Source organism: Mus musculus, chromosome 7 (genome assembly GCF_000001635.26).
Source record: "Mus musculus strain C57BL/6J chromosome 7, GRCm38.p6 C57BL/6J".
Classification (NCBI taxonomy): Eukaryota; Metazoa; Chordata; class Mammalia; order Rodentia; family Muridae; genus Mus; species Mus musculus.
Genome location: NC_000073.6, coordinates 138684145 through 138972502, shown reverse-complemented (window position 1 = coordinate 138972502; position 288358 = coordinate 138684145). Strand labels below are relative to the sequence as shown.

Sequence of the window (288358 nt, the reverse complement as noted above, 5' to 3'; positions counted from 1 at the left end):
ATTTGGAGTCTTGTAGGAGCAACACCTCTAGGTGTCTATGAGAGAGTTTCCAGAGGTATAAATGGGGCAGGAGGACCCACCATTGAATGTAGGTAGCACTGACCTATAGAATGGAGTCCCAGAGGGAAGGGTTAAAGAAGGAGAAGGCAGCTGTTCACCACCATGCGCCTCTCTGCTTCCTGACTGAATGACCTGACTCTCCCTCTCATGTTGCTATGTTTTCCCTGCCATGATGGACCAGATCCTCTCTTTAAAACTTAAGCTAAAATGGGCCCAGTTTCTTTCCTTAACTGCTTTAAGGCCAGTTACTCTGTCACAAAAAATGTGTACCTACTATAAATTTAATGAAAAAGTAGCCTTTTCATCATGCTAGGACCATATACATCTCCAGGACAAAGCACACACCACTCCATGACCATGAGAGACCACCTAGATGAACTCAAATGTGAAGATGAAAAAAGGTAACATCACCAGAATGCTGGACCAGGAAAAGATTGCTTAGGACAAAAACATTGTGGGAACCTAAATCGAGATGGTAACGCTGTAATCCCAGCACTCGGGAAGCTGAGGCAGAGAGATAACAAGTTCTAAACCATCCTGGACTGCTTAGCAAGGCTCTGTGGAGAATGGGTAGAGAGAAGTGGGGGGGGGGAGGGAGAAGAGGAGAGAGGAGGGAGAGGAGGGAGAGGAGGGAGAGGAGGGAGAGGAGGGGGTCGGAAGACAGGAGAAGACCCTTGCTGATGCATGAACAAAAGAGACGGCCTGGGAACGTTCCGGTGACTAGCTTTCCAACCCAGCTCTCCTTTCTTACTTTAATGTCCCAGGTAGGGCCTCTGTCCTTAGGTAGGGCCTCTGTCCTTGATGTCATTTCCTTCCTGCTCTGAGGTCAAAGACATAGAGCAAGCAACAAAATTGACGCCACTGCCAAGAGTACTTTTTAATAAACTGTAGTGGGATTTGCCAGCTGGCACTGCTGGAAGTCAACCACAGAAACCTAAGGTTAGCACTCAGGGTTAGCACTGTGCGATCCTGGGAAGCCACTTCAAACATGCCCTTGGACTTCAGGAACTATCCCAGTCTTATCTCTTTTCCGTGAGAGAGTTCAGCAAGGGCGAGGGGAGGGAAGCACTCGAAGGCCTTGCCACCTCTAACTCTCCTCCGGAAGCCAAGGTGACCCTGGATTTCAGCTGAACGCAGAGTAGATGATGGTGTGGACCTGGGAGTGTGAGCACCACATGGCACCAGGCTCCTTCACAGCACAGACCCTGCTGGTTGGGCTGTTTCATGGTTGTGTGTTCACACAGATTTCTAGTGGAGACTTCAAACCCTCCAATTCCTTGGGGGTCAAAGCCAACCACAACTAGAAGGCAAGGTGAGGGTATATGAGAAGATTCGGGGCAGGCGGGATGGCTCAGTGGGTAGAGATACTTGCTGTACAAGCCTGGAGACCTGAGTTTGACCCCTGGATCTCACCTAAAGGTGGAAGCAACCTACTCCTCGAAGGTGTCCTCTGACTTCCACATGCACACCTACCATGGTGTGGATACAAGGGCATGCACACACACACACACACACACACACACACACACACACAAGCATAAGAAATTACATTTTTAAAGCAGTGGCTCATAAGAAATTTAGTTTTGTTGTTGATGATGTTTGTTTTGAGACAGTCTCATTTTGTAGGCTGGCCAGGAACTGTCAGCCATCCTCCTGCCTCAGTCTCCCGAGTGCTGGACTCACAGGTGTGCTGTGCTGGTTAATGTCCATTGTCAACCTGACAGTCTTGAGAGTCACCCGGGAGACAAAGCCCTCTGGAAGGGGATTATTTTGACTATGCCAACGGAGGCGGGAAGATCCATCGTAACTGTGAGTAGGATGCTCCCTAGGCAGGGCGTCCCAGTCTACACTGTTCTTTGACGACTCACTGCAGGTGCATTCTGACCAGGGGCCGCAAGCTCCCCCTGTTGGGACTTCCCCACTGTGGTGCACTTTGGAACTGAGAGACAAAGTAAACCCTTCCTCCCACAGATGTTTTGGTTGGGGTAGTGTTACAGTGACAGGGACAGTAACTGGGACACTCCTGTCTCCACTCTTGGCTCAGAACGCATTTCAACTTGCAAACAAAGAAAAATACCAAACAGGGTCTCACTGGGTAGCCCTGGATGGCTCAGAACTTTCTATGTAATTTTCAATGGACCAGGCTGGCCTCGAACTCAGAGACCCGCCTGCCTCTGTCTCCTGAGTGCTGAGATGAAAGGCGTGTGCCACTGTACCTTGGCCCTTGGCCCAGAGAGAATTTTTTTTAAAGATTTATTTTATATATAATCTTTATTTTATATATATGTATATATATTAATGCTCTATCTGCATCATGTACACCTGCATCCCAGAAGAGGGCATCAGACCTCATCATAGATGGTTGTGAGCCATCATGTGGTTGCTGTGAATTGAACTCAGGATCTTTGCAATAGCAACCAGTGCTCTTAACCGCTGAGCCATCTCTCCAGCCCCAAGAGAATCATAATAAGTTCACAACCTTGGAAAAACATAACCTTGGGCAGGATTTCTCTTTTATTGGGTTAAACATCCCATTTGCCCAGCTGAGGCAGAAGTTACCCCATATCAACAGAGGTTAGGGCCATGTGCTTCAGCCTTCTCCTTGAGTGAACCCCTTCTTACAAAGCTGGCCTGAACCACCAGACAGAATTGAGCTCCTCCGAGGCTAGCCTCTCCAGCTCTGTGTTGCTGACGTGACTCGCATGTCACCCATGTTAAGACACCAGCAGAATGACAACACAGACAGCCTTGAACACAGTTCTCAAGCTGTCGCACAGTATAGCTGTCCTGGTGCAGCTCCTGGGGTCTTCCAGAGGAACCCCAGTGCAGAGCAAGCAGGGTGCCACCTTTGATCTAGCCAAGCGTTTGATAAAGTATCCTTCCAAGGCAGGGCAAGCAGCGCTGGATGCTGGGGTGTAGATGGAGGATTCAGTTTGTGCTCCTCATGGCACCTGATGCTCAGCCTCTCTCTGTTAGCTAGGGGATGAGGGCAGCATGCTGGTGCTCATCTACTCAAAGGCTGCAATCCAGGAAGTTTTGAGTCTCCAACCCACCTGTTTGCAACATCTTCTCCATTAGCAAACCAACATCAAAATGACAGGTGATGGCCTGTAAAAGTAGCCGGTGTGTGCAGGTTCACGGCTGCTCAGATGCCTCGTGTTATCAGTAGGATAACTTAGTTATTGCCAGTTACCTGCAATCTTTCCGCTGTGGCCCTGCCAGCCCCAGTCAACGCTGGGTTTTCTCTGAGCAACTGGAGAGACTGAGGCACCTTGTAATGATGATGGCTCCTTTTTAGGATAACAGAAGAACATCTCTTGATACAAGCTGCTGCTTCCCCTAGAAACCCTCCAATCAGAGGGCAGGCAGAAGATGAGGACTGAAGCCAAAATCACTCAAGAGAACAAGAGGTAAGCCCAGTGCATCACCCCATTCATGGGGGAAAGGGAAGGCAGTGGAGGCTCCCAGGCTGTGCCCAGAGTTTCCAGAGGCTCTGTTCATGGGATTTTTGTCATCATGGAACCAAACAAAGTTGCCATCCAGATCCTCCACCCATGCTAGCTGCCAGGAACAAGGCTCTGCCTGCACAGTCAATCAAATAGACAGCCATGTTTTAAAGGAGCACTATGTGAGAAACAGGTCCAGCCACCCCACAAGTGCACACATGAGTGTGCCTATGACCTGGAGCATGCTCCTCTACATGTCCACTGCACACTCGGAATGCCACACTGCTAACTTTTAGCATATATATATATGCATTCTAAATACAGCAGAGAATCCAAACAGAATAAACCTAGAGAGGCAAGCTCTAGCCTGGATGGAAAAATAACAAAACCTTTGCTTTACTCGGAACACATACTTACACTCTCAAGCCTTGGGTTCTGCTCTGTGCCCGGCTCTCATTTAGATGCTGTGGCTTGCTCTGTTTGCCCGGCTTCTGCGAATCAGCTCTGAAGCTCCTATGACTCAGCAAAGAGCTCTGCTTTTATTTTTCAGATGGAATTTACCACACTGTGACTACATCCAGGGGGAGGAACCACTTCTTCAGCCGTTTCTAAGCTGGAGCCCTGCAGCCAGCATGGCTGGGGCTCTCCCTGAACGCAGAGGCTTCTCTTGGTACCCTGGGCTCACTCAGTGGATGTGGAGGCCCCGGGGTTCAGGATGACTACAACTGGGGAGGCTCTGGCACTGTACAGCCCCGGCGGATCCTGACTGCTCTGAGCTGCACAGCCAAGGGATGAATGCTGGCTCGAGGATCTAGACAGGTCCTCGCATAAACAGGAGGGTGAGGAGTGGAGGGCAGAGCTGGGGAGCGGTTCCCTGTCACAAGCTGCTACTGTATACATTCCACTCCTCTTTTCCTCTGGGATACTGAATCCCCGTAGGGATTTTATGTCACTGTAAGGTCACTAGCATAATACTAAGTTCCCACTAAGAAGGATATTTTCACTCTGAAGGACACATAGGTAGAGCACTGAATAACCAAAGTGCAAGACTGCCCTTGAGCTCAGCATTGAGTGACTCTTGGGAAGCCAGCTGGCCCTGAAAAACAGATACTTAGAAACTGGGGGGCCTCCTGAGTTCCCCCAACAGCAGGAGGGCACTCTAGCTCCATCTGGTTGGGTTGAACTGGGGAAGAAACAATTGAAGTAACCCTAGCTGCCCTGCCAGGATTTAACCACCAGGAAAAGAACTGTGTCTGTAGCTGAGTCTAGATCCAGTTTAAATCTGGGCACCCAGGCCTGGCTCTGCAGAGCTAACAAGGACCCTGCATCCCCACTTTGCTCCCACCAGTCCTGGCCCACCCTCAGGGCCCTAGCCTGTACCATTGTTTCCCCCCACTAGCCTCTTGTAGTCAGGCCCGCAAGTCATGTCCCTAAAACAGCAGGCGTTACACTCCACAGAGAAGACTGATAATGAGACTGTAGCATACAAAGGCAGGAGGCCTGATATCTGCTGTCTGCCTGGGTCTGGGGGTTATCATCTGTTGGAGCAAATGGCCAGTTTGTGGCCACAACAGTAATGCTCTGAGCAGATGCTGTCACACACTCCTTGTTGTCCCATGTCACCCGCCAGTCACAGCGGCCCCACAGCTGACCATTGCTGTTGTTGCCCTTCCACAGCTGAGGGAACTTAGGTCGAGCCACCTGCCCTCAACCTCACAACCAACCAGTGTGCCATTGGGATGGGGAGACTGAGGTCCGGGTCTCAACCACACCCTGTGCTGTAGCACAAGATGGATCATGGCTAGGACATCAACAGAGTGGGACCACCCCGAGTCCCAGCGCCCACCTAGAGGGTGGCCTCTTTCCTCCCTGTCAGGGGCTGGCGTCTATTAGAATATCCACAGGATTTGTTTGATTTTACAATCCACTCAGTTACAACCTGAGCCGTGCAGTGTTCTAAGAACTAAATATGACTCATTTGAAGAGGATTATAGCAGTGTTTCCAATAATACAAGAGCAGGAAATTGGAAGCAACCTCAAGGTTCAACAGTGGAGAAAGAATCCACCTCAACAGCAAAAGGTGACCACTAGTGTGTAAATTAGTGTGTAAAGGGTACCATCGACAAGTGCGTATGTCTGTGCTGCCAGCAGGTGAGGCAGAAACAGCTTTTATTGCTCCTAAGTTTTTAAAAGACCTCTACATGTATCCACATATCCACCACACGGTGGGCCTCAGGCTCAAGTCCCAGGATGGTGAGAAAGAAAAAAGTAAGCACAGTGTGTGTGTGTGTGTGTGTGTGTGTGTGTGTGTGTGTGTGTGTGTGTGCACTTGCGTGAGTACATGAGTGCCTTTGCACGAGCTCCTCACATCAGTCACATAACATTCACAGACAAACAAAAAGTAGGGGCTGTGGACACAGCTCAGAATAAGCCCTAAACCTGAGTCTGATCCCTGGAACCCACATTTTTAAAAAGTCTGAACACACATGCACTCAGAGGCTTTACCTCTAAGTGATGGATAAGTTGACATTCTGCATTCTGTATTTCTGAATTACATGCATTTTAAGACAATGAATATGTATTATTAGTCAGAAAAGTCTGTTCTTACTTTATAACAAACATATGATGCAAATGTGTTAAGTAGATGTATTCATTTGTTACTTCGGCAAATATGTTCCTCAAAGGCTGTCCTTACCTGGGCCTCAAAAACCGACAGCATCCTTCTGGAGTCCCCAGGCTAAGCGGGAGTAGAAGGCACAGAGTCTGCCACACTAAGGCATAACCCATCAGTAGAAGCTAGCTGGTTTAAAGAATATATATTTCCTATCTATAAAAATAAAATATACTCATTGCTCAAAGAGGAGGCAAAAGCAGTTGGATGGCTATGAGTCTGAAGTCAACCTGGACTACAAAGTAAGGTCTGGGACAGCCAGGGTGAAACAGTGAGACCCTAACTTTAAAAAAAATTCTTTAGGGGCTAAGGAGATGGCTCAGCAATCTCTGATTGCAGAGAACCTGTTTTCCGTTTCCAGTACCCATGCTGGGCAGCTTACAATTACTCTCATGTACACGGACACACACATAATTTAAAAAAATAAATAAATCTACTCAGGGTAAAGATTTTGGAAAATAAAGGAGTAAATAAGAAAAACAAACAAATAAATAAACAAAAAACCCCAGCAATCCTTTCTGGACCTCCTGCAGAAGTCTTTCCAGCTGCTCAGCCCCCAGGATGGCTCAACCCCAAAGTAGCCCAGCCCCCAGGATGCCCCAGTCCCCAGGGTGGCCAAGTCCCCAGGGTGTCCAAGCCCCCAGAATGGCCCAGCCCCCAGGGTGGCCCAGTCCCCAGAATACCCCAGCCCTCAGGATGCCCCAGCCCCCCAGAGTGGCCAAGCCCCCAAAATGGTCTCAACAGGCTAACAGAAGTGGGCCCTGAGGCTGCAATCTCAGGACTGGCACTTCAAATTACAGTCACTCAGGTCACAGCACCTGGGCAAATGTGATCCCCAGGGGATCTTGTGTCATCTCTCTGGTCACCCATCAGTCCTAGACTAACCTCTGCCAGGCTTCCCTCATCCTCCCTTCCCTCTAGGGGTCACTGTCACCTGTTCTCCTCAGAACTTGGTTCCTCAGTGATTCCCACACCCAGTCACCAGCTGCCTCACCACTGACAACCCAGCTCCGTACATCCTCCCCCTGGCCTTTCAGGTGTGTCTCAGACCCATAAAGTCCAGATGACCTGTCCTCCCCGCAAGTCCACTCTTCTTTCTGTTTCCCTACCCACTAAGGCTGAGTGGACTCCTGGCCCCTGCCTCTCCTGAACCTCACTGCCCCTCTAGTGGGCTCCTGTGTCCCATCCCTGCTCACACCTCACACAGCACTTGCTCGTGTGACCTACTTCCACTCTCCCACGGGTGGCTTTGTACTTTTACTTCACAAATCTATATTCATGACCGTCCTGATATTGATTCTTCATGTGTTGTGGAACACAGCATAAGAGATGTCATACTCTGTTGAGCCTCTCGTCCGGCATAGTGCTCTCGACCTTTATCCACACTGGGGTGTGTAGATCTTCATTTGTCTCCACTGTATTCCCACAGATATAAAAACAAAATCATATCACTGAATTTTCCACCTCCTCTCTACTGATAAGGAGTTGGGCAGTTTCCATTTTTGTATTTTTATAAGTGATGCTACCATGAAACTCTGGTATGGATCTCACACACACCTGCTCAGGTGTCTTTGAAGCAGGTACGCAGGTTGGAGGGAGGGGTGGCTGGCAAAGGGGAAAAGGAATCTTGGCTTTGCTAAACACAGAAGTCTCCAAAGTGGTGGCCAGTTGTGGTAAACTGCCTCCTCGCTGTGCCTGGCCATTCTCCACACTGGCCGCACTGACTCGTTATGACTCGCTTTCCCTAATGACCAGCGAGAGCCATGTTAGCTGTGCTTACTGGCTGCTCAGGCCTCTGTGCACATGGCTCACGGGGTCCTTCCTTCATCCTCTGTCTCTGTGGGAGTAATTGTCCTTAAACGAGGCTTCCTTGGCTATTAACTCTTGGTGGTAAAATTGTCATTAGTTTTTCTCTCTCAGTTTTTAGATTGCTTTCTCTCTACAGGGACCTTAATCATTTTGTTCACCTTTTCTTCTATGTTTTATTATGTTTATTATATTTACTGCTTAAGAAAGCTTTACTTTGTAAAGTAAAAGGTCTTTTAAGGAGGTTGTTTTTTTGTAGACCAGGCTGGCCTTGAACTCACAGAGCTCTACCTGTCTCTGCCTCCCTAGTGCTGGGATTAAAATCCTGTACCTCCATGGCCTGTTCTCTAGAAATTCTTCGGAAGGATTTTTAGTTTTGATTTCCACCTGTGGTCTTCCTATGTCTGCTAGCCTGGTGATTCTCACTTGGCTGTAGCCACCTCATAGCATGCTGGCCTCTGTTACTGGCACAGCCACCAGCATTACCTCTCTAATGCTGGACAAGGGCCTGGAGTCTGGAAAGCTCATATCGTCTGCCTTCTTATTCAGACATAACATCTCTGAGCCAACTTGCCACATTCAGTGAAGTCCTGTTTGGACTTTGGGACTGTCCAGAGGTTAAAGAGTCACTGGAAAGAAACCAACATCGTCTTCTTGTACGTCATCATAGTATCACTCGCCTTCCACCTGGAGGTTTTTAAATGTCTTTCGGTAAAGTTGTATTGGGATGTGATTTGGTGGTAGAGTGCCTATCTAGATTGCACAAGGCCCTTGGTTTGATCCCTAGCAACACACACACACACACACACACACACACACACACACACACACACATACACACACATGCTGTTTTTCTTGCCTAGTTTCTTTTCATGTAGCTGTGGTTAAAAATCTGACAAAAGCAACTTAAGGGAGAAAAGGGTCCATTCTGGCTCACAATTCAAGAGTGTCATGAAGGGTCAGGGTGGCAGGACTTAGTCATGTTGCATCCACCATCCGGCAGAGAGAGCAATGAATGCATGGCTCCCTCTCTGCTCTTCATTCAGTGCAGGATCTCCACCCAAGTACTGCTCACACTGGGCAGATCTTCCCACCTCAATGAGTGTAAACTATCCACATGCATGCCCAGAGGCCCAGTCTCTGGGTGATTCTGGGATTCTATCAAATTGACAATTAACACTAAACAGCATATTAGTTAAGTTATATATGTAATTTTATCCAAAAGGTTGCACCTGACTTCAGATGCAAGTAACCAGGTGCCTAACATTTGAGAACCATATGGAAGACATATACTGTTTCTCACCATAAGTAGCAAGAAGGTGGTGCAGATAATGCAAGCTATTGTGGCTGGTTTAAATGTGAGCTTGCTACTTATGGTGAAAATTAGAATCATTCGAATAGGGATCCTGACCTGAAGAACTGTCCCAATTGCCTGGATTGAGGTGGGAAACCTCAGCCTGATTGTGGATGGCCCCTCTGTAGCAGCCCAGTTGAAAATGGTGTATCAAAAGAAGGGTCACCCACCCTGTTGCTACCTTGGCCCCACTCTTGCTCCTGAGTGAATCTGCCCTCATGCTGCTGCCGCCAGGTCCTTCCCTGTGTACAAAGCCAGCAGGTCCAAGCTTCTGTCATGGATTAGGAGTCTGCTGATCTTCAGGAACCTTTCAGGCTCCTGGCACCAGACTGCAACTAAGGAACCTGCCTTGTCGACTGAGTGTCTAATGGTTGTTGCCCCAGTGAGAGGCAGCTATTGTGTGGCTGTTGAGGCATCCGGCCTCCAGGCTTCTCAGCAGCTTGGGTGTGATTTAGCTGTTATTATTATGATGATGATTTTAAAGCAGATTTAATAAACTCTATACATATACATCATATACATATATTCCGTTGTCTCTGCTATTCTAGAGAACCTTCACTAAAATGCCAGTGATCCTTGTAATATTGACCTTGGACTAGAAGTTAATAAGCCAATAAGAAGCTCTGAAAGTTTGGTCCATACTCATGTCTTCTGCATAGATGATATCACATAGGGATGATAACTATTTTTTCCCTCCCAATTCTACTTTTGATTTTCCTACCTATGTTGGTAAGGGTTGTGTCACCTTAGAGAAGTGCCAATAATAGTTGAGAACAGTAAGAGAGCCTCTTACTGTTCTGTCTTGAGAAATTCCCAGTGGTCTCCCATGTTGGCTGCAGGAGCCACTGGGTTCCTTTCATCGGGTTCAAGAGCTCATCTGCATTCTGAATTTGCTAAATGTTTGTGTTTTGTCATCATGAATGGATGCTGCCATTTTTGGAACTCTTTTCTTTATATATATTAGAGCCTTTATGTTGTTTTCTGCATGCTCACTATCTCTCCTGACTAGGGTACCACCCAGACGCATCTCACCATTGCCTCCACACTGGAAAGTTTCAAGCCAAGCCTCAAGTGTGAGTGAGGAAGGAAAGGCCTGGCACTTCATGGTCTCCCTAAAATGCTTCTGCACAGAACTGGTGGTGACAGGTAAGTTTTTCTTGGGGCTTAGTGAGAGTTTTTAATCCGATCTCACATCAGGTAGCTGGTGGGGGTAGGCTTGAGCACTGAGCAGGGTCTAAATTGCAGCTTCTTACAGTAGAGCTTGCCTCTCACTCCTGCCTATGAATGGTAAGAAAATACACTTGGGATGGAAAAGGAGACGTGCCACTGGCCCCAGCAGCTGCACCTGTGGCTCTTGAGTTTTTAGTCCAGGGTTCCTATTTCTGAGGCCTAAACTGGCCCCTCCCTTTCTCTCTTCCTTATCTGTTTCTCCACTTCCTTCCCTCCCTCCTGGAACCCTGGGGTAGAGCCAAATTCAGTGGCATTTAAGCTCAGCATCATAAGAGCTGGTGAAGGAGCGCGTAGCAGGGGTTCAGCAATTCTATTGACTTTATAAAGTAGCATCTGTACTCTGACCCCAAGAGGTTAAGACATGGGTAACCTCCCAGCATCCCTCAGGGTTCAAATAAGCCTTTTCTCTAGCTGCCCGGCTACCGAGAGTCACTGCAGCTGATGACAGTGGTGGGTGGCTTGCAGTCTGGTTAGCTCAGGCCACCACTCTGTCCCCCACCTCCACTGTGAGTGGATAGGGCCTCTGCAACAGTCTATGGAACTTGCAAACTAACAGCTGCCAGATTCTCCTGAGGGCACTTGGGAACCCTGCAATGGCTTCAGTGTGGGACTTGAGGCTGGGGCATCCTCAGCTGGCTCAATATCAGCTGTCATTGTGGAGGTGGAATTTGGAAGACAGGAGTAGTAGGTCCAGTCCTGACCTCCACTTTCACGCATGGTCAGGGTTGTCTCCTCACTGTGGCCACGGTCACAATGTTAAATACGTTACGTAGAAATAGGTGGATGCTGGCATGTCAGAGTCCCTTCCCACATCCACAGAAACACAGCAAAGCTTAACATCCACAAACAAACAACATTATCCTCAGCTAGAGAACAAAGGCCAGTGGCGGCCAGTGCCACCAATTGCACCATAGTGATGTCACCACCATGCCCACTGGGCACTGGCAACAGAGGGGCTGGCATGGGATCTCCCAGAGAAGAAGCAAAGTTTAGGATTCACACCAGCAAAACCCAAAGAAGGTTCCAGTATGGGTGTGTAGTTGACTACTTTGTCATCACTGTGACTGACTGTCCAGGGTTACACAAATCAGGACCACCCAACAGTCCCAGAGCATAAGGATGTGGTTGCCCAGCAACGGTCCTCTGCCATGCTCAGCCCTGAAGGCCCTCTAAACCTTGGGAGTTGTGCTGAGGAATGGATAACACAAGCATGGAAGGGGTGGCCAGTGAATCACAACTGGGAGTCTGAACCTAAAATACACATTTTCTTTTTTAAAAATATTTATTTATTTATTGATTGATTGATTGATTGATTGATTATATGTAAGTACACTGTAGATGTCTTCAGACACTCCAGAAGAAGGAGTCAGATCTCATGATGGATGGTTGTGAGCCACCACGTGGTTGCTGGGAATTGAACTCAGGAACCTCTGGAAGAGCAGTTAGTGCTCTTAATCACTGAACCATCTCTCCAGTCCCCTAAAATACACATTTTCAATAGTGCCATCCATCCAGAAAAATGTGATCTCCCACCACTGATGCATTCCTTCCCACGGCACTGTGTGATCGGTGAGTATGTGCATGCATGAGAGCACTAGAGAGCATGCAAGAGCGCTCAAGCGCCCGCGCGCGCGCGCGCGCGCGCACACACACACACACACACACACACACACACACAAAGTCACTGACCAATCTTCTGTACTAGCTAGGCTCCAAGGCCTGACCTGAGTTCACTCTGGAGACAGTGGCACACACAGGCTCCAGGGACATACCAATAGAGCACCATGCATACCCATCTCCGGGAGCCTCTAGACCTGAGCAGTGCCCAGGAGACATGTGGACCAGCACACACTCATAGGAAAGAGTGCTAAGCATCCCACAAAACACCAATCTGGCCCTGAGGAGAGTTGGTGCCAGGTCCTCTCTCTGACTTGTACTCAGTATGCAAAGTGAACACAGCACCATTATGCTGGCTGCTAATTGGCATATGTCATGCAAACCGTAGCAGAGAAAGCACAGCATTCATGCTGGTGGAGCAGAGGAGAGGTTGGTGCCGCTTTCACGTGGGTTAATATGGGGTACAGCTGCTGCCTTCAGCCAGAGTGCCCAGTACTGAGGGCCCCACATTCCCGCCACACTGGAAGGGAGGAGGTGACCTTATGTGGGGCTGTGAAAGGCAAAGCAAAAATGTACAAGCAGTAGCTGCCATATCATAACTGCTGCTCTTCTGGCTTTGGCTGTGTGCTGGGTTCACCTGTGTGCTCTGCACTAGGTCTCAGCCAGCAGTCCTGGTACCAACTGAAAGGCTGGGTATGTTCTGAGCATCCTCTGTCCAAGCCTGACAGCAGAGCCCTTGACCCTGTATCCCTGAACACTCCAGGTTCTAGCTTGGATGTGGCCCAGGACCTGCTCAGCACTCTAGAAGCAGTTTCCTTCACAAAAGGCATACATAAACAATGTCCTGCCAGCAAGGTCAGGAGGGGGCGTTCTGCACTCCCCTTCCCTTTCTGGGACTAGCAACTGTGAGCTTTATTCTACATGCTTTTGTTGCTAGGGGATTATATCCAAAATGCATCCAATAGTAGGAGCCAAATAATAGTACCCCCACCACATACCCTGTGGGTAGCCTACTCTCCCTCCCTGAAGTGGTAGTGCCTATCCCTGATCCCTGGGATCCTTTCCTAAAACACTACAAGCCTGGTCTCAAATTCCAGTGAGGAGGAGGAGGAGAGAAACCTGGTGGAATACAGACTGACAGCTTTTGTCTGTGGTCAGGGGCTGGTGGAGAATTCCCCAAAATATGATTCTGGAAGCTAAAGAAGGAATCTGAAAGACAGAATTGGGAGTCTAAATGGGAATCTAGAACCCAGGAAGGAGAATCTGGAATCCACAGTGGGAAACTGGAACCCAGAGCAAAGTGTCTGGACCCCAGAGTGGGATTCTGGAAACCACAGTGGGAGTCTAGAACACTGGGTGAGAATCTGGAACCCACATTGGGAGTCTGGAACCCAGGACAGAATCAAGGATTTCAAGGTGGATGACTGGAACATGGGAGGGTAGTTTGGACCCCACAGTGAGAGTCTGGAACTTATGGTGGGAGTCTGGAGCCCACAGAAGGAGCCTGGAGCCCAGGACAAAGTCTGGATCTCAGGGTGGGAGTCTGGAACTCACAGTGGGAGTTTGGAACCCAGGATGAGAGTCTGGAATCCAGGGTGGGAGCCTGGAACCCAACTTGGGATTCTGGACTTAGAGCAGATTTTGGCATTCTGAGTAGAATTCTGAAAGAATATTTGTCATACTTTCTTGGGTGTGCTGTTGATGTTGGGCCTGGGATGCACCGATCTCTGGTATTCAACACCTACCTACAGTGGAACTAGTGGCCACCAAGGGCATAGTTGACAGGAGAATCCATGCAAGAGGCGCCATAATTGAAATTGTGATGAAGAAAACAAGTTCCAGGGGCTGGTAAGATGGCTCAGTGGGTAAAGATACCTGCTACCAAACATACGAATCTGCATCCATTCTGGGACTCGGATGTTAGAAAGAGAGAACCGAACCCCACAGTGACCTCTAACTTCTGCACACATGCTGTACTTGACAAAAAAATAAATATAATCCTAAATGCTTTCAATGATTTATTGAACTTTATTTTATGTACATTGGTGTGAAGGTATCCGATCCCCTCAAGATGGAGTTATAGACAGTTGTGAGTTGCCATGTGGGTGCTGGGAATTGAACCCAGGTCCTTTGAAAAAGCAGACAGTGCTCTTAACCACTGGGCCATCTCTCCAGCCCCCAATTTTAAATGTTTAAGAAGAAAACAGAAGAGTGGGTTGTAGGAAAATAACCTAGGTACTCAGGGCCAGCGACTACATCCTCAACCTGCTCAAAGAGTATGGAACCAATGAACTTTCAGTAGGAAAACCTTGTGAGTATATGCTGCATGCTTGTGTTTTGTTGCTTTCATACAAAGACACCTAGGATGTAGGAGGCAGTTCCAGAACTGCAATGGAAAGAGGGCATGAGCCCCTGCCTACCCTGTGGGAAACTCTCTGCCCTGTACTAGTCCCCCAACCCTAAACCAATCCTGTGGGAGGCTCCTCCCCGATCCTGCTACCTAACACTAACCTAATCCAAGACCAACCCATGGACAGAAATCCCTCTGCTCTCTGCAGCCCCTACTTCCAATGCTTTGTGATCTCCTCATTTGCAAGCTTTCGAGGGTCAGCCTGTTACCTATGTCCACCTGCTACAAACCAGCTGAGGACACTCACTTGCTATTGACTCTATAGGCATGTTGTGACCAAGTTCCCGACTTATAGGAGGCATAAATCCTCCTTGTGTGCTAAATTCAGTGTGGATGATGCAGGCATCAGAAACATTTGTTCACATCACAGTCTGTAGCCACAGGGACTATAGAAGCCACTGCCACACCCTGAAGAGGCAGCTTGCCTTCAGGGAAACGTCTACTCTCACATCCTAAGTGTTAGTAAACTATCGTGTGAGTCCTACTTGCAACAGCAGTCCACTCTGATGAGCCCTGCTTACCCGAGACACCTAGCAGCCCAGACAGCAGCAGGCAGAGTCTGATTTGAGATTGCGTGTGTTGAGTCTGAGGAAGACCTGCTTTGTTCTTTCAAAGCTTTTTCAGCCCACTCATCACTACTGCGAGGACAGAGCATGCAGGCCAGGCAAGGCAGGCGGTTCTGTGCCTTTAGACTCAGGAACAAGGATGTTTTCCATGCATTGAAAGTCTATGGCAGGGGCAGGAAGATTCATACCTCCCACATCCTTCTAAAGAGCCTGATGCCCCTTCTCCACTGTGAGACTCACCTCTGGGGCTTCCCTCAATGCCAATGTTATTAGACATGTGCATTTCAAAGGCCTCTGTCTGGCTCATGGACAACTTGTAAGCAGTAAGCTGCAAGAGCCTTTGAGACATGAGGTATCTACCACTTCCAGGCACCCGGCTCTGGGCACCTTCCTTATTCAAGCCTCACAGCCTGAGCTGGGGAAAAGATCAAGGTGTTGAGAAAGCAGGATTCAGCAAGGCAAGAGGCCAAAGCCCACTACCTACTGTGAACAAGACAAGGCTGTGCCCAGATTTTAGTCTGTGGAGTCAGACTTTAAGCCACGAGCACCGCTGTGTCTTGAATGAATATTCTCCAAAGACCAAGTTTGAAAGTCTGGAAAGTGGTAGAACCTTTAAAAGGTAGGCTCTAGCAGAGGATGCTCGGTTAGAGGGTATGCGTTGAAGGGGACACTGGGACTGCAGTGCCTTACTGACCACCACTAGATGAGCAGCCTCCTGTGCTATGCTGTACCAGGCCATCTTTGACGTGGTGACCCTGGAAGTTAGTCACGGCCTCTACAATCCTGAACCAAAATAAACCTTTCTTCTTTGTAAGCTGAATATCATAGGATCAGAAACCTCACCCAAACATAATGACAAGTTTGTAGTCAACTGGTAAGAGCAGACAGACAGATAGGCAGGCAGACAGACAAGGGTTGCATCAGTGGTACCCAGGTAGATCAGGGTCAATAACACCTTGAAAATTGATTTGGAATGACATTGTTCCCTGTCAAATTCCAGTGTACAGGTGGGGCTAACATTTCTCCTCAGGGTCTTTGAACCTGATAGGGAAATTGGGGTTTGTCACCCACACAGTTCCCATGGAGGGAAGATTGATTATTGGGATGAAGCCATACAACCTTTGGTGGGAGAGAAGTCAAAACCAGGACACCAGTGGTAGACTTCTGCTGACAAAGTCCCCCAAGTTCACACAAAAGGTTTAAGATGTCCATCAGAGAGAAACAGAAAGGTCAGGCAGGGACACGGCACATGCAGGCAGGCATTAATTAAAGCTGAGGCTTGAGGCAGCGTCCATGCTCAGACCCTGCCAGCTGGCTCTGCTGGCACATGGAGGACGGCTGTGCTTTGCCACCATCTCTTTTTCCTCCTTTAGGTTCCATTGTAGTCGCCAGGCATTCTGGGAAAGCTGACTGGCATCCAGCACCCCGTACCGCTCAGGGAGAAAGGTGGCACTTGAACTGCTCATGTCACTTCTCAAATGCTGCTGATGCTCTCTTCACACAAGGCACCAAAACGTAACCCAGTGTGTGCTCTGTGTGTCACTAGGGGAGGACAGTCATCATAGGTACAGGGACAGCCCACTTCATATCTGTTCCAGCCTCTCTCAGGCTGTCTGTGAGGAAGCTCAGAAGAGTCTAGAGTCCTTTGGTGGTGAACTGGTTTGTCTGACAACCAAGAGCCAAAGGGCTCAGCTGGGTGGTGGTGGCGCACGCCTTTAATCCCAGCACTTGGGAGGCAGAGGCAGGCGGATTTCTGAGTTCGAGGCCAGCCTGGTCTACAAAAAGAGCTCCAGGACAGCCAGGGCTACACAGTGAAACCCTGTCTAGAAGAGAAGGAGGAGGAGAAGGAGAAGGAGAAGGAGAAGGAGAAGGAGAAGGAGAAGGAGAAGGAGAAGGAGAAGGAGAAGGAGAAGGAGAAGGAGAAGGAGAAGGAGAAGGAGAAGGAGAAGGAGAAGAAGAAGAAGAAGAAGAAGAAGAAGAAGAAGAAGAAGAAGAAGAAGAAGAAGAAGAAGAAGAGAACCACCACCACCACCACCAAAGCATTCTTGTGAAAGTCTTGCTCTCTATTCAGATAAGAGGCTAACTTTCACAGCTGTTGAAGAGCTCAAGGGGAGACAGAAGGAACAGCCTGAGTGCTAGTGGCTAGCTCTACAACAGTCAACTGCGAGGCAGGAATAGGACCCCAAGGCTTGCTGGCCAGCCAACTTAGTAAAATCAGTGAGCTCCAGAGACCCTACCCCAGAAAACTGATTGATTGGTTTTTGGTTTTTGGTTTTTCTCAAGGCAGGGTTTCTCTGTATAGCCCTGGCTGTCCTGGAACTCACTCTGTAGACCAGGCTGGCCTCAAACTCAGAGATCCATCTCCCTCTGCCTGAGTGCTGAGACTAAAAGTGCGAGCTGCCGCCACCAGGCCCCTGCCTCAAAAAGTAGAGATGAATTTAGGAAGATACTGATATCAACCTCCACATGTGCACATGCACACACACACACACACACACACACACACACACACACACACACACCTACCCTATGGTCCAGCAGTTCTACTCTGAGGAATTGCCCCAGAAATACTTAAGTGCCCATAGACTTGTACAAGAATAATTAGACTATACCTGAGCCAACCCCCTAGCCTGGTGCCACGGGGCCCAGTCAGGGAGCAAGTCTGAGGCAACCTCCCAGTCTGGTACTAAGGGGCCCAGGTAGAGAGATGATCCCCCTGTCTGACACCATGGGGCCTGGGTGGGGAGAGAGCCTGAGACCAACCCTGTAGGTTGCCACATGGCACAGCCTAAGCATGGCACTCCTGAGACCACTCCTGGATACCACTAAGATAAGCAAGTAAGTCGAAAAGAAATGGAGGGGAAAGAGATGCAGAAGGATATGTACACAATGAAGACAGGTAGAACTGGAGACCCGAGAGTAGTGAAGAAGAGCCTGATATGAGTGGCCAGTGATGCCACCTAAGGCCATGGTGAGGCCCATGCTGCCACCAAGGGCCATGTCTGGGTCTGTGGTCCTGCACCAGTGGGGAGTCAGACATGCAGACTTATGACTAAAAGACAGGTAAGGTAGGGGTGGGGATGTAGCTCCATAGCAGAGTGCTTATGCGGCTGTTGGAAGCCTAGGTTCAACCCTCAGAGCCACCCATAAGAATCTAAGGTCCAGGATGGTATCTCTGTGCCATAGCACTTGCCTAAACAGGCAAGGGTGGCTGGGCATAGTGTCCACAGTTGTAGTCCTGACACTGAGAAGGCTGAGCTCAGAGAACAGGCAAGATCAAGGCCAGCCTGGGGTACACAAAGAGAGAGGGGAAGGGGAAAAGGATGACCTAGGAAACAAGGAGAGAGAAAAGGAGGAGAAAGCTATCATTCAAGTGCCTGGATTCCATCAACCACTTAGCAACCTTGTATAGAAAAGCCAAGAAAGCCAAAACCAAAACAAAAATAACCCCCAACAACAAAACAAACAAACAAACAAACAAACACCCAACCCCACAGTTCAAAAGCTAAACTGAGAATGGAGGTACACACCTATAATCCCAGCTCTCTGGAGGTAGAGGTCAGTAGTTCAAGGCCAGCCTCAGCTATCCAATGAGTTAGTTCAAGACCAACTTGAACTACATGAGATCCTGCCACAAGAAGTAAAAGAAGAAATACAACAAAGCAAAATAGACAGAGAGAGACAGAGAAACAAAGAGACAGAGAGGAGAAGAAGAGGAAGAAGAGGAAGAAGAAGGAGAAGGAAAAGAAGAAGAAGGAGAAGGAAGAAGGAGGAAGAAGAGGAGGAGAAAGAGGAGGAGGAGTAGGAGGAGAAGGAGAAGGAGGAGGAGGAGGAGGAGGAGGAGGAGGAGGAGGAGGAGGAGGAGGAGGAGAAGAAGAAGAAGAAGAAGAAGAAGAAGAAGAAGAAGAAGAAGAAGAAGAAGAAGAAGAAACATCAAAAATATCTTAAAATGAAAATTAATATTGAAATACTGAAATGCTCTGCTCAGGGGAAAATAGACTCAAATGAAATGTAATAAGGCAAAGCTTCTGCAAGACAAAAGACACCGTCAATAAGACAAAAAGGCAACCAACAGATTGGGAAATGATCTTTACCTATCCTAAATCAGATAGGGGACTAATATCCAATATATATATAAAGAACTCAAGAAGGTGGACTCCAGAAAATCAAATAACCCCATTAAAAAATGGGGCTCAGAGCTAAACAAAGAATTCTCACCTGAGGAATACCAAATGGCCGAAAAGCACCTGAAAAAATGTTCAGCATCCTTAATCATCAGAGAAATGCAAATCAAAACAACACTGAGATTCCATCTCACACCAGTCAGAATGGCTAAGATCAAAAATTCAGGTGACAGCAGATGCTGGCAAGGATGTGGAGAAAGAGGAACACTCCTCCATTGTTGGTGGGATTGTAAGCTTGTACAACCACTCTGGAAATCAGTCTGGCGGTTCCTCAGAAAATTGGACATAGTACTACCGGAGGATCCCGCAATACCTCTCCTGGGCATATATCCAGAAGATGTCCCAACTGGTAAGAAGGACACATGCTCCACTATGTTCATAGCAGCCTTATTTATAATAGCCAGAAGCTGGAAAGCACCCAGATGCCCCTCAACAGAGGAATGGATACAAAAAATGTGGTACATTTACACAATGGAGTACTACTCAGCTATTAAAAGGAATGAATTTATGAAATTCCTAGGCAAATGGTTGGACCTGGAGGGCATCCTGGAGGAGAGGAGAGGAGAGGAGAGGAGAGGAGAGGAGAGGAGAGGAGAGGAGAGGAGAGGAGAGGAGAGGAGAGGAGAGGATACCTGAGTGAGGTAACAAATCACAAAAGAACTCAAATGATATGTACTCATTGATAAGTGGATATTAGCCCAGAAACTTAGTATACCTGAGATATAAGATACAACTTGCAAAACACATGAAACTGTAGAAGAACGAAGACCAAAGTGTGGATACTTTGCCCCTTCTTAGAATTGGAAACAATCACCCATGGAAGGAGTTACAGGGACAAAGTTTGGAGCTGAGACAAAAGGATGGACCATCTAGAGACTGCCATATCCAGGGATCCATCCCATAATTAGCCTCCAAACAATGACACCATTGCATACACTAGCAAGCATTTGCTGAAAGGACCCTGATATAGCTGTCTCTTGTGAGACTAGGCCGGGGCCTAGCAAACACATAAGTGGATGCTCACAGTCAGCTATTGGATGGATCACAGGGCCCCCAATGGAGGAGCTAGAGAAAGTATCCAAGGAGCTAAAGAGATCTGCAACCCTGTATGTGCAACAACATTATGAACTAACCAGTACTCTGGAGCTCTTGACTCTAGCTGCATATGTATCAAAAGATGGCCTAGTCGGCCATCACTGGAAAGAGAGGCCCATTGGACGCACAAACTTTATATGCCCCAGTACAGGGGAATGCCAGGGCCAAAAAGTGAGAATGGGTGGGTAGGGGAGTGGGGGGGAGGGTATGGGGGAACTTTTGGATAGCATTGGAAATATAATTGAGGAAAATACATAATAAAGAAATATTTTTTAAAAAGAAATTTAATAAGAAGCATTGAAGAATCAATAAGCCAGGGAATCTTAAAAAATAGAATGACATAAAGAAAATAGTAAAAGGACCAGGTGTGGTAGCATCTGTTCCTAATCTCAGCACCTGGAAAGTAGAGACAGGAGGATTTCTTTGACTTCAAAGCAAGCCTGGTCCATATAGTGAGCTCCAGGCTAGTTGGAGCTACATATAGAGACCCTGTCAAAAGAAAAGAAAGGAAGAGAAAGGAAAAGAGAGCAAAGGAAAGGAGGGGAGGGGAGGGGAGGGGAGGGGAGGGGAGGGGAGGGGAGGGGAGGGGAGGGGAGGGGAGGAGAGGAGAGGAGAGGAGAGGAGAGGAGAGGAGAGGAGAGGAGAGGAGAGGAGAGGAGAGAAGAGAAGAGAAGAGAAGAGAAGAGAAGAGAAGAGAAGAGAAGAGAAGAGAAGAGAAGAGAAGAGAAGAGAAGAGAAGAGAAGAGAAGAGAACTGTAAAAAGGAACCAGCACGTGGCTCATGTCTTTAATCTTTAGCCGCCTGAGTGGACTGTGCATAGTCCATGATGAGTTCAAGGCCAGGGTTGGATACACAGTGAATTCCAAGCCATCCTGGGCTACAGAATAAGACCATGTCTCAAGACAGGAAAAATTGAAGAGGAGAGAAGAGGAGAGGACAAGAAACAGAGACTGAGGCAAAACCAGACCAAGGGGTCAAAGAACAGATAAGAACAAAATAGTAAAACAAAGATCATCTTTAAAGTTATAACCAGGAAGACTGGAGACTGTCTCAGAGGTTTAGAGCACTGGTTGTTCTTCCAGAGGACACGGGTTATTACAGCACCTGCATGGAGAGCTATAACAAGAAAGTTTCCCATGTAGATTTTTTAACAACCACTTGAATTTCAAAGGACTCACCAGGTCTCTAGAAAACTAAATCCAGTTTATTGACCTCAACAGATATCTAGTAAAACTATGAGACATCAAAGGTAAAGAAAAAGAAAAAAATCCTCAAGGCTTTCAGGCAAAAAAAAAAAAAAAATCAATAAAGTTGCAGAAGCAAGAGCAGATAGGACTCACACTTGGGACACCGAGCTGGTACAGTGAGTGCGTGTATGTCACCCCAGCACTTTGGGAGGCTAAGGCTCAGGGAGTTTAGCTCAAGGCCAGCCTGGGCTACAAAGTGAGACCCTCTCCCCTGACCCAGTGTCTTAGGGTTTTATTGTGAAGAGACACCATGACCACAGCAACTCTCATAAAGGAAAAGATTTAATTAGGGCTGGCTTACAGTTCCCAGTTTTAGTTCATTATTGTCATGGTGGGATACATGGTGGGATGCAGGCAGACATGGGGCTGGAGAGGTAACTAAGAGTTCTACATCTGGATCAGCAGGCATCAGGAACTGTGAACCACTAGGCCTAGTTTTGAGCTTGTGAGACCTCCAAGCCCACCCCCTAGCAACACATTTCCTCCAACAAAGCCACACCTACTCCACAAGACCACACCTCTGAATAGTGCTACTCCCTATGGGCCAAGCATTCAAACACATGAGACTCTGAGGGCCATTCCTATTCAAACCACCATACCCAGGCTCAGGGAAAACTTGTAGGGGTCTCCCTGTCTCTGAAAGCTGAAGCTAGAGACATTTATAGAGCTAAGTAAAGGTTGCTGTCTCTGGAATTTAGCCTTGGCATAAAGTAACTATCTAGGTTCATCACCACCTTTCCTTAGCACAAAACTCCACTTAGTGGATGCAAATGGCAGGAAGGGGCTTGTAGCCTTGGGAGTGCCCCGCCAAACCCACAAGGTGCAAGTGTGGACATTTCTGGCCAGCAGCAGAAGCCGGAATGATTGCACTGGCTCAGCATGCAACTAACCAACTAGCAAGGGAAAGCTGCCCCCTTACAGAGCACCTCACACAGGGCAGGGGTGCTGGCTCTGGGAACTGCAGGATGACCAAACTTGGATCCAGTGCCCCTGCTGAGGGCTTCTAGTCCCAGATCACACCTTCCTTCAGATAGTGACATACCAGATAAACTCAACTGGCAAACAACATCTCCAAACCTCAAGGCAATGGAAAACAGGAAGACTGTGTCAGGGGACATACCACTCGTACAAGGGGACCAGAATGAGACTCTGGGTCAGAAAATAAGGATAAGCTGATAGTCCATTTTAATTAATTAATTTTGTAAGACAGAGTCTCACTATGTAGCCCTAACTGGAACTCATTAGGTAGGTCATGCTGGCCTCAAACTCACAGAAATCCTGAGTCTGCTTCCTGAGTGCTAGGACTAAAGGCCAGGCTGAGAGTTCTGTTTTAATGCCCTGCTTCTGATACACATGGATTGTTCACACAAGATGCTGTCCGCAGGGAATTTTTCATCAGTCGAAAAGAACTCAGACGAGTTTTGTAGATTTTCTGTAAATCTAAAATTGAGGCATGAATGGAGAAGGGGGACTGTGAGAGGGAAAGGGGAGGTCTAAAGGGAAGGAAGGGAGGGAGAGGAACCCTTAAGAGAGTGAGACACAGAAGCAAAAGGGGGTGAACCTGAGAGGGAGGGGACAGAGAATGGAGAGGGGACAGAGGAGGGAGGGGGAGGAGCAAATAAGAATGAAACATGGCTTCTGTGTCTGGAAATGACATAGTGAAACCCATTTCTTTGTATGCTAACCAAAACTAAAGTATAATTTTAACACCTGAATGAAGAAGCCATGGTATAACTCATTGTTTTGCATGATAATCTACAGCATTTTATTGAAAAATAAATAATTAGGATCGGCAAGATGAGTCAGTGGGTAAAGAAAGGCACCCGCTGCCAAGCCTGATGACTGGAGTTCAATTACTACCACCTTCATGATGGAAGGAGAGAACTGACTCCTGAAAATTGTTCTTCAGCTTACACACACATGTACAGACACATACTCACATCACACAAATAAATAAGTGTTTAAAAAGTGAGCTAAAACAAAATTGTGCAAAAATAAAACTTTGCCTTTTAGAAAAAGAGTATCAAGCCATGCAGAGTGCTATATATGCCTTTAATCCCAGCACTCAGGAGACAGAGGAAGGAGAGAAGGAGGAAGAAGAAGAAGAACATCAAGAAAGAACTTTTTTTTATGAGAGTCAAAGCCTGGCAGCTGCCCGTGTCCCTCAGCAGGTGAATGGTTGAAAGGGGGACATAGCTACAATGGAACAAACGCTATTTAGCAATGAGAAAGAATTATTGCCTTAGATCAAAGTGGGTCAGCCCAGAAACACGGCACTCATGAAAGAGCCCAGACACAAAGGCACAGCCCGGTGGGTCTGTTCTTGTGAAGTGCAGAGGTTGAGCTAATGTGCCCAGGGAAGAGAGACGCCTCTTCCTGTCAGGGCAGCAGGGCTGGGGAGGGCTTTGGGGATGGGAACTCTCTGGCGCGTGCCAGGGCGAGGGTATGTGTCCTTATGTTTGCACAACCTCAAAAGAAAAGGTGGTTGCCACCAAGAGAGGCCACTGTGTAAATTTTACTGCCCCCCCCAAAAAAAAAACTAAAAATAAAACTTAGTTTAACGAAGCACTATACATGCATTAATAAATATATAAGTGCATTAATTTTTTCACTGACTTTGCTCACTACCCTTCAGGCTCCTCTAACAGCTGGAAGATGCAGAGGGCTTGAACTACATCTGCGGCCTTCCTTACCTGCACCCTGGGGGTGTGTGTGAGGGGGAGTCAAGTGTGGATCGTCTCAAAGAGCTTAAAATGTACCGGAAGAGGCAGACGTGTGTCCCCAAAAGATGTCAAGAAGAGAGACACCAGTGTACAGATGGCAGCAAGCATAGGAGTGGATGCTTACTGTCAGTGACCACTAGGGACATGCCAAATAAAACCAGTGGGACACCACCTCACAGCCACAGGATGGCAGGCGCTCACAGAATAAACAGAAAGCAAGTCTTCATGGATGCTGCAACCACTGGTGGGAATGGAAACTGAGGCAGCCACCACGGAAACAGCAAGGTCGTACATCAAACAAGGCCATATGATCGTAAGCTCCACTCTGGGAGGAGCCAGTGGTTTTGGTTTGGGAGTTAGTTTTTGTTTTTGAAGAAGGTCTCAGGCTGGGTGTGATGGCACATGCCTTTAATCCCAGCACTTGGGAAGCAGAGGCAGGCAGATCTCTGTGAGTTTGAGGCCATAGTGAGTTCCAGGCTAACCAGGGCTACAAAGTGATACCATGTTTCAAAACAAATAGAGATAGATAGATAGATAGATAGATAGATAGATAGATAGATAGTCATGCAACTATGTTTATAGTGGACTCTGAATATAGACAGTATTAAAACAGTCTTAGCTATTCCCATAGCTGAGCCCACAGTGACACTGTACACAAGCAAAACCATGGAGAGACATACACATGTGCTGAAGGACAAATGCAAACAGATTGTGGTCCTCCTCAGCCTTAAAGGCTGGAGAGATGGCTCATCGGCTAAGAGCCCTTGTTCTTCCAGAGTATATGAGTTCAAATCCTAGCACCCGTGTCAGGCAGCTCATAACTGCCTGCAACCCCAGCTCCAGAGAATCCGATGCCCTCTTCTGGCTCTACTGACACCAGAAACATAAACACATGAATAAAAAAAAATTTTTTTAATTAACAAGAAGACAGAGGGGGATGCCAGCACCTCCCAGTGCAGCATGGATGAGCCTTGAAGAGATGATGTCTGGTGAGACAAGCCAGTCACAAGAAGGTCCACACTACAATTTCACTCCTGATGACCCAGAATGGGCAGATCAGAAATGGTGGGAGCCTGGGAGGTCAACGGGGGGGTGGGGTCTAAAGAGGATAACCTTTCGGAGGTTTTTTTTTGTTGTTTTTTTGTTTTGTTGTTTGTTTGTTTTTTAATTGGATATTTTATTTATTTACATTTCAAATGTTATCCCCTTTCCTGACTCCCCTCTCCAGAAACTCTCTATTCCATCCTCCCTCCTCCTGCTTCTCTGAGGGTATGCCCCCACCTATCCACCCACTCCCGCAAAGAAAGGACTGAAGGAGCTGAAGGGGTTTGCAACACCATAGGAAGAACAACAATATCAACCAACAAGAGCTACCAGGGTCTAAACCACCAACCAAGGAGTACACATGGAGGCACCCATGGCTCCAGCCATATATGTAGCAGAGGATGGCATCAATGGGAGAAGAGGCCTTTGGTCCCATGAAGTTTCAGAGGTTTTTTTTTTTTTTTTAAATTCTACAGCCGGGCGGAGGTGACACACACCTTTAGTCCCAGTACTTGGGAGGCAGAGGCAGGCAGATTTCTGAGTTTGAGGCCAGCCTGGTGTACAAAGTGAATTCCAGGACAGCCAGGGCTATACAGAGAAACCCTGTCTCAAAAAAAACAAAAAAAACAAAAAACAAAAAACAAAAAACAAACAAACAAACAAACAATTTCTACTCCCTCTTAATGTGTGTGTTTGTGTGTCTACACGTGAAGGTTTCTACAGAAGACAGTGTCCTATCTTCTGGAGCTGGAGCTACAGGCACTTACAAGATGCCCCAAATGGGTGCTGGGAACTGTACTCAGGCTCCCTTGTGATCCATGAGGTTTTATTCTATCAGAGGTTGCCAGCCTGTCAAGGGCCAATATTCTACAAGCTTCCCCCACCAGGTAGACCGTTTGTTTATGCAAAGGCGCCTGTTACCTCCTGCCTTGGAACAGAAACCAATTGCTGCTTCTCCCCTGCTGTGCTTGCTGGGCCCCTTTTGAGTGGTGGCACACCTTTTTTTTTTTTTTTTTTTTTTCAAAAAGAAACCACCTTATTCCTTTGTGCGACATCAGAATTATTCTTTGTTTCTAACACTTGGAAGAGCAGAAAGGGCTCTTAACTGCATAGCTGTCTCTTCAGCCCCTGAACCTTAGGTTTGCAAGACAAAAATAGATCTAGAGGTGGGTGACGGGCGTGATGGTTTCATAAAAGTGTAAATGTGCTTAATGCTACAGAACTGTACCCTGCTCAAGAGGCCCAGGTGTCAAATCTTATAATGTGCATATTTTGCCACAGTTAAGACACACACAGCCTACAAAGTCACCTCCACCCCCTCTTTAAGCTTGTGCTGCAATGGAATCCCTGGGGAGAGTGGGAGACAGCAGCTTCCTCTGACTCCTGAAAGGCCTTACTACCCTGGGTAGCCCCTGCCCTGTCCCTGCCCTCGGGGCTCACGCTGGGATAAAAGGAGGCAGGAGTGCAGAGGGGGAATCCTGAATCTCACTTCTTCTTGGGTTTGCTTCCCGGTTTACTTCCAACTCCTCTTGGGGTTTTAATCCAAATGCTACAGAAAACAAATCAAAACAAAACCAAACCAAACCAACAACAACAACAACAACAAAAACCAGAAGATCTTTAGCCTTGGAACACACAGGATCCCCAGCCCTGGAGTTTCAGCTGCTCCTGGTGGTGGTGACAGTGGTGGTGGTGACAGTGGTGGCGGTGGCAATGGCTAGAAGGGCTCCTTTCACTCAGGCTTCCTAGTGATTCTTCAACATTTCACCCTGAACTGCTGAGGGCACAAGTTTTACCAATGCCTGCTGGACATGGCAAAGACCAAGCACCTGCCAACCTCCAATCAAAGGCGAGCACTGGAGCGACACAATCCAGCTGTCATTTCTCCACTATAAGACACCAACCTAGGATAGCCTCGGTGTAGCAAGAACACAAAATTGAGATACCAAGACCATAAAACATCAGCAGAGGGGTTAGAAAGTAAGCTGTCAAAAAGATAGGTGTGATGGCGCACACTAGTAATCCCGACAAACCGAAGGCTGGGACAGGAGATCTGCCATATAAATTCAAGGCCAGACTGGACAACATAGTGAATTCAACCCAAGGCTGCCCAGGTTGCACAGTGAGACTCTATCTCAAAACAACAAAAGAAAAAATGAAATAAAAAAAAGGAAAAGAAATAAAAGGAAAAAAGGAAGGATTGGGGAGATTCAATAGATCTTTACTACTCTATGAAAGTCTAAAAAACCTGAGTTTGAATCCCCAGGAGCCGTGAGAAAAAGCCAGGTATGGGTAATGTGTCTGTGTTCCTAGCACCCTGTTGTGAAATGGGGAGTTGGAGACAGAAGAATCCCAGAAGCTCTGGAGACAGCGAACCTGGAATGTGTAGTAGGAAACAAGAGACCCTGTCTCAAGATAGAAGTTAAGGATTGATATTTTACTCTGACCTCCATATGTGTGTGATATGATGGGGGCACCCTCATGCATGTGCCTGTACACACACACACACACACACACACACACACACACACACACACACACACACCACATACATAGACAAAGGAAAAATAAGGAAGAAAGAAGGCAAGTAAGCCACTAGGAAGGACTTCATGGCACTATTGGGTGCAGATTCCGATGTGGGCTTTCTGAGAGCTCAGTCTACTACTTTTGTCTGATAGCTGAAGGGTGATTGAGATAGCCACCCTTTTGGGTTGTGTTGCCCCAGTTTGAACATCAGGCTGTGTGGAATCAGAGCTGCAGAGAGACCCAGAGTATGCAAGCATGGCTGTAATGTCAGCAAGGCTCCAGTGTTAGTTAAAGGACTGCTGTTGTCAGCTGCTCCAGGCTAGACCTGCCCCACCCCCACCCCACCCTGATCCTTCAGTCCCAGTGGGGACAGGTAATCCAACCTGGCTCACTAAGGAGGGGAATGAAGAAAGAGATACACAGCATGAAAAGGGAGCTGGGGCCTCACAGGGCAGACCAGGTGGAAGGTCCTTACGGACACCACAGTAGACCTTGCCCTTGAGTTCCACTTACTGCCAGGAACAGTTTAAGCCCCTCTGCAGCTCAGTTGAACCCTTTTACTGAGACAGCTACACCAGGCAACAGCCTCTGTTCACTTCTATCTATTCCTGGACACCCGCTAACCACAGTGTATAAGTAAGTACAGGGTATGCAGAGACCCAGTGGATATAGTAGGCTTGCTGGCCAGTGTGGGCTACACCCCAACCAAGCCTCCTATATTCTTAACACTCAAAGGAAGCAGCTAGCCAGTCCATGATTACAGCTAGCTGCATGCCTACCCTAACTCCAGGCTGTCACACCTGGATCCAAGCTCGGCCACCAATTCCAGGAACACAGCCCTTGGTGCTGTCCTCTTCCCCAGCACCTTTCTAGGTTCCCACGGGCAACTGCACTAGGGGGCGAGCTCAGCAGAGCACACATAGCCCCTGAACACACTTCCTTCCCAACCAAATGCTGACTGCCTAGAACACACATATGCTGGTGTAGATGACCCACAGCAAACGCATAAACATAGAATGGGCTTGGAATGTTCATCAAGAAGGGGTTGAAAAGTGTGGGGTGCCCATGGTGAGATAGTACTTGACAAAGAAGGAAACGGCACCATGCTAAGGACATTATGGAAAATCAAACAAGCCAATCCCAGACAGACAAAAGCCAGATGGCGCCACTCATGAGAGATCCAACATGGTCAAGCCAGATTGCAATGGTGGGCTTTAGAAGCAGGCATGTGCTCTAGGTGTCTACTATGGGACACCGTGGCTACAGCTGGTAATCGTCCATGATTGACACTGGAAGTATTGTGAGCTTTGTGTGCGGCTTTTCTCATTGCTGCCACCCAGTACTAAGCCAAGGGGGACTTAAGGGAGGGGTGATTTTATTGTAGTTCAGTTTCACAGCAAAGGGGTGGGGAGGGTTGGGGGAGGCATGGCGGCTGGGGCTCTGAGGACAAGATGTTCACACAGGAGCCCGTGGGAGATGTTTCACACCGAAGCCATTATACTTAGAATCTGTTAAGAGGACAGACATCCTGAAGAGTGCTCTCACCTGCCGTAATAAAGGCAAAAATAGAAGAAGAGCCCATCTGGTTGTTCTGATGGAGAAGGCCATGCTGCTCTCACTAGAGACCTAGGCGAGGTGATGGCGAAAGATTCATGTGAAGCCGCCTCCCGTAAGGGAAACAGGACGGCGCCTACAGTGCTGCTTATGACAGAGTTCCTTTTTATCTTTTCACTTCACGTAATAACAAGTTTTACTGATTTCATTATCAAGACAAGGTCCTAGTCTGTAGCCCAAGACATATTTAGTATTGTGGCACGATCATATTCTGGACACCATGTAGGTCCAGAACATACTATATAGCCCAGCCTGAACTCAAAGCAATCCTCCTGCCTCAAACTCCAGGGGGTGTGAGCCACCACATCCAGCAATACCTTTTGAATTATTATAGCTTTTTTTTTTCATTCTCCTGGATTTTGAAATCACAAAGAATACAAACTTTGGTGCCCAAACCTCAGACCTTGAACTGGCTGGCTGACTGCCATCAGCTGCCACTAGGGTCAGGTTGTGGGTGGGAGATTCTTATGAGAAACAGGAGAGGCAGGGCAGCAAAGGCCATTAGTGACAGGTTCTCTGTTCCATCAGGACTCAGCCAACATCCACTTTCTCCTTTCCAAATCACACCGTTTACTTACCAATTTTTTTGAACAAGCTATGGTGGCTTATGTATGGCTGACGATTCTCTTTTAAGCTAAGGTTAGACCAGTGGTTATGGTATTTCCTTACAGCCACACAACTTGGTTCTGCCAGGGCAACCCCCGGGAAGGGGACACAGGTCCTCAGGCACAGAAACCACTTGGAACCGTGTGGGCTTGGCCAATGCTCTTCCTGCAGAAAACACTCTAATGTCTTCCGTGTTGGTGTGCCTCAAAGCTTGGTGAACCAGACTCCTAGCCCCACCAGTGTAGAGTGAAATACTGCAGGCTATTGCTCTAAGGGTTTAAATTCACAACCACACGTTGGCTTCCTGAGAAAAGAGGGCCAAGAGGGCCTTGTTCTCGGTGTATTAATTGGGTACCTTGGTGGAAAGAGGACCCTGGCCTTCTTCACTCCACCTACAGAGCAAGCTGGAAGTACCCACTCCCGCAACTCTGTTCTCTAGTTTGGGCCCCACAACCAAGGCCAGAGCCTTTTCTGGTGTCCTGCTGTTCTGCAGAGAGCGCCCAGATCTGAGTCACCACTGGCTTCACTGCCGGCTTAGCTGTATTTGCAGGCAGTCGGCAAAGAGGGCTCTGCACATTTCACCATCTTGTGGAGGAAGCCTGAATCTAGCTGGGAAGCAGAAGGTTTGGTTTTTTTGTTTTTTTGATTTTTGCCTTTTTAAAAACCCTAACATTTTCTTTTTTAAGTAGGCAAGGTCAAATGGATAGGCAGGTCCTTTTCCTAAGAAAAGTGCCCAGGCCAGCGTCCTCTCACCAACTCCCAAACGCAAGTAAATGGTAATTCGGTGGCCTTGCATATCCTCAGCATAGATCCCACTGCTGTGCGTTCATCCCGGAAACGGGAACACGGGAAAAATTTAAACCATCTGCCCCAAAATTAAAAATCTAAAAGGCCTGGCAGCACCATCCTGGAGGAGGTACTGTGAAGACGACGAGTCCCCAGCGGCAGCGGCAGCGGCGGCGGCGGCGCACCTGCGCGTCCACACCCAGCGCAGCGTCACCGGCAGCTCCCTAGGCCTGCGCTGGGCTGGCCCTGCTCCCGCACACCGCGGGAAACCGGTGCAGTGAAATAAATTGCCAGTGGAACGCGAGAAATCTCCCAGAGAGGCAAACACCCCAACTCGGGCAAGGCCTCCGGACCCCGGATCACCAGGGAGAGTCGAGCAAGCCCCGCCACCCTGCTCCATCCCCGTGCCATCCCGCTCCATCCCGGCGCCACCCCAAGAGTCGCTACCCTGCGCCATCCCCATACACCCTGGGCATCGCCACCCTTTTCTATTCCCGTGCTATCTCCGCCACCCTGGGCGTCACCACCTTGCTCCATTCCGGTGTCATCCCCGGCACCCCAAGCCACCTACAGCCCGCAGCGCAGGGCATCCGCCAGCCCTGAATATTCAGTGCCAGGAGCGGGTGGAGCGTAAGGAGCCCTGCAAAGCGCGTCCCTCATCCCCTCCCAGGTCAACTGTGGGATGCGTGGGATCCTGAGGATCGCACCGCTGCTCACCAAGGTTCCCCTCGATCAGGCTTCGGGCGGCGGCGTCCGACGGTCGGGCTCAGCCATCGCAGTGGCGCTGCGGCGGGCGGGGGCCGCGCGTCACCACGGGCAGCGCCCCGAACCCCGGCCCGCCCCTGCAGGCGCTCCAGCCGGCGCCGGCCCAGCGTCGCCCGCCCCTTGGCTTCCCCAGATCGTTGCGCTTATTCCTTTAAGAAATAAGTCCTGGGTCCGTTAAAGTAAGAAATGACATTGCCGAAGATGACCCTGGTGGTTTAGAGGGTCCCGCTGTGCTGTGTGGGGATCTAAAAGCCATCCAGGTTAAATGTGCCTGCGGGTCGCCCAGGGCCACGCGCCTACGAGGGACTATCCGTGGTAGGAATCACTCACCCTCATTGCGTGCTGGATGTGAGCAGCCATGAGCAGCGCCCGCGAGTTGCACGTGGGTGTCCCAACCCTTAACCCTTTGCTTCCCGGCTCCAAAAGCTGCTTTCCAGGGCTCTGTAGGGAGAGAAACGTTTTTTTCAGGCTTCAGCAAACAAATGTTATCCCGGACCCCAACATTCAGAGTTCTGTCCTCCCTGCTTCTCTTTGCCCCCTCCCCTTCTGATACTGGACATAGAACCTAGGGTCAAGAGCTCTGCCTAAAACCTGTATCTCAGCACTCTGTTCCCTCACTTTGTTTGTTTGTTTGTTTGTTTTGTCCTGTGATCGTGTGTTCTAGTTTCATTTCTACTGCTGTATTAAAGTCCAAGACGAAAAGCAACTCAGGGAACAAATAAGTATATTCCAGCATGCAATTCCAGGTTATAGTCTATCATTGTGGGAAAGTCAAGGCAGGAACTTCAAACAACTAGTTACATATATCTGCAGTCAAGAGCCGAGAGAAGCGCATGCTCTCACTTGCTTATTCGCTTGTGTTCAACTCCCATTTCTTCACTTTGGGGTTGGGGGTGTCCCTCTGCCTAGAGAATGGTACCACCCACATGGGGCTGGGTTTTCTCACATTAATTTATTACATCCTCACAGAAATGCTCACAAGACTGCCCCATGTAGACAATCTCTCAGTGAGACTCTTTTCCGAGGTGACTCTGTCTAGGTTGTGCCAAAAGACAATTAAAGGTAACTGTCACATCCAGACATTGTGGTGCGTGCCTCTAATCCAAGAACATGGGAGACTGAGCACAGAATAACAAGAAACTTCACAAAACATATAGGTATTCTGTCTGGGTGGGCCTTCACCTGACAGAGTGAGTTCTGAGGGTTGGATGACAGGATAGATAGATGCAGAGAGAGGGTGAGTACTGGAGCGAAGAGCTCCTCAGGTAGACCACCATCCGGCAGACTACATCACACAGCCAGCACGCACGCACGCACGCGCATGCGCATGTACACACACAGAGCTGCAAGTGGGTCGGGGGTGGGAGGCACGTGTCGGGTGATGGGATCTCCAAGTAACAGGTCTCTAACTGATAATACCAATGTGAGATCAGTGGACTGAAAATGAAAATCATATCCAAAATAAGGGTCTGTCCCAGTGAAGACAACTCATGGCTGGCTCCCGGAGGTACGGGTTGGGGCCACGGTACAGACCAGGTGCAGAGCTCGGGTGCTGCCATGTGTCTTTGAGCCTGTGCCAACCTCCCAGGCAGAATTGTCTGTACCCTGGCCCTACTTTGTGTGCCTCAGCCAACTTGTTTTTAGCGACCTTTCCACAAAACTACTGCAGGTGGGAGGACCAGGAGGGGAGCAGGACAACAAGTGCATTCAGAGGGATGCTGCCTGTGCCACCAGATGAAGATGTGCCCCAGAGAAATCTTCTGTTTATGACAGGGTCTAGTGTAGCCAAACTGGCCTAGAACTTAAAAGTAGCTGAGGATAATACTTAATTTTTGTTTGTTTGTTTGTTTGTTTGTTTGTTTTTCGAGGCAGGGTTTCTCTGTATAGCCCTGGCTGTACTAGAACTCACTCTGTAGACCAGGCTGGCCTCGAACTCAGAACTCTACCCGCCTCTGCCTCCCAAGTGGTGGGATTAAAGGCATGCGCCACCACTGCACCTCTGATACTCAATTTCTGACCTCCTTGCCTACACCTCTCAAGTGGTGCTGATATAAAAAAAAAAAAGAGCCAGGAGCCGCCATACCAAGCTCCTTTACTTTTAATTTGAGACAGATTTCCATGTAGCCCAGGCTGACCTTGAACTTGCTATACAACTGAGCTAACCTTGAAATCCTGGAAACAGTCATGTACTTTTATGGTTTATTAGGTGGTTTGAATACCTAAATCATAGATACATTTGAAAAATCACAAGCTCTCTCAGTTTCATTGGCTACAATGGACCAAGTTTGATTTGTTTGCTAGCAGGGCATTGCTAATGACAGGTTCATGCCAATCTTTTCTTAAAGGTTTATTTTATTAATCACATGTGTGTGTGTGTCTCATAACTACTGAGCCAGCTCTCCAGCCCCTTACATTCCCATTTTAATTAATAATAATACTCTCCAGATTTCACATAGTACTTCACACAATGATAGGGTAATGAGGAGAAGTAGTGATACAGGCTCAGGCACAGGGAACCTTAGAGAGGGTCCAGATAAGAAGCCTCAGTAACCTGTGGGCACAGGGCCATTCAGGTACAGTGGTGTCAGGTTCAGCTCTGGTGACAGGCTTTCAAGGTACAGTTGGATTAGCATGGGCTGCATGTCAGAGGACACAGTTGGGCTGGAGCCTGAGGAAGGAGGCAGGAGTCCTTTCCTCTGACCGTTCTCCTGGACAAGGGTCATGAAACTGATCAATCTTTCCTTCTGCATCTTGGTATTGGGGTACTTCTTCTTTTGTAGTCCTGGTAACAGGCTTGGATCTGCTGTGGTTGATAAGCTCGTGTGTCTCGAATTTCTGACATAATGTGGTATACTTTCAGGTATCATTATTGATTGGCATAATGAAGTTATTTCCCAGTCTGTGTCTTCTTCTGCTTTGCTGGCAGATGGTGGCTGACTCCTGGGTAAGCAGGATATACAGAGTCAGTCTTCCTTGGCATTTATACTCAACGTGAACTAACTCAGGTCAAGGCTGTTGCTTTAGAAGGCAGAATAATTCAAGGCTCGGCACATTCCTCACGTTATAGATAGATTCACACTTCTCTTAATAACACAGCACAGACTGACTAGCTCAGACAACAGGGAGTCGTCATCCACAGTTCTGGAGACTGCAAGTCCAAGGTCAAACTGCTGCCGAGACTCTTTCTTCAGCTTCATATGGCCATCTTCTTGTCCATATGTCCTCAAGTAGGTGTATTTGTTTGTTTCTCTGTGTGGGCATGGCTATTCTGGAACTCACTCTGTAGACCAGGCTGTCCTCAAACTAAGAGATATACCTGCCTCTGCCTCTGCCTCTGCCTCTGCCTCTGCCTCTGCCTCTGCCTCTGCCTCTGCCTCTGCCTCTGCCTCTGCCTCTGCCTCTGCCTCTGCCTCTGCCTCTGCCTCTGAAGTGCTGGGACTGAAGGCAAGTGCCACCACCATCTGGCACATCCTGGTGTCTTAAGGACTATCTCCAAATAGTCTAATTGAAGTTGAGGATTCAACATAGGGATTGCTAGTGGCTTACAGGAGACAATTCAGTTCATAACAAGTCTCAAACATAGCTCTTCCTTTTTACAGTGGCATCTTGTGTTACACACCCATCTTCAAAGTTTATTAGATCCAATAATACCTAGCAATGTGGACATTTCTATTGTTATGGTCTTAGTGATATATGAACTATGGTAGGATAGATCTGCTGAGATCCCACGTGGAAGCCATAAGTGGAGAATATAGAATACACACACACACACACACACACACACACACATTATCCTCTTAAGATCTGTAACACAATGCTCTTCTGTCCCACGGCCACTTGGGCCATGACTTCTTCACTGTAACAAGGCCAAGTGGGAGCGTGATGTCTTGCAGCCTCCTCAACACTTCCCCTCTCTGATCCCTACTCAGATTTACTTGACAAACAAACGCATGCCCAAATTTAGTATATATTGTCCCCAAAGTTCACCTTTTGTGGTGAAAGATGTAAGTTGTAATATGCTGTCTCCTCTTACTTTATGGAATTGCCCCAGTCCCCTGTGCCCCCAGGAACTAGTGCTGTAGCAGGTTCCTGGTCTCTCATCCTGGCATGCCTGTGTCTTCAGCCAGGTGTCTCAGCAGCTGCTGCTTCTGGCCTGTGAGGCTTGTAGATGAGCTGTTTCTAATATATATGGCCAGTAGGACTCTGTGTCACTGACCTGGGTCCCTCTGGACTAAACTGTGGCAAAGAACAGAGTCTGCAGAGTTGGAAAGCTGTTAAATCAAGCCTGTGAGGAGATGTCGTATTAGTTACCTGCCTGGTTGCTGTCACAGAATACCTGACAGTGAGACTTAAGGGAGAAGAGGTTGGTTTTGGCTCACAGTTCAGAGGGAGACAGTCCCACTGGTGAGAAAGCATGGTGGCTGAAGAGGCTCCTGTTTTGTCAAGTCAGAATCTTCAGGAATGGCTTTTTACAAATCTTGGAGGACAGGGCCCACCCCCAGAAGTTTGCATCTGCCTGCTAGGCTCCATCTCCAAAAGTTTCCACAAGCTCCTAAACCATCCTGCCGCTGCTGGAGACCTCAGATCCAAACACAGTGCTGTCCACAGTGAGCTCAGGTTCAGGCTGTTACAGTGTGACAGGTGGCGAAAAGGAACCTTTACCACCTCATTCAGGTGGCTGCAAAAACCGTGTTTGCTTTCAGAGCAGAGGGACAGACACCCAATCCTAGGTACAGAGCCAGCGCAGTCCAGTCCTCAAAGGACATACCAAAGATGGGGCATTTCATACCTGAGAAAGGGACCTGCATTTTATTTATTATTTTATTTATCTTAGATACAGTCTCATGTAGCCCAGGCTACCTTCATCTCCTCCTCCTCGGTGCTGGGATTACAAGCACAAAAACACCATGCACAAGTCATTCATTTCTTTCCTCTCTCTCCTTCTCTCTTTTCTTTTTGCAAGTATCCAGAGAGAAAACAAAGAGCGTGCTAGGAAACCAACAACTCACTAAGCAGAACACGTGGAAGACAGAAGGGACATCATCTTAGAATTCCCAAAGACAGGAAGTCACTGTTCACCATGGCAGCACTTGCATTAATGCCAAAATTGGTCCCTGTGTGAGGAAGACTCGAAAATGGTATGCATTTTTAAAAGAAAAAGAATTCTTGGGCCAGAACTTGGGCAATTCAGCACTTAAGAGAATAAGGAAGGAAGGTTGCTGTGAGTTCAAAGGCAACCTCGGCTATAACGGAAGAAGAAGAAAAAGAAAGGATCCAGGAGAGTTGTCAGAAATGTATATCCAGAAAATATACCTTTCAGGGAAAAAAGTGAAGCAAGAGAGTTGGAGAGATGGCTCAACGGTTAGGAGCACTGACTGCTCTTCTGAAGATCCTGAGTTCAAATCCCAGCAACCACATGGTGGCTCACAACCATCTGAAATGAGATCTGATGCCCTCTTCTGGTGTGTCTGGAGACAGCTACAGTGTACTTACATATAAGAAATAAGTAAATCTTTAAAAGAAAAAAAGAGAAGTGAAGCAAGGCATTTTCTAGCAAGGTGTGGCGATGCCTTTAACCTCAATACTCTGGAGGCAGAGGCAGGCAGGTCTCTATGAGTTTGAGGTCAGTCAGGTCTACAGAACAAACTCCCGGACAGCCAGGTTCTACACAGAGAAACCCTGTCCTGAAGAACAAACAAACAAACAAACAAATGAATAGGAAAAGTGTCCTTAGGAACAAAGGCACACTCTAAAATGTATTTACTTATTTGTGTATTGGTTTTGTGGTGGTGGGTATTTTGTTTTGTTTTTGAGACAGGGTTTTTCTGTGTAGCTCTAGCTGTAGACCAGGATGGGCTAAAAATCAGAGATCAAGGCCTTTGCCTCGAAAATGCTAGGCTTAAAGGTGCGTGCCACCACTGTCTGGCCTGAAGTTTATTTTTTAAAGATCTATTTTGTTATTTGTATTTGTGGATATGTGTGTATCTGGGTAAATGTGTGCCACATGTGTGCAGTACCCACAGAGGCCAGAAGAGGGCATCAGATCCCCTGGAGCTGGAGTTGCAGGCACTTGTGAGTTGTTCAACACAGGTACTAGGAACTGAACTCAGGTCCTCTGCAAGAACAGCAAGAACTCTTAACCACTAAACCATCTCTCCGGCCCTACATTCTATTCCTTTTAAATTTTTTAGATTTATTTTGATCTTATATGTGTAAGTGTTTTGCATGTATGTCTGTGTTCCACATGCGTGCTATGCCTGGGAGATCGGGAGTGGGCCTCAGATCCCCTGGAACTGAAATTACAGATGGTGGTTAGCCGCCTATACGGATGCTGGGAATCAATCACACTGGAGTTCTCCAGAAAAGCACTCAGTGCTCTTAACTGCTGACCATCTCTCCAGCACGCCCTAACCTCTAAAGATCTAAAAGCAACTTGAAAGTAAAAGTGAGTGAAACCGAGAAAGCAGACTGTGGATAAATTCCAACAGCCCAGTCCCAGGGCGGCTGCTGTCTCTATCCTTCCACCCAACAAAATAGACTGAGGCAATATGCATTTCCAGAAATAACAATGGCCACTCAGAAGAAGGAAACCAACTCATTAGGATTTACTGGGCAACATACTGAGACATAAGTTTTCAATGTATATTTACACAATGACATAAGTTAAAACATAGAAAGCAAAATTTGGCAGACATATTAAGAACAATGCAACACTCTATAATGATCATGAGAGAAATCAATGCCCCTGTTTTAATAATTATTAGAAGTTGGGCAGGATGGAACTTAGGAGGCTGAGACAGGGGGATCACTTAATTGCAGAGCACCCTGGGCAGCATACTGAGATCCTTATATTAAAAAACAAAACAAACAAAAACATTATAAGGAGGTAGAGGGGCTGGAGAGATGGCTCAGCTGTGAAGAGCACTAACTATTCTTCAGCGTAGTCCTGAGTTCAATTCCCAGCAACTACATGGTGGCTCACAACTATCTGCAATGGGGTCTGTCTGGTGCCCTCTTCTGGTGTGGCTGAAGAGAGCAGTGGTGAATAAAGAAAATAAAATAAAATTAAAAAAAAAAAAAAAAAAAAAGCCGGGCAGTGGTGGCACACGCCTTTAATCCCAGAACTTGGGAGGCAGAGGCAGGCGGATCTCTGAGTTAGAGGCCAGCCTGGTCTGCAAAGTGAGTTCCAGGACGGCCAGGGCTATATAGAGAAACCCTGTCTCGAAAAAAAAAAAAAACAAAAAAAAAACAAAAAAACCAAAAGCAAAATGCTTTTAAGGCTATGGCTCAGTAGTTAACAGCACTGACTGCTCTTCCAAAGGACCCAGGTTTCATTTCCAGCACTCACAACTCCATATAATTCCGTTACCAGGAGATCAAAGCCCTCTTCTGGCCTTCTCAGCTACCAGGCACACACATGGTACACAAATAAATGTACTGGCAAAACACTCATATACACAGAATAAAATAAAATGAAAATAAATCAGATGGACAAATAAGCGGACGCTAACCACATATAAATTGTGACTAGAGTTAACAAACTTGATCTGATAGGTACATCTAGAAAGCTGCTGTCAGTGATGTAATGTTTTTAAACACAAGCAGAAATTCTAAATGCCACCCATCTTCTAGACAAGTCTCACCAAAAAAAAAAAAAAATTCAAAGAATTAAAATCACATAGAGCATATTGTCTGACCATAATGCAATTAAGCTAGAAATTGGTAACTAGATAACCAGCGTGCGGCCATATGCTTAGAAACAAAAACCACACTTTGAATAACACATTCTGGTCAAAGAATAAACATGATGTGTTAGAAAAGGCTTTTAAACATGCCAGGATGGAAACAGTAGTTATCGAGGTGAGACACTGTGAGAGCCGCCCTCAGCATTCCACAGCCCAAAATGCAAACATCAGGTCCAAGATCTAAAGGCAAGAAAGGGGCTACACAGCCAAAGTCAGTTGCCATTACATGTGTACACAGTTAAAATCCATGCACTTAGCTAGGAGCGTTGGCAATGCCCCAGCACCTCATGCGTGGAAAAAGAAGGGATATGGGCCATCCTTGGCAACATATTGTTTTCAGCTAGTCTGACCTACCTGAGGTCCTATCAGAATGTCAATGATAAAGAAATCAAATATTGTCCAGGTACCTTTAATCTTAGTACTCGGGAGGCAGAGGCTAATGGATCTCTGAGTCCAAAGCCAGTCTGGTCTACAGATGAGTTTCAGGGACAGTCAGGGCTACAGACTGAAACTCTGTCTCAATAACAACAACAAAATAAAAAGAAGAGAGAGAGAGAGAGAGAGAGAGAGAGAGAGAGAGAGAGAGAGAGAGGGGGAGAGAGAGAGAAGGAGGAGGAGGAGGAGGAAGAAGAGGAGGAGGAGGAGGAGGAGGAGGAGGAGGAGGAGGAGAAGAAATAGAAAAGAAACCAAAAGCCAGTACTATAGAGATGGTTCAGCACCTAAGAGCCCTGGCTGCTCTTCTGGAGGTTCCAGGTTCAATTCCCAGCACCCATATGATGACTCACAACCATCTGTGACTCTAGTTCCAAGGATCTAACACCTTCTTCTGGTCTCCAAGGATACCAGACATGCAAGTACTGTACAGACATGCATGCAGGCAAAACACCCATGCTTATAAAATTTTAGAAAATTAATTTTAAAGGAAAAGTAACAGCAGCAAGTATTGCTGAGGTTGTGGACAGGGGTGGTGGTCACTGCACATGCTGGAGGATGGGGCTATAAACAAGTGCTGACATTATGGAAGTTCCTCAAAAGTCTAAAATAGCAGACCTCTCTACCTTATGACCCAGCTATGCCAAGCTTGGGTATTCACCCCCTACCTCACAGACTGGAATTGTACATGAGGAATCACTGCAGCTCTCTTCACAGTAGCTAAGTTACAAAACTGGTCGAGGCATCCAACCATAGAGGAACGGATAAGAAAGCCAGGCTGTATATACATAATAGGATTCTTCAGCCATAGGATGAAATTATGGCCAGGTGATAGTAGCACAGGCCTTTAATCCTAGCACTTGGGAGGCAGAGGCAGGAGGATCTCTGTGAGTTCAAGGCCAGCCTGGTCTACAGAGAAAGTTCCAGGACAGCCAGGGCTATACAGAGAAACCCTGTCTCCAAAAAAACAAGACAACAAAAACAAAAACGAAATTATGCCATTTTAGGCAAATAGGTATGAATGGGGACAATCATGTTAAGTGAGTTAGGTCAATTCAGAAAGACAAATATCAAATGTCTTCCTTTATGTGTGGTTCCTAGATTAAAATTTTTTATTTATGTGTTTTTGTGCGTATCTAAATGTGGGATTGTGTATGTTAAGTAGGTTTGTACCTGTGAGTATAGTGCCCAAGGAGGCCAGAAGAGGGCATTAGACACCCTAGAGCTGGGAACTGCCCAATTTGGGTGCTTGAAACTGAGCCCTGGGTCTCAGAAAAAGCAGAGTGCACTCCTAACCTCTAAGCCATCTCTCTCCACTCACCCCTGCCACACTCCTGGTGTGCGTGCATGTGCGTGCATATGTGAGTATGTCTAGGGGAATCAGAGGAAACCAATAGGAGTGCTCCAGAGAGGTGAGAAGGGGATGGGGGGAGGGGGGAGGACTTGGAGAGTGTGCTCAGAGAGCATTCATTATACATTTATATGAAAGTGTCCTTATGTAGCACAGCACCACATACAGTGAGTGTGTGCTAATGAGATAAGATGGGGTGTTTTTGTTCTTGTGTTTTTGTTTTTTTGTATTTTTTAGACAAGACCTCTATTTAGCTTGGTCTGTCCTGGAACTCACTGTGAATGCGATCTCCCTGTCTCTGCTTCCTATGCGCTAGGGTTAAAGGAGAGCACCATCACCACGCCTGGCTTTCTCAAATCTACTTTGTTAGCTAGTAGAATAGCAACATGACTTTGGGACAGGGCTGTTGGCACATTCAAGGATTTTTTTCTCTCTCTCTCTTATCTATTCTAGGAACTTAGAAAAATAGCAAATCAAATTCAAATATAGTGAAAGAAGTTAATAACTATAAGACAAAAAATTCATGGAATTGGAGGAAAAGTACAATAGAAAAGTAAACTAAGCCTGAGTCTACTTTAAACATACCCTTAGAGGCTCTGAGTTGTTTGTTTGTTTGTTTGTTTTTGAGGCAGTCATGAAGCTGAGTATACCCTTCCCAGCTGCCAGCTATCAGAAACTCACTGAAGGGCTGGAGAGATGGCTCAGTGGTTAAGAGCACCGACTTAAGGTCCTGAGTTCAAATCCCAGCAACCACATGGTGGCTCAAAACCATCCGTAATGAGATCTGACGTCCTCTTCTGGTGCTGCTGAAGACAGCTACAGTGTACTTACATATAATAATAAATAAATCTGAAAGAAAGAAAGAAAGAAAGAAAGAAAGAGAGAGAGAGAGAGAGAGAGAGAGAGAGAGAGAGAGAAAGAAAGAGAAAGAAAGAAAGAAAGAAAGAAAGAAAGAAAGAAAGAAAGAAAGAAAGAAAGAAAGAAAGAAAGAAACTCACTGAAGTGAACGAGCGTGCCTGCCCTAGAGTATGGGGCATTTTTGTTATAAGCCAAGGAGAACTAGGGAGAGATTTGGTTGATTCATTGATGATGTTAGTCTGAGTGTTTGCATTGTGGTTAGTGGGGGGAGGGGAAGTCAGGGGACCACTCCTGGACTGTGCCTTGGCAGCTGGAAAAGCTAGCTAGCAGACTCTGAAAGCCTTCGATCTCTCTAAAGATGGTATCTGCCAATACATTGTGATAAAGCCCTTCAAGAAGGTAAGAAGCTTGGGACCCAAGCATCCAAGGTTCAGGGTTCTATTACTCCAATGTTCTGCGACACAAACACCAACGTATTTCTCTGAGGGAACAAGTCACTAAGAAAAACAAGATGGAGGCTGCATTATGCACTACAATTTTGTCCAAGAGAGTAAAGGAGGCCAAAGAAAAATGCCAGGAGCAGATTGCCAAGCGACATAGGCTGTCCTCATTTAGAGCTTCGACTTCTAAATCCAGTCAAAAATAAGAATCCTTAAGAGCAACAAAGAAGTTGGTGGATCTTGAAAACCCATAGAGGGACTGGAGGGATGGCTCAGAGGGTGAAGAGCTTGCAGTGCCACAGTGAGAATGTGGACTCAAATCCTAACAGCGACATAAATCTGTAACCCAGTGCTTGAAAGCGCAGAGAGGAGGCGACCTGGCTATTTAACCTAGCAAGCAAAACCAGCAAGCTCTGGGTGCAGTGCGAGGCCCTATCTCAAATAAGTTGGCAACAGAGGAAGACATCCACTTTAGACCTCTAGCCTCTGCATGCAGGCATACACACGAGTGGGCAACCACACACATGGGCAAAAGAATGCTCCCATCCAGTGCATGCATATAATACACACACACACACACACACACACAGAGACTACACACACAGACTACACACACACACACACACACACAGACTACACATACACACACACACACACACAGACTACACACACACACACACAGACACACACACACACACAGAGACTACACACACAGACTACACACACACAGACACACACACACACACAGAGACTACACACACAGACTACACACACACACACACACACAGACTACACATACACACACACACACACACAGACTACACACACAGACTACACACACACACACACACACACACACAGAGACTACACACACAGACTACACACACACAGACACACACACAGAGACTACACACACAGACTACACACACACACACACACACAGACTACACATACACACACACACACACACAGACTACACACACAGACTACACACACACACACACACACACACACACACACACCATTCAATTCACAAATTTCAGGCACATTTATTAAATATTAAAATGGGTCAGATATTTTAAAATGAGAGGTTTTGTAAATTCTGTGTCAATAAATTTGAAAATTAAAGGCATAATGAAAAACTCTGGAAACATAACAAAATTAGCTTTGAAAAAGATTTTAAAGATATTGAATCAATGGATTAAAAAAAATCTTTCCCCAAATAAAATTCTAAGCACAGATGGTCTCATTGGCAGCTTCTACCAACCCGATGTGCAGGGGCGAAGACAAAAATCTGTGTGGGTTTGAGTTTTGTTTGGGGGGGGGGAATTTTTTTTAATGTTTTGGCGAGCAAGTCTCGCTATGTAGCTTAGGCTGACCTAAATTCTGCTGCTTCAGTTTCCTAAATGCTAGGATCATGGATGTATGCTACCATTTCCAATTCAAAACTTATTGAATACAAAATATTTACTAGTGTCAAAGCACACAACAATATCAAAAAGTATTACACAACCCTTCAGGGGCTCCTAGCCTCTGTGGGCAGTAAAAATGTTGATCCAAGGGCTAGGTTACATGAAACAGATGACTGATACTTTGAAGGTCAGAGATTACCACTTGCATTATCTGTGTAACCACCAAGCATCTTTGGAATGAATCTATTCTCTAAAATACAACTCAGAGCCTTTAATCCCAGCACTCGGGAGGCAGAGGCAGGCAGATTTCTGAGTTTGAGGCCAGCCTGGTCTACAGAGTGAGTTCCGGGACAGCCAGGGCTATACAGAGAAACCCTGTCTCGAAAAACCAAAAAAAAACAAAAACAAAACAAAAAACAAAAAAAAAAAACAAAACAAAACAAACAAAAAAAAACAACTCAGATCTACACAGCACAGATATGATGCACAGATGGTATACTTTTCTAGGTTGTGTGTGTGAAATTGCTAAAATGTTATGGGACCTTTTATCAGTCACTTTTTTGTCATCATCATGATAGAATACTATTACAAAAGAAAAGCAATTTAAGGAAGAATTGATTCTGGCTTATGGTTTCTGAAGACTTGAGTCTGAAACAGGCAGGCATGGCGGCAAGAACAGGAAACTGAGAGATCACATCTTAACCTCATACAGGAAACACAGGAAACTGAAAGTGGAGAGAGGCTATACTTTGTCCCTCAAAACAGAAATAGCAGCAGCAGCAGCAGCAGCAGCAAAACCTAATTAATCAAAACGAAGCCAAACAAACGAAAATCTGAAACATCAGAAACACTTCACAGAGAATAACATGAACATTCACCCAGGTCATGGTGGCACACACCTTTAATCCCAGCACTAGGGAGGCAGAGGCAGGTAGATCTCTGAGTTAGAAGCCAGCTTGGTCTTCAGAGCAAGTTCTAGGACAGTCAGGACTAAACACAGAAACCCTGTCTTGAAAACACACACACACACACACACACATACACACACACACACACACACACACACACACACACACGCACACATAAAACAAACAAAAGAAAAATAACATGAACAGTAAAGATTTTAAGTATTCTGGGAAACAATGTATACAATTATAAATACATAGCATTAGATCATATTTAAAACTATCTTTTAAAAGCTATCTAAGTAATAGATTACATGGTATAACAAAGAGTAGATTAAAAAGCAGTGGAGAAAGGCTGGGGATGTAAGACAGCTGGTGGAGTGCTTGCCTAGCATACAAGTCCTGAGCATACTTTGGGTGTGGTAGCGCATGACTATAACCCTAGCACTGAAGAAAAAGGTGAAGGTTATATACAGAGCTTGAGGCCAGCCTGTGCTACTCGAGACCTTGTGTCCCAGTTTCATTTCTGGATCAAATACCCTGTCAAAAGCAGTTTTGGGGGAGAAGGGATTTATTCAGCTTACAGTTCCAAGCTATTGTTTCAGCGTTATTGGGAAGCCAAGGCATGAGCTTGAGTGGCTAGTTACACCCATGGTCAAGAGCAGATGTGGAAACTAAGGCACGTACAGCCTGCACCAGTCCAGAGCGGAGCTTGCTAAAGCTGACTGGTGTGTTTGTGAATCTATGAACAGGACGGTCTGGATGGTGTGTCATTATGTGGGTGACTGAAGTCCTTGAAGAGTCATTTCCCTCTAGGTTTGTTTGGGGTTTCTTTGTTTTTGTTGTCTTTGTTGTTGTAGCAAGTGCGCTGTCACTGAGAGGCCCAAGCTGTCATTTTCTCCTGGGAATATTTCTGGTCCTCTGGTTTCCAGTGTGTCTCTCTCCAACCTAATCCACTCACTACTTACATTTGCTAAGGAACTCAGCGCACTTAAGAGCAGCTTTGTTTGCTGTTTGTCTGTCACCCATCCCCCCACCTCTCCATCCCCTCCATTCCTTCACCCCTTATTCCATCCATGCCCTTTGCTCCTCATTTCTTTGTGCCTCCATCCCTATATCCTGTTCATCTTTTCATCTCTCAAGATCCCTTCATCCCTCCATTCCTTCATCCTTCCATCCCTTCATCCATCCATCCATCCATCCTTGCATCCCTCTATCCTTCCATGTCTCCATCCATCCTTCTATCCCTCCATCCTTCCATTCCTTCATCTTTTCATCCCTTCATCCATCCATCCATCCATCCATCCATCCATCCTTGCATCCCTCTATCCTTCCATCCCTTCATCCTTCCATCCCTCCATCCTTCCATCCCTCTCTCCATCATCTCCTCCATTTCTATCATCATTTTCCCCCTGATTTACTTTTATCATGGTATTTTATGGCAGCAACAGAAAAATAAATTAAGACACTGGGGATATAGGTCAGTGTTCCAGAACTTCCAAGTATGTGTGAGGCTTTGACTTCAATACAACACTAAAAAAGATAAGCAAATAGCAAAGATTTTGAAAGATTTATTTTTAATTTTTTTGTTTTATTTTGTGTGCATGGGTATTTTGCCTGCATGCATATCAGTGTGTGACATGTGTGCCTGGTGCTGGTGGAGGCCAGAAGGAAGGGATCCTAGGAGATTGTAGTTACAGATGGCTATAAGCAAGCAGCCTACAGTGCTAGAACTGCCTAAATCCCCTGGAAGAGCAACTGCTGAACCATCTCCCTAGCCCCTTTATTTTGTTTGTTTAAAAAAAAATTTAGATTTATTTATTGTCAGTGAATGCCCAAAAAAGGGCATCATATCCCATTACAGATGGTTGTGAGGCACCATGTGGTTGCTGGGGATTGAACTCAGGACCTCTGTTCATGCAGTGTTCTTAACCATTGAGCCATCTCTCCAGCCCTGTTTGTTTGTTTTAATTGTGTGTGTGTGTGTGTGTGTGTGTGTGTGTGTGTGTGTATGTGTGTGTGCATGAGCACTCATACAAGAGGTAGCGCATGTGCACGCACTGAGTGCAAGTGCCTACAAAGGCCAGAAGCACTGGCGTGGGGGATGGGATTGGACTCTGGTCTTCTGTGAGAGCAGTACATGTTTTTAATGGCTTCCATATATCAGGAGTGGTGACACACTCTTGCAATTCTGAAACTGAAGAGCCTGAGGCAGGAGGATTGGCGGACAGCCTACCTAGCCCATACACAGGTACCAAGGCAGTCAGAGAAATACAACAGGATCCTGCTATTGTTACTTTCCTCTCTGCTTTGACACAAACTCTGACCAAAACAACTTAAGGGCGGGAAGACTGGTTTTGGCTCACAGTTCAAAGGGAAGTCCATCATGCTGAGGGAGGCAGGAAGGCACAGAAGCAGTAGAATGCTAGTGTGATGTGCCCATATCAGCAAGCAGAGGATATTGGCAAACCTGTGCTCAGCTCGGAAAATAGCTCAGACATCGTTTCTCCTTATCAGCCCTGGACCCCAGTCTATGGAATGATATTGCCCACAATTACAGTGAATCATTTCATCTCAGCTTAACTTATCTGTATCACAGGTATGCCCAGAGACTTGTCTTCTAGATGATTCTAGGTCCTATCAAGTTAACTACGCTAATCACAACGTCATCTTAAACAAAACAAATCATACATTTTCAATTTGCGATTGATTTTCACCCCCAGACTAGGGACTGGAATCCACGGATGCAGAAGCAGCAGATGTGGAGAGCTGACGTGATCATGAACATGTCGAATTGCTGCCTGCTTCTGTGGTTTGTTCTTATTTATGGCTGGGTGTTGTGGGTTGGACATAAACTGTCTCCAAAGGCTCGTGTTCTTGGTCGAGCTTGGTCCCAGGTGATCAGAGGGCTGTAAATTCACCAGCAGAGCAATCCACTGACCAGTCCACAGCAGGATAAACTAGAGAGGAAGTAAGTCACTGGGACCAATAAGGGTTTGTGTTGTTCTAGATCTCCCCTGCTCTGCCTTTCCTTCCTGACCTCCTTGTGATGAGAAGCCTTGCCCACCACACAGTTTTGCTGCTGTACCTCTCTTCAAGTCCAAAAGTAACAGAGCAGGATGCCCAGGAGCCAAAATAACTCCTCCTCTGATATTTTGTCAAAGCGATGGAGAGCCCTAAGACACTAGATGTTGTGATGCTGTGTGAAGTTACCATTGTTTGCCTATTTTCCTTTGTAGGGACACTGAGAAACATTCTATTTTGTGTCTGCTCTGAATAAAAATGCAATGGACACTTTTGCACAGAGCTTCCAGTTTGGGGCACTTTTCTTGTGTTATTTTCAGGTTTCTGCATCTTGAACAGCAGAGGGTGTCAGTGAGCCAACAAATAGCCACCTGGAGAGCTCAACTCAGCTCAGCTTTTCCCAGGAGGAAGCAGATCTCAGTGGTCCAACATTTGTTACCATCTTCCCCGTCCTGAAACTTAGGAAGACTTGGGTACACAGATATGAAGACATTTTGACAACTGTAAAAAATTTAAGTAATGTTCTTAATTTATTCTTTTGCTGCTGTTTCCTGGTTTGTTTGCGTTTTTTTGTTTGTTTGTTTGGTTGGGTGTTTGTTTCTTCAGGGTTGCCCTTTTCTTCCTTTGCAGTCATGAGTCCACAAGGTGGCAGGAGAGCGCTTATGTGGGCAGATGCCTGAGCTCTATACACAGGGCTCAGAATTCTCACCCAGATGTGTCTAATGATCAGACAATAATCTATGCCTAAACCTGAAGGTCAGCCATTACTCTTAGCCTTCTCTTTTCCCCTTGAGACAGAGTCTCATTAGGCAGTCCTGGCTGGCCTGGAACTTGCTATGTAGAGCAAGTTGGCCTTGAACTCACAGGCATCACCCTGTCTCTGCTCCTCTGGAGTGCTGGGATTAAAGACATGGACCACCATACCTGGCTACCCTCTGTATTTTTAAGTATATGCAACCAAAATTTACTGCTGTTTGTTTGTTTGTTTATTTATTTATTTATTTATTTTTGCCAATGATCCAGTCTACCCGCAGTGTTTGGCCTAGGCACACCTACTCAAACTGCTGTTACACCTCCAGAATGGTACACCCTACTTCTGTAAAGTGTCACCTTCAGAGACTTGATGGCTTTTCTGATGTGTGGACTCTTGATGGCTTGGGTAATTCCATGGCTATTTTTAAAGGGAATAAATAAGAGGAGCTGACCTCTTGATTTGCATAATTGTGTGTTGTTTCTGGGGCAAGAGGGCAGTGAACCATTTTCTTTCCAGGATCACACAAGGTGCTTATAGAAAGACGAGCTGGGTGGGTCATTACCAGGGACTGTGCATGAAGTGTTTCATCCTTGGTTGGAAGGAGCCCTGCCCCCGCAGGGGATGAGAACAGACAAGTGAATACCTGTGAAACCCTCAAGTCCCTGGGTGGCACATTGTCCAGCTGGGCTCTGTGTAGCTCTGTTCTGGTGAGCATCTTACTCATGGAGGCTGCCCATTGCACCCCTCAGGGGTTTTTGACTATGATTTAGTGGGTTTACTCAGATGAAAGGCTGGGTTTGTTTGGGTTGCTTGGGTGTTTCTCACATCAGATCTTCTGACTCCAGAGACTAAGAAGCTATTAAGACAGCTTCAGCTGCAGAGAAGAAGACCTGGAGCCAATGGGTTTGACAACAGGAGTGGAGCACTGCCTGTGGCCTCCAGAATCATTACAACCTGACAGTTTAGACTCTAAAAGACTTCTGAATCTAGAAGATCTGGGATTCGTCATTTGAACGCATTCGCCAAAAGGGGGTACTGTGCAGCCAAGCTTGGAAGTTGCTGCTCTGTGTACCTGGTTCATGGGTTAGGGGCTCCTTAAATGGATCTTCAAGGCTCAGGATTCAGGTGGTTCCCACAGAAGTAGTCAGGGGGGTCCTGGCTGATGTATTCTGGGGAGCTGCATCTAGGCTGAGAAGTGGTCTGGGGGACTGATGCATGAGGGGAGCAGAGGCAAAACATAAGAGCTGGGGACACAGCTGCCTCTTGTTCTGATGTTCTCTTCCCCTGTGTCCTGTCTCCCCCCCCCCCCCCAGTATCCCTTCTACCACCTACTGTGCTCACACTGGAGTGAACAGCAGAGCAGCATGGTGATGTCTTCCCTCCATGCTGTCTCCACCCAAGAGCAGGGCGCCTGTGCTGTGCTGTGCTGTGCTGTGCTGTGCTGTGCTGCGTTTTCCATCTGAGATCTGGCAAACTTTTGCAGTGCAGGCTCCCTACCCACCATAAATGTAGCTGGAACACCAGCGCTGGCAGCTACTTCCGCTCAGCTGGACAGTAGCCCTAACGCCAAGGTCAGAGGATGTGGAATGGCGTGAGCTGGGGAAACCATGGGGTGGTCTCTTCAGCCACAGCTGCTGCTGTTAAAAGCAAAACAAACACAATGTGGGGTATGATGGAGCACGCCTTTAATCTCAGCGCTGGGGAGGCAGAGGCAGGCAGATCTCTGAGTTCAAGGCCAACCTGGTCTAAAGAGTGAGTTCCAACACAGCCAGGGCTACACGGAGACACCCTGTTTCAAAATAACAACTAAACCCCTACTGTAATACATAAACATCAGAAACCATTACTTCTGTTTTTAAGATTTTTGGTCTGAGATTTGAAGACATCTGTCCTGTGAAGACTACATCTTCTTAAGATAGCACATGGCCCGAAATGCAGTTAACAAGGGAACAGTGCCAAGGAGTCAGGAGAAAATGCTTACTGCTCTGTCTGGGGCAAAGGGCCAGGCTGCGGCCTGGGCAGGGAGAGTCCTGCCAGGAGACTGGGGCAAGACTGGGTAGTAGCTGAGCAGGACAGATGTGGGAGAGTTCAGAGGAGGGTTGTGTGAGGAAGACTAGAGTCCGCATCGCCAGAACCTGCACACTCATATTCATGGAGGCCGTGGCGGTAACAGCCAAAGCTTGGAAGCGCTGAGGTATCCTTCAGGAGGCGAAGGAGTATACATCCTGTTGCACCCAGACAATGGAAGCGTGTTCAATTATGAGCTGCCAAGCCAGGAAAAGACATGGAACAATATTACTGGAAAACACCCGAGTTCAGTTCCCCGTACCCACATGTCAGCTCACAACTCTGTAACTTCAGTTCCAGGGGATCTGATGAAGATCCAGGGCGTCCTCCGGCGTCCTCTTCCATGTCCACTTCATGCATCTGAGGTACAGATGGACATGCATGTAGGCATAACACTTACCCATACCCATGAAAAAAAATCTTGAATATAAAACAGAGAATACATGTCTAGGCTGAGCATGATGGCACACACCTTTAATTCCAGCACCAAGGAAGTGGTGACAGGCCAATCTTTGTGAGTTCAAGGCCAACCGGATCTACATGAGTTGCAAACTAGGCGGGGCTACATAGTGAGACCCTTTCTAACATAAACAAACAAACAAACAAAACAAATACTGAGAGAAGCCAGACTGAAAAAGTTATGCTGTAGGCTCCTATCGGTGCCATTCTGGAAAAGATAAGTCTGTAGAGAAAGGAAAAAAAAAAAAGTGGTGTTACCAGGGGGTGGGATGTTGAGACAGAGGGCAGGGACTTAACACGGTAATCCATTCTGCATGAGTCAGGTCCAGAGAGCAGGCAGCAAAAGCAACATGGACCACAGGTCCACTGGTGACTCCATAGTTGTGTGGTTTAACAAAGAAAAACGCTCTGGTGAGGATCCTGATAGAGGAACTCGTGTGTACGTGTGTGTGTGTGTGTGTGTGTGTGTGTGTGTGTGTGTGTGTGTGTATGTGTATATGTATGTGTGTATGTATGTGTATGTGTGTGTGTATGTGTTTGTATGTGTGTGTATGTGTACATGTGTGTGTATGTATGTGTGTATTTATGTGTGTGTATGTGTATTTATGTGTGTGTATGTATGTGTGTGTATGTGTACATGTGTGTGTATGTGTGTGTATGTGCATGTGTGTGTGTATGTGTGTGTGTGTAGGGGGTGGTCAGGGGCATTTGGAAAATCTTTCTCCTTGATGCTTACTCTTTCTACAAAACTGAAAAGTTTGTCTTTGTAAAATAAGCATATGACAGGGCTAGGAGTGTGGTAGAGTGTAGTAACCAAGCATCAACAAAGCCCTGGTTTGATGCCCTAGCACCCCATGTACTGGGTGTGGTCACACTCTGATCCCAGTACTCAGTAGGTAGAGGTAGGAGCATCAGAAGTTCAAAGTCATCCTCCACTACGTTGTGAATTCGTGACCATTTTGGGATACAAGAGCTCCTGTCCTATTTCAAACAAACAAACAAACAAACAAACAAACAAACAAAAAGGCAATTCTTCCTGAGCCGGCACGGTGAGACATGACTGTGATCCTGGCACTCTGGAAGCTGAAGCAAGAAGACTGATTGCAAGTTCAAGATCAACTGGGTTATATATTAATACTGTCACAAACAAACAAAAAAAGTGAGACAAGAAATCAAGCAAGCAGACAAACAAACGTAAAAAGGAATGACAGAAACTTGCCTCAAGAGATCAAGGTCAATTGAAATGTTCCAGAAAGAGGAAAAAAGAGACACTTTCACTGGGGCTGGCGACTGCCTAGTGCCATCTTCTGGCTCACAGCCACCTTGTATCTACCTTTCCTCCCTATAAAAGCCCTTTCTTCCTTAAGATAGTCTCCTCCCATTTCCTCGCGCCAGGACCACCAAGTGGCGATATGGCTACGGGCATGGGTATGGGCGTGTGCCCTGAGAGGCTACACGACAGAGTGCTGTTGGGCACGTTTCGTCCTGAGACAGTTGTTGGCATGTTGGTCTCAGGCCACCTGACCTGTTACTCCACTTCTGCAATCTCTGTGAAGCAGGCCTGGAGCTATTGCCTCACCGACCGACCAAGGACAAACAACAGCGGCGGCCACAGCCCAGCGCACCCTGACGGTCCTTGGGGATACTGTCCAGCCCCAGCTCGGCTGTGCCTGACTCTCGGAGCCTGAGCTGCTTCCTGTTTTGAACGTTCTCTGGCGAGTACAGTTCAGGCTTTTATCAAAGTACACGCTGCTTTCCTTCCCCGGGGATCTCACTTTGCAGCCAACTGGGACGCTGCACAAGTACACTTGGGACCTAAAGCGTGTGCATGTTGTTTACAATTCTGAAGATTTCATCACGCCAGTTTCTAAAAATAACTTGGCGTGGCATAGGCGTCACTGTGAATTCCTGGAAAAGTGGGTGTTTTCCTAGAGGAGGGAAGGAGGCAGAACAGAGTGGTCAGTACAGCCTGATGCAGGAGGCTCCTGCCAGAAAGGCAAGGCGGAAGCCACTCAGAGGGCTCCTTGGAGCTGAACTGCCCTTCCTACCTCCACATCAGAGGCAGAACTCCTGCTAACAGCCAGCAGGGGCTGAATTCATTTCAGGTTCCCACCTCTGGTTTATTTCACTACAGAGAAATAAACATCCTCTTTATAACCCCTTCTCCCCAATGCCCCGGGACTTCTCCCAGCTGGGTCAAAGTCACATTTGTCACTTCTGCCACCTTTGGCTCATACACCCTATCTTCTTTTTGCTTGGGTCCTCACTATGTAATTATTAGGCCATGGCCAGTGTGGCCATGCAAACCCTCAGTATTATTCTGGCTCTTTATACAGGAAAAGTGCACTGTTTATCAGAGAGGGCTACTGTGAAGGTTAGTTTTATTATTTATTTATTTATTTATTTATTTATTTTTAAAAGATTTATTTATTTATTATATGTAAGTACATTGTAGCTGTCTTCAGACACTCCAGAAGAGGGAGTCAGATCTCGTTACGGATGGTTGTGAGCCACCATGTGGTTGCTGGGATTTGAACTCTGGAGCAGTCGGGTGCTCTAACCCACTGAGCCATCTCACCAGCCCTTTTTATTATTTTTAAATCACTTTTTGGTGTGTCTATGTCTATGTAAGCGTGTGCCATATGGGTGCAGGGTCCTCTTGGATTAGAGTTGTAGGTGATTTATGATCTATCTGATCTGGTCCTGGGAACCAAACTGGAGTCCTCAGTAAGAGCAGCAAGTTTTTAAATTGCTGAGCCATTTCTCCAGGGCCCCCTTCCTTAAAAAGTTTTATTTTATGTGCACATGGGTGTTTTGCCTGTATGCATGTACGCACATCACATATGTGTATTGCTTATGTGTTGTGGGACGTAATAAAAAATGGTATCATCCCACGCAATACACAGCTGCTCTCTGTCCCCAACGGTCTTGCCACCTCTAAGCCAGCCCCAGGTTCCGGATTGCCTGCCTCAGAGCCTCTTGTACCTTCTCAGCATCCACCCCCTAGGCTAGTTATCACAAATTCCCTTAATCAGTAAATCAAAACTCTAGAAGCTTATAATTAATCAGTCAGATTTATATATCAATAAATTCTCAATTCACAAGATGCCCACACAATAATTTCAGAGCCAATTGATAATGATACAAGCTGCCCGCCTAGATTAGATGTTATCTCAAGTATTCTTTCCTTTTATGATTTTTTTTTTTTTTTTTTTTTTTTTTTTTGGTTTTTCGAGACAGGGTTTCTCTTTAGCCCTGGCTGTCCTGGAACTCACTTTGTAGACCAGGCTGGCCTCGAACTCAGAAATAATCTGCCTGCCTCTGCCTCCCGAGTGCTGGGATTAAAGGCATGAGCCACCATGCCCGGCCCTTTTATGATATTTTAAAGCCACACAGAATCTGGATTGTCTTTCTCTTTCTCCATCTTCCTTCCTTCTCCTCTCTGTCCGCTCTCTTCCATCTCTAAAAATCCTCACCCGTCTTCCTTCTCCACTGCCCAGTCACAGGCTTCTTGTTGTATTACTACTTAAATTCATTGGGGGAAAATTCTGCTACACTTATGGAGGCTAGAAGAGGGCATTGGATCTTTTGGAACTGGAGTTACAGGTGGCTGCGAGCTGCCCCTGGGTACTGAACCCAGATCCTAGAAGATATAGTCTAGTGTTCTTAACTTCTGAGTCACCTCTCCAGCCACAATGGTTAATCTTACTTGTCAACTTGACACAATCTATAATCATCTGAGACCAGAGTCTCAGTGAGGAATTTGCTAGGTGGGGCTCGGCTTGTGGGGATGTCTGTGAGGGACTATCTTAAGTGCCTTAGTTGGTGTGGGAAGCCCCAGCCTGAAGGTGCAAAGCATAGTTTCTTGGTTGGGAGCCTGTATTAGTCAGGGTTCTCTAGAGTCACAGAACTTATGGACAGTCTCTAGATAGTAAAGGAATTTATTGATGACTTACAGTCGGCAGCCCAATTCCCAACAATGATTCAGTCCCAGCTGTGAATGGAAGTCCAAGGATCTAGCAGTTACTCAGTCTCATGCAGCAAGCAGGCGAAGGAGCAAGAGCTCGAGCTAGACTCCCTTCTTCCAATGTCCTTATATTGTCTCCAGCAGAAGGTGTAGCCCAGATTAAAGGTGTGTTCCACCACACCTTTAATCCCAGATGAAAGGCGTAGCCCAGATTAAAGGTGTGTTCCTTAAACTCGGAGATTCAATCTTCTGGAATCCATAGCCACTATGGCTCAAGATCTTCAAACCAAGATCCAGATAAGGATCTCCAAGCCTCCAGATAAGGGTCACTGGTGAGCCTTCCAATTCCGGATTGTAGTTCATTCCAAATATTGTCAAGTTGACAACCAGGAATAGCCACTACAGAGCCCTAGACTATACCTGAATAGAGGAATCAAGGTGAGCGTTAGCTGCACACGCTCCTTGCTCTCTCCTCATGAGATGGTGTGACTAGATGCCAGAAGCTCGCGCTTTGACTCCCTGGCAATGATAGGACCATAACCTGGAATCATGAGCTAAAATAAACCATGTCTTCCAAAGCTGCTTTTTGTTGGTTTTTCAAGAGACAGCTTCTCTTTGTAACCCTGGGTGGCCTGGATTCACTCTGTAGACCAGGCTGGCTTTGAACTCAAGAGATCTGCCCCTCTAGTGTTGGGATTAAAGGCACACGGCACTACCACCCTGCTTGTTTACAGATCTTAACTGGCATTGTTATTTTTGATTCTAGAGTCAAGCTACACTTCATGATAACATAGAACAAGTATGCCAGTGAGCTGGGCAGAGGAGTTGACTTTTAAAAGGGACTGAAGGAAGCAGAAGAAACAAAATGAACATGTCAGCTAGTTTCCCTGTAATTTAGAGAAGAAAAAGGTCCCCCGGGGGCCAGCAAGATGATCCGGCTGGTAAAATAATTCCTGACCTGAGTTTGAGTCTCTAGAACCCACATATAGTAGGGGAGGGTGGACTGCACAAAGTTGTCTTCTGACCTCCACATTCCAACCCCATTACCGGCAATCCCCCCAACACACACACACACACACACACATACACACACACACACACACACACACACACACACACACACACACACACACACATACGACCATACTACTACTACTACTACTACTACTACTACTACTACTACTACTACTAAAGCAGTACAAAACAAGATAGGTCTCCTGTTTTTAGCTTACTGAGTTTGGTTTTGCCTACACCTATGTTTTTGCATCATGTGCTTGCCTGGTAACCAGGGAGACAAGAAAGGGGTGTTGGATCCATGAAACTGGAGTTCTCATGATGATTCTATGCCAGTGGTTCTTAACTTGTGGGTCATGATCCTTTTAGGGGTTTGAAAGACTCCTTCACAGGGGTTACATATCAGATATTTATATCATGATTCATAACAGTAGCAAAATCAAAGTTACGAAGTAGCAGGCATTTTATGGTTGGGGTCACCACAAGAGGAGGAACACTATTAAGGTGTCACAGCATTAGGAAGATGGAGAACCATTGCTCTATTTGCTTCTGGGAATTGAATCTGGGTTCTCCACAAGAGCAGCCACTGCTCTTAACCAGTGAGGCATCTCCAACTTTTATCTATTTATTTATTTATTTATTTTGGGGGTGGGGAAGCAGTTCAAGACAGGGTTCCTCTCTCTGTCTAGCCCTGACTGTCCTGGAACTCACTCTGTAGTCCAGGTTGGCCTCGAACTCAGAAATCCACCTGCCTCTGCCTCTCAAGTGCTGGGATTAAAGGAGTGCACCACCACTGCCCAGTGCTTTTCTGAGCAGTGAACTTTTATTGATGATATTCAAGAGAGTAGGGAGGGCTCCCTAAGCCCCTCCTATTATTATGGGGGTCTGGGGTGGAAATTATGAAGGAGATGCTCAGTGATGGGGGCTGAGTTGGGACAGGGACTCCTCAGCAACTTAGGGCCTCTCTCTTGCTCTCAGTGTCCTTGCTGGGGTGGGTGGTCCAGGGTTTCTCACTCCTTGGAGGCCATGTAGGCCGTGAGGTCCATGACGCAGTTGCTGTAGCCATATTCATTGTCATACCAGGAAATGAGCTTCACAAAGTTGTCATTGAGAGCAATGCCAGCTCCAGCTTCAAAGATGGAAGAGTGGGGGTTGCTGTTGAAGTCGCAGGAGACAACCTGGTCCTCAGTGTAGCCTAGGATGCCCTTCAGTGGGCCCTCAGATGCCTGCTTCACCACCTTCTTGATGTCTTCATACTTGGCAGGTTTCTCCAGGCGGCATGTCAGATCCATGATAGACACATTGGGGGTAGGAACAGGGAAGGCCATGCCAGTGAGCTTCCTGTTCAGCTCTTGGATGACCTTGCCCACAGCCTTGGCAGCACCAGTGGATACAGGCATGATGTTTTGGGCAGCCCAGAGGAACCATCCACAATCTTCTGAGTGGCAGTGATGGCATAGACCGTGGTCATGAGTCCTTCCACAATGCCAAAGTTGTCATGGATGACCTTGGCCAAGGGGGCTAAGCAGTTGTTGGTGCAGGATGCATTGCTGACAATCTTGAGTGAGTTGTCATATGGTTCACACAAACATGGGGGCATTGGCAGAAGGGGTGGAGATGATGACCCTTTTGGCCCCAGCCTTCTCCGTGGTGGTGAAGACACCGATAGACTTCACAACATACTCAGGACCAGCATCACCCCATTTGATGTTAGCGGGATCTTGCTCCTGGAAGATGGTGATGGGCTTCCTGTTGAAGACAACTTCCTATTCTCAGCCTTGACTGTGCAGTTGAATTTGCTATGGGTGGAGTCATACTGGAACATTGAACATGTAGTTGAGGTCAATGAAGGGGCTGTTGATGGCAACAATCTCCACTTTGCCAAGTGCAGAGCAGTAGGCAACCCTGGTAACCAGGTGCCCACTGACCTTCACCATCTTGTCTACAGAACGAGGATGGCACTGCACAAGAAGATGAGGCTGTCTCTGGAACAGGGAGGAGCAGAGAGCCTCTCTCCAGTCCTGTAACTGCTGTTTTTACAGGTGTATTCCTAGGATAACGCCTTGTGAGCTGAGGTCCTAAGGAGGCAGAGCCTAGGACATTAAAGGTGCTGGCAATGCCTGGCCTTTGGCTGAGAACATGTTGAACTGGAGATGGAAAGCTGTAGGTCAGAGCCAAAATGGCCTTGGGCTATCTTGAGCTCCTTGTAGCAGGTATTTACTATCCACCTGCAGATCTGCCCTAACAACCTCCGAACTAAAGATAAAACTCTAGGAATGTATAGCTCATCTAGACTTCCTAGCCTCCCTGCCCTCAGGCTCAGAACTCGACCAAGGCATCTAAACCCAGAGATTCCACCCCCACCCCCTCACACCTTAGTAGTTTGTATACTCTCCACCCAAGGATTTGGTAAACACATTTATTTATTTTTGAGTTTCTTTTTGGTGACTGTCAAAGTTCCAGTGACTGTGCTTTATCTGGGCACATAGAGCCAGTGTTGTAATCCTGGTGTCGTGGAGGTCACCCATGAGTTGGGAGTCCAGCACTGGCTTCATGTGAGACCTTGCTTCAGAAACGTAATTAATAAATGAATGCTTTCATGTAGGAGAATGCCATTTAGGATAACTTGGTTCTTGTTTTGGGGCTGTTATTGCTCTGCTTTTTTGTGGGGGAGGGAGTTTTTGAGACAGGGTTTCTCTGTGTGGCCCTGGCTGTCCTGGAACTCACTCTGTAGACCAGGCTGGCCTTGAACTCAGAACTCAGCCCTGGCCTGTCTCTGCCTCCCAAGGGCTGGGATTAAAGGTGTGTGCCACCACTGCCTGGCTTTTTTTTCCCCCTCCAATGTTAGAGATTGAACCCAGATCCTGACACATGCAAGGGAAGAAATCTATACTGAACTCTGAACTACATCTTTAGTTTTTTTTGTTTTTTTTTTTTTTAAGTCTCATGTAACTTGGACTTGATCTTGAACAGTGGATTGTCCTGCCTTTCACATCATGCTTCAATTACATGTGTGGGCCACAAAACTTAGTCTTTTTTTTTTTTTTTTTTTTTAATCCAGGGCTTCCTGCATGAGAGCCAAGCCATCTACATTCTGAGTATCCCAACCCCCCTTTTACTTTTTGACACAAAGTCTCACTAACTTCTGTATTCTGTCCTATACTTGAATCTACTGCATGGCTCAGGTAGTCAAAATGGCCCATCAGGTAAAAGCACCTGTCAGTAGTGACTCACACTGAGAAAGGAGAGAACCAACTCCTTTAAGTCACCCTCTGATATCAATCAATGAGCATGACATGAACATTTCTGCACATGTGTAAATAGATAAATACATTTTAATGAACTGATGATCCTGCCCTGACCTCTAGAGTATTAGGATTATAGGTGGAGTTGCCACATCCAGTTAATTATTTTTTTAAATATTTTTCTTTTTTTTAGATTTTATTTATTTATTTATGTATATGAGTACTTAGACACACCATAAGAGGGCATCAGATCCCATTACAGATGGTTGTGAGCCACCATGTGGTTGCTGGGAACTGAACTCAGGACCTCAGGACCTCTGGAAGAAGTCAGCGTTCTTAACTGCTGAGCCATCTCTCCAGCCCCAGTTAATTATTATTTTTTTAAAGAATAAATTACTAGCAGGGTGGTGGCACATACATTTAATCCCAGCACTCAGGAGGCAGAGGCAGGGAGATCTGAGTTTGAGGTCAGTCTGCAGAGAGAGAGAGAGAGAGAGAGAGAGAGAGAGAGAGAGAGAGAGAGAGAGAGAGAGAGAGAGAGAGAGAGAGAAGCCACGGTTACAGAGGAACTCTGTTTCAAAAACTACCCAAAACAAAAGAATAAATTATTAGCACAATGTGAACCATGCTTTTAATCCAGAACTAGAAAGCCAGAGAGAGGCAGGCATATCTCTGAGTTCAAGTCTACATAGTGAGTTCTAGGACAGCCAGGGCTATACAGTAAGATCCTATCTCAATCAATCACAACATTTTCTGAATTTATTTTAAACATTCTATTAATGTTTGTATGTGCATGTCCTTGGTACAAGAGAAGGCCAGAGGACAGCTATTGGGAGCCCGTTCTCTCCTTCCTTCCACCATGGGGACTGCATTTGGGTTGTCAGACTTGGTGACAAGCACCTTTACCTGCTGAGGCCCCTGTTCTACTTATGTAAGTTACTTATGGAAACAGGGTTTCATGTAGTCCAGGCTGGCCTCAAAGTCACTATGTGGGTAAATCTCAGCCTAGAACTGATCCTTCTGGCTCTACATCCCAAGTGTGCCTGGCTAGAAGTTGTTGGTAGATGCACCAGGCTTCTGAGCCACACTACTGGCATTATTTGCTTAGTCATGAATGGAGTGCCTCTGAGGTACTGCAGCCGTTGAGGGACAGATTCACTGAGACTCTCCATGGGGTTGAGAGTAAGTTGGGAAAGTCACTCAGGTACCTTAGATTTTTCCCAGACTGCTTTCCATAGACCAGGCTGGCCTCGAACTCAGAAATTTGCCTGCCTCTGCTGCCTCCCAAGTGCTGGGATTAAAGATGCGTGCCACCACCTCCCACTTTTCTCCCCCCCTTTGAACGGGCTTTCACCTTGTAACTCAGCTGGCCTGGAACTCACCATGTGGACCAGCTGGGCCTCTAATTCACAGAGATCCACCTGCCTCTGCCTCCCAGAGGGCTAGGATTAAAGGCGTGGTGCTCCACTACAAACAACTGACTCCTTTGCCTGTTTTTTATTGAATGGTCTAAAGAGGTGGACAACCTTTTCTCCTTAAAAATACATATGTCTACAGCACTCAGGGGGCAGACGCAGGCTGATTTTCTGAGAGCTCGATGCCAGCCTGGCTTACATGGTGAGTTCCATGAGACCTAGAGAGACCCTGTAATAAATAAATAGCCTCATATACACACACATACACACACACATACATACATACATAGAAAATAAAAAAGGGCCGGGCAGTGGTGGTGCACGCTTTTAATCCCAGCATTTGGGAGGCAGAGGCAGATTTCTGAGTTCGAGGCCAGCGTGGTCTACAGAGTGAGTTCCAGGACAGCCAGGGCTGCACAGAGAAACTCTGTCTTGAAAAACCATTAAAAAAAAAAAAAAGAAAAAAAAAGAAAGAAAAAAAAAGAAAAAAAAAGGATAAACATAAATTTCTACTTATAACATCCCTAACCCCTTCAAATCCACATTTTCGTTTTTCCTTTTCTTAGTAGACTGGTGTAGAGAATTCCCAGACCCTTCTCTTTCCCTTTGTCATTCAGGCACACATATCTATGCAAGCTGGGGATTGAACCCTTGGATTTGCTGGACACGGAGGCTATCACCAAGCAGGACCACAGCTGTTTCTTGCTGGACACAGAGTCTGTCACCAAGCAGGACCACAGCTGTTTTTTTCTTGCTAGGTGTGGTAGTATGTCTGTAATCCCAGCACCTGGGGGGTTGAGACAAAGGTTTGGTGTCTGTAGCAGAGAATCTGTTTATTGTTCTGAAGGCCCTAGGCTAGAGCTCCGAGCACTGTAAGAAAGCAAGCTTTCAGTTAAGAGTGGTGGAACCACTGGGAAGCTGGGGCAGGAAAAAAAGTTTAAGACCAGAGTAGGTTACAAAGCGAATCTGTCTAAAAAAAGACATCAGATTCAGTCTGGTGACATGGCTCAGCTGCAGTGAACTTGCATGTGCAAGGCCCTCGTATAACCTTAGCACTCCAAACAAAACAAACGGAAATCAAGGCTGCATAGCTATAATCCCAGCTCTCAGGAGGCGAAAGCAGTAGGATCGGAAATTCAAGGTTAGCTTTTGCTACACAGCCAATTCAAAGCCAGCCTCGGTTATGACATTGTCTGGGAAAAAACAAAACACCAAATGAAGCTGCTTCTAGTGACCTGACCCACTGCTACTAAGATAGCTTCTTTTGAGGTTCACAAGCCCCTTCTCTATCCCAGAACTGTATCAAGAGGGAATTCCAACCTCCAAGTACAGAGAAGCTACTGGGTAGGTTACAGGGAGGATGCAGAATCCTCAAAACTGGCCCTCCAAAGGTCTCTCCAACCGTTCCTGTCCAAAAATGCCGTCCTTTCTCGCATGCAGCATACCACAGCACTACCCAACTCGCCATTGATGCTGCAGTAGAATACTGGCAAATTTTTTGTTTTGCTTTGTTGTAAACAGCTTCATACAGTGCAGCCCAGCCTGGCCACGAACCAGGGCTGGGACTAGAGTTATACATAAGCACTCCCGGACTGCATTTTTCTTAAAGATGCAACCTAAAAAACTATCTGTAAGCGTGCATAGAGACAGCGAGACCATGTGTGCTCCCATTGCTGGCGCTCGCAGGTTCCGGAGGAGATTGGGGAACTATGGGTCAACCGCGAGCAGGAGGGGCAAACTCAGCACCCAAGGCCAGACGCCCAAAAACCTGGCCGCACGTCCTCATGCCACGCCTATCTCGGAGCCCGCCCACGTCTGCCCACCTCCAGCCTGGCTTCAAGACCCGCCTCTTGGCCTCTGCAATGCGCGCACCTCGGAGTCCCAAGGCTCAGACCTCGAGCCCCGCCCCCAGACTCTTCCCTACCCGCCTAGGTCCCAGTTACTCCAGCCTCAGGCACAGCCCCCGGTCCACTTCTGCATTAGACCTTAAAAACAGCCGCCCTCCCGCGCACTCCTGCCTCAGGCCCCGCCCATGCCGGCGCACGCGCCGCACGTGCCACACGCTCCCCCGCGTTCCTCCCCCACCTGCAGGCCCCGCCCCCCAGCCAATGGGCTCCGCCGCCGCGTGCGTCCCGCCCCGCCCCGCCCCTTGTCCCTCAGTCCAGTGTCGCCTGGCCTCAGAACTGAGCGGCGCAGGCTGCCCCTGCTACCTCTCGGTGACCGCCTCCCAGGCCTGTCGCAGTTGGGTTCGGGCTCCTTTGCCGAGCCACCATGTCGCAGAGCGGGGAGGAGAACCTGCAGGGTGAGGCAGTGGGCCGAGAGGGGCCGCGGAGGCGGTAGGGTCGCGGGCTGGGGTGCGGTGAGTGGAGGCCGCGATGCAGTTCGGTGCAGCCGGGGCTGGGTGGTGAGCCTCGGGGCATCTTACAGACAGTACCTTCACAGGCAGGCCGGGTCTTTCTTTCCTGCTCTGTTCTTCACACTGTCATAGTTCTGTATTTTCAGACTCTGTAGGTCAGGGGAGCCTCGAACTCTGCGATCCTCCTTCCTCAGCTTCCCGAGTAGCTCAGATTTCAGGCCCTTGGCGTCCCCTTGTTCAGAGTTGCTTAAGTGAGTTAGAGGTTGCAGTTGAATTTTCAGTGCTTTGATTGAAGTCATTAATATTTATGACTGTAGTGCCTTTCACTTTTCCTACTTGGTACTGGGGACAGAACCAGATCTGAACGTGCTGGGTAAGTGCTCATTTCCCGAGCAACACTACCAGTTTTCATTTTATTGCTTTAAGACATACTGGTCTTGAACTTGTGATCCTCCTGGTTCAGCCTCTAGAGTAGCTGGAATTTGGAATTAACAGGCTTTGCCGCTGTGTCCCCTCTCCCCCAATCTTTACCCCTGGCTTGCTTTGTTGCCACTTCCTGATGGAAGAGGAGGATACAGGGTTTCAGACCTCTGTCAGGTTTTAGAGTTAAGAGGTGGGATAGCCGCACAGTGGTGGCACAAACCTTTTATCCCAGCAATCAGGAGGCAGAGGCAGGGGGATTTCTGTAAATTCGAGGCCAACCTGGTCTACAGAGTGAATTTCAGGACAGCCAAGTCTACAAAGAGAAAAACAGAGAGGGGGTATGGCTGGAGGTAGTGTGGAAGAGAGCTACAACAGCTCAAAAGGAGGGTAAAGTGCTTATAATTTAGTTCAGTAGGCTCACTGCAAGCAGTGAAGTAGATTGTAGGTTAAAATGGAAGTGAGGCTGGGTGTGGTGACACACCTAAAATCCCATCATGGGGTGGGTGAAGTTGAGTCTTGACAAATTCCAGGTTAGCCTGGACTACACAGTCGTACCAGGCTAGTTCGGGGCTCTGTAGCCAGACCCTGTCTCACAAATAACAGAAAGGCTCTCCCAGCATCAGCCTTTACAGACTGTTAGCACTGCGCAGACAGCTGCTAGTTTTGCAAGGCCAGCCTGGGTGCTATGTGCCATTGTCCATTTCTGAGAGCTACCTGGTGGGCCTGAGTTGAGTCTGAGTTGAGTCTCAGGCCCTGAGACTGGAGGAGGATCCTGTTGACCTTTGTACTCTCTGAAGCAAGAGTTCACCAGGTAAAACGCATGTCAGTAAACGTGAGAGAGAGGCTTTCCAAACCTTTAAAATGAATGCTTTAGTGTCAACTCCCCTCCCCCCCCCCAGGCAGGGTCTCACTCTCAGTGAACTCCCAGAGATCTGCCTGCCTCCACCTCCCTAGTGCTGGGATTAAAGGTGTGGGCCACAGTACCCACTTTAGTGTGAAGACGTGGTTTCTCTGTATAGCTCTGGCTGTCCTAGAACTTGTGTAGACTATGCTGTCCAGAGATTCTGTGTCCTGGAGTACTGGAATAGGGTAACTCAGAGCAGTGTTGTGTTAAAAGAGTTTTTAAAAAGCTTGCATTCAGAGACACTGAGTTAGCTGAATTTATTACCCTAAACGAGATTTTAGTAGGCAGAATTTAATCAGCCTAACACATTACAGAATCTGTATTTTCAAACTACAGCCACATTAAAAAAAAAATCTCGTAATTCAGGTTTTATTCCCTAATGTCAAACGTCAAACAGTTGGAATTTTTTGATTGAGAAGTTTTTTTGTCTTTTCTCTTAAGAGATCAAGTGATGTTTTGTGTAAAGTCACTTTCGTAGCTAGTTGAAATTTGATTTCTGACACTATGCTGTTAAGACTTCATCTAGGGGAGTTTCTGAGTATTCCTGAGAGGTCTCGGTTAACATACACTCAGCTGACATGCACGCCAGACTGCTGAGTCATTGGCAGAAGGGGGTTGTCATTAGACGTTTCAAGGGTTAAGGTTTTGTGTTTTTCTCTTTTACTTATTCTATAAAAAGATGGTTACGGTGTGGAAACTCAGGCTAAGGATTTGGGCCATTGTTTGGGGTGTACGTGCAGCTCAGCACTGGCTCACTGTCTAGCTCAGGGTAGGAGGGGTCACTTAGTCACATGGGTTATCTCAGCTGCCCTATGAAATGTGAATCCCAGCTTGGAGTCAGAGCTGAGGCAGCTCCTCTGTTTGCCGCTTCGTGTTTACTTCTGAGGCTGAGAGCTGTGGAAGCCTTGTTGGTAGGTGGGACAGCAAATATTCCCCATAGCAACCTCTGGGACCAGCGTTACTGAAGGCGTTACCCACAACACTGATTGGTTCTGTTCCCTTTTTACCTCTGCTCCATCTTATTGAAAGGTGTTTAGGAGCAGGGCTTTTCTGTATGACTTCTGGCATGCTGGAGGAGAGATAAGTATTGTGATATTTCTGTGCCTTGGTTGCTGCCCTTTCCTGAAAGGTCCACTGTATAGATTTAATAAGTCTTCACTTAGCTAGCTGCCCTGTCTGCAACTGGTTCTGATGAGTGGTTCTGTTGGTTATAGGCAAACTATCAAGGACAGACTTGCATGAAGAGAAAACATGGATACACTGAAGGGGTTTCTCCTTGGCTCTAGCCTCTGTAAATAGTCCTAGTGAGATCCAGAGGTTAAGTGGAACTAAGGATGGCTACTTCAGTTAAGGACCTGGCACAGACTGCTCAGCACCAGAGGGGTACCTGGAGCCACCTGACTCAGGATGTATCAGACAGGCACAGCCTAGCAATAGGCAGAGAGATAAGTTCACTCGTCTTAGAATCCAGTAGGTACAGAGATGATGCAAGCCTCTGATCCTAGTGTTTGGGAGATGGAGGCAGGAAGATCAGGAGTTTAACACCAGCCTGCATGAGACACTTCCAATAAAATGCACATTTGTGTATGTGACTGAAAAGGAAGCCAGTAGTCTAGGTTATGTACTAGGCAGATTCAGTTCGGAACCATTTGCCAACTTCCTAAGTTAACCCAAGGGGCTGTTTAGGTGTGGAGACAGCAATGGCTGCTTCTGGAGAAGTCCTGTGTGGTTTGGGGCAGTGCTTCCCCCAGACTTGGTGCCCCCTTGCTTGGCTTTCTGGGAATGCTATAGCATCGTTCTCCTGTGGCATTATGTTCCTGTGTGGAGGTTGTGTGGGTGCCTGCTCCCTTCTGAGGACTGCTAGCTAGCTCTGGCTGGGTGCTGTCCCTGCTTGAGCTTATCAGCATATTTGCTTGGCTCTCTAACTCTGTTTTCAAGTTGGCCTCAGCTTCTGGAAAACTATGGGAAAGACAACGAAGGTGATTCTCCTTCCATAGCCATGATTGAGACGTGGACATGAGAATAGGGACCCTGTGTTTCTCTGCATGGGGCTCTTTTGGGTATAGTTATTGTTAGGCATTGACAGTCTACACGTTTGCCTTGGGATATAGAGGGTAATACAGAGAAGGGACTCACTCCCAGGGTTGTCATTCTATAAGCAGTTTGGAAAGCAGAATGGTAGAGCAGTCCTCTAATCTCTGTACTCCAGAGTCTGACTGAGGTAAAGATAAGCTTTTTTTGGGCTGGAGAGATGGCTCAGCAGTTAAGAGTACTGACTGCTTGCTCTTCCAATGGTCCTGAGTTCAATTCCCAGCAACCACATGGTGGCTCACAACCATCTGTAATGAGATCTGGTGCCCTCTTCTGGTGTCTGAAGACAGCTACAGTGTACTTACATATAATAAATAAATAAATAAATAAATAAATAAATAAATCTTTTTTAAAAAGATAACCTTTTTTTTAGTTAAAACAATTTTTGAGGTGGTTTTATATATCCTAAGCTAGACTTTTTAACCTAGTAAGTAGCCAAGGATGACTTTAAACTTTGATTCTTTTCTCACCATCTAGAGCACTAGAATGACAGACATGCGCCAGCTCACCATTTATGTGATTCTATAAACCTCAGCCATAAATAAGCATGCCTACACGGGGCTGGATCTTCCTATATCAACTAACAGTCAAGATCGTGTTCCTATGGATAAACCCATAGGCCAGCCTCATCTAACTAGTTCCTCAGTAAGACTCACTTCCAATAGGCTTGGCAAGATAGCTAAGCGGGCAAAGGTTCTTGCTGCCAAACCTGTTGATCTGAGTTTGGTCCCTAGAAACCCACATGGTAGAAGGAGAGAGCCAGTCTTTGAAAGTTCAAATCAAATACTCCAGAAAGCCCTCTTTTCTCAGTTGTTTCTAAATTGTGTTAAGTTGACAAAACCAACTAGCACAATGGCCAACCTGGCTTATGGAGTGAGATTCTGTCTCCGAAGCCAAATGAAGGATTAGAGGGATGGCTCAGCAGTTAAGAACACTTGTTTACGACTGTAAGTTCTAATACACTCTAATACACTCTTCTGTCTAACTGGGCGCCACTTACATGGTACACAGCATATACTGCAGGGAAAACACTGCTACACATGAGAGCGCATTCTGCTTCCTAGGGGACCTGAGTTCAGTTCCCAGACATTCTACACTCAGGAGATGTATATAGGACTTGATGTGTATCTTGTTGGTGTAACTCAGAAGTGGGAGAGTGGACAGGAAAACAAATGGGGCACTGCTTGCTGTCTTGAAGCCTAAATGTATTAAATTACATGAAATAAATTGTGTGTTGACTGAGGAGATTCCTTGATGTTAAGTTTTTTTTTCCTTTAAAAACATTAAAAACAATTTATTTTTATATTTTTATTTATTATTATTATTATTATTATTATTATTTTTGGTGGTTTCCCGAGACAGGGTTTCTCTGTATAGCTCTGGTTGTCCTGGAACTCACTCTGTAGCCCAGGCTGGCCTTAAACTCGCCTTCAACTTCTAAATGTTCTATTAGGGTTGTAAGTTCACATTCACACCTTTCTTGCTTGTTTAAAACGATGGAAGCTGCTGCTGAATGACTGCAGGATGTATGTAAATGAAGTCTTCTCCGTTTTCTAGGACTTACAGTTCCTGTCCAGACACAGGTTAATGATAAAACTTTTTCCCTAGTAAATCATTCCTGGAGCGTTTGGACTCAAGGGTTCTGCACCAGATCATTCCAAATGGGATTGTTTCCCCGCCTCTAAGGCGCTGGGGCCTTTTGCAGATATTTGCTACAGATCTGTGCCCTCTACTCCCCCAGAGACAGGGTTTCTCTGGGTAGCTTTTCCTGGAACTTGATTAGGCTGGCCTCTGAATCAGAGTTCTGTGTAACTCTGCCTCCCGAGTGTGCGCCACCACTGCCAGGATTTCCTGATGGTTTTTGAAAGTACTGCTATGATATGAATGCTGCCCATATGAGAAAAGCAGAGCCAGGGCCCTGCTGCACTGTGATGAGCCCAGGTGAAGCTTCTGATGAAGGGAACTGGCTTCCTTACAGACAGCATAGAGTTTGGGTTTGTCAGCTTCCACAAGTGCGAGAAATACTTTATAAATCACCCAGCTCGTGGCTTACTGTTACAGCAGTGCAGATCAGTACAGATAGTTGGCTCCCTCCATTTTTGGTTGCTCCTTGTGCAATGAGTACAAACATCTATCTGTTGACTTAGTTCCTTATACAAGCTCTCAAAGTTGTGGGACTTCCTGAGTGTCCGATTTATTTATTTATTTATCTATTTATCTATCTCTATCTATCTATCTATCTATTTATTTATTGAGATACGTCTTACTTTATACACTACAGTGTCTAAAATCCTGGTACTCCCAAGTGCTAGGAAGTGATGGGGTGTGTGTATGTATAGATGAAACAAATCAAATCTCTTAGCTAGGAGTTTTATCCTGTTATTCAGGTCAACTTTATAAGGAGCCCTCAAGAATGAGATGAATTATTTGAGACCCAGAATAGCCTCAGGCTAGAGTTTGGTAACTAATAAGTTGTCAGAGGGTAGACACTTAGGATACCAGGGAGAGGAGGGATTTGGAGGTTAAGCTATTAAGAATAAAAGAAAATGTCACCATAGCCAGCTTTGAGCAGAATGTTTGCGGGGTTTTGGAGTTGGCAACAGGAAGGTGGTATTCTCTGCCCTTGGTGTGTGCTTCCATGTGGTTGCTTCTGAACTGTATTAGAAACTTAAGCAACACGTTTTCTTCTGTATTAGAAACTTAAGCAACATGTTTTCTTCTGTATTAGAAACTTAAGCCACATGTTTTCTTGAGTTCTGAACTTCAGCACAGCATTAAATCAGAGACGAGCTTTTCTTTCTTGTTTTTGTGTTTAAGTTTGTAACGGAGCTGAAGTGTGGATAGTCTGTGTGTTCTGCTTGTGGCTGGTGTGTGATGTGCAGCATCCTTGAGGGTTTCAGCCTTGAATTTATGGGATTTGGTACGAGTCTTAGGAGGTATTGTGGGAATATTGAATTCTTGGACTCCCCTGGTTGATTTTGGAAAATTGGTAGTTAGTGTAGGAAAAACTCTACATTTGGCATCAGGACGCGGTACTGGGAAGAAGAAAACATGACCTCAAACTGTTTGTGTAAGACACCAGAAAAGATATGGGTAGCATTAAGCTTCATCACATAAATTGGGACAGGCTCAGATCTGAATACAAGATTGGCCTAGACAAAGGGAACTGCCCATAGCTGAGCTCTGTACTATTTAGTAGGTGAGGTTTAGGAGCTCACACTGTTGCCCAGGCTTGACTTGAACTCAGAGCAACATTCCCGCCTTAGTGACTTGGAACGCAGGGATTCTAGGTGTGAGGCACTATTCCTGGCTTCTGGGTGTTAGCAGACAGTGAAGGGAGGAGGTCCAGCAAAAGACATGAGGCTGGATTTGCAGATCACAGAGGGAGGGCACTGGGGCCTGTATGCAACAGCAGAGGGGCTCTGGACTCTGCCCTTCTGAGTTGGTGATGTGTTTCATGTGGACTAGGCCTGCTTCTTTCTCTATGAGGCAATCTGAGAGGATAATGAGGAAAATCATGTTTATTTCAAAGTTTGTGTTGTATAATCATGTTATCTTACTGAGAAACTGTTGGTGGCATAAACGATAAATCCACAATTGATTTCTGGGCTTTTTTGTTTTTTTGTCTGATTAATGTGGCACATTCTGCATTGAGTACACAGTTGAGGGCAGGTTTATTTGTAGTGCTCTGGAAAGCAGTGTGGCTGCTCCTGCTTCTAGAGAATATGTACGTGTTTTGCTTTTGAGACTCACTATGTAGCTTTGGCTGACCAGGAGCTCGATCTGTGTGACAGGCTGGCCTCAAACTTGCAACAGTTCTGTTCTGCCTCCTGAATTCTAGGATTTCAGGGATGCCCCATCATTCCTGGCTTTTCAAAGTGGGTGTTGTTGGTTTTAGGGAGGTCACACATAGCACAGGGCGCTCTCAGGCTCCCTTGAACTGTAGCTGGAGATGGCCCTGAACTCTTCCCCCTTGGTTTTTGGAGACAGGGTTTCTCTGTGTAGCCCTGGCTGTCCTGGATATACTCTGTAGACCAGGCTGGCCTAGAATTCAGAAATCCACCTGCCTCTGCCTCCACGAGTGCTGGGATTAAAGGCGTGCACTACCACACCCAAATGGTCCTGAACTCTTAAGAACTCCCACCTCTACTGGATTATAGGTGTGCACCACCATGCACAGCTCCTTTTTCCTTTTCTGGATCTGTGTGCGGGGTAGTTTATAGACAAGAGTCTCAATGTAGCCCAAGCTGGCCTTGAACTTGAAGCAATCTTTTTGCCTTTTTCTTCCCTCCCCTTTGGTACTGGAGATCAGAACTAGGTAGGGCCTCTTACAAGCTCTACTTCTGAGCTCTGTCCCCAACTCCCAGTGACTTGATCAGGAGTGGTTCCCTTTCTTCATTAGTTGCATCATCAAATAGTAGCACATTACCTGGGACACAGAACAACTCAGTCATTATTACTGTATTTAGTAAAGTTATAGTGGCCACAAGATTTGTTTCTTCAGCTTCTCCAGCACATACATTTTTTTCCAGTCATTTGTGGTTGTCTTCTCCCTCTTTCTGTTCTGTGTAATACCAGTTATTTCATTTCTTTGTTAGGGATTCTCTTTGTAGTCCTGGCTGCCCTTCAATTTGATGTGTAGAACAGGTTAGCTCAAAAGGATTTTCTACAGGCAAATGGGCCCGTGAGTCAAAATAGAAAAGTAATCTTGGGCCCAGAATGAGGCCCATACACACTCTTACTCTGGCAAAGAAAGCACCAGGGGCCATTGAGATGGGAGGGGCCATTGAGATGGGAAGGGCCATTGAGATGGGAGGGGCTTGCTGCCAAGCCTGGCAACCTGAGTTCAATCCCCAGGACCCAATGATGGAAAGAGAGAACTCAACTATTACAAGTTAGCACAAACTGACCTCCAGCTTGGTAGTCCTCCTGCCTCAGCCTCCTAAATAACTGGGATTACGGGTGTGTACTACCATGCCCTGTTGAAAACTACACATGTATACACACAAACATTTGGCAGTGTTGGGGCTTGAACCTAGAGCCTTATGATTTTATAAGGCAAGCATACTTCCACTGATCTATAGCACCAGCCCTTTACTATCCTAGTAGATGCATTCAGCAGACCAAACTGAAAGCAAGCCATAGATGGAACAGTACCAAGAGTTCATTTATTATTGTGGTGTTAGAGAACCAAAGTGTACACTGAGAGTTCATTTTTTTATATTTTTTATATCTTAGAATCTTCAGACATAGAAGGAATTTTCATGAAAAACACCATGATATTTCTAATCTTTCTCACTGTCAGGTTATCAAATCTGATAAAAAATAATCATGTATTAAGCCATGAATCAGAACCAGGCACACAGCAAAGACATCTGTGTGGCTTTCTCATACTGCCCTGAGCAGTGTTAGCAATTCAGTCACAGAATTATACCATATTGAAGACTTTCAGTCAAACATGTAAGATTGCTGAAATGGGGCTTGGCGAGATGGCTCAGCAGGTAAGAGCACTGACTGCTCTTCCAGAGGTCCTGAGTTCAGATCCCAGCAACCACATGGTGGCTCGCAACCATCTGTAATGAGATCTGACGCCCTCTTCTGGAGTGTCTGAAGACAGCTACAGTGTATTTACACATAATAAATAAATGTTTAAAAAAAAAGATTGCTGAAATGAAGAAATATCTGCAGTGTAAACGAGACAGAACTGGTAGGTAAGGGTTCAGTCTCCTCCAGTGTGTTCTCAAAGTGGTGACTGCCTTCCCGAGCTTCAGCAAGAAAACAGTCTGCAGAGTAGAGTTGAAGTCTTCCTAGCAGTTGGTGCATGAGAAATAGCATGCAGCTTCTGCCACTCTAAGGGCGCTTTCTCAGGAAGCCACTGGACAGCATACACTGGATACTTAAATCCTTCCACGGCTGAAATGAACTCAGTATTGCCATCTGCATTGGTTGTTAAGACACTGAAAAACTTCTTTAACTTTTCATTTTCTGTAAAGTTCTTCAGAGAGACTCTGTTTGTGAAAATTTGCAGTCAGATTTTCTTTTCTTTTCTCTCCTCTTCTTTTTTCTTCTTTCCTTTTCTCTTCTCTTCTCTCTTTTTTTTTTTTTTTTCGAGACAGGATTTCTCTGGGCAGCGTTGGCTGTCCTGGAACTCACTTTGTAGACCAGGCTGGCCTCGAACTCAGAAATCCTCCTGCCTCTGCCTCCCGAGTGCTGGGATTAAAGGCGCGAGGGCGCCACCACGCCCGGCTTTTTTTTCTTTCTTTTTGGGATTTGAACTCAGGACCTTCGGAAGAGCAGCCGGTACTCTTAACCACTGAGCCATCTCTCCAGCCTGCAGTCAGATTTTCCAGTGCTAATGAATTCAATAACTCAGCAGGAAAATTCTGGAACATTCTGCTCTGTCTTGTACCTGCAGTGAAGTTCAAGGGCAGTTTCTCTGACTTAGTGTTTGTACACGTTAGTAAGTTCTCTCTGCTAACAGGACAGGAAGCTCCTCAGTAGCCTCCATTATCATAACTATAGCCTTGCTGGAAAATATTTTGGCCACTCAGGAATAACCTGAATGTGTTAGGTTAGCACCTCCAGGAAAGAGGTGATTCTAAAAAGTCTTCATCCTCTGCATCACTAAGATCGAGCCTTATCTTAGCCCATGATTGTAAGCCTAGCACCCAGGAGGTCGAGGCCGAGGCAGGGGCTGGGCCTCCATTTTTATGCCAACTTAAACAGGATCCCCATCTTGGCCTCTGGTAAATCACAGATTTGTAGAATAACTGCATGGAATAAAGGAATGGCCAGACGTAGAGTACAGTGTTTTCAGCCTCAGGAACCTGAGAGAGGCCAGAGGACCAGAAATGCATGTGTTTGGTATTTCCTGGGAATGTGAATGGGCGGGTCTGTCTGTCTGTCTGTCTGTCTATATCTTTGTTTGTTTATTCATTGAGTGATTGATTGGAACAAGTACTTATTGTGTAGTCCTGCCTAGCCTTGAACCCAGAGTGCTGGGATTAAGTCATCAAGCCCCACAAGTGGTCAGATTGCTAACTGCCCTTTTTGTTCTCTCAGGCTCCTGGGTAGAACTGCACTTCAGCAATGGCAATGGGAGCAGCGTTCCAGCCTCCGTCTCTATTTATAATGGTGACATGGAAAAAATACTGTTGGATGCCCAGCATGAATCTGGACGAAGTAGCTCCAAGAGTTCTCACTGTGACAGGTATGTTTTCTGGGTATCTCCTACAGTGTTGATGTTCCTAGTAGATGGATAATCACAATTGTGCATGTTTTTGTGGGTGGGTTGCCAGGTCTGAGGCCACATTTGGGAGTAACTCCATTATACAAGGAACTCTGGAGTCTGCTGAGAGGAAGTGATCTGGGGCTCAAGTCTAGAGGGACTATATTAAACCTAGAGACAAATAACAAAAGTCTGCCCCCTTTTTGAAGCTGTTCACTGAGAACACCAAGTCTGAGCAGTTTTGTTCATGTCCCCAGCTGGCTTCGGTTCCTAGGCAGCACTACTAGGGAGCAAATCCAAGGTGTGTGGCTGAGAGTCAGTGGTCAAAGGTCAGATGCTTGCAAGGGTTATGCTACCGATCATGCAGGAGGGTGGGGCTTCCCTAGGGACTGTCTAGCTGGCTCCTATGTGATCAGCTCAGAAGACTGAGGAATTGTTTGGCACTGGTCTGGTGATAGGCAAAAGGGAAGAGACATGCTTTGGAGAGTCTCTACCACCCCCTTAATGAGGTAAGAGCCCCTTGGAATTTATGCTGCTTATGACACAATTGACATGCTGCTCCGTTTTATCCGTTTCTTAATCAAGCCCACCTCGCTCCCAGACACCACAAGATACCAACAGAGCTGAAATAGACAGCCACAGCTTTGGCGAGAAAAACAGCACTCTGGTAAGCCATAGATAGGAACATGCTATAAGATTCAGCATATCATGAGTCCGGTAACTGACTCCTAGACTTGCAACATATGCGAGTCTTTGTTCTCTTAGTTTTTGAGGAAGGGTATCTCATTGAACATGGAGCTTACCATTGTGTGTAGATCAGCTGGCTAGTGAGCTCCAGTGATCCTCCTGCCTCTGCTCCAGGCCTGGGGTTATGGAACTCACCACTCACTGTGCCTGGCATTTTACATGAGTGTTGGATCTGTGGTTTTTAAAGTTTTTATTTATGTTTATGTGTGTGTTTGTTTGAGAGAATGCCATATGTATGGAGGCATTTTAAACCCCATTTTTTTTTTTTTTAAGACAGGGAATTCCCTATTCACTCTGTCTAGCCTGGAATTTGCTATATAGACCAGGCTGGTCTTAAACTCACAGAAAGCCTCCTGCCTCTGTCCCCTGAGTGCTGTGATTAATGATGTGCACCAACTTGTCCACTGGTATTGGGGGTCCTAATGAACTGAGGGTCCTAATGCTCGTGCAGCAAGCATTTTATTTACTGAGCCATCGTCCCATCCACCACTTTCCCTTAATAGAATTTCTAAAAATTTAAATTGTGTGTCTGTCTGTCTGTATGCTATGTGCACATGAGTCTTGGTGTCCAGAAGCCAAAGGCACTGGAATTAGAATTAACGGGCAGCAGTCCACCAACAGGTCTGGGTTATGGGAACTAATTTGGGTTCTCTGAAAGAGCAGCAAGTACTCTTAACCCCTGGGCCATCTCTCCAGCCCCAGACAGCTCATTTAAAAAAATATCTTGTAGAAATTAATTAATTGAGGAATCTACTTTGCCTAGTGCTAAGGTGGTTACAAATACGTACAACTATGCCTGGCTTATGTAGTGAGTGTGGGGCTAGAGCCCAGGATTCTGGGCAAGCATTCTGTAAACTGAGCTGTACCCCAGTCCATGAGCTCACTTTTCTAATATTAACTCAGTAGAAACTAAAGAGCACCTTTAGCATTGTTGTGAGATCAGGGCCTGTCTTAGTCAGTGTTCTATTGCTGTGAAGAGACACCATGACCATAGTAACTCTTAAAGAAAATATTTAATTGAAACTTGTTTATAGTTTCAGAGGTTTAGTCCATTCTCATCATGGTAGGAAACATGGCAGACACGTGGTACTGGGGAAGTCACTGAAAGTTCTATGTCTGGATTTGTAGGCAGCAGGAAGAGGAAGAGCTTGGTTTGGGCTTTTGAAACCTCTTAACCCATACAGCCAGTGAGACACCTCCTCCAACAAGGCCACACCTCCTAATCCCCCCAAGGAGTGGCATTCCTAAGTATAGAAACCTCTAAGTGTATGGGGGCCATTCTGTGATTTATCTATAGGGACCCATCCAGGGCTCCAACAGCATCCCTATTGGGCACTGATAGGGATCCATCCAGGGCTCCAACAGCATCCCTACTGGGCACTGATACCTCAAGTACCACTGGTCTTCTGGATCATATTTATTGTCCAAGTCGTAGAGCAGCCTGGATCCGTTGAAGAACCTTGTGCTGCAGCCTCCATTCAAAGTTGGGCTGGGTTAATCATATACCCAAGAGAAGAATGTGCCATTTCCAGAATTCTAATAGATAGGCCTGCTAAACATTGTGTTCTTTCTTGGTGCAGTTTCATCTTAGAAGGAATATCTCAAATGCCTCATACCACCAGACTTACACTTCACTGAGGTAGAAAGCCCTTGAATTATTTCTATTCTCTGTGCACATATGTGTTACAAGTCCAAAGTAGTTAGTTCCTACCCACTTCTCACTTCATCCAACCAGCATAATGTCATCAATAGAGGGAATCAGTGTACTATTTTGTAGAAGAGATAGATGATTAAGATCCCTTCAAATGAGGTCTGGTATTGGGCCTTAGTGGAAACTGAACATTTGACAATGGGCCACCAAGTTACCATGTGACCCGAGCTGCCTATCATGAGTGGAATGTTATATGGCCCACCAAGTGATTGTGTACAGCAACAATCCACTATCAAGTGAAAGGGCTATCTATATATCTGATCAGGTCCAAGTAGGTCCCGAAGGCACAAGCAAGTTACATGGCCAAATGCCCATGGTTTCTATTCCTTGAACCCATGGATCCCTAACAATGGTATATATTTTGTTTGTTTGTTTGTTTTGTTTTTCGAGACAGGATTTCTCTGTGTAGCTCTGGCTGTCCTGGAACTTACTCTGTAGACCAGGCTGGCCTTGAACTCAGAAATCCACCTGCCTCTGCCTCCCAAGTGCTGGGATTAAAGGCGTGCTCCACCACTGCCCGGCAATGGTATACTTTTTAAATCAGCATCCAATATATGGTATAGTTTCTCTCATAACCAGAATCCATGGGTTCAAGAATCGAGGGGTAGAAAAAGGAGTAGTTACAACAATCACCCCTAGTGACCCACTAGGAATTTATTTGCATTCTGTTCCTATGACCTTTTTCTACTTGCCTAGGTGTGTGTGTGTGTGTGTGTGTGTGTGTGTGTGTGTGTGTGTGTGAGTGTTGGGGGTGGGGGAACTTATGCCAGGTGTCAAAACAACCATTCCATTGGACTGGAAGCTGAGTTTCGGGTGCCCTTAAATGAACAGGCTAAGAAAGGAATGACAGTTTTAGGAGGGTGATTGATCCAGATTACCAAGGGGAAATTGGATTGCTTCTCCACAATGGAGGTGAGAAAGATTATGTCTGTCTGGGTTCAGGAGATCCTTTAGGGTGTCTCTTGGTGCTACCATGTCCTGTGATTAAAGATAGTGGGAAACTCCAAACAGTCTAATCTAGGTAGGATGACAAAGTGCACAGACCGTTCAGGAGTGAAGGTGTGGGTCACTGCCCTCAGTGCTTGCTGAAAGTGGAGGAAATATATACAGAATGGGTAGTAGAGGAGGTAGCTATAAATATCAGCTGCTAGGGTCATGTGACCCGGTGTACAAATGAGGATTGTAATTGTGCAGTGTTTCTGTTGCGTTTTGTTAAATGTGTTTATACATACAGATTTGTGTTTCCATTACCCATGTAACGGAACATCAGTTAAGAGAATATCAGTGGTTATCATATTTTATTTTGAGATATTAAAAGAATATCTCTGAGGGGACATTACCACCTAAATGTCTTAATTTGTAATGCATTTGAAGTTGTGGGATAGTTAATACCATGTCAGGTGGGGTTCTCTGTTGAGCTTACTGACTTTGTCTTTCATGTGACTGTGGAAAGCTCACCTACTTTATTTAATATTTACTTTTCCTTAGTCTGAGGAAGATTATATTGAGAGAAGAAGAGAAGTTGAAAGTATCCTGAAGAAAAACTCAGATTGGATATGGGATTGGTCAAGTCGACCAGAAAATATTCCCCCCAAGTAAGTCCGTTTTCACTATTCTTAGTCAAGGTTTTTCCTTTAACAAGGGGACACTGATTGGCAGTTTCTTTCTACCTTAGGGAGTTCCTTTTTAAACACCCGAAGCGCACAGCTACTCTCAGCATGAGAAACACAAGCGTTATGAAGAAAGGGGGAATTTTCTCAGCAGACTTTCTGAAGGTTTTCCTTCCATCTCTGTTACTGTCTCATCTGCTGGCCATTGGCTTGGGGTAAGTGATGTTTCTATGAGAGCGTGGACACCCTGTGACAGGGTAGACCTGGGTGAGTCTAGGCCCCAGCAAGTTATTTCTACATTGTATGGAGAGAGAGATGATTTTAGGCCGGTGCATTTTCACAAACTTATTCCCAAGTCAAGTAAAAATCCCGTGTAGTGGAAGGTGCCTTTACCCACCATGCCTTGCGCAGGGTTCTCATGCCGGGCCTCTGTGCCGCCTTTAGGTTTCTGCTTTTGTATCTAGTTTAGACTGAAACAGACCAGGGAGTATAGCTATGGATTCTTTAGATGGGACTAGTGCTAAAGAGCAGGTCATCAAAGGGACTCGTATATTCTGTGCTGGCCTCGCAGGGATGAGATTGGGTTTCAGATCTTCCTGTGTCTACCTCCCGAGTGCTGAGATTACAGATGCTGCCCACCCAGGGATACATAATCTCATGGTCCCGCACTCTACCAGCTGAGCTAAATTCCCAGCCCTTTCTCTTCTTTAAGCCAATCCATACCCTCCGTCCACGCTGGGGTAAGCTCACCCTCTATATGAAGACAGTGTTGGGTGACTGCAGTCTATTGGAATGGCTGGGATGCCTCTGTAGGCTTCTGGTCTGTGTTAGTTGGGGGTATGTTTGGGGCAGAAGAGGCTCTGTAGTCTGCATATTCTTTTCCCCAAAAGCTGTTCATGTGGCGGATGCCCAGTCTGTTTCGTGTTTAATTTCTTGGGATGTTGTGGGTTTCATAGGTACATCCCAGTTTTCCCTGCCCTTAACTTCCTGCACTGCAGACCCTCAGTGTCCCTATAGAGCTGCCTGGGTGCCGGACGCCCCTCTTAGCTTACTGGGTTGCAGCCCTACCTGCCTGTACCACTTCTCTCCTGGCACTTGGTCTCATGGACAGGTGCATCCCCATCACCTGGAACCCTTTGCTTGCTTGCTTTCTCTCTCTCTCTCTCTCTCTCTCTCTCTCTTTCTTTCTTTCTTTCTTTCTTTTTCTCTTTCTCTTTCTCTCTTTCTCTTTCTCTCTTTCTCTCTTTCTCTCTCTCTTTCTCTCTTTCTCTCTCTCTCTCTCTCCTTCTCTCTCTTTCTCTCTCTTTCTCTCTCTTTTTCTCTCTTTCTCTCTCTCTCTCTTTCTCTCTCTCTCTTTCTTTCTTGACAGGGTTTCTCTGTGTAGCCCTGGCTGTCCTGGAACTCACTTTGTAGACCAGGCTGGCCTCGAACTCAGAAATCCGCCTGCCTCTGCCTCCCGAGTGCTGGGATTAAAGGCGTGCGCCACCACGCCCGGTTTGGAACCCTTTTCTCAGAACTAGCAAGCAACAGGGTTCAGTGGCCGTTGGGGAACATAGGTAGGGGAATCTCTGAATTACAGGCCAGCCAGGGTTACGTGTGGAGACCTGGTCTCAAAAAACAAAACAGAACAGAACCAGCAAAGGGAAACCTGTGGACAGGGCCAGGAACCTGTGTTCAGTACAAGCTGAGTTTTCCCTTCAGGGAATCCTTGCTGGATATAGGCCTATCTACCACTTCTGTCCTTCATCCTTCCCAGGCTCAGAACTTGATGCCATCCCACCCAAGATCTCTTGGCAACTTCCATTCTTTCATGAATGCTACCCTCTTTAGTCCAGATAGCTCACTGCCCAGTCTTATTTCTTCCCAGTCCACACAGACCTGGCCAGGTAGGATTCTCTCCTGTCTCCTTTCCTGAGATCGTCAGTTCCCACCTCACTGAGTGCAGAAAAGGGAGGCTTCATTACGTATTCCTTGGTTGGGCTTTGAGGTTAGAGGTAATGAACTAACTGGATATGAAGCCAGCCTGCCTGCAGCTGTGTGGTGACAACATTTGACAACACAGAAGGGAATGCAAAGCTGTATGGTGATAGAATATGGGTTTGGTTTGAACTTATATTTGAACCTGGGACCTTGTACATGGTAGACAGGTACTGAGTTTCAACTTCTGTTGTTAATATATTAGTAAGTTTTATTAGAATGTTTGAAACAACTGAATTTAAATTTTAAGTAAGAAAAATTAGACCAATATGAAATACATATTAGATGACTAAGAACACTTGTTAAAGATTGTAGACAGTTGTGCTGGAAAGATGGCTCAGTGGTTAGGAGCACTGCTTGCTCTTGTGGAGGACTTGGGTTTAATTCCCAGCACCCACATGGCAATTTATAACTGTATAACTCCAGTTCAAGAGGATCTGATACCCTCACACAGACATACATGTAGGCAAAACACCAATGCACATAGAAATAAAATAAAAATCATAAAAAAGAGAAGATTACAGTCATACTTTATCAAGTATAAGGTGGCCAGTTCCCTTCCAAAAGCTGTAACCATGGTGGCCTGGCCCCTTTGAGCTTTGTAAAGTCACCTGAGAATTGTGAGACCTGATTGGCTGCCATCCCTTTTCTGTCTAGGATCTACATTGGAAGGCGTCTGACAACTTCCACTAGCACCTTCTGATGAAGATTTGGATCTGACTTCTGTTCACACAGTGAGGATTCATGTCTGAGCTGTGACAGCTAATTGAAGAGCTAGCATGGTCCTTGGGTGTTTGCACTATGTGTGTTAATTTGTTCTGTAAATGCGGTGTTCCTGATTTAGTGAGACAGAATAGACTCTTGTCATGACCTATAATTATACCTATGGGATCAATTAATAAGCATGTCAGACTGATGCCTATTGTAGCATTTACTAGTAAATTTCTTTGAATATTAGATATAAATAGTAAATTTCTTTGAATATTAGATATAAATAGTATAAATAATTTTAATATAGTAGCAATGGTGTATTTAAAACTGATCTGTAATCATAATCCAGTTAAGACACTTTACACTTCAAAAGAACAAGTAAGTGATATTAAAATCATTAAAGGGTTTTCCCCAAAGGAATATTGTGGCCTTATAATCCTATTACATAGCAGAAAATTAAAGGGTGCGTGCGGGTTATCTGTAAAGGCCTCTAACTTTGTGAACTGAGTAGCAAGTAGAAGCTAAGGTTACCCACGAACCCCACTTTGCAGTTCCCCCTCGTCCTGCTTTGCAGGATGAGGATTCTCGCCTTGCTGTCCACCATTACCTTGGGTGGTCAGTTTTGTTGCAGGCACCTTTATCACTCTGCTGAATTCTCTTGTTTGTATTTAAATCTTATGTGCTCTGAAAATCAGCTGTCTACTTTAAAAGACTGGAAATGAAAAACAAAATCTTTGCCAAATCCACTGGAGAATACTATATTTGCATATCCATTAATCAGGATCCAAAGCTGCTTAAATCGGGCGTCCTCCCAGTCTTCTCTTTTCTATAGCATGGTTTTAAAGCCTGCCTCCTTGACATGCTGTATATATCCTGTTGTATTTGTTTCACTGTCCCACACTTAACTCAGGTGTGCTAAAATAAAAGTGACATTTTAACAGTCTTTTGTTTATATTTACATAATTACTAGACATAGCCTATATCCCTTTCATTTGGAGCAAGATCCTACAGGATGTAATAGTCAATAGGTGTTTTCTTGCTTCATTCAGTAAAGTATTTTTGTAAGAAATTAGATCGCTGTACTGGCTAGTTTTATGTTAACTTGACACAGGCTCAAGTTATCACAGAGAAAGGAGCTTCAGTTGAGAAAATGCCTCCATGAGATTCAGCTGTAAGGCATTTTCTTAATTAGTGATCAAGGGGGAAAGGCCCCTTGTGGGTGGGACCATCTCTGGGCTGGTAGTCTTGGTTCTATAAGAGAGCAAGCTGAGCAAGCCAGGGGAAGCAAGCCAGTAAGGAACATCCCTCCATGGCCTCTGCATCAGCTCCTGCTTCCTGACCTGCTTGAGTTCCAGTCCTGACTTCCTTTAGTGATGAACAGCAATGTGGAAGTGTAAGCTGAATAAACCCTTTCCTCCCCAGCTTGCTTCTTGGTTATGATGTTTGTGCAGGAATAGAAACCCTAAGACAATTGGTACGAGGAGTGGGGTATTCCTGTGACAACCTGACCATGTTTTGGGGAGGACTGTGGAAGGACTTTGGAACTTTGGGCTAGAAGATCTATTCGGTGTTAAGAGCTCTGTGGGATGTTGTGAAGGAGCTTGGAAGATAATGATGAGAACAGTGCAGGAGATGGGGGCCTGGCTTGTGAAATTTTAGAGGGAAGATTAAAGACTCTTTTCAGGCCTGGCATGGTGGCACACGCTTTAATCCCAGCACTTGGGAGGCAGAGGCAGGCAGATTTCTGAGTCGAGGCCAGCCTGGTCTACAAAGTGAGTTCCAGGACAGCCAGGGCTACAGAGAAATCCTGTCTCGAAAAACAAAAACAAACAAACAAAAACAAACAAACAAACAAAAGAGACCAGCATCATCTTCTGGGAAGTGTTTTCTGAGAGCACAGAGGCTGTGTTCCAGAGATAGCCAGGGTTGTACCTTGGGCTGTGGCTGGACTTGGTAATGTGTAAGTTACCCAGATGGTGCTGGTTTTGAAGGCATAAAGGGGTCACACAGAGCAGCTGAGGCTCAGCACTGTGAGAGGCCAGGGAAGGCCTCAGTTGCAATTGATGGCCCAGGACTGAAGGGGTCATGCAAAGGAGTTGAGGCTTGGCACTATGAAGAGAGCCTATGAGAGGCTATTGGTGAAGCCAAGTTACAGTGGAAGACAGCAGCTTTTTGGAGATGCCAGTACCATGAGATGACCACCAAGAACAGCAGGAGCAGTGGAGTACAGGCAGCTGAAGCCTAGAAGACAACCTGTGTGCCACAAAGGACAGGGCTGGAGAAGTGACCCAAGCCCTTGGAGGAGCCCAGAAGATCATGAGTTGGATCCCAGACAATGAATGGATAGAGATTGATTTTTGCTTTTGATTGTGACTGTGTCCTGATACTTTTCCCTCTTGAAGGAAGAAAGTTTTTAGTGGAGCCCACAGTTAAGAGACTTTTAATTGTAAAGACTTTGGATTTTAAGAGAGATTGAAATTTTAAGAATTTGCAAGGACTCTGGGACTTTTAAAGTTATTAAGATCTTGGGGATGAATAAGAAACTAAGGGTTGAGGCTTAATAAGTGATGTGTTTGTGTGTCAAGTTGACAAGGGGTCAATTGTACTGGCTAGTTTTGTGTCAACTTGACACAGGCTGGAGTTATCACAGAGAAAGGAGCTTCAAGTGAGGAAATGCCTCCATGAGATCCAGCTGTAAGGCATTTTCTCAATTAGTGATCAAGGGGGGAGGGCCCCTTGTAGGTGGGAGCATCCCTGAGCTGGTAGTCTTGGATTCTATAAGAGAGCAGGCTGAGCAAGCCAGGGGAAGCCAGCCAGTAAAGAACATTCCTCCACGGCCTCTGCATCAGCTCCTGCTTCCTGACCTGCTTGAGTTCCAGTCCTGACCTCCTTTAGTGATGAACAGCAGTATGGAAGTGTAAGCTGAATAAATCCTTTCCTCCCCAATTTGCTTCTTGGTCATGATGTTTGTGCAGGAATAGAAACCCTTACTAAGACAGTCGCATATATTGATACTGAGCAAAAAAAGCAAGTTAAGGGTAGTAAAAGCCAAGTCCTTTACCTGATGTACAAAGGAGTCAGGCTGGAGTAGGCTGCTTGAAGCCTAATAATGAAAACTGGATGTTTGAAAGTAGGTGATGAAATTAATCCAGCTAGCTCTGCTCCAGGCAGCCCAGACACACAGACACTACACACTTAGTGTCATGCTCTTTTTTTTGTTTGTTTTTGTTTTTGTTTTGTTTTTCTTTTTTTCTTTTTTCTTTTTTCTCTTTTTTTTTTTTTTTTTTTTGAGATAGGGTTTTTCTGTATAGCCCTGGCTGTCCTGGAATTCACTCTGTAGACCAGGCTGGCCTCAAACTCAGAAATCCGCCGGCCTCTGCCTCCCAAGTGCTGGGATTAAAGGCGTACGCCACCACGCCTGGCTCAAGTATCATGCCTTAAAGAGGAAAAAAAAAAAGTTGTTCTCATTTTCCCCATGAAATGCTCAGTCAGAAATAGTGGCTGTAGCCGGGCGTGGTGGCTCACACTTTTAATCCCAGCACTTGGGAGGCAGGCAGATTTCTGAGTTCCAGGACAGCCTGATCTACAAAGTGAGTTCCAGGACAGCTAGAGCTATACAGAGAAACCCTGTCTCGAAAAACCAAAAATAAAATAAAATAAAATAAATAAAATAAAATAAAATAAAAGAAGAAGGAAATAGTGGTTGTATCCTAAAGAAACTCTAGGTACGTCAACTGTCAACTGCCTGATTGATGCTGAGGCCACATCAGGCTTTTTTTGTTTTTATGTTTTTTTTTTGCCCAACATGTATAATTGTAGTTACATCATTAAATAAAATTAGACAGGGCTAAATTGTCTATAAAACAGTCGTCCATAGTCTTCAAAGTTGTCAAGCTCATGAGGGACAGACTGGCAGATAAGAGGAGATAATGCAGTGTGCTCTTAGACACAGGACATTTACGAACTGGTAAGGCCAAAAGCTGTGGTTTGAGTGAGACAGCGTGCCACTGACACATGGAAGCTGAATGTTCTCTGACACCTGTTTAGGAGCCTTTTACTCACAGTGGTCCTGGGCCAGCAGCCGCAGACCTGCCAGGGACATTCTGGAAATGTAGATTCTGGGGCCCATGTTCTGGTCTGAGCTGTGTTCTGAGCTGCTATGGAGAGTGGAGAAGCCCCGTGATGTGACGAGTAGAACTACCCTCTGCATAAAACTGGGTTGTCTAAAGAATCCAACGTGCGTTCAAGAAAGAAACAATTACATGGGTCAGAAGTAGGACAAGATGTTACCAAACTCTTTGAAGATCTCCAAAGTCTATACAGTATTTATTGCCAGTTTAAAATTTAAAAACTGTCAGGTGGTAGTGGCCCACACCTTTAATCCCAGCACTTAAGCAGGGGCAGTCTGGTCTACATAGTTCCAGGACAGTAAGGGTTACACAGAGAAACCCTGTCTCAAAACCAACCTAAACCAACTCCCCCCCTCACCCTCCCACCCCAACAGCCACCAGCTAACCAAACAAAAAGCACATCTTTGTGCCAGCTGTGGTGGCACCTGCCTGTAATCACAGTACTTGGGATGTATTGGGAGAAGGATCACAAGTTCAAACCTGCTGTGGGAAGCACAGCAAGATAAAACCAGGTCTGAGGCACAAGGTCTGGCTCAGCTAGCAGAATGCACAACTGGCGGTCATGAAGCCCGCGTTTGAGTCCCAGCACTGCATAAGTCAGGTGTTCACACTCAGGAGGTTCTGAGTCATGCTTGCTTTACATAGTGAGTTTGAGGCTGTGCCTGGGATAAAGAGACAGGGTCTCTCTGTTTAGCCCTGGCTGTCATGTAGACAAGGCTAACCTCAAATTCAGAGATCTGGTTGCATCCCAGATCTTTGGGATTAAAGGATTGTGCCACAATCACCAGCCTTCCTATTCCCCCTGCCCTCCAGTTTTTTGAGGGAAGATTTTATTGTGTAGCATGCTGGCATCCAAGTCCCTGTGATCCTCTAGCCTCAGCCTACGTACCAAGTAGAGGCATGCATTGCGATACCCAATCAGCCAATAACCTGAAAATAAGCATCATAGTAATAGTGAACTTGGGCCAAGACAAGTGATGGAGTGTGATGCTGCTACCTGTCTTGGCTGTGTTCCTCCCAGGGTAGCATTTGGTGTAGGGCCATTGTATGGTACCCTCCAGTCACAAGAGCCAGGAATTACGTTCCTCAAGCCATGGCATGAGGTCTGAGTGGTGGGGACAGTTCTGTGCCTACACACCTTGCACCTGAACACAAGCTTTGCAAAATCAAAAACTTTCAAAGTGTATGCTAACTGAACAAGTTGCCTTCAGTCACTCGTCAGCAGGCCTGCCACCAGTCTCATTTCACTTGGCATGTCAAGACAGCCACAAAACTGAAGAGTTCAAAAGCTTTCTGAAGAATAATGCTGCACACCAAGTCTTTGATGTTCAATGTAACACTTTACATTTCATGACTCGTCTATTAAGAGTTCTATCCCATCAGTCTGCTAGTGCAGGTCTTGTCTGTTATGGGCAAATTTAAGTACTAGTTTCCATTTTTGAAGTTTAATGTCCCCCCCCCCCCCCCCGAGCTGAGGACTGAACCCAGGGCCTTGTGCTTGCTAGGCAAGCGCTCTACCACTGAGCTAAATCCCCAACCCCAGAAGTTTAGTTTTTTTTTACTTAAAATTTATATAAAATCATTGTGCAAACCACTTTGGGGAGCGCTCCAGACCACATTGGCTCTTCCCTGGAGAGATTACCACCCTTTTGACCATTTCCTTCCTGCTTTGTCTCAAAATCTTCCTCCTGGTCTTCAGAGTGACTTTACTCAGAAAATGTGGGACTCGATGACGGCCGGAGCAGGCCGACTGGGTGGGAACGTCAGGAGTGTTTTTTTTTTTTTTTTTTTTTTTGGAGACACAGTCTCTATGTAGTCTAGGCTGTCCTAGAACTTGCTATGTAGACCAAGCTGGCCTCTTGTCTGCCTGCATGCCAGTCCCTGCAAATGCTGCTGAGCCCTTAGAAATGCAGCTGCCTGTACTATCCATGCCCCAGTGTGGCCTGGCAGACAGCTTCCCTCACCCTCAGAAAGGAACTTTTGTACTTCCACTTCCCTAGTCAGCACTCTGCCGTGCTCCATACAGTGCTCCATACAGAGGACAGCTGTAATGCAGCACCCTTGGGTATTTTCTCTATCGCCAAGGACTGGCAGCTACAAGTCACATTAACCCACATGACAGCCTTGACTCTTTAGAACATGGCAGCTGGGACAGGTCTAACAGTACTGGCCTAAAATGGATGTCAGGCACATAACATAACCACCATTCGCCCATTGGGTCACCCTGTGGTCAGGGCTCCCACCGGAGGCCCTCAGCTAAGAGGAACAGTGTGTGAGTCTGGCTAAAAGCCAGTTGTCACACTCAGCTCTGCACAGGAAGACTTTCCAGGTATGGTACCTGGGCCAGGACCCAAGAATAACAGTAGCGAACTGCCTTAGGCAGCCATCTTCCCTCCACTTTCCGCAGCAGGGAAGACTGTCCTAGGTCCATGGGGATCGGTTCCACTTGGCATCTGTTTTACTGAAACTGATGAACACAACTGTCAGTGTTTTGTCAAATGGCAGACTGATGCGTAACCGCACAGAAGCATAGCTTTCATAGTTTTTCAACACAGGGTTCTGGCTGGCCTCAAATTTCGAGATACACGAACCTCTGCCTCTCAAATGCTGGGATTAAAGGGGTGTGACACCACCACCCAGCAGAAAAAAAATGTAATTAAAAAACCTTTAAAAAGATGAATGATTAGCTTGACTTCTGTATGTGTGTATGCACGCCTCGTACAGTCAGGGCACTGGATCCCCTGGAGCTGGGAGTTACAGCAGGCTGTGAGCTGTATGTGGTTTCTGGGAATTATCAAGGTCCTCTGCAAGAAGCAGGTGCTCTTAACTTCTGACTCATCTCTTCAGCCCTTCTTTTAATTTTTAATTAATAAAAACTGAGACAGAGTCTCACTTTGTAGTCTTGGTTGGAACTCAAGAGATCCAGTAGTCTCTGCCTCTTTTGTGCTGGGATAAAAGGGGTCACCATGCTTAGGTCCCCCAAGCCCCAGGGTCTCATTTAGCCAAAGTTGGCCTAACTCAACTCATATATCAGTGGATGCTTGTACTTCTGCTCCTCCTCCCAAGTATGTGAATCGCATGCAATCAGGCAAAAATATATATTTAAATTCTAATGCATAAGGTAGCTGTGCTGGTACACGCCTTTGATCCCAGCGCTCTGGAGGCAGAGGCAGGAGAATCTTTGTGGTTGAGGCTAGCTAGGGCTAGGCAGTGAGACCTTGTATGAAAACAGAAAATACCACACGTATGCCAAACTCAGTGGTGCACTTGAGAGGCAGGAACAGTTAAGACTGCTGTATTTGATGTCAGCCTGTTCCACAGTGATGAGTTCCAGGCCAGTACCACATAGTAAGACCTGGCTTCCACTTCAAAACAAAATCCACATGCTTTTTCTTGTCTAGGTCCTCAGTCCAGCAGCAGAGTGATGAAACATTAGACAGAAACTGGTATCTTAAAGGAAACATTTTGGAAATGTTTCTTAGAAATGCTAGCCATTCCAAGTTTGAATATAAAAAACAAGACCAATTTAAATTCTATAAATGTAGGATTCTTACTTTAAGCTAAGGATGGTAACATGTGCCTGGAAGACTGAAGAAGATGCCGGCCTGGGCTACAACAATGAGATCCGCCTGCCTCTGCCTCCCTAGTGCTGGAATTAAAGGCCTGCATGTGCTATTATACCAAGCTACTTTTATTTATTTTTTTTAGCAGGGTCTCACTATGTAGCTTTGGCTGGCCTAGAAACCAAAAAGATGTGTCTGCTCTTACCTCCTGTTTGTTAGGATTAGGGGCATGTCCTCTGTTTTTAATCAGTGTGCACCGAGGTGGGTGGCATCAGTTAGTCCTGTGACGTGCTGCCCTTGTACGTGCCTTGGCAGTCATCAGTAGACCTTCCCATTTCAGCAGGCACAGGCTCTGCCCTGCAGTAGCTCATTAGCTGAATCCCATGGAAACACTAAGTGTTAGTACTTTTTTCCCTTACTCTTTCTAAACTTTCATATTTCTTGTCAGGAATTTATTTTTATTTATTATTATTATTATCCATCCATCCATCCATCCATCCATCCATCCATCCATCCATCCATCCATCCATCCATCCATCCATCTATCTATCTATCTATCTATCTATCTATCTATCTTTCTTTTTGTTTTTTCCTGGAGCTCACTCTGTAGACCAGGCTGGCCTCAAACTCGAAATGCCTGCCTCTGCCTCCCAAGTGCTGGGATTAAAGGCGTGCGCCACCAACTGCCCGGCTTGTCGGGAAATCTTGACCCCTGATATCCAAAGTGTTTTAAAATGAGCCATAGGTACAGGTTGTATCATATAAGCCCAAGTACAGTTGTTGAGTTCTGATTGAGGTACTGTATTAAAATCTAGCATGCATATAATTTTATCAATATTTAAAAAGAAAGTATATACACATTAGTTGTGACGACCCTGGGCCCTACTTTAAGCTAGGTGTTAACCGGAGAGCAGCACTTCTGTTGCTCTTTCATGCATGTTTCCTTTCCAGAGGTTGACTCAATTTTGGCTTTCCCAGATGGAGTTTCTACAGAAACCAAGTGGCAATTTGGGACAGTTACATTTAGAATTTGAAGTTCTGTACAAACTTGACCATTTTGCTAAAGGAAAAAAAGAAAAAAGTTTTCAATTTATTCCAAAGTATAAATATCCTGAATAATTATGTGCAACTGAAACAAATAAAGACTGCAGTGGCATTTGGGTTTAAAAACACTTCACAGTGTGTTGTGTTTATTAAGTAGCTCCACAGAAGATGTGACGGCAGTGCAGTGGGTGAGTAGAGCTGCCTGAGCCTGCTCGGGCACCCACGCACCATGCACCAGCGGAGGGTGATGCAGCCCACTGGGGCTCCAGGGCCAGAGAGGAACGTGGGTGGTGGCCACACCATGTCCAGGATAAGGCCCAGGGATGGATGGCAGAGACAGAGGGAAGAGCTGGAGAGAGATTTGATGAGCTTTTTTTTTTCCTCTCAGATGTTAGTTTTTTGGTCTATAAACTGGAAAGGAAGGCTCAGACTTAAATAAATACATTTGAGTAATGGCCTTTATTGAGCAGAGTCCACCAATTCAGCTTCGAGCAGGTTTTCCCTTCAGCAGCGGCACTCATCTCTTCCGACTCCAGCTGAGAGCCCTTCTTCTCCTGTATCTATTAGGGAAGTAGAAGTGCGCCACTATTCTCAATGGAGAGGACAATGCCTTTTTTGACAGGAAAACTAATTGACCGGCGTACATATGCAAGACAACACTTGGTCCTCCAGTCAGTTTTCTTAATTAATTTTGTCCTGGAATATATACAAGTTATTGGTGGCAGCTACAGCAATAATGCTCTCCATGGGGTGCCAGGCTGTGTGGAGGATCTTCTTATTGAAGTCCAAACTGTCCACGCTAATCTCGTCTTTCTTTCTCTTACCCCCTGTACATACTTTCCGGGGCTTCAGGCTGGCTCGGGGTTTGCTGTTCTCTCTTGAGGCTTCCAGTGTAACATCCCTCCGAGTGTTTCTATCAAACATTCTAAAGAAGTTGTTGTAGGACCCCGTCATAATGGCACTGTTTAGGAGACAAAAGAGGGACACTGAATACCCAGCGGAATCATGGCAATGGCATGAGCCAAGGTAATGGCATGAAGTTTGGACCCTCTACAGGAGAAATAGAGTAGATTCTCCAGAGAACTTCACTTATTTTCATGTCCAAGGAAGAAAAGTAATGGATCCATAATTTAAATACCTGCACACCAAGGCCAGAAGAGTGTGTTGGAACCCCTGCTATGTCTTACAGGTGATAGTGAGCTGTCTGACATGGGAGCTGCGAGCAGAACTCCTCCATTTTTCTTGTTTAATTAATGTATAGAAGAGGGAAGAGGAGAGAAAGGAGAGGCAGACGGGTGGAGGAGTAGAAAGCAGGAGGAGCAGGGGGGGGGGGGGAGAAGAAAACTCTGTCCAAGTCACTTTGCACATGGGAGGCAGAGGTAGGCAGATCTCTGTGAGTCTGAGGCCAGCCTGATCTACAGAGTGAATTCCAAGACACCCAGGTCTATGTAATAGAGAGATCTTGTTTCAAAAAAGTACCCCCTCCCACTCTCCCCCAAAACCCTGTCTGTCTTAGTAATAAACTGACAGTTTACCATAAGCCTGACCTTCTCATTAACAATTAAGTCAAAACTGGTTATATTTTAGTCACATTTCCCAATGGAGGCTAACTCAGTTATTAAATGATAATGATAAATTTCTAAGTTTCTTTTAACGTTAGGTATAGTGGAGGTGCACATCTGTAATTCCAACATCAAGACAGCTGAGGCAGGAGGTTATCACAATTTGATCCATGACTATGGAAGGGGTCATTTTTATTTTCTATATTTTGGAATATGTGGTTTGCAAGCTGATTCTAGCTAGTAATGGGATTACAGGCATCTGCCATATGCCGAAGATCCCCACCCCATTTTGTTTTGTGTTTGGAAACAAGTTTCATATAGCACAGGCTGGCCTCAAGCTTGTTATATACCAGGGGATGGCCCCAAACTCCCCATTTTCCTTTAAGTACAGGGGACACAGGTGTGTGCCAACATGCCGATTTATACAGCAAGTTACAGGTCAGCTTGGGCTACAATATACATAGTGCTGTTTCAAAAAACAAAACAAATTTTATGTGGCCCTTTGACATCTCTGGCAACCGAAGACCAACCAACCTCTTCTGTCCTCTCCTGGGAAACCCTCACCCTTTCCTGCTCGTGTCCTGACCTCGATGGTCTTGCTGTCTCTAGTGGTCTTTACAATGCCCAAGTCCTTCAAGGTACTACTTTGCTCAGGGCTCTTCCAAGCTGTCTGTAAATATTTTAGCACGTGGTTAACTTTTCCTCAAATTCCATACCAAATAAAACTTAGTTACAGCTAGTCTTATTCATTCAAATCTGTTTATACAAGAGGCACCAGGCAGGCTGGAGATGAGAACCATGGTTTGGTACACTCTGGAGATAGCACCTCAAGTGAGCGCACAGAACTGTGCTTGCAGGAGAGGACCCTCTGTTCCAGTCCACAGGAGTGCAATGCTTATGGGCGTGGGGATGGAGCCAATAGCAAATGCAACAAGAACGGAGAGCACAGTGACGAAAACTGTTTGTCAGGAACAAGTGTCGTGGCATCAGCAGGGGTATGAACTGCTGGTGCACTGTGACAATAACAACAGGTGCCTGCTCTGAGGTGGGCATCTCCTGATCTACCCAGCACCTGAGTGCAGCAAGAGAATCATGGTAGCATGGGTCAGGTCTGCCCCACCCAGGGACAGAATTAAAACACGGAGCAGGTGCTGTCTTTTTTGCTGAATAAAACGGAACACTTAAATGCAGAGCTTCCCAGCAGCAGGCTACCAGGCACTGACAAATGACTGCACTAAAGACGGCACTCCACTCCACTGACACACAGGGAGACGATTCTGGGCAAGAAATGAATGCACGGAGCAAACATCACTAGGAGAATGTTCTGTATTCCTAGGGATATGATATGCTGCAGTATTTCAGATACATAAAGACCATTAGCTATAAGCCATCTGATATGGTTACATTCTACAAGGTACCTCCTAGAAAGACACCTCCCACTGTCCCCAGAAAGGCAGTCTCTCCTCAAAGCAGATGGGTGCATACAGCTGTATTCTGAATAGTAATAGATCTATCACTTAGTTACTAACTCTGTGATCCAGTTCCCTGATGATGTATCACACACATAAACAATTTAGCTGTGTGCTCCTCAGTGGCCAATAAGCAGGTTGATGTTTCAGGTTTCTATTTTTTTTTTTTTTAATGTACAAGATCTTCGAAATACACTGATGTTAGCAGAGTGCCACAGGAGGCCAGGAAGTACCACTGGCCCTACTCCTCCTTGTCACTGTATATCCCATTCATTCCCACTTGTGATCTTTGTCTTTTCTAAAGTGAACTAGCAGTTGCCATCATCATTTGTCTTCTTTTGCAAGACAGGTTCTTATCCAGTGTAGTTCTAACTGACCTGGAACTCATCTTGTACACGGGGTGACCTTGAACTCGAGAACCCCTCCTGTCTTTGTCTCTTAACTGATTAAAAGTATGCACACACCTGGTAGCCACTCTCTCTTAAACTTGTAATTCATATATTATGGACATGGTTACTATTGTTGTATGGATACTTGTGTGTTGGTAAATGGGCACGCCCATGTCCCTGGAAGCCACTGGTTGATCTCATATCCTCTCAATCACGCCATTAAAAAATATTTCACATGTGTGTGGGATTTGCCTTTTGAGTACACCTGTGCACCAACTGGGGCCAAAGGAGAGCTTCACTCAGAGCTCCCTAGAAATGAACTTTGTTCTTCTGGAAAAAGAAATGGTGTTTGTAACTGCTGTGTAATTCCTCCAGTTCCTCCACCTTTTTCCCCCTCAGGCAGGGTCTTTCACTAAACGTGGCACTCCCTGATTTGGCTGCCTGGTGCCCTTCTCAAGAGTTGGGATTACAGCTGTGCACGGTCACACCTGGCTTTTAGGTGGGTACTGGTCCTCAGGTCGTCATGCTTGCATGGAAAGCACTTTACTGAGTTATCTCCATAGCATCTTTTTTTTTCCTATTCTTTTCAGAGAGTCAGGGTTTCTCTATGTAGCCCTGGCTGTGCCTCCTTGGCAGAAATGTGCATGCCTCTGCCTCCTCAGTGTTGGGCCTGAAAATACTCCCACTATTCTGGGAGAGCTGTTCTTTTTATTTTATAAGTATTTTATTATTTTGTGTGTGGGCGTGCCTACACACCATATACAAGCAGGAGCCTAAGGAGAGCATTAGTTCTCAGTGGGTTTAAACTGCCGAGTGGGTGGTGGGAAGTCAATGAGACCCTTCTGCAAGAGCACTGAGTTTCTGAGGCCTTGTGTCAGAAGCTCTTCCACCTCCAGACACTGCAGAGGTGCTCCCCTGGCATTGCAGAGGTGCTCCCTGGATTTTTTCCCCATTACTTACTGCAGTGTATGGAGGACTCTGTCCACAAAGTCACAGGCATCGGCTTTACTTGCAGCTGGAAGCCATGCTGGCTACCTAGACCTCTGTTCTGCTGCATGGCATCCCAGGGCGACTTTCTTCAGCTCTGACTTCCGAGCTTTCACTGGTGTATGAGGGTTTCCTAACCCTTAACATGAGTTAGCTCTGTGGGAGCAGGCTTTGCTTGCTTTCTTTTTCCTCTTGCTATGTGACCTATCCAACAGCGTCATGTGATGCTCATTAGAGGCTGAACAGATAAAGCTACCTCATCTAGGTCTTTCAGTCTCTAAAACTGTCAGCCAAACCACAGACTAAACAAACCTTTTCTTTAGAGAATCGCCAGGCTCTAGGATCCTGGTGTTACACAGAACATTCAGGCAGTTTCTGTGGAAAAATATGCTCTCAGCCTCAACACCCACTCTACAGAGACTATGTTTTCTTTTACAGACCACTTTTAAGATCTCTCTATTTTTGATGACCTGTAATTTTATGATGATGTGGACAGGTTACCTTTGTACTTCTTGCTGTGGAGTTCTGTGCTTCCTGGATAAACTACTGAAAACCCTGGCCATCAATATGTTTGAATTAGGATGTATTAACCACATAGTGGAATATTTAATGTAAGTTTAATACTACCTTTCCACAGTCCTGGATTTTTGGGGACCCCTCTCCACTTGGCTGTATGGCATATCATATCTTCTCTGTAATTTATATTGTTTTCTTCTTTAAATTAAAAAAAATTATTTTACGTGCTAGGGATGTTTTGCTTGCAAGTATGCACATGCACCACATATGTGCCTATGGATCAAGAAAGCCAGAAGACGGGGTCTTCCATGTCCTGGAACTTGAGTTACAGATGGTTGTGAGCTGCCTGGGAATGGAACTGGGATCCTCTGGAAGAGCAGCCAGTGGCTCTTAACCATCGCTTCAGACTCAGAACACTGTTGTCATTTTAAGGACAGGCTCTTGGTATGTAGCCCAGGCCTCAGTTCCCCACTGTTGGTGTTACAAGCATAAGCCATCATGCCACCATTTCCTAACTCCCATGTTCCCTAGCTCTTTGGGTAACTTCTGCTCTTCCTTGCCTTGAACTCAAAATCCTTTTACCTCATCCTCTTGAGTGCTGGGATTAGACATGTGTACTACCTACCACGCCTGGCATAACATATTAAGAGTTCACATGTAAAAGGTGTAAGCTACACAGTAAAGGACAGAGCCAAAATGCTGAGCAGAAAACCATAAGACTAATAAAATGTTCTAAGAAATTCTAGCACAAACAACTTTTAGAAGAAGGAAGGTCTCTCACACCATGCAGCTAGGCTAGACCTCAAAGTAACACAAGCGTCAAAGCAAAGACACAGTGTAGGAATGAGCATCTGAGACCGAGGCAGCAACTTTAGTTTATGAGGTCAGCTATTACTTAAAGAAGCCAATGCAGTTACTTAGGCAGTTCTGAGACAGGGTCATGCTCTACGGCCCAAGCTGTCCTCACCTGGTGGTTCTCTGGCTCTATCACCCAAATGCTGTGGTTAAATCTGTGCTACCAAATCCCTAGCTGTTTATACTGAAGCGTTTGACAGTGCCTAGTCACTTAAATTCTCAACAGAAATTCTACAAAAAGATGATCTAAGAGAATCTGTAAACACCATCTGATATGTATCTTCTCATGGGATGATTTCAAAGACTCTCAGCAACACCAAAAACCAATGTGACCTGAACAGGAAGTAAACGATGCAGCTACGGGCAGGCTGTGTCCTAACACAGAGGCGACTGAATGGTGGCCGTGTGGACTAGTAATCACTTGCTGCTTCCTTTTGATTTCACTTCTCACTGAGCACTCTAACCATATCATGAACCACAGAGGGAAGGTATGTATATTCAGATACCTGGTTTCCTCTGAGATACCTCTTAGGACAAATAAAAGGCCTGGAAAACACAACCCTGTCAGCATCTTGCAACTGACTGAGACCCCTCCCAGTGTGAGGGGCTTGGTGGAGACCCTAAATGAACCAGCACTTTCGGGTGCCGGCGTGCTAGGACGCTGGCAGCCTCACCTGTCTGAACCGTTCCAGCAGCACTCGAACTTGTCAAAGATGCAGTCGTTCTCATACAAGGAGCAGAGCTTGCTTCGCAGGTACTCATGTACCTGGTGGGTCTCCACAGGCCTGCCCTCCATGTTGAGGTCCCAGACCTTCACCGACAGATAGTCTCTGGTCATCATGTATCGACCACTGTGGCTGAACTTGACATCAGATATAGATGAGATTATTTCTGAGAAGAAGGATCTACTGCTGGGATCTTCTGGCTCTTCAAAAACTGAAGAAAACAAAACAAAACAAAAAAACAACCCAAAACCAAAGTGAGCACTTTCAGTTACCCTGCTAAATCAGAAGACTACCATCCTAGAGTCAGCAGGGGCTCAGAGACCCTGAAGGGCTCGGTGCCATCCTCATTTCCCTAGCTTTCTGATTGTCTTCCCCTACCATCAGTGCCCACAAGGTGCGGGCCTTCAAATCCACGCAGGGCACCAATACCTTAGTATACATGGGAACATGACGTGCCACCTGCCTATCTGTCCACACTGCAGGGGTGTATGGAGCAGAGGCATAGTGCTCTGCTCACCTTGGGAAGGGCCTGCTCGTCAGAAGGCAAAGAGTCTGCAGGACTGCTAGACTGCCCTGGACCTTAAGCCAACAATCCAGTGGACAGGTACACAATGGGACTACTGGACAAGACCAGACAGCAAAGACGTTTGCCTTTTGTAGCGAGTGGTCATTTTCCACAGTGACTTGAATGAAAGAGTGTCACTGCTTCTTCCACAGAAAAACTAGCTTTGTCTGCAGCAGCTAACAGCTCCCTCCCTCCACCTTCACCCGGGACCCAGGGCAGGGGGAGGTCTCACCCACGACTACTGGACCCCCGCTCATCTCCATGCCCACGCCCTCTCATGCTTTAGGCTGGGAGATACATTTCCTTTTCCTGAAGCTTCTCTAGGGCTTCTGAAATTCTTCTCTGTGTAGGAACTTGTGATGGCTGCTGGCTCTGCATGGGGCAGACTGGAAGCAAGCTAGTGCCAACACGAAGCATTTACTCAAACTAGTGCTGAGAAGGACAGCTCTTCTTGAAGCCTAAATTTGTTTACTAAGGAAGACCATCTGGAAGACATAGGCTACATATAATGATAGCACGTCATTGCAGAAACTATAACAGAGCAGCATTCTCTTGACACGCCTTGGCCTTAGGAGGAGCATTTTCCGGCTGATACACATTTCACAGTGCCACTCCAGCGCAGGTGAGGAAGGGTTGCCTCCCTATGTGCACAGTATACCAGCATTGGAGGGCGAAGCTCTCTGACAGCTGCACATGGTAGCTTACTAAGATGATGTACTAGGACAACATAGTATGCTTTGAAGTTAGGTGTCCCTTTTCTTTTTTTAAAGATATATTTTATGTATATGAGTACACTATCACTGTCTTCAGACATCAGAAGAGGGCATCGGATTCCATTACAGACGTTTGTGAGCCACCATGTGGTTTCTGGGAATTGAGCCCAGAACCTCTAGAAGAACAGCCAGTGCTCTTAACCACTGAGTCATCTGTTTAACCCCCCTGCCCCACAACCTCCATTTTAAAAACACATTTATTTGGTTTAGGGAGGGAACTTGCATGTCAAAGTCAGAGAACAGTTTTCAGGGGTCAGTTTTCTTCCCTCATGTAGGCCCAGGGGGTCAATCAAGCTCAGGTCACCAGTCTCGGCAGAGAGTACTTTTACTGGTTGGACCATCTCATTGGCCCTAAACATTCATTTTTAAGATTTTAGGTGTGCATGTGTATGTGGAAGGGGGAATCTATTGGAACGGAGAGAGTTTTCACTATTGAGGCAGTGTCTCACTCACTATGTAGCCCTGGCTGAATGTAACTATATAGACAATTTGCCTGGAAATCGGCCTGCCTCTGCTTCCAGAGCACTAGGATTAAGGGCATGGTTTTTGTTTGTTTGTTTGTTTGTTTGTTTTGTTTTGTTTTGCCATAAAGCTGGCATTACAGTGGTAAGCCACCTGAAATGGGTAGTGGAAACCAAACTCAGGTCCTCTGCAAGAGCAGTACACACTTATAGCAGGCGAACCATCTCTCCAACCCTTTATCCCTACCCTCTTTTTAAGATGGCCCTCACACGATCCTGCCTCAGTTTCCTGAGTAGCTTGGACTCCAGGCACACAGCACTGTTTCTGTTTGATACAGACAACACAAGTGGAATGCACTCTGATGGCTATGGCCCTGGTCCTACCACATAAAAGCAGCTATGATGATGGCATCCCACTGGATGGACCCAGGTCACAGTAAGCTCAGGGTAGAGGACAGCTGCTGGAGTACTCCTTTATTAGCATAGCCCATGGGGAGCCTGCCCATGCCCCAAGTCTGCAGAGGACGTGGAGGGCCCCTATCAGGACGAACAGGAGATCAAGGATATTCCCCAGAAGACTTACACTTGGCATGCCTGTCACATAGGGCAGAGGAACGCATGTCACACAGCCTGATGGTGCCCTTGCTGCTGCTGTAAACAAATACATTGCACTGATGTGGGTGGAACTCTGCGGCAGTGATGACTTCTGTCAGCTCCTCCATATTAGCTGGCTTGATGTCCACAATGTCTGGAGCACGATGTTAAGGCACAGTGCGTAGCTGTACAGGGGAAATTTGATAGAAAACTGTGCAGTGAGGCATGGGGAGGAGCTGCAGGAGACTGACCATATAAACTGTCACAGAGGAGCCCATAGCAAGGGGCTTCAGGTGGATGCGGGACAGTGCGTAAGACAGAGCACACAGAATGACATCCACAATGAAGCCAAGCAGTGCCACCTACACACATACTTCTAACTATAACTAATTAAAAAAACAGACAGTGTCAAATTACAAATGATTCTGCCTTCCTAATTATTTGACTTTTAGAGCTTGGTTGCTAGAATACAAACACAGCAGGAAGTCAACTATGAATCAGCCAATGGAAACAAAATGAAGGGCAAAATTCTTCTCTGGGCCACTGTGGAAAGTTGATGGACAGAGTTATCTACCAAGAGAAACAACTAAGAAAAAAAACAATATACAATGTATGAGTTGTATATCTCATCACTGGATGCCACAGTGGAGAGACAGGGACCCATCAGAACTAGAGACAGCATGAGTCTTAAGCTGCCCAGTCAGTGCCAGTGTGCAGTAGAGAGAGGGAGCCCAGCCCAACACTGATACCTTCAAGTTAAGTAGATGGGGTTACAGGGTAAAACACCACAGAAATAGTGGGGAGCCAAGGCTGAGACCTCACAGAAGGTAAGTGACGACTGAACACAAGGACAGCAAGATGGTCTGGAGGCAAGAACAAGTATTGTGACCTCTCTGGTGACAAGAACCACAGTGCCTAGAGTTCCAGTCAGGTAGGACATGAATGGTTCACCGGAGGGCTAGAAGTGGAGGTATATGGCAGTATTAGGAGCTAGAGGTAGCAGTGGCTGATCCAAGGAGACTCAGGGTTTCTCACATGAACTTTCAGGCAAAGGTTTGTATCTTTAGGGACACTCAATCTCAAAGAACTTCTAGTTGCCACTACTCTCGGAAATACTGCATTCAAAAGGTCATTGTCCAAGGGACCAGGGTAAAGCTGTTCACGAGAAGTAATTACACATTAACCAAAGAAACAAACAGAGGCAGCACTTGGTAAAGGATACTGAAGCTTCTATCTGTGATTTCTAAATGCCATAGGTTAATTCTCAGATCATCTGCAGAGAGATATGTTTCATGATCACTATTTACTGAAATGGAATTTATGTGATATGTATGAGCATTTGCAAAAATTCGTCGTGGACTTGCTTCTACCATAAGGTCCATGGGCTTCAATATTGGAACCTAAAAATGGAATGAGAAAGGAATTTAAAACAAAGATCATAATAGCATAAGCGTCCGGTATTTAGACAAGGAAAGGGACAGGTTTTTTAGAGCTGTGCAACACCTCAAACCAGAGGAGAGCTGCTACAGAGTACAGAGTGGAAAGCTGTCTGGTCCCAGCTATTCCTCCTTGTTCCTATTACACAAGTACTATGGTCTTCTTCTTGTTAGAAAAAAAGAAGGTAAACTGCCCTAACTAATGTTCTCTAGATCACCAAAACATCACTCTCCTGGGTATTCTCTGGCGGCCATGGCTGAGGTTAGACAGTAACTCCTTGTCTTTGTAGCTGAGTGCACAATCTCGGCTCTCATAGCATGGGTGCTCTGATTCACAGTGTCAACTCATGGGCCACAGTGGTGGGGCTATGCCTATGTAGGGATCAACAGACAGGATGCGGAGGATGCTTTGGGCTGAGAAGCATCTACTAAAACATTTTTCTGTGATTTTAATTCTCAGAGCATCTGCTGAGATCTGAGATGTAGAGCTGGCTATAGTCTGAACCGAAGTGCAGCTAGTAACCTGGATGGTGTACGGGCCTTGGTGCCACAGTCACACAGGCTTCTGGGTTATCAGTTGCTCGGTGTGGAGAGAGGGAGGAGGCATGGGGGGGGAGAGGGGGAGAGAGACAGAGAGAGAGTGAGAGCGAGCGAGAGACAGACAGACAGACAGACAGAGAGAAGGAAGGACCTGGACAGAGCACTTGTGCCTGACACAGGTACAAGAGTCAGTCTAAAGGAGCAGCACCATGAGACGGAAGAGGGAAAGGCTCCCCACCTCCCTATTATTCAGGAATGGGAAGCCCAAGGTTCCAGAGAAAGCTGAATACTAGAGTAATTTTTATTGCTGTAACTAGACACCAAGGACTGAAGGCTTAGAAGAATCTTTCAAATGACTCTTCTCTAGCCAAATTCTGTAAAAGTGTTCCTGGATAAATGTGTAGTGATGCTGTTCTCATTCTGGCCTAGATAGGTGCTGACTATACCACCTGGGGTTTCATAGAACAAAAATGCCAGCTCCACAATACGCAGGTCTAAGACACACACCTGCCATGACCCTCTACTGTTTCAAGCTAACCAAGGCAGCAGCAACTGTAATCCTAACTGAAAGAGCCCTTTTTATTACATCCTTTTTCATAGAATTAAAATAAAAGGAAAAAAAATCCTTAAAAGAAGCAGAATATCAGGCCTAGAATTTATTTTGGTTAATTCTGTCAAAGAGGCCTGGTAAGACCCGAGTTTCCCCAAATAAGCACATGACCTTATGGAATATGCAGGGGTCTGAATGAGAGAATCTCGGGGTCTGGAAAGGCTGTGTACGCAAATGGGATGAAGCTGGAGAGGTGAGCCGGTTTCACAGAACTTGGCAACAACACCTTACAACATGGGGGATTTTAAAATGTGTTCACACTAAGTCACAAATGCAAACAGCACTATGCCAAAACTAACCTATAGTATGGAAGAGAACATCTGAGTTCTTCCTATGACTCAGATCTGAACAAAGAGCATCTCTTCTCTTGGCCCAGTAACAGGTTAAGTGGTAGAGGAGGAAGACTGCCTTTGGACTGTCAGCCCAACTCTGCCCACTGTCTTTGTGCAGGGACAGCCCTCATTTGCCTGTCACCACACTCTCTAGCTTTATCAAGAGAATGGGTCACAACTATATACATTCCAACTGCTGGGCCTGAGATGACATCCTAGAGAAGGCATATCAAAAAAGGCTGCCACATTTCAGCAGCACCAGAGATGGCTACTTTCAAATAATACCACACCTTCACTTGGTTAACAGTGTAACAAAGGCGTATTATATTTCACTGAAAAACCTCTCAAGCCACTATCTCAAAACATAGCTGTGCTCTGTTCCTACCCAGGTGCCACTGTTTGCACTGAGCCCACCATTTAAAGTATCAATGATCAACCCAACAGGTGAAGAATTAAAAAAAAAAAAAAAATCAGTGTGCTCAAGAAATTAACTCAAGAGGAAGATTCACCAGCTCCACTGCAAGTGTCTCACTGGTCACCAGCCACCTACCTACAGTGTCACCACACCAGCAAATACTCTGGATTCTACCACAGAAGCTCAGCTGGCCTGGGTACTTCTCAACAAAAGCTCTACTAGGAAACCAAATGTGAGCTTTTCCCTCAGCACCATCTTATGACCTTGGTGAGACTGAAGAATCCCATTTTCAACAAGTACACAGCAACTAGGACCACTACCACCATTATAGGAAGGGAAAGCCTGTTACGTTTGAAACAGAATTCTCAACAGCTGATAGAACTGTTTTGGATTATTTCTGAAAAGTACTGGAAGGGTTAAAGAAAATGCAGCATATACCCGTAGTGCCGTAATTCTAAATGGGTCTCGAAGTCGTCCATCTTCATCTTTCAAGTTATAACCTTCTGCTCTTTTATCCCGTTCACTTATTTTCCATAATTTAATAGTTTTATCTGAAAATAAAAACCTTATTCTTTATATTAAAAGAAAAATCATAAGTAACAGTATCACTATCATTTGACCATTCTAGGAAAGCACTGCCTAGGCTGCCGTCTAAGCTCAGGAGGCCGGGGGTGGCTCACTGGGTAAGAGCAGCTGATTAGCAAGCATGAGACTCCAGGTTCACATTCCTAGTCATGTCCCTAAAATCTAAGTGCTGTCTGGGGTTATTTAAAGGAGTAAGAGACTGACAGTGGAGGACATCCAATGGCTTCCTCTGGCTTCCAGAAGCATGCGTACGTAAGTATTCACTACATATATGCATATGCACCATATACACACATACAGAAACTAAAGATGTAAACAAATATATGAAATAATACTGGTCTTCTATGCAGAATTTGAATTTTCTAGCTATTGTTTTCAGCCTAGCTGATAATTCACCTTCTCCGAAGTTTAAAGCAGAAACAACTTCTCGAGTTATTTAAAATAAGAATCCATCCACACTAAAATTAAAAATAAATCAAACAGTCATTTACGATTCTCACCATTTGTAGAGAGTAGAAAATGAGCAGCATTCTGTTGCGGTAACCACCTGATTTTATTAATTTTTTCTTCAATTTCTAGACTTTTCAAATAGTCAAACTCTGGCTCATGACTCTGAAAGGTACTGTAAACATTGTACTCTCCCCTAGAGTGAGCGCGGCCTTTATTCTGCAAGGAAACATGATAGCTTCTTTAATGAAGGCAGATAGATTTTGACTATCAACACGAGCATTAAATGATCACACATTTTTAAGTTAAAAAGGTCTTGACTCAAAAAACTCTTGACGAAGCTGGCATTAATGCACTTGGAAGAATAAAGAACGCGCAGGCCTTTTCTGCACACTTAAATCTTTGTGGGACACGACTAAGCCTGTCTGTGAATTTGCCCCCTTCTTCCTCCTTTTTGTTTTTAATTGTCAAACTGGTCCCAAGTCCTCTATGCTTACAGTCTAACCAAAGTTTGAGGGCCCAAGTCCTACCTCTGGTAGCCCCGCCAGTTAACCTTGGCTACCAGTTCCAGTATGCCAGTACAAAAGAAAATGAGGCAAGACACAGAGATTTAATGTGGCCATATCAAGGGAAGCAGGTAAGTCTAATGGCTAAAAGCTTATTTTTTGGTACTGATATGAGTTTTAAATTTTAACAGAGGGGGAAAAACCTGAATCAAAGTGCAAGAGATAAGTGCAGTCGGGCAGTCTTAGCCTGGGTGTTTTATCTAGTAATTTCCATTCTGGTTCCGACTGCTGAGGAGATGGACTGGCTCTCAGGAGGTGCTGGATTCTGCTCCATGGTGCAGCCTTGCCCTGTGGACGATTGTGCATGTCTGGGGTGTAGTACTATTAGCTCTGCTGTTCCCGGAATCCAAGGTTAGAGACAGTGACCTATCACTGTGATTTAATCTTTAATGTGTGTATGCACACATGGAAGCAGGTATTCAAATACAATAGATCCAGAGGATGCCATATTCTCATGCTCTTTATACCTGCCTTATGGACCCACATAAGATAGGAATGCTTTTTAACACAAATATATTTTTTAAACATTTATTTATTATTATATGTAAGTACACTGTAGCTGTCTTCAGACACACCAGAAGAGCGTCAGATCTCATGGTTGTGAGCCGCCATGTGGGTGCTGGGATATAGAATGAAGGCAGCTTAGGAGTACTCACAGGGAGAAGATTTCTTCCTCATCTACCAAGGTAGTGCTTGAAAAAATATTCTACATAATTACTGCAACAGGACTGAGTGTTAAAGAAAACTGGATACTGAAAACTATGCTTCCTTTCTGGTTAGCAGTATGTGCAGCATTGTAGTGATGACACTCGACTGTGGACTGTGAAGCACTGACCTCTTGTTCCCGCTGGAAAATAACAACTCTGCCACCTTTGTCTCCTGTTGCAAGAAGGTCTCCAGAGTAGTTAAACTCAACGGTGGAGATGATGTCGGCTGTCAATAGAAGACAGAGTCAATCACAACTGATGTTTTTTGTGAGGATCAAAAAATGAACACATACAAACTTTCTCTCCAGATAAACATTCCATGAAAATGTATATACTTCTTGTCTGCTTTATGGGTCTAAGGTAGAACCCGCCAGTACATGGGAAGTCTGAGTCTGATTTCACTGATCCAATTTACCTCATAGTTCTGTCATACAGTAACTTGGATGCTTTTATTCAAAAAATAAGATAAGAATTTAGAAAAATAATTTTTAAAGGAAAACAAAACACCCCAGGTGGCTTTAGAAGAATGGTACCTAACTTTAAGGTGCATACTTGATGTCAACTTTTAAAATAAATGCTATTTTTTAACTTGTATGAATGTTTGCCTGTAGGCATGTATGGGTGCCACATGTACGCAGTACCCTCAGACAGCAGAAAAGGGTACCATTTCCCCTGGGACAGGTGCTGGAAACTGAGCCAAGGTTTTCTACCAGAGAAGCCAGTGCTCTTTAGCCACTGACTGGCCTCTCCAGCTCCCTAAATTTGATTCTTACATAGTAATAGGAATGTTTTAATATTCATATAGAAACTTTTTGCTAGCCTCTGTGCAACACTACAGACCATGGCCACCCTGTTCAAGACTGACAAACTGCAAGGCTTGAAGATCTTTCTCAGCCCCAAGGTGTAGGAATAGTCTGTGCAGTAAATAAATGTTGTGCATGCCACCCCAGGGGAAGGCAACGGGTGGGGGACAGGGTGGTATGCTCCATGCATGTGAGTGGGAAAAGCTGTCATATTTCCAGACAAAAATCTAGGATAGACTCTGGAGGATAGTCTTAAGCATTTCAACTGTGCCACCTGCTGCCTGAATAAGAACAAGGCTCGGATACTCTGAGGCAGTGTGGCATATCCTGTGGACTACATCTGCAGTTGATTTGCCAATACGGTCAGCTGATACTACTGTGAGAATGGATGGTGACTCTGCACGTAGGTGGACACTGTAAACAAACGCCATCTGTCTGGCACCAGACAGATGTGGGGCAGATGTGAGGGTGCCCAACACCCACAGAGCAAGGGTGATAAGCAGTTATTCTTCAAAGTAAAAAGGGTGTCGTCCTGTAAATTTATTAAAGTAAATGAGCACACGGGTATATTAAAGTCATTATCAGGAAAGCCAAGTCTGGTATGTCTACATAGACTGGGGAAAAGGTGTAGCTCCCTTAAAATAAACCTAACCAGAGGAATGCACCGACTAACACTGTGCTGTGATGGCCTAGCATCCGCTCTCTGACGACCGGGGTACGACTCAAGGCACCAAAAGCAGAAAACTCCTGACTGTCTCAGGGATTTCAGCTTGGCTTGGTCTGTGGTGTAACCTGCTCTAGCTGCTGCCTATCCATTCAAGCTAGTACTCTTGTCTGGACCTGACACTCTTCCCATACGTTTTACCTGGATCTGGTCTTGTCCTTTGCCCCTCCAGCTCCCCACACCTCACTTCTGTAGCTTAACTCTGGAAGCATCTCCAGGAGGCCCACCTTTGGCTTTGCCCTCTTACTCCTCTGCCTCTCTACCTGTGCTTTTGTTTCTCAGGCTTCTCTGCAATTCCTTGAATTCTACTGGGGCCTCTCTAACCTCTGTAGCCATTCTATAACCTATATCTATGTAGCCTCTATAACCTACGTATATGTACAGAGGGATTCCTACATGATCTGTAATGCACGATTCGAGCAATGCTATTAGTAATTAATTATTAATGACATCAACTAAAGAACCAGTGACTGCCTTAGCTGGCTGTCAAGGAAACTACTACAACTTGTGAATTTATTGTTATTCAGTACACTCTGACACAGTGGAAAGGCAGCAATGCATTTGCCTGTATTTCTGACAGAGCCACTCTTAGCACTGCACAATAGCACTAATCAAATAGTTGCCAGAAGATTTCCAAAGACACCTCAGAGTTGGCATGACTATATCAGTACTGCCTGCTGACCCCATTTCCTCAAAAGGCTTCAGTTGGATGTGGTGTAAGGACAAGAATATGTCCCCCACCCTTTTTGAGAGAGGGTCTCCTGTAGTTCAGACCGACTGTGAGTGAACGCCTGATCCTCTTGCCTCCACTTCCCAAGAGCTGGGATTACAGGCCGAGTCTCCATGCCCAGCTGAGTTACTTTTACTAGCAACACCTACCCACTCCCCACTCTGAAACTGGGGCCTCATGTATATTAAGCCACACTCCAATCTATCACCCTAAAATTACCCAAAATAACTTAATATGCTTGAATGAAACCAGAACTTTCTTTACTGGCACCAAGAGACTAAACCTATGATATTCATACTCAGAGGATATACAATATTATATAATTAATAGTGTTAGTTGTCAGTGATTTTCAGATTAATTAAAACAAGCTGAATCTTTTGAAAGAGGAACTCCTAAGCCTATCAGTGCTGAGAAATAATTTTCATTAAGTCACAAATTATGTTTGAGTCTAAAATTGGAAATGTTCTTTGTAATGGTCAGATAAGCTCGAAAGCTAAAATATACACATGAACTAAATGTGAACAAATTGTAAAACCAGTAAAATTTAAATGATTGGCATCTACTCATTGCGATATCTTTTTACAATAAAAGGTGTTACTAGAAGGAAGTCAGCTATTTCTAAATTTCCACGTTTGTTGAGCTTATTCACTTTGTCTATTGTGCCCACACACAACTCCTGGCTATAACTTCACTGTGTTGGCACAAAGGGGCCACTGAGGCTCTTTGTTGTGAGGTGGTGCTCTGGCTGATACCAGAAAGTCTTGTTGGATATTTAGATCACTTTATTGCAGACAATTCAGTTATTTTGAGCAATGTCAGACTTGAAGCCACTCCTATGCCCTACGTCCAAATAGCTCCAGTTAGGGGAACATTCCCTGGGTCCATCCCATTTCATGTTCCTGTGACGCTGGGTGATGGGCTAGCACCCCCATCCTGACCCCATGATACCTCTCAGAGATGCCAAAGCAAGAATGCAGAAGACAGACAGTTCTCCAAGACCACTTGCTCACAGAACTGTCTTCACAATGGCCCTACTTTTAAAACAAAAGCCACAACTCAGGATCTGCAGATGTGAGAAAAGTCAACCAAACAAAGCAAACACTTAGAAGAAAACAAATGTCCACTAGTAAAGGATCCATAGTGACCACTAACATCTTTAGCCCTGTTGTCTACTAACAGCACTTACTGTGCTAGTGTCATTGTAAGCTGTGCCTGGGAGGCAGCTACTGTCATCCTGGCCTGTCTGAGAAGGCACTTTTACCTGAAATGTAAGCAGCCTAAAAACTGCAAGGCGCAAGGGCAGAGCACAAACACAGCTGGAAGATGGGTTTCAGTGGCCCATGGCCCAGTTGACAGTTCTAAGATGAGAGAGAAAAGAAGAGTATCAGAGGGTTAGGACCAGAGTCTCCTAGGTGCAAAGGTCTGCAGGCCAAAGGGCTGATGAGCCTGCTACAACCCAGGCATAGGTGCAGGACAAGGACATGTACACAGAGCAGGAAAGACCCCAAAAGGAAGCAGAGCTAATAGTAACACACAGTTTCAGGGAGATGGATGAATACTAACCATCCTTAAAACTTTAAGAAACCCCCCCCAACAATTTCAACTTAAGATTCTTTACCAAGTCAAGTTTTAATTAAAGTTGAAAAAAGGAAAAAAAAAAAAAAAAAAAAAAGGTGCCCTGAAGGCAACTTAAATGTCCACTCAGGAGAACAGATATATACGATATATAATCATTACAAAAGAACGCCACAGAACAATGAAAATGACCAAGTAACTAGCATCCACAATCAGGATAAAAAGCAGAAGCACATACTAATAGTGTTAAGATCACTTATATCAAATTCAAAACCAGGATGATTGACTATGTGGGTGGGTGGATGGGTGCTAGGTGGTAACTATAGCAGTGTTACACTCCAAACCAAAAAAGTCCTATTAGCTAGGTCAGAGCTGGGGTGGAGCCATGTTGGAGAGAGGAAAGTCTTGGCTGTGCTCACTCTCACAGCAGAAGCTCCTGCTGTGTGGTCACTGCTGCATGCCTGGGCCTAAGCCACTGTGCACATCTATCAAGCTACTGAGTCCTGCTTACGCCAGGTGGCCATCTAGACCCTTAGGCCCATTAGTTGTACTCCTCCAATCTGACTCCACTCCCCACATTGCAACCTCCACCTCCTCCAAGGTTCTCTGTGCCTCTTTATTCTGAAACCCAGGAACATTTGGAAGCCATTAACCTCGCCTTCTCCAACCCTGCTCACATAAGCTCAGATTTCCTTCATCGCCTTCTCCAACCCTGCTCACATAAGCTCAGATTTCCTTCAACCCTTGGATGTTCTTGCACAACTGCTCCTACCTTTATCTGTCACTGACTGCATTATATATACCTTTGCTGACTTCAAACTACCACTGGCACACTAGACCCCTACAGTGTTACAGATTCACTTAAAAACATACTAGAAGGAAACAGCCATGCCTTCACCCCTAATCTTCTGCAGCAATATTCTTATCCTGCAAGAACTTGATCCTATGATGACCCCCTGAGGGACCAAACAAACCTTCTCTTGTTTCTCATTGATCTTCACAACTCCAGAGGAGAATGCTTAGTTAAGCAAGTGTCTGATCTCTACTGGCTTTGCCAGATATCTTGGCCAAGCATTTCTTAATTCCCTCTCATCTGAGGGCTCTTTACTCTCAGTATTTCCTGAACAGCTCCTGACTATACTGCTCAGAGCTTGCCCACTGAAGTTCACTTAAGCCTTGGCAACCATTAGCAGATCAACTGTCTGGCTTGTGAATATGCAAGCAGCAGGCTGAAGGGAGGACATTCCCTTCCTACTCTGCAGCATGTATTGAGGCAAACACATGATGCAGAGACTTATAGGACAGATGATTCTAATAAAGAATCTCCAGGAGAAAAAAGTCATCTGAACATTGGCACTTTCTCACACGCAAACATCTGTAAGAGGAAATTACTACATATTCACAATGCAAAGTATTAACTGCTTTTCAGTTATGCAGAGTTTATTGAGGATATCAGGTAAGCCAGGCAATGCCCACATATTCTGATATAGTCATAGAGGACTGGGAAAGAACACTGCACAGAAAAATAAAAATTGTTCTACCAACAGATGCATGTACACAGAGTTTCTATGTGGTATTTATTTGGGGTAGAGGGCAGGGAATCTCATATCATCCTGTCTCAGCCTCCCAAATGCTGGGATTACAAGAGTACACCAGTCAGGCTAATTTTGTCTTTTTTAAATAAAACAGTTATTTTATTGTATGTACAGGTGTTCTGCTTGCATGTGTGTCTATGTACCATGTGCATGCCTGGTGCCCGAGGAGTTCAGAAGAGGGTATTGGGAACCCTGGAACTGAAGTTACAGGCAGTTGTGAGCTGCCATGTGGATGCTGGGAATTGAAATGAGGACCTTAATCACTGAATCATCTCTTCCACACTTCTAACTTTGCCTTTGGATATAGATCATCCAAAGGCAAATGTTATCTCTGCTCAAAAGGAAGACATAAACTGAGACAGCAGCTAGCCAAGGTGATGCTTACAAGCAATTCCTGCAGACAGGAGGACTACAGAGAGTTCAATGTAAACCTTGGCTCCATGAGACCTTGACTCAAAGAACAAAAGAAAACAACCCCCAACACAAAGCAATAGAAGTATAATCCTCCTTCAAGTAATTTAAAAAGGCAAACCAACTATGTAAGAGATGTTTATAGGAACACTGTAACCCCAAAGCACCCAAAATCAAGTTTCAACTGTGACTAGACTATATTTAAAAACAAAGAGCTCTAGAGATGATGTTCTGTGACACTACAATCAGTTTTGAATTATATTCCATAAGTTAACAGAAGAAAGGCTTGAGATATATTACCCCAAAACAGGAAAGTAACAAGGGACTAAATTTTAGTTTCTGTTAAAGGAACAAATAAAATTTTAAAGAAAGTATACCCAAGAAGGCAAAGTTAGCCTAACAAATGGACACAACTCCATGTAATATTATATAAGAAAGTTAAAGGACACAATCCAGTCATGACCACCAATGCAGACAGCACATCTGACACATCCAGAACCTTCTCAGTGACAATAAACTGAAAACAGTAGGGAACTTCTCCAAACTGTAAAAAGACTTCTACACAACCACACAAGAGGACACTTAGTGGCTAAAGTCTGAAGACTCTTCTAAGATCAGAAACAAGGATGTGTGGGTACTCGCATGATGTCTAGTACATATTTTTCCAAAGGTGCTGGCCAAGGCAACTAGGCAGGAAAAAGAAACTGTTCACAGATGAGGCTGTAGTGTTTACAATCTTAAAAACATCAGGGCTAATAAATGAGTTCAGCTAAGATTCAGGATACCAAGCCAAAGCAAAGTTCACTTCATGTCTATAAAGTAGCAATGAGCAACCCCAAAACAACAACAACAGATTTCTATTTACTATATGATTGACAAATGTAAGACATATACACAGAAATATAATGGTATTGTGAAATAACAATAAATAAAGGATCGAAAGGCTCAAGCTTTCTTATTTCAAAATTCACTAAAAAGGTACAAGAATCAACATTGTATGTATGAGACTTGCACAAAGACAGACATATATATATATAGTCTTATATTTTGGTCAACCAAAATAGTGAATCTGGACACTTATAATACAGAAATCATGCATACTATAAAATAATTTTATATGAAATAAATTTATATTTTGTATTTATTTATTTGTTTGTTTGTTTTAAAGACAGGGTTTCTCTGTATATGTAATTGACTGCCCTGAAACTTGCTTTGTAAAATAGGCTGGCCTTGAACTCAGAGATCCACCTGCCCCTGCCTCCCAGGTGTTGGGAGATGCAAAGGCGTATGCCACCAACACCCAGTTTAAAACAAATTCTTAAAATATCTCAAAGCCTTAAACACCAATGTTACAAAATTCTTTGAAGAAAACAAGCCGGCTAAGAGGATGGCTCATTGGATAAAGTGCTTGCCATGCATCCATGACAGCCTTCGTTCAAGCCCCAGAACTCAGATAAAGCTGAAGAGAACCACTCTATAAAAAAATTATCCCTGCCCCCAAAAGGGGCGGGAGAGATGGTTCAGTGGTTAAGAGCAATGGCTGCTCTTCCAGAGGACCTGGGTTCAATTCCCAGCACAAACATGGCAGCTTACAACTGTCTTTAAGTTCAGTTTCAGGGAATCTAACATCCTCACATAGACATACAGGCAAAACAACAACCAATGTGCATAAAATAGATAAATAGATAAATAAATCATAAAAGAAAATGAACGAAGCCAGGTGTGATGGCACACACCTTTAATCCCAGCACATGGGAGGCAGAGGCTGGCAGCTCTCTTGTATATTGAGGATCAGCCTGATCTACATAAGTTCCTGGACAGCCAGGGCTACTTGGTGATAATCTGTCTCAAAAAATAAAAACAAACAAATAGAACACTAGGAACAAACCTCAGTCCTAGTACACCTGGGAGATGGAGGGTCAGGAGAGCAAGGTTTAAGGACAGACTGAACTACATACGACCTTTACAAAAAGAGAAAGAAAAAGGTCATTAAAACCAGGCAAAGTATTTGAACAAATAATTTTCAAAGTATGTCAGTGCTTAATAAGCATAGGAAACAGTGCTCAATAAATAATCACTAGGGAACTACAAATCAAAACTACGAAATACTTCACAACAATCAAAATAGTTAAAATTAGACAATTAACAAAGACTGATGAAATGTGGAGAAACTGGACCCACCGTACATCCGTGGTGAAATGTAAATAACCGTTCTAGAAAACAGTTGGGCAGTTAATAAAAGATGTTGAACATGGCCAAGGACCAAACAAGTCCATGCGTAGGTATAGGTCAAGAGAGTTAAAAATGCATACCTACTACATCTGTAGACGATTCCTAACCTGCATTATTCATAGGAACTGGAGGAGGAACCTCTTTAGGTAGTGAGTAGATTAACACATTGTAGTGCGCCCATCAGTCCATTTGACCACTGTTTATTGGAAAGGGAAGGAAGCTGATGTGCCTTAGAACAGGGATGAACCTCGAGAATACTACCAAGTAAAAGGAGCCAGATGTGAAAAGCTACATCTCACGTGACTTTACGTATTAAAGAACAGGAAAACCCATAGAAATGGGAATTTCTAAGCATAAAATGTACAATGATTTATATAGCTGGGGTGGAGGGAGAAGGGGGAACAAGTATTAAGTGTTCGAGGCCAGTAGTGAGGACCAGTCCCACAAAAGGTATCATTTAGTTTCAGCTAGGCACAGTTGTGTGTGCATCTTTAGTCTCAGTACTCTTAGTTCCAGGCCTGCCCGGTCTAAAAAGAATGTTCCAGCAGAGCCAGGCCACATAGAGAAAACACATTTCAAACAAATAAACAAAAAAAGATGGCTATGATGACTACAAACTCTATGAAGAGATAGATTTTATGTAAGTAGTTTATATTTCTGCAAAGCTGTTATAAACAAAATATAAAACAAATTGAATCATATTACTAAAAGGGCCTTATAACTTAATTTTCACTAGCATACTATAAAAAGTTCACTCTTACTTTATGCTTAATTTCATTTGTAGAACTTCCTTTTTAAAATGTGTGTGTGTGCGTGCGCGCGGGCGCGTGCACATGTGTGTACACATGGTGTTCATTGAAAATCAGAAGACTTGTTTCGTCCCTTCTCTCTTTCCACCATGTAGGGCCTGGAGATTGAACTAAGGTTATCCAAAAAATGGTAGCAAACGCTTCTACCTACTGAATCATCTTACTATCTGCTTAGAAGTTCTATCAGTGACTTTGAAATACAGCAGTCATGGCAAGTCTAATTTGTTAGTCAGCAAAGGAGCAGTGGTACTGCCCTGTAATACCTGTGGTCTTAAGATGCGAGTTAGTTACAAGCTAGCTAATTGGATGCCAAATTAGAATCATGAAGTCCATTGTCTACAATAACATCAACATTCTTACTATACTCTTGAACATTAAGCATGTATTTTTCATATATGTAACATTCTACCAGAGCAGATCCCAGCCCATGTGGGATCACCCCAGCCAGAGTAATCTTTGCTTTTTAAACATGTTTGATCATACAATTTTAACTCTTACTGTTTTTGTACAGACTTATAATTTCATTTTATTCTCTCATTTACTTTCTCTGACCTATTGCCCAGGCCATGTTCAAATGTTCCTGCTCCAAGTCTTCCCATGTTTTCTACTTTTCTTTGCTCCTTTCATACATCAACCATGCCATGTCAGCCATACTCACAACTCATTACAGGACGTCTGTACTGGGTCAGTCTAGGAAGACTCATAACTGATTCCCTGCAAGGCCCCCTCAACATGGCATTCAATTAGCTACCTAGTAAGTGCTGACATTTTAGGACCACATGTATGTAGAGCAATGCCACCAGTGTTATGCTAGCTAACAATATCTGCAGTGAGGAGTCACATAAAATCACTCACTTTTCTTCAGGAAAGCCTCTCTGCAGGTGCTGGGATAGTAGTTCAGGTCTGTAATCCTAGCACCAGGAAGGTGGGGGCGAGATCCCAAAATGCAAGCCATTCTGGGTTCCTTGTCCCAAAACATCAAGGTCCTGTGTTCAATTCCAAGTACTATGAAATTAAAAATTAAAGTCCTCTTCACTCTCTCTTTCCTGTACTTTAGACACAGCTAGATTACCATAACGACCCTGAGATTTCCTCATCTATATAATAGTCATTATTTTGAGGACTGTACTAAAAAGAGAAACATCTCATAATTTCAGGATGGACCTTTAAACCTGATTATATTAGCAACACAGGGCTGCTTATCTTTCCCAATTGCTTATTTCTTATTCTTCATCTTTATTAACATTCACTAGAAATATATCTAACCTGGTAAGACTCTTCCATATACTACACATTGAAGTATGTTTAAACATACATGCAGGAATTCAAAGTTCTGTCCAAATTGAAGAAACTGTACAAGAAGTAAGTTTGCCAACTGATATCAATTACACAAAATACATTAGGCTTATCAAATTTCAGGTAAAAAAATTACCAATCTTTATTTATCCTGTACCTTAGAAAGAAACCGAAGTTACTTTTAATTAGTTCACACAGTGCATCAACATCTGTACCTCAGACTGACTTTAAGGAACACACTTGTCCGAAAACAGAACTTTAACTCGAATAACAAGTTCTAAGAAACAGTGTAGCAAAAATATGTCGAGAACTCATGCTTTCAAAGCCCTCATCTGATTCTGTCGTAAAATGGGAAAGTTGAAGGAAGTGCTGATGCCCCAGCAGAGACAGTGGGAAGAACAGAACTTCACGCAGGACCCTAGAGGCTGAGTAGAGGATGCCTGGCAGGAGTGCAACAAGGGGGAGAAAAGACTGCTCAAGGGCACAAAGGTCTGGCTGGGGATAATGAAAAATCAGGAGGTACAGGCAGCTGAAATGAGCACACAGGCCCAAGATGCAGCAACTCACGAGGCTGACTTGAGAGCAGCCTGGTCTATACAGTGAGAGCCTGACTGGGGAAAAGACAAACAAACAAACAAAACTTCCCAGCAAAGTGAGAATTTAGCCGAAGACAGAGGCATACATCTACAGTTCCAGCGTCTTGGGAGGCCGAGGCAAGATCATTGGCTAACAACATCTGCAGTGAGGAGACCTGAGGCCAACCCGGGCAATCAGCAAGAACCTTCACAAAATAAAAAAAGGCCAAGGATGTAGCTCAGCAGTAGAATGCTTGCCTTGTATGTCTAAGGCCCTGGGTTCAATCTCTACTCTCTGAAGAAAACAAATGAAATGACAAATGTAGACAGTTGCTTACTCTCTCACCCAAATTTCCCCCTTCACAGAAGGGGGTCTAGGTCTATTACCCAGACCACAGAAACTATTACAAAAACATTCTAATGATGTACACTGATTACTTTTTTAAACTGTTAAATTTTGATTTTTTTAAAATAAAAGGTAAGCAAACTGAAAACAAGCTAAACATTTTCTTAGTGTCTGTTTCAAATGAATGTCACCGTTTTAATATCTGAATTTATCAGGATTCTAAGCAGAGGGAACATTATTTCAAGGATCTGACATCTTGAATGCTTTTTTGACAACTGCTTCGCATCCTTCCTGGTACAATACACAGTAGCACAGTCCATGTAGGGAGACATTGGCACTGAGTGGCGTCAAAGTTAACACGAGAGGAGATATGGGGAAGTGTAGGAGAAGGTCCAGAGAAGATGATCCTAGTCAGTGTGCTCAAGCAGAAACTATCTGCGCACTGACTGACCAACTCACGCAGGGGCAAGCTCTCTAGGAGTTCACAGGAGATCTACCACCTCCTGGCTATTACCAACAATCTCTGAGTCTTCTGGCTGGCCTTCCCTCTTTATTATAAAACAAAAGGCACCTTGGTGTGCAACAAAATGAAAGAGATACAGAATAAGAACAAAAGACCTCTTCCATCATCACCACAGGTGACATCCTGCCAGTAGCATCCTGACCTTGGCATTTACCACCATTTACACGGGCTCACTGCTTGGAAATGCTGTCACTCAGCATACCATGCTGCTTTCACCAAGGATGAAGCATGACTCAGCTCCCTGCTTCACTGCTCTTAGAGGCAATTAGGTTTCCCTGTTCTGTTCTGCAAAGCACCTCTTGGTGAAATGCTAGCACATTGCTGTAAGCTTCTTACACATGGAACCGTGGGATCTCATGCATTTTACTTATTTATTTACACATCTATTTATAACAATAATAAAAATTTAAAAAAACTTAAAAAATTAAAAAAAAATTGAGTAAAGTATAGTCCTGGTTGTCCTGGAACTCTGTGTAGATCAGGCTGACCTTGAACTCAGTGAACTGTCTGCCTCTGCTCCCCCAAAGTGCTGGGATTAAAGGCACGTGCTACCAAGCCTGAGTGGGGCCTCATCTCTTCAGACAGGTGTCAAACAGCCCTCTAAAACGTAAGTGAAGAGAGCTCTAAAGGCAGGCAGATGGATAGAAAAGACTGTATATGGCCATCACTTGTAGTACCAAGTATAGTCAGTCTGATGAGTGAGGTTACCTATATACAAATTCTATGCAGCTACCACGAAGGATGGCCTGGAACAGAGGGCGACTGAGCCCATCTGAGCCTGACCATGAGCACAGAGTTACCTGACAGCACTCCCGACTGGAACACCTACAGCTTCCACAAGTGACCCACTCACTCTTCCTGGGAATCAAGTTCCTCACATGGGAAATGACATTAACACAGTAGTTTTAGCTCAATGGTTGTGGCCAGGCGGTAAGGGGCCATAAACAAAGTTTCCTGGTAAGGGACCTCGAATTATATAGTAATAGGCAAGCTATAAACAGAGTATGGAGTTCATGAGAAGAGCTGATGTTTATGAAAAAAAGAATAAAATCATAAAATATAAACAAATACAAAGGATGGCTGAGAACACACACACACACACACACACACACACACACACACACACACACACACACACACACACAGAGTTAATTACAAGAGGGGACCTAGGAGGGATTCCAGGACTACCAGAGAACACAAGGAGAGTCTTTGTTTTTTCAGCTTCTCTGAAGCTCTACCATTTGGCTTTCTATTAATAACACTGTATTTTTGTGTTCTGAGACAAAAACAATAAAATCTAGCCAGACAAAAGGGTGTGGTTGTTCTTTAAACTTGCCTGGTCCTGGTCATTCCACTGTTAGCAGCTTCCTGCATAGCAGTGGTCTTCAATGCTTGGTCTGTGGAACCTTCAGGAACCCTTGGAGGACCCAAGGGTCCAAGCTGTGTTAACATGTCACATTTGTGATCTATAGTCTCAGTGTTGTCCTGTGTGTGTAGGGACCCCAAGCAGCCTAGCACCATGGTGCAGCAGCAGCCCTCAAGTCCTGCAGGACATCCATGTGGCAAAGAAAAGGCCAAGAGCCAGTTTTCCTTAGGACAGACACTGGATCACTGACTTTCACTCACTGGACCTGCTCCTCATTCTGCACAAGGCCTGTCCTGTTTCTTTGTACACAGCTGTCTCCAGGAAAGGCACCTCATTGCCACTGTTTTCATAGAATGCTATCTTCTTTTGGAATGGCTTACCAATACTGGTCATTCAGATTTTGACATGTGGTACAGTGTTTTTGTTTTTTAAATGAGGAGTCTCTTACTTCGGAGAAGATTATGGATAAAATCCGGGGACTGAAGACATGGCTCAGAGGTTAAGAGCACTGACTGCTCTTCCAGAGGTCCTGAGTTCAATTCCCAGCAACCACATGGTGGCTCACAGCCATCCGTAATGGAATCTGATGCCCTCTTCTGGTTTATCTGAAGACAGCTACATTATACTCATAATAAATAAATAAATAAATAAATAAATAAGCCTGCCCTCTCCGGGCTTCAGAGCTCCCCGACGGGAGGAGGAGGTGGTGGTGCATACCTTTAATCCCTCACCCAAGAGGCAGAGCCAGCAAAATATTCCAAACAGAGAATATCCCTCATGAGGATGGGTAAAAAAGACTTAACATATATTAATATACTAAAAAAATCATCTCAGTCGGGCATGGTGGCGCACGCCTTTAATCCCAGCACTCGGGTGTGGATTTCTGAGTTTGAGGCCAGCCTGGTCTACAAAGTGAATTTCAGGACAGCCAGGGCTATACAGAGAAACCCTGTCTGGAAAACCCAAAAAAAAAAAAAAAAAAAAAAAACCCAAAAAAACAAAAAACAAAAACAACAACAACAAAAATCTCAAAAGATGTACAAGTGCCTGAAAACATTCCAAATACACCCACCATAGAAAAGTTCAGCAAAGGCCGGGTGGTGGTGGCAAATGTCTTTAAATCCCAGAACTAGCAAGGCAGAGGTAGGCTGGTCTCTTTGAGTTCAAGGCTAGCCCAGTCTACAGAGCTAGTTTCACAACAGCCTGGGATACACAAAGACACACCCCTACCCCCCACCAAATACCCAATGGCTCAGATTCCAAGGAACATCTAAAGAGCAAAGCCTTGACTAGGAGCAGAGCAACCATCATTCCTTACAAAGAGTAATGGCTTCTGCTTGAGGCCAGATTTGCTTTATTAACTTCAGCAAAGCAAGAGACCTAAACTGGGAACAGATCTAAGGATCAGCTAGCTGTATCTTAACTAACCGTTTAAAGGTGGAGGACAATAAATAGTACTCTTCACCAAACCTGTTTCAGAAAAAACCGTTGTTTATTAAAAGAGCAGTATGTAGAGTGAGCTAAAGTGAAAAAAAAAAAAGAAAATTAAGATGTACTAATTTCAAATACAGTAAGTATTAATAGGTCTAAGTCACACAGACAGAAGTTCTAAAAGTCCTCAGTTAAGACGCCCGAGAGTCAGCAAGGTGGCCAGCAAGGTACGCTGTAAAGGTGGCTATGGCAGCAGCAGGACTGCTCATTTTGATGAGCTGCAGCTACTATCCTTCCACCAAGCAGGTCTGAGGTCAGCAGGCATAGGCTTGCACTCACATCTTTGCACAATGCCTTTCTATGTGTCCTGCTTTTCTGTACTCTTGACTGGCATTAAGCTGAAGAAACAAGCATGACACAGGACACTGGCAAACAATGTCTCACCAAGTGAAAAGGCAGGGCAGAGCGCAAAGCCTGAATTATTTACCATTTGGCCCTTTGTTGAAAAGTACAAATTCCTTAGAGTTTGACTTTTTCCCTAGAACCTGTGCTCTGCCACCCACAGCCATTCTCCAAAGTCCAGAGTGACCTTCACACAGTTACAATGTTGCCATCTCTAAGGCTCATAATCACTAAGCACAACTCAAAGCCTTTGGCATGAGATTCAAAGGCTATAGCATTTTTACTAGCTGGGCTGGCCTCTTGCTTCTCAGCACATTCCTGCCTGCCAAGGGGTTAAGTTGGGTTCTCAGAAGGCCTTGCTTCTTATACCTCTCCTCAAGCCACCCTTTGTTTCCTTCTTCTTGTTGTGCTCTGACTTTCTCTCTCCATCCCCACCCTCTCTGTGCTGTGATCGCTCCTCTCCAGTTCTCCACACAGCTTAGACCTAGCAGGGTTGCAATACCTTACTCACTGACTGAATTTGATTTCTTCAGTGCACTGTGGCACTTCTTTAGCCCCACAGAATTCTTCCTTTTCTGTGTCTCCCACAGCAGCACAGGGTCAGCTCCTCTATGTTGCACCCTAGGTACCAGATCCTGTGTCCCTGCTTGCCAGAACTTTTCAGCTTCTCTGGAAATACATCAATTCTGTGATGGTTATAGGTGAAGCCCCCACTTTCTGAACAGGGAAACAGAAGTATTCTGCTAAGTTGACACAAGCTATTAAGAAGGTAAAAACAGGGTTTGCACCTACATCTCTGCAGTGTCTTTCCATGTATTCTTCCTATTCTGATTGGCATCAACCTAAAGACACAAGCCTAACACAAGACATAGGACATGCCAAACAAGGTAAAAGGATAGCCCAGAGTCCAAGGCCAAGTGTGAAGAGCAGCTAGACTAAAGATCTACCAACATGGTGCAATTTGATGGAAGGACTGGTGAAGTATTGAGAATAGACAGGAAATGAAAAGAATAATCTAGAACAAAAGAAATAGGAGCAATGGTGCAAAGATGGTGAGACTCACAGGTTAACAGTGAAAAAAATCAAGATGCCAGGCCCAGAAGACAGGATTCACTAACTGCAGAGGTAAAAACTAATCTATACTTAAACATAGCTAAAATCAGACATTTCAAGCTGGTTATTTAACATCCAGCTCAGTACTTTAACTGGTAACAAGAGGACTGTTCCTGCCCCCCCACCCCCTTTGATCACATATCCTTTGGTGTGATTTCTAGACAATCAAGGCTCAGAAAAGGCCTTTATAACTGGCAACTGCTGGACACACTCTGAACCCACAATCTCCCTTCAAACAAGAACTCTTCACATCAAGGACTAAAGACAGTATTCAATTGCTATGGGCAATCCAAATGCTGTGGATAATCTTACAAACAACATGATTATGTAACTGGGACCTTGGTCACAGCTTGGTCATAGACCCAACTTTAAAGATGCAAGTAGCTGACTCAGTAAAGATGAAGAACTACAGGGATCTTGGGAGAGGCAATGTCTGATCTCGCGTTCCAAGCTGAGGTCCACTGCAAACTCAGTACTACTTGATCACTTGCTTCATCGATGCTCTCCCCGAGATACTTTCCTAGAGGCTTTTTATCAATGAAAATGCTGCAACAGAGTGGAAAACTCATATTGGAAATAATTCAACTAACCAAAGACCTTGTGCCACTGAGACTTCAAAAAAAAGGGGGGGATGGAATGGGGAGAAAGACCCATGATAAGCACTAATGTCCATTTTTTGTTATGTGGAAATAGTCCTAACACATAAAGTTTATGACTAAGTGTTTCTTCCCTGGTACCATGTTCTCCACATTTTATTATCTCTGAAATGGGATGTATCTTATGGTCAACAAAACATAGTTACCTCTAGACTTCAGCCCAACTTCTCTTCATTCTGTTACCTTTTGGGGTTTGTTTCTTTAAAAACACCATGTGACCCCTAAGGGGAGATTATCTATTATCTTTTTATTTATCCCAGATCACCCAGCCTGTTAGGTCACTTTTATAACCATGAAGGTTCACCCTGGAGTTAAACATATAGACTGTTAGTTTGACTTTGTATTATTTCCTTAGGGAGAAAAAGATTAAAGTTGAATTCAAGGCAATAGACTAGTTCACTGATGAAGAAGAAAGTATTACGTCAGGGCTGGCAAGACGGCTCAGTGGAGAAGACGCACTTGCTACCAAACCCAGTGAACCAAGGTCAATCCCTGGAAGCCATGTGCACCATTCCCCTAAATTGTCTTTGATATCTGTTTTCCAAATATAAAAGCTAAAAAAAAAAAAAAAAAAAGGAAACAGGTTATCCAATTCCATGTGGTCAGTACTAAACACAAATATATGGGCAACATTACTAAAGAAAAAGAGGTCTGACAGGCAGTAAGGGATTGGACTTGGAAGGGGATGAAGGTATAGAAATAATGTAAATGAAGAAAAAATTACTACAACAAAATAGTTAAATAAAAAGACGAGACATTTACATTTCCAAGCTCTGAAATGAAGGAACCAGATGTTATCCCTCTGGTTGATCTTGTAATCAAACACACCAAGTTCAACATCAGACTCTCTTTTACCAGTTCCCCCATTTGTTCTGGGAAAACAAAACAAAACAAAAACAAAAAAAAAAAAAAACCAATACACACAAAAAGAATGAGGATCCGAGGTTCCCTGTGAGTGAGCTGACTGTAAGTTATTGTTATGCAGGGTTCCAATTTGACTTTTCTATGATGCCTACTTTTTAAGTTTGAGAAAATGACATAACACTTGAACTCTTATTACTGACCTTATTTTATCTGATAAACAATCCTTTTTAAGGCAAGCTATTCTCCTGTGTTTTCAAAGGGTTAAGTTCAATTGCTGGAGGTACAATTTCGGCTAACAGACAGCTGGCTCCTACAAGGCGCTTCCCCAGGGCTGGCTAAAACACAGCACACAGTAAAGCACGCAGGCCTTCGAGACAGGGAGCATAGTTTCATACCCCATCTCTGCTCTAGTATAGCTATGGAGCTGAACTGACCACTCTTTGGTGCCTTGTTTATGCATCTGAAACTGGGATGAACAGCCTTCAGATGGGTAAAGACTGAACTAACTGGCACAGGTAGTGCCTCTGCACAATTTCTGGAACACCAAGTACCCAATAATGTTAAGTATCACTGCTTTTTGGCTTGGTCCTGTGCAAGGCCTAGGAAAGGGAGTTAACAGCCAGCCTTAAGGACTCAGTCTACCAAGCACAAACATGAAAAGGTTGTAATGTCATGCAGTGTTCACTAGCAGAAAGCATGTTCAGGGACAGAGAGCAGAGGCTGGCTGCAGGTTACTGCACACCACAAAATTTTCCCAAATAGAGCAGTGAGTGAGCATTCCTAAGCTCAGTACTTGCAAGTCCCCTGGCCTGGCCATTTTGTTTCTTGAGTCTTTGTCTACTCTCCAGCAGGGGAAGGAGAGCCAATCACTCCCTCAGCCACCTGCACATCTGGGCATCAGCATCACAATTACTAATCTCCCTGTGAGCTCAGTTTGCTCCCATTTTCAGGTATGCAGGACTCATTTACCACACAATGAAACCATGACTTTCAGCCAAAGAGCTGACCTGACTCAGAGCAAAATCTAATTCTTATATACATAAAAATAATGCAGCAAACTGTCTACAGTTCACTACTGTATGGGGGTGGGGGTGGGGGTTATTAGATTAAAAACACGAAACTCAAACAGAGCCATCCTGCTCCGCCTGGCCAGCCTATCTCCACCCTGCCCTCTGTCCCCTAGACTCTCTGAGTACTGCTTGCTAGGTCAAAAGACCTCAGACTTAATGTCTAGGGCACATCTGACTGCTTATGCCCAGGACTGCAGAAAGACAAAACAGGGGCAGGGCTTCATGGAATTTTGCAGAGCTGAACATAAAGCCTCACAAGCTACAAGTTTCAACACATACATTTTGCCATACCTTAAGACCTCAAATCCAAACATCAGCACACGAAATAAACCCCTTGAAATGCCACCTCCTAATTATCTCTCCCCAACATTCCTTCTTCAAGCTTGAGTTTGGATAAGATTGGGTCGTGACTCTTGTTGGTACAAGTCCTAGCTGCCAATGACTGCCTTTGCCCTTTTCAACCATCACTGATAAATCCAACAATATCAAAGCTCTGTCTAGCTGACAAAAAGATGGATTAAGAAGTAACAGAAAGCGGTGAACGCATACAATTAAAAAGAAAAATACAGGTAATCGCATGATATTATACACACACACATACATACAAAAGACTTGCAAATTAAAATTTTAATAATATTATACACACACATACATACAAAAGACTTGCAAATTAAAATTTTAAATGCACTGAAAGTTTTACTTAAAAAAGGTTTAAAAAAACCACAAAAAGAGCCGGTGCGGTGGTGGCGCACGCCTTTAATCCTAGCACTTGGGAGGTGGGAGGCAGAGGTAGGGGGATTTCTGAGTTCCAGGACAGCCTGGTCTACAGAGTGAGTTCCAGGACAGCCAGGACTACACAGAGAAACCCTGTCTCGAAAAACCAAACCCCCCCCCCCCCCAAAAAAAAACAACCCACAAAAAGCTTGGGCAGTGGTGGCACATGCCTTTAATCCCAGCACTCAGGAAGGCAGAGGCAGGCAGGATCTCTGAGTTCAAGGCCAGCCTGGTCTACAGAGCCAGGGCTACACAGAGAAACCCTATCTTGAAACAAAACAAAACAAAAACAGGTAAAACAAAACAATACAATAACAACAACAACAAAAAAAAACCCACAAAAAGTTCTAATCAGTTTAACACAAGCAACAAAATACTTCTGTTGTGGTTTTTAAGGGAAAGAATGGTATTTTCCAAAGTATAAAGTCGGTTTAAATTCATTTAACTGATCAATAAAAACCAAACCAAACCACATAGAAACTCAAAATTAAGGCAGCCTAATCTTCCTACACTGCTATCACAAGTAGGATGAATCACAGGAATAAGGCTGACCTGTCACCTACCTGGCACAAGAAAAATGAAACACAGTAATACATTTTATGCCAATACAGAAGAAACAAAATCAATAAACTATGCCACATAAAAGTCACCTGACTTCAATCTGAAACCATTCACCTCTGCAACTTTTGGAGAGCAGTTTCACAGGCCAAGATGACCTGTTCCGGTCTTGTCCCTGGGACCACAGGCCTCCAGATGTTCTCAATGGTCATGAGTCAAGCCAGACACTTCCAGAAGAGACAGGGTGGAGGAGCAAACAAGAAGCAGGACAGGACATCTGAGGAGCGCCTGCTAGTGAGGAGTGTGGGTGGAGTGAACAGACGTCTTTAAAAGAAAGTGAAAGCCCATGGTTTATTAGACACTGAACGAGTTGCTTTGAGTCTAATATAAAATGCTAATGTCAAATCTCTAAGAATAAATCCCACAGTCTTCACGCTCTCCTACTTCCCTGTCTACCTACAATGATGGCACATTTAAACTGTGATCAGGGGAAAGAAGGCAGCAGACTGAAGCTTTGAGGATAAGGAACAGTTTTATGGAAAGCTGGGCTTTGATTGCAATGCTTGCCAATAATTTCAGAATTTGGGAAGTAGAAGCAGCAGGATCAAGAATTCAAGGCCAAAGTTGGGCACAGCAGTTTATGCCTTTAACCCCGGAGGTCAGCCTGGTGCACAAAACCAGGGCTGTTCTACAGAAAAATCCTGTCTCAGAAACAAACAGTTCAATGCCAGCCTCAGCTATATAGGGAGTTTGAGGCCAATCTGAGGTACATGAAATTCTGTTTCAAAAAACAAAAATAAACTGTAAGTGGGTGGATGAGACTGCTTAGCAGGTAAAGCCATTCGCTGTCAAGCCTGATGGCCATCCCTGGGACTCACGTGGTAAAAAGAACCAACTCTGCTAAGTTGTCCTCTAACCTCCACACGTGCAGGAGCACGAACAGGCAGGCCTATGCTCACCACACACACACACACACACACACACACACACACACACACACACACACACACAGTGTGTGTTTGAAATCCCAGGACTTGGCTGGATGGGACAACATCAAAAAACAAAGTCTGGAGAAGTGACTTTAAAGAGCAGTGTGGGAAGAGAAAACACTACTCAGTTAAAAAAAGAAAACCGCCACTACTGTAGCGCTTCAGGAGACCCCATGACAAATAAGTTCCTCTTGCTCAACAACAAGAGGTGGAGATCCAGGGCTGACCGACGTCTACCTGGCCAGAGATTGGACTGGACAGACTAGCACACCTACGACCACAAACAGGGTATCCAGAGCACTCGGTGCTCCATCCCGTCCTGAGTCCAGTCCAGCATGGGCCCCCGGAGACTGATAACCCTGCATGGTTCTCCTTCCACCTTATACGGGTGCCAGGGAGATAGATGAAAGACCCTTTATATTGCATGGGCTCCCACATTAGTGTCTGGGACCTGATTTACCCCACAGGGCCTCAAGATCAACTGCCATGCCCCCCTATCTCTCTCCTTTCACAAAAATGGACCTCACCTCACCCCGTGGTACCAACTCCTAGCGGAATCCCGGGGTCGCTGCCTAGTGTCTACAGTCCTTTTTCTTCACTCCGTACAGACGCTAGTGAGACATGCATTTAAGATCGTTATACACCCCAGACTCCAAAGACCTGTGGCCGCATCTTCCTTACATGGCTCGATACCTCTGCCCCGGCCTTACCTTCTTACAGACCCTCGAGGCCGGCGTCCACGGTCGTCTCCCCATAGCCTCCCGAGGCTGGCCTCCATGGCCATCTGTGCCCACCGACCCCTGAGGCCGGCGTCATGGCCATCATCCCCATAGCCTCCCAAGGCTAGCGTCCACCGCCGTCTCCCCAACAGATCCCCGAAGCGGGACTCAGCCGCAGTCTCTCCCCAGCCCCGCGTCCGCAGCCGTCTCCCTACGGACACCCCTCCCTCTCTTCAGCCGCTGGCCGGCCGAGGGTCTCCCGGGACAACGCCGGTCAGGCGGGCAAAGGCGGCCGCGTCCGGACCGGCGGCTGAGCGAGCATGACCTTGCGGGGCTCGGGGGTTGGGGTGGGGTGTCGGTCGGGCCTCACCTTCCGCCACGTCCTCGTCGACAGCGCCCTTCACCTGCGAGAAGCACCACTGGAAGTCGTTGCCGCCCGCCGGGCAGCCGCCGCCTCCAGCTCCTGCAACAGAGCGCGCCGTCAGGCCGGCCCCGCCCCGCCCCACCACCGTCCAGTCCGCCCGCCCGCCCCGCTCGCTCGCTCGCGCACGGCCCTCACCTGCCATGGCGCGGGCGGGACGCGCCCAGCCGAGCGCGGCCGACCGAGGCGCTCCGAGCGCTCAGCCCCGGCCGCCACCGCCGCCGCCGCTGCCGCCACCGTCGCCGCCGCCGGGGAGGGAATTTTTTCCCCTTTTCAAAATGGCGCCCAATGCCCGTCGCCCCGCCGGATGACGTCATCCCCCTCCGCCTCCTCCGACGGTCAGTGCCGCGGGGGCTGCCGGGGGCGCACCGTGCGCCGACTGCGTCTGCGCGAGCTGTCTTGAGGTTGGACCTACGTAGCCGCTGCGGTCCAAGGAGAGGAGTGTCTTGGACTAGTCCGCTGGCAGATAGAGGCGGCCTTCTCGAGTCGTGTCAAGGCTAGGACGCGACGCCCTCTACGTTCTTAAGGCCTCAGACTTTCTTCTGCGGCCGGCTGGACTGGATGCTCGAAGGCCTGGGCCTTTCCTACAGCTGAGCCAACGGGAACGCGGAACCTCCGTGGATCTGCCAATAGAGAGCGCTCGGCCGTGGGCAGGCGGGGCCTCTGATCCCCGGAGCACCTGGAACCCAGCACCTGCGTGCGTAATTTTGCCCATCATCCAGGCTCTCTTGCCCCCAGAATCTTTGATCGTAGCTTCTGAGCACTGATCTCATCAGAGTGCTACTTCAGGGATTCTTTGAGCTCTCAGTATAGCCCCTAGGGAACCGTTCTCGACATTTGCTTTATTTGTGGGTGTGTTTTTCTAGCATGAAGAGGAATTATTTGTTCGTGGGCTTGACTTATCCGAAATCACTATGAAGTTGGCAGTGAGCGTACTGCACCACTAGAGGGCAGTTGTTCCAAACCAGAGCATTCTCCACTTCAAAAATGTTTTGCCTTTTAGCAAGTGCTTTTTCTATTCTCAGTCTTGGCTGGGATGCTGCTTGTGTAGAGGTGATGTGTCTGTCCTGGTGGAGTTTACTCTTCAGCGGAGAAGAGACAATAAGAAAAACCTGGGGAAAGTTAAGTGGACTAGAGTTAAATACAACACAGAAGCAGGGGAAGGAGATTGGAGCAGTTGGTATCTTTAGGAGAGCAATTAGAGGAGATAAGAAAGAATCTCAGGCTGACGTCTTGGGCGGCTGCTAGAAATGAGAACAGCTAGTGCACAGGCTGGGCCACCCTGACCTTTTCTTTCCGATGTTTTATTTTTAATTCAATTGCACACACACACTTTGATTAGGGTCTTGCCATGTAACATGAGGCTGGTCTCTAAATTGAAATACGTCTGGTTCCACCTCGTTGGCGCTGGGTTTACAAGCACGGAGCACACCTAAGCTTGCTAATGTGTTTAAAGGGCAGCAAGAAGCTGTGGGGAGAACAGAAGTGGCCAAGGAAGGCTAGTCATAGCAGTGGAGGCAAGGTGGTCCGGGACAGAGCAGGAAGCTGTTTTCAGGGGGTGAACTCTGATGAGAGGGCTGGCTATGGCCAAGAGCTGGAGAAAGTCATGAAGAAATAGGGCCTTCCATCAGTAGCAGCACTCAGGGTTGTTTCTGAAAGAACTGTCTCTGAGTTAAGTAGGAGGATAAAATGAGCTGCATGTGTCTGGGTGTATGAGAGTAATGGAGAAGAATAAGAGACATGGAGTAGTGAGGATATAGGAATGTCACCCAGATGACACTCCAGAGCATCAGGAGAGTTAAGAGCATATGTATAGTTCTGGGAGGACGTTTTGGGAGGAGCCTGAGGACGGAATTCCAAGCCTGGGAAGAAGCATTCTGAGACTGCTTGCAGAACTGGGGTTTAACTTAAGTTTATCCAGACTCCATGTAGGCATGGGTATCTCAAGTAATGCCAAGTGATCTCGATATTCCTATCTGCCTAATTGTAGCTGCATGTTTAAGTTATGTAGCTAGACAGCACTGTCACATGTGTGTCTGTGTGTACTGGGGTGCTTCTTAATGAAGAATGACAGACCGAATGGACAGAACTGTAAGTAGCTGCCTTAATAATTAGTGGCAGGCAGTATATTTGGCTTACACTTCCACATTATAGTCCATCACTGAAGGACATCATGGCAGGATCCTGGAAGCAGGAGCTGATGCAGGTCATGGAAGTGTGCTGCTTACTGGCTGGCTCCTCATGGCTTGCTCATCCTGCTTTCTTACAGATCCCAGAACCACCGGGACAGAGGTGGCTCCACCCATAATAGGCTGGACTCCTCCCCATCAATTACCAATTAAGAAAATAACAGGTTTGCCCTCAGGTAGATCTGAGGGAGGCATTTTCTCCATTGAGGTACCCTCCTCTCAGATGACCCCACCCTGTCAAGTTGACATGAAATGAGCCAGCATAGGCCAAATTTAACTTTTTAAAATATATGCACATCTATGCCCAGGCCAGAAGAGGGTGTTGGATCCTGTAGCATTGGCGTTATAGGCAGTAGGGAGCTGCGGGACATAGGTGCTCGGAACCAAACTAGGGCCCTCTGGAGGAGAAGCAAGTGCTCTCATGCACTGAGCCATCTCGAGCCCCATCGTTTTCGATTGCTTACTCTAATGTGGAATGGGGTGGGTACCTGCCTTGTTCTCCACCTCCACTCTATCCACTTTTCCTCTCTTGTCTGTTTGTCCTCCTCTCTAAGGATGTGGTTCTGTCCTTAGACCGAGAACCCTTGTGGGTCATTCCTTAGAGACCTTAAGCCACTCTGCTCCAGCCCCTGCCTTCTGTGATCTTAAGGTCTCCATAGCAACTGTTAGTAACTAATGAAACAAATATTGTGTGTCTGTTGAGTGAGACCGACCTAGTCTTTGTGTACAGGAGCTCAGAGTCCATCAGGAGCAGGCCATCTCTGAGCCATCTCTGTCTACTATGTAAGCGGGCTGATAGGAGGGAGTGCATGAGAACTTAGCATGGGGTGGGGTTCTGGGCTTTTAGCCAGAAAGATGGGTGCTGAAGCTGTTGAGTAGCATCTGTGAGCTTGATGGGTGATAGGGGTTGAGGAAGGGGTGAGGGGATAGAGATGGTGCATGTTATCTAACCTTAGACATGGAAAGTTCGGTGGCTTTGGTGCGGGAGTGGAGTAGGTGCACTTCCAAGTAGTGCTGACTGTCATGGCCTAACTGCAGATTGGGTTGTAGAAACTTGCTTGACTCCTGTAGCCGTAAACCAGCACTAACTTCAGTCTAAGCTCCCATCCTGAGTCAGACTTTGGGACTTCTTGGGGCTGGACGGGAACCTAGGGCAGAGGTCAGGTGAGCATAGAGGAGCCCTGGGGACTGAGGGGCAGGGGTCCTGGGACAATTATATGCTTGCTGGAGTTGCTAGTCCAGTTGCCTGCTTCCTTGCCTGGAATCCCTGAGCTTGCTTTTGGCCAGATTCTACTGACTTCTAGAATTTCTAGGGTGTCACCCAGGGTATGAGAAGCAGGTGAATTACCTAATATGTATCCATTGGGTCTGGTAGATGTATGCCATCGGGAAGTCAGAGGCCACTGAGGGCTTAGAGTATGAATCAGGCATTTACTGCTAAGCTCTTCCCATACCCTAGACCATAACCTCCTCTCTAGGAATAAAGATTGACCACAAAGTTCTTAACTTTCAGGATCCTCAAGTCCTGGTGTCAGGAAAAAGCACTGGCCTTTCTACCTACTCCCAAAGCCACGGCATTTACCTATGGGAGTGCATCTGCCCCTTCTGCTGCCCTCTGACCTCCACGGTGCTGTTCCTCCCGTGTCTGAAGGGAAGGCAAAAGTAGAAGCAGAGGCTGAGAGCTGCTGTCCTGCTGACATGGTGGGGTGCAGCTTGGTTTGTTCATCCTGGCTGATGCATGGATAGTCAGGCACTTCTCTGCTCCACATTTTAGAGCAACACAGCAGGCTTTTAATCAGGAGCAGAATACATACTTCATCACATTCGTGCCCAGAGAGTCTCAGAGGCTGGCCTAGAAGCTTGGGGACACTCTCCCTCCCAGTGATAGATACCTGGCTTTGCTTTTCTTTTCTTATTTTAGAAAAACATTGTCAGCTATTTGATGTTTTTGAATCATATTTTAAAGTCAGAGAAAAAAACCACTTGCTCATTTTAAGTGTTTTTCTGAAAAACAAATAATTCACAGATGGAGATAAGTTCATCTCAGGAGTAGAAATACAGCTTCCCGGTATCCCACAATATGGCTTTGTTCTCTAAATTATAAAGTCAGGGCAGCCCAAGAGCAGTGCAGAGCCGAAACGGCGACAGAAGGCATGGAACTGGAGCCACAGACCCAGCGCAGCAACTTGCAATTTTTCTTCACTGGGAACCTATTTGAACTTAAATTATGCACAATAAATGTCAAATCTTTCCCCATTTATCTTAGTAACTGAGGGATCCTGTATATTGGGGAAAGCTCTTTGTACATCAAAGCTCCTTAACAATGCAAGTTGTCTCATCTTCTTGTGGGAGGAAATGTCAGCTTGATTGATGTGATGTGGGGAGTGAGGGCTTCTCTGAGGAGAGCCCCAGAGCACAGGCTCCTCTCTCCTGCCTCAGCTCTGATTGCTTACTCTGTGGAAAGCCCTTTTAGGGCAGCCCCTTCATATTAGCACCTGTCATCTACCCCATGAGTCACCTTTAGAAACAGGCCACCATGAGGATCAGAACCCCCACCAAGCCTAGTGACTCATTACAGTGGAGGATCCTGCCCCTCAGTAAAAATATCAAGGAAGGGACAGATAAGCAAGAATGTGTTTTTCAACAGGCCCCAGGTCCTGTTCTCTGAGCCCTTAGAACTAACACAGTGGGTGCCCAAGAGCTTGGTCTTGTGAACTTGACCTTGGTGCCTGGGACTTACCCTAATGTGTCCGGCTGGAGCAGCACCCCAGGTCCCCGTGCAGGAGCCAGGTGATTATAGAAGGTGTCACCCTAGTGGCCAAGACCAGAAGCCCAACAGTCAGGAATTGAAGCTGTGCCACCAGATTGGAAGTCTCACCTCTCTCCCGCCTCCTCACCCCCCCCCCCCCCATTTGTTAGAGTCTCATGTGGGCCAGTCTGACCTTGGACTCTATGCAGTCCAGGATGACATTGAACTTCTGACCCTACCTGCCTCTGCCTTTCTAGTGCTGGAATTACAGGTGTACTCCACCACACAGGTATATGCTCACTCATAAGTGTGTGCCACCTGTGCCTTTCTAGCGTATCTGAACCAGTCTCTTCATCACCAAGAGTTAGGAGCGACCCTTCCTAGCCTTGAGCATAAGGAGTTAGGAAGGATCCAGAAGGTTAACCAAAATTCTACACAAGCCTTATTTGTGGCTTCAGTGAGATATTTGTTACTGAGTTTCAGAGAGGTGGGAATTGTTTGTGGGGCCCAGTCCATACATACATGTACATACAAACATACGTATGTACATACACGTGTGTGTGTGTGTGTGTATATATATATATATATATATATATTATATGTATATATATGTATATATATTATATATAGGATATAAATATATATATATATTTATATCCTACAAAAAGGGCTGGTACTTCCTTCTCTGGATACATACTCTATATCCAGAGAAGGAAGTACCAGCCCTTTTTGTAGGAGCTTCACTAGGCACAAAGCTGGCAGCATGTGCTTTCTTCATTAGGGAGCTGCTGCCCTCTGCTGGATGAGACAGGGGAAGCAACTCAATGATCACTTTGGAAGTCCTGGAAGAGACCAAATCTGTTTGGAATTATGTACTCACAAAAGCATCCTGGAAAGAGAAATTCCTTGAGATCAGAGGCTGAGCCCTGCCGGTATAAACTGGCAGAATTTATACACACTAGCACACCCACTGTGAGACCCTGGACAGAAACCTTTTATCTTAGCCGTCTGAGTAGGAGTGAGGCCATCAGGGTGCATCCGAGCTATACACATGGCCTAGCGCTGACCTTTGACCTTGGCCCTCACTGCTGCCAGAGATGAGGAAATGGAGAAGGAAGAAGGGAGAGCAGGAAAGGAAGGTGAGTGGAAGCAGGACAGATGTGTGTGTACAGGACAGGTGTGTGTGTACAAGTCTGCATTCCTTGACAGATGGCCTGGCCCAGCCGCCCTCACAAAGCACAATAGGTCTCTACTCTCTGTGGTTCTAGGGAAAACGCAGGGCTGCCTCTGAGGCATGGCTAGTTGTTCTGTGTCTGGCTCAAGGATGAGACTCTTGGGCTCAGGTCTTTCTTTATAGGAGACTTAACTTTGGCCAGGCATCTTGTTTATGGCTGTGAAGTTTTGGTAAACACGTACATGTCCTGATAAAAAACGTATCCCATGAACTACTTGTGGCTTATTATTATTTTGATGTAGAAATCAAGTCTCAACTTAGAGGAGAAGGCAAAGTGTCCCTGTTCTGTGTGAAACAGGAAATTTAGGCGGACTAAGACTCTTGGTCTGATTACATCCATGGCTGTGCCTGCTCTTAGGTCTGAGGTGTTCTGGTTCCTCCCAGGCAGAAGCTAAGCCCACAGTTTGTTTTGGGAGACCTAGTCCATCAGGCAGCTTCTGCCGTAGCGTCTCTCTGAGCTGAAATGTCTGGCCGACCCTTCTTTAATGATCCTTGTCTCCTTTCAGCCCTTATGTTAACCATATGCTGGAGTCACCTTAAGAACCCAACATCTGTCTGATACTATTAGTGAAATTTCCCATGATTCCTCACGAGATATGAGAACTCGCCTAACCCTCACCTAGATGCTGAAGCCAGCCAGGGCATCTCAGGCCCCTTACACCTCCTCATGAGATAATGTGCCGTTTGTCCTTAGGCTAACCCTAATTAATAAATATTTGGTATTTTCCTCATTTACATTTCCAATGCTCTCCCAAAAGTCCCCCATACCCTCCCCCCCACTCCCCTACCCACCCACCCCCACTCCCCTACCCACCCACTCCCACTTTTTGGCTCTGGCGTTCCCCTGTACTGGGGCATATAAAGTTTGCAAGTCCAATGGGCCTCTCTTTCCAGTGATGGCCGACTAGGCCATCTTTTGATACATATGCAGCTAGAGTCAAGAGCTCCGGGGTACTGGTTAGTTCATAATGTTGTTCCACCTATAGGGTTGCAGATCCCTTTAGCTCCTTGGGTACTTTCTCTAGCTCCTCCATTGGGGGCCCTGTGCTCCATCTTATAGATGACTGTGAGCATCCACTTCTGTATTTGCTGTCCTTGTTCAGCTCACGTTTCGGGGAGACTTATGAGTGTAGCTTCTGTTGTTACCAGGAGACAGACTCTTGAAGCAAACTAACTTCCTGATTATCTGGCTCTTAACATCTTTCTGTCCTCTCTTCTACAATATTCTCTGAGCCTTAGGTGCAGGACAGTTTTGTACATGTAGCCACTGGGACTAGGCTTCACAACTCTGCATTTTGATTGGTTGTAGTTTTCTGTAGTCTCCATCTCATGCAAGAGAAGTTTCCTTGATGATAGATGAAGACTGTACCTATCTATGGGTCTAAGGATACGCACATGCTTAGATTATTGTTAGAATTATGGTGGTTTAGTAACTTTGTGGTTATAGATTTTCTTCCAATATCATAACTTCATGAGCACTGAGTAGTTAGCTAGGTTCCCAGTTCCAGGCGTCATTTTCTTCCTTTTGAATTGGTCTTAGGTCCAGCTAGAGAGCTGCTGGTTCCCACCGAGGTATGCGCACCACCACTGCACCCTTTGGGTTACTGCGCCGTGCTGCTTGTTGCTGTGGTTCATAAGTGCCACAGCTGGGCAGGACTGTTGGTTACCTCCCTCCCTTGGAAGCTTGCATGGCTTCTCTTCATGAAAGCTAGCCCTCAGAGATGGCACGTTTACATTTTAGAGAAGTCCAGCTTAGTTTTTCTTCCACAAGTTATGATTTGGCTTTGGTATTGTGTCTAAAAACTCATCACCAAACCCGATGCCACACAAAGGTGTCTCTTACTGTTTTTTTTTCTTTTCTCTTTTTTCTTTTTTAAAGAGATCTTGTGTGTTTATTATGCCCTTGCCTTTAGGTCTACAATCCATTCCCTCTATGTCTAAGTTACATGTTTTTGGCTTGTGGACATTGGAGATTTCAGCAGCTTTTGTGGAATAGACTTTCTTTACATCATTGTTATATCTTAGCTCCTTTGTCAGAGATCTGTTGATTCTTGTGTATGCCTATTTTTAGGCTGACTACTCTACTCCATTGTTCTTATTTATCTTTTCAAGTATAATGCTATTTTGCCTCTTGTCACCATATGAACTTATTTGACGTTAGTTAGTGTCGCTCCTCTGACATTGCTTTCTTGATGATTCTGGAACTCTGATGTTAATTCTTTCGATGCTTATGCAGGGTTATAGTGCTGGTACACAGGAAAGAATCGCTTTTATGTGGTCACTCTGACCTGTAGCCTGGCTGCAATCACTTATATCTTCCAGGAGGTATTTTTGTTGGAATTTTCCACATAGACAATGGGATAATCAGAGTAAAGACTTTTTTGTTTCCTTTGTTGATCTACATACACTTTATTTCCTTTTTTTAAAAGTCTATTTTCTAAAAAAGATTTATTTATTATTGTATGTAAGTACACTGTAGCTGTCTTTAGACACACCAGAAGAGGGCGCCAGATCTCATTATGGATGGTTGTGAGCCACCATGTGGTTGCTGGGATTTGAACTCAGGACCTTCAGAAGAGCAGTCAGTGCTCTTAACCACTGAGCCATTTCTCCAGCCCCACATTTTATTTCCTTCCTGTATTCTTTCATCTCCTGTTGGCTAGGACTGGCTCTGTGATGCTGAGTAGGAGTGGTGAGGTGGGCTCCACAGCCTTGTCCCATCCTGATCTCAAGTGGGAAGAATCTACTTTTTCACCACTACGGAAGAAGGCAACTTTGGTTTGCTTGTTTGGTTTTAATGTTCTTTCTTAATTTGGGAGAATTCTACCCTACTCGAATTTTACTAAGTTACTATAAAACTATCCCTTCTTTTAAAACCAGTTTACAAGACGGTTTTCCAGAATCAGCAGTGGAGACGTTTCTAGAACCACCTCTTCCCTCACTGCTGTTCTGTAGATGCTGTCCTTGCTCTGGTGCCCTATATGCCCTGTGTGCTAGCCCCTCTTCTCTATCCCCAATCTGTCCCCTATGTGCTAGCCCCTCTTCTCTATCCCCAATCTGTCCCCTATGTGCTAGCCCCTCTTCTCTATCCCCAATCTGTCCCCTATGTGCTAGCCCCTCTTCTCTATCCCCAATCTGTCCCCTATGTGCTAGCCCCTCTTCTCTATCCCCAACCCGTGCCCTATGTGCTAGCCCCTCTTCTCTATCCCCAACCCGTGCCCTATGTGCTAGCCCCTCTTCTCTATCCCCAACCCGTGCCCTATGTGCTAGCCCCTCTTCTCTATTCCCAACCCGTGCCCTATGTGCTAGCCCCTCTTCTCTATCCTAAAACATCCAGTCTCCTCTACTTGAGTCTTTTCCAGGCCTTTTCCTCATTTTGATAAAGTGGCCAGATCACTCATGGTTCAGAATGTGATATAATCAACCAGTTGTTTTGTTTTGTTTTATTTAGGGAAAATTTCCCTTTATGAAGCAGATTTAAACAATCAACTTGTTCAGGCCGGTTCTCCATTGCCTGTCTCATCGGACTCATCACCACTATATGCTGTGCCTTAGGCTTAGATCCGGCTGGAAAACACCACATGACTTTTCATTGGCAGATGTGCTACCTGAACACTGAACAGTTCCTACCAGAACCTCTGCTGTGAGCAATCCGAAAGCTGGCCAATCTCCTCCAGGCTGGCCAGGATCCAGCCCTTAGAGTAACTCAAGAGTTCCACCTGCTGTGTTATCTGGACTCCCACTAAGTGCAGCACTGTGCCTTCGGAGCAGCACCAACAAGAATGTATCCCTTCATCCCTCCAGCTAGACTACTACCAGGATCTCCAGCACCCTTTCTTCCTTCTGGACCATCGTGTCCCCAACCCAGTGGTCCATATCCAGGCCCTGCTGTACGAGTCCCTGGCCCCACAAGGTCATATGTTTCAACAAATGTGCCCTTTCCAGAGCTACCTAGGCCAAATAGCGCACCCACAGATCCAGTTGGTCCTTTAGGTACACAGGGATCCATGTCTTCTGGACCTTGGGCACCAGGAATGGGAGGGCAGCATCCTAATGTGCCATATCTATTTCCAGAGTCATCTCCCACTCCTCCTCTTCCAGTGTCAGGAGCACCACCTGTTGCATGGGTCACAGTGCCACCGGGGGCCTGGGAACCACCAGCGCAGTATCCTACTCCTGAAGCGTCATATCCCAGCCCAGGACTCCAGCCTTCCCCGAATAATCCTTACCCACTGCCGCCAGGACCTTCTGCTGCTTCACCAGGGCCTGGTAGCCTCCATAGAATGAATGAAATCCCGGGTGGCTCCCCTTCCGATTCGTCCAACCCGGAGAGCACCTTGGAGAGCACTGGACAAAAGAAGCACCTGAAGCTAGACAACAAATCCATCAAGAGGAGACGATCCAAGAAGAAAAGCAAGCGGGTAACCTGGGGAGACATCAAGACTTTAACTCACAAAGCTGAAAGCTTGGGGAAACAACAAGGACACAATACCACTGACCCCAAAATGATGCTGCTATGTTTAATGACTATGCTACATGTTAATTCTCAGCATGAAAGTGAAGGGTCTAAATGACTTCTCAAGGAGAATAAAAGGCACACCTGTAATAAACAGTTTAATTTAAGTGGTTTTGCCAAAACAAACAAAAAATCCACAACCAGTCAACTTGTTTTGGGTTTTGTCCAACTTTGCAGCTTAGTTTTGTGTGTGTGTGTGTGTGTTGTACCTTCAAGGGAGTTAAGTCCTCAGGTCTTACTAGTAGTGTACCAGCAACATCAAGTTCTGGCCTGCTCTAGATGCAGAAGACACAGAAGCAATAACAGCTAAAGGCTTGGCGATAGCCTTAGTTGCCCATCAGGATCTGCTACCATCACTCCAGATCAGTGGTCAGGGTTGACAGTGAAGGCCAGGCCTGTACCACTGAGCACTGTGACATACCAGGAGTGAAGCTTTCCCTGAAGGGCTCTTCTGGTGTGTGTGTGTGTGTGTGTTGGGGGTCAGCCTCTCTGAGACCCCTCACCCTGGACCTTCCAGTGAAGAGCTCCTCTAGGATCACCAAGCTTCCTTGGTTGGGGTGGCAGGGTTCTGGAGTCTCCTGGCATAGCCAGAGTTGCCTCAGGGAGGCTAGCCTCTTCAGATGCCACATGCATCCTCTGGATGACATGTGCAGGTGACCTCAGGTGTTCATGCTCATGAGCTTGTTAGAAGGAAAACACAGAACATGCCAGAAACAGGGATGGTTAAAGAGACTCACCACAGGGTGGCACTCTTGTACCTCATTTTAAGGAAAAATTTTTTTTCCCAATGTAACAATTTTTGTTACATTTTTTTTTTTTTAAAACTAATTTGTCTGCCAGATGAACAGGAGGAGTCCTGAGTGAGACACAGTGGTGCTGGGACTCCTTGGGGTTTCCGGGCTTGTCTTCCTCTTCCCCTTCCTTTCCCGCGCCATCTTCTTTAATTTCCATTATTTTAGGGGTGAGCCATTTGGCTGTCCCCTGCAAGAAAAAAGGAAACAAGATGCTCACTTCTCAAGGGTTGGATGCTGAGACTTTCTGCTGAGCTGGGAAAGGCCACACAGTTCTGCATTGGGAATCAAACTGGGGACCCTGAGCACTGGGCCAGTCCCTCCCTCCTGCTGTGCCCTCTAAGGAAACCCTGCTAAAATATCTCATTCAGGTTCTATTTGTTAACAGGAATCTGGTTTCTTCTGGAGTTCCTAGATAGACGTTTGCCATTAGTGAGTTTCCCAAAGGACCTTGAGACAAAAGGCTTAGAAGTTCTCTTTCACGTTGGTGCTAGGGAACCTGTCTGTTAAATTAAGAGGAAACGAGCTATGGGGATTCTATGGGGATTCGGACAGCTCACAGTGCCCCGTAGCTGCAGCTCCAGGGGATCCAATGCCTCTGGCTTCCGTGGGCATCTGGACTCAAGTATACACTCACCCACACAAACTTACACAAGTATACATGACTACAAATAATACGAATTTTAAAAGTTACAGGCTAGGGCTGTAGTTTAGTCATAGAGTGCTTGCTTAGCATGCACGAGACCTTGAGTTTGCTCTTCACATCACATGAACGTGGCATGATGTTGCACATCTGTAATCCAAACACTCAGTTGGAAACAGGAGGGTCAGGAGTTCAAAGCCATCCTCAGCTGCATAGTGAGTTTGAGGCCCTTGGGTTACACGAGACTGTTACAGACAGACAAAGCAGGTGTAATTCATAGAACTCATGGAATTGCAGATATACCTAGTGTCTTCTGAGCACCTCCACAGTTCTCAGGGCCCCACCACTGTGCTGAGCTGCAGGTATAGGTCTGGATTCTTAACCATGACCAAAACTGGGTATGAGGAAGTCCTGAGGACCTGGGACATCTTATAAATCCGAGGTAGTACCAGATGACTAATTCCTGGGCAAAGCCACAGTGGGCAAGCACTCTGGAGATTATATAGTACCTAATAGAGACACTGAAGGAATGCGAATTCCTGGATTTCCCTCTATGCTTCTGGCCTCTAGGAAGCTCTGCTTATCAAAACAGGCTTCTTGCTTCTGTGGCCTCGGGCTGAGCGTTTCCAAGCCTGGAACAACCTCGGACTTTAAAGGGGGCTACTGGGGAGCGTCTGTGGGGTACAGACAAGGCTATGGCCTGGCTGTACTGGAATATGTGGCTGTTGGTTCAGAATGAGTGCCAACCCTTTAGGTCTCTGCTCAGGGCTGCCAGGGACCTGGGCTGGGTGGTGCTTGAAGCAAAGCCATTGCTCAGAGCCCTACACCACCAGTCTATACACCCTGCTCATCATACAGCCTGCCTACCATGTTTAGTCCATTGTTTGCTCTGGAGACTGTTAATTTTGAGACAGTCTTTTATGAATGAGCCACGGGGACCTGAACACATCAGGGATCATGGAGACCCTGGCCTCCCCAAGACTGGCCGTGGGCCTGGCTGCTTGGAAGGGCCACAGATGCTCTGTCCCTCAGGGCAGCAAGACCAGTGTGTGTTGAGTTGAAGAATGAATGTCCTGTTTTTAAGCCCAGCGCCAAAAAGCTCCAGGCTACCTCTTCTTATGGCCCTTTAGCACCAGGTCACTCTGAGTCCTAGCCCATATGGATATTCTCTTTTGGTTATGGGTTGGTTGATTTTTTAGATAGCTTTTCAGCATACTTCTCAGAATCCTCTACATCCCAGGCTGGCCACTTGTCGCCTAGTGTGTCCTTACTATACTGCCCAGCAGTGAATCTGACACCCCCATGTTTCTCAGGGCTACAAATGGTGGCAGAACCTTTGGGAATCCTGGGCCAGAGGCCATTCTGGGAACTGAGCAAGACCCTTTTTGAGTGATTGGCCAGGTCACCTGAGTTACCCCGGGTTAGATGTGAATAGCTACAAAGTCTTTGACTATACATAAGCAATGTTCTTGGTGTAGGCACACACGATCCGTCTCCTCCCTCGGTGCTTTCACAGTCTGAGTAGCCTTCCTGTAACAGAGACTATGATAAGGAACATGATTCCACAACTCACTACATTGTACCAAGCCTCTAGACTACTTGATGTTTTAAATACACAAACTTCGAATGGGCTTCTGGACATTTCTATCCCCACATCTGAAGATTCACATCTCCTTAACTTGGAGCTCATTTTGTGTGTTGTGTTGAATGTTGCAATACTTGTCATTTCAAACTAATATATCAGAGTCAGGGGAGAATAATTTTACTTGGAAAACTGAGCCTCCATAACTAAAATGAATAACGGCACATGAGCAATTTGAGTACATTTACAGAGTTCTGAGGTGGAATGTCAGCCTAGGGCCATGCATGCTCTCATTATTAGTTGACAACACAGGACTCATGCTGACCTGTGCTGGAGGGAGAGGGTTTCAAGAGGCCTCGCACCATCCCCTCCCTCCCTTGTAGATCTTGGGCCGTGTGATTGATGGCAGAGGTGTTTGCCTCTGACTTTAGGAAGGAATGAGAGATCCAGGACATGTGTGGGAGCTTCCTGGGCCTTGTTAATGGCACCTCTAGGGCTGCTATGAAGGAAAAATTGCCAGGAGAAAATTCCTGCTTGGCTTTAACTCCCCTTGCTCAGCAGAGCTTAGTCACAGCTCCGAGTGGATGTTCTCCTCTGCTCCATTGTAGCACGGTGTCCTGGAGAGCTTTTCAGAACACAGATTTTATTTTACAGACTTGCTCACCTACCGTTTTATGTACTAGAAAGAAGGCAGTCAGCATGGTGGTTCAATACCATTATCCTGGCCCTTGGGAAGCTGAGGCAGGAGGATGGTGAGTTCCAGGCCAACTTGGGCTACACATTGAGACTGTCTCAAAATAAACAGAACTAAAGAAAGACCTAATCAATCAGTGACAGAGTTAAGGAGTATATCATATATCACAAAATCCTGACAATTATAAAGAAAGAGCTAAGAGCTAAGTTCCTATGAGTGTCAGCTGCAGGCCACACCCCAGATGCCTGTTAAAAGTGTACCTGGTTATCCCTCAGTGTTCTGACTCAGTCATTATCCCCAGCCGTGCTCTTAGGCAAGTTGCTCAGGGTTTGAGTACCTCAGTTTCCAGGATCCCATCCCTGAGCAGGTCTGTGCCTGGTGTTCCTTCTCACCAGCCTGGAACCCGCAACTCTAGCTTATTTATTTTTTGATTTGGTGTGGAGATTAAGCCTAAGACCAGCTTTTATCGTGGAAGGGAATCTTGCAGGATTTCTCAAGTGCTAGGTAAGCCCTCTTCACTGAGCTATCACATCCTGTGTTTGGCTCTGACCTTCTGTGCTCTGTTGGGGTTGAAACCCAGAGTCTTGTCTACACTAGTTGTTTTTGGTTATTTTTACTTTTCTCACTGCTATGATAAAATGCCTGAACAAAGCAATTTAAGGAAGGCAAGCTTTGTTTTGGCATGGTCACTGGGATCCAAACGCATGTCTTCATGTTTGTCCAGCAAGCTTTCTCACCTGCCGAGTGTGTAGTCCATCATGACAGAGAAGGCATGGCGGCAGGAATGAGGCAGCTGGACGCACTGGACCTATTGACAGGGAGCGGAAAGACAAACGCTTTGCCCCCATTCTTTTCTTTTTCCTCCTTTGGCTCCTGCTCCCCCTGCTCCTCTTTTTGACACTATGTAGCTCTGGCTGTCCTGGAGCTTGCTCTGTAGACCAGACTGTTCTCAAACTCACAGAGGTCTTTCTGTCTCTGCCTCCCAAGTGCTAGGATTAGAGGTGTACTGCCCTACACCTAGACCAGATTTCTTTTTATTCATCCTGGGTCCCCAGCCCATGGGATGTGGCAGAGTGCTACCACCCACATTTAGAGTGGGCTTTGTCATTCAGTTAAACCTCCCCAGAAACACCCTTACATGTGTGCCTTGGATTCTGTTTCCTAGGTAATTCTAAATCCAGTCAATTGGACAATGAAGATTGAGTGCCACACCCGGCAAACTCTACCACTGGGCTACTCACCCAGTGTCTAGTCTAACCATTCTCTCTCTCTCTCTCTCTCTCTCTCTCTCTCTCTCTCTCTCTCTCTCTCTCTGTGTGTGTGTGTGTGTGTGTGAGAGAGAGAGAGAGCACTCATCAGTGCAAGTTTGATGTGTGCCTGTGCCCATTTTTATGTGCACATATGGAGGCCACGTTGAGTGTCTTCCTCTATCACTCTCTACCTTATTTTTAAGGACAGTGTTGCTCATTGAACCTGGAGCTCATCGTTTTAGCTACATTAGCCAGCAAGCCCCAGGGCTTCTGTCTCTGTCTGCACTGAACTGGGGTCACCGATCCAGCTTTGGCGTGGGTGTGGGGGGATTTGAAATCAGGTCCTCAAGCTCACACAGCAAGCACTTTACCAACTAAGAAATCTCCCCAGTCTTCCATCTTCGGCCTTTTAATTTCTGCATTAGAAATGTAGCTGGCCGAGTGTGTTAGACCTTTGGTCTGCTGGGGTTTTACTCTCCAGGCACATTTTCCCACCATGTGAGGAGGAGGAGAGGGGCAGAATGGTTGAGAATGAGCTCGCAAAGGGCTGGCAGGATGTGTCCAGAGCTGCACGGCGCCACACAGCTTACCCACGCCAGAGCTGCACGGCGCCACACGGCTTATCCACGCCAGAGCTGCACGGCGCCACACGGCTTACCCACGCCAGAGCTGCACGGCGCCACACGGCTTAGCCACGCCAGAGCTGCACGGCGCCACACGGCTTAGCCACGCCAGAGCTGCACGGCGCCACACGGCTTAGCCACGCCAGAGCTGCACGGCGCCACACGGCTTAGCCACGCCAGAGCTGCACGGCGCCAAACGGCTTATCCACGCCAGAGCTGCACGGCGCCACACGGCTTACCCACGCCAGAGCTGCACGGCGCCACACGGCTTACCCACGCCAGAGCTGCACGGCGCCACACGGCTTAGCCACGCCAGAGCTGCACGGCGCCACACGGCTTAGCCACGCCAGAGCTGCACGGCGCCACACGGCTTAGCCACGCCAGAGCTGCACGGCGCCACACGGCTTAGCCACGCCAGAGCTGCACGGCGCCACACGGCTTAGCCAAGCCAGAGCTGCACGGCGCCACACGGCTTAGCCACGCCAGAGCTGCACGGCGCCACACGGCTTAGCCACGCAAACGCCTGCCAGGGGCTTTTGTTTAGTATCATTGTTATTGTGTGTAGCTGTGGTATATGTATGCGTGGTGCATATGCACAAGCATGTGTGCAGAGGCCAGAGAAGGATGTCAGGTATCCTGCTTTATCATTCTCTGCCTCGTTCTTTTGAATCCCAAGCTGGCTGTCAGTAAGCTACTGTCTCTGGCTCCACTCCTACCCCAAGTGCTGGGGTTACAGGCTGCACACCTGGGCATGCTCAGTCTCTCGCATGGTCACTGGGACCCAAACTCATGTCTTCATGTTTGTCTAGCAAGCTTTCTCACTGCTGAGCTATCTCACCAGTCCTTGTCAGGGGCTTTAAAAATACTGCTTCTTAGGTTAGATGTCTCATTCCAGAACTCTGGAAGCAGGCACAGGAGGGACAGAAATTCAAGGTATTCCTTAGCTATAGAGCAAATTCAAGACTAGCCTGGGTTGCATGAGGTACCCTCTTCCCACCACACACACACACACACACACACACACACACACACACACACACACACACACGCATGCGCACGTGCACACGCACGCACACATGGTTTCTCATCTGAAGTTGTGAGCATAAATAGCCATGGACACCACGGACCAGGGAACCAGGAAGCTCCCAGAAAGCCTCCTGCCAAATGCATTCTGCCTTCTTGCACTCCTTCCTCCCAGGGTTCTGCAGGGAACGGCCTCCTGTTTGTCACCATAAATTGAGCATGCTAATTTTGGGCAGCATTAACATGTTCATCAGCTCTGACTTTTAAAATATTTAAGTTCACAGCAGTTCAATTTCCCCCCTCAAATGGACGAAGAACCGGTGTTGATTTATTCAGCCTATTCAACATAATTGTAAGGTAAGGTTTTAAATGCAGCTTATTAACACTTTTAATAGGGTGAAAAAAAGAAACTTTCAACTGAGATGAAATTCAGGCATAATAATAAAAGCAATTATGAAGGCTTTAAGAGGCGAAAGGTCAATGCTAGGCCTTATGTGGATGCGAGTGGAGGTTTAAACAGTAAACGTGGATTTATGTCACTTGAGATTGCTCACCAGGGGAACAGCAATGCCATGCTCTCTAGCTAGCCTGATGAGTTTGCTTTCCACCTTTTCTGGGGCTCCAGAATGGTGGAGCCCCAATTTGCTGTTTAGTGGGTACATCCCAAGCACCTGCCCCTGAGCAGAAGGGTAACCTCCTGTGTTGCTCCTCACTTCCTGCCTTTGGGATTCCTCAGTGCCCAAGAGCTGCCGAGGAGACTCGAATCTACACGTTCTCCAGATGACCTTGGACCACAGGCTGGAGGGTCCCATGAAGGAACGGCATTCTGGAAAGTTCTGTGTGTAGCCCAGTGTGTGCTGCTAGCTACACACAGCTGTTGAGGACTTGAAATGTGACTCCCGAGACCAAGTTAAACACTGCATTTTATTTAGCTGTAATTAATTTGAATCTAAACGTGGTGGCCATATGTAGTTAGGGGTTAGTACTGGAATATGCAGTTTTAGTAGGAGGCTTGAAGTGGACCTCTCTTTATAGAACTGTAAGGAGCCTCCAGAGCATCTGGTCTGGTTTCTCCTTTTAATGAAGACCCAGGCTACCATCACTTTGCATGCTCAGAAAATCGACTGCCCTGAAGGGCCATGGAAATGCTACCTTTGAGTGGCGAACAGGCCATCTCTGTAGTGGCAAGTCCACCCTTGACCACCACGCTCTTTGATTCTTATAATGAACCAGCTTTCTGTTATCTCCACTGATGTACATTTAATTATGAACAAATGTTACAGGACGAAGGTACGACGTTCCCAACAAGTGCTTGTACTGAGGCTTGCCGACCAGCAGGTGGCGCTGTTGAGAGGCGATTGCCTCAGGAGGATGTTGATTTCATCAGAGCTGGATGTATTCGCTCCTAGTAATAATTAGGAGGTGGGACCTGCCTGGAGGAAGAAGTTTGCTGGGTGGTGTCTTTGAAGGGTGTACCTTGTCCTTGGTACCTTTTGTGCTATCTTTCTCTTTATTGGCCACGATGAGTTGAGCCGGCTCTGCTTCACCCCACGTGGCCCACCATGAGGCTCTGATTGACCATAGTCCAGGAACGATGGAGACAGGTGAGCACAGATTGAACCATCTGAAACTGCGAGTCCAAAAAACCTTTTCTTCCTTTGTTTATTGAAGGTATTTTGTCACAGTGACAAAAGCCCAACTAATAAACCAGTCTCTGGCGACTTATAACCCCATTTGTTCTTAGCGTCTTTAGAAGTCTGGAGCCTGACTCTTCCCAGGCTCTTGTAGGAACATGGCACATGTTGGTGAGTGTAGTGAGCGGGGGAGGGTGGGGTGGGGTGGTGGTGGTGGTGGTGGTGGGGTGGTGGTGTGGGAGGGTGGTAGTGGTGGTGGTGGTGTGTGTCTCTGCAGGTGTCAGACAGGGAGGTGAATCCTGGGAAGAAATAAAACTGAAAACCCATTGCAGATTGACTTCATCAACCTGGATCAGACTTCGGGGTGTTAAATACCAGGCGGTTTATTCCCCATGTATTTAATTTCCTGGTGTAATACAGTCCCTGGTGCATAAGGAGGTGTAATTACACTAAAAATCAACTCAGGTATGGTATTCATGACATTTCTTCCAAGAAGATGGGTTCTAGAGATGGCTGTCTATACTAGCAAGGGCCTAAAGGTCTAGCCTGGTCTTAGTCATACAGATAGCATAGAGGTCATTTTGGTTATTAGCCACCCCTGGTCCACCCCTTGTGGGAGCTTGGAGGAGCTTCTGTCTATACAAGAAACACAAGGGTCATTGAGATTGCTAGCCACCCCTGGTCCTCGGTCGTGGAAACTTGATATGGCCTGTCCCAACAGACAGCGCCGGGCGCCAGGCTGTTAGTTACTTCCAGTTCTCAGCTTTCTGGACAGAAGAACAGGTTTCACATCTTTCCCACTGCCTACTTAGCATTCCTGGTTTCTCTGGAGATCTGTGTGTGCAAGGATCTTTGTTCTATGATCTTCATTCTGTGCTCTCAACGAGGCAGGGCTTGGACTCCAAGGCCTTAAGAGGCATCGGGCAGTTTTTATAAAAAAGGTCATAGTTGAGGACTCCATAGTTTTCCTGTGGGAACAGAACCCCTTTCTCTGGTACATGCCACTCAACATTCTATCTTCCAGGTTCACTCACACAGCAGAATTTCATTCCTTTTTAAGGGTGCGTAGTGTCAAATTGCATGGATAGGGCAGGCTCCGCACAGTTATATACAGCTCTGAGTGTTTGTGTCACACTGACACACGACCCCCAGCACATTAGTATTGAGAGATTGGGTCTTGAGGAGGCATCGAGGTCACAAGGACCAGGGCCTCATGGGCGTGGTTTGTGCCCTTGCGGAAAGAGCTCTTATCTGTCCTTTGAAAGTCACGTGTGTCTTCTACCATGTGAGGTCAAGAGTGGAGCAGACAGCAGGCCTACTAGGTGCTGAATGTGTTGGTGACATGAACTGTTGCTGCAGGCCTACTAGGTGCTGAATGTGTTGGTGACATGAACTGTTGTTTATAAATGACTGAATTTATGGCATTTTTGTTATAGCAACCTGAACAGATCAAAGCAGCATATTCCCCATCTATTCACCTGTCACTCACCTACTGATGGGTACTTGGGCTCTGCATGATGGTGTGGTGAACAAGGTTTACAAATATGTGATTCAGTCTCTGCTTTCAATCCTTTTTTTTCCCCTTCTTCTTTAGAATCGGGAATTTGAAACAAGGGTCACGTTCAAGCTAAGCAAGTGCTCTAACCACTGAGCAACACCTTGGCCCTGCTACTTTCAATTTAACCAGAAATGGAATTTCCACATCATACAGTAATTGGGCTTTCAGTGTGTGTGTGTGTGTGTGTGTGTGTGTGTGTGTGTGTGTGTGCATATGTACATGTGTATGTGCTCACATGACATGTGCAGAGGCCAGGGGCTGACAGTAGGTGTTTTTCTCTATTGCACTCCACCTTATTTTTTGATACAAGGTCTCTCTCACTGATTGGCTAGAGCAGCAGGCCCTCAATCCCCAGGGATCTTTCTGTCTTCAGTCCCTTAACTGGGGTCACAGATGTGTGTCACCATGACGGACTTTATGTGGGTGCTGGGAATGTGAACCTGGCTTCCTGATGTTTGCGTAGCAGATGCTTTAACTGAGCCACCTCCCAAGCCTTGCTTTGAATTTTCTGAAGGGTTGTGTTATCTTCCACCCTGGCCATACCACTTTATGTGCCCCGCAGGGCACAGGGTTTCACTTTCTCTACATCCTTACCGACTCTTGGCACTTCCTACCTTTTGGCAATGGCCATCTGACAGTGGGAGGAAGTACCTCACTGTGGTTTCAGTTGGCATTTCTCTGGTGGCTGGTGGTCTGGGCTGTCGTCCACGTTACACATTCACCGTGTGTGCATCTTCTTTGACAAATGATAGGTTTAAGTCCCTTTCCCTGTATTTGAATGGGCTCGTGGATTATTTATAAACATTGCAGTATTTTTTTTTTTTTTTACCTGCAAGAAATTAGGGATGGAATTTCTAATTCAGGTCAGGAAACATCCAAAGAGGCAAGGCCAGGGGCCGTGAAGGGTGACTAGTTAAACACGAGTCTGGATAAGCAGCTGGGTTGCTGCGGCGGTGCGGCCATGGGCAGACACCAGAGCAGGGCTCACGGCTGTCAGCAGAGAGCATCTCAAACCACCCCAAGCTTCATGATGCGACTCTGCGGATGGAATGGGTTCACTCGTGTCCTTTAACTGCAGGGAAGACCAAAGCCCAACCTAATTATTTATAGGACTGCAGTCTCCTCCCCGTGAAAAACGGCAAGCTTTTAAAAATTGGCGTGAGAAATGTCTGCCTGAAGATAGACCAAAGGTGATTTGGTGGTATCTGCCAGGTCAGCCGGTACCCACAGCAATCACAGACGCACCCAAAGGTGCCATGCCTTAGGGTGGTGGTGTCATGAAGGTGGGGAACACCTAAAATGAGTGATCCCTGGTCATTATTTAATCAGGGGAGAGACGAGGGAGCTCTCACCAGCTCCAGAAACAGGATTTAATGAGGGGAGAAAAGGGCAAGAATTAATGCGGAGGTCAGCAAAAGACACAGAACCGCCTGGAATTCCTAATGAGGCCCGGTGTCCAGATCTGCTCTGCTCAGGAGTCCTTGACAATTAGGGGCCACAGGTGGGCAACTTGGCAAGAAATAACAACCCCAGCATTTATGTAGCTCTTGACAATTGGCAAAGCCTTTGCACACCCTCGCTTGGTTCCTGGCCAGAGCTGTACGTGGGGACCCTTGGCCTGGAGCCCAGGAACTGGGTGGTCAGACCTTGGTGACACCTCAGCATGTCATGCCCAGCTCCTATGGCCTTGCCGAGCCTCAAGCTGTCACACTGAGCTGAGCTTACTCTAGGCCACCTGAAGAATGAGAGGGAGAGCCTTTTCCCAGGTCATCCCTAGCCTCCCCACTCCTGAGTGCACTGAGGATAACTGGTTAGACTCCACTGGCAGCATCGAGTTGTTGCCTTCAGATATCAGTAGGATGTGGCGATTGGAAAGGCTCCGCTGGCCACAGAGCGTCCAGGCAGGTGGGAGTGGGTCAGGGTATGCATCCTTTTGTCATCCACGACTGACTGTCTAGCAGTTAGGTGCTGCAGTCTGTCCTGGGTACCATCCCAGTGGGACTCAGTGTTGTGTCAAGCCTGCTGGAGTATGTGTACTGACAGGAACATAGGAAGGCACCAGTCCCAGAGGGCCCTGGAATGACAGGTGGGGTCCCCAGAAACCAAGGCAGATACAGGCAAACCCTCTGACAGGAGTCTTTCTTCAGCATGGGTTAAAATGTCTGCTAATATGGGTCTGGGCACCCCCAGCTTGTACACTAGCTCTTCATTTTCCTAGGCCTCCGATGACTGTCTAGCATTTAGTGGGGCATCCCATCTGCCTGGGATGCAGAGTGACTTGTCTGGCATTTGCTGTCTTACAATAGCAAACAAGCAAGGGTGGTGTCCTAGTTAGGGTTTCCATTGCTGTGGAGAGACTCCATGACCAAGGCGACTCTTATAAAGGGCAACATTTAACTGGGGCCTGGCTTACAGGTTCATTATCACCAAGGTGGGAGCATGGCGGCATCTAGGCAGGCACGGCACGGGAGGAGCTGAGAGCTCTACATCTGGATCTGAAGGCTGGCAGGTGAAAACTGACTTCCAGACAGCTAGGAGGAAGGTCTCTCAAAGTGTATCCCCACAGTAACACACTGCCTCCTAATAGTGCCACTCCCTGGACCAAGCATAGTCAAACCGCCACAGGTGGCTTTTTGCTAACCCTAGAGCACAGGGCTCCATTGCCCAAGTAAAGGTGACTGAGCCCTCCTTTACCTGCCTCTCCTGACTCCACCTTCTCAGGTGCTTCTTCTAGACCTCTAACCCAGGCTCATTTTTCTATTGTGTAGCTGTTTCATTCTCAGAAGTACAGGAACTGTGTCCATGGATATTGTTGGCAATTTCTAACTTTGTTTTTACTGTCAGGTGACAGGGGAAGTAGGGTCATTCAGAGACTTAGGGGGAAAGGAGAGAAAGGGGGTTCTCAGACTGGCCAGTCCCTGATTCTATGGTTGTTCCTGTGGCTGGGGTGTGGGGGAGAATTCACCAACTAGTCAATTGACAAGTTCACTCCGCTTCCATCCACTGACTGCTTATGGGGAGGCAAGGTGAGAGTGAGAATAGTGTGTGTGTGTGTGTGTGTGTGTGTGTGTGTGTGCGCACACGTGCGAGTGGTCATGCTGGAGCCTCACCCAGCATCCCCTTGCTCATCTGCCTCAGCCCTGCAGGCCCTGAGGTAAGGCATGGTATGTGGTTCTTGGTGCTTAAGCTCCTGCAGCTTGTGTGGGCAAGGGAACAGACCTGTCCTGACCCCTGAGTGACATGGAGTTCTGCCCTTGGAGGAGGGGGCGTCTCTAAGGAGTTAGCCAGCTCCACTGAAGGAGATAGGAGAAGCAGTACTGTTCTCTCATGGTAACAGGGGCAGTGTCCCCAGTGCGGATCACAGGCTTCTCCGAGACTCTCCAGAGTACCTCGCCCAGGCAGCGACCCACAGTTTCAATTTGTTATTCGCTGCAAATCCAAGATAGTTGTTTTCCTGTTGCCTGAGAAGGATCTTATGGCTGTCCTGGGCTTCTGGGAAAGTCTGAGGTGGGGGACAGGGTCCCATGGGGTGTTGGGGAATCATGGACGGTAAACTCCAGGCCTGTTTCAGAACACCCTCAATGCTGGTAAAGGCCTGTGCTTTCTGCCCTCAGTGGGAAGGAACAGTGATATTTTGGTAAATTTTAATTTTTTGAGACAGGTCTTTCGTAGCCCAGGAGGACCTTGAATTTCTGATCCTCCTGCCCGGTCCTTCTCAGTGCTGTGCTTACAGGCATGAGCTGCCACCCCTAGTGTAAGTGATTCGGAGGATCAGTATAGAACCTCACGAGTGGTAGGCACGCACTCCAACAACTGAGCGGCAGCCTCAGCCTGAGGTGGTGGCTTGTAACCGTTTTCCCGAGACCAAACCCAGTTCTCTAACACCTCACAAACTCCAAGAGTTTAGCTGAATGAGGCTAGGTCCTTTCTCAGGGTCCCCTAGGTGTGAACTTACTGTGAACGTGTCCCTACTGTGGGACACTTTCTCAAGGATGTAAATTGAACATATCCTTGGAAAGAGCTTTCAGTTTCAGAAGTTATGTATTATAATATAAGAAATGGGGGCTGGCGAGATGGCTCAGTGGTTAAGAGCGCCGACTGCTCTTCTGAAGGTCCCGAGTTCAAATCCCAGCAACCACATGGTGGCTCACAACCATCCATAACGAAATCTGATGCCCTCTTCTGGAGTGTCTGAAGACAGCTACAGTGTACTTACATATAATAAATAAATAAATCTTAAAAAAAAATAGTGTTAAAAAAAAGAAATGGAGACCAGGAACATACCAAGAGACTGGTAAAACTTGCTTCTAGTTCTCCAGAGATAGCTGCTGCTCTGCATGTCAAGTGGGGGTTGAAGTCATCCTAGGCACCCAGTATGAAGAGTGTGGTTGTCTCTTTGCCCTCGTGGCCTACCATCTGAGGATCAGTTTCCGAAGTGGGACTGTGGGCCAAGAGCAGATTCTGTCTGCGGACATCAGTACTTGGGGAATCTCATCAGCTCAGTGTAAAGCAAGATTTGGTCACAGCCCCGAGACTCTGACCTCCAGGTACTCAGTGGGGGTAGACAATCCTGATCTTTGAGTTACAAGTTGCATCCTGAATTACAAGATGCTCAAAGACCCCGAATCGACCTGTCCTTAAGGATGCAGTGACCATGTAGTTGGGACTGGGCAGAATGATCAACACCTCAGGTCTGAGAATTGTCCCTGGAAAGACAAGTGTCATGAGGCAGGGAACGGAGAAGGGAAGTCTTGTTCAGAGGGTTTCCATGGATACAGTTTAAGGGACTCCAAATCCACCTATACAATAACAAGCATACTTAAGGTACAATGGCTTGTAGGACAGACTCCTTCCCTGCCCTAGGATATTGAAATGGACAGGGATTATATATCTGTAATATGTTTCAATATTATATATTGAAATATCTGTGATTAGATATTTAAGCTATCTTTTATAAACTGCTAACCCTATAGTGCCTATCTTTATCGATGTCTTTGTGAATGTCCATTCTACTTTGAAAAACAATTCTAACAGACATAGATTTAAAGCACTACATCTCCAGAGGAAATAATCCTTAAACTGGGATTCAGGCTGGATCGCGTTCATGAGATCTCAACATGAGGTTCCTTTGCCCACTCTTACCCTTTCTTTCCCGAACGGTATCTTTCCGATGTGGCTGGAGGTAGAGTTTATCCTCCTGGTGTTTTGTCTACTGTTCCTTAGACAGGATCTGAGGCCTGGCAGTCAGGTCCAGGGCTCTCCTAATGCAGAGCATTCAGTCATTATAAAGCTCTCAGCGAGATTCTCATGGCCTCTTTCACATCTTTATCCTCATATATTGTATCGCCTTGCACGAAGCCCAGTTTGCCGAGCCCTGCAGCACAGTAATAGCATTTTCAAATTCCACTCAGCTACTGGCTTGACACTACAAACAGCAAACCTGCCTGCCGCTTTGACCTGAGTCCATTCTACTTATATCTAGCCTTAATTTTTAACCAAAGCATGTTTAGAAAGATTGTACTATATTCTAAGGAAGCAGACAATGTCCTAGAGCCTTATCCAAGCAGTGGCCTTCCAGGGGAACCAAGCTCTTCAGAGTCTCCCTTCAGTGTCTGTGAGGCCTGGGTCTGTATTATTTGGTTGGGGCTTCTATTCTGAGTTCTTCAGCCTCCAGCTCCAACCTGGCTCTTTTTCTTTGATGAATTAGTGATGTCTGAGCATGTTCTCTACCTCCACCTTTCTAAAATGTTCTTTTGCCTCTTTCCTATGCCCAGCCTCTTATTTTCTTACTTCTCTTATCCACTCTCTCTCATTATTACTCTGACTTTCTTCCTCTTTTGATGGACTGTGTTTTCCAGAACTTTCTAAATATATGTGTACAGCAGGTAAACTGGTGGATATTTCTATGTAGATTCTTCAACCATCACAGCTGGAGTTGATCCAGATGTAGGATGCTAGACTGAAACCACCTATTGTTAAGTGTGGTGGTTTGAATATGTTTGACCCAGGGAGTGACACTATTAGGAGGTGTGGCCTTGTTGGAGGAAGTGTGTCACTGTAGGGGTGGGCTTTGAGATCCTCCTTCTAGCCACATGGGAGCCAGTCTTCTCCTGTTTGCCTTTGGAACAAGATGTAGAGCTCTCAGCTCCTCCTGCACTTGGACTCTGGCATGTTCCCACCTTGATGATAATGGACTGAACTTCTGAACCTGTAAGCTAGCCCCAATTAAAAGTTGTCCTTTATTAGAGTCGCCTTGGTCATGATGTCTCTTCACAGCAGTAAACCCCTAACTAAGACAGTAAGGGAAGGGATGTGAGGGCGGGTGTCTGCAGAGGAAAGCCTCTCCTGGGGTCTGCTCTGTGCTGCTTGCTGGCTCTGCCACTGTTCTTTTCAGGGGAAGAAGTTGCTCTACTGTGGCATGAGCGAGTACATGAGACCTGTGATTATTTCCATTTTCTGTTGCCTGACTTTTGGGGACTCATAAGTGGGCAGTCCTTCAGACAAGGGCTTCGGAGGGGCATGGATGAGTGGCAGCTGCCTCCATGGTCCCTGAGTACCTGGCGGGTAGGTAATTCCAGTTTGCCTTGACATGTGCTGCTTCTCAAGAACATCTGTTTTAGGGTGGCACACATGGTCAGCTGAGACCGAACAGCCCTGCATATGATCAGCTGAGACCGAACAGCCCTGCACATGGTCAGCTGAGACCGAACAGCCCTGGTGGACAGAACTCTAAGGCTGGGCAGGAGATCAGTTTCCTTTTGTTTTCAGTGGCTGACTTACAGATAGTGTGAGCAATAGATGCATGGAGGTGACAACCACCACATTTTTTCTCAGGAAAACTCCTTTCATACTTCTTTTGCATGGGGCAGCAGCCATCCCAGGAGCCACTCTGTCACAAATGTGATGGGGTATATGGTAGAAGGTGGCTAGCCCCAGGCTGGCCAGTCATTTGTGGCTTCCACTCTGGTCAGGTTGTCTAACTCTTGCTGCTTTGATATAGGTGAGAGGGAAAGCTTGTTCTCTCTCTCTCTCTCTCTCTCTCTCTCTCTCTCTCTCTCTCTCTCTCTCATCAACTTGACACAAGCTAGAGTCCTCTGGGAAGAAGGGACCATAAGTGAGGATATGTCTCCATCAAACTGGCCTGATAGGAAAGTCTATGGATATTTCATTGGTTGGTGTTTGATGTGGGAGAGCCCAGTACACGGTGAACAGTGCTTGGAAGGTGGTCCTGAGTTGTTACTAAAAACCAAACCAAGAAAATCATGGAGACTTCATGGCCTCTGCTTCAGTTCCTGTCTTGAGATTCTGCCCTGACCTCTCTTCATGATGAATTATAAACCATAATGAATCTCTTCCCTGTGCTGCTTTCGGTCATGGTGTTTTATCATGGTGTTTTATTATTTTTAATAGAAAAATAATAAAAACCAAAGCTCTGTGTGTCAACCCAGAGTGCTGGTGTGAGGAACCCTGGCCAGAGCCAGGACAAGGCGCACAGCAAAAGGCCTAGAACAAGAGCCCATTTGAGAGAAAGGGCAATTTAGGAAGAGGGAGAACTGGGGTAGCCTGGTCCTGAAATGTGGATGCTGAAGCTATCCATGGCCAGAACCTGGGCCTTCTCAGTAAGGTACGCTCTTGGCTCTCCACTAGGGTGCGCTAAGATGGCTGTCTCCCTGGTGGCTCACCAAGATGGGCAAAGGGCAGGGACAGGAGCTGCTTCTCCAGGCCTCCTTGTACAGCGTAGTTCACATCCTGGAATATCTAGAGCTAGTGTGTGTGTGCATGTGTATGTGTATGCATGCTGGCATGTGGAAGTTAGAGAATGATCTTCAATTGCTCTCCACCTGTTATTTGAGACAGTGTTTATCTCTGGACCTGCAGCTCACCGGATTGCCTGAGTTGGCTATCTAGAAGGCCCTGGCCTCCTGTCTTTGCCTTGGCCAGTGCTCAAATGACAGGCACGCAATAACACTGGACTGTTTGTTTATGTGGGTTCTTGGGATTGAACTCATGTCTCAAGCTTGTTGTGTGGTGACAGAACTATGTCTCCAGCCCAAGCTGTTGTGTTTTGAGAACCCCGAATCTACACGTGCCATCAATGCAGATGCTGGGGTCCTGAGTGTGGCCAGAATATCCCCGTGTTTGCTACAGCGTAACTCTTGGGGTGTACTTGTAGCCAAGTAGCCTGACCTCATAGTGTGGAGGAAGGTGACCAATGAGCTTCCCCCTCTCCCCTCCGGCCTGCAGTGGGCTGGCATTCACCATGACTCTGCTCGAGACATTTTTCATTCCAAAACAAGAGTGACAGCTGCCTCCGCCCCCTCATTTTCTCAGGTACAAGACACATTCCTAATTGATCTTCCCCTGTGGTTTGAGCATTTGTGTGCAGCGTGCATGTCTGAAAGCTGGCTATGCTTCCTATGGTAAACAGGCTTTTCTTCCAAAAACATCCCCGGAGCCTGCCACACCTCCAGGTGCCAGATGGGAAGGAAGGCAAGCTCGCCTGCTGCACCCAGATTCATAGGACAGCGTGGCACCTCGCTTCAAGAGGTATTATTGTTTCTGCCCAGGACGGGTCCTACTGGAAGAAACTGGATGTGACATCCCCTGGCTTCCTCAGAGCCTGTGGAAGGACAGTTTGGCTACCTCAGCTCATTCCAACCCAACAAAACAGCCATGATTCTCCCCTTGGCATCCCGTGCTGGGAGGAGTCTGGCATCTAGGTTTCTAGAGCACGCCTGGCTTCTGAAGGAACGTGAAAGGGAAGCAGAGCTGCTCAAGTCCACACCTTGCTTGTATTTTGTTTTATTTATTTTAAAAATTTATTTTAGACATGGTTTTTCTATGTAGCTCAGGATGACTACAAACTCAAGATATTACTGCCTCAACCTCCCTAGTGCCAGGATTATAGGCCTGTACCACCATGCTTGACCCTCAAACCCTTTAGTATATACATTCTGAAAGCACTTGACTTCCATCCCTGCTCCCCAAGAGAGGCATTAGCTTCTTGAGGTTATGTTTCTAGCACTAATTCTTAGGAAACTTCAAGGATTGCAGAGGTGACATCTCTGGCCAGCACAGGACTGGCCAAAGCATGGTCGGAAGGAGAGAGTGGCCCATGCTCTTGGCTGTGCTCAGGGTCACTTTCTGCTCTGGGGGTTGGCCCTGTGGAAGATTTTACTGTGCCTTTGGCCTTTCTCTCTCTGACCAGAGATAGGAAAAAAGGGTCTGCTCTTGTGTATGCCGGCTGTGAGCCACCGTGTGGGTGCTGGAGACTTGTTTAGATCCTCTGCAAGAGGGGCAAGTGTTCTTAACCGCTAAGCCTTCTCTCAAGGTCCTTATCCTATTTTGAGGTGCACAGGGGACCCAGGAGAGCATGGTTTCTGATGAAGTTTGCTCTCCTTTTACACTCTCCAATGCCACATATTTTTAATAACAGACAGCATTGTTTTTAACTCAAGAGGAGGAGTCAGCACAGCTCACTTTGGTGACAGAGTGACAGTGGAGATGTACTGAGACCCCTGTAGGGCTGGAGAGCAGCAGGAGGCCCCGCATGTGTGGTGCCCTGTCACACGCTGACAGGAGCTCTGTGTTGTCCCAAGCGTGGGGCGAACTCCTTTACCTAAAAATCCCTCTCTGCATGCTTGTGTTCAGCTGTGTGTTCAGAGCACACAAGAGGAAGCCTTAGGGCCTCTTGCTCTGTTGGGGTACAGGCTAGACACATCACCTGGCCTGTCTGTGGGTTGGCCCTGTGGAAGATTTTACTGTGCGTCCATCCATATGCAATGAGAGCTGTTTTCACCTATACTCTGAATTGATGTTGAGCATCTAGACCTAGGGTCTGCTGGAGGACCAGGCTCTCCTCTGAATCACGAGCTCAGATGACTCCACTGGACTGAGTAGCTTCCCAAAGCCTTTGTTTGTGAGACTCAGTGTTGCCGTGAGTAACCAGAAGCCACACCGATGACGTCTGGGTGGTGTTACCTGCTCCCCATATTGGGCTCTGTGGAGACTTTTTTTTTTCCCTCAGCTGCCCAGGCTTGATAACCTCATTGGGGAGAAAGTAACCCAGGGTTCAGGGTCATGCGTATAAAACCTTTCCTGGAATGGGTCAGGGTGATGGGGTGGTGTTGGGGGGTCACAGGTCTGAAGCCCTGGCTGTGTCAGGAAGACTCACGGTTGCCTTTCAGTGATAGGCAATGGCATAGCAGCTATGCTGTGATATCCCCTTGTGTCAGGGCAGGTGTGCCTGGAGGTCAGAATGTCACAGCTGGGCCATGTCCCTTTTTATCTTCTCTTCCTTTAGCCTGCTCTGACTGACAGCCCTTGTCTCCCTTCATGGGCCATCACAGTTCCTGGGACTTAGCCTTCCTGATTCCCAACACCTGACAAAACCTCTCTTGCCCGGATTGCTCTCTGGATTGCTCTCTGGGTAGCTCTCACTGCCCACTGTTGGCCCGGAGTCGTCTGGCAAGCAGATGATGGAGTAGATGTCCCTGTGGCTGACACCTCGAGAGGTTCTGGAACAACCCTTTGCCTTCCACTTGGGATAGCATCAGGTAGCAACGCTAGAGTCATGTATGCGAGGGTCAGGATAGACTTGCCTGGGAGGAAAGACAAAGGAGGATACAGAGAGCATCCAGAGCCAGCAGCTCCAAGTGCAGAGTGGAGAATCTGTTGAACTATCAGCAGGTTAGACTTGTCAGAGTTGGAAGCTTCCTAAAGGCTTGGGGAAGGTCCCAAGGCCCAGGCTCTGGGATAGAGGAGGAATGTGGCACTTGGACATCTGTGCCTGTGTTCATCCCAGACCTCCCAAAAGCCGAGGATGGTGCTGGAGGTGGCTGGGGTGGCTGTTACCATCTCTGACAGTGATGGGGTTCATGTGTTGGCCTGACTGATTAGTTACTTTGTAATATTGCTTTAGTTACTTTGTAATATTGCTTTAGTTACTTTGTAATATTGCTTTAGTTACTTTGTAATATTGCTTTAGCGGGTACCAACTGTCAATATTAACGGCACACAAACACCAATGTAGGTTAACTCTGCTGGGAACCTGCATTATAGGATGAAAACCTGTGCTTGCAGCAGGTGTCTGTCCCAGGATCCTGAGCGGAGACTGGTACAGCGAGAACCCCTAGCACCAAGAATGGAATACTGAAGGAGTTATTAGGGGAGAAAAGTAAGCTTCAGAAAAATGTACTGACCAGTTCTTATTTCTTAGAATCAAGGAAAAAGTCCCTCTAAATGTGTACTTGCCTGAATAGTCACATTCTCATGTTGGAAAGACTATGATAAATTTATATTCCATTTCTACCAAGGGATCCCTGGGGAAGGTGAGAGGCCATGGAGGGATGGAGGGAAAAACATTAGTCGGGAAAAGGGGGGTGGTGCAGGTGAGACAGTAAGGAAGAGAAAGCTAGGCTTAAAGTCTGCATCATGCAGACACACAGATTTGTTTTGCCAGATGATACATCCATGGACATATATATGAAGACATTTAAAAACGTACACTGCCTTTGGATTGTAGATCCTGATTGTTCAAACTGTAAAGCCAAGGCCTGTGCTTGGCTGGGAGAAGGCTGATTATTACTACTGGGTCCAGAGAGTGTCTGCCTTTTCCACGTCATGCATCTCCTGGCTGCGCTGCAACCATGCTTTCATCTTCAGAGGTCTTTGATTGACCTGCCATGCCCCATACACCGTTGCTGCTCCCGGGTTTAAGGAGCTGGTATGAGAGGCTCCCCACTCGTCACCAGAGGATGTGGCGGCATGAGAACCAGAGCGAGGGTGAGCCTGTTGCTGATGAGGATGCTCCCCAAGGCCATGGTGAGAGTAGGGACTGCCCCAGCCCTCAGGAGCTTTGTCCAAGGCTTTGGAAGCAGAGTGTCCTTTTTTTCTTGGACTGTGTCGTGCACTGCTATTGAAGCAGAGGGTGAGAGTGGAACAAGGCAAAGACAGAAAGTTGGCTTCTGTTCCCTGATGCTTAAGTGAAAACTTATGAAAGGATAAGCTACAATAACACAAAACAAAACATCTCCCATTTCCTGGTAATTAAATGCTTAAGCATTTAGATCATCCATATCTTATTACGCTTATCAAATTGCGAGTAGCCTTAAGGCTGTAAAAACACGTGTCTCTCGAGCTTCCCAGATGTTTCATGGCTGTGCAATGGCAAATCTCAAGTTGTCAATTAAACGCTCACGGTGGAACAGCAGCACAAACGCAAACGTTAACTGCAGCATGCTGTAAGGCCTAGCTGCATCAGGGTCTCCGTTATTAAGAAAGTAAATCTTCCTCTGCTACAGTAAAGACATAACTACCATGTATCTTTTTTTTTTTTTTTCTGGGGGAAAAAAACCTGATGTGGGAAGATGGCCTCTAGAGATTGCCTGTCAAACACCCTTGAAGAAACATCTCTGTGTTATCGCAATAAGCATTCTCTAAATGGAGCGCCAGCTGAAGCTGCTGTGCTAAATGCTTCGCACACCCTCCTTCCCATGCTGAGTTAAGGCCTCACTTTCAGGAACAGACTTAGCTTGTCAATGTGAAACTGCCTGAGGCTGCCACAGGGAAGCAGGGAGGAGAGGAGTAAGGACCCCAGGAAACCCACTGAGGAGGCTACTTCATCACCCAGCAGCCTGAGAACCGATTCAAGCAGCCTTCAGTGGCCACAGTGGACCAGGGCCGCTGCTATGGGGTTTATACCACCCGCTGCTGGCCTTTGCTGCCCTCCTCTTTTGCAGTAGGGATGAAGGGAGATACACGACAGCTGGCGTATGTTGGCAAAGCCCCACCGCTTCAGCACAAAGGAAGGAGAGTTAAGATGACTGCTCCATCTCTCGCCTGAGGCACTGCACCTCTGCTGTGGAAGGAAAGATGGAACGGTTGCTGTTGCAGGCAGTGTGGTGCAGTAGCAGCTGCTGGGTAACAAATTGCCCCCACCCACAACCACTATTTTATGATGTTTTCTGGTTCACAAGGGAGGAGATGTGCACAAGGGCCCCTGGGGATTGGAGGTCCCAACTGCACTATGTCTGTGCTAGGAAGACCTGAAGCCTGACAAAGGCTCCCACATGGTCCTATCATTAGGAGGGATGCTCTCAGTGTCTCAAGTGTGACTGGGGCATTGAACAAGACGGCAAAGATATCATCTCATGAGACCCAGGGCCAGAGGTCACCCTTTCCCTTCTGTAATGACTGTACCAGTCTGTCCTTAGACTGGCTTTTTAGGAAACACAGTTGGAGCTTTCATAAGCAGCACCAGTGACCTAGAAGCCAGTTTTCAGGGTCTCTTCTGCTGTTGTGGGATGCAGTGTTAGGTGACCTTATCATCAACCCCTGACAAGAACTTTACTGGATTTGGGGGCTCCAGTGAAGTCATTGGTGGAATAGGGGGGAGTAACTTTTAGGAGGTTTAGGGGAGGTAGTAGTATGTGGAGGGTCTTTGCTTGCCTCTCCCCATACATGACTTCATAAATGGAGGTCAGCTCACAGCACAGAGCCTTGAACTTGATGAGTTTGTGGCCCACGTATCTCAAAGGGTCTCCAGGAAGGGAATGGCTATGCCAGCTGAGCCTGATGGGGGAGAAGTATCAGAACAGAGTGGAGAGCAGAACATGGCAGAATTGTGCAGACTGTCTCTGGTGCTGGCTGATGAGTTACCTCACCAAAGGTCACCCCCCATGGCTGAGAGAGTATGCACATGCATAGCACAGAGGTCATGGTCAAAGTTAATGGGCGTTGGTTGTCCTTGCCTGGGATGGCTTGACCATCAAAACAGATGTGGCGTGTGTATCCCAGCCAACATCAACTTTGCAAATAGTTGAGTGAGCCTCAGGATGCCACACAGGGGTGGGAATAGAGCACCTGTGCCAGCATATGAACAGACTCCACCTTGCCCCGTGGGCTGTCGGTCAGCATCCACGGGAGCTGGGAGCATCCATGGCTGGCTGTGATCTAGTGCTACGTTGGGTCAAGGTATGGTTCAGGCTCATCATGTTCTAACCTTGAGAGGAGGCAGGGAGGTCGTGAGGCTGAGAAATGTTATGAAGAGGAGCTTGTGTTAAGCCTATGGCTGAGCTCTGTCCACTTGCAGCATGATCCTAGCACCCCTATGCCTTTGATGGCAGATGCCACATGGGGCAGGGAGAGAGAGAGAGAGAGAGAGAGAGAGAGAGAGAGAGAGAGAGAGAGAGAGAGAGAGACAGAGACAGACAGAGACAGGGACAGACAGAGAGAGAGAGAAAGAGAGAGAGAGAGGATAGAGACAGAGGCAGAGACAGAGAGATCAGAGCACAAGGGTGTGAAGGTGTGCAGTGAGTGTAGATGCCAGGGCAGTGCCCAGGCCAGGAGTGCAATGACCAGAGGGTTCCCCAAGATAAGCATGTGCTGTTCCATTCACGGTCAGGGGAATATTAAACTCTCAGGATGTGGAGTGTCCAAAGGCTGTGGCACTGAGAAAGGGACAGCTCACAGAAAGCATGTTGTCCCTCCAGGCACTTGTTCTCACCTTGTGGGCTTCTGGTCTGTGAGTGTGTTGAGAGCTAAGGAGCTCAGGTCAGGTCAGGGTTCACTATTCTTGTGAGACCACAGCCCAACCATATCCAGACCTTCATGATGACATTGCCACTTCTACTCGCATGTGCACAGTTGTAGACTTTGCTTGGGAATAGATACTAGATGTCACGTCCAAAGAGGTGAGAGAAGACTGGAGAAGTAGTGGCTTCTCTTAGCAGGAAGGGCAGCCTCTGTTGCCGCAAAGTGTGTGCGCGCGCATGTGTATGTGTGTGTGTGTGTGTGTGTGTGTGTGTGTTGTACTCATGTGCATTTGTTCACAACAGAAATGTTCAGACTACTTGGGTCTCTTGATTATGGAGGCTTACTGAATATAGAAAAGTCTGGACAGACCCTAGCTTCTCACCCTCAGTTGCTTCACAGAGAACAGAGAGCTCAAACCCTGCTGCAAAGCATCTTTGTGACTGCAGGAGGTAGAGAGGAACCACTCTGGGCAGGAGTGTCTAGGAGCTGTTATCAGGTGCCTTTCCTCTAAGTGTGAGCTCAGGAAGGCCAGTGTGTGACCGGGAGAGGTACAGGTGCAGAAAGCCTGTACCCTCCGGCAGATGAGCTGCCTTTTATAAACTTGGCCTTCCTGCTAACGTGCTTTACGAAAGCTCATAAATCCCCAGGGAAAAGGCCAAGGAGGGAGGGACTGCTGTCGCTACCTGAAGAACATGCTAAGTTGTGCTCAACTCACAGTCACAAACCTGACTCACTGTGACTCTGTCCCTCAAGACAGCTGGTTTCCCAACAGGGTCACATCTGGGAAACAGTGGATCAAAGAAGTGACCCCATAGTGGGCACTGCCTATGTGGCTCAGCAGGTCCCATGGAAAAAGCAGGGTCAGCTGTACATTTATGGTGCTATTTGTACATCTTCTCTGGGTCACCCTCTCTGTGGGAGATGGCTCAGTTGGCAAAGTGCCTGTTGCATAAGCAAGAGAGCCCAAGTTTCAACCCCCCCCAGAATTTATGTAAATAATTGGGCATAGTGGTGTGTGCCTGTAACCCCAACAGTTTAGAGGTGAGACGATTCCCTGAAACTCAACGATAAGACAGCCATGTGGATGACCCTCAGGTTCAGTGAGAGACTCTGTCTCAAAGCATAAAGGTAGAGAGAGAGTGATGGAGAAAAGAGATACAACATCTACTTCTGACCTCTACACACGCCTACATAGAAACCTGCTCCACTAGCAAATACTTCATACGCATTCACACACACGCACACACGCGGGTGCACACACACACACACACACACACACACACACACCAGAGAAAAGAAGGTGGGTAGATTTCTTATGCTCGAGTTAGTTATGAATATATTCTGGATGCAATTTTTTTTTTATCAGATGCACTCTATGTGTGAACATTTCCTTGTATTCTGTGACTTGCCTTTCTCTCCTGTTATATGCCTTTAAATGACTGTTTTGTTATTTTATGTGTGTGAGTGTTTTGCTACATGTGTGTGCACCACATGTGTGCCTGGTGCCTACAAAGGCCAGAAGAGGGAGGACATTGGATCCCATTGTCCTGGAGTTAATAAATTATTGTGAGGCCAGTGTGTGACAGGAAGAGGAGCAGGTGCAGAAAGCCTGCACCCTCCAGCAGATGAGCTGCCATTTATAAACTTGGCTTTCCTGCTAACGTGCTTTATGAAAGCTCAGTGAGAGACCTTGTCTCAAAGCATAAAGGTAGAGTGTTGTCAGTGCTGCTACTTGGTGAGCCACCTCTTTAGTGTCTCCTATATGTCTTTAAAAAAATTATATATTCCTAATTTTATTTTGTACCATACACCAACTTCTTCAGGATTAGACATTTGGGGTCTCATTCAAGAACTGTTTGCTAACTTAAAAGGTTATATTCCTCTCCTGTATTCTCTTGAAAGTTTTGTCTTGTTGTTGTTTTGTTTATTTGGTTTGTTCTTTTGAGACAGGATCTTTCTGTGTAGCCCTGCAAGAACTGGCACTTGCTTTGTTGACCAGGCTGACCTCAAACTCACAGAGACCCACCTGCCTCTGTGCCACCATGCCTGGCTAACAGCTTCATAGTTTCTAATTTAAGTCTATGACCCAATTTTACTTTTAAATTTTATTTTGTACTTATTTACTTTTTAATTTTACTTACTTATTTCTACATTTAATTTTTTTAGTGTGTGTGCATGTGTGAGCGTGTATGAGGTTGATCTCGGTCCTCAGTCTTGTGAGTGTCTATGTGGAGATGGTCTAATTGTTCTAGAAACATCTGTTGAGAAGATTATCCTTCCCCACTGCCTCACCTTTGCCCTTTTGTCATAGATTAATTGAGCATCTCTGCGCTGGTCTGTTTCTGGATTGATCTGTGTCTTTCACAGCATTGACATCATTTTAATCCTATGGCTTTGTGGTAAGTCAGACAGAGCCTGGCAACACATGCCTGCCCACTTTGTTTTCTTGTTCAAAACCATTTTGCCTTACCATAATACATCTTTTTGTACAGCACCAGTATGCCTGTAAGATCTGTAAGTCTACAGGAAGCAGTGCTGGGAATTTATCTGGGGAACGTGTTAAATTTACAGGTCACTTTAGGGAGAGTTGGCATCTTAACTAAATTTGGTGTTCCAAGCCATGGGCTGTGGTGTACTTTCCAATTTATTTAGGTCTTCTTTGATTTCTTTCACAAGAATTTTATAGTTCTTGGCATATAGATCTTTTATTTATCTTGCTAGATTTATGCTGACCTATTTCATTTTCTTGAGCTATTGCACCTTTTCTCAGGCCCCTCTGCCTGGTCTCTGGCCAGAAAGCCAGCATTTCCATCTCCTTGTGATATTAAATATACTCTCAGTTGGGTGTACCTCAGACAGTGTGAGGACTGTGGCCTATGCCACCCAGTGGGACTGGCATTTCTGTGGTGGCAGAGGGATGGATGGCAGTTCTGGCCATCTGGCCTCAGGCTGTAACTCATTTTTTGTGTGTTTGTTTTTGTTTTTTGTTTTTTTTGTTTTTTTGTTTTTGTTTTGTTTTGTTTTGTTTTTCGAGACAGGGTTTCTCTGTATAGGCCTGGCTGTCCTGGAACTCACTTTGTAGACCAGGCTGGCCTCGAACTCAGAAATTCGCCTGCCTCTGCCTCCTGAGTGCTGGGATTAAAGGCGTGTGCCTCCATGCCCGGCAGGCTGTAACTCTTGATTGCCAGAACTTGCTGTGTAGCTGGAATTTGGGCCGCCATGAGACTAACTCTGGAGATAGGAGGAAGTAAGGTAGGACACTCTCTGACATGTAGCCTGCTCTGTGTTTTATCTCTGCCATCACTTCCAGGGTTCCTCTGTTCATCGGGCTGAGGGCTGTTGCTCTGTCATCTGTGTCGAGGTTTTAGCTGTGGTCAGTGGGACAAATGGTGTCATCGGCTCCCCCAACAGGAAGTGGAAGCTTCTCACGTTTGTTTCATCGCTGTAAAGAGCTGTCACCTGTCACATTTACCACTGAATTGATGCTTTCACCCTTCCTGTCTTAGTGTCTTACTGCTGTGAACAGACACCATGACCGAGGCAACTCTTATTAAAAACCAATATTTAATTGGGGCTTGCTAAGAGGTTCAGAGGTTCAGTTCATTATCATCAAGGTGGGAACATGGCAGTGTCCAGACAGGGACGGTTTGGGAGGAGCTGAGAGTTCTACATCTTCATCTGAAGGTCCCTGGAAGAAGGCTGGCTTCCAGGCAGTTAGCAGGAGGGTATTAAAGGCCACACCCACAATGACACACCCACTTCAACAAGACCACACTTCCAAATAGTGCCACTCCCTGGGTCTACCATATTCAAACTTCCATACTTCTTTTATGTATTTTTGAGTTAGAATCTTGTTATGTAGCCTAGGCTGTCCTCAAACTCACAATCCACCCACCTCTGTCTTCTAGGAACAGAAGCTATGAACCACCATACTCAGTTTGACTGAATTTCTTTTACAAGAAAGATGTTTACAAGCTAGATTTCCACCAAGTATTATAGGCAAAAGAACATATGCCCTTGTCCACTGACATCACTCATGTCCCTTTGCCTCTAGCTTCTTCTGAACTTGCAGTCAGAAGCAGTGGGCTTCTCCTGCAGCATCCATAGCCCTGCTCCACTTGGGCTCAGCAGGTTCCAGGATGCTCCTGCACTAGAGATGCATGGCTATAGGACAGGCTGCCTTTGTGATGCTCTGCAGCCCAAGCCTGTTGTTGCCTTCGAGGCCTCTGACTTGTCAGTCGCCATGGTTTCAGCACACCCTGACCTTGAACTTCTCTCTCCCTGTCATGCTTCCTTTCTAACAATGTGAATTGAAAGGCAAGGGGTGTTGTGCTAATGCCTTTTTCTGAACTGAGGTGTGGACCTCAAGAGATGCAGGTGTTGGCCTTGTGAATGGCAGAGGACGATTCCTCAACTTCTAACAGGAGCAGATGAGCCTGTGAAGAAAAGAATTCAGAACCAAGTCCCCAAGAGACTCAATTACCAAATGATATTTCCTGTTCTCTCTCAGCAGCAGCATCAATGCCTGGGAACACATAGCTTTCATCAGGAGACTCTGAGCGTTAGATGGGGCTGCCTTGGGAGTCCCTCAGAGTGGTGAGAAGGGCTGGTAAAGGGGCTCTCTAGAGACCAGCTAAGGATGGGCAGGGCCTATAGGCTATCCAACTGATGCTGCCCAGCTTTCAAGTCTTGTGGGAGGCCTCATGTAGTAGCTGAAGTGAGCTGTATCTGTGTCCCCCAGTTCTGGGCCAATAGTCTTACTTTTTTCTCTTCTCTCAGCCTTGGAGGATGTGGCTTAGTACCAGCATCAGGATCTATGAGGTTCCTTGGGGCCATCACATTGTATAAGCTGTGTGCATTCTGGGGGGGGGGGGTAGCTCTGGAGCCATCAGTCAAGCCCTCACAATGCAGTGAATATTTAGCAGGTACCTACACTCCCACCATCTGAAATCCATCCTCGACCATTGGGTAATTTCTGCCTGCCTGCCGAGGACCAGGTTGGTGCTAAGACATTAAAGACTTATCTTTGATCTGGGGAATAGTTCATTCTCTGAGAGAATGCCACAGACATCCTAAGCGTTTGATCCTGGTTCTAAAAGCCTGTATTAGAACCATTTGTAGTGGGGTGGTTTGAATAAGAATGGTCTCCAGTGGTTCATACATTTGTGTAAATGTTACTTTTATTTCCTCAGATGAAGTGGTGAAATGAGAGCCATACCCAAGCTATGCTTCTCTGTTCTAACTATCTACTATCTCTAGGCCTAAGCCTGGAAGCTTCTAACTTCCATACAATCCAATTTTCCAAGCTGACTGATTCAATCCGGCTTCTCTTGGCTTCTGTCTGAACTGCTCTGCCTGACCTCATACTAAGTTTGGCAATATGTTCTAATCTTCTGGCTCCTTCTCATTCTATGACTCCTTCTGTCTTTACCTGTGTATAGCTTGTTCTCTCTGTAACCTGTCTCTGTAAAACTGCCATATATACACACCATATACCACACCCTAACACTTCCCCACTCTTAAGTATCCTCCCTTTCCTATGCTATTTTGTGCTGTGTGAATTGTGCATATCTTATCTGTGACTCATCCTGTCAAATCTTTCTCTGATTCATCACTTTGTCTGCCACTCAATTAGAGGTAACTTTCAGACATGGCTGCTTCCTTCTACAAACTAATCTTACCTTCATTGATAGGGATTAAAAAGTACGTACTAAGGGCATGTCTACATTCCAGCCAGGTCATATATTTGGATGTGATCCCTTGCCAGAGCAGCCATGTTTCTGCATTAAAATTCCTCTACACATTTGAATGACTATTTGAGAAATATTAGGAAGTGTGGCCTTGTTGGATTAAGTATGACCTTATTGGAGGAAGTACGTCACTGGGGGTGGTTTCAAAAACCCACACCTGTACTTATCTCTCCGTCTGTCTGTCTGACTGTCTGTCTGTCTGTCCCTCTGTTTTAGTCTCTCTCTCTCTTCCTGCCTGCAGATCAGGATGTTACTCTTAGCTATTGTTCTAGTACTATGAATGCTACCATGCTCCTGCCAGGCCTCCACCATGATGGTAATGGACTAACCTCTGAAACTGTAAGCAAGTGCTAAATAAATGCTTTCTTTCGTAAGAGTTGCTTTGGTTATGGTGTCTCTTCACAACAGCAGAACACTGGCTATGACATGTGGGGAGCACAAATACAGATTCTGTCCTATCTCCCCTTATTCTAACACAGCAGGGTTCAAATGAAACCAGAGCTTTGGCATTCTTCCCCGGATGACTGTTCACTCTGAGCTTGGCTCTCGTTCTTGTTGCCAGTCTTAAGGGCATCTCTGATCTTTGGCCTCCTTTCCTTGCCTGTGATCTGTAGCCCCATGTCCCTATCCTCCATGGTCAGAGTGGGAAGAAGGCTGGTCCCAGCCCTGGCCTGAGCTCTCAAGGGCTTCCAGCTTCCTGCCTTTGGTAAGCACTATGGCTGCCCTGAGCTGTCCTTGGAGGAATGGTGACCCTGCTTCATGGCTGGATAGGAGGAGGCTGGGCAGCAAGTGTCTCAGAGTGGCTTCCATGGGTGGAGACTTTTCAGAAATTCTCTACTATGATAGAGATGTTCTGGAAGTGTGCCCTGTAATTAATTATTGGGGCAGTCTCAATCCCACTCTTCACTCTCTGGTGAGACTGGCGCCCATCTATGGCCTGGTCTGTGGGTTCAGGAAGGGAGTCAAAGTTTAAGAAAAACCAACTCTTGCTCCAGCCCTTCACTAGGAGGAACACCAGGCAGAAGCAGGGCTGGATCACCTAGTTACCCTTTGCCATCTTTGCTTTCTGTGTCTGTGTGCGTGCTTTTTCTTGTTGTCTAGCTGCTTAAAAGTGACCTGCAGCACTAGCCCCTCCTACATATGTCATTGTCTGTGTCTCCTGAAAATGACAGTGTCTTCCCAGGGAATCTGAATGCTTTTACTTTCTCTCTTAGACAACATGAACAGTAAGTGAACAGGTGGCCATTCTTAGATTGCTCTGCTGAGTGGATCCATAGATCTTTCCACTGAGCCAGGACCCAGTTGAAGCTGGTGTATTTTATTTGTATTGATGTCTTTGCTCTCGTTCTTTATCCTGTTGGTGACTCTGTTGAGTTCATGGATCCTTGCTCTCATTTTGGGTTTGTTGACAGTGAGCTGGGCTGATTGTGGCTTAATTTTATTTTTGAGGGGGGGGGAGCACTCCAGATGGAGACTGCCCTCCTACTGCCTGCTCCATCCCCCACCCTAATAACCTAGTGGGGTCTGCTTCCCTCACTCTCCACTTGTTTTTTTTTTAACTTTTATTAATTATTCCATTCATTTATATCGCAAATGATATCCCACTTCCTGGTTACCCCCTCTTCCAACACCCTCCACTTGTTTTTATTAACCTTCTCTCCCCACCACCTCTTCTCAGAAGTCTAATCCATGTCTGTCCAAGGTGACACTGGGTGTCTGGGGATCAGCCTGCTAGGAGGTGCTCTGTGGACTTTGTGAACATTTTTCCTGGTCTCCTGCTGGGGAGTCCCCTCTTGGGAGGCTGTATATGTGGAGGGTTTGTACATCACTGTGGACTGAGGAGCCCCCTCCTAGGGCTCTGTACAGAGGGAGCCTGCTTGTCACTGAGGAGTGATGGCTGCAGAATGAAGAGAGCAGGGACTCCGGCAGGCTCTCTCATGCAAGAATGGTCTCCTCTGCTGTCCTCTGAGGCAGTGGTCTCTAGATTTGCTCGGTGTTCCCAGTAATTGACTGAAATGGGTCTTGAAGGGATGTGACTCAGGGCTGTGGGTAAAATGAATTAGGTTTGTAGGAGGGAATAAGAAATGAAAGCTCAGACTCACGTCTAGCAGACTTTACTTTTCCTAGTAGGAGCTCCCAGTGGTCTGGCTACACTGTGACTGGATGCAAGTCCCAGACGGCTGAAGAGGAGAAGTAAGCTGTTTTCTAGATAAGTTCGTTTTAGAACTGCAGGGGTTATGATTGGCCTGTTGCCTGCTCTGTTTGTTTGTGTTTGGTTTTGTAACCACAGGCTATCTGGGGACAGGGTCAGATGCCTTTTCTTTTACAACCTCCAGGAGTTGTACAAATAACTGACTTCCAGGAATGTTGGGGTCTTAGCTTGAAGGGGGGTTGGGCTGGGGACCTTCCTCTAGTCAGGGCTTGTGGTGTATCTGCTGTATCTGCCAACCTCTAGGCACTCGCACATGGTTTTGCATTGCAGTCTCCTGCACAGCACACTCTCTGCCTTGGTGTGTGCCTGCATGGGCGCCCAGGATCCAAGCTGCATGTGTAGAGCAGCCTGGTAACATGGCTTTGAATCACGAATCTCAGCTGGCTCAGTTTCTTTCTCCATTATAGACTCTTTGCTGTCTGTCTTTCCTTTCCCTTTCTTATTTTTCTGGCTTCTCATTATTTTTCTGCCGTGACTTGAAGAAAAGATAAGAGGCTTTAGGACTAGGGAGCTGTGTTATCCCAGACTGAGAACCTAGCTTTGGACAGTAAGCCTACAGCTTCTCCCTACCCAGGAGAAACGGCTCCTCTGATGAGGAAGCTCACTGAGCCTGGCTGCTGCAGTTGTGGGAAAATGCCAGCTATACCCATTGATGAAGGCTCTACTGTGCTCTCGCTTTTATGGAAGGGATAACTGAGGCACAGAGTGACCATAGAGTCTGGATTCTGGTTAGATTGCTAATTGCCTACATTGTCTGCCTCAAGAATGTCTTCTTCATGGAAGATGCCCAGCATGAACAGTCAGAGAGCTGCTCAGGATGGGAGCAGCCCAGGTGGCGGAGGCATCTCATTTTCCCCTGCAGCAACCTCTTCTTGTTGACAGTCAAAACAATAATGATACTTTTGAGGCTGCTCAAAGGAACACTTCTAGTAGCTGGTAGCTTATATAATTTTGGAGGACCAAGTTCCTTGGGTTTGGAAGTTTCCTCCTACTCCTGCAGGAGGGTAAAGTTAAGGTCCACTCTGGACTACACATTCTGGTCCCTACCCTGACATTGGTGCTAAGACTTTCATGGGCTAGGGACCATGGAGGAGAGTGTGGAGCTGAAGGAGTCCTTGTAACATCCAGTTTGCCAGGGGAAAGGTGGCATGCTGCTCTTCCTACCAATGCTGCATCAGAGAAATCTGCTTTTGTGACTATGGCTTCTGGCTGCCTCCTGTGGCCACCCATGTTCCTCCTACAGGGACATCTGATGGGTCTGACAGTGTAGTTTTAAAGCTGGTAACTTTCTATAGTGTCATTGGAATAGACAGAATTTCCAATCTCTTGGCCCTGGGAAACTCAAGACTTTTTACTACTCACTCATGAACTCTGGGGAGGAGGAAGATGAAGGGGAGAAGGGAGATGAGGGGGAGGAGGGAGATGAGGGGGAGGAGGGAGATGAGGGGGAGGAGGGAGATGAAGGGGAGAAGTGGGGAAGGTCAAACTGCTTATAAGAGAAAGTAGCAGTTACTATGAGTATTGCTGCTAATACTGACCAATGGGGCAAAGACCATGGGAGAAGTACAGATGCCCATGTGGGACCAGGGCAGCATCTCCTGTGGAGTTCCATGCCATCCTCTCCAGAGGTATAATAATCATTGTCAACACACAGTGCTGGTGGGTCCCACAACAGGAGAGAAATATCTCTCCCTGTGTGAGTGCTGCCTTTGTGGCCAGCACCCACCCTAGGCAGCAGAGGCAGTGCTGGACTGCACAGGCTTGCTGGTTTTCTTCTTTTTGATTACTGTTTTATGTTTGAGTGTTTTGCCTGAATGTATAGTGCACCACGTGTATCCTTGGTGCTGGTGGAGGCCAGAAGAGGGTTTTGGATCCCTTGGGACTGAAGTTACAACTGCGTGAGCTGCCATGTGGGCACAGGTCCTTTGTAAGAGTAACCAGTTCTCTAAAGCAGCTAAGCCATCTCTCTACTCCCTGCTTTTCTTAATGATTTTTATCTGAATGAGGGGCTGGCAGAGAAAGTCATAATTCGGGCTTTCTTTTAGTCAGATGTTTCCTTCAAATTAGCAATGGGAAATTGTTAATTTGAGGAAAAGAGCCAACTGCTCTCTTCTTCTTCTTCTTCTTCTTCTTCTTCTTCTCCTTCTCCTTCTCCTTCTCCTTCTCCTTCTCCTTCTCCTTCTCCTTCTCCTTCTCCTTCTCCTTCTCCTTCTCCTTCTCCTTCTCCTTCTTCCTCCTCCTCTTCCTCCTCTTCCTCCCCTTCCTCCCCTTCCTCCCCTTCCTCTTCCTCTTCCTCTTCCTCCTCCTCCTCCTCCTCCTTCTTCTTCTTCTTCTTCTTCTTCTTCTTCTCCTTCTCCTTCTCCTTCTCCTTTTCCTTCTCCTTCTCCTTCTCCTTCTCCTTCTTCCTCCTCCTCTTCCTCATCTTCCTCCCCTTCCTCCCCTTCCTCTTCCTCTTCCTCTTCCTCTTCCTCCTCCTCCTCCTCCTCCTCCTCCTCCTCCTCCTCCTCCTCCTCCTCCTCCTCCTCCTCCTCCTCCTCCTCCTTCTTCTTCTTCTTCTTTGCCAATGATGATTTTGAGCTTTCAGGCAAAAATTAGACTTGTGGTATCTACCCCATCAAGTATAAAGGCTGCTCAATGCTCAGTGACCTTCCTGGCTCAGTCAGTGATGAGTTAACAAACATTAAGCCAAACAAAGTGAGTTCCAAACAGACATGATGCGTCAACTCAGAACCACAGTCCTCCCCTCAAATGGTGAATGCAAGTGCAGGACAGACAGGCCAAGAACAATCCTCTAGTGCTGTGTTTGTGTTGAAGTCTACCATGAAACTCAATAAGTTAGCCCGTAGGGACGTGTAGCGTGTGTCAGAGAGCATCCACAGCTGTCTGAGGCCTCTGTGACATTTGTCCTTCCCTAAGCTTGTGTATGCCATGCTTAAAACAAGTGGGGGACACTGTGGCAGGAACTCAAGGCAGAATAAGGAGGCTGCTTACTGTTCCCTGGCACATGTTCAGTGTGCCAAAAATATATTTTAATTTTTTTAATGTACATTGGTGTTTTGCCGGCATGTATGTCTGTATGAGGGCATTGGATCCCCTGGAACTGGAGTTACAGACCGTTGTAAGCTGCCATGTAGGTGCTGGAAACTGAATCCAGGTCCTCTGGAAGAGCAGCCAGTGTTCTTAACTGCTGAGACATCTCGCCATCTCCCTCAGCTTCATTTATTATACATTCCAGGTCCACTGTACAGGATGGTGCTGTATACAGTGGACTGGACCCTCCTGCACCATTCAGCAACCAAGGAAATGCCCTTAGACACACACAGTCTAACCTGATGGAAGTAATTCTTCAGTTGAGATTCTCTCTTCTGAGATATGTCTAGGTCTGTGTCAAGTTGACAAAACTTAACAGAGGGGAAGGATGAGAGGCTCAGAGGGTAAAGCGCTTGCCTGATGACCCAAGTTCAATCTTCAGAACCCACAGAAAGGTGGAAGAAGGCATTCAACACTTGTTCATGCGCTCTCTTCAACCACACACACACTGCACACAATAATAATAATAATAATAATAATAATAATAATAATATGCAGTTTGAATAGCATGCCATGAAAGATTGAACATTAAAGAGGTCTACTATCTCCTTTTTTTATTTATAAAGACTTATTTATTTTATATGAATACACTGTAACTGTCTTCAGATGCACCAGAAGAGGGCACTAGATCCCATTACAGATGGTTGTGAGCCACCAGGTGGTTTCTGGGAATTGAACTCAGGATCTCTGGAGGAATAGTCAGTGCTCTTAACCGCCAAGCCATCTCTCCTGCTCCGGTCTACCATCTCCTAAGGTCTGTGCCTCAGTTCACATGAACCCATTAGCACAACACCCCTAGCCTTTCAGTTCACATTGTTAGAAAGGAAACATGACAGGGAGAGAGAAGTTCAAGGTCAGGGTGTGCTGAAACCAAGGCAACAGACAAGTCAGAGAGTGGGAAGGCAACAACAGGCTTGGGCTGCAGAGCATCACAAAGGCAGCCTGTCCTATAGCCATGCATCTCTAGTGCAGGAGCATCCTGGAACCTGCTGAGCCCAAGAGGAGTTGGGCTATGGATGCTGCAGGAGAAGCCCACTGCTTCTGCCTGCAAGTTCAGAGGAAGCTGGAGGCAAAAAGGTACAGTCAATGATACTTTGCCTATACTATAGTACTTGGTGGAAATCAGTTGATACAAGGAATTCAGTGAACCTGGCTGTGGTGGTTCAGGCCTTTATGCCAATTGAAGATAATTGAATATGTCTATTTGCAAGTAGGATGTTGTTCACAGTATTTTTTTTTTTTAACTTGGAAAATTGTCACAAAAATGTTACCTGAAAATGGCTTTATATTATAATTTAAATGGATCAACAAATCAACCAATAAATAGTTGAAATGTCCTAGCTTTAATTTATAATCCAACATGTATTGATGAACCTAAGCCATACGAGCCAAAACACGTCAGGACCTCAATCACTTTAAAAAGAATTTATTTTCCCTTATTTTTATGTGTGTACGGGTATTTGCTCTTTAGGCATGTGCTCTGTGTATGTAGGTGCATGTGTGTGTTTTATGTAGATGTGTGTAGGTCCAGGTTGGCTGTTATTGCTCTGGAGGTGCTAGGATTTCAAGCACACGCCATCCCACATGGATGGTTTACATAGGTTATTGGGATTTGCACTCAGGCCCTCAGGCTTGCACAGCAGATACTCTACCCACTGAGGTACCTCCTCAGCTTGATTTCATAGTGTTAAACAATTTTTAAAAATTAATCTGTCAGCAAGGTGATGGCTGTGCATTCTTTTAATCCCAGCACTCAAAGATAAAGGCAGGTGGATCTCTGTGAATTTGAGACCAGAGAGTTCCAGAATAGTCAAGGCTACACAGAGAAACCATGCCTCAAAAACCAAATAAATAAAAACAAAACAATGGTTCTATCAACCAAATTAGTTGTTTTGTCACGTGTATGTGTGAGTGCAGGCACATGCATGCCATGGTGCATAGACGGAGGGCAGAGGACAAAGTTCAAGGGTCAGTCCTCCAAAGTTCAGAGCTGAGATGGAAGAAAGGACCATCCAGAGACTGCCCCACCCGGGGATCCATCCCATAAACAACCACCAAACCCAGACACTATTGCACATGCAAGCAAGATTTTGCTGACAGGACCCTGATATAGCTGTCTTTTGTGAGGCTATGCCAGTGCCTGGCAAACACAGAAGTGGATGCTCACAGTCATCTACTAGATGGAACACAGGGCCTCTAAAGAAGGAGCTAGAGAAAGTACCCAAGGAGCTAAAGGGGTCTGCAACCCTATAGGAGGATCAACAATATGAACTAACCAGTATCCCCCAGAACTATGTATCTGGTTGCATATGTAGCAGAGGATGGCCTAGTTGGCCACCAATGGGAGGAGAGGCCCTTGGTCTTGGGAAGATCATATGCCCCAGTATAGGGGAATGCCAGGGCCAGGAAGCGGGAGTGGATGGGTTGGGGAGCAGGGCAGAGGGAGGGTATAGGGGACTTTTGGGATAGCATTTGAAATGTAAATGAAAAATATCTAATAAAAAAGATATATATGTATATATGTATGTATATATAGTATGTATATATATGTGTATGTATATGTGTATGTGTGTGTATATGTGTGTGTATATATATATATATATATATATATATATGTGTGTGTGTGTGTGTGTGTGTGTGTGTATGAGAGAGAGAGAGTCAGTCCTCATTTCTACCTTGTTGAAGCCTGGGTTCTCTTGTTTCTGCCACTGTGCAGTATATTCCAGGCTTGCTGCCCTGTGAGCTTCCGTCTGGTCTTTCTGTCTCTACCTGCTATCTCAAAGTAGAAGTGCTAATATTACAGATGCAGGCTACTAACCATATCCAGCTTTTTACATAGGTTTGGTGGACTGAACTGAATTCATAATCTTCTGTGTCATCTTAACCATTTCTCTGCCCACCAAACTAAAGTCTTTACCACCACCACTACCACCATCATATCTCTCATCATCATCACCAATCATCACCACCTTAGCATCATCATTTTTACTACCATTGTCATCATCATTATCATCATCGTCGTCGTTATCATCATTTTGAGACAAAGTCTCTCTACGTGGCCTCTATGTCCTGGAATCCTTATGTAAACCAGGCTGGCTTTAAATTCATAGCAACCAGCCTGCCTCTGCCTCTGGAGTTTTGAGAGTAAAGGTTCATGTTACAATGCCAACACTATTTTGATCATTCAAAAAGTTATCTCTGTTGAGGTCTAATGGTGCATCGCAATAATTCCCTTCTTCCAACTCGTTATGTATTGAGCTTTAACGAATGCCCAGCTCTGTTGGCCTTCCATCTGTCCTGTGATCTCTGTCATCTCACCAGGGTTTCTCTACTTATGGCTCCTGACTCTTGGTGAGCATTGCCTCCATTTTGCTTTTCCTCTGGCTTCTCAAAGCCTGCTGCTTGGTGTCTGCATTCCTTTGCATCTGACTTTCATCTGTACACCTAGGAGATTTATTTGTGCTGCCGTTTTGCTTGCAGCTCCTTGATTTTCACCCTAACCAGTTCTCCACTTGAAAACCTACAGCTGCTATTGATTAGGGCCTGAGAGCTGCTAATGATGCCAGAGTTTTGACCCTTACAGATAAAATTGTGGTGACCTTTTGCACACAAAGGCTCTGCATGTACATATGTTTGACACTCTGTTTGGTAGACCAGTTAGAACCAAATTGCTGAGTCATACACTAGACGGTGAGATATAAACATTGCTGGGTAAGATAGTGGAGTTTGGTAAGAAATTACTGAATGACAAGGTGGTTCAAATTTGCAATCCCCATAGAGGCAGAAGTAGGAGGATTGCTGTAAGTTCAAAGCTAATGGCTTCCAGCCCAAGAAATGTCAAATGGAATTCCATAAAATTGAAAGGCTTCTGACCAGCAAAGGAAACAACCCACAGAGAGAAGAAACGTTGTAGATACTGTGGAAAATGTTTTTCTGCTACTGAAAGGGGATTAATATCTGAAATATACCAAGAACCCAGAAAGTTAATGATCAAAGGAAAAGGAATCTAATCAACAAATGAGCAAATCATCTAAACAGACACTAACCAAAGGAAGAAATACAGATGGGACAACAGAGATGGCTCAGAGACAGCCCAAGAAGTGCTTGGTGTGCAGACATGAGACCTGAGTTCAAATGCCCAGAACCCACATACAACTAGATGAAGTTGTGCACGTATCTCTAGTACCAATGATCCTTTGTGGAGGTGGGAGGCAGAGAAGATTTTGGGAGCTCTTGGGCTAGTTAGCCTGACATAAGCAGCAGAAAAAAAAAGAGAGAGCCTGTCTCATAAAAGATGGAATGTGAGGACAAACCCTGAGGCAGTCCTCTGACTCACACCTGTGCTCACATCTTATACACACACACACACACACACACACACACACACACACACACACACGGATGAAAAAAAAAGAAGTACAGATGGCTAATAAGTATATGAAAACTACTCAACATCCTTAGCCATCAAGTGAGAGCAAGTCAAAATTACATTAGAATCCACCTTACTTCAATCAGAATGGCTACCAGCAAGAAAGCAAATGAGAGTCAGTGATGGTGAGGATGTGGGGGAAAGCCACTATTATGCACCGTGTAATGCAACGTCATGTCATGTCATGCAATATAATGTCAGTTCAGCCACCATGGAAATTAGTGTGAAGTTCCGCAAAACACTGGAAACGGCTGCTGTGTAGTCCAGTTCCACTCCCAGAAGTGAAGGAGGTAGAGTCAGCATGCAAAACAGATACCCGCCTTCACATGCATATCAAAGTTCTGTTAGCAAGAGACAGGCTATGTATGAAACTGCACTACTTCACATCAGTGGGTGAGCGGATACAGAAGATGTGGTATATATACAAAATGGAGTATTATGCAGCCATAAACAGCAGAATCACGTTGGCGAGAAAACAGATAGAACCAAAGAGCATTATGTTACGTGAAATAAGCTAGACTCAGAAAGACAAGAATCACACATTTTTGTTGTTATACATAGAAACAAACAAGGAGAAATAAATGGTTGGGAAATAAAAGATGGATTATTAAGGAACGGGATTGTGGAGGGGAGGAGGGAGGGAATGAGAATCGAAGGGTGGGTGAGAATAATCGAAACACACTATATGCATGTATAGAAACATCACTGTGAAACCCATTAATTTGTATAATGAGGATTATTAGTAACTAAAACAATGAGGATATGTTCTGGTTGTGATGGGATAGTTTCATTTTCCTCACATTTAAGTCAAACTTATCATTGTTTCTTCCTGAATCTAATTTAAATTTCTTATAAGAGATGATGAGAGTTCCCACACCTGTTTACTTCAAAAGCATTTCTGCTAGAAGTGTTGATCACCGTACTAAACTGCTGGGGTTGCAGAAGTCACTAGGCAGCTGAATAGGCCATGAAAGTGTCCGAAGGGCTGGAGGTCCTACAATGTTCACCGTTCCAGGTGTCAGGAATGAAGGTTGTAGTCATATATGCCTGACCTGCACAACTTTGCCCATCCTCCCTATGACCCCTACAAAGTATACCAGCTCCTCTAGCTACCAGATGGAGGAACCAGGGGTCTGGGTGTGTGATGCGGATGAGAGCTGTGCTTCTGCAGAGAGAGCATTGTGAAGCTTGTTGGCCCTGGGTGTTTGAAGATAGAATAGATGCCAATTAGCTGCTCATTAGAAAATAGCCTTAGCGTAGTTTCCCCACGATTGACTTTACAGAGCCCAGTGTGCTCTGTTGTAGATTCCTAGGCATGACCTCTTCCAGTCACCTGTGTCTGAATGCTGCTCACACTGGGTAGTGTGCTGTAGTGACTGACCAGTCCTCATTGACCTGGAATGTCATGATGTAGTTTTCAGAAACACTTAGGAATGAGCCATCAAGACATTGCCCCAGTTATGGCTCTCCCCTCTGACAAAGCCATGTGTGTGTCCTAAAGAGCAGAGGAATTTTTAATCTCATGTGTGTGTATATATCTATATCTATATCTATATCTATATCTATATCTATATCTATATCTATATCTATATCTATATCTATATCTATATCTATATCTATCTATATCTATCTATATCTATCTCCTCAGGGTGTGCCAAATGTTATCATTGGCTCACTGTAAAATATGTCTTTGCTGGAAGGTTGTCCTTAGGGCCCTGCTGCCCTTTGTGGGAGATAATGTCACTGTCAGTACAAGTCACAGAGTGAGAGAAACTGACACTGACTCTAAGCGCATCTGACCACCCATGCTCAGACTCCCAGTAAGAGATGGCATCCATCCATCCACTTGTTCATTGAACACAAAGCTTAGAGTGTCCACAATATGATGACCTACCAAGTTCCTGCCCCTATGGGCAGATAGGTGATAAGTAGGAGATCTACTAGGCAATCCATGAACATGGTAATTGCTGAGGTAAGCTAGAGATGGGACTGGAGGGATGTGTCTCACTCCATGGAGCAGGAGGTGGGAAGACATTCCTGGAAAAGGTATTTGAGATGCCCAAGGATTATGCCTTGGGTGGTTTAATGGTGATAGGAAGGTCCCTCAAGCAGAGGGGACTGCTAATGCAGAGGTAGGTCCTGAAATGTCAGAGGTTGATGCTCTCAGAACTAGAGGAAGGAATGCAGTGTGGTACTTGGAGGGTGATGTTGCGAGGGGAGCTTTATGTGAGATCCATTTGGAGGTGGACATGGAAACTCCATGGGTTCCCATGTCTTACGTGGGCCACCCTGAGTGGAGCGAGTGGACTATGAAGAGGCCTGGCTCTGAGAACAGGTGCCCAGTCAGGAGGAGATACAGTCTGGACTGCCTGGAGGAGGGAAGGGGCTGCTGGGTGGAATTTGCAGCAGCAGCCATGGATAAGTGACTGAGCAGAGGCAGTTGGGTGAGAAGGATAAAGGGAATGTGGTGTGGCACTTTAGAGCATCTGATGTCAGGTCTTGGCTTCTCCAAGTCTTGGTTCAGTGACCTGTGGGTAGCCAAGCAGGAGAGGCTCTGTGGCTGTGGTTGACTTTGTCCACAAAGCTGAATCAAGTGACAGCCCCAGGGGATGGAGAAGGCATTGTTGGGGCACAAAGAATTGGGGTGTTAGACTGGTGACCCTTGCAGGTGGGTGGGGAGACTTGTATTCAGCTTGTGGGAGTCCCATACCACCAGCAATCCTCCCTTTTCTCTAGAATGTGTATAGGACTGGATCCAGCTTATGCAGGTTTCACACCCTGGCCAACTTCTCCTTTTCACTGGGGCAGCTGTGTTGGATAGTACAGGGTGAGATGCATGGTGCTCTGGCTCACCATGACTGTAGTGTTAGCTGTTCCAGATACCACAGACATAAGGGGTATTAGTGACTTTTATAATTTCTGGAACCAGAATTACCATCCACCCCCCAAAAGCAAATGAAAGATGAATCTATTCTGGCTTCATGGTGGGGGAGGGATGAACACAGGAACTTGTGACAGCTGGTCATATTGCCTCCAAGGTCAGGAAGCAGAGAGAGAGAGAGAGAGAGAGGGAGAGAGAGAGAGAGAGAGAGAGAGAGGAGAGAGAGAGAGAGAGAGGGAGAGAGAGAGGAGAGAGAGAGAATGAGTACTGTTACTCAGTTTGACTCTTCTCATTTTTCTCACACTCAAAGTGGGGATACCCTTTCCTGTTAATATCTTGTTGAATATTTCCTCAGTAATATGCTCAGAGATGTGTTTCAACAGTGATTCTAAATTTTCTTCTTCTTTAAAAAAAAGTTTATTTATTTTATGTATATGAGTACACTGTCCCAATCTTCAGACACACCAAAAGAGGGCATCAAATCCCCATTACAGATAGTTATGAGCCACCATGTGGTTGCTAGGAATTGAACTCAGGACCTCTGGAAGGGCAGTCAGTGCTCTTAACCACTGAGCTATCTCTCCAGCCCGATTCTAACTCTTCACCAAGCTGACAGTGAAGACTAACCACCAGAAGTTGTGATAATTATACCTTACCACCAAGAACATCAAATGCGCAAGCGTTGTTGTCAAACTGTTTCAGTAAACCCTGTTTGCAAAGTCAGCTGCAGTTTACACAAAGCATACAATGTCTAGATGGACAAAATTGAGACCAATCACCCAATCAATTATTAACAAGTGCCTCCCAGCAGAGAGCCTGGCTGTGGTCTCCTGGGTAATCAGCATAGGGATTCAAGTTCATAAAGCACGGTGAGTTCATCTGAAGACTTGGGTGGTATCGAGTGCTAGACTCTCAGTCACAACCGGGGGCCCTTCACAGCTCTGTCTATAGCAAGTGCTATGGCTACTGAGGCAGCTCACATCTCCGGGCTCAGTTTCTCCTGGCCACCACTGACAATGGGGGAGGGGCTCCTTCTCATTTTGGAGAATCATCCCATGGGGCCTTCAGAGCTTTCCTACTGTGAGGCTTGCCCTCCTGGTATCCTGAGTATGTGGGTTTTATTTTATTTTTTATGTGGTGTGTGTACATGTGTGTGTGTGTGTGTGTGTGGTGTATTATGTACTTGTTAGTGTGGACGTGTGCACTTGTGTATGTGGGTAAGTGCCTAAGTATATATGCATACTGAGATCAGAGGTTGGTAGCAGGTATCTCTCCTTTACTGCACATCGCACTTATTTATTCATTTATTTTGAGACAGAGTCTCTTACTGAGCCTAAAGCTCACTGAATCAGCTGGGCTGGCCAATGAGCCTCAGGGATCTGCCCATCTCTGCACAAGTGCTGGAGTTCCAGATGAGTGCTGGGCCCGTCTTTTATGCTTTGATGGGAGGCTCTTAACCAACTGAGACATCTCCTCTGGGAATGTGTGATTTTAAAGATATTTTTAGAACATTTTGAGAGTTCTGCTTACACACAATATATATAGTCTAGCTGTCACAATCCCTTTAGTGCAAAAATTATTCAACGTTAACATTAAGAGGAATGTCCTTGTACAAAGGTGCTGAGCAATTTGGTATCTATGTGGGAGAAATTTAAAAAAAAAACCAACAACTCAGTCCTTGCATGATAGATTATAAATCTAAATGTACAACTTGACACTATAAAACTTCCAGAAGAAACCAAGGTAGGCGAGTTCCTAGATAAAACAATGTAAAATACATACAGATCCATGAAAGTTAACAAATAGAATTTCATTAAAATTATAAATTTTGCTCATCAAAATACATTGCTAAGAGCATGAAATGATAAATTTCAATCATCTCTGTTGAAGGGTGAATTAGTCAGGGTCCTTTAGAGGAATGGAATGGATAGAATGTATATTATTATAAATGGGGGGTTTTCTAGAATAGCTTGCAGCCAATAGGAGCTGGGAAGTCCCACGAAGCCTGGACGCACACTGCAGTCTGAGAACCTGACAGCTGCTTATTTCAGGAGGCCGAACGTCTCAGCAGTTCTGATCTGCTGCTGATGTCCTGGAAGATTCCTGGTGAGCCTTCAGTCCACGTTACAAGGCCAAGAAGATGGATGGATTTAAAAGAGAAATTTAAAAAATTTGATCAGGTTTCTCCACTAGCTCAACTCCTTCTAGAACCTCTCTATCTTCCTAACTCTATCCTCTCTCTCTCTCTCTCTCTCTCTCTCTCTCTCTCTCTCTCTCCACACACACACACATGCACACGCACACGCACACACCGAGTTTGTTTTGTGTTGGCTAACTACTCCTGAGCGTGGGACCTGCCCTGAAGTGTGGTTGGTATCCCCAGTGATTTTTTTTCTCTTTGCCAGTGGGCATCAATTGCAAATGGCTTCTTAGGGGTGGAACCCTGTGTCAACTTCCCCCTCCCAGTGCTGGGACTCTGACTTGAAGCTGTGCAGGCCCTGTGCATGCTGCCACAGTCTCTGTGAGTTCATATGTGCATCAGTCCTGTCGTGTCTGTAAGACACTGTTTCCATGGAGTCATCCATTATCTTTGGCTCTTGATACTTTCTGTCTCCTCTTCTTCGACCCTGAGCCTTGTGGGGGAGGAAGGGCTTTAATGAGGACATAACATCTAGAACAGAGCACTCCAAAGTCTCTATCGTCCTCTGCACATTATTCAATTGAGAATCTCCAAGTTAATTTCCATTTACTGCTGGGAGAGAAATTCCAGAAACTGGATTCTGACATCATTAAAGGATGACAGCAGCAGCAGCAGCAGACAGATGTACTCATCATTAAGAAGTGAAAGCAGACATCACTGGCTTTTCCCTCAGACCTCTTTATGTTTAGGCTGCCTTCTGAAAGTGCTGCTCAGTCTGGGTAGGGGATTGTCCTTTTGCTTTAGTCAATCTTCACAGATGCACCTGGAGGCGTGATCCCATTGAGTTGATAGTGAAGATCAACCATCACAAAGGGCGCATACCTATAACAGATAAAGCACAGTAAAGCACAACAGTAAGAAGCAAAGACTCAGAGTGAAAAGTTGGTGGAGAGGAGAGGAGAGGAGAGGAGGGAGGAAGAGAGAGAGAGAGAGAGAGAGAGAGAGAGAGAGAGAGAGAGAGAGAGAGAGAGAGAGAGAGAGAGAGAAGAAGAAGGAGGAGGAGGAGGAGGAGGAGGAGGAGGAGGAGGAGGAGGAGGAGGAGGAGGAGGAAAAGGAAGAGAAGGAAGAGGAGAGGAGGAGAGAGGTATTTTTTCCATGTGACACTGTAAGACAGACCCTCATCAGACTCCACAGAATGCCTTTTGTACTTCTAGTCTTTAACATTGTGAACTAAACACATCACTTTCCTTTATAAGGTAAACAAAACTAAAGCTAAAGTGAAACCAATCCCAAAGAAAACCAAGTTGACGAAAGACATTTGAACACACACATGCCAAATAACGCCTATAAGTTGAACAACAACAACAGAAAACCCAGAACGCCCCCTCCCCAATAGCATTTGTTAGGAAAATGTATAAGTTACAGACAACTGTCACCACATACCTGTTGAGATAATTAAAAAGGAAGATGACACTTGGGTTATTTTTCTCATTTATGTGACCCAATACCCAACAGTAATCGACTTAAGGGTCACAATTCGCTTTTGGGGGGGAGTCTGTCTGTCTGTCCCAGTGGAGAAAGCTTCACAGTGGAAGCAGCTCCAGGCTGCATCAGTATCCGGGAGTAGAGCAAGCCTTCACAGTGGATAGAGCTAAAACCCCAAAGTTCTCTCCAGTGACCACCCCCCCCCCATCTCCTAAGCCTCCACAGCCTCCTAGAATAGCACCACCAGCTCAAGCACAGGAGACTCTGGGGACATTTTACATTTAACCCATAACACTAGACAATGACAGTGGCACCAAGTACTGTCAGGGATGCCGGGCGATTGAAGCTTCTGTCTAACGGGTGGGAAAGGTGGAACTGTAAATCAGCCCCATGCTGCTTTGGGATGCACGGGGAGGTCACTTCCCAATCAAACATGTTCACACATGGCACCAACTGAAAGGGTTGCATCCTGTAGATGTTCACAGCTCCCTTCTTGATAATTTCTCATTGATTTCGTTACTGTTCTATTGCCATGAAAAGAGATAAAAGAAAGCATTTAATTGGGGGCTTGCTTACAGTTTAGAGTTAGTTCATAAGCATCATGGCAGGAAGCAGAGAAGCATGGTGCTGGAGCAGTATCTGAGAGCTTTAGACCCTGAAGAGCAGGCAGCAGGCAAAGGGAGAGGCATTGGGCCTGGCACAGGCTTTTGAAACTTTAAAGCCTACCCCTAGTGACACCCCTCGGTCAACAGAGCCATCAGTCCTAATCCTTCCCAAATAGTTCCACTAGCTGGGGACCAAGCATTCAAACATAGGCGTCTATGGGGACCATTCTCATTCAGATCATCTCACCAACATCCGTGACAATCCAAACAGCCACTGATGGGAGTGAACAGCTGAAGAGCATCTCTCAGCCCCCAGGACAGTGACCCAGGCTTGACCTGAGCTATATTTCCTCACCTCTGCAGAAGAGAAGAGAATCCCTGTTGTATATGAGTGAATGACTCAGAGGCAGGGTAGGCTTGAGGCTACACACAGGGTGACTCTATTGTACTGCAGAAAAGGTAGAACTCCAGGGGACAAGTGAGGGAAGCTAGAGACCAGGATGGGGCAGATCAGATGAAAGGCCAATTAAGAGCGAAGCTTGGGGCATTGTGGAGTTATCCTATGTATAATGGGGCTTTATTGGTCTGCCCCAGGTCTCAAATAATGACCCAGAGACTTATAATTATGATGAATGCTTAAGGCCTTAGCTCACTCTTGTTCCCAACTAGCTCTTATAACGTGATACCCTTTTATTCTATTCTAAGTTCTGCCAGATGGCTTCTTTCCTCTTCTCAGTTTTGGCACTTGCTTCTTCTTCCTCCACATCTGACTGGGGAATTCTCCAGCGCCTCTCACTCTTTCCTAGTTATGCCAGAAATCCTGCCTATTTTCTCCTCCCTTGTTATATAGGCCATCGGCTTTTAATTAAACCATCAGAAGGCGAGAGAGGGAGTGTATACAAAATACCCTGGAAGGAGTGATCCAATAAAAATAACAATACCAAACTCTGGTCTGCTGATGCAGAAATCAGCATTTGAATAATACAAAGACAATCTTTACACAGTGCACAATAATATTTTCCCCAACACCCATGTCTTGATGCGTTGTTGGATACAGGGCAACTGTCAGAACAGTGCTCTGAGCAGCTTGAATTCCCCTGATTTCAACAGACCCTGAGTGACCAACAGTAGCACTTTACCTGCCTCTGGACACGAGCCTGGGGCCCACCTGGCTCTGGTGCCATGTTACCTATTAAGCATCGGGATCTTTCTTCTACCCACAGAGGGTACGATGGCCAGAAAGAAAGAAGGCACCAGATCCACAGGGAAAACCACAGTCTTCAAGGTCAAGCCAGTGTTCTTGCCTTGCACTAACGCTCTATTCCTTGAGCTGTGAGCTCTGCATGGATGCATGACATCTAGATTATTCTTGGAAACCAGAAGGGTACCAGAGGAGGTGACCTTCCCTTCTGAAGTGGCCTTCCCACCAGCAAGCATTGACATGTGTGCTTCCTCTTCAGGTAGCCCTTTGTGGGCCATGAGGGGAGCTGAGGCCCCCACCCTGCCCCAGGGCCCACCTGCAAAAGGCAAGCAATGAGATCCCTCTGTGCAGAACAGGGAACAACAGTTCAGCTCAAAGCTGCAGCATGCTTAAGAGAGGTTTAAATAAAACTTGCCTGGAGCTGTGAGTGAAGGAATTCCCCTGAATCCTGTCGAGAGAACACAGTGCAAGCTAGGCTTGCCAATTAATGGTTAGGAGCCATGGCCCATATGCCACTGTTTGAACTTTTTGTGTAGTAGAGATTCACCAGTCAGGTTTGCGGACTCTAAGATCACAGACATACAGGCTGTGAAGACCTCCCTGGCTCAAGTTTAGGACAGAGATGATCATCCCAATTCTTGCAGCTGAGAGGAGCCTTGATGGGCTGGGTCTCCTGGTGTTATTCTCCTCTATGTTCTGAGAAGCCATCCCTCCACCCTCATCCCCACATTGCCGCTGTCTATCTCACGGGCTGCACCAGAGAGGGTTTGCTGCTCATTAGGCAGAAACAAGCTGGGAAAGAATATAGTCATGGGTTCTTCCATGGCTTTGAGCATACAAAGTTGAAGAAGTCAATGCGGCTTTGTAAATGAAACCTACACTGGCCAATGAGTGTGTGTGATTTGTGAGTGTGTGTGGTGTGTATGTATGAGTGTGTTGTATGAGTGTGTGAGTGTGTGTATGGTATGTGTGTGTGTGGTGTAGGTGTGTGTGTATGTGCAACTGTGTGTAATACGTGTGTATGGTGTGTGTTGGTGTATGTGTGTGTGTCTTGTGTATCTGCTCTTTAGGAAGTTTGTGGAGGCCAAGGGATGCTGTCAGGTGTATTCTTTTTTACTTTCCATCTATTTTTTTTAAAAGATTGTTTACCTGTATTTTATGTGTATGAGTATTTTGCTTGCATATATACATGTGCATCATGTGTGTGCTTAGTGCCCACAGTGGCCAGAAGTGGGAGCTAGATCCTCTAGAACTGGAGTGGACAGTTGTAAGCTGCCATGTAGGTGCAGGGAGCCAAATGCAGGTGCTTTGCAAGAGTAGCAAGTGACCTTAACCACTGAACCATCTCCACTTTATTTTTTTAAGACAGGAAGCCACCATTTTAGCTGAACAGTGAGCTTCTTGGATCCACCTATCTCTGTCCCACAATGCTGGGGTTACAGGCACATTCACTCGTGTGAGAGATTTGAATTCAGGTCATCTAACATATATAGCAAGAGCTCTTATCCACTGAGCAATTCCCCATTCTGACACTGGTCATGTTTAATTGTCTGGTGTAGCCAAGACAGAACTGTATCTTCAGAGCTCTGTCTGCACAATCGGTGACCTTTCCTAGGTACCACTTGGCCTGCATTTTGTTTGTTTTAAAAGAATTGAATCAATAGCATATGTATGTTCTGGCTGCTCCCAAGTCATATATAATTCAAGCTTTTGGAAAGGCAAGGCCTTAGATGTTTAGCTTGGATCTCCTTGGTGGAAATTGATGGGGTAGAGTGTCAGCATGCTGGCCTTGAGGTCATCAGCTGAGCAGGGAGTGTGGCAAATCGAGTCTTGATGGCTCCTCCTTATGGGAAATCCCATAGGGCATCGCTGCAGAAGGACTGGTCGTCCCCAGGAGATTGTAGTCCCTAAGCTGTCCATGTAGGAGGATTCTCCAGCTTAGAAACCAACCCACCCATGATCTCCAGAAAACAGGGAGGCCCCTCTTGCTCACTGTGAAAGCTGGATAAGCAAGCATGTGAACTCCCTCCGGGGCCTCTGAGCCACAGGGCAGCACCTACCCATGTAGCATTCGTTCTCCTGCCTTGGTTTTGGCAAATGCATCAATGGATTCCTTGCCTCACACTTCTTGAGTTTGGGCATGCTCACCAAGTGGGCAACATTGTCTTTGAAATGTCAGCCTCTCTCCTCTTCTTCATGTCGTCTTGGGGATAGAAGCTACTTCCTGCAGTTGCTGTCTGCTGCTCAGTCCCTTGGGGCCAGTTAAAACAATCCCAGTGTAGTTCTTTAGGTATCATGTAACTGCAATTGAATGGACTTACATATGGGTCCTGTCTGTTTTTTTGTTTTGTTTTGTTTTGCTTGTTTGGTGTGTGTGTGTGTGTGTGTGTGTGTGTGTGTGTGTGTGTGTGTGTGTGTGTGATGTTTTGTGCCAGTATCATGATACTTTTCATGCAATGACTTTGTGGTGTAATTTGAAGTCAGGTGTTGTTTTGTTTAGGATTGCTGTGGCTGTCTTCTGTCTTTTGTACCTAAGTGAAGACTTTTGGATTGCTTTTCTGTATTTGTGGAGCATGGTGCTGAAATGTTGATTGGCATTGTATTGAATCTGTAGATTGCTTTTGGTTCCATGGCTATTTTTCACGATATTAATTCTGATCCATGAGCATGGAGGGCCTTTCTGCTTTCTAGTGTCTTCTTAATAGCTAGAAAATAGAATCAACTTAGATGTCAAAGCAGAGTCCCAAGGACAAGACCAGGAGGCGAGCAGAGGGCAGCTGAGAAGGAAACAACGGAAGCTCTTGGATACTGGAGGGGTCAGGACCCCAAGGATGAGAGCCTCCTGAAAAGCCTTGAAGAGGAGATGGGATTGGCTGGGCTCAGTAAACCAAGGCTTCCTCCCACCTGAATCTTCTTAAAATATTTACACTTTTAAAAAATTGAAAATATAATATGTGTACATGGAAACAAATCTAAACAGTGTAAAGAGCATGTGTAAGAATTGAGAAGTATCCTCATTCATATTCGAGGGCTGCCCAGGTCTCTGTTGTATGTAAATATGTGTGTATGTGTATCCTTTTGTTAGGAGGGTGAGTGGTCGTGTATTATTTATATTGTCCTGTACTTTGCTCTTTTAACTTATGAAATATTTAAAGCATATAAAAAATGGAAAATAACACCAAACATCCCCCATGCTTTCCACTCAGCTTACAGAACAAAACCAGGCCGACCGCATAGGGTTTCCCTTGACGCCACCTGGCTGCCAGCCTCCCTTCTCCTCAGGGTTAGCGGTATTTGGCTGTGGTGTTTGTCATTTCCTTGTGTGCTCTGTGCAGTAGTCTTAATACTATGCATGTGCTCATGGATATTACATAGAGTTGCCCTGTGTTTTTCCGGAGTCTGTACTTGGATGCTACATGTATTATGCATGCTGTACAGAGTTTCCTTTTTCTGTTCAACACCTTTACTGTATTTCTAAGACTTAAATCTGATACTGTCTCCCAGGCTTGTCAACTCTATGGCTGTGCTTGGTCGGTAAGTATTTACTATGTACTGCCTGCTTCTGGTCCCATGCCTTTGGGCTGGCTCTCCTCCCACCTCAAAGATTTGTTTATGTGTATGAGTGTTTTGCCTGCATATGTGTATGTATACCATGTGTTTGCCTGCTGCCTATGGAGGTCAGAAAGAGGATGTCAGATCTACTGGAACTGGAGTTACAAGTTATGGAACCACCATGTGGGTGCTGAGAACTGAACTTGTATCCACAGCAAATGCTTGTAACTTTTGACCCATCTCTCCAGCCCCTTTTACAAAAATTATTTACATGTATGTGCATGTCAAATGTGTGTAGGTGCCCACAGAGGCAAGCAGTAGGTTCCCTAGAACTGTAGTTACAGTTGTAAGCTGTCAGTGCAGGTGCTGGGAACCCAAGGTAGGTCCTTTGGAAGAGCAGCAAGTGCTCTTAACTGGTGAACCATCTCTCTAGCTTCTGGTTCTCCCTCTTGACCACTAGAGATTGCCATAGCTGGGATATTGGTATGCTTGCGATTTCAGCTTCCACTGATAAGGAAACATTGCTGGAGACTGGAAGTTCTCTCAGGTCTTCCCTCACACATTCAGTGTGCCCATGGCTGTGCCATTCATGACACAATTGTAGACCTGCTCATCCGAGGGATAAGATAAGCCCTAAGATAAGATGTCAACATGGTAAGGAGATGGGCCTCATTTGTCATAGGATGATGACTGAGGTATGCCAGATCAGTGTAAATGGGAATTGTGGGCCATGTATCCAGGGTGAGCTGTCTGATGACAACAGAGATGGGAACATAATCACGTTCTACAGCGGCTCTCTCCTGCTCCTTTGAAAGCTTTGACATTTTGGACATTTAACTTTCTTTTGTTTTTAATTGATTTTTAAAAAAAGTTAACATACAGAATGATGGTTTTCATGATGGCCTCTTACTATACCTTGTTTTAATTCACCCCCATCCCCCACTGCCTTCCCTAAGCTGCAGTAGCAAAAGCCAAATGCCTCTGGCACAAACATATGCATAGACCAATGGTATAGAGCGGAGGTCCTGGATGTAAGCCCATGCAGCTCAGCTGCTTATTCTTTGGCAAAGCTGTCAGAGACCTATGTTGAATGAAGGCAGCCTTTGCAACAAATGGGGCTGGGAAATTTGAGGATCTGCAGGCCTTTTCTCTTTGAGTTATTGATCATTGTAAAAGTGAGGTCTCTAATGGTTTTTAAACAATCTGTACTTAAATTCTCTAATGGTTTTTAAATAATCTGTACTTAAATTAGGCTGATGTACATGTGGGTGCTGCCTCTTCTCTGCTGCTGAGCAGAACTCTGTGTGAATGGTCCGAGTCCATTGTCCCTTTGCTTGCTGAAGGACTTCGATGTGGTCGTATGCGTGCATGTTGCCTGGGAGGAGTATGCTACTGTGGGTGTTTGTGTGTAAGTTTTGTGCAGACATGATCTTCATTCTTCAGAGGAAACACTGAGCATGGGCCAGTGGGCTGTGTGGACAGCAATGATTTCACTTCAGAAAGAAATTGTCACTCTTCTCTAGGTATTTGGCACTGCCACTAACTTTTACTTGGGTCTGTCTCATCTGTCTGAGACTGAGTGCTTTCTCTCTGGATACTCAGACTCTTCAACACCTGGAAGAATATAGAACAGATGTGTGGTCAGTCTGAGCCTGCTGAACCACTATCACAGAGACTCTGGATTTTAGTCACTCCTAGACTCTGGGCATTGGTGGAGCCTATCAGGAGGAAGCCCAGACAGGACTCCCCACCTGTTTTGGTGCATAGAATGATAGATGGGCCCTGGTAACGGTTGAGGTTAACTCTCCAACCAACATCTTAGGCAGGATGGTACTCTGAGCTAGATCTAATGTAAATTAGGAAATTGTATGGCATTCAGGGCATGCCCAAGACTCTGGCAAGTCTAGCTTTTGCCACATAGTCACCATCACACTGTGAGGAGATTAGGTGACATCATATGACAGAGGCTTCACAATAAGATCGTTTTATAATAAATTTTAATAGATTTAATTTTGACTTTAATCAGAGTAAAAGTGGGAGGAAATCATAGTGATGTCCCACAAACTCTGTCTCTAGCACATGCAGCTCCTCCCATTACCAATAGTCTCCATATCCTGTGTGCTTGGTTCCGTCCATGAGTCTGCAGTGACTGCCACTGTAACTCCAAAGCCAGAATGCCCAGCAAGGCTCAATCTGTGCTCTGCAGTTGATGGCTTTAGACTATGTTGGATGTCATGGAGCCTATGGAATAGTGTGGTGCCCTAAAACTCCTAGGTCCATTTGACTGTCCTTCCACACCCTGACAACCCCTGATCATCCATGATTGTTACCTCCATGGTTGCCCTTTTACAGAACATCTTACAATTGAACATGCGGTGTGCAGCCCAGTTAGAATGGCTTCTTTGGTGTTGTAATATATGACAGTTCTTTCATATTGTTTGGCTTGGCAGCTCATGTTTTTTAGTCATTAAATAGCAGGCCCTGGTCTGAATGAATCTTGGTTTGTTGACATCACTGGCTGCCTCCATGTTTGGCATCATGAGGAAAGCCACAGTGAACACCCACAGAAGTTTTTTGCTTTCAGGTAACCTTAGCAACATACAGTCCTGATGTTCCCCATTGTACCTCAAAATGTGTTTCCTATGTGGCTTACACACAGAAACTCCTAGAGTTGGCAGAACTCAGCTGCAGCCAGGGGAGGTGCTTTTGTAAGTTACACAAGATGAAACTCACAGAAAGTTTACTTGTCAGAGGAGTAATGCATCTCCTCTCTGTGTGTGTGTAATGTGGAAGGAAGGAGTAATGTGGAAGGAAGGAGTAATGTGGAAGGAAGATACGACCCGGGGAGGGAGAATCCCGCCTCACAGGGAGAGTGTCTCCTGGACCCTACTCTGTCTGCACTGTGGTAGAGGGATGCCCTGTTAAGAAGGGGCCGGCTGTGGGCCTGAGAGTATGTGTCTGACACATGATAGGAGAGAGAACATTCTTGCCCACACAGTGCTGGTGGAAGGTGGTGGGTGTGCACATGGTTCAGTGAAGAAAACAAAGCAGCTACATGTTCCATTGTAAAGCTGGAGAACCAGATGCCTGGAAGGCAGTACCACACTGCTGTGCATGGTGAGTCCCACCTGCCTGCAGAGCCTTGTTTGTTAAGGACCTTGAATGGCCCCAGCTCCTTCTTCAAGGTCACTCTCAGTCAATGTATTTCTTGAAAACAACTGGGCTCAAAAAGTAGTCTTAGGGGTTGGGGTAGGGTGCTTTTCGAATTTGTAGGCTACTCTAGGCTGGACTTTAGCACTACAGAAGGCAGATATACTGATGCACGTCTATCATCCTAGCACTTGGGAGGGGAAGATCAGAGAGCCAGGTGGCCAAGATCTGGGGGAGTTTGAGGTTAACCTGGGCATGGGAATCCTGTCTCAATCAATCAATCAATCAATCAATCAGTCAGTCAGTCAGTCAGTCAATCAATCAATCAGTCAATCAACCAATCAGTCAATCAACCAATCTGTCAATTAAGTGAGCCACATGGTCCCTAGAACTGTGCAGGAAGTTGTCTCTAAAGAGATCCCATCATTTGGCTTAGGGAGGTGGGTTTTTTTCTTTTGCTCCAGGACTAAAACTTAATCTTCACAGATGGGGCCAGTCACCTGCAGAGATGACTGCAACCTTGGGCTGAATTGGCTTAGAGAACTGTCCAGGGAGCCGGCAGCCTCCACCACACAGTTTGCTTTTTCTGCTGATTTTTAAAAAGTACCCATTCTAATTTTAAAACAGAACAGAAAATGGTATTAAGTTCAATGCTTTCATTAGTAAGGTATATTATTTGATTTACCTTAAACTATTTCTGTGGCTATTTTCTAACCGTTTTTTTCTCTCTCAGGGAACATTAATATACTCAGACATTATAAAAATGTGAGTTTTAAACTACTCAGAGGAAGCCCAAGTGAGCGGAAGTGCCTGTAGAACTCACCGCCAGCTCTGAGGGCTCAGTGTCTCTTTCTTGGAGGTGGATCATAGACCTTGCACTGGAGGAGACACAGTGTGTGCCAAGTGCTGTGGCTGCCTGTTCCACACACACTCTAAGGTCATTCGGTGGTTTTTGTCCCAGAGCTACGGACTTCCTGTAAGCATCCTAACTCTAGGTTTGTGCACACATCGTTAACCTGGATTTTGCTACTATGTGTAACTGAGGATAGCACACATGTTGGTTCTTATAAGTTGGTGAAAATCTGAAATGATAATGTCACATCCCACTGAGGTTTGAAGGAGACCCGAGGATGGAGACTTACGCTCAAACCCAGAAGCAGACTATGGGGACCTTCTAATGCAATATTGTATTCACTGTTTTCTGTCTTCCTGTCCCCATGTTTCCTGGAAGGATCAGGTGATCTGATAGGCTGTTGCTGTTTTGATGTCTCCTCGGCCCCAAGGATGCTCCACTTCTGGCTATGTCAGACTCTGTCATTTTGTGTCACCCCATTCCTGCCTTGACCCTCAATGCTTCCAGCTGTATTCTGATGGTGCCTGCTGTGGGAGATGTGGCCTTATCTTATTACCTGCAAGTGGCTGTCTGTCTCCCACACTGTGAACCTGTTATCTGTTGAAGTGGTCTGGCCTCAGGTGTCCCAGGTATGGGAGACCTCCAGGGCAGAACCCTGTGCCTTTTCACTACAGACCAGGGGAGGGATCATAAGACTGGAGATGACCAGGTGGCCACCTGAGCCTAGACATAACACATTTCATTCTTTTCTTGCTTCTTGAAAGTCAGATGCTCTCTGAGGCTGGACACAGTCCCGTGAGGTCTCAACAGTCAGCTGAAAAGGAAGATTCGTCTTGGGAAGTCTTGCTTGGGCATCCTGACTTCCAGCCCACAGAGAAGTGAGCTTGGTATCGGAGAGAATATGACAGTTCTGGGTTGGAACTGCCCAGCTTGATTGTCTTCTTAAAAATTACTTTGTTCATTAGAGTTGCACACATGTGTGTATGTGTACCTCATGTATGTTGGATATCCCAGAAGGTCAGAAGAGGGTATTGAGTGCTCTGAAACTGGAATTACAGGTGATGATGAGCTGCTAAGAACTGGTCCTGGATTCTCAGCAAGAGCAGCAAGCGCCTCTAACCTCAGAGCTGTCCCTCTCTTTCTAGTGTAGAATGTCTTGGTGGTCACTCCCCATCTTCTGAGCTGATTCACATGAATGGGGGTCTGAGAGGTAAGAGTCTCGATGGGTAGATAGAGTCCAAGCTGTAGCCATGGAGTTCATTGCAGTGGGCCACTGGTGTGGCTGAGGATGTCTAACAAGGGATGCTGTGTTCTGAGTCCCTCTGCCCAGCAACCTCCCCCGTGTGCTTTGCTCTCTGTTGAACCCTCAGCCTGGCCAGCTCCAAGCTCTCCACCCTACCTGCATCTTGAGCTTCTCATTGGGCCACCGTGAGTTCCATTTGGTTCCATTTAATGAAGCAACTCTTATCGTGGAGATGGGCCTGCCACAGTGAGATTCACAAAGCTGAATTTGTCACCGTCGACGTGGACTATTGATCAGCTTGGAAGAATGTTTCTGTAGACAAGGAAGCGAATGGTTTGGGGTAGGGCGAAAAAGTCCAAGCTACATGCAATATAGTGTCAGGCGAACTAATGCTGTAATGGCTGAGATGGACTAGAAAGGAGACACTTAAAAACGAGGCAGGAAAAACAATGTTCTCTTGCTGTTTACTGCTGAGACTAGTTATCACAGGTTTAGTGGCTTAAAGCAGAACACATTTGTGGGGCTGAGGAGTGTGGCTGGGACTCCTAGGCCAGCTCCTTATGGAGGCAGTGGATGGAAGGACATCTGTTTCTGACCTCTTGCACCTGCTAGAGGATGCTGCTACTCTTGGCCTCTGCCTGAAACCTCAAGGCCAGAGTAGAGCATCTGCCTGTTTCTCTTTACTGGGGTCTTCCTGCTTATCTCTTGCAGGCACCTCTGTGTTAAGACACCCTCCCCCCATCTCTACAAGCCACCAGTGGCTTGCTCTTATCTCTGATGTCCCTTTAGCTACACAAAAGAATGCATTTGTGGGTTAGGATGTAGGACTGTTAGGGGTGTTATTCTGGGGACCACAAACCATGTCTCCAAACCCAGAAAGGTGAATGTTTTTCTCTGTAGGTAGCAAGGCAGATGGGTAGATCCAGTGAGCCACAGAAGCCCAGCTTGGTATCCATTTAAAGAATTCCCATCCTGAGCACACCTAATCAGGCTTGCTCTGTTCCTTTGTCTCCGTGACCTTGTGTGACACTTAATGCTTGAGCTCCTGCCCTGATAATGGCCTGCCAGGACAGAGGCAGACCACATGGACACACAACACCAAGAGGCCACTTGGATTCCAGAACATTTGGTGCTAATGCACAGGGCCCACGAGCCTTCACATTGGCTGCTGGGACACTTGACATTTTTCTTAAAGGTCCTCTTCAAGCAGAAAACATGAAAAGATGATAAAGAAAGGCCAACTCTGCAGGGGAGATGCCCAGCCACACTGCTGTGTTGGTGTCTTAAGTGGAAGGGATTTAAGGGATATTTCTGTGCTATTTTATCTTCTGCACCCGTTTCTGTCAAAATACAATCCTTTGTCTGCTGTCAGAACAGTTGCGCATCTGGAAGCTCTTAGTCTTCCCCAGGCGGCGTGAAGAAGCAGCACAGCTGTGTGGGCAGTGTGGAGTGGACCCCAGTATCATCCCTGTGTCCGGGGTGTGTATGAAACTCGTATATGGAGACTTCTGTGCCTCTAGACTTCACCTACCCAGGCTTAGTCTCCCACCCATCCAGCCTTGAAGTTGTAATCCAGGATTTCCTTTAGTGCATGCATATAACACTCTCTCAAGTGATGGATTGTCGCAGACCCTCTGGGCCCCTTTGTCTGTGTGGAACGGGTCTCTAGTCGCGGGTGGACAAAGCGTAGGATGAGTGACAAACAGACGCACACAGGAGAGGTCGTGTGGAATCTGAATGTATTTTTTAAATCAAGCATCAGACTTTTTATGCAGAACACAATAAGGAAGTTGGGTGACATATTCGCAAGGTACAAATGAGGTAACCAGAATCTTACATAAAACAGAAGAATGCAAACACAGAAGGTCTAACGGGAACCACCTGGGATAGAATTCATTGATAACAACTGGGATAAACAAGGGCTCCACCTAAGATTCACTAATCTTAGAAGCCTGGGTCAAGGGCTACACGCCCTTGCCATAGTTCCTATTTTAGTCTATTGTATAGTCCACCATCCCCTTAGGCCATTGTAAATGCGTGTGTATGGGTGTAACTTCGTTATAGTTCTAAGTATCTATTCTGGTTTCTCCTTTGGTCTGAAACTTCCTTCTTTCTAGTGATGGTAAATTCCTGTGTAAGGGAGTGACCTAGGTTTTATAGTGTAGTACTAGAGGCTATTCTGATTAGTAACATTCCTACTGAATTTCTAGCCCACGATCTTCCTCAAGGACGTTTTAGGACTGTTAGAACACTGGTGAAAGGCTTTAGCTATGTTAGCATTCAATCTTAAAAGGCACTTATAATAGGAAAATACTAAAAGAGAGCACGTGGATCCATACACTAGACTAACGCGAGAATAAAAAATTAATGTATGGGTTAAAGGGAATGCCAGACTCCAAGAGGAGAGTTTCCCTGAAGCTCTTTGTCTCATGAGTGACTTTTAAGCCTCTCTGCTTCAGCTGACTCGACCAGAGCATGTGGCAATATCCATTCCCTCCTTCCCTCTCCCCTTCCTTCCTCCTCCCCTCCCTCTTTCCCTTCCTCCCTTCCTTCCTTCCCTTCTTTCTCACTTCCTCCTTCCCTCCCTTCCCCCCTCTTTCTTTCTTTTTTTTCTTTTTATTTTCCCATGTAGCCTTGGCTGTCCTTGAACTTGCTGAGAGTCACCTTGAACTTTTTTGTTTTAATTATCTTTAATCTATTTTTTTTACAACCCAGTCATTACGCTCCCCCCCACCCCCCCGCACCAGTCCACCCTCTGACAGTTCCTCATCCCATTCTTACTTCCTATCTCCAAGAGGATTTCCCCCACCTCCCACCCCACCAGGCCTCCCCACTCCCTGATGACTCAAGTCTCTGCAAGGCTAGGTGTCTCTTCTCTCACTGAGGCCAGACCAGGCAGTCCTCTGCTGTATAATGTGTCAGGGGCCTTGTACCAGCTAGTGTATGCTGCCTGGTTGGTGGTTCAGTGTCTGAGAGATCGCAAGGGTCCAGGTTAGTAGAGACTGCTGGTCTTCCGATGAGGTTGCTCTCCTCTAAAACTTCTTCCAGCCTTTCCCTAATTCAACCACAGGGGTCCCCTGCTTCTGTCTATTGGTTGGGCATAAGTATCTGTGTCTGTCTTGGTCTGCTGCTTGTTGGACCTCTGTGAGGGCAGCCATGCTAGGCTCCTGTCTGTTGCCCTGCATGTAGCCGATCTCCTGGTAGGCCTTCAGACTGTGGGGTTTTCAGAGGAGCAGAAAAGCTGATGATTTGCCCTGGTGGAAGGCCCACCTTGAACTTTTGATCCTCCTACCTGCTGGGATCCTCCAAAGTGCTGGGATTGTAAGTATGGAATACCATGTCTAATTTTTCCACAAAAATTACTTTTTTCATCTCCCTCCTCTCCACTAAATCCCCCCTTACCTTCCCTCCCCCATGCCTCCTCCCTTTATCCTCAGTTAACAGGAGGCCTCCCATAGATATCAACCCACTTTGGCATATCAACTTATAGTAAGACTGAATGCAGCCTTCCCTATGAGTCTAGTTAAGGCTGGCCAGTTATGGGAAAGGGATCCAAAGGCAGACAACAGCATCAGAGACAGCCTCTGCACCTGCTGTAAGAGGTTCTCCATGAGGGCCAAGTTGTACGTCTGTTACATATATGTAGGGGGAATAGGTCTGTCACATGCATGCTCTCTTGTTGGTGGTTCAGTCTCTGTGAGCCCCTATGGGCCAAAATTAGTTGTTTCTGTAGTTTTTTTCTTTGTGTGTGTGGTGTTTGGCTTGACCTGTTTGGCTCTTTCAATCCTTCCCTCCCAGTCTTCCACAAGATTTCTCAAGTTCTGCCTAATGTTTGGCTGTGGGTCTCTGCATCTGTTTCCATCAGGGGCTGGATGAAGCCACTCAGATGACTGTTATGCTAGCCTCCTGTTTGCAAGTGTAGCAGAATATTATTAAGTGTCATGGCACACAACTCAAGCTGGGCCTGTCATTGGTTGGCCATTCCCTCACTTTCTGCTCTCTCTTTACCCCTCTATCTCTTGTAGGCAGAAAAAAAAATTATGGGTCAAAGGTTTTGTGGCTGAGTAGGTGTCCCCATCTCTCTCCATTAGAAGTCTGGTTACAGGAAATGGCCAGTTCAGGCTCTATATCCCTCACTGCTATGAGTCTTAGTTCAGGTCACCCTCATAGATAACTGGAAGTTTCCATAGTCCCAGGTTTTTCGATCATCCCAGAGATGCCCCATCCCCCACCAATGCTGGTTCCCTCTCCTGCCATCTTTCCCACACTTCACCTCTCCTGTTCTCCTCCCCTCTCCCTACTATGGCTAATTAAAAAATTAATTAAAAATGTCATATACATGCATTGTAGTTACATAATTTTCCCCTTTTCCTCCCTGTAACTCCTCCCATATCTGCTGCCTGCCCTTATTCCCTCTCAAATTTATTATCTCTCTTTCTTTAATTATTATTGTTTTACACACACACACACACACACACACACACACACACACATGCACACCCACACACGAATATATAAATGTAACCTGCTGAGTCTATTTAGTGTTGCTCGTATGTGTTTAGGGCTGACCAGTTGGTATTGGATGACATATCAGGGGGCTCAACCCTGGGGAAGATCGATTCTCCTTGATCAGCAGTCATTAGTTGCCTGCAGGCTTCATCGAGGGGTGGGGACCCTGTGACAGTCTTAATTGACATGTCAACTGGTGTTGTCATTGTTCAAGTCTTATATAAGTAACCATACTGTTGAGATTGCATGGGTGCAGCTTCCCTGTCAAATAGAGAAGAAGCAATCTTGCAACAGACATCCTGGCTTTCTGGTTTTTGTAATCTGTGATACTGAGAATCAAACCCAGGGCTTTGCATGCAAGGTAAGCACTCTACCTCTGAGCTCCATCCTAGCCCAGGTTGCTTTCCTTGTTGAGTGGTAAGCTATAAGAACCTGTAATCTCTGTAATTTATGGGTCCATGACTGGCCACAGGTGGCTTCCTGATGTTCAGACCACACACGTCCTATGGCTTGTCACAGGTCCATGATAACCTTTGCATTACGTTCTTTCCCTTCTTGCCTTTGAGTGTTTTTTCTTTTCTTGTTTGGTGTTTTCATATCTTCTTCCATGCTTAGACTTTCTAGTTAAACAGCCCTGAGAGCCGTTCCTTGGGCATCTGATCTTATGCCACTCCCAGAGACTCTGTACCCCCGAAGCTTGCCTTACCGCATAGCTCATACTTAGTTGATTCTGATAGTTGTCTCCTCCACTCGACCTTGAGCTCTAAGGTTACAGCCTCCTTAGTACCCTCCTTTGGCCATGAGCAGTCACCAGCTGGGGATAAAATAAGTGAAAAGATTTAGTCCCTCTTTCCAGGACAGCCTTTTAGCAGTAAGTCCCCAAATTCGCAGGTTGCAGTTAACTCTGGAAAATCTCAGAGATGGTAGGCAGTGTCACATCAAAGGAAACTGGCTAAGTTAGAGGAGCTGCACCGCAGGTGGCCCCACCTCAGTGGCCTAAGGTCTGAACCAGCCTGCCTAGGCTGGAGGAGGTTACATGTTGTATAGGCACACACCTGTGCAGATGAACACATTCATAGACATTCACACCCAGGTGATGAGGCACACACATTTACCAGATGTGTACCCTGTGGCACACCCTCATGCACACGAACACAGAGAAGACACTGTCCTTTTCTGCATTCGGACACACTCTCATGCCAAAACATATTCTCCCATGCTCATGCTCACTGCAACCCCTCTGCCTCTGAGACTGGTAGACCTTGTCCCTGAGTGTAACCTAGTGAGAACATGCCTGTGTAAAGACTTCCTTCTCCGGCTGGACAAATCCCTGAGGACCTGGGAATCAGTTTTGCTGCTTAGCTGATCTTTCCCCCAAGCAACAACCACCTACATTCCCTACACCTTTGAGCAGATCTGTGTGCATCTCTGTCTTATACACCCAACCTCACGGGGGTGGAGATGTGCCCAGGCATGAGTTTGATTTATGAGATGCTAATTTGAGGGGACCACTCTCTGTGAAGATGCCCTTTACTGAGAAGTTAAGAGGGAAAGAGGGAGGGAAGAAGAGAGAGAGAATGATGGGAGGGACGGAGAGGGTCAGAAGAGACGAGATTAGAGGGAGAGAGAATGTGTATGAGAGAGAGAGAGAGAGAGAGAGAGAGAGGGAGAGAGAGAGAGAGAGAGAGATGATTTCTACAGTTCTTAAAGCCATGAAGATGTTCAGAGCCTCTGTTTCTAGAACATGGGATGAAACCAGGAGCCAAATCTTTCATCTGTGAGCACAGCTTGATGTGCCAGATGTGGCAGGGTATTGCTCAGCTGTGACCAAATGACTTTGGTGTGTCTCCAGTCATACTGTCAATCCATCTTGTTGACAGTCCCCCTCTGTCTTTGCCCCATTAGCCTGGAGAATTCTCCAGAGTACCCCTCCCCACTTGGCTGTTTGCTGTTTACTATACAGAGACAGTTCCTTTCATTCCTGGGCTGCACAAGAGTTTTGAGGTGATTCTCTGGCTCCTTGGTCCTCAGGGGCATTGGTGTCACATGTTGTTTGTTTTTCTCATTGCTGTGACTAAATGCCTGACCAGAAGCAACTTGAGGGAGGAAGGGTTTCTTTGGTCTATAATTTTTGTGGCTAGAGCCAATCATGGTAGGGAAGACCCTACCATGGGGGTAGGTATATGAGGTCACTAGTCCTATTGTATCTGAAAAAAATGATGTGGAGCAGGCTGCGAAGCCTTAGACAGACACCCAGTGACTCATTTCCTCATACAAGTCTGTACCTCTTAAGGTTCTTCAACCTTCCCAAACAGCACCACCAGCTGGAGACAAGTATTCAGTACAGGAGCCTGTGGGGGGCATCTCACATTCAAACTACAACAGACTAATTCTCCCACTGTATTTTTTGGGTGCTGGGTAATGCAAGGCAACTATAGGAAGACCCAGCCTAGGGCAAGAAGAAGACCCTGGTCAGTTGAGGGGAGTGCTTAGGCCCCTACACTCAGCTAACAGATGACTTTGCCTGTCCTAGCGCACAGGAGTAGGGAGGGAAGTTGGTCTTAGTTTCTGTTCAAGGATGTTACACAGCTGTCTCTCCTAATTCCTCTAGATCCCCAGTGCCATTGCAGAGCCTGCTTTCTAGAAACATGGTATCAACTATCAATACCCAGCCTCCAGTGGGACAGTCTGTATTTATGTTCAGAATGGAGTAAAAATGGAGTCTCTTTGGGCAAAAGCCATGGCCATATGCAGCGTGGGTCAGGGCACATTTGATCTCAGCATTCCCATATTAAGATAGCACATCACCTTACTTCGTTCACTTCTCTAAGGGGTCATTGAGTGAGGAGCATGAGTCCTCGTTTCTGAGCCTTACTGACTGACCACCGAGAAAGTGCTGTCTTCACTCAAATCATCCCCACTGTGTCTATTGGCTCTTTTCTGAAGGGGTAAAGAACAGAGATTTGCCTCAGCAAAATTGGGTGACAGTCCTGACGCCTTCTGGTGCCCTTAGGGACCTGCCTATTTCCCGCCTGCCTTCACTCACCCCTTAGCTCCTCAGAATTAGATTCCTGTTGATGCCTGGGGCTCTCATTGCGGCTCATTCCTTCTGAAATTAAAATAAGTTATAAAATACATAAAACAGAGAGAAATGAGATTTTTTAAAACATGCAGATTCAGCTTAAAGAGCAATAATGAGTTGAATCCCACGAAGCCACATTCTGTGACTGAGCTCACAGGACAGAAAGCCCCTAGGGGACATCCTACTCCTTTCTGGTCTCCATTTCTTCTTCCTTTCAGCCCCACATTTCCTGATAATATTTCCAGTTTCATGTGTGCTCTGCTGCACACACATGCATCTCTGAAGAGGGCACTCCATTATCTTGTTGCCAGCCTTCTGGGAGTGAAGCACAAGAGTGTTTAGTGCGTAGTTGTCTGGTATTCTGCACTTGCTGAGTCTGGGCTTTGGAGGCTTATCCATGGAGGGAGGGTATCTTGGGCTTCATTCATCCCACAAAGGACTGGGCCGTGTGTGGCACTCTACCTGCTGCTGGGACTGAACTCTGGCCTGCCCTTGGCTCCTGGTTCTTATGATCTTCGATGAAAGAATTTTGAGAGATCTACAAAGTACAGTGTAGAAGACAAGCTAGGTTACCATAGAGTGACAGAAAACACTTTCCAGGATGAGAGTGGTCAGTGGCCAGAGAGACGATTGGACTGACCTATGCCTTAAGGTAGCTTTAATACTTAAAACGTTAAATAAATATTTTCTGGCAAGAGGGGGTAAGAGAGGGCTTTTTCTCCAGGTGATTGACATTTGTATTAACTCTTATGAGAGAACAACAGCATGCCTTTGTTTTTCATCTAGCCTCCTGATAGATAGTAATCGTATGATCTCCCTGGCAGTTCAGAAAGTCACATTTTCCACCCAGGGCCAGAGATACAACTCAGATCCAAATCTGAAAAAAAAAAATCATGTAACAGCAGATTAAAAGGAGTTAGAGTAAAAGTGACTCTATAAAAACCACCATGCTTTACCAGGAGGAAAGGACTCCCTTAAGGGACCTCGACAAAGCCCTGCCGTTTAGCCACTCCCATACCAGGGGTGGTGGCTCTAGGTGCTTCCAGCCTAACCTCTGTGTGGACAGAGCAGCCTGGGTCAGCTACGGAGACCTCAGCGGGCACCTAACTGTTCCCTAGATCTGACAGTGCCTCCTCTGTGTCTTTGGGGCCAAATGATAAACTTGGTTATCAGGTTCAATGATAAGGTGAGAGAAGGGTCAGTGGGATACTGCAGGCCATGCTATCACCCCCAGGTAGTTCCACATTCCACTTCTGTTCAGCAGAACAAATCAGCTGGGACAAGTGTGGCTGCCATGTTCAGAGGGTCTTTGGGTGAATTTTGCATGTTTTTCTGAGCCTTGTGGAATTAGCTTCTTGGATAAGGCTGCCTTAATTGAGCCCACTCCCCAGATGACTCACCTAGTGGGGGTTCATGCCTGCAACTCTTGCTCCTGTGGCATCTGGCATACATTGAGAGGCACACACTGTCCCATACATGTTGTTACGGCCCAGTTTTCAGGATACCTTCTTCTCCTTTGGAGGTTTGGATGATTTGGGGAAAGAGGTTTCTCAAGTCATTTGATGCCATGAGCTACTGGTAAACCAGAGCCTCTTCTAGGTCAAGGATTGCAGGGAGAAGGCAAAGGGTCTCCTCTCCTTTCTCGGTTGCAGAGGGACCTGTGTTGGTTTGAATGCGAATGGCCTCCATAGTCTCATATGTTTGGATATTTGGCACCTAGTTGGAGGTGCTGTTTTGAGAAGGATCAGGAGGTGTGACCTTGTTGGAGGATACATGTCACTGGGGAAGGGATTCAAGGGTTTCAAAGCCCATGCAGGTTCTCTCTCTCTCTCTTTCTCTCTCTCTCTCTCTCTCTCTCTCTCTCTCTCTCTCTCTCTCTCTCTCTCTCTCTTCTTCCATGTTCTCTGCCATAATAGCCATGGACTCACCCTCCACAACTGTAAGCAAGCCCCAGTTAAGTGCATTCTTTTCATCTAAGGTCCCTCCCTTTGAGTCTTAGGAGTCTCTCACCTCTTAGGTCTCTGGTGCATTCTGGGGGGTTGGTTCCCCAAAACCTCCTATTTCCTGAGGTTGCCTACTTATATTCTTTCTTCTGGCCCTCAGGGCTTCAGTCCTGAGACCCCCAAGACTCAAAGGGAGGGATCTTAGATGAAATGCATGGCAGTAGGAAGAGGGAACTTATAGAGCTCACCTCCAGCAGGAAGACAGGACATCAAGTGAGGGATGGGGTTGCCATCCCACAGTCACATCTCTGACACATAATTGTTCCTGTCTGAGAGAATTACAGGGATGGAAATGGAGAAGAGTTTGAGGAAAAGAAGGTCCAGGAACAGGCCCAAAGTGGGATCCAGCTCAAAGGGGAGGTCCCAAGGTCTGACACTGTTACTAAGGCTATGGAGTGCTCACAAAAAGGGATCTATCATGATTGTCCTCTGAAAGACCCAACAAGAAGCTGAAAGAATCAGATGCAGATATTTGCACCCAACCAATGGACAGAAGCAGCTGAGCCCTGTTGTCGAATTAGGGAAGGCTGAAAGAAGCTGAGGACAAGGGCAATCCTGTAGGAGGACCAGCAGTCTCAATTAATCTGGACCCCCGAGATCTCTCAAACACTGAACCACCAAACAGGCAGCATACACCAGCTGATATGAGTCCCTCAACATACATACAGTAGAGGACTTCCAGGTCTGTGTTCATTCAGAGATGATGCACCTAACCCTCAAGAGACTGGAGGTCCCAGGGAGTTTAAAGGTCAGGTGGGGGGGCACCCATGTGGAGACGGGGTGGGATGGGGAGGAGGTGTGGGATGGGAACAGTTGGAGGGTGTATTGTAGGTCAGGGAATGGAATATGGAGTGTAAAAAATAAATTAAAAATAAAAAATGCACTCTTTCGTTAAGTTGCCTTGGTCATGATGTCTCTTCACAGCACTACAGCAGTAACTAAGGCAGGACCCAGCTCAGATCTGCAGAGATGGGGCTGGAGATGACTCTCTGTAGGCAGTAGGGACAGAGGACCCATGGTGAGAACTGCAAGTTGCTTCTACACATTGTAGTGAGAACAGATGACAGTGGTTGGGAACACCATGAATGTGACACAAGGAAGCTTGTCATTAGGGTATGACATCATTAAGAAGGCCTGGTAGGAGACAGGCAGACTCTGAGAAGTAAGGCTAGTCTTGGAGGACGAACAGCTAGCTTCCATGAGACCACTCCTGGGAAGTATGCTGCACACAATTGTCCTTTCATATACCTGCTTCTAATGCAGCCAGATATAATAGATGAAGACAACACAGCTGCAATAGCCTCCACCTCTTCAAGAGAAGAGGCCCTAGAGCATCCTGTAGACAAGGAGTTAACTAAGTTGACTAAGTGTAGCTACTTCTCAGGAACAAGCTGAGTCCTAAATGCAGGAACAAAGAGCTTTGTAAAATTAACAGGACTGGAGACAGTTGCAAGGCCAGAGGCAGCACTGCTAGCTGTGGGACAAGGAGCAGACAGTTAAAGTCAACACAGATACACACAGACACACACACAGAGGCATAGACACATACAGACACATACACAGACACACACAGGGACTCATATACGTATACACAGACAGACAGACAGAGACACAAGAACCCCCCTACCCCAACCAAACCAACAAAACAAACAAAAACACAGTAGAAATACAGTAGAGCTGTGTGCTGGAGTCAAGTACAAATATAGCCGTGGGCTGAGATGTCAATGCTTTTGATACCTGGCCCAGTTTTCAAAGGCCAGTGGAAGCTCCCTATGTCTCCTGGTATTTAGTGCAGGAGTTAGCGGGATTTCCCACTGGGGGTTGATTGTGTCTCTAGCACCTGTGCTAGTGGTCTCATTTGGAAACAGGATGCTGAGATCTATCAAATATCAAGATGAGGCTATGTTAGAATGGAGATGGTGAACTCTTTCCAGCACCCAGGGTGAGGCATGTCCTGCCCCCAACTACTCCCAAGGAAGTGTGCCCCACATTCCACCCCAGCCACTCCCCCTTTCATCTTCCCTGAGCTCAGATGTTCTCAGGTACTCCCAATAGAGGTGCTTTCTTGGACAGTTAACATTTAGATGTCACATTTAGATTTTAGTATACTCACATTTACGTAGCCTAATTTAATTACAAATACATTTTCCAAAACCATCATGCTACAGATTGACATGTATAACAGGGGAAAGCCGTACAAGCCTGAAACCCTCTGTTCCTGATGAGGGAGTATCCCATATATTAACATCCTCAGAAGAGATCCTCAGAAGTGTTCAGAAAAATACATTTTAAAGGTTATGTATTCATATGTATGCTGAGTGTGTTTGTATACACCAGCACAGTGCCTGCAGAGGCCAGAAGAGGGTGTCAGATCCCCTGAAGTTGGAGTTACAGGTAGTTAGTTATAAGTCATCCTATGTGGGTACTGGGAACTGAACTCATGTCCTACAGAAGAACACTATGCGTTCTAAACCAACCCCAAAGATTTTAATAAGGGCATCTCTTCCTTGGTCTATGATGGATACCGTTGCCTGCTGAAATTGAATATCCCTTGGTTCTAAACTTTTTCTCTTGCATGGCTGAGTTCCAAGTAGAACAAGACTATATGTCATTCCATGTCTCATGGGGCAGGGACAGGGATGCCCATGTACTGAACAAGCAGAGACAGGACTTAGCGACATCTTGGGTGGGTGGGGGGCTGACAGAATAAGTGGGAGGGCATTCTTTTCTCCTGTGCCTTCCCCCAAAGACCCTGCGATCCCTAGGGAGATGTCTCCTCTGCCCCAGGTACACTGTTACAACAATGGCTGACTACCATACTCGGGGAGCAAGGGTCTCTGGGAGATAGAGTGTGTGAGATCTTTGTTCTTCTATAGCCCAGCTCTTCCTATGAACTCCTCCCTCTTCCAGCCTGGAGCACAGGCCTTGGCAGGTGGGGAGACCCAGGAGAGCTTCTGGGTCAGAAAGAAGGCTAAAAGCACTAAAGGATGGAGGCAGGGAGATGGGCTGCCTGCTCTGCCTTGGGAAAAACAGTGTGCCACTCCTTGTTGGCTATGGTGAAGCCTCTAGAGCAGGGTCAGCCTATAGCCAGTGTTTGTCTCTTCAAAACCCGGATGCATCCAAATGTTGATCTTGGTTTTAGACAGAGGTCTGTCTGACATTTGAGACATAGTTCCTTTTAGGTGTTTGGCTCAAGGGAATCTCACAGGACAATTTAATATGACAGTCCTTTGCAATGTATCCCTACAGCTCTCATATCAAATGCATGTCCATCTCAATGTAATAATTTCTATTGCTTTGAAGATACTAAAGAAGACATTAAAGGAGGCTACATCTTAAAGGGTCAGATTAGATCCAGGAATGGGAGTCATGGTTCTGTCAAGTTTATTTTTATTATTTTTTTTCTTGACAGAATTTCAAGCTCAGTTTCTCTCTTTGTTTTCTAATCAGCACTGAACTCGGGTCTTCTGAGAGGGAAGGAAGCTTTACTCTTCAGAGGCAGCCATGGGAGAAAGAACAAATTAGCATGAAAGGCCAGGTGATTCAATGAATATTCATATGGGCAATTTAATCAGTGTCTGTTCATTATTCCCCTTTCCAATTGAGGCTGGCTCGGAATATGAATAGAGAAAGTGTTGACTTTCATTCGCTCTAACTGCTCAGTCTTCACCAACAGCCATTATGGCTTTCTGTGCACCTAGAGATGACCCAACTCAAACCTCAGGATTCATTTCCCACAGCAAATACCTTAAGAGCTCTAACTGATCTCACACTGTGTTCTTGCTGTATTAAATTTTAAGTGGACGAGGCAGCACGGTTTTCCAGAAAGTTGTCCTTTGCCCACAATAGTAACAAAATTGTTTGAAGCAGTGTGGATGATGTGGGCTTGGGTGTTGGGGGTCATCATGACACCCCAGTTTCACGGAGTTGTCTCTTGAAATTTCACTAGGCTCTGGAGCATCATCACAATAACAGCTGCTGGGCCTAAGGATGGGTTCAAGTGTTCTTGGAGGCAATGGTGGCTACTTTACTGTCACAGATGGTATGGGCTGAGGCAATGGGCAGGAAGTTAACTGAGAGCCCATGGTGGTCAGTGACTCAATAGACCAGTTCCTCAAACCCTGAGTCAAGCAAGTACAGACATCCATCTTTGTGTGAGAGAGCCTGACTCCATGCCATGGCAGTCAAGGAGGTGGAGTTGAAGGCAGAGGCCATCTCTTCTGACCGTGACAAAGTAAAATAGAGTTAAGGGGGCTTAGGGATACTGGGGGCAGCTGGGGCAGCGAGCAAGTGGCCAGTGTCTGGGGTTACAGAAGGATAGATCTTCCACCTGACAGACTAACATCCAGAAATGAATACAATGTTAATTAGAAGATTATAATAGTGAAGAATTAGAAGCAATTAACTGTTCAATAATAAGACATGGGGTAAGTGATATTATGGGATATCAATAGCTTAGCAACTGTACACATTAAAGACACACTGAAGCTCTCCACAGAACAAGCTGTGTTGCGGGGATGAAGTTCAACCCTGCCCCCAAGCATCACATCAGGCTGTGGAAGGGCACACAAGGGCAGGTACAGATGTAGGGACAGTGATGAAGCAGGAAGTTACACTCCTGGTGTCCAGGAAACGGGCAGTAGAAGCTGGCCCAATTTCTGTGTCCAGGAGCATAGAGCAAGGAGTGATGAGAAACACGTGCTGAGTTCCCAGGCATGTTAAGAAGTTGGACAACATGAACAGGTGGTCCTCCAGCCAGAGCCTGTCACTCCTGGGTCAAAATTCCCATGAAATGTTAGCAGATTCTCTCTGAGAGGCTGGGCTAGTGAAGGCTTTGCTTGCTTCCTTGGGCTTTTCTGAGTCGTTGGTGTGTTTGCCAGTGGATGTTTATTACATTCACGGCTCTTTCTAAAAGCAATAAATGTTATATTGAAGAGACACCCAGTGTGTACACGTCTCCCATCTCATGTCTGTTCGCCGCTTGAAAGTGTACAATTTGGCAGGTCAGTGTGTCTTTGGACCTCACCCCGTAGCCTTCTAAAGTGTTCCATGGCGGCTCCTAGGTGCAGCTTCTTGCTTGATTCCCTTGAACCATCTTCTCCAGGCTGCACCCAGTCTTCATGGTGCAAGGCTCAGCTTCTCAAAACCAAGAGCTCTCAAGAGATTATAAAAGAGTAATGACGCATTGACTTCAAAGCATTAGTAGCCAGGTTGTTACAGCCAGAGCAGAAGGGAGATTAATGAGGTACGAGCCTAACATATGTCTCAGGAGAAGAACAGTCATTTACTTTCTAACTTGGTGGAACTTGCAGTTGTTCCCAATTTGCAAGAATATTTTGCAACATGATTCTTTTTGCTCTCAACGTAGCTGATTAAAATCAACCAATAGAATCAGCCCACGGATAGGGAGGAATGCTCAGAGGTGGGGGTCTCCATCTCAGGGAAAGCCCAGGAGTGCAGTGCCTGCTAGAAAGAGTATGTTAGCTACTAGAACTGGAATCTGCCAATGGCAGTTTGATACCACTTTCCTGGAACCCTATTCAATATCTCCCTCCTTTCTGGGTAAAAGGCGAGCCCTTTGTATGGTGGGCTTAGAGTGAGCCCACAAAGTCATGGAGAGCCTTCCCTTCAAAGGCGAAGCTCCATTACATTCTCCTGTACTGTCACCCAGTCTCGACATCACCCTTTAGAACAGTATAACCTAGGCACTCCTGAGGCCACAAAGTCTATGAGCTCTTTGCCCATTGGGTTCTTTGTTTTCCTTTATTGATCTGAAGGGGAATCATACCTTCAAGATAAAATAATTGACAAACTACAAATCTCACTGCTCTGTGCTTTGATTAAATTTAAATTGCTTTATTGCATTTCCTGTGATAACAAAGATTTATTTGATAAGGTCAAATTTGTGATTCTTTTCATTCGATATTTGTTTTCCTCCCCTCCCCTATCATTCATTAAAAAATCCCTCTTTTTCTTTTCCCCTCCAATTTGATTTAATCCATGTACAACTTATTATTGTTCTTGTTGAGAATGAAGGCATGGGTTCCAGACTCTGGAAGGCTCCAAACGATGGAGTTGTATATCTGATACCAAGTGGCCCTTCTGTCCCCTCTGGCTTACTTCTCCTGCAATATCACCATCTCCTGTGCATGTCCACGGCTATGCTTCTGGCTCTCTGACCTGGTGTTCAGCCTGGCCTGCTCTACACTACATGTTTTCTGTGGCCAGAGTCCCTAAAAGACTATCTACTCTCATAAATTTTCCAGAATTCCTTGGCTTTCCTGGAATTTCATATTTTGCATACATTTTATTTTTTAAATTAAATTTATTTTTAACTGACATATAAAAACATAGTATTATATATGTTAATGGGGTAACACGCTCATGAATCTTTGAATATGTTTTACAAGTTTGATAAAAATAATCTCTTGGGGGTTTGATTGGAATTGCTTTGCATTTATGGATTAACTTGGAGAGAACTGGATCTTTATGGAACTCCGTCTCCCTCTCATCCACTCTCCACAGCTCTCCACTTACTCACCTTTTGTGTCCTTGAGTAATGTCATGCTCTCTTCAAGCATCCTAGACCTCTTCTGTTAGATTTAATCTGAGACAGTGTTTAGTTCCTTTATTCTCCTGTCATTGTGACTGCAAATCTTTCATAAATCACAATTTTCTAATTAGCTATTACCAGTGTGGAACAAGGCTTTGATTTTTGTGTTGAGCTTGTAAGCATATCCTCGCTGAACCTTCTTATTAGTTCTAATTATACATTTTCTTTCATCTTTCTTTGAATACAGTCATAAAAATTTGCCAATGATCATCCCATCTTTTACAGTCTGTGTACTTCATTTATTTTAAATTAACATATTGCCTTGGCAGGGGTTCTGACAGTGTGGTGTTGGGCAGCCTCAGATCATTCCCTGGATGGACAGATCTAGCGTCTCCGAAAGGGTCTTAAATAGCAAAAGGTGCTAGGTATACCTCAGGATACAGCCTGGGGAGCAAGCCTGGGATCCTCCTATCTCCACCTCCCCGGTGTTGGGATTACAGGTGTGTGCCACCACACTGGGATGTTTTATGTGAGTCCTAGAGATGAAGCAGAGGTCCTCAAATCTGCAAAGCAAGCTTTTACCACCGGAGCTCTTCCAGCAGACATAGGGCACAGAATCCAGGAAGGAACGAGAAAGGTCTGAGAACACCAGAGATGACCAGGGACCACAGCACTTAGGAGGGCACTTTGTCTTTAGAGCAACATGAGAATACTTCTAGGACTATCAAATGGAGAGGCAAGACAGTTCTCTCTCACTGCCCTGAAACTTTAAGTAGGTGTGGCTGACCAGCCAGCAAGCCCCAGGATTCCTCCTGTCTGCACCTTCTCAGAGCTTGGATCACATGTGGTAAAAGCAAGCATTTTAGCAACTGAGCTCTCTCCTAGCCCCAGCTTCAAATATGTTTAAACAAGATTTTTTTTTTTCTAAACAAAACCAGACATACCTGTTCATTGTGTGACATGGAAGTTAAAATATAAGCACTTTGGGAATTGTACCACTGCTCAAAAGATCGAATGAAAACATCCTAATTTTAGAAAAGGAACTGTGGTAAGAGCCGTGGTGAGGATGCTGGTCAGGAGCAAGGCTGGGATGTGCTTGGTCTTCCCTACTGCTCTTCAGTTGTGTACTAGACATCTTAACTAGTGTGGGCAAGACAAGAAGAGGAAATGAATGTGTGGAGATTGCAAGAAAGAAAATCGTCTTTGTTTCTGGATGATGTGATTGACTAAGTAGGAAGTGCTCAGGAATTGACTAAAACAAAACCATCCTGTAGCCAAGTTACAGCAAGATTCCAGGGGAGAAGTTAACGTATCAAGAAGTCAGCTGGGTACTAGCAGAAACAACTGAATATCTTTCCTCTTTCTCTTTTTCTCCCCTCATATATTACATCTGGACTAGAGTTTACCCTCCCTCCATTCCCCCAGCCTCTCCCCCATCCCCTCTCCCCCAGATCCATTCCTTACCTCCTCTGCCTCCCCCTCTCAGAAAAAGAGCAGGCCTCCCAGGGGCATTAGCCAAACGCAGCCTAACAAGCTACAGTAAGATCAGGCACATAGCATCTGTAGAAGGAAAACTTGTCCCACAGATAGGTAAAAGAGACAGGGACAGCCTCTGCTCCCATCAGGATTCCCACAAGAACACCAAACTACTCAATCATAGCATACAGAGGACCTAAGTCAGACCCTTACAGTCTTTCTGATCTCGGTGAGCCCTAATGAGTCCCAGGCAGTTGATTTTGTAGGCTGTCTTGGTATCCCTGACACCTCTGGTTCCTCCAATCCTTCTTCTCCATCCTCTGCAGGAATCCTTGAGCTCTCATCCTTGGTTTGCATCTGATGCCATCTGTTGCTGGATGAAGTCTCTCTGGTCTCTTTGATGGTGATTCTACTAGGTTCCATTCCCACAATACTCTGTAGGCAGGAAAAAGTGCAGGTTGAAGGTTTTGTGGCTGGGTTGGTGTCCCAATCCCTCCACAGGAGGCCTTGTTTGGTTATAGAAGATAGCTGATTCAGCCTCTGAGGCACAACTGAACTTTAAAGCTCAAAACATATTACAGTTTACATTACACTAAAAATGAACTCCGGAGGCATAAGCCTAACAAAATATGTGAAGAAAACTACAAAAATGTCATGGGTGATATCAAAGGAGAGCTAAATCCATGGAGCTATAGCCCATGTCTACCACAGGGAGATGCGTCAGCATGGGGAGACATATTCCATGTTTGTCACAGGGAATCATATCCCATAACCTGTGTTCACCATGGGCAGACATATCCTATTTCACTTCAAGGAGACATATCACCATGAGAGACATATCCCACAGTTACCACAGAGGGTCATATACCAGATTCTTCATGGGGAAACATACCACATGTTCACAAAGAGCTATATTCAATGCTTACTGAGGAGAAACAGCCCTTGTTTACAATGGGGAGTTCCATTCCATGTTTACCATAGGGGGGCATATCCCATGGTCATCACAGGAAGACATATCCCATGTTCATGGATAGGAAGACTCAATATTGTCAAAACATTTCTTTCCACCTTTGTTTATAGATACAATGTACTTCCTATCAATATCCCTAAAAGGTTTTGCTTGTTTGTGGTTTTTATTTTTGGTGTGGGATATCGACAAACAGATTCTACAGTTTATATGGAAGGGAAAATAATCCAAGTGGTAAGAGCCAATGCAACATGGAGGAAGAAGGAAGTCAAAGACTGATGTTACCTGACTTCAAACTTACTGAAGACTCACAGTGATGACATCTGTGATCTTTTTAGAACCGCACAAATAGGCTGGTGAAACAGAATAGAGAATCCCAAAGTAGATCCACACTCATTGTTGACAAAGCAGCAAAAGCAACTGAAGAGAGAAGGATAACCTTCCAAGTCAATGTTGCTAGGACGACTGGGTATTCATGTGTAAGAGACAGGAATTCAGGGACAGACCTTGTACCATTCCCCAAAATGAGGTCAAATGGATCACAGGTGAAAATATCCAGCTTGGAGCTCCCAGGTGATGACAAACCAAAGCCTTGATGACCTTGGGTGTGCAATATTATCTCTAGACACACAATTGAGGTCATAGTTCATGAAAGAACCAACAAGTGAAGACCCGGACTCTATAGAAAACAGTGCCAAGAAAATGGGAAAGTAATCCAAAGTCTTGGAGACAATATGTACTGATTGTAGAAGTTGGGCAAATTGAGGGGAAGACAGAAGTAACCAATGCGGGGGTGGGGGTGGGGTGGGGTGGGGAGCACAAGAGGCTGATGGGAGACTGAAGACAATCGAAGTTCATTGTAAACATGACTGAAAACAACACAAAGAAACACATTCTGTGTAATTAGTCTGCACTTTAAAAAGGAAAGATGAAATGGACCTTCCTGCATTGCTACAACCCCCACCACACATCAAACTGGAGAGATGTCTATGGGCTTTTAAAGACTAGTTGAAGATCCCTCTTTCATTTCCCTCTTTTTGGAGTCAGACATTAAAGACTAGAAGATCCAAAAGGAACTTCAAATGCAAAGAACATTAGATTATTGCTGTGCATATTTATGCCAATGTGTAGGTTCAGAAGATTCTCCAGAGACCCTAAGTTAACACCCTAGGTTGATTCTTAGCATGGAGATTCCCCATGACTACAGCACCCTAAACCAACCAGACAAAATAGGCAGCCCACTGTGGAGGAGGCAGGGATATGATTTCTAGGGATATCACATTATTAATTAAGCTATCTCAATTTCAACAACAGCAGCAGCAACAACAAAACACAGCACACAAAGAAACAGGACTACAAAGTCCTTTCAAAGAAAGGAGAAATAAAACCCAAATGTGTGGCAACTTTCTCTGTCAGCCATGCTCATAGACAAATTAAAAAAACCCACCTTAGGGCCACAGCTGCAGCTGGGTTGTGAAGCCCTTGCTTAGTGTTCCTATGACCCAAGTCTGGGTTTGATCCTTAGTAACGCACAGATGTGCACACACCCACCCCTAGCAAACCCACAAATAAAAATAAACATTTAAAATAAAATTTAAAAGAACGGATGAATGACTCATCGAAAATACACTGAAACTTTAAAAAATTCAGCAATAAGTAAGAAAGTCAATGGATTAAAATAACAGGCCAAATGTTTGAACCATCCCTTCCCAAGAATGGTTTTTAGATTGCAAATAAGCAAACACAAAGGCACCCAACATCTGTATCATCACAAAACCAAATATTCAAGCAATAAGATAATACTGCAAGCTGACCACACCAAGTGCTAATGAGGAAGTGGGGCAGCAGGAAGCCTGACTCACTGCTAGAGGGAGTGTGGAATGGCCTTGTGGAAGACAACTCCGTGGTTTCTTAGAAAATTAACATTGCCTTAAGATCCAGGGATAGAACCTCTTGGTATTGGCCCAAAGGAGTTGACAAGTCATAGGATGTTCAGGCAGCCAGACTTTGGAAACAATAGAAGGACACTTCAGTGTTGGCAGATAAATGGATAGATAAACTGTGGAAAGGCAGTGAGGGAATATCATCCCATAGCAAAAGGTATAGACTGTCAAGGGTCAAGAAAGGACAGAAAGTGAAACGTTCATCAGGAAATGCGCCAAGCAAGCTGTGTGATTCTAACTATGATATTCTGGATGAAGTAGGAGTATGGTCAGTTTCTGCCAAGGGTTAGGGATAAGGGATGAAGAGGAGGCACTGGGGGGACTTAAAATACTTATTTTAACTATGTGAGTATGGGTGTGTGTCTGTTGGTGAGTATGTGCATGTGTACCCATGGAGGCCAGATGCATGGAATCCTTTTGGAGCTGAAGTTAAGAGAGTGTGGGCCACTCCACGTGGGTGATGAGAACAGAACTCTGGTCCCGTTGAAGAGAAGAAACTTCTCCGAAGGGCTGAGCCATCTTTCCAGCCCTACACTGGGGACTTTTTAAAGATTCAGTATGGGGCTGTAATTGTGAATATATGTCACAATACATTGTCAACCACATGGGATGTAGGACACAAGAGTAGATGCTGCTGGGGGCTGTGGACCCTGGGTGGCAGCCAGGCATCAACACAGGCTCGGTCTCAGAAAACAGATTGCGCAGATCAGGATCATGAATGTGTGGTGGAAGTCAAGGAAAACTTTCAATTATTCTCTGGACCTAAAGTCCTATAGACATTGTACTTCATTAATAAAAAAGAATCCCAGAAAAAGATTATGTAAATTTTCCGGACTTTGTAAAATTACTTTAAAGCTCTCTGTCATGCACACTTATACCCTGTGGCCTTTTCTGGTGTCCTCCAGTCACCTGTCCTCTAAGTGGAGAGGTTCTCCCCCCGCCACCCCCGACTAGTCTGCAGGAGAGTAATTGAAAGGCCTTATTTACACTCCATTTTCCTTGATGACTACCCTGTGTTTTTTTTTAGAACCCCTGAAATAATACAGACAAATTAATTAAGATGACAAGCTGAGCATGAATATTACATTGCCTTTGTGGCATCCTGATTTGGATAGACCACTGTAATTTGAATACACTGCTTTCCAATCCCAGGAATACTTTTGCAGTCTGTAAGGAGGGGGAAACTATGGCTTTGGGACACATTCTGTCTCAGAAAGTAGACTCTGGCTTGATGGAGTTCCTGGGGCATATTGAAGAGACCAGGATCTACATGGCTGTTATACCTTTTCTTTGACCCAAGAACAGTCCCAGTTCCTATAAGAAAGGGAAGGGACAAAGGCATTAGCTTTCAGGTCCCAGCCTAGGCCTTCTGCTGGGGACTTAGCATAAGTAGACACATGTAGAGGTTTCAGTAAGGGACTTGGACCCTATCTCTACCCCTGGAGAGTCACAGTGAGAGAAGGGAAGGCTGAGAAGTTTTTTTATTTTTTTAATTTTTTTGTAGGATGGCCTTTGAAGACTCACTGTACATCTCTGTTCCTCTCAAAGGGATGCCATCTGAAGCCATTTAGAGAAACCTGTGACATGAATTGATTAAAAGAGTGCATTTCCTTACTATGGTTCTGCCCCAGAATGGGGGTCCTAGTGTGTGTGTGTGTGTGTGTGTGTGTGTGTGTGTGTGTGTATAGGCTGGAATCAACCTCAAGTGTCATTTGTCAAAAGTCAGCCATCTTGGTTTTTGAACTACTCATTGGCATAGAACTTGCTCACTGATTGACTAGGCTGGTTAGTTGGCGAGCACCAGTAAACCCTGTTTCTACTTCGCCAGAACTGGAACTGCAAGTGTGTGCCACTATGCGGGGCTATTTTGCATGATTTGTTCAGATTTCTGCCTTGTTTGGTCCAGGAAATGCACTCAAACTTTTCAGAACTTTCTAGTGATAGGCTAGGTAGCAGGCTGGTGTTAAGTAGTCCTCAAAACACACATTGAACTTCTCCCTGTGGTCACCTACTTTAATGCCTTCTTCAGTCCAAAAGACCAGGTTGGGTCTGCTTCTCCATGTTGGCCTGTAACCTTCATCTGTCCTGTAGTCTCTCAGCAGAGCGAGTCTTGGTGACTTGGTCTTCAGCTCTCCTGGCCTAGATTTCTCTGGTCACCTACAAATCACCTAACTATAGTTCTTATAGGTGTTTTGGATTCCTAATTTTGTTCATGTCAGTTCCTGGGCTCCTGGAACTCTCTGAAGTGTTTGTTTTAGCCAGGCATAGTGGTTAACACTTATAACCTCAGTTTTAGAAAGGTTGAGACTGGAAGCTTTTTCAAGTTTGAGGCTAACCAGAACTATACAGTGTGGGTTATAGAGTGAGTTATTGTCTTAAAAAAATGTGGTCTTTGCTTTGTGGTCAAGTAAGATAAATGGTTAATCTCAGTTGTCAATGTGATGAGATCTAGAATCACTTCTGAGAAAGATCTCTGGGCATGCACACTGGTAGTGGGATTATCTTGATTGGGATAATTGAGATGGAAAGACCTGTCTACTGTGGGCGGCACCATTCCTCAGGCTAGGATCTTGGTCTGTATGAAAAGGAGAGAGTGAACTGAGAATAAGAATTGACTCTGCTCTGCATCCTGAGTGGAGATACAATGCAAGCAGCTGCCTCAAGCTCGTGCAGGTTGTGAGCCAAAATAAACTCATCCATTCTTAAATTATTTTGTCAGGATATTTTATCATAGCAGCAGGAAAAAGTAAGGGCTACAGAACACTAGTACTAGGAAGTAGGGCCTGTGTTGCGATAAGTCTGATATGTACTTCTTAGACCATTGGAATTGGTTTGAGGAGGAATGTGGAAGAATTAATAACCGTGGGCTAAAAAGCTTGAATATTGTAAGCTGAACTTAGTGAGTCCTTCTGTTTGAAGCTTAGAAGATGTAAATGCTAAAGGAAATGTCAACTGTGGATGCCCAGCTCATGAGGCTTCAGAGGGGAACAAGAACTCTTTTAGGAATGGGGATGGGACATGCCCACTGTGAGTGTCACCATTCACTGGGCTAGAATCCTAGACTGTATACAAAGGAGAAAGAGCTGAACTCAAGCATTCATCAAATTGATAGTCATGACTCAGTTCTGCCAACTACACACCTCCTACTCTTGTCCTCTGCCGGGCTCACCCAAGATTACCCTCCATCAACCCACCCCGATCACATGTCTGAGCTCCCTGCTTTGGTCATAGGGGGATGAATGGCTGCAGCATGCTATGGTGGTACCTCTCCACAGGTCAGGGCGCTCCGTTTGCCCTACTGATGTGTTTGTGGTGCACACTACGGCAACAGCTTTTAGCTTCGGAGACAGCCTTCTATTTTGTCAGCAGAACTGAAAAACATTATCATGGAAAACAAGAGGCATTTCCAGTTCTTAAATTAGAGAATTTATGCTAATAAATCAAGAGTATCTACTCTAATAACCATTGAAGAAAATGATAATATGATTTAATCTTAAAATATTTCTAACATAATATTATAAAAATTATATTTCAGCTAATATCTGAGTTAGCCTGTTGTGAATGTATGCAAATATCTCCAGAAATATTAATATATACTGCCAGTTTTAGCTAATTAAAGAAATAGTTTTGGGAGGAGCAGCCTCTTGATAATTTAATCACTGTTCGTTCTTCCCAGATAATTGTGGTATTTGTTATTAAGTTCTTTCTGATTTTCCATGGAATGAGAAATCTGATATAATCTTTTACCATGTGAGCCAAAAATTAAATTTTATTTAATTGTGAAAATGATTCTGTTCTGAATACTGATAGGCCTGCACCAGAAGCTACCTCACCCTGGAGCCGTTCTCTTTTCATTTAGAGGCTACCACTCTGGTGGCTGCGGTCTCAGAGGGCTCTGTGGTCAGCAAGACACAGGTGAGTCATAGGACAAGAGGCCTCTGGGAAAGAGCTCTTTGTGTGCATGACTTATGAGCAATTTAAAAATGGCATTAATCACAACATTGTTCCTAAATGAAAAAGTGGAACGGTCTCAAGTGCAGAATGATAACAGGGTAGTCATGTAAATGACCATGCATGCATCCTACCTGTCCTTAACACTAGGTCCTTGTCACTAAGGGGTGGGGGTTTCAGAGTTCCTCATGCTACTGTGCTGACTGTAAAGGGATACAAAGAAGACAGAGTTGGCTATGTCAGCATGGTCCAAGAGTCCTGTGTGAGAGGCTGGGGAGATGGCTTGGACAGTGAAGTGCTTGCTACTCAAGCATGAGGATATGAACACAGTTCCCCCCTAGCCCTCATGTAAAAAAAATGCCATGCCAGGTGGTGAGATCTTTTTTTTATTTTTTTTAATTTTTTTTATTTATTATATGTAAGTACACTGTAGCTGTCCTCAGACACTCCAGAAGAGGAAGTCAGATCTCGTTACGGATGGTTGTGAGCCACCATGTGGTTGCTGGGATTTGAACTCTGGACCTTCGGAAGAGCAGTCGGGTGCTCTAACCAACTGAGCCATCTCACCAGCCCTGGTGAGATCTTGAAATCCCAGCATGAGAGAGGCAGAGACACTGTGATCCTGGGGGCCCACTGGCCGACCAAATCAGCTAGCTTTGAGGAGGACGGCTCCTAAGAAGTGACTCCTGAGGCTATCCTCTGGCCTCCACAGGTACACACATGCATGCCTCCATGTGCTAAAACCAAATGTTGACACAAAACAATGCTGAGCAGGTCTTTCAGAGTGGTGGGATGACATGGGATTGCCACCTTCTTGTTTGTTGTTTCTGTGGCTGCTCCTCACATGACAGATGACTTGTCATTTTAGCTGAGTGAACCAGGGTAAGTGTTCACTGGGCAAGTGTTTGGGTGTCTTCAATGTCAGTATAGGTGGGGGCTAGTTTTAGAGCCTGGGTCCATTTCCCAAGACTGTTCTTTGAGGGGAGGGGAGGGGAAAGGAAAAGATGACATCTGCAGAGGAGGTGGACAAAGCATCAACTGCCCGTAACTTTGGGGCATGGCCCAGCCCTCCCAGCTAAGATGTCCTTCCTTATCCCACCACATTCGCGTCAGGAGACTCAGAAGTACTGAACAGTCTGGTCAATAACTCTTTTGTTTCTATTTTCTAAATCTTTCTGTAGTAGGTACCATTTTGTGGCAATATTTTTGCTGTGAATTAAAATTGCATAGTGTTGATAACTACCACGCCAAGACCTGTGACTTGTGGCTGAGAACGGACTTCTAATTGCCAGTGTGAAGCTGGGCTCTGCCCCGAGCTCCTCTCATCCTGCTCCAGGGCCTTTCTGGTTGACAGGGAGGCCACAGAGTCTCCTGTGTCAGTTTCTCATAAACATTTATTATGTGAGGTTATAGCCATAAATATATCTATTTCCTTGCCAGGCTGCTGGTTTGCTTTGGGCAGAAATTGTACCTTGATTTTTAAGGATGCAGGATTTGGTCTAATGCCAGCTAGCCACATGATAAATAATGAACCTATGGAGCCAAATTAGCTAGAGTGTTTAGTAATTATATAAAGGAAGTTTTCGTGTGAATGAACAAGCAGATAAATGCGTTTAGAAACACACACACACACACACACACACACACACACACACATTCATGTTTATCTTCTATCAATTATAATCTACTATTATAGATCAGGACACCCTGTAATGGCCGACAGCCTCCAGTTCTCTCACTGTGATCAGGGCCTGTGGATGTGTAGGCAGCAAAACAGACATCTTTCTTTTGTGCCACACTCCTTTAAACACACCTGGAGAATTTCTTGAATAAGAAAGTGTTTAGAGCTGGTGAGATATCTCTGCTTGAAAAGGCCCTTGCAACACAAGCCTTGTAATTTGAGACTGATACCTGGAGCCCATGTGAAGGTGGAAGAAGGGGAGCAACTCCACAGAGTTGTCCTCTGACCTCCACATGAGGACTATGGTACCTGTACCCCCAGTTATACATAGAATAAAAATTGTTCATGTCCTTAGGGGTACACTGTGGGTGATGTCCCAGAGTTGTACCCAGCAAACAGTAGGGCTACTGTTGTAGCTGAGAGACCAAATGGCTGACTCATGAGTGTGAGTGAAGAATAAACTGGAGAAGAAAGTAAGTGTCCAGCTCATAGCAGCCGAGGGGGGCTGGGAGTGGAGAGAAAGCAGCAGTTGAAGTAGAGCTCTGAAGTTCACAATGAAGGACTGGTCAGATTTGCCCATGGAGCCCAGGCTGCAAGTACTACCTATGTCAAAGTTCAGGTTAGGTCCAATGTGGTATTTTTCTGTGACCTCTCAGAGGTGAGCTGTTTGTTGCATGGGGACCTCAGCCTTTGTCACTCAGATTCAGGTTCACTGAAGGAATTCTAGTGATGGCAGTGACCAAGGAGTGCATAAGTGAACCTGCATCTGAGTGATGTTTCTGAAGTGCATGGTGTCTTCAGCAATAGGGACTTAGCTTTCATCTCTGGTGGGTAACTAAGGGCAATAGCAATAGGCTGCATGTTCTGGAAGTTTCTTAGTCAGCCCTGGCCAACAACCCACAAGAAGGCTTATCATGTTTGATATTGGGTTTTTTTGCTAGGTGGTCTTTGGCTTTTGGGTTAGGGGAGGCTACGTCAGGTGGGCAGATTTTGATCATGTGAGGACCTTTTGCTCCACTGAAAACTGGAGCAGCTGTCAGGGAGCCTGGCTCAGAGATGCTCTGCAGGATGGAAGAGGAGACTCAGGTGAACCGAGAGGGGACTCAGATAAGCTGAGAGGTTCGAGAAGAAAGAGAGATGCCGATGTCACCATTTCCTTGGAAAAGCAGGGGTAGGTGGGACTCAGTTTCCTAGTTGGTAAGAGTCCTACAAAACCTCTGTCAGGATCTACCCCTTCCACTGTGGGTCTCCAATGGATACACGCAAACCCGTGTTGATGAATTCCTCATTTTCTGCTGGAAATGAACAAGTCCATAGATAGACTGCCTGTGTCCCCATTACTGTGGAAAAAATCAAGCCCACCAAGCATTGACTTGGCAAATTGAAGCGAAAGGTTGTCTTGTTCCTTGAAACCAGTACAAAGTCCCCAGAAACAATCAGCAGTGCAAGATGTCCTCACTTCTGTCCTTCAGAGGCTTCTCCAAGATCCCAAGCTCACTGGGAGCTTGTTCCTTCCTGATGTTGATGACCAGCCTCACAGAGCCCCAGAGTGCTAAATCTTGAGAAGATTAATAGTCAGGCTCCAAACAGAGTCAGCTAATACACCCTGCCTTCCTGCACCTCTTTTGGGGGTTCTCGGCTGGGTGTTTCTTTCTGAGAGACCATCCACAATGTAGGGGCACTTTTGGTGGTCAAATTTAGGAAAGACTCTTAGCATATAGTGGATGGCAGCCAGGGACACTGCTAATTTTCAGCCCAACAATCCGGAGTGACTTGGATTCTGAAAATCTGAGGCCAATCCAGGCTAGATTTCTACCTGAAATACAACTCTTTCAAAACCAAACAGTGCCATGTGATTTCCATGCCAATATATATAAGTGTGTGTGTGTGTGTGTGTGTGTGTGTGTGTGTGTGTGTGGTTGGGGTCCATGCTGTGCCATTCTCCAGGCAGTATAGCAACAGCTCACACCTGCCTTGTGTGTCTTAGTTCACACATAACTTATCTCTGCTTGTAAGTCTCAGGATGGGAATCCTTCACAAAATCTCAGGTCCTCTGTCTCAGATGAGAACATATAAGCTTTGTAGGCAAACAACTGTCTTGAGTACAGAAAAGGGTTCTGTGAGGATTCTCCAGAGAATAATGGGGTCTTCCTCTGAGGCTGTCACTTAGGAATTGGAGGGAGACAAAGTAGTTCCTTGCCCAGGCTCACAGAAGTCACCTGACTTGATGGCCTCAGAAACCACACTTCTCTGGAGAGGCTAAGGGTCTTTAAAATTCAATGTTCTGGAAATAATTCTCATGAGGGGTCAGGTTTGGGATCACTACTTTGTCAAGAGGACAAATCCAGATGGGATTTGCTGGTGCTGATCACTGCTTCTTCTCTTGAATGGATGTGGTAGCCTTCAGGGTCTACAGATGCCATTCTGATCCAGCATTTGACCTCATGAGCCATTGAGTAGTTGTGTTCCAAGGAGAAGCATGGGACTTTGCTGTTAGAGACAGGCTGGGGAAAGAGAGCTTTGTGTGAGATTTTAAAGTTCTCTATTGAGTGCCCTGGGAAATGCAACTGATTGGCCTCAGTCACTGCTTAGGAAATTCTATTCAGTAGACACTGAGACTTTGACATAGGAATGCATTGGTTCTTGATCAAATGAATGGAATCTGACACAGGAAAAAGACACTGATGGGGAGTTATGTTCATACAATGCACAGCAGGTGGGTATGTCCTGAGAGTCTCTTCCCTGGGCACAGAATTACAACAAAAGCTTTCGAGGTTGTTGGTGTCAGAATGCTGGCATGTTGTGTATGTATAACACCTGTGGTTGGGCCCCGGATCTAAGGGAGTACTGTGAGGGTGTCCAATCTTAGCAATAGGCAAAGACAAGCTCTACCCTTAGGTGAGTTTGCCTGGGGCCACCTCCGTTTTAGTGCTGAGAATTTGGGGGTGGGCCACAGAGCTTAGACTCACACAACTCCTCTTGGGAAAAGCCGTGGATCCTGGCCACCGGCTCTGTGAACTTGCGTTTCTGGGCATCCCTGGAGAATGGTGGATGTCCCAACATTCAAGTCACAAGAGAGCATGTGAGTCAGATAAGAAGCCTACCACAGGATCCTTAGTAAGCTGCTAGGAACACTTTGGGATGGGCTGTCCCTTAGGAGATCAACAGGAGCTGGAGGAACCCTGTGTGGTAGTAAGAGGAAGCCAGCCCGAGAGAGGCTGTCTGAGTCAGGTGACCTGATAGCTCTACGGACCATGAAAACACCATTGTCTGTTATCAGGCTAGGTGGTCATCATGAAGATGCTGAACAGAGCAGAGGGAGCCAACGACCAGTTGACAGATGGCAAACACATCATTTGCTTATTCACTAGATCTCTTTCCTTGCCCTCGTACCCTGAGTTCTTGCTGCTTCTGCTCCAACCTGCTCCTACACTGGAGCCCCTGCCCATGATTCTTATTCCCAACTCCATACACTTGCAGCCTGGGCTACAGGCAGGTGCTCCTCTTGGCTGAGGAGGATAAAATGAACAAAAGGAACAATGGCCTGAGTATATTTAGGACGCTAGACTCCCCGCAACCAACACACTATCCTCAGCTTTTAGCTGTCAATCACAATTGGAGGAAAATGACCATGATTTCACCAGTGACTTCTTGTCCCTGATCTACGTCTAAGGCGAGCGCAGGGTCATTCAGAGAAAGCCGAGGGTACCTGCCTCAGTGTCTACTCAGGATGCCTGCTGGATGTCTACGTCCAGGGACTCAGGGACTTCCACCTCCCTGTAGGTCTCCCATCTCCCTGTTGTGAATCTCAGTCACACACAGCAATGGGCTCGCCTTGATGGCCAGCACTTACTTATGAAGCCAGACATCCTCAAGTGAGGTCCCATTCCTGCCTGCACACCAGGTGCTTAGGGATCCCCAGTCAGGGAAGCTCGCTTGTTGCAGCACCCTGGAGCCCAAAGACTTCCTGCCTGAGGACCCTCATGGCCATGTGTCACCCTCTTGGGACACGAGAGAAGACAGGCTGAGTACTGGGGTTCAGGTAGGAAGACTCCAGCTCATACACCCAGGCCATCTGCAGATTAGAGGCAGAGAAGAGGAGCTGGTCTGCTTTCATTACCTCCTGGGTTTTAGGACAGTCCTCTCTGCTCGCTAAGGGCAGATGTTGCTGGCTGGCTGTCCATGATGGTCTTAGAGACAAGTCAATAAGTAAAAACAGGTGAGGTTATCCATGGCACTCTGCAGCTGCTGCCTGGAAGCTTGTGCTGGTGGGTGCTCTGGCTATTTTTAGCCTCCTGCAAACCCTGCTGCGAGTTCCTTTCTATTTTGCCTTGTAACAATCCAAGTGGCTGAATGAAGATACCTCAACAGCAATTCTAAACTAGGTTTGTCCTGAGGAAAATCACTGAGGTGTCACCTCCAGAAAGTTTTTAGGTTGGGCATATGCTCTCTTTGTTGAATTTTGCTCTGGGCCAGTCAATGACCCGGGCAGAGCACCAGTTACCCTGGGACTTCCACTGTTGCAGGACCTCCACTGTCACAGGACCTCCACTGTTTCAGCAACTCCACTGTCACATGCCGTCCACTGAACAAGATCTTCACTGGTCTTGGAGCTATAGGAAGCAACTCTGGGAGGTCAGTGGTCTTGTGCTATAGGCCAGAGTGAGATTCTGGGTGAGGTGGGTGGGTTCTATCCCTTCAGCTGCAGACCCTGGCGAGAAAGATGTGGCCAGCTAGCAAAGGGTCATTGCTTTGCTCTGCTCAGGGGCCTTGTGACAGTGCAGCCTAGAATACTAGGTAGCTGTCACCCAGGAAGAGTCCTTGTTGGGTTCTTTAATACCTTATGTTGTCTTAAGTCTTCCTTATTATCCCAGTCCTCATGCTGGCCAAGGAACTGGAACCTTGGTCCTCCAAGCTGTGATACAATCCCTGACTCCTGAAGCTCTCAGCTTTCCAAAGAGCCAGGACCTCTCTCTCCTGGAATTCTCCAACTTCACTTCATTGCCTTATAGGTTCTTCCTATTCCTGGGACACTGGAATGCTGTTGCCACCCCTTACCCTTAAAGTAAGGGCTCACTTGATACCACTTGTGCCAGGAACAAGGGCATTTAAGTCTGATACAGACCTTTGTGTGGTAGCCCATGGACACAAGGGTTCTAACAAGGATTATCTCCTGTCTCTTGGGCCTCACCCTCCCTGGTGGATGGAGAGTGTACATTCTTAGGTAATGTTCTCCCTGAAGAACACTCCCAGATCCTCTCCTCGGCTTCTCTCAACCTTATCTCCAAGGAGGACCTGTGCACTTTGGCCTCTTCTGAGCATGCCTAAGCTCCCTGTAGAGAAAGTGACATGTGTTCATCCCACTGGGGCCAGAGGGCATTTGCATGCAACACCAAACCCTCTTTTGTTGTTGTAGCTGTTTTAGAGAGAACTGTGCTAGCAAAAGCATTCTAATTCTCTAGTCACTGAGATAAAAATTTGAAACCCAAGCTCTGAATGACATTTGAAATACCGTTACATGTCAAACTCTAGCTTAATCGTATTTCCAACCCACACCATGGTGGGGTGAAACAGTTAGGATATGGGAAGAATGCAGGAATCTATAGCCAGAGTGGTAATTCCTGTAGCTTGGTCATCTGGAGGGATGGAAGAACCTCAGAATGCAGCCTGAGGAGAATTACACAGCAATATATTTCCGAGGAAAGTTATTAAAATATTGACATTTCATCTGCAGAGGTGTACCCCTCAGCCATCCTCCAAACAGCCCTCACACGGGGCTAATTTAATTACCCTCAATCTACACCTGCTCTATATCAATTGGATCCTTCCAGAAACTACTGCAATATGTACCACCAGTTTAGGAGGTTTCCTGGAACTAATCTCAAGTTTCTGATAGGCTTCTAAAAGAAAATCTCACTCTGAAGACAAATGGAGCAGAGCCTGGCGTGTGATGGAGCACCGTTCGCAGTGGCAGCTGTGTGCGCGCTGCTCAGCAGTCCTCCTAGAAACACAAAGCCAAAGCTGCGTGGGCCCCAGGTGTCTGGGCCCAAGGCAACTCCGAGTGCAAACTACAAAGAGCTGTTGTGAATTTTTCTCCCTTTCCCAAAACCGTCTTTGATGCCATAATTGGGGTCATTTGTCTTCCTGGAGGGCTTTGTGTGAGGCTGGTATCTTCCCCCACTGCAGATGAAGCTGAGCTGAGCATTTGATGGGTCTGATGGAGGGAGCTGGGCTGCCAGTGTGTTCAGTCCTCAAAAGCAAGAGACACTGTGCTTCTGAGGGAAGTTGGCTAGCTAGTGTGGAAGTTTGTGCTTGTGTGCATGAGCACACGCATGTGTGTTCCTTTGTGCTGTGTGCTGCGTGTGTGTGCATTTGTACATTTGTCTGAGAGCAAACATCTTTCATGAGTACTGTGGTTTGAATATGAAATGTTCCCTACAGGTTCATAGTTTGAACACTTGGTCCCAGCTAATGGCCTCTCACTGTTTGGGGGTGGGTCTATGGAACCTTTGAGGAGGCGGAGCTTAGCTGGAGGAGGGGAGTCCTTGGGGGACAGGCTTATGGATTGTAGACCAGCCCTGCTTCTAACCCAGCCTTTGCTTTCTGGTCTAGGGCATGAGAAGCTGTTTCCTGCTTCTTCCTCATGGGTGGCACCATGCCTTCTTCATCGCGTGGACTGTGTCCCTTTAAACCGGGAGCTCAAATAAGCCTCTCTTCCTTGAAGTTGTTTCTGCGAGGTACGTTGCTCACAGCGAGATGTGACTAACACAATGTTAAACAAGAATGCCATTTTCATGAGAGAGGCACGAGAGACGTGTTTGTGGAGAACACAAGTAGCTCTCAAGCTTTCCACTCAGGGTGGGCTTCTCAGCCCAAGCCATTTTGAGCTGAGTGATTCTCTGTGGAAGAGTCCTTCAGGGAAATCCTGGGCAGATATAGATTCATGGAGAAGGGAGAGCATGAGTGCTCCCAGCTCTTGGCAGGTCTAGGGCAAGCCTACTCAGTGGGCCACTTGTCACCAAACTAAACGTCTCCAAAGGGTTAGAGCCCTGGTGTCTTCTGCTGTACCCATCCCAAGGCTACTATCTGGCTCTTGCTATGTGTGACTGTGTCCTTTGAGACCATGGAGTTCTAGTAGGTGCCATTTCCCAGCATGTGTGTCCCTTGAAGATCAATAGGACCCTTAGCTAGCTGTTGCTCATTCTCTGTGTACTTAGAGGGGACTCTCTGTTCCAACCCAAGGAATACACCATTCTTAGACTGCAGGAGGTCCAGCCAGGACATGGGAAAACCTCAGTCTCAGACTGGTACCAGGCCCAGACAAGACAGAGGAAGCTTCAGGTTTTCTGGCAGGCTAGGTCTCAGGTCTCTTCAGGAACAAATAATATCAACATGTATCCAGGGCCCATCCTGTGTGTCTCAGGGCCCTCTAGTGGGGCACGGTGGATGAGTGCCTGACAATCATATTACATTTTCTGCATGGGCATGTATGCCTGCCTAGTTACCCCTGGGACCTGACAGCTCAAGGAAATGCTTCAACAATGATGGTGGCCCTTCTGGTTCTGGGTCTCCTACTGCCGCAGAAAGAGGCAGTCTACGCATCCCACCTGCTTGGAATTTGTGCAGGGAGACAAAGGCAGGAATGAAAAAGAAATGTGTTTCAAACAAGGATCAGAATTCACCGTCCATTATCTGGCATCCTTGATGCAGATGAATGTAGAATTTCCAAACACTGGCACATCACTGACCTGGGAAGCTTTGCCCAGTGTCATTTGACTGGCACATAGTGGGTTTGCAGAGGGAACCTGCTCAGTATATGTCTAAGGCCAGCTTGTGTGTGTGTGTGTGTGTGTGTGTGTGTGTGTGTGTGAGAGAGAGAGAGAGAGAGAGAGAGAGATCAAGTTCCCCCAAATCACAAGCTTACAACACAGGTAAAGCAGCAGCCACCTGGCATGGTAAAACCCCATGGTCTCACTCTCTGGCTCTTCAGCTTCCATGCTGGGCTCAGGTGCTCTGAAGCCTCATGGCCTAATGAGCAAAGCCTCTGTGTGTAGCCTCCCTTCATCCTGGCCCGACTGTTTTGGATGCTGCCTGAGTGCATCTCCACACATGACTGCAGGGTGCCTTTCCTGGTGCTGTGTTACCTGAAGGCCCCAGAAAAAGCCACAGCAATGTTGATGCAGACTGACTGACTGAGGAGAACTGTGATGGTGGAGAGTTGGAATGCTGCAAATCAAGGGCCAAAATAAATTTGAGCTATCTTTATCTTTAGTCCTGGAGGATTTCTGGAGAGACACTGGTCTTCAGTCCATGTAGAAAAGGCTGAAGAAGCTGGGTTTTGGTGTCAGTGGAGGGATGCAGCATCAGCATCAGCACCAGCACCAGCATCAGCATCAGCATCTGCACCAGCATCAGCATCAGCATCAGCAGCATCAGCAACAGTGGCAGTGACAGCTGTAACAGGACAGACGCACTAGCAAGAAGCGAAGGCAGGCAGGAGAAAGCATCATTGCTCCCTCAACTCCAGGCTTCTTACTATGTGGGCTGTGCTGGAAGGTTCTGCCCATCCTGGAAGGAGGGTCTTCCCCCACCTCAGTTAGTTTTCTAGTAACTGTTCTCCCAGCCTAGCCTAGATATGTGTCTCTTAGTTGAGTCTATATCCAATCTACTTGACACCAAGATTAACTGTTACAATCCCCTTAACAGCCACTCATGGCCGTTCTCTGTGTCTGACCTGCTGTTTTTGAGGCTATCAGGCAAAACCTTTGGAATATATGAACTTAGAAGACCATTAGCTTCCACCCACTGAAGCTAAGGATGTTATAACATCTGAAATCCATAGCAGAGATTTCCAGCTCTTCTATAAGCCACGCACCTGGTGTCCCCACCAACGACTTCTGCTTGATGCATTGATTTATGACTTTATTTTGCTCTGTTACTATAAAAAGCTCACATAACCACTTTCATAGTAAAAGCATTCCATTTGGGTCGACCTGAATCCACGTTCCTGGGCCATGCTCACTCAAAATGGGCTCAGAATAAACTCTTACTCTCTCTGGAGCAAAAGCTGTGTTTGCATCTGCACCTGCTCCATGCTCCGAAGGGCCTGGGGCTAGCTGCTCTGCCCATCTTCTGCTCTGGTCCTCACACCTTCAGAGGCCTAGTGCCCTTCTTTCTGTCGGAACCCCTCTGCTGCCAGCTATCCCTGCAAGTAGACAGATGTGTTTCTGGCCAGGCCAAACTGAGTAATTCTCAGGCTGCACTGTTCCTCCCCCATCCTCTATGCCCCACTCTTTAGAAGCACGAAAACTTCTTGGTTTGTTTTGCAGGTAGGTGCTGTGTGCTCAGCCTTAGAGTTTCTGCTTCCAGCCCATGGTAAATGTTTCCTTCACACACCTTCCTGGTCTGTGCCTGGGCTGTAGCCCATGGTGTGACCCTGCTGGTGTTTGTTGTTATTATTGTTTGGTTTTTTGAAACAGGGTTTCTCTGTGTAGCCCTGGTTATCCTGGAACTCACTCTGTAGACCAGGCTGGCCTCGAACTCAGAAATCTACCTGCTTCTGCCTCCCAAGTGCTGGGATTAAAGGCGTGCGCCACCACTGCCTGACCCCTGCTGGTGGTTTTAATGTCTCAAGATGACATCTTTCCCTATGAGCTTCTGGAAGGAGGCACAGGAGCTGTGCCTTCTCTGTGTCCTGGGGAGCCTGGCAAATAGCTGAGCCCCAGAATTAGCTCAGAAATCAGGCAGGCAGACAGGCAGGCAGGCAGGCAGGCAGGCAGGCAGGCAGGCAGGCAGGCAGGCAGGCAGGGTATTCTTAGGAACCCCAGGCCTTGGAAGGAAAAAGCTGTCCATCAGGTAGGACAGGTGGTCTCCATTTACAGTTACAGAAGATCACAGAAGCAGAGGCTTCTGGGATCTGCAATGTGGCTCCTGGGTGACCTGGTACTCATGTCTGAGTCCCTAGCTCAGGCTAACGTGGGCTTTAACTGGTTCCTCTGCCACCTCTACATCATCAGATTAAGTGTCCCCAGTAGGGTCATTATGGATGATGTTAACATTATTAGGGAGACAAAAATTCTAAGTGTTACTTTGAGGGAAATGGTAATTTGGCTTTACGGACAGAAATCATTCATTTCAGGAAATCGATGTGTTCCTGGAGGAGAGAGAGGCTGGTTGGCAGGGATGCAGGAATCGATCCTGGCTGACTGAGGGAGAGGGCACTGGGCAGGTGGGTGGAGTTTGGTGAGGAGGTTAGGATACCACAGTCTGCATCAGAAAATGCACCCTGGTAAACACGCCTTAAGGTGCAGTGAGGCTCCAAGTGGGCAAGTTGCTATTTAATCATGGTGATTGCAATTCCACAGCACATGTTGATTGCAATTCTACAGCACATGTTTTATTACTATTAAAAAGCCCTCTTGTCTCTCAAGCATGAAAATGAACCCATTTACACAGCTCTGGACCACATCCAAGAGCTGTTCCAGTGTCCATGGTCTCCTAGGGAAAGTCGTTGCCTCTTCCAGGGCCTCTCACGACTGACACAAAACTGCAGCAGGAGTTGGCTTCTTGAGTTTTCAGTTCCTTATTAGGGAGAGATAACATTGCCAATAGCCATGTCGTTTCCAGAAATGAAATGTACGTGTACGCTCTGTTAGGTGCCAATGACCAAGTTAAAACCACCACAAAGCAGTCGGCACAAAGGCCTTGCATCCTCTGCAGAGGCTTCCTCCAGTATCAGTAACTGCAGAATGAGCTCTTCTGCAGACTGGCCCTGAGACTTCATGGCCACCAATGAAGGTTATGTGTCAGTGGGGACAACCTCATCTACATATGCATCATGCCTCATTTGCATGCACATTGCTCTTTGTATCTGTCTAACTTCTGGGCCAGGCTCAGCCCTAGGTTGGTGCTGAGAAAGGGGCGACTCTGCTGGAAGGCACAACTCCCAGGGTTACTTTGCAGACACTCTTGGAAACCTGGGCTCTTCTGCTTGTCCTCTTCCACTGAGACCACTATCCTTAAAGCAGGACCAGTTTGGGAGAGATAAACTCAACACTTTAAGCATCTGTGAAATGAAAGTGACTGAAAGGTAAAATGTGACTAATCCAGGAGGAGTGTGTGTTTCTAATGATGTCAGGGGCTTGGTGGTCAGTGAGCAGGCAGGGAGCTCACTGCCTGTGAAGGAGTCCTTGCAGTGTCAGCCCTCTCATTGTCCTCTTTGGTGATCAGGCAACAGGGCGCTCCCTGCAGGCATTGGATGCCATATTTATTTATTACAATGTTTTTCTTTTAAGAATTGTGTGTGTGTGTGTGTGTATGTGTGTGTGTGTGTGAGAGAGAGAGAGAGAGAGAGAGAGAGAGAGAGAGAGAGAGAGACTGAGAGACTGTGAAAGACAGAGGCAGAGGCGGAGAGAGACAGAGACAGGGGCAGGGGCAGGGGCAGGGGAAGGTTCAGAGGTAGAGGAGGCAGAGGAGGCAGAGGAGGCAGAGGAGGCAGAGGAGGCAGAGGCAGAGGCAGAGGCAGAGGCAGAGGCAGAGGCAGAGGCAGAGGCAGAGGCAGAGGCAGAGGCAGAGGCAGAGGCAGAGGCAGAGGCAGAGGCAGAGGCAGAGGCAGAGGCAGAGGCAGAGGCAGAGGCAGAGGCAGACATCCAGAAGACAACCTCCTACACCATCCTCAGGAATATTATCTGCCTCTTAGAGAGCTGCAGTAGCACAAGGGGCTAGCAAGCAATACATGTATTAGACAGGGTTCTCATTGGTCTGAGGTTTACTGGTGCAACTGGGCTAGCTGGCCAGTTGGATGTGCCTGTCTCCACCTCCCCAGTGCTGGGCTTACATGTTTGACTTTTCACATGGATTTTTGGGGCTCAAACTCAGGCTCTTATGATTGCAAAGTTGGAGCTTTACTGACTGGCTATTGCTTCAACCCTGTTACAATGTTTTTTTTCTCAAAGAAGAACTCCAAAGATTATTTCAAAAAGGATGATTTCAATACCAAACATTGCCTTGGTGATGTCCTGCCTGGGATACCTTAATGATTTCTTGTATTTCCCCAAGCATCAGTGCTGTGACGGCGTCCAGGCTCCCTCTGTGACTTGTGGCGGAGAGATAAGTTCTCCACAGGGTGTTCACACTAGGCTGGAGGAAACCAAGGGGATGTCTAAAGATAATCTCACACTTGACACATGAAAGAGCTGGCCGATCCATTTGCATTTATTGCTTTGTTTATCCAAACCCTGTGAACCTCTGCAGCAGCAAGGCAACAGGCAGGAGGAGCCTGGAACTTACCCAGCGACCTTGGTTTTACCTATAACACACCAAGAGTGGGTTCGGTCTGAAGGATTAAGAAGAGAATTAGAACTAAATCAGGAGGATTGAAATGACTTCGACAGTCCCTCTACAATGCTGGAATCTGAACTTTTTAAAAAAGACAATACCTTATTGATGAATGGATCTGATGGGACCCAATGAAACCAAACAGGGAGTTTATTACGATAGGATCAATAGCAGTGTGCTGTGAAATATGTCTGTTGTTCCATATGAATAACGGCTGTGCGTGGAGCAGGGCCACAGGCATCAGCCTGCAGACCTGTTTCAGTTCCAGATGGCTGTGAATTCATGGGGACGAGGGGAAGAGCACTGCTCCTCTGCAGATACAAGATGGAGAGTTTTTCCATCTCTATTGCTTGTACTTCTTTGTACATCTGAGGGCGATGCAAGCTAAGCATGGGCTTGAAGCTTGGTCATATAGGACAAAGGTCTGGGCAAGAGCTTTCTAGCTCTGTTGCTTGGGGAACCCCGCCCCTCTGCTTATATCCTAGTCTCGTGGTGGTAGGAAAGCTGATGAGGGATGCTCTACCTGAGACCCCAGGATCTGACTCAGATATTCACATGTACTGGCCAAACTCTTCTTCACTGTGTAAGCAATGAACAGGTAAGGCAACTTGAAATCACAGGGGCTGGGTACCTTATCCAAAGTCCCACAGCCAGTGAAAGGCAGACATAGAATGGAAATGAGCCCCTTCGTGCTGACATAGGTTGATCATATGGCTCTGCTTGATCTTTGAGGCCACTAAATGAATCAAAGGCTCGGTGAGGACTAGAAAGGATGTTTGCAAAGTCAACGCTCATGTGAGCCCAATTTGAGCAGAAATTAGAGGAGTGCATGCATGAGAATAATTAGCTGAGTTTATGAAGTTAAGTTTGGATCCTTTCTCAGCAGGGATGTCATCAATTGAGGACAAGACTGTGCTTGTTGCCTCTCTGCCCCCGGAACCTGGCATGGGCCCTGGCAAAGGAGCGACATTCAGCAAAGGTCGACACTAGGCATGGTGCAGTGCAATCAAAAGATCCTGAATAGAAGACTTATCTAGAAATCTGCTTCTTACTACTGGCGTGTACCTTCAACAAAGGCCGTGGTTGCTGCAATGGTATGAGTGTTTTCTGTGTGTTAAATGAGACTTGGTTCCCAGGCCATGGGACTGCAGGAAGACAGTGGGTCCTTTGAGAAGTGTAGCTAACAGGGAGGTCTTTAGGTCATTGGTAGCATACTTTTGAAGGTATAGTGGACTCCAGTCCCTTCATCTGGGAAAAGGAACTTCAACTGAAAAAATATTTTCACTAGATTTCTTTGATTAATGGTTGGTGTGGGAGGGTTTGGTGCACTGTAGATGGTCTTGGGCTGTATAAGACAGCAGGTTGAGCAAGCATGTAAGATGTATTCCTTCACGACTTCTGCCTCCAAGTTTCTGCCCTGCTTCCCCAGCTCCTGCGTTGGCTTCTTCTCAAGTTCCTGTGCTGGATTGTGAGTGGGAACAGTAAAATGAACTAAGCCCATTCCTCACAGGTTGCTTTTGGTTAGTGTTTTATCACAATAGACAGCAAAGTTGTTGTTGATATTACACTGCTCTCTTAGTGTATGAGTTCCCTCATGTTCTAGAGCTTATCACTACAACCCCCATTCTATTCCAGGGAGCTATAGTCTTTTAGTGCTTTCTGGATTATTCCCCCTTATCCTTGTGCATCTTGGTCCCTAATCTTCCCACCTGTAGTGGCTATTCCTGGTTGTCAACTTGACTATATCTGGAATGAACTACAATCCAGAACTGGAAGGCTCACAAGTGACCCTGGAGGTTGGGAGAGAGAAGTTTCTGACCTGGATCTTGGTATGGAGATCTTGAGGCATAGTGGCTATGGATTCCAGAAGATTAAGACAGGGAGATCTCTGAGTTCTATGTCATCTGGGATTAAAGGTGTGGTGGCACCTTTAATCTGGGCTACACCTTCTCCTGGAGACCATATAAGGACATTGGAAGAAGGGAGTCTCTCTCTCTCTCTCTCTCTCTCTCTCTCTCTCTCTCTCTCTCTCTCTCTCTCCCTTGCCTGCTTGCTGTGTGGGACTGAGCAACTGCTAGATCCTTGGACTTCCATTCACAGCTGCTACTGACCATTGTTGGGGAATTGGACTGCAGACTGTAAGTCACCAATAAATTCCTTTACTATATAGAGACTACCCATAAGTTCCGTGACTCTAAAGAACCCTGAGTAATGTACCACCCATCACCTCAGACCTTGCTTCCCATGTGAGGTCTGTTTATATCACCCTGGACTTGCTGTCCTATCCATGCAATGTTTGGCACCTGGACCTTCAGTCTGGGTCCTCACCCTTCACCTAAACTATGTATTTAGCTTCCTTTGCTTGAGGTTTCTCAATATGCAACAGGCTGCAAAATTGCCCCAGGTTCTTCCCCTTTCTCGGTCCATCTCTCCATCCCTTGGAAATGTTAGGTGATGTGAGGGACGTTATCACCCACAGGGCAGTGGAACACATACTTTTCTATGCTTTTAACTCACACCACTTGACATGAGTCCGGTCAGGTGCCCCAAGGATAAAAAGCCCGAAGAGGAGAGCTGAGGTCTGTTGGTGTATTTGCTTAGCCTTTTTATATCTACTACCTTTCCAACCTTTATTCCACCACAATCCCTTCTAACACCCCTAACACTAGGTAGGAGAGAAAGAAGGTTAGAGAGGAAAGGAGGCATAGAGCTCTTTAGACTACATCCTGCTGATTTGGGGCATTGGGTTTCTTGGGGAAAAATACAATTGTTGTCTATAGAATATCTCCACATTTTTCTTCTCATCTCTTTGCTCTCGACCATTTGATAAAACTCAAAACAACGAACCACCAGGGACCAGCAGCTGGGGGAGTAGCAGCCACTACAGGCCCTTTCTGGACTCTCCATAGTCCCCAGAATTAAACTGGCAGCTGGCAAAAATCATGCCCTTGCTAGTGCATGAAGCAAAACACAATCACCTGCTGTGAAGCAGCCCCACATCCCACACCTGGGATTAAAACAAAAACATATTCACATAACATAACTGGGTTTTTTAAAAGAAACCAACATTCTCATATAGAGGTTCCTAGCCATCAGCCTGTGAAATGAACACACATTTGATAGGGTCACTCAAGATCTCAGAGTTGATTACCTGCCTGCTGGATGCAGACAAGGAAGGAGCCAGCAGAAGATGCCTGGCTGCTCACTGCACAACAAGCTCTGAATCATGAGTGTGTCACCTGTCAAGGGTGGGTGGGTGGGGTTCTGCTACATAAGCAATACACATGGTGACCAGCTTAAAATATCTCTTTTTATCTCCATTCTAGATACTTCTAGAACCGGTGAAGTTCCAGGATGAAAGTCACTTGTTCTTGGAACTTTGAGTGGCTTGTTCAGTGGGCTTTACTTTGCCCCTTTGCTGCTGGGAGGAAGGAGTTAGTCTGGTTCGAGGGTCATTGCTTCTTGATAGGTGGGGATGGGGGTGATTTCATGCTTTTCTTATTTTCTGAGTTTGCACTCATGTATTAGGGTGTGGGTCTTGTATTTATAACTGATTGGGATTCAAGGATATTTTAGGATCTGATAATTATATCTTTTCACAGACTTGTGAATTATCAACTGTTATCTCTTCAAACGTGGCCTCTTTTCCTGTCTGCTTCCCTTTAAAATCCAAGCACATGATCTTTAGATAGAGCTGCGGTATGACTGCCTTTCCCATCCATGCTTCTGCCTTTGAGCCTTTCTGGGACACGTTTTTGGATAGCTTCTGGCATACCCAGCTCACTCCCTCTTAAACTCAGTTCAATATGCTCCTACTTCACTCATATTTTACTGGTTTTATTATTTTTTCAAATCATCTTGTTCCCTGTTAATATATGTAGGCTTCTTTCTTAAACGTCCTATAAAATTTTAAAACATACTAAAAGTTTAATATTGCATGTCTGATATTTCCAATATCTAAAGTCTTACTGAATCTACTTTTGCGCCCCTCCTAATCACTTATGATAATCTATTCCTGTATGCACTGTTGGAACAGCTCGTCTTCCCAACTGGAAGTACTCTGAAACTTGTGTTAAAATTGTGTTCCTCTCAAAGGGCCCCCAATGGAGAAGCTAGAGAAAACACCCAAGGAGCTGAAGGGGTATGCAACCCTATAGGTGGAACAATATGAACTAACCAGTACCCCCAGAGCTTGTGTCTCTAGCTGTATATGTAGCAGAAGATGGCCTAGTCAGCCACCACTGGGAAGAGAGACCCTTTGGTATTGCAAACTCTATATGCCCCAGTACAGGGAAATGCCAGGGCCAAGAAGCAGGAGTGGGTGGGTAGGGGAGCAGGGCAGAGGGAGGGCATAGGGAACTTTCGGAATAGCATTTGAAATGTATATAAAGAAAATATCTAATAAAAATTGTGTTCCTCCAGAGAGAATTAAAAAAATAATTTCACATTTATTTGTATGTGTATCTCTGTGTTTCTGTGTGTATGTCTGTGTTTGTGTGTCTGTCTCAGTCTCTCTCTTTCTGTCTCTCTGTCTCTCTCTCTGTCTCTCTGTCTCTCTCTCTCTCTCTCTGTGTGTGTGTGTGTGTGCCTGTGTGTGTCCATGTGTCTTTGTGTCTGTGTCTCTGTGTGCATGAAACATAGGGCACATATGGAGGTCAGAAGGCAATCTGTAGGGATTAGTTCTTATCTTTCACCACATAGATTTGCTGAATTAAACTCTGTTGTCAGGCTTGGTACAAATGCTTTTACCTATTGATCTATCTTGTGGCCTTTTAGAAAGAATCCCTCATCCCCTTCTTCTCCTGGTTTGGCCCACAACCTTGGGGACAGAGCCAGTGGCCCTGGATTCTTTTCATTTTCTGATTCTGTATTTCCATGGGTATTCTGGCCATGCTGTTAGAATCAGATTCAAATACCATGCTTGCTCTTCACGTTCGGTCAGGAATGTGGTGGTGGTGGTGTGTCACTGAAGCAGAAATCTGTGCCCTCCTCCTCAATACCACACCAACAGTTTTTTCTTTCTACTTTTGCTTTTGGGGGCTCATTTCTAGTGTGAGGGACTCTGTTTCTGTTGGTCTTTGTTGTTTTGTGTCCTCTCTTACCCTGCCTCTTACTCCTTTACCACTTTGTAGTGGCTTAGTTCTGGCCTTCTGCGTGGAGCCAGCTCGTCTTGGGACGGTAGCACCGTGGCCTGAACATCTATCCCAATGTCGACAATAGTGCTTTGCTCACTTTTGACATTTCCATGTGTCACAGCTCCTTGTCCCAACCCAGAGTGGTGAATGCTGAAGCCTAAGTGGACATCAGCAGCTGAAAAGCTTGGGGGAGCCTGTGATGGAAGCTCGGCCATCGCCTCCCATCCTGGGTGATTCGGTACATTTACTGGTCGCATCAGACCACAGAGTTTTAGTCCCATGGTTCTGCAGGCTTGTGGCTTCTCAGCTCTGACCAGCAAAATTTTCCTTTCTGCCCCTTATCTTTGGAAAGCAGGCTATACATCATTACATCTTTTGTGGTTTTATTTGCACCTGCAGCAGAGGAGGTACTGGGAGTGGAGACCAGAGCATCACTCTGACTACAGGTTCAAAATAAGGTCTGAAAACTACCTTGGTAGCTGTTGCCTTGAGGGCAGAACCATCCCCATATGGGTTCATTCCTCCCGGAAGAGACCTTCATGTCACTGGTGAGAAGAGGGGCCTGCAATTCCTGTGCAAATCCTGGTTCTCTTGCTTGATAACTGTAATCACCAGCAAATTGCCTACTTGGGACAAATTCCTGTCAAATTCTGAAAAATCAGTCAGCAAATATCTCCTGAGAAGCAGATGTGTAGGGGGCGTGGGATGGCGTGAAGAAGCCTTACCTGAGCCGTGTGCACATTAGGCAGCTTGAAGAAGGGGCACAGGGATTATTGATCAGTTGACCTTGACTTGGGGATATTTTCCTGGATTGCCCAGGTGACCTACAGAATTACATGGGTCCCTACAGATGGACAGTGGAGCTGGAGAGCCAGTCATTGCCAGAGCAAGGTAGGATTTGCTGTGTTGCTGCCTCTGAAAACAAAGTAACTGTGAACCAAGAGGCGCAGTGACCCCTGCAGGCTGGAGAAGGCACATGCTGGGTCATGCCGTCTCAGGCGAGCTCCAGAAGGAAACCTAGATTTCAAGTGTCTGCCAATACTTGATTTCAGCCAGCGAGGCCTGTAACAGACATTGGGTCTCTAGCACTGGGAGAAAGTAGTCTGTGCAGAGTTGGTTATATCATCTATAGATATCAGGTACTACCTTCAATGGCAAATCACGGAGCCAATCGAGCCATGTGATTTGACTTTGGGTGCAGAAGGGACAGCAGGATCTGCTTTCCTCTTGTCCATCTTGGCAGTATGGCCATGGAAGCACCTTTCTTTCTACAGATATTTGCTTTCAGAACAGACGTTCCCCACGGACTCTCTGAAGAACCAGTGCGCAAATGCTGTCAACAGAAATCCAGCTCTGGTAACTGCTCTTGGGCTATGTGGTTCCTGGCCCAGACAGAGGACTAGAGGACTAGCCCACATCTGACAGTGTGGCTGTGGGGCCTGAAGCTCTGGCGAGGACACTCAGACAGAAGAAATCAGAGAGCTACCTCCCGCAGGAAGCACAGCAGAGTTGAAGGCCAGCCCAGGGGACGTCTTGGTTCAGACTGTGTATGTGGTCTGTGCATGTGCATGTATGCATGCATTTTCTGTATGTGTGTGTTGTTTGTGTTATTGACATGTTGTGTATATACACACACACATGGTGTGCTTGTGCTATGTGGTACATATATGCATGTTTGGTATATATGAGTATTATATTATGTACAGGTACAGTGTGATGGGATGTATATTATGTGGGTATATGTTTTATGTTTATTGTACATGTGAAGACACGTGTGATTCATGTAGTGTTCCTGTGCATGCATGATATAACATATATGTATATATGTGTTACATGTGATATGCTTTAAGTATGTGTATCTGTCTGTTATATATTTTTGGTTTTTTGTTTCTTTTTGGTTTTTGTGTTTGGTATTTTGAGACTGGGTTTCTCTGTGTAGCCATGTCTGTAGTCCAGGCTGACCTTGAACTCAGAGATCCACCTGACTCTGCCCCCCAAGTGTTGGAATTAAAGGCATACATACACCACTACCATCTAGCTGTTATGTATTTATTAATATGTGTATATTATGTGTATATGTTACACACACACACACATATAAAAGTGTATGTATATATGTGTGTATGTATACACATACCTGTGTGGTATATTGTTTGTGTGTTTGGTGTATGCATGCCTGTTGTGTAGGAGTATGTGTGTGTTGTATATAGGTGTATGTTTTTTTAGCTACTTATATCTGGAAGGTGCCATTTGAACATGGAGTCCTCTGAAAGAGGAACTTGTCTTTATATCTGCAGGGTCATAGGGTAAGGTCAGTCCTGTGTCTTTCCTACCAAGGCTGTGCTCACCTCTGCCCTCTGCTCAGTTCCACTCATCTCAGGGCTACACACAAGCATACACCAAACACACCGACTCCTAAAAAATCTACTCAAGCATTTATTCATCCATGTGATCAGTACTTGTTAAGTGCCAACTATTTGTATAGCAAGCACTCTGCGGGAGCTGGGGTACAACAGTGGGCCAGCCAGTTGCCTCTCTGCCTTTTCATTAGCCTGTAGTGGGAGGCAGTCAGATGGGGCCTGTGTAGTCCCTTGTCCAGGAGCTGCAGGCCCAGGAGGAAGCAGTCTCTTCTTGGGTTTGGCTGGAGGATAATAGCAGGTATTAGTGTCTAGAGACCTGAATTCCAGGGGAAAAAATGTTTTGGAAGAGATGGAGCCTGCAGCAGGCAAATATGTCCGTATGAGTTCCTGATATGCTGATAAGCAGAACGTCAGCCACCTCTCGTGAAGTTCCTGTCCTACCTGCACCGACAGCTTTGCTCAGGAAGGCACTGTGCACTGTCAGAGAGCTTGCTTGACTCCTCATTCTTGGTACCTGACTTACTTAGGTTTCTGTGGCTGTGATAAAACACCATGGCCAAAACAGCTTATATTTCCACATCACAGTCCATCCTTAGAATAAGTCCGGGCAGGAACACAGAGCAGGAACTGAAGCAGAGACCATGGAAGATCACTGCTTACTTGGTTGCTCTTTGTGGTTTAATCAACCTGCTTTCTTATACAACTCAGGACCACCTGCCCATGAATAGCATGGCCCACAGTGAGCTGGGCTCTCCCATACCAATCTTTTAATTAAAAAAAAAAGGTATACAGGGTTAACCAAAGGCTAATCTGGTGGGGGCACTTTCTCAAGTGTGTTTCCTCTTCTCAAATGACTCTTGCTTGTGTCAATTTGACAAAAAACTAACCAGGACAGTCCCTTTCATGCCTGTGTGCCCTGGAGAAGATGGAAGAGTGGCCAACCCATGGGAATAGGTGTGTCTGCTCATAGCCCTCTTCTACAGAAGAGTAAACTCAGAGAGCTTCCTCAGTACTAGCAAAGGTCTGCCTACCACTCCATTCTGAGCTGTCTTTCCATGCTGTGATGGCAGAGGCTGTGAACTGGGCTGTACCATCAAAATAGAGCTGGGCTGGGCTGGCTTTCTGGTGTCCCTGGCTACTCTTCACATTATTATCACCTCCCCTCTCTCTACTCCATCATGCTTTGTGGAGGTGGGATGCTCCACTTCTGCTCCGGGTGGCCCACTTCCACTTAGCTCTCCGATTGGAAGCTTGGTTTCAGTTGGAGAGCATGTCCCAGACACTTTGAGGTACTGCAGAGTGTCTATGGGTGCTATAGCCACCCTGAGTGGTCTGATATTCCTGCTCCAGCAGGCTCAGGAAGCAGAGCAAATGGATGGTCATCTGCCCCTGAAGAAAAATGGGAGGTATTCCATCAATATTTCACAGAGTCTGGAAGAGGCTCTCTCTGCCACAACTGTCTTCAAGGTCACTTCTATTTTGAGATGTGTGTTCACTAATCACCATCCAGAGTCTGCTGGGAGGCAATGACTGTGTGCCGGGGTTGGGGGAGGGTCTGCTGAGTCCTGAGCCTTGGCTATGGACAGTCTGTCCCAGAAACACAGTATACCAGTCAGAAGGACATCTAGGGAGGAACTTCCTGCTCTGTTACCCCAGAAGCCTCCTCCAGATCTCTGTTTGCAGCTGAGTACCTGCTTGCTTGCATCCCTTGTGGTCAGTGACGAGGTTTTGATATCTCATTGGTCTTTAGGAGAACTGTACACCCCAGGAGGGAGCCCCAGTGCTTGGATGAGTCCAGCCTGATGGCCATTTATCAATGCCTCTCCAGTCCTGTTGCAGCCTCCTCCCTTGGTGACCCTGGGTCCTCACCCTCCCTAGGGACTTTAAGCATGGTTGGCATCGATGATGGGCCTCAACATGGGCCATTTACATGATTAGAATCAAAACATTGCTGGATTGAGGTTCTTTGAAGTGACTTAGCTTAAAGAGGATATGCCCTGTACTCTGGTGGGGGGAGAGGCAGCAGGAGGAGAGGCAGGGTGTGAGGGGAATGTAGCCACATATCAGTCCAGCTGTGAGAACCAAGAACTCCCTCCCAACTTCTGCCCGCTCTGCTGACAGGTGTCTGGTTCCTTTCTTGTTAAGCAGAGAGCTTTCCTTTCCTCCTGGAGAACAGAGGTGCACTCACTTGGGACTCAGGTCAGACAAATTATGGAAAGGTGAAGAGAGCTGACCCCTCGCAGTGAAGCACAAGAGAGCAGGGCCAGCCCTTGGCAAATTGTTTCAGGTAATGAAGATGTCTCTGACATCTTTTAGTTCTTCTCCCTCATCCCCCTTTCCAGGTCTGAGTTCTGAGGTTAGGAGGCTTCAGCGTCACACAATGGGATGGCGGGACGTCCAGTTCCACACCCAGCAGCAGGTACAAGAGCCCAAGGATGAGAGGAAAGCCCCCCCCCCCGCCCTTCCTGGTGCTCCATCTTTGTTATTCCTTCATTGCTCCTCATGGGAGTGGGGACAGGAGAAACGTTTAACTTCCATGATCTCTGTAGGTACCTACCATGCTGGAACAGTGAATTATCACAGTTCACATGGGGAACAATCCAGGCTACTGAGAGCAGCTGGTAAGCTCTGGAAAAAAGAGAGGGCTGGAATCTGGCAGCCAGGGGCAAAGTCTGTGGACCTTCTTCAGTGGAGTAGCAGATTTAAACGTCGCCATGGATCTGCTCCTGACTCCTGCAGAGCATCCCACTCTGGTTTCATGTCCTCTAGTGTCCATCCTACCTTTTCAGAGTGACTGAGACTGGAATCCTGCTGTGCCTACTGGCTATCCAAGTCTCCTGCTGTGATCTGGGGCAGTTGATGAACCAGGGCTACCTCCTGCCTCTAGCTCAGCCTGCCAACTCTATGGGGTGCTTTGTGATACATTTCATGTAGTCTGTGATCTGCCTGTCACAGACTAAGGATAAGCACTCCTGTCTTTAGGGTGTCAGGATTCTTGTAACCGCTGGGGGTCTTCTATGATCCCTACCTGTTTAGATCCCCTTTAACCCACTTGGGCCCCCTACCTTTGTCAATCACAGCACACTACACAGTAAGCAAATAGTCCTGCTCAGACCCTGCCCATCCACTTGGCTGCTGTGCTACATTCTCAGGGTCCCTAGCCCTCTGTGGGCACCTTCTAGCTCAGCACCAGTGCAAGGTGTGCTGTCGAGAGACAAGTGCCAAGCCAGCAGATGTAGAGCACATGGTCCTTTCCACTCAGGCTGGCTAGGCACCCACCCACTCTTGTGATTCATAAACGTTGCCATGCATTGGTATTGTCTGTCCCTAAAGGTCGTTTTCATAGTTCCACCTAAATTTATATTCATATTCCATGCCTTGAGATGAGGACATTTTTTTCTCTCTTTTCTGATCCTTAGGAGCTGAAATGATATTGGCGACAGTGCATGGTATACATCAGAGTATGTGCTCATTAAGGGTAATTCTTACCAGTCCTGATGGCTCTCAGCCATCTGGGTTTTGAATTAAGAGAATGGCAGGCACCGACAGGCAACATTGCTGCATTCTGTCCTGCATCACCCTGAGGATGGGGTGCCCTGGAAGACCCTGGTGCAGTGGCTAGGGTGAGGCCAAACACAGATTTTACTTTATGTTTTACTGAGGAGTGGAACTCCAAGGTTGACCATTCCTCTGTATTTGGATGCAGAGGATGTATTTGTTACTACTTTGCTGCTGTGATAAGCCCCACAACAGAGGCAACTCACTAGTCGGCCATCACTGGAAGAGTGGCCCTTTGGTATTGCAAACTTTATATGCCCCCAGTACAGAGGAATGCCAGGACCAAGAAGCAAGAGTGGGTGGGTAGGGGAGCAGGGCAGGGGGAGGGTATAGGGAACTTTCGGGATAGCATTTGAAATTTGAAATGTATATAAAGAAAATATCTAATAAAAAAAGAAGAAGAAAGACATTATTTTAGCTTGAGGTTCTAGAGGGTTAAGTCTCTAATGGTGTGGGCAGGAGGCAGCAGACAGGCAGAGCAGTAGGATCAGAAAGCTGAGCACCCAGGCCTTGAGTTGCACGCATGAAGCAGAGAGATCAAACTGGAAGCAGACAAGCATTAATACACTCAAAGCCCAAGCCCAGTGACATACTTCCTCCAGCAAGCTTATACCATCCAAATCTACCTAAATAGTGCCACCAACTAGGGACTAGGTGTTCAAATGCCTAAGGCTGTAGGGAACATTTCTCTTCAAATCACTACAGGGCTTTACAGAACATGGAGTCTCCTCTGTGTCTGGAGGTGCAGGCTGGTGTCTATATAACAGGATATACGCAGGCCCTCTGTGCAGCGGGGGTGCAATGGAAGGCTCTGGCTTCTGTGTGAGTTTTGTGGTGCATGTAATGTCATTGTGCAGACCTGGACACCATGGGTGACAGTAAGACTTTCCCACAATGCTATTGCTTCTGTCTTTTAGCATCAACCAAATGTGGTGACTATGATGGGAAAGGAGGAGCCAGAGAGATGTTTACTTGGTTTGAATGAATTAACCTCTTTAAAGACTGCATATTGTCCAAAGAAAAATGCAAGTGCTCGGAAGGCAGACTGGTTATCACTTAAATGGAAGATACATTTTTTTGTTTGTTTTGTTTTTTCTTTTTTTTTTTTTCAATAATTTTATTTTTTTCTAATTTTGTAATTTTAATTTCCCATAGCACCTTGGCAATGTTGAAAACAATACAAATACAAAGATGCTCATTTTAGCAGTTTATGCATGAGTATGTGTCATACCATTTTGGGGGGGGCAGTTTTGACAACAGAACAAATCTAAGTTACGGACAAAACAGAAGCCAGGTAATTGGTTCTGACACTCCACTCCCCCAACATTTAAGAGATACGTCACTCAATGAACACTTGAATCAGTTGGAAAAACAAAACCAGAACGTCGATGTGGGTATCTCTTTACATTTCTAATCAGTGTTTTGTGCTATAGAACTGAAAACAGAATACTTGGCCCACAGCTCACAGATATCAGAGCCACACCTTTAGGAATGTGTAATGTGTAATAAGATACAACAAATTGTTAGTTTTAAAAATAAACATTGTTATTTAATAATCAGGTGACTTTTAAGAGAATTCAAAGTGTCCTCATTCAGCTAAAACAAACTGAAATGTCCATGCATATTCTTAAAGCCCAGACTAGCTACTTAGTATATGCCAGAGTCTAAAGTTAGAGTAATAGCTACCAAATTGTAAGGGAATATAAAAAATTAGAAAAAATCCATCATATATTATATTATATATATTTATGTATTAAAAAAAACCTCAAAAGGAATATACTGTTTGATTTTTATCTTTCCCATAAAAAGCCAGAATGATACTCTTAAAATATGGTTAATATATATTGCCAACACAAGCATCAGGAACTGAATCCCAGTGCTTGTTTTTTCAAACCAAGGCAGGGCCTTTGGGACTAGGCTGGGCTCAGGCTGCTAAGTCAACATTCTGTGGCTGGATAACACGTGGTCTTTCTAATGGATACTGAGGGACTCCCTCCAAGCTCTCGAATCCTGACTAGAAAGCAGAACTCCAAAGTCCCAGGGATCCCTGGGTGGTGCAACTGCAGAGCAGTGCTCTGTCTGATGCTCTTCCCCAGGCATACGCCTAGTTGAGCAGATACGTGCTGGATGGCTCCTCAGTGAATGCGCTTTTGAATCCCATTCTGAGCAGCACTGAGTCTGTCGCTTATGGTCCTGCTTCAGCTTCTGCTGAAGCTGCTGCTTAGGCAAGGCCAGCTTGGTGTTCCTGGCCCCTAGACTAGGCTCACCAGTGGCAGTGTCTAGAAAAGAAGGATGGAAGATGGTAGGATGCACCCCATAGCCCACCAGGGAGCTACCCCTGCAAGCACACAGTGCTGAGGTCCCCCCAGCACTGTGAGTTCTGGGTAGAAGAGACTGCCTGAGGTCTGACTTCATCAGCAGGAATTAGCTGTGGGCCTGCCCCCATCTTCCCTGTCTCCTGGGGTTCCTCTTCTTATGTCTTCTCTCTGAAATTTGGGGATATGCTTTGTTGAGGAGGAGGCAGAGCAATCCAGCCAGCCACACAAAAACAACAGATTTGGGGAATCCATTCCATCCAATACTGGCTATTGAGAAATCCAGCATTGGGTCTATTTGGCTCTGTTGTTGTCTTGAATTTCCATGGAAACTACCAGGTAGCTGGAAGAATAGGCGTGTTAGAGTTTTCCAACCATCATTATTTTAAAGGATCTTTACTTTCTTCCTTGTCCACATTCACATGGTGGTTTCTATGGAAACTAGGATGGAAACAGCCAGAATAAAAAAAGAGGCAAATTCTGGCCATTTTTCATGATCATCTGATCATGGAAGAACAGAAAGGAAGAGCCCAAAATGGGGGCAATGGGTAGAGAGCCTAGTATCAACCCCCAGGTAGGAGCCCTGAACTCTGAGTAGGGGCAGCTTTTCCCACGTTGAGGGCTCTGAGTTCGTCCTGAACCTTTGGCGATGATTCTGTCCTTTGCTCGGATGGATTATACCAGGTTCAATAGAGCTGGAAAGGGAAGAAAAAAATTCTTAAAGAAACTTCATTCTAAAGTGTGTTCAACCCCCCAGCCGAGTTGCAGATGAGAGGTCTGGCTAAGAACAAAGAGCAAGGATTCCTCCTGGGCTTGCTGAGGTCTTTCCAAGCCCTGCTGGGTGGAGCCAAGAGAAACAGCAATAAGTCCAGGAGCTAGCTTCTCAATGGTACCCATGTTCTGGGGCTGGTGCATTGCTAGTTTTTGAGCACTTAGCTCATATGCCTACCCCAGAGTTTTGTCTGCCTGGTGCCTATGTCCACTGTCTTGTTTGCATATGTGATTGATTTAAAGATCTTGAGATCATTTTGAATTTACACTGGAAATATGAAATAGATAATTTAACAATGGTATGTGGGAAATTCAGTACCACATTTTTTTTTGTTATTGTTCACAAGTGTGTTTGTGCACATGTGTGTGTATGTGTGCATGCATGCATGCGTGTGTGTGTGTATCTATGTGTATTTCTGCAAGCTCATGTGCATGTGTGTCAACATATGTGTGTAGGCTGAAGCCCATCCTTGGGTGTTGCTTCCCAAGAGCTGTCCATCTTTTTGCCTGAGACAGGCTTTCTCACTGGGACCTGGGCTTTCTGACTAGGTCAGGCTGGCTGGGCAGTGAACCTCAGGGATGTACTTATGTCTACCTTTCCAGCACACCTGCTTTTTCACATGGATGATGGGGATTCAACTCAGCTCTTCACGTTTGTATGGTAGGCATTCTACTTTCTGAACTCTTTCCTGTCTCCAGTACTACATTTAAAACATTAATTTATTCTTCAACAATTTCATATATTTGTATAATATATTCTGGTCATACTTAGCCCTCCACCATCTTTTATCTCCCCCTCCCCCACTATCTTGCTACTCTTCTGTTTCATTTATGACCCACTGGGCGTAACCAGGGCCACTTACATGGTCATGAGTGTAGAGCTATGTGCTGGAGCTTGAGTAACTTACCAGCAACTATATCCATGAAGACACTGATTTCCCATCCTCCAGGAGCCCTCTATTGCCATTCTCTCTCCTGGACAGGCCCACGAACCCTTCTCCATCTGTGACTGAATGTTTATTGGGTCAGTTTTGTGGAGACCCTGAATAGGCAACCGTAGTGTTTGAGTTCCTGAGTGCCATTGCCATGCCATTACATCTCTGATCTAGTCCTTGGGAGGTGGAAGCAAAAGAATCATGAATCCAAGGTCCTCTTCAGCTACAACAAAAGTCTGAGGTTGCCCTGGGGATAGATGAAACTCTGTCTAAGGAACTAACCACATGGTGATCTTAATAGACACAGAAAAGGCATTGGATGAAACCTACCACTCTTCTTGACGAGACCACTCTGCAACGGACCATTCTGCATTCTTGCCACACTGACAAGGGGCCTCTGTGGAAGTCTGCAGTACATGTTCTGCCCATTAGTGGGTACTCCAGGTCAGGGTTGAGGATTTGATGTTGTCAGCAAATTGTCCAGAACTGGTAATAGCAGATTAGTGTTTTCCAGGTCTAGGGAGAGAAGGTGGGGTGACTGGGGAAGGGTTCAATTTTTCTCTTGGGAATGACATTTATGCTATAAAATTAGTCAACTGTGAATACACTGAAAACCATTTAATTGTACATTATTTTTGTGTATATGGTCATGTTTGTGTGTGCAGGTACACCATGCATGCACACATGTCTGTGTGTATATGTGCAGGCTAGAGGGCAACTTCATATGTCAGTCCTCAGGAGCCAGCCCTACACCTTTTTTGGGGGTGGGGCAGGGTCTCTCACTGTTTTGGAACTTGCCAAATAGACTAGGTTGGCTGGCCAGTGTGTCCCAGGATCCTTCTGCCTCTGTCTCGCCAGCCCTGAAATTACAAGTGTGTGCCATCCCACCTGATATTTTTATGTGGGTCTAGGGATTAAACTCAAGTCTTCATACTTTACTCACTGAGCTATCCCCTAGCTCTCTAGTTATGCACTTTTACAAATTTTATGTGAATTACGTCTTAACAAAGTTGATGAAAAATTAAAATCATGAAATCAACTTTTCGGGTTCCACGTGAGACTGTGATTATATGATACTTCTCTCCCAGGCTCATTTCACTTGGGGTCCTGTTCTCCAGATCCATCTGTGCCACAGACTCAGACACACAGTGGACGGGTAGTGAAAGGAAGGAGATATACACGTATTGGATATTGCAAATTTGCTGGAAGAACGAACTTTTAGTATTCTTACCACTGAGAAGTGATGAGCCAGTGAACAATGGCTATTGTCTTAGTTTCCTTTGCTGTGGTCAAATGTACCGATAGAAACAACTTAAGGGAGAAAGGGCTAATTTTATCTAACACTTTCAGGAGACTATAATCCATCATGGCCGGGAAGCCATGGCAGTAGGCAGGCAAGGCAAGTAAGCTGGGGAAAGCCATCTGCTCAAAAGTGCTGAGTCACAAGGCCCACGACTCTTGGTAGTGCATTTACATGACACTCAGGCTTTTCCTGGGCATGCTCTATTTATTAATATGTCTCTATTTATTAATTATTCCAGTCCTTGGCCAAATGGCTGTTTTATGTGTATTAATCTTGTCCCTGTCTCTTTTCCCTTCTCTCCCACCACAGTACCAGCTCTGGACTTGTGTGTAAAGATGACTTTCCTCTCCTTTTTTGGTGACTGCTCTATGGTGAGCATTAGCTCTAGGGGTATTCAGACAAGTATGGGTGCTGCGGCCTAATGGGAGCTACATTCTTCCTGGCCTTAGCCCTGATGACTCAAGTACTATCTAGAACTTGCATAGATTCAAGTAGCTATGGTGATTTGAATAGGTATGACCCCCATAGATGCATGTGTTTGAGTGCTTGGCCAATAAAGAGTGGCAGTATTAGGAGGTGTGGCCTTGTTGGGGTAGGTGTGGTCTTGTTGGAGGAAGGGTGTCACTGTGGGGGTGGGTTTTGAGGTCTCCTGTGTTAAAAAGGTATGCCAGTGTGTTACACTACATCCCCTTCTGCTGCTTGTGGTTCAAGATGTAGACCTCTCCGCTCCCTCAGTGTGGCACACAGTTTCCCCTTGTTACCTGTGGATCAAGATGTAGAACTCTCAGCTCTGTCAGCACCATGTTGGCTTGTGTATTGCCATACTTCCTGCCATGAAAACAAGGGAGTAAACCTCTGAAACTCAGCTAGCCCTGATTAAATGCTGCTCTTTCTAAGAGTTCTCAGGGTCATGGTGTTACTTCATAGCAATAAAAATCCAATTAAGACAGTAGCCAATCCCTAAGCCCTGAGAATCAGGGGAGAGAGACCTGCTAGGAAGAAAGAACCCCTCAGCAAAGGTGACCGTCTCTCTCCCCCACCCCTCTTCTTCTGACATTTTCTAGCTGTAGGTGTACAGCTTCCTTCCTGGTTAATATTTAAATATAAAAGCATCAAATGAATTTTTAAGAAGTAATTAAGCTTTTTTATTTCTCCTTAAAGACTGGAGGGATGGAGGGTCTTCTTAGAAAGCCTCAATTGTCCTGGGTTGTAGCTAAGAGGGCAGTGAGGGCCCTTCTACTCTCTTCATGAGTGTGCCCAGCCCTCCCAAAGTCTGTCCTCTACCTCCTGTCCCTTTGTCCCTTACACCCTTGGTCAAGGCTTTTCTTAACTTTACATGGTGATCATAGGTGCTGTGAGCCTATGTTTCCCTTGGATCCAGAGGCCAGTGTTCTGGACAGCTCCCCTGGGTGACCCAGGATGTTTTCTGACCCTCTGGGCCAACCCTAGATCTGGCTCCCTGGTAGGTTCTCACCTATCTGTTCTTCTTTGGATCCCTCCCTTCCTCCTGTCATTTATCCCATCACCTACTGCCATTCCCATATGGTCAAGCTCTAGCCGTCCCCAGCTACCCTCTGTTCCCTGGGGCCTCTTTAGCCCTATAGTCTTCTGTGACTGCACAGACTCCCTCCTGGAGCCCTAGAACTCCCTCGCCATCCCAAGGCTTGCTCTGGCTTTCCCATGAGGATGCACCACCCTTCTCTGGCACACCCACCCCAGGGAGGCAGTTCATGCTATGAGTCTTATAGCAAACAGAAACTGGGCCCAGAGTCTCTGCTTTGGCAGGAGACACAGCTCCATCTCTTGGGTACTGATCACCTTGTGAGCAGAGGGGATGAGACTGTAACACACACACACACACACACACACACACCAGATTTCATTTGAGGTTGCAAGGTTGGTAGGAGTGCTGCCCTCTAGCAGGATTCTCCATTCAGCCTGTTTAATCAAAGTGATTCTATAATCACATTGTCGTATTAAACAAAAGCCTTGCTTATCTCCCATGGAGTGGACCTTCATTAGGACCAAGTATACTAGTTCCCTACTCCTGGTGTACCAAGGTAATTTTAACCAAGATTAGTGGTAAACAGTAATGCTCAGTTCTTAAGTTCAGGGGCCAGAGGGCTGGAGCAGAGCATGCAACCCCACTGGGTCTGGGAAAGAACCCAGCTCCTGCCCTTCCTAGCTTCTAGCGGACCTATATCTCTGGGCTCACCACCCTCTCCTCTGTCTCCAGAACTGACCGTGCAACACTCACCAGTTCCCTTTCCTTTGACCTTGCCTCTGGCATCCTGTTTGCTTTCTGTTACCATGACGATACCTGAGGGGAATCAATTCAGAGGAGAGAAGGTACACAGTGGCAGAGACTACAACCCATGGTGGGTTGGGCTTCATAGTTTGGGTCTGTGGCAAGGCAGCAAAGCATGATGGGGGCCTGTGGGGAAGGTGGCTGCTATGATGGTGGGAAACAAAGTCAAGAAGTAGGGACTGGGATCACAATGTCCTCTTGAGGGCAAACCCACAATGACCCAACCTCCTTTCACTAAAGGCCCACCTCCTAAAGGTTCACTTCCTAATAGTCCCTCAGGCTGGGGACCAAAGCATCAACACATGGCTTCCAGGGGCCTTCAAGGTCTGAAGCACAGGCCACTCCTTTCAGTTTTTGACACTCTCTTGTCCTATTTGCTCTTGCTTTCTCAGTCTCCTCTCACACTATCTCTCCCTCCCTCCCTCCCTCCCTCCCTCCCTCCCTCCCTCCCTCCCTCCCTCCCTCCCTCCCTTCCTCCCTCCCTCTCTCCCTCTCTCCCTCCCTCCCTTTTCCCTTCTCTCTTTCCCTCCCTCCCTCCCTCCCTCCCTCCCTCCCTCCCTCCCTCCCTCTCTCCCTCCCTCCCTTTTCCCTTCTCTCTTTCCCTCCCTCCATCCCTTCCTTCCCAGTGCCACAGGCATGTAGGAGACTGCGATTCTCCCTCCACTGCTCCTCTGACTGATGAAAACCGGGTTAGGAACACATTGGGGCAGCTTACTGGCGACCTCTAAAGATTCTCAGACAGAAACAAAAGTGTCCTGGTTTTCCCTGGCAGGAGTCGAGGGATATCAGAGTGTGTGGGGTTCTGCTATCTGTTTCTCTTCCCTTAAATGAGGACCACTGTCATGAACATATGGGAACTTAAGGGGAGCATCAGGATAGATACATTGTGGATGGGTTAACTGGACTGAGTATCTCCTCATGCCCCACCCTCTTTCCTGCTGTGAGTCCATTGAAGACCCCAGACTAGCCCACCTTTGGATACCTGTTTCTGCTTTATGGGAGCTCTGTCTTCTTTCTATGAAGCTCCTACTAGTGAACTAGTTTTAGGATCTAAAACTCCTTTCTGAACGCGTCTGCCTGTGTCTGTGAGTTTCATTTTTCCGATTCAGACGGCAAGAACTTGAAAGCTATTGACTCAATGCAAGTTTGTGTGACCCTGAGTATCTGTCCCCGAGCTCCAGAGTTAAATCCCACCTGTGGCAAGAGAGGAAGCCTCTACTGAGCTCAAAATTTCTCACTTCCCACCTATCATTTGTCTTTCTCTTATGGGGACCCCTGTCTCCCCATGCCACTCAGGTTGGTCCTCACACACCATCATAGTGTCCCCTTCACTGTCCAGGGCAGTGACTCTCAACCCTTTAATACAGTTCCTCCTGTTGTGGTGACTCCCAAACATAAAATCATTTTTTGTTGCTACTTTATAACTGTAATTCTGTTACTGTTATAAATAGTAATACAAATATCTATATGTAATCTCCAAGGGTCATGATCCACAGGTTGGGAACTGCTAACCTAAGGGGATACATTCACAGACTCTGGGGGATCAGGATGGATGCCATGGGGGCATCATCCCACCTGTCTCTTGGCACCCTTTGTTACTGTCTTTCGTATAAGTGAAATCCACCCCTGAGCTACACAGGAGCGATCCTATGAGAACAAGCACCTCCCGCTGCTGTTGTGAAAGGGATTAGGACTTTTTTTCCTCAGCCAATGGTTGCTACTATATAGAGATGCTATCGATTTCTTTAAACGATCACGTCCTCAAGAACTTCACAGGATGAGTTGGCTCAAGTTTTCTCCTCCTATTTTCTTGGTGCACTGTCACTACATTGACAAATCAAGATAATCTGAGCGTCTCCCAGGCATTGCTAGTGTCTGAACTGCTAGGGCAGTTCATGTGCCCTCCTAGCAGTAACAGGGACCCTGGGACTTTTTGGTGGTGGTAGTGGTGGTGGATTTAACTGCTGCACTGTTAAAGAGGCCCAGACAGGCAGGGTAGTGGGTGAGGCCTAGGCCTCCTTCAGGGTGGGGCATGCAGCTCTGTTCTTTCACAGAGGATCTAGGGTATCCGGTTGTGTAGGAGTGGTACCCATCATTTGCTGTGCTTTGAGCTCTCTCGCATGGATCTGTCCCTTGGCCTCAATCCCATGCCCAGCATGGACTGCCGGGTGGGTGGGGCTGGGGGCTGTTCTTGCACTCCAGTGTTTCCTGTGAGGGGCGTAGCAAGCCTGGGGAGTTGTCATAACTGAATTGCTAGGCGACAAGTCATAAAATATTGAGAGCTATATCAGGGAAGAGAAATTAAGCCAATAATAAAAACAGCCTGGAGACCCAGCTCCTGCTCTTTTATTTATGAGGGTTCCCTTTTTAGGGAGTGGCAGCATGGGGTGAGTGAGCAGGGTTGCCTTCTCTGAGTATTCATTCCTGTTATCCTCTGCCTCCCTGACCTCTGCCGGAGGACCACCTTTGCATCATCCAGGTGTGGTGGCTCACAAGGACAACCAGAGCTCTGTGTCTGGAGGTGCTTCTTGTCCCCTATGTGCCGCTGGTGCTTCTGGCCCTGTCAGAGAGTGCCTGGGACCTGCTGTGCAGCTGACCATGCCGGTGAGCAATGGCCAAGGGCAGAAACCATGCATCTCAAATGTCACTGGAGTCCCCAGGGCCTTTTGCATTTTGTTTGGAGAGCTGATTGTCTCTGGAGCTGTGTATCTTGGAACCTCTCTGCTGGAAGAACAGGAGACAAAAATGCATTCCTGCAAGGCAGAGGGTTCCCAGCATACAGTTCAATATTTGAACAGATTAAATGGGATTTTATAGTAGAGTGCCTAGTGATTCTCTGTCCCCATCAACATGCTCAACACCCTTATGGAGTGACTGTGTTCCCTGTTTTAAGGATGGATGGCCTGTGGGTGTGACTCCTTGCACCCTCCTGGTTTTCAGTTCATCCCATGGCTGTGGTCCTTGGGTAAGTCCTACAACTTCCTGGTGCCCCAGTTTCCTGAATTAAAGGGTATAGTTGTGTGTGAGTGTGTGTGTGCTTGTATGTATGTATGTATGTGCACACACTATTACTCTGTAATGTTTGTGCTCATGTGTACACATACACACTGTTCAAAGCATACATGTATACACCAAACTTATACAATCGCATACAGATGACGACGATAATGTTCAACCCTACAACACACACACATACTACATGTACTGGCTAGTTTTGTGTCAACTTGGCACAGCTGGAGTTATCACAGAGAAAGGAGCTTCAGTTGAGGAAATGTCTCCATGAGATCCAACTGTAAGGCATTTTCTCAATTAGTGATCAAGGGGGAAAGGCCCCTTGTGGGTGGGACCATCTCTGGGCTGGTAGTCTTGGTTCTATAAGAGAGCAGGCTGAGCAAGCCAGTAAAGAACATCCCTCCATGGCCTCGGCATCAGCTCCTGCTTCCTGACCTGCTTGAGTTCCAGTCCTGACTTCCTTGGTGATGAACAGCAGTATGGAAGTGTAAGCTGAATAAACCCTTTCCTCCCCAACTGCTTCTTGGTCATGATGTTTGTGCAGGAATAGAAACCCTGACTAAGACACTACATATGCATACACACATGTGCATACTCACTCTGATCATTGAGGAGCCACCTTCCAAGTGAACTTGGTGCCTGCTGAACCTAGCTTTCTTCCCAAGACCATGCTTGTGAAGCCCAGGCTGCTCTCTTAATGAACTTGACATGTAATGCTCTCAGGAATGTACTTGATGTCTGTCATGATGTCCTAGCCCAAGCAAGTTCTCCTGGGGAGAAGGGGTTTGCTGAAGAGGGGAACTCTGATGGAGCAGACTCACCTCTGATAATTTACCATCAGCAGAACATTTTGGCTATGTTAAATATACACATATACGTGCACACAGCACATGCACAGTCAGACAGACAGATAGACAGACACACACACACATGTTTTTGAGACAAGGTCTTACTATGTGTTTCTGGCTGTCCTAGAACTTACTATGTAGACCAGGATGACCTTAAACTCACAGAGATCTGCTTGCCTCTGTGTCCTGAGTACTGAGATTAAAGGTATGTGCCACCATGCCAGACTTTAAATTTATGTTTTTAATTTTGACTTTATTGCTGTAATCATCTGTGTTCAAGTCATTAGTTATTTTATTTGGGTTTTCAAGACAGAGTTTCTCTGTGTAACTTTGTCTGTCCTGGAACTCACTCTGTAGACCAGGCTGGCCTTCAAACTCAGAGATCTGCTTGCCTCTGCCTCCTGAGCACTGGGATTAAAGGCATGCACCACCACTGCCTGGCTAGTATTTAATTTATTAACATGCTTTGTTTTAAAATAAAATGAAATAAAATAAAATGAAATAAAATAAAATGAAAGCAAATAATTCAGAGGCATGTGCCTCTAGGAGAATATTGGAATGGATTAAACAAGTTTATGATGAGTATTTCTAGTCAGTCCTGGGCCTGAGATGCTGCTTGCTGGTATCTGCAATTTGCAATTTAAAACCCTTCGAGGTCTGGGCTAGAAGTCTGCAGACTAAGGGTGGGGGACTACTTCACCTGTTTCCATAACTAAAGCTTTCTTGACATCCACGTGTGCTTGTTCTGTGCCCTGTGGCCAGAGCTGTGTGCCTCATGACTGCCAAGTGAGCTCTAGCATAGTGACCACCTGGCCTTCGAGGCCTGAAACAGCAATTGTCCTCCCATAAAAGGATTGTCATGCCCATCTTCAGATATTGGTTTCCTAACTACATTTAACACCAGAATCTTCTTAGAAGTTCACACAAAGAGCAGCCCCTGACCTTGCTGCAGATCACTGCCCGAAGCTATCGGCAGAGTCTCCTGAAATCTCCTGAGTGACTCAGCACTGGCTGTGCCCACCGTCCAGGTCTCTCCAGAAGACTGACTGCTGTTACTCTCAACTTGAGGCAGGCGCTGACGGTGGACACCAGCCACTGCCAGGACACAAGGCGCAGGCCACCTCAATGGCCAGGAGATGCCCACCTGTAAGTGCACTAGGAGGGCTTGAGGCTGGGTCTGCAACCCCCTACCCAGTGGTTCTTCTGCTCTCTCCCTCCTCGAGTTGGAGAAGATTTCCCCTTGACTCCTTTGATCTGCTCGAGGTGTAGGTGCAATGGACTTGTTCCCTAATGCAGTCATGTGACAGGGCAATGTACAAATGGTGACTGAAGTGGACACGGCTGAGACTCAGGAGGGGGTCCAGTGGGTCATCGCTTCTTCCTTACACGGGACTCAGATGCACTCAGGAGCCCAGGGAACGTTTACTGGATCGTGTGAGGAGGATTTGCTGTGGCCTGCAGGCATATGTATCTACTGGGACTGGAGCCAGCAGATACTAGGGATCTCTTCTGTCTACTGTGGCCTCTGGATGCTTTCACATGCATACCGAGAACAGCCCAGGCAGCTCTCCTGAGCCATCACAGGCCATTTGCCATTCCCAATGACATTAAAACTCAGAAGGGTCAAAGGCGACAGGAACAGAAGTGGATTTGAGGAAGAGGAGAAGGTCAGGCATGAGGGAGGCTGAAGCTTCAGAGAGCAGTCACCAGCCCTTCCTACCACAACACCAGCACCATCTACCATCTAGACAAATGTGTTTGCCTCTGGTGCAGGATTATTTATTTCAGCCACGGAACGGGAGGGTACGGAGGAGTGAGAAATGTGGGTAACGGAGAGTGGAGGGACCATCTATCATTTGATAAAGAGAGGATCCCAGAGAGGAGCCACAGGGAGCTAGCAGGATTTGGGGCTCAACAAGAAGGGCCTGCAGTTGGCTTCTTCCTTCCTTGGGGCCAGATCTGCTGAGACTTACGCCTCCAAGAACTACTTATCGCCCCTGGGATGCACCTACCTTGTATTCCTAGCAGGTCTCTGTGGGACTGTAGCTGGAGACTTCATTGGTTCATGTTGGGTCACATGGGTGACAGACATAGGGGGAAAAAAAACCTATGACTGCACACTGGGCTCTGGGGACACTTGTCCTGAGTGTTGACATTCAGAATAATCCATTTCCCGTGGTTAATTCAAGCCCACTGACTTTGGAGGCCAGAGCTCCCAGAGAGCAAGGCTCTCTCTGGGGAGGAAGCCTGAGTTGATTGGCATCCCAGTAATGTGGTCCCATAAACACTCTGCCCAGTCCCATGGTATCCTGCCTTTCTTCCTTGTTAACCCTGGTGATGCCCTTGGAGTATTTGACTGACAGCGTGGGGTTTTGTTGTTTAAGATAGGGTCTTTCTGTATAAAACTGGATGGCTTAGAACTCCTTATGCAGATGGAGCTGCCAGGGAACTCATACAGATCAGCCTGCCGCTGCCTCCTAAGGGATGCGATTTGAGAGGTATGCCACCATTATCTGGCTGACACTGAACTTTTCTTCTAGGAAGGGTCCTCCATCCCACAGTGGCTGCTGACTAAATAGATGGCCAAGGTCAATGACAGGGAGACTCCATTCAGAGCTGTACATGCCACAAATGTGTACATGGGACGTTTTGTTTTTCTCGAGTTGGAGATGAAACCCTGACTTCAGATGTACTAGGCAAGAGCTCTACCACTGAATCTTGCCCTTAGCCTAGGGACTGTGTTCCCCAACATTCTCATCTCTCCAGTCCTCACTGGATCTCCATGTCCCAGGCAGGGTCAGGTTTGGGCTGGTCACAGATTAGGATCTGACTCTCCCTCAGGCCAGTTGGGGACTCAGTAGGCTTGTGAAGTTCCTTGGGGCCTTGTCAGGGGGTTGACTTGGGGAGGTGGTACTTTTGGGGCATGACTGTGCAGTGTCAGCCCTGCTTTAAATTTGTGAGGATCCCTCTGTTAGCCCCACAGCACCAGCTGTTCTGGCAGAATTGTAGAAAAGGATCCAGGCTTCGGGCTCCCTGATTTTGGGGCTTCTGGTGGGGGATGGGCTTTGATCCAGGTCAGCCTGGTTCATTTCATTCCACTGTTCTGAACAGTGCCATATGCCATCTCTCTCTCTAGACTATGCCCACAGACCCTGCCTGGCACTGTTAGACACAAGTATTTTTCTTCTGGGAATCAGTAAATTTTCACTAATTTCCCCAAACATTACCAGAGTCTGTTTCCTTAAAGTACAAACATATACAGTATGTTCATCATTTAAAATATCATTTCCTTAATGGTTGAGAGTATTCTCTGGCTGTTTCTTTCGAACTGTGAACAATTAGAGAATAGCACATTTCATTTTAGAAATAAGTACTGTTAGTGATCATCGTAAGCATCAGATGGTGGGATAATTAAATTAGGGTAATATACTGGTTCCTTTGCTAATCGCCGGCAATCCATAGTGGCTGTAATAACTGTGATTTGTCACATCAGCCTGCAGTGGAGCCCACAGTGATGGAGATGACTGTTGCTAATGAACCTGCAGACCCCCTTCCTACAGACAAGCTGAAATGCCAATGACATCTCCTCCAAGGCTTCCTGTAGCATGTGTCTGGCAAGAGTAGGGTGTTTGGAGGCTCTGAGTGATTAAAGTTTGGGGTGTTTGTGTTGGATACACAGGGTAGGACTCTGGACATGTTGTGAAAGTGTGTGTGTGTGTGTGTGTGTGTGTGTGAGAGAGAGAGAGAGAGAGAGCGAGAGAGAGAGAGAGAAACAGAGAGAGTGAGATCATGGTCTTGGAAATGTCATTGATTTAGAAGGATTTAAAAGTTGACTAGGCAGTTTAGGGTAAGAGGATGTGAAAGTGAACTGCTTTTGATATATTTTTTCTGGGTTAAAAACTAAAAGTGTTCTTGGTTCCATTGGTAGCTTTGTTCTTGAGAGAGACCAGAGATACCAGAAAACAAGCTAACATGTCTGGTTCTGCCGTGGCCTGAGGCTAGGGATGCCAGAACCCAGGATGGGGGTTGGGGGTGTTCTGGGATTTGTTTACTTCCTTTTCCTCACCTCTTCCCTGGGAGCCACGTACTTATACGAGGATGTTACTGAATGGAAAGATGCCTGAGCATCATGTGAATGGGAGCGGTGCTGACTAATCCGCCCTCCATTCCATGCCTTCATTCAGAGCAGCCTGGTACTTCCAAGGCAGTGACGCTTGATGATTTCTCATTTCTAGGGAGTTCTCTTGCTTTTTAGGCACCCATCCTGCTTCCTTCCTTCCTGCCTGCCTGCCTGCCTGCCTGCCTTCCTTCCTCCCTCTCTCCTTCCCTCCCTCCCCCCTCTCTCTTTCTGTTTGTCTTTCTCTTTCTCTTCCTTTCTTCCTTCCTACCCCTTCCTTCCTTCCTTCCTCTCTTTCTTTCTTTTCTTTCTTTCTTTCTTTCTTTCTTTCTTTCTTTCTTTCTTTCTTTCTTTCTTTCTTTCTTTCTTTCTTTCTTTCTCTTTCTCTTCCTTTTTTCCTTCCTTCCTTCCTTCCTTCCTTCCTTCCTTCCTTCCCCTTCCTTCCTTCCTTCCTTCCTCTCTTTTTCTTTCTCTTTCTCTTCCTTTCTTCCTTCCCCTTCCTTCCTTCCTTCCTTCCTTCCTTCCTTCCTTCCTTCCTTCCTTCCTTCCTTCCTTCCTTCCCTATTTTCTTTTTCTCAATCTATCTATAATAAAATACTTTTCAAAGTTTACCTTCTGTGGTCCATTCATTCTTCAAATTCTCTGGACAAGAATCTGGAGGCTGCCTCCTCTGGGGGCAAGTTTTTCATGACTGTGAGAGTCCAACACTTTACTCTTGAATTAAAAGTCCACTTAAGAGTCAAGAAAGGCTCTGTTATTCTCAAAGATGCTCGGGAACATCTCATCTTGCCACTGGTCCCACTTTACACATGTTCCATGCATTCGTTTCTTTTCCTGTTGCTGTGGAAAATATCTGACTAAAGCAACTTAAGGAGAGAAGAGTTTATTTTGACTCATGGTTCAAGATTAGAGCCCTTGTGGAGAAGATGCAGCAGCAGGAGCTGGAGGTGGTTGGCCATATTGCCTCCAAAGTCAAGAAGCAGAGACAAAGAAATGCTGGGACTCAGCTCCTTCCTCATTTTTATTCAATTTGAGATCTCAGCTCGTGGAATGCTACCATCTACACTTAGGGTAGCTTGTGCCACCCTAGTTAACCCAATCTAGAGACTCCCTCATAGGTGTGTTCAAAGGTTTGTTTTCTGAAAGCTGTCAAATTGACATTCAGGATTAACCATCCATCACACTGCAGGATGATTTTGAGACCCATGTAAGCCCACAAATCTGTCCTATGTAACCTTTCTCTCCCATCCCTCTGACATACTCTCCTCCACACAGTAGGTGCTTTGTGTGCTTATGATGACCAGTGTAGGATAGGGGCCTTAAATGGAAGGCTGAACTGTAAACTGCTGGAAGAAGACAGCATGAGAGATCTATAGCACTGGTCTGGAGAGTTGACAATTTTGATTTTGAGGGCAGAAATATAGGTGAATGGAATTGTATATCACTTAAAAGCTTCAGCTTGGCCATGGAGACCCTCAGGAGAATAGACAGAAAACCCATGTTAGGGGAGCAAACATTCACAATACACAAATCTGAATGGGGTTAATATCTGGGGTACCTGAAGAACTCAACTCCATGGGGAGAAAACACCTCAGTGGAGAAACGGGCAAAGGCAGGCACTTGTCAAAAGGAGACATGTCACTGTCTCAGTGGTGACACAGTGACACAGTGACACAGTGCTCTCAATCACCTATCATCAAGGGAATGCAGATTAAAGCCCACATTAGAGATATCTCCTTCTAGCTGCTAGGATGCTTTTATCAAACAGATGGTAGGGAAACGCCAGAGAGGGTGTAGAGAGAGGGGGAACCCTGGCCACTGATGGTAGACATGAACAATAGAACAGTTATTGTAGGAAAATGGCATGGGGATTCCTCAAAAGTCTGAAATGAAACCATGTCACTCAGCAAGGCCACCTCGGGATTCCAAAGGCGTCGAGTAAATATGCTGGAGATCCCACACTCCTGTGCACAGTGTGACAGTCATCATAGTAGCAGAGATGCAGAAGAGAAAAAGAGACCCTGTCACTTACAGCATGTATATATCCTGAGGACTTGTCACAGGGAGTAAGCCAGGCACAAAAACCAGTGTACATATCACCCAAATATTGAAACTGGAAAGTCAGGCACAGAGGTACAGGGTATAGGGTTGGGGTTCCCAAATTCTAGGGTATGCTTGGGAAGATGTGAACCAAAGGCTTTACAATCTCAGACGTGTAGGAATAAGATCAAAGTCTGTTGAATGCTAGGAAAAGTATAACCAATGACCATGTACTCTAAAAAAAAACAAAACACAGAATGCAAATGAATGGAGAGGCATCATGCTTGAGTTGAGTCTGCCCAGTCAGATGCCAATTTGCTTAGTGAGGAGGATGAAGGGTTAATACAATTCCCCCCAAACCCAAGGAGGGCATTCTATGGGCACAAACAAGCTTATCCTAAAATTTTTTGTGGAAAAGCTCAGGCTGGAGAGTCGCTAGAATAGTTTTGAAAAAGGTTAAGGTGGGAGGAATCACCGCTTATAGTGCCGTGACTTTCTGTTGCTGCGGTATCCAGACACGGTGCTTAGGGAAGGAGTAGACATACAGGTCAGTGGAACAGAATTGAGGACCCACAGAGGACCGGCAGGAATCTGTCCTGATGTTTGATGCATGCATGAATACTGTTCAGCAGAGGAAGGTTCCTCCTCTACAAGCGGGCCTGGAGCAAGTGGACGTCCACAGGTAAAAGGTAAACCTTGATCTACATCTGATGCTTATACAAAAGGGAAATCAAAGTGGATTCTGGCATCAAAGGGAGACATGAAACAGCTCAAGCTTGCTGTAAGGTGGAGTGAGGCAGAGCTTCTAGCCTTGGCACGTGTGCTGGCGAGTCTCATGTCAACTTGACACATGAACTTGACAGATAAACATACAGTTGTCTGAAAGTAGGGAGACTAAGCTGAGAAGATGCATCCATAAGACACAGCTGGCTGTAAGGCATTTTCTTAGTTAGTGATTGTTGGAGGAGGGAACAGTCCATACTGGCTGGCCCCATCCCTGGGCTGGTAGTCCTGAGTTCTATGGGAAAGAAGGTTGAGCAAACAGCAGAAACAGGAGAATAAGCAGCACTCACCCACTCCCCGCCATGGTCTTTGCATCGGCTCCTGCCTCCAGGTTCCTGCCCTGTTTGAGTTCCTATCCTGACTTCCTTTGATGATAAACAGTGATATGAAAGTGTAGCGTCCAGGAGCTCGGGGTGTACAGTCTCAGTCTCCATGGTGCTCCATGCCTTGATTTCCTTATCCTCTATGCAGGGATTATCGTATACCTACCTACTTACCTAACTACGTACCTACCTACCTACCTACCTACCTACCTACCTACCTACCTACCGATGAGGTTGATGTGTGGATTCATGGGGTGTAGAGAGTGCAGGTCACACTGTCCTCAGCCACGGGGCACTGCCACATCACTGGAATCTCAGGAACAGGCTAGGCATTGCAGCACCTGTAGACTGTGGAGTTCTGAGTCCTTGGGAGAACCAAGTCTCTCTGAGGGAGGTGGCCCCTGAAGCCAGGGACAGGATGGGGCATGGGGTTCCTATATCCTGCTGCTGACTTTTTTATTCAGAGGCCTCCTTCTAGGACTGTGTATGGCTGTGCTCACTGGGGTGTCTTTGGGCCACGTGTTTTGTCTCTTTTGTGAGTGGCTCAGGTGGTCTCTTGGAGTGTAGGAGATATGTTCAGTGCCCCACTTCCGAACCCCCTGTGACCCCTGTGCTGTCTATCTACCCCCTTACCCTCCACTATTCCTGATGTTTCCCAACAGAACACCCTGAGTTCTAGGGGGAAATCTCTGCTTTATTCACTTGCCCAGTTCACCTCTCTCACTGAGGAAAGTTTGCTTTGTATAATTCCCAGTTCCCCCTCACAAGTTTAGTTTGACAGTGAAGCTACTGCTGGCAAGATGGCTGCCTGAGCACTAGCTGGTGTGTGTGCGTGATGTGTGTATGAGGTGTGTGTGTATGATGTGGGTGGTGTGTGTACACTCCTCCTCCCCTCTTTCTGAGTGTCTATGGTGTGATGCACATCATTACATTTTGAGCCTGTAGCAGTGAGCTGGGGAAATTGGCTCTACTTTGGGCTGGGCAGATTACCTGGATAGGGATGCGTGTGCTTATGAACACATCCCTGACAACAAACAAAGACACAGAGTTTCCAAAGCAACCGCCAGCTATGAAGTAAAGACAGATTCTTTTCAAGCCTGGCCTGTCACCATGTGTCATGCATAGCTCCACAACTGCTACCGGGAAGCAGATGCCCGGACCCCAGCCCCGCTCAGCCTGGCTTACTAGAGGGTGGGTGCAGAACGGCTGTGAGAAGCACTCATTTGCCTTTCCTGAACCTCACGATTTAGGAAGAGTGTAATTATTTTATTTCTAGAGTTGGCAGCACGGATGTGGAAGGCACTGTTGACTTTGACATTACCCACTTTGCATCAGGGATTTTTTTTCTAGCAATAACTTTCAATTTGCCAGCTCATTTATCATCTACTAATATTAGACATGATTCTGACCCATATGGACAGTGGCAAATGATCTTAAGGGTATATTTGTACTCCTTGTCTTAAAGGACAAATTCTATACATATTTCCCAGTACTATTTGGCTCAAGATAGTCCAATCATGTGGACTGTAACTCCTGTGATAATGGGAGGGTTGTCACTCTCTAATCGCTGGGTATGTCACTGGGTGGTTCCATGCCAGGCATATGTCGTGCTTGGAAATTGGAGGAGAACACCATTTCTGAAATATTTCCTACCAGCGTCTAGTACAAGTCAGCTAACTATGTTATTACAGCAGCTGTGTAAAATTATGAGCTGCTTGCCAAATGCTTTGGAAATCAAAACCTAAAAACGCCTCCTACCTCACGTTTGCATATTTTTTGGACCTTGCAACAGAGGCATTTGATTGTGTGTTCTCAGTGTTCTGCTGTGCCACTTGTTCACAAACTCCTGGCAGCCAAGGTTTCAGAAAACCCTCTTCCAGTAAGCTCAAGGTCCACAGGTGGGCTTTGGGGGCACGGCAAGAGCCCACATGTGGCAAGCACCCATCTGGCTGCTGAAGCTCACAGACCAGGTGTTTTGTCCGCCTTACACTCCATCTCACACAACCCTCCCTCCTCCCTTTCATCTGCTTCCACATCAAAGGCTTCTGATTTCTTTCCTGCCAACCATGGCTTCTCAGGTATTCTCTGCCATGACTCCCCCCAACCCCCCAATCACGGACTCATATACACTCTTTCCAAGGAAAGAATCCGGCCATGCCTTGCTCCTCCAAGCACACCTGTGTAGGCATGCCTGCTCTTACTGAGCCCTAAGTTCCTGCTTTATCCTCCAAGTCTAGCTCATTTTTTTATCCCCTGTACCCAAGGGTGATTCGCTTTCCCAGAGTGACTCAGTCCTCTCCCTGAAGGCTCAGGTAATCTCTCTGTTTACTGATGTCCGTGGTTTTGCTCTGAGCGCCAATGCTGAGCTCCAGCCTCAGTTCATAGAGCAGATGCTCACAGTCACCGGGCAGTAGTGGGCACTGCAGTCTCTGTAGTGAGAGACCTTGCAAGTTCAGGCGTGCTGCTTTGTTTCTTTGCCTAGCTGACAGGTTGACAATGTCTAGAGCCAAGAGTTTAGTAGGCTTTAATTCCCAAGCCAGAGGATTTTACAGGTGAGAAGGTTCCTCTCACCTTTCCTTGGGGAAACCTGTAAGCGGTTATGTTTGAATGGGGTATCCCCACAGGCTGAGGCCAGTCTCTTCTAACATTTTCATTTGGTACTGTCGAGCTCCACACAGGCTCACAGTTTCCCTAGAAACTGGGGAGAGAATCCCGTGACTTCTCAAAGATGTATTCTTTCTCCGAGATGGAATTACTGTGATCCTGTGCATGGGTGCTGGTCACCCGTGCTTCTGCCACCATGGTCATTCCTGGGTCCTGTGTCTACTTATGCTTTCAAGGCTGAGGTTGACACTGGGCCTCATAGACTCCAAGGTCAAACCTAGGTCACTACTGCTAGCTGGTTGTTCGAACCCTCAGGCTTAATATTTAAAAACAACCATTGATTTTTCGTCTCTGAGATTCTGTGGGTATTTTGTGGTGGTCCCAGGTCACCTAGGGACTGTTGTTATTTTATATCATGGTAGAGGAAATCTGGTTGGTTCAAGGTGGTATACTCCCATATGTTGCAGGAGGTACTGAGTTTTGCCTGAGGGGCCTTTCATCCCAGAATCAAGGTCTAAGGGAGGGGATATTGAAATGCGTCTTAAAGTCTAGACTCTAAGGTCAACAAGCTTTAACCCTGTGCCTTTGGCAAAGGCCTGTCACAAGGTGGGCTTGGGGGTCTAGAAGGTTCACTGATGAGAAGGCTTTTTTTTCTTCAAAATTTACTTATTTATTTCTTCACACTATATCCTAATGGTAACCCTCCCTTTTCTCCTCCCAGTCCTGCCCTTGCAAATACCTCCCCCTACTATCATCTTCCCTTCTCAGAGGAGAAGTGGAAGCCTGCTTTGGGTACCACCCCACCCTGGGCTAAGCACATCCTCTCCCACTGAGGTCCAACCAGGAAGTCTAGATAGGGGAATGGGGATCCAGTGGGAGGCAATAGGGTCAGAGACAGCCCTTGTTCCAACTGTTAGGGGACCCACATGAAGACCAAGTTGCACATCTGCTACAAATGTGTGTGTGTGGTGGGGGGGGGCAGGGGGTGTGGTAGGTCCAGCTGCTGCATGCTCTTTAGTCTCTGTGAGGTCCTATGGCCCAGGTTAGTTGACTCTGTAGGTCTTTGTGTGATGTTCTTGACCCTTCTAGGTTGCTCAGTTCTATGGGTCTCTGTATCTATTTCCATATGCTACTGGACAAAGCCTCTCAGGACACAGTTATTCTAGGTTCCTGTCTGAAAGCACAGCAGTGTATCATTAATAGTGACAGGTTGGCTCTCTCCCATAGGGTGGGTCCCAAGTTGGGGCAGTCATTAGTTGGTTGTTCCCTCAATCTCTGTTCCTCTCTGCTCCATCTTTATCCCTATGCATCTAGCTGAGATTCCTACAGTGAGGGATATAGAGACTGAAGTGGCCACCTGTACCCTGGCAGGACATTCAGTGGAAGGAGTGGGACATCAACCCACATAAAGCCTTCAACGCAAAATTTGTCCTGCCTACAAGATGTGCAGGGATGAGAATGCTTGTAGTGATGTTTTAAGTGTCTTGAAGACAGAGGGGCAGTGGACAGATTAGAGCCCAACTGGCCCTGGTTCTGCTTTCATAGGGTGGAGATATCACCAGAAAGCAGAGGAGGAAAGAGAAATTCCTTCAAGGAAGGAGGCTTATGTGAGGGAGAGGGAAAGAGGATCCTGTTACAACATAGTGTAACTCCGGCCTGGCAAGGACACAGGGTGGGAGCACAAAGTGGCCATGGGGCCACAGTGAGGTGCTCTGGGCTCTGCTTGAGACTTCATGCTGGTTCTCATGAACAACTCAGGGTGCTGAGAGCTCTTCGAGCATCATCCCCAAGTGAGAAGCTACATTGTTGTTGGAATTGATACAGAAGAGCAGATTTCTCAAAAATGGCTGTACTACAGAAACAAGGAGACAGGAAAGACCCAAACATCACAGCGGTGTAATGGAAACTACATCACATCTAGCTGTGTGTGCAGTGGAGACTACACAGGCATTGGAAGGAGTACTCACCAGTGCCAAACGGCAACCATAAAAGAACCAATATTAAAATATTAAGATAAAAACATTGGATGAAAAGTGTATAAAAATGTCCAAATTTGTGCAAGACCATGATAGGACATCCCCTCTTTTGTTCCTTAGACTTTTATATAGTCGTGTATATATATATGTGGCAAAAATGCAAAGACAGCCCTTAGGCAGTTTCTTTTGCATTTTCAGTATCTGGTTGAGATAAGAAGATGGCAGGGATGCAGGGGATACTTCCGTGTTAGTGTTGCTAGGAGGACAGAAGGATGCATAAATTTGAAGAACATCTGTTACCTGCTTCTGGGATACATGGGCGGGTAAGAACAGAGAGTACTGTACTCTGGGATCTGGGAACTCACATCTATGAGAAGTGAGGGACCAGCTGGGGGACTCAGCCCAAAGGGAGGGCATAACTTGATAAGATATTAAATATGATACCCTAACTGTGATACTGCTCTCAGAGGAGCGTAGATTGTTTGGGAGACAGGGTCCATGTTTAGGGTTGTTGCGATCAGCTCTAGATCACAGGTGCTCTTTTGGATCCTGCAAGGTTAAGTTCTTTGTGAACACCTCCATATAAATCTGGACATGTTAAAGAGGAACCTATGGTATTGGAATTGAGAAGACACAAGCAGCCTGGCAGGACCTCACAGGTACCCAGAACTTAGCAACTGTCAGCCTTTCTGTGTTGTGACAAACACCTCAGAAAAACGATGAGAGGAAAGTATAGTTTGGCTTACACTATCAGAGGTTTCAGTCCAAAGTCAACTTAGTCAAGTTAGTACCTTAGTCAAGCTGACTATTGCTATGATGAAACTCTGTGACCAAAAGCAAGTTGGGAAGAAAGGGGTCTATTTGGCTCATGCTTCTGCATCCGTAGTCCATCACTGATGGAAGTTAGGACAAGGAAGTTAGGAAGCAGGGCAAGGACCTGGAGGCAGGAGCTGATGCAGAGGCCATGGAGGGGTGCTGCTTACTGGCTTGCTCTCCATAGCTTGCTCAGCCTGATTTCTTATAAAACCCAGGTGTGGTGGGAGTTTTGCTTTCTTAAAAGACTCAGTTATGTTATGTGACTGTGTTTTTGTTTTAATCCCAGGTGTGGGATAAGAGGCTGCTTCACAGCAGGTGACCAGGATTTGCCTTGTGTGCTAGCAGGGGCTTGATTTTTGCCATCAGATAGTTTAATTCTGGGGACTCTGGAGAGGGTATAAATGGAAACGGACCAGCCCTGAGTGGGTGTGTGGAGGGTGCTGCTCACCCTGCTGCACCTGATCGCTACTGTACAGTTTGCCAAGTGATCATGAGCAGAGAGATGGGGAGAAATGGGAAATTCTCATCACAAAGATTGGACTTGCCTCAAGGAACCCAATGCCCCTAATCAGCAGGAAGTAGTCGAAAGAGGTCTCACTCCTTTCCCTTCTAACCTTCTCTCTCTCCCATCTAGTGGTGAGGGAGGCGTTGAAAGGGATTAAAGGTGGAACAAGGGTTGGAAGAGTGGTAGATATAAGAACCCAATAAAACAGCTGAACAAATACACCAATACCCAAGACCACCAGCTCAGGGATGGCACCACCCACAATGAGATGGACCCTTCCCCAACAATCACGAATCGAGAAAATGCCCTACACCCGGATCTTGTGGCGGCATCTTCTCAACTAACATTTCCTCTTTTCAGATAACACCAGCTTTTGTCAAGTTGACATAAAACTAGCCAGCATATCTGGTTCTCCTGGGGCCCGAGGTGAGGCTAAGCAATCATGGTGGTCAGAGCATGTGAGCAGAACTTCTTACATCATAGAAGCTGTGGTGAGGAGGTGAGGCAGAGATGGGAAATAAGATATATCTTTCCAGGGCACACTCTAGTGACCCACTTCCTCTAACGAGGTCCTTCTGTTATGTCTCAATAATGCCACCAAGTGATGAATCCATCAAGGGGTCACTCCATCTAAGGGTCACAGCACTTCTCATAAAACCATCAGCTGACAATGGGGTTTCCAATATGTGAGCCCCAGGGGATATATCAGAGTCAAACCATGACAGTCCCTCACTGTCACTTCCCATGAAGGAGCCCGACTCCAGGCTTCACAGGAAACCTGCACAGGGAATCGGAGTATAAGAAAAAGCATCACCACTGTTTAGGGAAGTTCCCTCAGGGCATTGGATACTGCAGGACACATCACCGCAGATGCCGAAGTTAATCCTTTGTCATGGGCACATCAGACCCAGATATTCCATGGACAGGATAGGCTTTAGCACATGCTTCACACAGAAGAAAATATTCTACTTGCTAATGCTATGCCTTCAGCAGAGGCCTGCTAGAGTCTTTGAAAGGGTCATGTGATGGGGAACAGTAGGCAAGGAAGGACAGGTGAGGGGACACAAGGGTTAAGTGCACTGCACAGCTAATCACCAGGTCATCAGAGATAAAACAAAACAAAACTATTGAGAACATTGCTGTGACAGCAGGAGACATTCCAACCAGGACTGTACCTTAGGAACCTAACATTTGTGCTATGATTGTCTCAGAGGTCATGATGTCTTCAGTCAGCTCTCAAATGTACCTCTGAGCCCCGACAGAGGTGTGTGGAGACCTGTGGCTCCCTGGCAGAGCATGTGTGTGCACTCATTTCTGCAAGAAATGATATGGAGGAAGACTTGGACTCTCGAGCTCTGTTTCCCTCTAGGTTGGGTGAACCTGGGAGAAAATTGGTCTTCTGTGTGGTGACAGGACATGCAGGTAAATGTGCTGGATCTTCTGATCTTAGGGCTGTTAAGGGATGCTGAAAATATTAGCCAGATGGCTGGGACGTCACATAACCTCTTTGAACTCAGAGTCACTCTCCTGGTGGTTTCCATGAGTCTCTTTTTACTGATGTTAGTAGTGGAGGCCAGGTATTGGGAAGCTTTCTCTAGGTCAGCTGAGCATGGCTGGGTGGCTCAACAGAGTCCAAACAGCCTGTAGCTCTGCCACCCAGAGCTGGGTGTCTATGGAGTGGGGCAGATGCTAGGATATCAGCCTACCAGAACTGAGGATGGAAATTCACAGCCCACAGGAGCCTCTAGGCAAGTGGTGGCTCATTCCACTTGGGGTCCTAACCCTTAGCCTTGTCCATTCCTGCCCTCTGGTTTGGAAGTGTCCGTTCTCAGACTGGCCGGGGGAAGCAGCTCCTCCTGGGGCCGCAGCTTGTTCTTGAGTTTTGTTCTCCTGTTTCCTAACTGGATGGATTTGGCCCTGAGGACACGGTCCACCCTCTTCCAGGCCTATGTGACTGGGCAGCAGAATGTAGCCTTTAATCACAAAGCCAGGCAGCTGTCGGCCGCTCGACGCTCTGCTGAGCTGAAATGGCCACAGTGAAAAACGCTTATGACTCCTTGTGGGAATAATTCATAAAAGTTTAAAAAACTTTCTCCTGGCACTCTCTATGCTTTCAATTTTATATGACGGCAGACCAAAAAAAAAAAAAATGACCTCTATTTTGCAGCCTCCGCCCCCATCTAGAGTAGCCTCAATCTTCCATCATGAGTGTGTCCCAACAGAGTCATCTGAAAGACTAAGGAAAGATGGAGGCCTTCTTCCAGCTCCTGAACAATTCCCTCTGCAGTTTCATTAACTTAACGGTCAAGGGCAATTTCATTAGCAGAAAGTTTCAGATTCAGAGGCCTCAGACTCCTCTGTTCATGAGCAAATCTATCAGAATAAACAAGTGATAAGAATTTAAGGAAGCACGCTATTCTCAGAGTGGCCCCACTGAGGGCAATGCCATGTGGGACAGGGACAAACAGAACAAGACTTCAGGGAGCATCTAGGGGCCTTATGGTGGTTAATACTCACCCAGAGGACAGACGGCAGTCATTTTACTTCTGCATTTACTAGGCTGCAATGAACTCAGATGATGAGGCTCTGCTGGACCACAAAGACCAAAACTCAAACTGAGTTCACTGGGGGGCAGCTTTCCCTATGACAGGTCTCCAGGTCTTATCTGGACATCCAGGGGAGATCTATAAGAGTCAAGGTGCCTCATCAGCTGAGATCCTAATGTGAGCTGAGGTTATAGTATGATGTCTTCAAAGAGGCTCTGAATGTCCCATAGCTGCAACCATTTGGTTTTTACAAGGGAGATAAAAGCTTTTGGGTCAGTTGAGGTCACCCCTCAACATTGTGGGTCAGTTGGTCTCAGCTTAGAGAGGTTGTTCTTCAACATCCGACTTCAGAGGGTCGTAGAGCTTGAAGCTGGACTTGAAGGATAGTTAGGGAAACCTACCCATTGTCACCATCTTTAAAGGGAGAGGAAGGGTCTGGGAGCCAAAACAGTTGAGAAGTATTGGAGGCTGGAGAGCAAGGGGGGACTCACACCTTGCTTAGTGTCCGTAAAGGAGTCAGGCCTGCCATACTTTCTCTGAGTTCAGTGAGACCCCTTTCTACCCTGGTCCACATATCTCAAGCTTTAAAAAATTGGTTGTTTGCACCACTGGGTTGGTGTTCATTTGTACAAGCCTCACTGTGACCTTGGCGATGAGCTTTCATTTGAACATTATCTATATGCTCTGTGGGCTCCCCAAGAGGAGACCTAATGGCCAGCAGCTCACAAAAGCTGAAAGTAGGAAATAATAACTTTATGACCACTAGGCAAGTGGAGGTTAAAGTCTGACAGGAGCAATAGCTGGGAATGAAGTGCCCTGTGCTCTTAACAGCTTCATTTGTAAGTAACATACCCAAAGTGTGGGTACTTAGTGCATATAACCAGTGGGTGAATGTATGCTTATGTCTATGAAGTCATCACAAGAACCAGGTAAGGACCCATTTGTCACCTCCCAAATGCTGCTCTCAATTGTATTAGTTCTAGTAAGAATATTTAATTTGAGACCTCCTCTCTTAAAACTATATAGTACCATACACAGAACATTTCCAGCTACATACAGGTCTGGCTGCATACACAGCTGTAGGTCTGTCTGTAGACAGGTTTCCACAGAACCATGTGCTCATCTTGTTGGCAGCACTGTCCCCAACACTGTGGATACAGAGGCAAAGTGCATGTGACTTTTGAGAAACCCACCTAGAGGAGAACCAGGATGAGGCTTGTTAAGATAGTAGGCTGTTTCCTGTGACTCTTACATATTTTACCCAACAAACCAACCCACAGAGACTCCCATCTCTCTTTCCCTATCTCTCTCACACTCTCTCTGTCTCTTGTCTTGGTCTCTCTCTCTCTCTCCCTATCCCCTCCTCTTCCCCGTCTCCCTCCCTCTTCCTCCCTCCCTCCCTTCCTCCCTCCCTCTCTTCCCCAGTCTTCTCTCTGTCCCACCTCTCTGACCTCTTTTTCATCATCACATTGTCCTTTATAGTGACTCTTCTGGTGACATGGAGCTTACCTATGTGACATGAGATGACATCTCATTTGGAGAGCTTAACTTTGCAAGCTTCCTTCTGCCCATGTACGGTAACACATTCACAGCGCAAGACTGAGATTTGCCCATATTTAAGGATCACATCTGCCCTGCCTGCATTCAAAGTCCTCCCTAGGAACCACTACACAGACTACACACACACACACACACACACACACACACAGACTACACACACACACACACACACACACACACACACACACACACACACAGACTACACACACAGACTACACACACACACACACACACACACACACACAGACTACACACACACACACACACAGACTACACACACAGACTACACACACAGACTACACACACACACACACACACACACACACACACACACCACTGCGGGTTTGTTTGTAGGGTAAAAGATGTAAGAAACACAGACCAATGTTTGAAAGTGATGTCTAATTGAGTGGTAGAAAGTGATGAATCAGAGAAAGAGTTGACGGAATAGGAACTTCCCAGATCTTCTCTTCCCAGAGAAGAGAGAGGAAAGGGAAGCTACTTGAGGGCCAGTGCAGAGAAGGAGAGAGGGCAGTTTTACTGGGAGAGTTTTACAGGGACAGGTTGAAGAGAGACAAAGTCAGAGCTGGGTAAAGACAGAATGAGCCAGGGAATGAGGAGGATCCGGAAGATTAGACCAGATTGTTAGAGTTTGAGGCTAAACAGAGCCAAAGGTCAGAGGTAGAGAGAGAGAGAGAGAGAGAGAGAGAGAGAGAGAGATATTGAGAGAGATTGAGAGAGAGACTGAGAGAGAGAGAGATGAGAGAGAGAGAGAGAGAGAGAGAGAGAGAGAGAGAGAGAGAGAGAGAGAGAGAGAGGGAGAGAGGGAGAGAGGGAGAGAGGGAGAGAGGGAGAGAGAGCAGATTGAATGAGTCAGCCTGGAGAGGAGTTTGAGCCAGAACTTCTGAGTTGAACCAGTCAGTCAGAGATGGAAAAGAACAGGAAAGGGTGAGCTTATTCAGCAGTAAGTCTCAGAGTCTGGAAACATTCTAGGCCGAGATAAGATTGTGTAGAGGCTAGAAGCTTCCAGGACTAGGCTGGGTTAGCAGACTGAGGCAGTAAGCCTCAGAGATGACAATTGCATCAGGAGAGTAAAAGTTGCTTTTACAGAAAGGCAAGTGGGGAGAGTAGAGACATATGGATGAGGGAGGGGTAGGTAGGTACACTGCCTGTTTGCTCTCTAGCTCATGAGGCCGCAGGTCAGAGGTGACAAGCTCATAGTGGAACATGATGTTTGGACAAATCTATTTTTCTATGTAATCTGAAATCTGGAAGAGCCTGCCTGCTGGGAACTGGCACGAGGGAAGCCTTAGGACTGGTTTAGGATAACTGTTTACAAGTGTCTCCGTGATGATTCATACATCGAAATTCTCTGTTGTTTTGTCCAAATAAGAATCTAATGAGAAAGCCAAACACTGGTAGAGGTGAGAGAGACGTGAAAATTACACAAATCCCCAAAGCGTGCCGTGAGTATCAAACATATGAGTTTATTTTAAAAGGCAATTGTGTCTATTATTTGTTCAATGTTTATTACCATTTTTAATCTATATTCATTAGAGGGTGTGCTTAGAACAACAGTCTCTAGTGTCTTGAGTCCTCATTCCTACTGGAGAGAAGTTGGAGGGAGGACTCTGAAATAGCAAGTTGGGTTCAGTCTTTAAAGCCCTGGGGTGCTGTATGCAGTCGGTTCCTTTCCCTTGGGAGGCAACTTTGTGTGGTCAACAAGAATAGCATCAGGCTTGTCCTGCCTGTGGGTCAGGTGGGAGACTAAGAATTAGGTCTTGGATTGGGAACATCCATTTGACTCAGGGTTGCAGAGCTGTCCCCTTGGTCAGGGCAGTGTGCTTTTATAGTGGACTGACGTCTGACCCTGACAGTCCTAATGGTTGTGACCGGGTCTTCATGGGGTTTGGTGGCTTTGATAGCTCTATACAGCAGCTGGCTTCTTTCCAGTGCATGTTGCTGCCTCGTCTTTGGCTCAGATATACTGATGAACACATCAGCATGAAAACCCACTACCACTGTTCTCTATGGGGGCTCCACCAGTGAGTCGTGGTACACAGCCCAGAAAGCGCTCATCTGTGTTTGGTTTTTCCTGAAGACATGTATGAGAGTGTTTCCCAAGGATGTGCTGCAGAAAGCCAGAGAGAAGGCAGGCTTAGGTGACTTCTGGAGCCCAAACGATGCAGCACCCTATAGAATGCCACTTACTGCTCAGAGATTGTCCTATCTCCAGGCATCGGGTGTGACTGATGGCCATTAGAATCTGATACCAGGGTCCAGCACCCAAGGGCAGCCTCAGCAGATGGGTGGAGCCTGTCCAGGGAAGTCTACAGTAGCTGGCACATGAACCACAGTACTGAGTTGGGAGGCATCTTTTAACATGGCACCAATGTTGCCATGGTGATGCTAGGACCTTTGCCATGTTTCTGCCTCTAATCCAGTGGTCCTCAACCTTTCTAATGCTGTACCCCTTTAATACAATTCCTCATGTTGTGGTGACCCCAACCATAAAATGATTCTGTTGCTATTTTATAACTGTAATTGTGCTACTGTTATAAATCATAATGTAAATATCTGACACACAGGAAAACTGATATGCAAGTCCTTTGAAAGGGTTATTTGACCTCCAAAGGGGTCTCGACCCACAGGTTGAGAACTACTGCTCTAGTCAGATGCCATGCCAGTGGCCAGCCCAAGCCATCCAGTGTGAAATATTTCCCCACAAGCTTAAGTTTTCAATATTGGTGCCCCAGTGATGGCACCGTTTGGGAAGACTGTGACTAAGAGTTGGAGCCATGCTGAAGGAAGTGAGTCACTGGGTGGGGGGAGTATGTGTATGGTGTGTGGGGGGGGGGACGACTGGAGGTTTTGTAGCTGGGCCTCACCCTGTGTTTGCTCCTTGCTTCCTGGGTATGAATGCAGCTTCCTGCTCCTCCAGCCAGGCCTTCCCTCTAGTGACGCACTGTACTCCCTCAAACTGTAAGCCAGAATAAGCTGCTTGTTATCAGGTATTTTGTTATAGCAGCAAGAGAAGTAGTCAGCCTATGCATGCTAAATCCTTCAGGCTTCTGGGAAACTCCGTGGCTGAGATTCATAACCAAAGCTAACAAGCTGACTGACATAAGGCTGTGAGGTTAGGTGCCCAGACACAAGTACAGACCTGTTGTTATGCTATGCCCCCTCATTTTGTTTCCTGAAAATCTCCTAAACTCTGTTCCTGTAGAGCCAGCCCACAGGGCAGGGCAGGAAGCCTTTGGCTCAGGGAGGGAAGGGTACTAGAAGATTGCTCAATCCTGGGCTGATGAGGCTCTACTGACCTTCTCTATAGATCACAACTGTGGGATGATTTGGGGGAGATTCTTTGTGACACCTGAGCATGGCCCCCGGGCTCCTCTGCCAGGACTTATGAAGAGGCCTGGTCGATTTGTGAGGGAAAGCACACTGTCATGAGGAACTGATAGGAATCTGAGGGTGTCTGTCTTTAGTCCATTATAGCTGCAAAGATGTACATACTGAATGGGGCGTGGTTGCCAACTTCTGATGTTTCCCAAACCTCTGGTGCCATCCTTAGCAAGTGAGATCTGACTTGTCCTGGGAAGATGTTTGAAATGTAAATTGAATCTTCTCCAAAAAGGCAGAAACAGGCCAGCATCCAGGTGCCCCAGGGCCCAGGCCACATTGTCACTCCAGGACCAGGACAGTATCTGCACACAGAGAGGGACAACATCTTCAGCCCGAGAACATGACTATCTAGAAGTGAGACAAGAGAATACCCAAGATGCATAAGAGCAGGCAGGTATGGATGCTGCTGTCCTTGCCAGGGCTTCTGAAAAGAACGGAGGGCCTTGTTCCTGCCTCCCTGGCAGGAAGGTTGTGTAGGGAACAGGGACACTCCATGACTTCATCACAGCATGCATCCTAAGAGATGAGCTAATTGGCTCCCGGTCTGCAGTTCCCCACAGTCTTACAGTGGGAAGATGGGCAGTCCGGCCAGAAAATAACACAAAAATGGGGGTCAGCCACCAGCCATGGAGGGCTGCACAAAACCACAGTATAGAGATGTGTAGTGGAAGGAGGAATGGGTGGGGCTAGCCAAAGTCTCAAACAGCATAAGAAGTTGGGGCATAAGAGGACAGATGTTCCAGTCTGGAGATAGCTTAAGGCCAGCAGTGACCAGGGAGGGAGGAAGGCCAAAGAGCAGGACATATCTGAGGTGTCTTGCAGCTGGTGAGAAGGGGAGTGTGAAGCCGGATTGGGTTCAAGACTGGCTATTCTTAGGGGACACTGGCCAGGACTTCCTGGGTCCATGAAGTGTTCTCAGAGTGGGCAGGGCTACAGCATGCCACTTGTCAATGGAAATAGCAGGGGGGAGGGACAAAAAGGGACAGAGCAAGCAGATATCTTCTGCAGGGAGCATTCTAGGTTAAGACTGTAGCAGATACCCACTGTAGTGACTCAGGTACTATGACAACTGGTCTTGGTTGTCAACTGTTGGGAGCCGCGCCCACATTCGCCGTTACAAGATGGCGCTGACAGCTGTGTTCTAAGTGGTAAACAAATAATCTGCGCATGTGCCAAGGGTATCTTATGACTACTTGTGCTCTGCCTTCCCCGTGACGTCAACTCGGCCGATGGGCTGCAGCCAATCAGGGAGTGACACGTCCGAGGCGAAGGAGAATGCTCCTTAAGAGGGACGGGGTTTCGTTTTCTCTCTCTCTTGCTTCTTGCTCTCTTGCTTCTTGCTCTCTTGCTTCTTGCTCTCTTGCTTTTCTCTCTCTCTTGCTTCTTGCACTCTGCTCCTGAAGATGTAAGAATAAAGCTTTGCCGCAGAAGATTCTGGTCTGTGGTGTTCTTCCTGGCCGGTCGTGAGAACGCGTCTAATAACAATTGGTGCCGAATTCCGGGACGAGAAAAAAACTCGGGACTGGCGCAAGGAAGATCCTTCATTTCAGAACCAGAACTGCGGATCACGTTTATAAAGGTTCCCGTAACACAGACTGTTGAGAAGGATTCAACTGCCGAATTCAGAACTCATCAGCTGGGGAACGACGGTGATAAAGGTTCCCGTAAAGCAGACTGTTAAGAAGGATTCAACTGTATGAATTCAGAACTTTTCAGCTGGGGAACGAGAGTACCAGTGAGTACAGCTTTACGAGGTAAGCCTGGCCTTGAACTTTCTAACGAAATTCAAGACAGTCTATCAGAAGTAAAGTGGAATATGTTTGGCCTTGAATTTTTTCTGGTGTTAGGAGCCCTTTTGTTCCTTTTCACATGTTATCAAGTGGTTAAGATAGGGCGGATTCTAGAGGAAATTCAGGACAAGCTATCAGAAGTAAAGCGGGGAGAGAGAGTAGGAACAAAGAGGAAATATGGTACACAAAATAAGTATACAGGCCTTTCCAAGGGTCTTGAACCCGAGGAAAAGTTAAGGTTAGGTAGGAATACCTGGAGAGAGATTAGAAGAAAAAGAGGAAAAAGGGAAAAGAAGAAAGATCAATTAGCGGAGGTCTCTAGGAAAAGGAGCCTGTGCTCATCGCTGGATGGGCTCGGGGAGCCAGCTCTTAGTAGCTCTGAAGCAGGTGAAGAATCCTCCTCTGAGGAAACAGACTGGGAGGAAGAAGCAGCTCATTATGAGAAAAAAGGGTACCAGCCAGCTAATTGGTCAAGAAAAAAGCCAAAAGCGGCTGGCGAAGGCCAGTTTGCTAATTGGCCTCAGGGCAATCGGCTACCAGGTGCACTCCCGCCCTATGCGGAGTCCCCGCCCTGCGTAGTGCGTCAGCCCGTAGTGCGTCAGCAATGCGCAGAGAGGCAGTGCGCAGAGAGGCAGTGCGCAGACTCATTCATTCCCCGAGAGGAACAAAGGAAAATAGAACAGGCATTTCCAGTCTTTGAAGGAGCCGAGGGTGGGCGTGTCCACGCTCCGGTAGAATATGTGCAGATTAAAGAAATTGCTGAGTCGGTTCGTAAATACGGAACCAATGCTAATTTTACCTTGGTGCAGTTAGACAGGCTCGCTGGCATGGCACTAACTCCTGCTGACTGGCAAACGGTTGTAAAAGCCGCTCTCCCTAGTATGGGCAAATACATGGAATGGAAAGCGCTTTGGCACGAAGCTGCACAAGCGCAGGCCCGAGCAAACGCAGCTGCTTTGACTCCAGAGCAGAGAGATTGGACTTTTGACTTGTTAACGGGTCAGGGAGCTTATTCTGCTGATCAGACAAACTACCATTGGGGAGCTTATGCCCAGATTTCTTCCACGGCTATTAGGGCCTGGAAGGCGCTCTCTCGAGCAGGTGAAACCACTGGTCAGTTAACAAAGATAATCCAGGGACCTCAGGAATCCTTCTCAGATTTTGTGGCCAGAATGACAGAGGCAGCAGAGCGTATTTTTGGAGAGTCAGAGCAAGCTGCGCCTCTAATAGAACAGCTAATCTATGAGCAAGCCACAAAGGAGTGCCGAGCGGCCATAGCCCCAAGAAAGAACAAAGGCTTACAAGACTGGCTCAGGGTCTGTCGAGAGCTTGGGGGACCTCTCAGCAATGCAGGTTTAGCGGCTGCCATCCTTCAATCCCAAAACCGCTCCATGAGCAGAAATGATCAGAGGACATGTTTTAACTGCGGAAAGCCTGGGCATTTTAAGAAAGATTGCAGAGCTCCAGATAAACAGGGAGGGACTCTCACTCTTTGCTCTAAGTGTGGCAAGGGTTATCATAGAGCTGACCAGTGTCGCTCTGTGAGGGATATAAAGGGCAGAATTCTTCCCCCACCTGATAGTCAATCAGCTTATGTGCCAAAAAACGGGTCATCGGGCCCTCGGTCCCAGGGCCCTCAAAGATATGGGAACCGGTTTGTCAGGACCCAGGAAGCAGTCAGAGAGGCGACCCAGGAAGACCCACAAGGGTGGACCTGCGTGCCGCCTCCGACTTCCTACTAATGCCTCAAATGAGTATTCAGCCGGTGCCGGTGGAGCCTATACCATCCTTGCCCCCGGGAACCATGGGCCTTATTCTCGGCCGGGGTTCACTCACCTTGCAGGGCTTAGTAGTCCACCCTGGAGTTATGGATTGTCAACATTCCCCTGAAATACAGGTCCTGTGCTCAAGCCCTAAAGGCGTTTTTTCTATTAGTAAAGGAGATAGGATAGCTCAGCTGCTGCTCCTCCCTGATAATACCAGGGAGAAATCTGCAGGACCTGAGATAAAGAAAATGGGCTCCTCAGGAAATGATTCTGCCTATTTGGTTGTATCTTTAAATGATAGACCTAAGCTCCGCCTTAAGATCAACGGAAAAGAGTTTGAAGGCATCCTTGATACCGGAGCAGATAAAAGTATAATTTCTACACATTGGTGGCCCAAAGCATGGCCCACCACAAAGTCATCTCATTCATTACAGGGCCTAGGATATCAATCATGTCCCACTATAAGCTCCATTGCCTTGACGTGGGAATCCTCTGAAGGGCAGCAAGGGAAATTCATACCTTATGTGCTCCCACTCCCGGTTAACCTCTGGGGAAGGGATATTATGCAGCATTTGGGCCTTATTTTGTCCAATGAAAACGCCCCATCGGGAGGGTATTCAACTAAAGCAAAAAATATCATGGCAAAGATGGGTTATAAAGAAGGAAAAGGGTTAGGACATCAAGAACAGGGAAGGATAGAGCCCATCTCACCTAATGGAAACCAAGACAGACAGGGTCTGGGTTTTCCTTAGCGGCCATTGGGGCAGCACGACCCATACCATGGAAAACAGGGGACCCAGTGTGGGTTCCTCAATGGCACCTATCCTCTGAAAAACTGGAAGCTGTGATTCAACTGGTAGAGGAACAATTAAAATTAGGCCATATTGAACCCTCTACCTCACCTTGGAATACTCCAATTTTTGTAATTAAGAAAAAGTCAGGAAAGTGGAGACTGCTCCATGACCTCAGAGCCATTAATGAGCAAATGAACTTATTTGGCCCAGTACAGAGGGGTCTCCCTGTACTTTCCGCCTTACCACGTGGCTGGAATTTAATTATTATAGATATTAAAGATTGTTTCTTTTCTATACCTTTGTGTCCAAGAGATAGGCCCAGATTTGCCTTTACCATCCCCTCTATTAATCACATGGAACCTGATAAGAGGTATCAATGGAAGGTCTTACCACAGGGAATGTCCAATAGTCCTACTATGTGTCAACTTTATGTGCAAGAAGCTCTTTTGCCAGTGAGGGAACAATTCCCCTCTTTAATTTTGCTCCTTTACATGGATGACATCCTCCTGTGCCATAAAGACCTTACCATGCTACAAAAGGCATATCCTTTTCTACTTAAAACTTTAAGTCAGTGGGGTTTACAGATAGCCACAGAAAAGGTCCAAATTTCTGATACAGGACAATTCTTGGGCTCTGTGGTGTCCCCAGATAAGATTGTGCCCCAAAAGGTAGAGATAAGAAGAGATCACCTCCATACCTTAAATGATTTTCAAAAGCTGTTGGGAGATATTAATTGGCTCAGACCTTTTTTAAAGATTCCTTCCGCTGAGTTAAGGCCTTTGTTTAGTATTTTAGAAGGAGATCCTCATATCTCCTCCCCTAGGACTCTTACTCTAGCTGCTAACCAGGCCTTACAAAAGGTGGAAAAAGCCTTACAGAATGCACAATTACAACATATTGAAGATTCGCAGCCTTTCAGTTTGTGTGTCTTTAAGACAGCACAATTGCCAACTGCAGTTTTGTGGCAGAATGGGCCATTGTTGTGGATCCATCCAAACGTATCCCCAGCTAAAATAATAGATTGGTATCCTGATGCAATTGCACAGCTTGCCCTTAAAGGTCTAAAAGCAGCAATCACCCACTTTGGGCAAAGTCCATATCTTTTAATTGTACCTTATACCGCTGCACAGGTTCAAACCTTGGCAGCCACATCTAATGATTGGGCAGTTTTAGTTACCTCCTTTTCAGGAAAAATAGATAACCATTATCCAAAACATCCAATCTTACAGTTTGCCCAAAATCAATCTGTTGTGTTTCCACAAATAACAGTAAGAAACCCACTTAAAAATGGGATTGTGGTATATACTGATGGATCAAAAACTGGCATAGGTGCCTATGTGGCTAATGGTAAAGTGGTATCCAAACAATATAATGAAAATTCACCTCAAGTGGTAGAATGTTTAGTGGTCTTAGAAGTTTTAAAAACCTTTTTAGAACCCCTTAATATTGTGTCAGATTCCTATTATGTGGTTAATGCAGTAAATCTTTTAGAAGTGGCTGGAGTGATTAAGCCTTCCAATAAAGTTGCCAATATTTTTCAGCAGATACAATTAGTTTTGTTATCTAGAAGATCTCCTGTTTATATTACTCATGTTAGAGCCCATTCAGGCCTACCTGGCCCCATGGCTCTGGGAAATGATTTGGCAGATAAGGCCACTAAAGTGGTGGCTGCTGCCCTATCATCCCCGGTAGAGGCTGCAAGAAATTTTCATAACAATTTTCATGTGACGGCTGAAACATTACGCAGTCGTTTCTCCTTGACAAGAAAAGAAGCCCGTGACATTGTTACTCAATGTCAAAGCTGCTGTGAGTTCTTGCCAGTTCCTCATGTGGGAATTAACCCACGCGGTATTCGACCTCTACAGGTCTGGCAAATGGATGTTACACATGTTTCTTCCTTTGGAAAACTTCAATATCTCCATGTGTCCATTGACACATGTTCTGGCATCATGTTTGCTTCTCCGTTAACCGGAGAAAAAGCCTCACATGTGATTCAACATTGCCTTGAGGCATGGAGTGCTTGGGGGAAACCCAGACTCCTTAAGACTGATAATGGACCAGCTTATACGTCTCAAAAATTCCAACAGTTCTGCCGTCAGATGGACGTAACCCACCTGACTGGACTTCCATACAACCCTCAAGGACAGGGTATTGTTGAGCGTGCGCATCGCACCCTCAAAACCTATCTTATAAAACAGAAGAGGGGAACTTTTGAGGAGACTGTACCCCGAGCACCAAGAGTGTCGGTGTCTTTGGCACTCTTTACACTCAATTTTTTAAATATTGATGCTCATGGCCATACTGCGGCTGAACGTCATTGTACAGAGCCAGATAGGCCCAATGAGATGGTTAAATGGAAAAATGTCCTTGATAATAAATGGTATGGCCCGGATCCTATTTTGATAAGATCCAGGGGAGCTATCTGTGTTTTCCCACAGAATGAAGACAACCCATTTTGGGTACCAGAAAGACTCACCCGAAAAATCCAGACTGACCAAGGGAATACTAATGTCCCTCGTCTTGGTGATGTCCAGGGCGTCAATAATAAAGAGAGAGCAGCGTTGGGGGATAATGTCGACATTTCCACTCCCAATGACGGTGATGTATAATGCTCAAGTATTCTCCTGCTTTTTTACCACTAACTAGGAACTGGGTTTGGCCTTAATTCAGACAGCCTTGGCTCTGTCTGGACAGGTCCAGACGACTGACACCATTAACACTTTGTCAGCCTCAGTGACTACAGTCATAGATGAACAGGCCTCAGCTAATGTCAAGATACAGAGAGGTCTCATGCTGGTTAATCAACTCATAGATCTTGTCCAGATACAACTAGATGTATTATGACAAATAACTCAGCTGGGATGTGAACAAAAGTTTCCGGAATTGTGTGTTATTTCCATTCAGTATGTTAAATTTACTAGGGCAGCTAATTTGTCAAAAAGTCTTTTTCAGTATATGTTACAGAATTGGATGGCTGAATTTGAACAGATCCTTCGGGAATTGAGACTTCAGGTCAACTCCACGCGCTTGGACCTGTCCCTGACCAAAGGATTACCCAATTGGATCTCCTCAGCATTTTCTTTCTTTAAAAAATGGGTGGGATTAATATTATTTGGAGATACACTTTGCTGTGGATTAGTGTTGCTTCTTTGATTGGTCTGTAAGCTTAAGGCCTAAACTAGGAGAGACAAGGTGGTTATTGCCCAGGCGCTTGCAGGACTAGAACATGGAGCTCCCCCTGATATATGGTTATCTATGCTTAGGCAATAGGTCGCTGGCCACTCAGCTCTTATATCCCACGAGGCTAGTCTCATTGCACGGGATAGAGTGAGTGTGCTTCAGCAGCCCGAGAGAGTTGCAAGGCTAAGCACTGCAATGGAAAGGCTCTGCGGCATATATGAGCCTATTCTAGGGAGACATGTCATCTTTCATGAAGGTTCAGTGTCCTAGTTCCCTTCCCCCAGGCAAAACGACACGGGAACAGGTCAGGGTTGCTCTGGGTAAAAGCCTGTGAGCCTAAGAGCTAATCCTGTACATGGCTCCTTTACCTACACACTGGGGATTTGACCTCTATCTCCACTCTCATTAATATGGGTGGCCTATTTGCTCTTATTAAAAGGATAGGGGGAGATGTTGGGAGCCGCGCCCACATTCGCCGTTACAAGATGGCGCTGACAGCTGTGTTCTAAGTGGTAAACAAATAATCTGCGCATGTGCCAAGGGTATCTTATGACTACTTGTGCTCTGCCTTCCCCGTGACGTCAACTCGGCCGATGGGCTGCAGCCAATCAGGGAGTGACACGTCCGAGGCGAAGGAGAATGCTCCTTAAGAGGGACGGGGTTTCGTTTTCTCTCTCTCTTGCTTCTTGCTCTCTTGCTTCTTGCTCTCTTGCTTCTTGCTCTCTTGCTTTTCTCTCTCTCTTGCTTCTTGCACTCTGCTCCTGAAGATGTAAGAATAAAGCTTTGCCGCAGAAGATTCTGGTCTGTGGTGTTCTTCCTGGCCGGTCGTGAGAACGCGTCTAATAACAGTCAACTTGACTGCATTTGGAATGAACTAAAACCCAAGCTGCTGGGCACTGCTGTGAGGGACTATTTAACTCAGATTGATGGGAGCAGGAGGACACACCCTAAATCCTGGTAGCATCTTTAGATTGCAGCCCAGGTACAAGGACACAGAAGAAGAAAACCTCTTTTTGCCTGCTTCTCCTCACTCTCACTGGCTAGTCCATCCACCCTATTGCTGAGACAGCCTCTTCACTGAGGTTAGAACCCACTTCTTTGGGATTCTAGCATAGAAGATCAACAGCTCTCCAGGAATCCTTCAGGTTTTTGGCACCAGATTGGAATGGCTAAGGCATCCAGCCTCATAGGCTGAACAAATACTGCTCTCTCAGCCTCTCCAAGGTGAGGCAGCCACTGTGGGGTTACTCAGACTGTATCTTGTAAGCCAATCTGAGAACCCCTGCCCCTCCTCTCTCCATCCTATTAATTCTGTTCCTTTAGGAAACCCTGTTAAAGTAAGTGTTATTCATGGTCACACCCTGAGCAGGCAGATCTCAGGTCTGTGATGTGCAGGGACACAGCCACTAGCCACCTGTAGCAACCTAAATGTAATCCAATATACTATATAAAGGTTTGGCTCTTGTTGCCCTGCCTGGCCACAGAGCTGCAGCTGACCTGGGCTACCATGATGGATCATGTACATCTGGCCACTAGAGAAGGAGGTGTGGGCTGCAGGGCTCTGGTGCAAAAGAGTCAGTACACACAGGCTTGCCGAGTGAGCTGCTGCAATTCTGTATAATTCAATTATGATAAGAGTTGGGATGTACTGTGATTAAGAATCAGACCGTGGAGGTATAGGAGAAAATTAAAACAGCTGTTAATTTAATTTGAGTCCATATTCTTGGAGAACTGATAGTAAATTGAGAATCCTAATTAATCTCACTTCTCACATTTTTCACATGAGCAAACTGACAGTAGTTTAATAGTGGCTAGAACACGGCGTTTCTTCTTGGCTGGGGGCCCATTAGCTCTTGTGCTCTACTCTACCTTTGGTGTCTGTAAGGATTTGGGGCTGCATATGCCCAGGCGGGGATATCTCTAGATCTGCTCAGAAGTGTCCCCGCCCCTCCCTCTTGGCATTGTCCTATCCCATGCCCAGACTGTCTAAATTTCAGAAGGACTTTGTGACTATTGTACCAGCCTCTAGTGTCTCTTCACAAATCCTGTCCCCTTAGCTAATTGGCAGCCTGCATAGTTTTTATCAAACAGTAGATAATGGCTGTGTACTGTAGCCGATGTGATAAGACAGGAGACAGAAAAGACAATGCCACCAAGTGGGAGAGAAACACCATGCTTGTGGGCACGGTGATGGAACACCTAGATAGCTTGGGGGAATTAGGTGGAAAATGGAGCCCAGTCACCGGAGTCCAGCTCAGCCTTTTGGCCCAACTCTTTCCTATCTTCCTATCTAGTACTTCTCAGTGGTAGCAATTTCTCCAATGCTGCCTAGAGCTGAGTTCAGGATCCCCTTGGCCACATTTCAGGGGATGCTGTCACAGGTTCAGGTGCCTGAACAGTAGGGTACCTTGCATCCCTAGAGGCAGCTAGTTCTCTCCTGTTCTGGCTTCCCACTCTGCATTTTGGCTCTATCACAATCCAGAGGGCAGCTGCTTCTGATCCCCTCTTCCTATACCCGAGCCTGTCATGTGAGCAAACCTGAGATACTCTTTGTCTCTATATCGCCCCCACTTTCAGTCCCCTTACAAGGCAGGTCAGTGAGGACTTTCCATGCCTGTCCACCCTTACCTCTCTGGATTGGCCCACAGGAGTAGATCCCACTGACCAGGACCATCTATCAGTGCCCTAGGTCACCAAGCAATGGACACAGGATCTGGTCCAGAGCAAGCACTAGAGTCCAAACCCCCATAGCTGTGACATCTCTGGACACAGAGCCCCAGGCCTGGGGGGAGACCTTTTAGCTGTTGCTTCCTTTCACAGATGGACAGTGGGGCACAGAGGACAGGAAATAGAAGTGTGTAGCTTCTGGCTTCCGACACTTCTCTGGATTCAGGTTGGTTTGGGACACAAGGCGAACACATCCAGGCCTACAGGTATGGCATTTGAAGACTAGAACGTCCCTCGATGAAGCTGAAGGCTACTCTTTCTGGGATATGCTCTTAAGGAGGAGGATTTCCATTGAGATGAATGAATCAGTTTTTACATTTTAAACAGATATCTTCTAAACACAGCCAGCTGCCTGAGCTGGCCATTCTGCCACAAGCCCCCACTACTTGCTCACTAGCATCGGGGCCACAGCCAGAAGGTTTAGTAATCTAAGTTACTTTGCTCTTGGAGTGATTCTAGCTTCAGAGCTGTTCTGTCTTCTAGAGCTGCAGGTGTCTTAGAAAGTCCCCTACTTTGTGTGCATCAATAGCTCACAGCACTCTTCATAGCCTTCCTTTTCTCTGGGTTGGGCTGGAGAAGACAACGCAGTGTAGACAACATCTACGGAAGAGCTCAGACACGGGGCAGTCTCCCAGCTGGAGCTGCGGCTCTGCCTGTCACTGGCTCAGGGACTGGCCACAGGTCCTCGAATCACAGAATTGGCTAAATGATCCCCGACTGTTACTCATTGCATTTTAATAGCTTAATATCTTTGTTTAGGCAATGGAGTTCTGAAGGCCAGGGCTGGCTGAGACAAACCTTGGCTGGAATGAGCAAGGAAACAGAGCAACTGTTTAACATCCAAGATCTGCAGATGCCTGCTGGTCACTTAGGATGCTCCTGATCACAAATGAGCAAGAATGAGCTAAGGACCGTGATATTTCTTTCACTCAAAAGCAAAGGGACATTCAGAAACCACTGAACATTAGGAGAATAAATACCACCCAGCTAAACAGCCAACAGGCAAGCTGCTCTCACGCGCCTTTGAATCTCTTAGTCTCTGTTTCTTGTGGTCCTCATGAATTCACTCAGCCTTAGCTCTAAAGACATTTTTTCACAGTGTGTAATATGTCTCCCGATTTTTCAAAAGCAGCATCCTGAAGTACCGACAACACGCGTTTTGAAGCAGCGTCCTAAAGCACATGCAACACACATGATTCTATGCAGCAGCGAATCTTGTTTGCAAATGAGAGTTTGCATTTCTCAGTGTACTGTTCAGCATAGTACCCCTTCCTCCTTCCTTGGCCCAACCTCCTCCCCTCCCTCCTCCCTGGACACCTACAGTAAGACCGAGCTAACTGGTCCCAAGAGCACTGTGTGGTCAGCCCCTGAGCACTGGGTTCCCTGGCTTCTTTCTATTTTATCAGTACTAGCGTCTCTCCCTTTAAGGAAAACACACACACACACACACACACACACACACACAAACAGATTCTCCTCCTCAGGTGAAAGAATTGAAATCGTACACACAGTAACTACAACCATTTTAATCAGAAACCATAAGAATAATGCTGAAAAACAATGTTGAAATTTCTAGCTGACAGAGGAATGTGCTGGGCTCTCAGCACAAGATGGCAGGTGACTTTCTAATTTTGCCTCCGCATCCTGGTGGGGCAGCCTGGCTCTGGCTCGTGGCTGGTAGGCCTTGCTTGGGGCCTATCTTTGAGTGCTCTGTGGCTGCCCCTCTTTGAGACCTGGCTTTCTCTCATCACTTGCCATGTTCCCCTGCTCCTGTTGTCTAGGTGGCGTTACAGAGGTCAGTGTCCAGGTCCCTACGGACCGTGTAATAGTGACTAACTTTATCTTGCTCAGTAACAGTTCCCATGTCTATGTTGAAATTTCAATGAGTGAGAAAAACCCTGAATATTTACAAGTGTTGGGACCCACCTGAGGACTCTTTAGGAAGCCTGGTTCACTTCTTTTAGCAGGCCCTGCTGGCAGCTAGCTGCAGTAGCAATGAGACTTCCACAGAGCGCTTGGCATCGGCGTTCACTGATTCACTGATGCCATGGTCGCTAGGGTGGGACAGCTGCAAGAGGCTGACTAACATGGATCCCTTCAGAGTCTATAGCCCCCTCCTTCCTCTTGCCTAAGTTCATCATGCTTTTAAAATAGTGAGTGAGGATGTATTGTTTCATACACAGGGTTGCAGGGTTGAGGTCCTAAGTGGTGGGTGGAGGAGCCCTGGAGGGCACAGACATGGCCTCCACAGGCAGTATTTGGCTAGAAGGCTAGGAGAGCCAGGCAGAGCCGTGGCCACAGGCCAGGCTGGGTGACTTGGTTTGGGAAACTGGATCTCAGCATATGCAGAAGCAATGGGAAAGGTTATAGCTCCAAGTAACTGTTGAATGAGAACAGCTGTAATGGCGGGTTAAGGGATGTGCCAGTGGGTAGCCTTAGGTGGGAGGACATGGTCGACATGCTGGCCAAGTGTGCTCCACATCAGGTGTGGTCTGCCTGTCCCCTAGATAATCTGTGAGGAGCAGGACACAGATTGGGGGGCAGTTCCCAGAGCATTTACTGCCTCCATCCTCCTCCTGGTTTGCACGGCAGAGTGATGTTCCCCGCCCTGAAGTTTCTAGCTCTCATCTTCAACTTCTTGTGTTTCTACTTTACAACTATGGTAATTAACTCGTAATATTTATAATAGCTCTTTCAGATTCTCATTGCTGGAGTTCATTTTTAATTCTTGTCATGTGTACTACACTGTTTGCCCCATACGCCGTGTACCTGAGGCCTGGTTCTAATGGGAGCACCACCCATCCCACTCCTATGGGAGTTGCTGGTGATCTGGTGGATTTTCACACTCAGGGGGAGATACATGCACATTCGGCTCTCCCCAGCCTGCCTCCTGCTGCACTCCTGATGCTCTACGCTACGCTC

The 288358-nt window shown here is 46.3% G+C and overlaps 4 protein-coding genes, 2 long non-coding RNA genes and 2 pseudogenes across 17 annotated transcripts in view; 3 read left to right on the top strand and 5 right to left on the bottom strand.

The window, feature by feature from the left end:
* Window positions 1-31773, bottom strand: part of Jakmip3 (janus kinase and microtubule interacting protein 3) — a gene marked incomplete in the record, with an annotated part of 143247 nt that extends 111474 nt beyond the window's left edge. Inside the window, 1 exon segment of the mRNA NM_028708.2 lies at window positions 31703-31773.
* Window positions 56991-58134, bottom strand: Gm9358 (predicted gene 9358; annotated as a pseudogene).
* Window positions 62997-81667, top strand: Bnip3 (BCL2/adenovirus E1B interacting protein 3). Its single transcript, NM_009760.4, has 6 exons — window positions 62997-63140; window positions 73675-73822; window positions 74426-74507; window positions 77787-77893; window positions 77974-78123; window positions 80543-81667. Exons 1-6 carry the CDS (start codon window positions 63110-63112, stop codon window positions 80586-80588), a joined length of 564 nt encoding a protein of 187 aa, NP_033890.1. The 5' UTR covers window positions 62997-63109; the 3' UTR covers window positions 80589-81667.
* Window positions 72266-73253, bottom strand: Gm18258 (predicted gene, 18258; annotated as a pseudogene).
* A 7778-nt stretch (window positions 81668-89445) lies between the features above and the next one.
* On the bottom strand, window positions 89446-126153 carry Ppp2r2d (protein phosphatase 2, regulatory subunit B, delta). Of its 10 annotated transcripts, XM_030242763.1 has the most exons (11): window positions 125799-125891; window positions 123838-124044; window positions 111594-111666; window positions 107386-107482; window positions 103996-104093; window positions 102648-102813; window positions 102001-102113; window positions 99452-99629; window positions 98219-98383; window positions 95786-96047; window positions 89446-90294 (listed from the first exon to the last, which is right to left on the bottom strand). In XM_030242763.1, exons 8-11 carry the CDS (start codon window positions 99609-99611, stop codon window positions 90015-90017), a joined length of 867 nt encoding a protein of 288 aa, XP_030098623.1. In that variant the 5' UTR covers window positions 99612-99629; window positions 102001-102113; window positions 102648-102813; window positions 103996-104093; window positions 107386-107482; window positions 111594-111666; window positions 123838-124044; window positions 125799-125891; the 3' UTR covers window positions 89446-90014. The 10 variants fall into 10 exon arrangements, with proteins under 10 accessions (XP_030098623.1, XP_030098622.1, XP_006508078.1 ...); XM_030242762.1 differs by lacking the exons at window positions 107386-107482; window positions 123838-124044 and adding an exon at window positions 125988-126153; XM_006508015.2 differs by lacking the exons at window positions 107386-107482; window positions 111594-111666 and adding an exon at window positions 125988-126146.
* An 82-nt stretch (window positions 126154-126235) lies between these two features.
* Mapk1ip1 (mitogen-activated protein kinase 1 interacting protein 1) lies at window positions 126236-136685 on the top strand. Of its 2 annotated transcripts, none has more exons than NM_027115.2 (2): window positions 126236-126546; window positions 135577-136685. In NM_027115.2, the coding sequence occupies exon 2, from the start codon at window positions 135804-135806 to the stop codon at window positions 136593-136595; it is 792 nt and encodes a 263-aa protein (NP_081391.1). In that variant the 5' UTR covers window positions 126236-126546; window positions 135577-135803; the 3' UTR covers window positions 136596-136685. The 2 variants fall into 2 exon arrangements, with proteins under 2 accessions (NP_081391.1, NP_001038948.1); NM_001045483.1 differs by having other exon boundaries at window positions 135473-136685.
* Window positions 136686-143605: 6920 nt separating this feature from the next.
* Window positions 143606-239125, top strand: Gm30874. Of its 2 annotated transcripts, none has more exons than XR_870037.2 (4): window positions 143606-144747; window positions 226239-226363; window positions 232849-233056; window positions 238372-239125. It is a non-coding gene; the product is annotated as a predicted gene, 30874 (long non-coding RNA). The 2 variants fall into 2 exon arrangements; XR_378601.3 differs by lacking the exon at window positions 143606-144747 and adding an exon at window positions 223990-224261.
* A 30124-nt stretch (window positions 239126-269249) lies between these two features.
* On the bottom strand, window positions 269250-271528 carry Gm30808. Its single transcript, XR_378600.1, has 3 exons — window positions 271411-271528; window positions 270189-270355; window positions 269250-269693 (listed from the first exon to the last, which is right to left on the bottom strand). It is a non-coding gene; the product is annotated as a predicted gene, 30808 (long non-coding RNA).
* Window positions 271529-288358: the final 16830 nt, after the last annotated feature.

Bases quoted from the DNA above. Each gene is read 5' to 3' on its own strand.
- Bnip3 (NM_009760.4), top strand. From the start codon at position 63,110: ATGTCGCAGAGCGGGGAGGAGAACCTGCAGG. The intron at 63,141-73,674 runs GTGAGGCAGTGG...TTGTTCTCTCAG, and splicing joins CGGGGAGGAGAACCTGCAGG to GCTCCTGGGTAGAACTGCAC. The intron at 74,508-77,786 runs GTAAGCCATAGA...ACTTTTCCTTAG, and splicing joins GCGAGAAAAACAGCACTCTG to TCTGAGGAAGATTATATTGA.
- Mapk1ip1 (NM_027115.2), top strand. From the start codon at position 135,804: ATGTATCCCTTCATCCCTCCAGCTAGACTACTACCAGGATCTCCAGCA.
- Ppp2r2d (NM_026391.2), bottom strand. The intron at 102,814-103,995 runs GTCAGTGCTTCA...GTTTCCTTGCAG, and splicing joins TTTTCCAGCGGGAACAAGAG to AATAAAGGCCGCGCTCACTC. The intron at 90,295-95,785 runs GTGAGGCTGCCA...TCTCCTAAACAG, and splicing joins TGCTGGAACGGTTCAGACAG to TGCCATTATGACGGGGTCCT.